Genomic DNA, 288,358 nt, shown 5'->3' on the forward strand with positions numbered 1-288,358 from the left:
TTATCTTATTAGATACAGCCTAGCATCTTTAAATTTAAAGTAGTCTATACTATTTAACCAAAACCAGTCATGGATGAGTAGACTATTTTACATAGAGTTTGTATCTATTAACTAATTTCTTAAAGTTGAGAAAAACAATATTCATTAATTAACATATTAATGATAATGAAGTAAAATACAATGAAAGGTAGGTCTATTTTCTAACACACTCCTCCCCTCCAAAGATTAGTTGTCCTCTGTGCAGCTTTCCAGAAATTATGTTAATAAGTATTTATGAAGTGATTGAATAAGCAATTTCTTATTTTATTTTATTATGTTATGTTAATCACCATACATTACATCATTAGTTTTTGATGTAGTGTTCCATGATTAATTGTTTGTGTATAACACCCAGTGCTCCATTCAGTATGTGCCTTCTTTAATACCCATCACCAGGCTAACCCATCCCCCTAACCCCTTCCCCTCTAGAACCCTCAGTTTGTTTCTCAGAGTCCATAGTCTCTCATGGTTCGACTCCCCCTCTGACTCCCCCCCTTCATTTTTCCCCTCCTACTATCTTCTTCTTCTTCTTTTTTTTTTACATATAATGTATTATTTGTTTCAGAGCTACAGGTCTGTGATTTAACAGACTTACACAATTCACAGCACTCACCATAGCACATACCCTCCCCAATGTCTATCACCCAGCCACCCCATCCCTCCCACTCCCCACCACTCCAGCAACCCTAGTTTATTTCCTGAGATTAAGAATTCCTCATTATCAGTGTGATGATATGATACATGACTTTCTCTGATTGACTTATTTCGCTCAGCATAATACCCTCCAGTTCCATCCACGTCGTTCCAAATGGCAAGATTTCATTCCTTTTGATGGCTGCATAATATTCCATTGTATATACATTCCACATCTTCTTTATCCATTCATCTGTCGATGGACATCTTGGATCTTTCCATAGTTTGGCTACTGTGGACATTCCTGCTATAAACACCAGGGTATATGTACCCCTTTGGATCCCTACATTTATATCTTTAGGGCAAATACCCAGTAGTGCAATTGCTGGGTCATAGGGCAGCTCTATTTTCAACTTTTTGAGGAAGCTCCATACTGTTTTCAAGAATGGTTGCACCAGCTTGCATTCCCACCAATAGTGTAGGAGGGTTCCCCTTTCTCCGCATTCCTGCCAACATCTGTCTTTTCCTGACTTGTTAACTTTAGCCATTCTGAATGGTGTGAGGGGGTATCTCATTGAGGCTTTGATTTGGATTTCCCTGGCACCGAGCGATGTTGAGCACTTTTTCATGTGTCTGTTGGCCATTTGGATGTCTTCTTTGGAAAAATGTCTGTTCATGTCTTCCGCCCATTTCTTGACTGGATCATTTGTTCTTTCAGTGTTGAGTTTCATGAGTCCTTTATAGATTTTGGATACTAGCCCTTTATCTGATATGTCATTTGCAAATATCTTCTCCTATTCTGTTGGTTGTCTTTTGGTTTGTTCAACTGTTTCCTTTGCTGTGCAAAAGCTTTTCTTCTTGATGAAGTCCCAATAGTTCATTTTTGCCCTTGCTTCCCTTGCCTTTGGTGATGTTTCTAGGAAGAAGTTGCTGTGGCTGAGGTCAAACAGGTTGCTGCCTGTGTTCTCCTTTAGGATTTTGATGGACTCCTGTCTCACATTTAGGTCTTTCAACCATTTGGGGTCTATTTTTGTGTGTAGTGTAAGAAAATGGTCCAGTTTCATTCGTCTGCATGTGGCTGTCCAATTTTCCCAATACCATTTGTTGAAGAGACTGTCTTGTTTCCATTGGACATTCCTTCCTGCTTTGTCGAAGATTATTGACTATAGAGTTGAAGGTCCATTTCAGGGCTCTCTATTCTCTTCCACTGATTTATGTGTCTGTTTTTGTGCCAGTACCATACTGTCTTGATGATGACAGCTTTGTAAACAGCTTGAAGTCCGGAATTGTGATGGCACCAGCTTTGCTTTTCTTTTCTTTTTCAATATTCCTCTGACTATTCGGGGTCTTTTCTGGTTCCATACAAATTTTAGGTTTATTTGTTCCATTTCCTTGACAAAAGTGGATGGTATTTTGACAGGGATTGCACTGAATGTGTAGATCACTCTAGGTAGCATTGACATCTTCACAATATTTGTTCTTCTAATCCATGAGCACGGAACGTTTTTCCATTTCTTTGTGTCTTCCTCATTTTCTTTCATGAGTATTTTATAGTTTTCTGAATACAGATTATTTGACTTTTTGGTTAGATTTATTCCTAGGTATCTTATGATTTTGGGTACAATTGTGAATGGGCTCAACTCCTTAATTTCTCTTTCTTCTGTCTTGTTCTTGGTGTATAGGAATGCCACTGATTTCTGTGCATTGATTTTATATCCTGCCACTTTATTGAATTCCTGTATGAGTTCTAGCAGCTTTAGGGTGGAGTCTTTTGGGTTTTCCACATAAAGTATCAAATCATCTGCAAAGAGTGAGAGTTTGACTTCTTCTTTGCCGATTCGGATGCCTTTGATTTCCTTTTGTTGTCTGACTGCTGTGGCTAGGACTTCTAATACTATGTTGAATAGCAGTGGTGATAGTGGACATCCCTGCCATGTTCCTGACCTTAGAGGGAAAGCTCTCAGTTTCTCCCCATTGAGAATGATATTTGCTGTGGGTTTTTCATAGATGGTTTTTATGCGATTGAGGTATGTACCCTCTATCCCTATACTCTGAAAAGTTTTGATCAAGAAAGGATGCTGTACTTTGTCAAATGCTTTTCTGCATCTATTGAGAGGATCGTATGGTTCTTGTTCTTTCTTTTATTAATGTATTGTATCGTATTGATTGATTTGTGGATGTTGAACCAACCTTGCAGCACAGGGATAAACCCCACTTGGTCTTGGTGAGTAATCCTTTTAATGTACTATTGGATCCTATTGGCTAGTATTTTGGTGAGAATTTTTGCATCCATGTTCATCAAGGGTATTGGTTTGTAATTCTCCTTTTTGATGGGGTCTTTGTCTGGTTTGGGGATCAAGGTAATGGTGGCCTCATAAAACGAGTTTGGAAGTTTTCCTTCCATTTCTATTTTTTGGAACAGTTTCAGAAGAATAGGTATTTATTCTTCTTTAAATGTTTGGTAGAATTCCCCTGGGAAGACATCTGGTCCTGGGCTTTTGTTCATTGGGAGATTTTTTATTACTGCTTCAATTTCCTTAGTGGTTATGGGTCTGTTCAGGTTTTCTATTTCTTCCTGGTTCAGTTTTGGTAGTTGATACATCTCTAGGAATGCATCCATTTCTTCCAGGTTATCTAATTTGCTGGCATAGAGTTGCTCATAATATGATCTTATAATTGTTTGTATTTCTTTGGTGTTGGTTGTGATCTCTCCTCTTTCATTCATGGTTTTGTTTATTTGGGTCACTGCTAAGTCTGGCCAGGGGTTTATCAATCTTGTTAATTCTTTCAAAAAACCAGCTCCTAGTTTCGTTGATCTGTTCTACTGTTCTTTTGGTTTCTATTTCATTGATTTCCTCTCTGATCTTTATTATTTCTCTTCTCCTGCTGGGTTTAGGTGCTATTTGCTGTTCTTTCTCCAGCTCCTTTAGGTGTAGGGTTAGGTTGTGTATTTGAGACCTTTCTTGTTTCTTGAGAAAGGCTTGTATTGCTATACACGTTCCTCTTAGGACTGCCTTTGCTGCGTCCCAAAGATTTTGAACAGTTGTGTTTTCATTTTCATTTTGTTTCCATGAATTTTTTAATTCTTCTTTAATTTCCTGGTTGACCCATTCATTCTTTAGTAAGATGCTCTTTAGCCTCCATGTATTTGAGTTCTTTCCAACTTTCCTCTTGTGATTGAGTTCTAGATTCAAAGCACTGTGGTCTGAAAATATGCAGGGAATGATCCCAATCTTTTGTTACTGGTTGAGACCTGATTTGTGACCTAGGATGTGATCTATTCTGGAGAATGTTCCATGGGCACTAGAGAAGAATGTGTATTCTTTTGCTCTGGGATGGAATGTTCTGAATCTATCTGTGAAGTCCATTTGGTCCAGTGTGTCATTTAAAGTCTTTATTTCCTTGTTGATCTTTTGCTTAGATGATATGCCCATTTCAGTACTATTACTGTATTGTTGTCAATGTGTTTCTTTGCTTTCATTATTAATTGGCTGCTCCCATGTTGGGGGCATAGATATTTACAATTGTTAGATCTTCTTGTTGGATAGACCCTCTAAGTAGGATATGTGTCCTTCCTCATCTCTTTTTAGTCTTTGGTTTAAAATCTAATTTGTCTGATATAAGGATTGCCACCCCAGCTTTCTTTTGGTGTCCATTAACATGGTAAATGGTTTTTCACCCCCTCACTTTCAATATGGGGCTGTCTTCGGGTCTAAAATGAGTCTCTTGCTGACAGCATATCGATGGGTCTTGTTTTTTAATCCAATCTGATAGCCTGTGTCTTTTGATTGGGGCATTTAGCCCGTTTACATTCAGGGTAACTACTGAAAGATATGAATTTAGTGCCATTGTATTGCCTGTAAGGTGACTGTTACTGTATATTGCCTGTGTTCCTTTCTGGTCTATGTTACTTTTAGGCCCTCTCTTTGCTTAGAGGACCCCTTTCAATATTTCTTATAGGAATGGTTTCATGTTTGCAAATTCCTTTAGTTTTTTGTTTGTCCTGGAAGCTTCTTATCTCTCCTTCTATTTTTAATGACAGCCTAGCTGGATATAGTATTCTTGGCTGCATATTTTTCTCATTTAGTGCTCTGAGGATATCATGCCAGTCCTTTCTGGCCTGCCAGGTCTCTGTGGATAGGTCTGTTGCCAATCTAATGTTTCTACCATATTAGGTTACAGATCTCTTATCCCATGCTGCTTTCAGGAGTTTCTCTTTGTGTCTGAGACTCGTAAGTTTTACTATTAGATGTCAGGGTGTTGACCTATTTTTATTGATTTTGAGAGGGGTTCTCTGTGCCTCCTGGATTTTGATGCCTGTTTCCTTCCCCAAATTAGGAAGTTCTCTGCTATAATTTGCTCCAATATACTTTCTGCCCCTCTCTCTCTTTCTTCTTCTGGGATCCCAATTATCTTAATATTGTTTTGTCTTATGGTATTACTTATCTCTCAAATTCTGCCCTCGTGATCCAGTAGTTGCTTATCTCTCTTTTTCTCAGCTTCTTTATTCTCCATCATTTGGTCTTCTCTATCACTAAATCTCTCTTCTGCCTTCTTTATCCTAGCAGTTAGAGCCTGCATTGCTGATTGCCCTCCTTAATAGCTTTTTTTATTTTGACTTGGTTAGATTTTACTTCTTTTATTTCCCCAGAAAGGGTTTCTCTAATATCTTCCATGCTTTTTTCAAGCCCAGCTAGTATCTCTAAAATCGTCATTCTGAACTCTAGTTCCGACATCTTACTAATGTCCTTATTGATTAGGTCCCTGGCAGTCAGTACTGCCTCTTGTTCTTTTTGTTGAGGTGATTTTTTCCATCTTGTTTTTTTGTCCAGAGGAGAATAGATGAATGAGAGAACAAAATGCTAACAGGGTAACAACAACCACAGAAAAATATACACTAAACAAATCAGAAGAAACCTGAAACCTGAGGAAAAGAAAGGGAAAGAAAAAAAAAGATAAACAAACAACAACAACAACAAAACAATATGATCAAATATGATCAGGCTGGTGCATAGATCAGTGCCACACACTAGATTTTGGGTGTATTTTGGTCTGTTAGAAGAAAGTGCCTCCCAAAATTTTAAAGAAAGAAAAGCTTATACATGTACAAAAATGAGGGTAAATATGATGAAGGGATGGAATATGACTGTAAAGATGAAAATTATAAAAGATTTTATAAAAGAAATTGGTAAGATAAGAAGTTGACTGAAAAAAGAAGGAAGAGAAATTTTTAAAAAAAGGGGGGGAGAGAATGTGATCAGGGAGGAGACTAGAACAAAGCCATATACTAGAGATTTAGGGTATATTTTGGTCTTATAGAAGAAACCGTATCCCAAAATTTTAAAGAGAGAACTTATATATATATATATAACAAATAAGGTTAACTACTATGAAGGGATAGAATATGACTCTAAAAATAAAAAATAAAAAAAGATTTTTTAAAAAAGGGATTGATAAGATGTTGGTTGGAAAAGGGAAAAAGAAATATTCAAAAAAAGAAAAAAGAAAAGAAAAAGAAAGTTAAAAAAAATTAACTTTGAAAGACTAAAGAATCATGGGAAAAAAGCCATGAATTCTATGTGCAGTATTCCCCTAGCGCTGGAGTTTTGCCATTCTCATTGATCGGTAAACTTGGTCTTGACTGGTGGTTCTTGCTGATCTTCTTGGGGAGGGACCTATTGCCGTGGTTCCCAAAAGTCTCTGCCGGAGGCAGAATTGCCCCGCCCTTGTCGGTCTGGGCTAAGCAATCTGCTCGGGTTTGCTCTCAGGAGCTTTTGTTCCCTGCAAGCTTTCGGTACAGCTTTGGAGGACGAGAGTGAAAATGGTGGCCTCCCAATCTCCGCCCCGGAGGAGCCAAGAACTTGGGGCCCCACTCCTCAGTGCACCCCCAGAGAAAAGCAGTCAATCACTCCCATCTCCCCAGTCTCCGGCCGCACTCCGTGCTCACCCGGCCTGTGACCCAGCATTTCTATCTCTGGCACCTGACCCCGTGTGGAGTCTCCAAACCTAGCAGATCCCTGTGGTGTGCTCCCGCGCCACTCCTCCCCAGGGAGGAAGGGGAGTCTCCCCAGATCTGCCGCTTGTTGGGTCCCTGCTGGAGGAGCAGTGGCCCGACTGGGCCACAGATCACGGTTTATGGCAACCCCGAGCTGAGAGCCCACTCCTCGGCTCCGTCTCTGCAGCCGGCTTCCCGGCTCTGATACCTAGGAGCTCTGCCACACTCAGGCACCCCCAGTCTTTCTGTGACCCCGAGGGCCCTGAGACCACACTGTCCCAGCGAGGTTTCCACCCCCCGCTTAGCCACTGGAGTGACATCCCTCAGCGGAGGCGACTTCTAAAAGTTCCGATTTTGTGCTCTGCTGCTCTATCACTTGCCAGAAGTGGCCGATGAAGGCCCCCTCCCCCGCGATCTATCTTCCCGAATATCGCCTCGGATTCACTTCTCCACACGTCCTACCTTCCAGAAAGTGGTCGCTTTTCTGTTCAGAGAGTTGCTGCTATTCTTTTCTTCAATCTCCTGTTGAGTTCGTAGGTGTTCAGAATGGTTTGATCCCTATCCAGCTGAATTCCTGGTACCAGACGAAATCCAGGTCTCCTACTCCTCCCACATCTTGCTCCTCCCCCTCCTGAATAAGCAATTTTGTCTTACTAGAAAGAGAAACTAAATCTCTTTCTAGGTGCAGGGGGTAAGGGATAAACAAAAACGAAGTTGCTAACTTCATAGAGCTGACACTCTAGTGGGAGGAGACAAATAATATGTACATAAATTGATACATACATACATTTCTGGAAGTTATAAGTCATCTTTTAAAAGAAGAGTAAAGAAAGAAGTTGCAGACAAGAGAGTTGCTATTTTATAGAGAGAGAGAGAGTTCTGAGAAGGTGACCTCTGAGCAGATACTAGATTAAATGGAAGAAGGAAAACATGGATATCTATGGTAAGAGCCTACCAGGCAGAGAACAGCCACTGCAAAGGCCTTTAGAGGGTGCCTGTCCAGTATTTAAGAAACTGTCAAGAGACCATTGTGGCTGTAGTGGAGACAGCAAAGAAAGAGAGTAGTAGAGGGTAAGGCCAGATGGTTAACAAGGGACAATATCATGGCAGGGAAACAGCTGAGACTAGGATCTTATTTGAGAAAAATCAGGGTTGTGGGTGGCACTGGGGGTCTTAAGAGAGAATTAATATGACCTAACATATCTTTAAAGGTTCACTAAAATTGCTGTGTTGTGAATAAACTGGTAGTGGGGGTGGGCAAAGGTAGACACATAGAGATGAGTTCGGTGAGAGATAAGGTATTTTGGACCTGATAGGTAGCAGAAGTTGTGATAAATGGTCATATTCTAGAATATTCTCAAGGTAGCCCCAACAGAATTTTCAGGCACACCAAATCTGAGAGAAAAGAGGTAGTTGCGGTCTGGGTAACTGGAAGGGTGGACTTGCCATCAACTGAGAAGTGGAAAACTGCAGATCCACTAGGTTTTGAGGAGAAGATCATGAATTTGGTATTAGACATTTTAAGTTTGCAATATCTATTAGATATCCAAGATGGAAGAAATTAAGGCATATGTTTGCTAAAGATCAGTCTATTAGAGAAGGGGAAATGAGGACATCAGACAGAGAGAAGTTAAGCAGGAAGGGGCAGGATCTAATGCAAACATGGAGAAATTTTCAGAGTGGAGGACAGACAGTTGTTCACCTACTTACAATCTGGGAGATGAGTTAAATGGGCACAGACAAGTAGGTGGGTAACCAGGTTGGTAGGAATCAGTGTAAAGTTTCTGCTAGCTGCTTCTATTTTCATAGTGAAGTAGAAAAGAAAATCTTGTTTCAATAAATTAGTGAATCCCTTTCTACTCCCCTGCTTAAAACCTTCCATCCACTTTCCCTCACCATTGGAATAACAGCCAAACATTTTATCACAGCCCACAAGGCTGCACAGGACCCGGCTCTCACCTATCTTTCTCCATTGCCTAAAATGTTTCAGCCACAGGGGTCTTATTTTCATGCCTCAGACATGTACAAGACAAACTCATACAAACCTTGGGTTCTCTGACTGGGATCCTCTGTCTGGGACAAGTAAAAGAGGTACCCTACCCTCCCAAGTTTGGCTAATTCTTGTCATATAGGTCTCACCTGAGGAGTCCCCTCCTCAGGCCTTTCTTGAGCATCCCATCTAAAGGGGTACCTCCTCTTATCAAAAGTTATTTTACTTACATGTTACTGTCCACTTCTTCCCACAAATGTGTTTCATGAGAAACTAGCACCCCCAGCCCACCCCCACTTTCTCGTTCTCTCTCCTCTGACCTGCTGTTAACTTTTCTTCTCAATATTCATTACCACTGTATATTTATTTGGGCATTATCCATCTCCAATAAGAGAGTAATAGCTATATCTGGCACACAGTAGGTGCTCATGAGTATTTGCTAATGATCGTATTTTATAAAATTAAATGAAAAAAATGCAGGTAGAGCATACAACAGAGCAGTTGGCACATAGTAAATCTCAATAAATGTTAGCTGCTACAATGATGACAACAAAGACTAGCATGGCCATAATCACAAGCACAACTATGAAAGGCAAATCCTCTGTGCCCTTGAACCAATCCCCTTTCTGTTGTCAGAGGCTTTCTCTCATTAACTGTACGTCCCTTCTTCCTCTTTACAGGCTCCTTCCCTTCCACTAAATATGTGCAATATTTTACTACCATTTTTAAGAAATCAGTTAAAAATATACTTTTCTTAACACTGTCTTATCTGGCACAGCCAAGTATCATCTCAGTGTAGCCACAAAAAAAGGAGTAGTCTATACTAGCTCACAGCTGGTTAAGCAAATCTTGAATGATCAAACTCATTGTTATTTACTGTTTTTTTCTATTAACTAGTTTCTTCAAGTTGAACAAAACTATTGCATGGTTAAAATACTAATAATTATAAAATATTATACAATGGAAGGTAAATCTATTAATCTAACTCAGTCTTTCCACTCCAAGGAAATCAGGTATAGTTTGTGTATCTTTCCAGAAATTATGTATGCATATCCAGACATATAAATATCCTTTGAAATATCAAACAGGATCATATTGGGCACATAATTCCACACCTTGGGTTTCTTTCAGTTAATGAAACACTTTGAATGGCTTTCTAAAGTTCACATTAAGAGCTATATTATTCTTTGTACTGACTACATAACATTTCATTGTATTGATAAAATGCCATCTATTTAACTAGTCTCATATTTATTATTTATCAGCATTTAACATGTTTTCAGCCATTTGCTATTGTAAACAATGTTGCAAACCATATACATATATCCTTGCACAGTCCTTCAAATATGTATAAATAAAATCTTAAAAGCAGAATTGCCTGAATAAAAGGCACATGTGCCTTCAGTTTTTTACTGATATTGCCAAATTACCTTCTAAAATAGTTTTATTAAATCACCAGAATTTTCTACTCCTCTAAATAATAAAGTTATTAGTAACTGCAGATTTTTGGTGAAGGAAAAGGAATAATTCCTGAAGCTCCTCAAATCAACTAAGAAAGGGAATGAAATCATTCCTAAAGAAAATGTTAACACTTTACCATGATACATATTTTTAAAAAAGAAACCAGCACTATTTCTGGGAAAGAATTATTTTCCCACTTTTGCTAATAAAAGTTCACCTCACTACTCAGAGTTTTTCCAGTCCTCAATAATTCTTTTTCTAAAACAACCTCTTAGGAACTCACAGCCAATGGAAACAGGAGTTGAAAGAAAAAGGAAAACATAAAACTCAGTTTCTAAGGAGCACAACAAGATTCTTAAGTTTCGGAGCAGTTCAGTGACTTTAAATTCTTACCGTTAGAGATGTTTTTAATTAAAAAAAAAACTTAGTGGATTCTTTAAAGGTTTCAACTCTTGCTGGTGAAAACAACAATTCTCTGCCTTATTTTTCCTACAGATTGCAAACTCTTTTAGGGTGAGGTGGAGGACGGAGTTTGTAACTGCTTCCTGCACTGCAGTCGCTTTTCGCGGATAATAGTTGTCCCTGCTCTAGCCAAAATAGCCGCTCTACGCCTGCTTCCCGCAACCCCTCTCTGTGACTCCCTACCCGGCTCTCCTCCACATCCTTTAACCCCCCCCCCCCTTTATCCGTGGACGCGCCTCCGGCCTCGCGCCCTCCCCCCCCCCCCGCGCTGGGCTCAGTGGAACAATCCATGACGTCATGAGGCCGCGGCTCAATCAGACGCAGCGTTTGGGAAATTTTAAACTTAAAGGCGGGGCGGCCCGTGCTCTCTGAGGCCGAGAAGGTAGAGCGTCTGCGCCAGTTCTCTGGGGTCTAGCCTGGCAGGATGGCAGAGGAAGGGGCTGTCGCGGTCTGCGTGCGGGTCCGGCCGCTCAACAACAGGTAGGTAGGCCAGACCGAGACCAGGACCCCGCTGCGGGCCTCCAGTGCGGGCCTGAGCCGGAGAGTCCCGGCTGCTCCTTCCCGGTTCCGCTGCTTGGTATCTCCGCCCCTTACAGATAGGTTTTGCGTCCCTCTCTGTAAGTGACGGAGAAGGATCGGAAGATCTAGAAGATACTTTCCATCTGTAGGAGTCTCTTAAACGTATAACTCAGGCTGGCAAACGTTAAAGACCTTGACGCCGGCCCTACACTGCCTTTCTCCATCTGAGCCTCCCCACCCCACCCCACCCCATTCCTTAAAGGAAGTCGTATCGGATAATTCTTACAGGCACTCATCACAGTTGGTCATTTTGCACTTAACTGCCTCTCCCTCTTCACTATATATTCCTTGAGAGCAAGGACTAGTCTGTCTTATTGCATTGTATTCCTAGGCACTCAAGACTTCATTCAGTCAATGACTGAATTCAACATCCAGAACGTTGAATGGCTGATATTTATTAATCCTGATTTTTTTTTTTTTTAGTACAGTGTCCACTACTAAACAGACACTACCATCGTTGCCTCTGTCGGATTCACATTCTAGGAGAGCAGACAGGAAATAAAGTAAAAAATATAGAATGTTAAGTTGACATAATGTTAGGGGAGTAATAAATGCTGTAGAGAAAAAGCAGAAAGGGGAAGAAATGAAGTCTTTGCTTCTCTAGTCTCTGGCCCTCACTCCAGAATACTAATATATTTTGTGTTTGAGAAATAACTGTTAAATACCACAAGGTGTTTAATAAATGACAATATCAAAATGAGGAATTTCCTATATTTAAAGGGCTCATTATCTAATGCATTAGAAAACAGTTATATAAACCATTACAATACATGGTAACAAGTGTTATGATAGGTGCAGAGTGTTTGCTAGAGGAGTCATTAAGCCCTCTGAGTTGACACCAGGGACAGGGCTGGTGTCAGAATGAAAAAATAGTTAAATTACTTAATGGGAAGGTAAGTCAAGGTATTCCAGACACAGAGGGGCTGCATTTCTTATTTTGAAAGAGAACTTCAGGTAGCTGTATGGAGTTAGAGATATATCAGAATTTAGAGCAAGATAACGTTGAAGAGAAATAAACATGATCCAAGTCTAGTGTGCCATATTAAGAATTTCAGATGGTTTTTTAAAGTTTTGAGCAAGAGGAACATGATCAGAGTTGCATTTTGAATGTATCTTTTCAGCAACCAGTACTGGGTAGGTGGGTGGAAATGAAGAACTTTACAAGGAAATTCCCATGAGAAGGCAGGAGATCACTGACCCCCCACTTAAAAGTGTTGACCCCTTAAAGGCAGATTTTCCAAATTTCTAATACATAGTATAAGTCGATATTGTCTTTTAAAATATTCTTCAGAAGATGGAATCTTTTATCTGTCATATAACATGACTTCCATGGCCAGTTATACTAAAATGCAGTGTTTTTATTCTTTCAGAGAAGAAGCTCTTGGAGGAGATACCCAAGTTTACTGGAAAACTGACAATAATGCTATCTATCAAGTTGATGGCAGTAAATCCTTCAATTTTGGTAGGTTTATAATAGCATCAAAAATTAATCTGTTATCCTTTTCCTATTAGGAGTATAAAAGTCTTATCAATAATACTGGATTTGTCATTAAAGATCAGACTAAACCTATAAACTGCTTCAGTGGAAACTTTAAAAAATTGTTCATCCATCATGTATGGTAAGTAAGATAATAAATTGATATTTAAAATGAAGTTATAGGAGAGCCTGGGTGGCTCAGTCAGTTAAGCATCTGCCTTCAGCTCAAGTCATGATCCCGGAGTTCTGGGATCAAGCCCTACTTCGGGCTCCCTGCTCAGCAGGGAGTCTTCTTTTCCCTCAGCAGGGTGCCCCTCACCCTGCTTGTGCTGTCTGTCTCTCTCTCAGATAAATAAATAAAATCTTTTTAAAAAAATAATAAATAAAATGAAGTTATAATCATAGTGCCATATGGTTGAAACTAATACTTCTTCCTCTTATTCATTAGTTTATTTGTGGCCCAAACCCCATAAGCCTAAAATATGTTGCTTCATGTCAAGTCATCTTTAAGATCTTTCTTTCAGTTTCGTATATATTTTCCACCATTATTTTTTTTTATTTTATTATGGTATGTTAATCACCATACATTACATCATTAGTTTTTGATGTAGTGTTCCATGATTCATTGTGTGCGTATAACACCCAGTGCTCCATGCAATACGTGCCCTCTTTAATACCCATCACCAGGCTAACCCATCCCCCCACCCCCTTCCCCTCTAGAACCCTCAGTTTGTTTCTCAGAGTCCATAGTCTCTCATGGTTCATCTTTTAAGAAAATTCTTTAAAGAATATATAGTAAAGATATTCCTTCTTTGTGTGCTGGAATAGAGCAGAGACCTACCCCAGCTTTTGTGAAACTTATATGGTGAGAGAGGCTTTAAATGAGTAATCACACTTGTGTTGACATATGCTTTATGAGAGTTTATAGCGGATCTAACTGGTCTATGTGTCTAAAAGGATACCAGTGACACTGGGACCTGCAGGATGAGTGAGAGCTAATTAGGACACAGGACATGCAGACCCTAAAGGTTGACTAGGCTGATTTGTGTGTTGATTTAATATGGATGTACTGCTGACAATGTGCCAGACATTGTTCTAAGCATGTCATACAGATTAACTCATTAATCCTCCTAACAAGCTTATACTGTAGGTACCTTTCTATTTCAGTGAGGAACTGAAATAGGCCTGGAGTCACACAGCCAGCAAATGGAAGAGTCAAGCTCCAAATCCAGCCACACTAGCATGCTGCCACTTAGGCACCTCAGAAAAACAGTGAGGTCCTCTCAACAACTTGAGGAGTAAGAATGGCTAGGTTGTTGAACTAGTATTAAACTAGAAAGCCATCATAAAAGGTTTTGGAGCAAAGATCTGTAAAAGAGAAAACAATTTCTGGTAAAGGACTGTTTTAGAGCATTAACATAATTTTTAAAAAGGTAAAACAGTATATCCCAGAGATTATAAAACCAAGAGTGAGGGATACAGAGACATTCAGACACATGATCTGTAGGTTCTCAGTAGCTATGTATGCCCATAGAAGATTTAGATTTATCCACCCATCTAAAGCAAATGGCATGAAGATTTGGATCATCCTACCATCTCTCCTTGCTCTGAAATCATAACCCCTAAGCAGCTTTCAGATGGCACTTTTGTTTCCATTTAGTTCTGCCAACAGGGCAGTTGTATGGTCAGAATGCAAACAGTCTGACCACTGAATTTCTTGTTGCAGGTGGATCCATTTCCTTCCTGATTTACAAATCCATTTCTTATGAGATTTTTACTATGAGGCCACCATTGAAAGAGTAGTCCATTTTTAATGTGCTAATTATGCTAACAAAAGCAGAGAACCACATCCTAGACTAGTGAACTCATCAGCACAAATGCTACTGTAAACCCAGCCTCCTTTAGCAGCCAGCCAGCTAGTCATTTCCTGTAACCTTTCAGCTTTGTTCAGGTCTCCTCTTCCATATGTGTCCATTTCTTAGTTTAGTTTGAGCTAGGCCTTCTTGTCAAATATGTTATAAACTTTAAAATTTCTCAGAGCATAGTAATAGTTCACATTTCCTAAGTATTAACCATATGTTCATAATAATTCTATGAGGAAGAGAATACATATCCATTTTACAGATTAGGTAATTGAGGCACAGAGACATCAATCTCCTTGCCCAAAGTCACACAGCTTATAAGTGGTAGAACCAGATTTGCAGACGGTCTGATTCTATACGCCTGAATTCAGCCGCTATGCCCTACTGCCTCTTAAAAGCACATAGGATAGTTGAGAAGTCTGACTTGTATTTTTTCTTTGTGAGGACCAACACATCTCACCTTATAGAGAAGTATCTTTTCAAAGGACCAATAAGTTGAAAAGAATATTGTGTCCTAAATATTTTATCTTACCATATCCTGACAATTTTATTTCTTTGGACAACTACTAAGAAAGAAAACAAAGTTGATTTGTTTGATTTAACCTCTGTGTGTATGTGTGTGGTTTTTTTTTTTTAGATCGTGTCTTTCACAGTAATGAAACTACTAAAAATGTGTATGAAGAAATAGCAGTACCAATCATAGATTCTGCCATACAAGGCTACAATGGTTTGTATTCACTGTAGAGATATTTTAGTATTGGTTCTCTTTTCAAGTATTGATAGTTTTACACCCTATAGATTCATTTTTAATCTTTGCATGTGTGTGTGTTTTGTTTTTACAGGTACCATATTTGCCTATGGTCAGACTGCTTCAGGAAAAACGTACACCATGATGGGTTCAGAGGATTATTTGGGAGTAATACCCAGGGCAATTCATGACATTTTCCAGAAAATTAAAAAGGTAAATACCTTAGCTAAATTTCTGGTATATACAGGTAAAAGTAGTAATAGTCTCTTGTAATGATGAAAGGAAGTAGGTTTATAGTTATATCTTCATTAGCCATGGGTAAAGAAGGCATAACATAGATTCACTTTTTCCCCCACAAACTTACTTTGTAGAGCTTAAAGTTCTTTCAGTCTTCCCCTTGAATCCTGAAACAACTAATCACAGCAAAAAGTGAGTGTTAAGGAACAGGAAAATCTTTCAGGAATGCTTAGCTCCTCCTTGCCTTTGTTTACCTACAAGTGATTATTAAGGAGCAGAGAAAAGTAGAGGTAGAGAAGAGGCCAGAATAAACAACCTAAGAGTTGGTTTTAGGTTTATTTTTTCATTATTTTTTCATTTTAATGATTTTTAATGTCCTTATTTGAACATTCGTTGGTAGGGTTTTATTTTGAGTTTAGAGAGTTGGACTGGGTGTTCTCCTAATTATTTGATACTATACTTTTCATTATTCCTGAAACATATTTTTATATTTTTGTGTTTATCATCAATATAAAACCATATGAGGTTTTGTTTCTTGTTTGCTTTGCAAAGATAATTTCTAGAATATTTTAATATTTAATATTAGCACATAGGTATTCAATATTAGGTTTTCACAAATGGATGATCTCTGATGTTTTTACACTTTTTTTTTTTCTTCCAGTTTCCTGACAGGGAGTTTCTCTTACGTGTGTCTTACATGGAGATATATAATGAAACCATTACAGACTTACTCTGTGACACTCAAAAAATGAAGCCTTTAGTAATTCGGGAAGACTTCAGTGTGAGTAACAAGAGTTGAAGTAGCTCTAAAAATAGACTTGCTTATTGGGGTTATTATTCTTGAACATTTCCCTTTAATTTCTATATTTCTCCTGTTTGTATGGTTTATTTTTTCTTAAGTGTTTATAAAGACAGCATATGAGCAATATGTATAGTTTTTAAACATTGACAGCTATAATATTTTGGTATAAGTGCCTTAAAAAAAAGCAAGATGGAAGTATCAGGTTAGAATTTGCTGTGCTTTGGTATAGGAAATAAATTGTACATATTATAGGTTTGCTTGTTATTTTCATACATTTTCCACTTATAACTTCCACAAATGAGTTCTGTAATAGTTGACACCTTCTTTTGAGATTCACACTTTTTAATGACTTCTTCTCTACTCTTATAATTAAACTTGTTTCAGAGGAATGTGTATGTGGCTGATCTCACAGAAGAAGTTGTTTATACATCAGAAATGGCTTTGAAATGGATCACCAAAGGAGAAAGTAAGACTTTATACTGTATTTCCCCAAAACACTTGTAAAAACTATTCAGTTAAATGTATTTGGCTTCAAATCACACTTTTCACTCTTAAAAATAAAAGTTAATGTTTTTCTTTGGATTTTAATGTATACAGCTGAAATATGACTTACTTTTTACAGAGAATAGACATTATGGAATTACAAAAATGAATCAAAGAAGCAGTCGCTCTCATACTATTTTTAGGATGGTAGGTAACTCTCTGTTTGGCCTTTCCAATTAAAAATGCACTAATTTTTTACAAGTTTTCTTTTCTGTCTAGATTTTGGAAAGTAGAGAGAAAGGAGAACCTTCCAATTGTGAAGGATCTGTCAAAGTGTCCCATTTGGTGAGTATTGATGGACCATGGTACTGTACCATATGGGCCAAAGCATAATTTAATTTGGCTGCTGGATGTTTGGTTTCATAAGAACTGTTAACTGAACTAAACAGGCAAAAACATGTATAAATTGGTAGTTTAGTCTCATTTGTGGACATGAGATTACTAGCTAAAACATAGGAAGAATTCAGAGGGTCTTTCTTCCTGTTATGTTATGGTTGCCTCTCCTAAAATTTAGATTGAAGGACTTTTCCTAACCAGAGTTCTTGGGGGAAGGCTTTCCATATGCATTTAAGAGTTAGAGTGTTCTTGGAATGGGGGTGGGGACTGTTCGGTTTGTTGTTGTTGTTGTTTTGTCTCAACCAATAGAATTGAGACCAGGAGATCAACAAAAACTAGCTCGGACTGTTAAATAGTAAATCACATTATTCAAGTATATTCTTAAATATAATAAGAAAATGTTTTATATTATACACGTAGTGTTTTAGACTATAAATCCCTTGAAGGGAAGAGTGATAATCTTATTCATCTTTATAGCCTCAACACATTATGCATAGTTTATGTTCAATACCTGTTTGTTAAACAGTGAATATATACATTATGTAAACTTTCCTTTCTCCACATAAAAAAACCTCCCATTTCCTTCTTGCTGTACTATATCATTTCTCTCTCTTTTTCTGTACTTCTTTCCTGTTCCTTGCCAATATTCTCTGTCTTCATGGTCTAAGTTTTTTAGCTTCATCTAGGATATGACTGAAGATTATTCTATTTGATTTGAAAACTTCAGGGAAAAAATAATAAATCTATAATATGTTTTTTCACTTTCAGATTTGAAAAATCAGAGTCTTAATTAAATATCTAATTCAGTTCACCTCAGTTATTTCACTGTACCAGCGTAAAATTTATTTTAGTATACTGGTCTTTGATTTAGCAACAACAAAAACACAAAACCTAACTTCTGTTTTGCTTTCTAAACCCAGTCTGTGATATTTCACTACAATTTTAACGTTTCTCTTAATTTATTTTTAATACTCTTGACATATTCAGTGATCCATTTGGTGACTTTTTCCATATTCTTTGATGCTCTATCATCTAGGGACTATAGATACCATCTGGTTCAACCCTTCACCTTCCCACTTACTCTAAGTATCTTCTTGGAAAGAAGTGTTCCCCAAAAAAGTCATTTTCTGGCTCTTTGGAAGTGGCCTTTATTTATTTATTTTTTTAAGTGTCTTTTGATCTTTCTGGTTCATAATATCTAGCTTCTTTCAGTTCTGCTCCTTCTCTATACCCTTTGTGGCTTCTTTTTCCTACCTTCCTATCAAAAACATAGGAGTGTTGTGGCCTTTCTTACTTCCTGTGTTTGCCCCCAGGCATTCTGTTATCATTTCTGTATTGATGACAATCAGACATTTATTTTATCTAGAGTCTCTGAGTTCTAATTCATGTCTTTGTAAAGATGATTATAATTGTGTGTCGCGCTGTTATTTCAAACTTCAGTGTGTCTAAAACAAAATTAATTTCTTCCTATCATAGTGAATATTCCTTCTTTCCAGTAGTACCAGCGTTATCCTGGTCACTTAGGTCAGACCCATGTCAATTCTGCCTCATCTTTTTCTGCCTTCCCCTTTTGTCCAGTCATTAATATTTCCTATTCAACATTCCCATGGGTGTCACACTCATTTAGGTTCTCATCTCTTGAATTACTGTATCATTCTCCTAGACCTGTCCCCAAGACTCTGGTCTTCCTTTCTGCAGTCTGTTTGCAGATTTCTAATTTTTCTATTGTTACTAAGTACAGCTCGTGTTGTGTCTCCAATTTTAACCAACCTAACTTCACTTCCTTCTACTCCACGTGAGCTCCTCTCTTATACATAAATTGGGCCTCTTGGTGTCTTTGAACACTGATACTTGTTCCATCTTTATTCCTTAATTCATGCTGCCTTCCTCACCATTTTGCCCCTTTATTATGTATCTAGGTCTTCGTAATAAAGATACTATACAAGAAAGATTAGACTTTGAGTATTTTAGGGAAAGTAGTGTCTAGATAGGACATAATTAAAGCAGGAGTACATAAGTACTGCCCATCCCTGAAGGTGTCTACAGAGAGACAGAATTTAAATCTCTGACTTTGTTTTAATGCATTAAGAATATTTGCTGAGGCTTCATCATGTTCTGAGCATAGTACGGCTCTGAGATTAAAAGACTAAAGAAAACATCCCTCCACCACTTACTGTCTCCACGGCTACCTCCCTAGCCCAGGCCACCATCACCTCTCAGTCAGATTCCTGTAGGAGCCTCCTGACTGGACTCCCTGCTACCACTCTTGCCCCTCTCCAGTCCAGGAGCCAGAAAGTTAAATCAAGATATGACTGTCACTCTCTTGCTTAAACCCTTTCCCATCGCATTTAGAAAATCCAGAGTTCTTACTCTTCCTTACAGTGCCCTGCACAGTCTGACCCCTATCTACTTCTCTTACCCTATATTGTCCCATCTCTACTTCACCAACCCTGCCATGCTGCCCTTTCTATTTTTTGAATACACCAAGCTCATTTCTGCTTTGTGATTGAGTGTACAGGCTATTCTTTCTATCTAGAGTATGGTTCCCTTGATCTTTGCATGGCTGGCCCCCTCTTCTCTGTCATTCCCGATCCTAGCTTAACGGGAGGGCTTTCCTACCGCCTGGTCCAAAGAACCTGCTCTGTACCTTCTTCTTTCCTCTTCTGGCACTCTCCTTAAATTATCTATATTACACTTACCATGATGTGTTTCTTATGTGTCTTTTCCTCATTTCTCATGAATGTCCTCCTCTCCCCAGCCTGCCCCATATGGAATAAAAGCTCTGTGAGAGCAGAGAACTTATTTGTCTGGTTCACTGTCATATCCCTAGCACCTAACACACTGCCTGGAGCATGACGGGCAGTCACTTTTTTGTCAGTAATATTTGTGAAATGAGGAGGCCCATGCTTTTAAAGATGCTACGGTGTAGTCACAGACACAAATGACTAACTCAGCACAGGAAGTGCTAAAGAATAAGTCATATCTTTAAAGACCGCTGGGTACATGACTGAAAGAGCAGTTCATTCAAGTGTGGGAGAGGAAGGATAAAGGTGGCAAAGTTTTAGTAGGAAGGTAACAATCATCTTTGGTCCTGAATAAGGAATAGGGGCAGACTAGAACATTAGGACTGATTAAACAAAGGGAATGGCAAAAGGTAGCTCTTGGAAGCATAAAAATACGTGAGGCATTTAGGGCATAGCGAGTAGGTCAGCTAGAATTCTGAGTAATGGGTCGATTTACAGCTGGAGCAACATAAGTGCCAGATTGTAAAGAATCATATTCACCAGTAAGGTTTTGAACTTTGTGTAGGAAATGGAGAGGCTATTCTGACAGCATTATGGAGGATATATTATAAAGAAGGAACAAGGTATATAGATCAATCTGACTCAGAAAGGGGAAAGCCTAAACAGTGGAATGAAAGACAAGCATCCAAATGGGGTATGCAAATAGACTGTGTGTTAAAAATTGTTCTTTCAGTAGTTGGGTTTTTTTAGTTCAAGTTACCCTTCCTAAAGGTTTATTTTCATCTACCTTACAGAATTTGGTTGACCTTGCAGGCAGTGAAAGAGCTGCTCAAACAGGCGCTGAAGGTAATGGAAACTCATAAATGTATTGGTCTCAATGTCATCTTGTTCTTTTACAGAATAAAAAAAAAAAGTGCTACCTTGCACTTTAGAAACTAATAAAGATAGTAATTTTGTGATGAAAGTCCTTAACATAAAAAGCAGCATATGGGGGTGCCTGGGTGGCTCAGTCGGTTGGGTGTCCAACTTTAGATTTTGGTTTAGGTCATGATCTCATGGTTGTGAGATCAAGCCTTGTGTTAGGCTCCCGCTGGGCATGGAGCCTGCTTGAGATTTTCTCTCTCCCTCCCTTCACCCCTCTCGTGTTCTCTCTCTCTCTCTCTCAAAATTTCAAAAAAAAATTTGTTTAAAGTTCATTTAAAAGCAGCTCCTATATCTGGCAAATTAGGCTACTATAGCATCAATTAAAAGCTAAACTGTGCAGTTGATAGGATTGCATAGCTGCAAAGCTTATGAGAGCCCCATGAAAACCAGATTTTCATAATTAGTAAGGAAATTCAGAAAGGTGGTGGAGTACAAAATTAATATACAGACCTTAACTCATAATACAAACAACAACCAGTTCGAATATTTAGTGTACAAAAAGAGTCCATCCATTTACAATAATGACTTAAGAGATCTAATACCTAGGTAGATACTCAACAAAAATTACCCAAGACCAAAATAAAGAAAACTTTAAAACAGACCTAAAGGACATAATCAAATACTTAAACAAATGGAAAAGCATACTTAGACAGGAAGTTTTGAAATCATGAAGATGTCAGACCTTTCTGTCAATTTCCTACAGCCTGACACAGAGACACTCATCTGCGCATGACTTATATCCACCAAACTGGTGCATCCTGCAACCTGTGGACAAGAAATACATGCTGGTGTTTTAAGCTGGCATGTTAAGCAGCAATATTACAGCAGCAGCTGAATCATGCACCTGTGAAATAACAGCTGTCCAAAACTATTTGTAGTACTTTTTGTATATGTGGGGGATTGAAAACCTACATGTCCCTCAGTAGGGTGCTGAGTGAATAAATTCTGATACATCCATACAGTGGAATTTTATGCTATAAAAAAGAATGAAAAACACCAGTGTTTACTGATAGGATATATTGCCAAGTAAAAAAAGAAGCAAAGTACAGATTAGCATATATAATGTGCTACTATTTGTGTAAAAAGGAAAAGGAAGAAATAAATGTATGTGAACTTGTATTCGTAAAAATCTCTACAAGAGTCGACTAGTAAAAGTGGTTTCCTGGTAGGAGGATAGGAACTGTTCGAATGGAGCATAAGAGTAGGAGAGAGCTTTTCAGTGTACTTTTGTGTGTGTGTGTGTGTGATATATGAGCCATATGAGCATATTAGCTTAAAAATTAGAACTTTGTTGGTTGTGAGTCTACAGGAATGAATTCGGTTGTGAAGTCTATAGTTGCCTATATTTGGAGGTTTGGAAAAAAACAGATTTGAATTGAGGAGTTAGACAGGCTCTTTTAGGAAATGAACTTTTCTTCCCTTTGATTTTATTTTTCCTTAGCCATCTGTTTCTTTTTGCTCTTCCTCTCAGGTGATAACATTTCTAGTTTACTTAATAGGTCAGAGAAATAGGGAGAGAGCTCCTTTTACTAGTGGCATTGAAAATGGGCTCAGATCCAATCCAAAGCACAGACTTTACTATCTGACCCTTTAATTTCTAATTTCTTTTATAACTTACTGATAAATAAGTTCATCATCTAGTACAGAGGTCAACTTTCATTTTCATATTTGCCTAATAAATGCAGGTGTGCGACTCAAGGAAGGCTGTAATATAAATAGAAGTTTATTTATTTTGGGACAAGTGATCAAGAAACTTAGTGATGGACAAGTTGGGTAAGTTTATTCCATTGTCCATTTACTTATTGATGCTTATATTTTGCGTGAGGTTGAAAATTGTAATACTTTAGTAGCACTCAAATAATGTACTGATTTCTTCCCTGTATTAAAAAGCTTTTGTGATTCTGTGAGCATGCCTAGCTTCTTAGACATATGACTGTGACCTACTAAATTTACTTTTTATCTTAAATATGATATAGTTAGTAGTTTTGATCTGCCTCAGGTAACCTGTAAAGAATTAATTTTTAAACTGTAGCTAATTTAAGGTTCTGCATTAAAAACCAACCACTGTTGTTGTATAAAAATTCTTACTATTTTTTTCCTTAAACCCCTTTCTCACTAAGTGGTTTCATAAATTATCGAGATAGTAAATTAACACGAATTCTCCAGAATTCCTTGGGAGGAAATGCAAAGACACGTATTATCTGCACAATTACTCCAGTGTCTTTTGATGAAACCCTCACTACTCTACAGGTGAGTTTGATTTTTATTTCAATATGGGGGAAAATCGTCTTTAAGCAGAAAAAATTACCCACTAAAATTAGGTATCTTTTTTTTAATGACATAACATACCTGTTGCAATAAAACTGATGTATTGCCTACTAAATAGTATTCCTTTATTTTCCAAAATTTCAATCATTCATATCCCAACTCCATAATTTTTGCCACATCCAACACTGTCATACTATTTTTCTTAAAAAAAAAAAACTCACTTTTTCTACTTATTGTAGAAGGAAACTTTGTCTCAGTCCCATGAATGAAAAATTAGTATCATTTTCAACAAATACCTGTGTGTGTTTATAACAAAGTAACTCTTGAACTCCTGCTATCTGATTGTTGTTTGCCTTTGCTCTGAGCCTAAGGCTTACATTTTCTGTTAAAAAAAGAAAAAAAAATGAGAAATGTCAATAGAACAGCTGTCTCAGTCAAGGATTTGGTATTATTTAATGGTCACCTTCATGGACCTACTTATAGTTACTTCTGCTACTTACACTCTAAGAAATGTTGTTCTCAATAGTTACTGAGCACTGGATCAAGGTAGTGTCAGAGAAACAAAGATAGAAGGTACAGTCCCTGACCTCACAATTTATAGTCTTAGAGGGAAGGTAAGACCTGTCTTCCAATGTGATTGCCTGGTTTAATTAACTATTGATAAGTAGAATAGAGTTCAAAGGCAGGAGAGATACTTTCAAATGGAAGCAAAGCTTCAGAGTAGAGGGGGCAGCTGCCCTGGACTTTGAAGGGTGGTTGGGATTCTAGTAAGCCAGTGTTTGTAGGTTCTATGTTGGCATCCATCCATCTTCAAGATATTTCCATCACTCATCTGAAGACTAGAAGCCAGGATAAGTTACAAGGACATAGAATACTCTCCATGTTCAAAATTATTAAGCCACCGGGGAAGAGTATTGATCTTTCTTTATAAAAATTATAAGAAACCGGGCGCCTGGGTGGCTCAGTTGGTTAAGCGACTGCGTTCAGCTCAGGTCATGATCCTGGAGTCCCTGGATCGAGTCCCACATCGGGCTCCCTGCTCAGCAGGGAGTCTGCTTCTCCCTCTGACCCACCCCCATCTCGTGCTCTCTATCTCTCATTCTCTCTCTCTCTCTCAAATAAATAAATAAAATCTTTAAAAAAAATTATAAGAAACCTAAATATTATCAATTAAATTAATTTTTTATATTGAACACTTAACACTCTTGTATTTTTCCCCAGTTTGCCAGCACTGCCAAATATATGAAGAATACACCTTATGTTAATGAGGTATCAAGTGATGAAGCTCTCCTGAAAAGATATAGAAAAGAAATAATGGATCTTAAGAAACAGTTAGAGGAGGTATGTATGAACCATGTATTTCAGTAAAGAATAGGGTCAGATGGAGAACTAAGATCTGCCCAAATGCCCAGAGTTTCTTAATTCATCAATACCTGAGGTCTGTAACCTAAATTTAAAACAGCTTTCAAGTAAGGAGAAATCACCTCATAAAAATTTTAGTTTAGGGGCGCTTGGGTGGCTCAGTTGCTTAAGCGACTGCCTTCAGCTCAGGTCATGATCCTGGAGTTTTGGGATCGAGTCCCGCATCAGGCTCCCTGCTCGGCGGGGAGTCTGCTTCTCCCTCTGACCCTCCTCCCTCTCATGCTCTCTGTCTCTCATTCTCTCTCTCTCAAATAAATAAAATCTTAAAAAAAAAAAAATTTTTTTTAGTTTAATTTACTATAAACTGAAAACTTTGGTTTCTTGAAATTATTCTAGATTTTGTTTTTTATTTCCAAAGGGCAAAATTTGAGATTTTCAGATGAGCCAAGTAGAGACATTCTTTCTAAATTGTCACAAATACATAGGGAACTAGGTTAAAAAGAAAGACTGTATGTAGTTACTTAAAACTTTATTTTTTGTATTTTCACATTATCTTGAATTCTTCTGACCCTAAGATAAAGTCTAATAAGGTAGCATAATCACTTGTCATTGTAATTTGTTTGTTTTAATCATTGCAGTTTCGTATTTTATAAAAATCTTATATTTTGGTTATCTTTTTTTAAATGAGCTAAAATTTAAAAAAATAAAATGACCTAAAATATCAAATGAAAGTCTTATGAGAACATCTGTTCTTTTGCCATAGGTATTCAAGCCTCTGCTTTTATAACTTCTCTGCCTATCATTTATATATTTTTAGGCAATTACTAGAATTGCTTTAACAGCCTTGCTATAATCTTACATATAGCATTTAGAATACACAGGAAGAAATGTGTATTTTACTTCATTATAGGTTTGAGAAATTACTGATTATGGCAACTGCCATAGTGTTAGTATTTTGTAGGTAGGGTATATTTCATTTCAGTAAAGCCTCGATTATCGCGACCCTGAGATCATGACCTGAACTGAAATCAAGAGTTGGACACTTAACTGACCACCCAAGAGCCCCCACATACAAATTTAATATTCTATTCTTTTAAGCTACTTTCAAGGTTTTAAAATATAGCTACATTTATTATTAACATAACTTAATATTACATTCTATAGGTTTCTTTGGAGACTCGGGCCCAGGCAATGGAAAAAGACCAGTTGGCCCAACTTTTGGAAGAAAAAGATTTGCTTCAAAAAGTACAGATTGAGAAAATTCAGAACTTAACACGGATGCTGGTGACCTCTTCTTCCCTCACATCACAACAGGAATTAAAGGTAAAATTTAAAAGATGACAACCCAGACTTGGTATACAGAGACTAGGATTGGTACTCCTATATGTTTATTATATAGTTATGCATTTCTTATCCTTTGATACAGTATATTCAGAAAACCCAGAACATTTTGTGTGTTTGCTTATACATCAGTAAAACCTAAGAGGTTCATTAAAAATACAGATCTCTGATCCCACATGTAGAGATCCTAATTCAAGAAATCTAAAATACTGACAAGGAATCTATGTACAATATGTTTCTTAAGAAATTCTAATGAAGTTGATCAGGTGATTGGGAACCATAAGTGCCTAGGGTATGTGGTAATATTTTCTATTTGAAGAAACAAATATTAATCTTAGGAAAATTGATCTAGAATATAGATCAACATAGTGATCAAAATTCTGACTTCCAGTATGTGTACTTTTTGTTTTTACTAGAGTTAGGGTTTTTTTTTTTTTTAGTCCAGTAGGTATTTTTTATCTATGATTGTATCATGATTAAAAGGATGGCCTCTGGAGCTTGACTGCCTGGATTTGAATCCTGGTGCTGTCAATTCCTAACTCTTTACCTTAGGTAATTTCTTAAATCCACTTTGCTGCAGTTTCCTTATCTGTGAGATAGTTTGAATCCCACCTCATAAGATTGTTGTGAGAATTAGGTGAAATAATGCATAGAATGTGCTCAACACTACATTTTCCAAAGGGCAAATCCTCAATAAATATATGCTCTTAAGATAATATTATTAATAGACATTATGTTCAAGTCACCATAGTAGGTATAAAGAAGATATCCCAAGTGCTATTTGTTGACTGACTGATGAATAGGAAACAGCCCAATGGAAGGTATAAGGAAGAATATTTCAGGAAGAGATCCACATGTACAAAAGCTTGGAGTAGTGAAAACAACATAATGTTTCCCTTGGACTTAAAAACGTTTTGGTGGCAGGGGAATTTTAAATCACAGTGAAGGATTTGAACATTGCCTTATGCTAAGGGCAAGGAAAAGTCTTGTAGGTAACATGATCATGATTGTATTTCAGAAAGGTACAGCTGCTTGTGTGCATCCGATTGGTTGGGGCTCTACAAGGACTGTGTCTCTGGAGATGGAAAAAAAACGGATCAGTTGGAGAGCTATGTGGGAGAGAGACTCAACAGGACTTTGTGATTCCTTAGATGTGAGGGTCAGGGAGAGGGAGAGAGAGGTGTCCAGAATGACTGGCAAACATTGCTGGGTAGCTGGTAGCAGTATTCACTGTTAAGGAACATCGAATGAAGAGCAGTGCAGCTGCTCAGTGTTTTATTTGGGACATCTCCAGTTTAAGATTTCAGGCAATTGAAAATGAAAATCAGGTGAAAGATGTGAGGTAGAGATATCAATTTGGGCATTAGCTACTGCAGATCCAAAGTCAAGTCGTGGGAATGGATGGGCTGGTTCTGAGAGCATGTTGGGAATGAAAAGAAGACCAAAGACCAGACCCCAACAACGACTTTTAGATAAAGGTAGAAGAATCCCAAAGGGAGCCAGGATTCGCTCTAGAGTTAAGAAGGAAACCAGGTGAGTTGTGGTCATTAAGGGAAGAGAATATTTCAGAGAGGTAGTACTCAGCAGTGTCACATTCCGTTGAGAAGTTAATTAAGATAAATATAGACAATTTTTTGGATTTGGAAACAAGCTCATTTACAAAGCAATTTGAGCTGTGTGCTAGGAGTGAAAGCCATCTTACAGAGGGTTGAGATGACCCCAGGGGATGAGATTGTGAGCACATTAGAGGGGACTGGCCTCAGATAGAAAAAAGGACCATTTATAGATCAGCTCACCTATAAAAAGGAGGTAGTAAGAGGATAGTTGGGAGGATTAAGTAAGATGAGATAGTACTTGTACTTCATAGAGGGACAGGAGAAGAATGGTAGCCATGAAATACAGGAAAACACAAGCAGAGGAAGAGAAGAAACCAGCAAAGCAGAGTGAGTGGTGGGATAAGCACCAGGAGACAGAGGTGTTCCTGAAAGGATGACGAAGGAGTAGATGGATGACGAGGAAGAGCACGAAAGAGAAATGAAAAGAAAATTGTAGCTAGAGAGAAGTAAGGAGTGAAGGGTTTGTTTAAAAAAAATCAAAAGCAAATGGAGAGGCTGGAGCATTCATTCATCAAGCTGTTAGAGGGGGCTGGTGAGGCTAACAGATGAATCCATAACCCAGGGAGCAAGGTCCCAGGGGAGAGAGGAGCAATGAGGTTAGGAGCCCTGGGGAAGGCATTAGCTTTACTGCATTGGAAGAGACTGGCATTGTGAAGGCTGTGTGGAGATCTACTCGCTGAAGGAAGTTCAAATTGACCATCTGTCTGTCCCTTCCCAGTCAGAGCTGGACACCCCAAAGTGCTTTTGGTAGCTGTGGTGGGCAGCAGCAGCTTCCCTGCTAGAGAACACCGGATTACTTGAAGGTGGGAGTCAGCCGATTCCTTTCAATTAATTCCCAGAAAAGTTTGTAGGGAAACTTTCAAATAAAACATGAATTTTAAATGATAGTTTTATCAAATTTTTTATAGGGTTAAACACTGATTTTAAAAATTTGTTTTCTCATGACATCCTTAGACTGATAGGATGTTAAAATAGGCTTAAAAAGAATTCTACCAAGTCCATGGTTTCCAAGAAATGTAAATTAATTCCCTTGTTTCATGATGTTTGAGCCCAGATCTGTGTGAGGTAATTTTGATTTTTTTCCTCTTAGGCTAAAAGAAAACGAAGAGTCACTTGGTGCCTTGGCAAAATTAACAAAATGAAGGACTCAAATTACATAAATGAATTTAATATGTCAACAAATGTAACAAAAACACGAAAGGCGGCTGTAACTGTAGTGGGGGAAATTGATGAATGTGAGTGCTTTTTTAGCTGCTTTTAATTACCATAGCATCCCGGTAAAGAACTACTTTATTTATAACTGAGTTAATGTGATAAACACATTTAATAGAATGTATGTATTTTAGATGCAATTACAATGGAGATAATGATAAAAATTAGTGATTTTAAGAAAGTGAACATTCTCTATTATTTTCACATCTCTTACGAATGATACACTTTAGTTGAAACACAAGACATTTTTATTGTTGGTTTGAATCATTATCCAGCTAAATTAGTATCCATATAACATCTGCCTTAAACTTTAACTTTGAAAGGGTAGCATTACACAGGCATGTTTCAAAATGTCTTCAACATTAGCAGTATTTTTAAAGGGCATTTTAAAATCTACTTACATTGATCAAATCTCAAATTCAGAATTTGTCCTTTTACCTATATTGTATCAAGGATCGAGTATTTTATTACTAATTCTAACCAGGGATCTTAATTCATACAATATAAATGGTGATATCTGTTGTTAATGTATTCTTGGCATTCATATTTTGAGCACATGTTAGCTATTTGGAGCTTATTATTACCTCCAATCAGATTTTTTTTTTTTTAGTCTTTGACTTTTAAGAAACTTTATTAAACATATTTATGGATAAATTTCTTTTTCCCCTAATTCTAGCTTTCTGCTCAGAGTCGGATATTTTCAGTAATACTTTTGATACATTAAATGAGACAGAGTGGAATCCAGCAACAAAGCTACTAAGTCAGGTAACTTAAACCTATTTTATAAAACATTATCTCTGACTCTTTTTAAAATTCACTTTTTGTTGGTGTTTACGTTGTTGTAGCAGCACATTACTCGCTCTGACTTAATTTTAGTAACAGTTTTGGTTCTAATTACTTGTTACACTCCTAATTGATAACTGACATGTAGAAGGAAGCTAAAAATTGTATAATGCAGGTGTATGGTAATAGGTAAACATTTGTGTCTAGTTCTTTCCCAACAGATCTTGGTATCTATGTTTTTTTTGGTTTTGGGGGTTTTTTTTTTTTTTTTTTGGTTTTAGTTTTGTGGGGTTTTTTTTGTTTCTGTTTTTCCTTACATAATCCCGTAAGGGTTTTAAAAAAGGCTGATTTTTAAAGTGTCAAAATTCTCAGGCATATAGTAGAAGAATGATACAGCAGGGAGGGGGTAATATTGCCAAATCATACTGAAAAATAAAAGTAAATGTATTATGTGTGGTTTTATCAAACCTTTAGGGAATACTATGGTGAATACTCAGAAGGTATAGAGTCCATATTGACTTTCTAGGCTACTAATGTCCAAAAAAGTATAGTATAGTTTTATAAATGTATTTGTTAAGAAAATTCCATTTTAGTTTTAGAATAAAATTACAGTGATTCTTGGGAATTATTATCATTACTTAACCGTTGTATTAGTTAAAATTAGGTGTTAAAGTGCTTTTATGTCCCTAAAACATCCTCTAGAAGTGTGTTGTTTTTGGAAAATCCCTGGTGTTAATTTTTGTTTTTTTAACCTGCAGTTTATCTCTTTCTCATAATAGTATACAAAACAGAAACAGGCCTCTTTTGAGTATGGTAAAACATAGCAGCATTTAGAGTTTTAGAGGTCAATAAATAATACCTCTGTTTCCCTTCCAAAATTCAGACCTATTTAAGAAATAAAACAGGCATCAGGCAGGTGGAGAATTAAATTATCAACTTCATAACTAAGGAGCATAAGGATCTGTGGTCAAGTGGACTTCCCGGGATACACCCCACCTCTCCGGGATGCACCTACCTCCCCAGCTTCCTACTCCTGACAACTTTCTCAGTTAGATATAGGCAGTTTATATGTTAGATATAGGCTTGTTTATATGATCTTTTTTTTTTCATTCCTGTCAAAGTAGTTTTCTAAGCTAGTTTACCAAAATGCACATCCTTTATTTTACCCTGGATCAAGCTACACCATTAGAAAGATATTGAAGAAGAGAATGACCTAAGTTAACTACATGATTTCAGGTTAAACTATTTGACTAGTCCAAATTTTAGTAAGGAAACAATATAGGATTAGAATTCTCTCTGACTTGAAAATCTGGTTTTGTTGCCAATAGGAAAACTTAGAAAGTGAACTGAATTCCCTTCGTGCCAACTATGATAATCTGGTATTGGACTATGAACAACTAAGACGAGAAAATGAAGAAATGGAATTGAAATTAAAAGAAAAGAATGATTTGGATGAATTTGAGGCTCTAGAAAGAAAAGCAGAAAAAGATCAGGAGGTAAGAGATATGGAAACATGAAAATAAAACCACACTTTTAAAAGAAGTATCATTCTCTTAAAGATGTTTATTTCTAAGGTTGACATATGGAGATAGTCCATATGTCCACCATTTTCTATGTGTACACAAAATTTAGAGAATTTAAGAAGTAATTCACTTATATTTTAAAATATTTAAATCATATTTATTTCACATATGAATTATTTTTCTCAAACATTAATTTGTTGAGCACACCAGAAGTACTGTCTAGAGTATAACCATTTCCTACTGAGACCAATATGAATTTTACTATCTGGCTGAATGTTTTATGCATGGATACTATGTGTTAATGGATTTCATTTTCTTTACAAAGTATATTCCTAAATATTTAGAACATTATTAGAATGGCTGGGGAAGCTGATTTTGCTCGTGTCTTTTTCCATATCAGAGAGTTATTGTGAAAATTATTATAACTAGTACTAAATACTAGTAATGAATTTATTAGAAATGAAACAGATCACTTAAATTTCCTAAATATATAATATTAAGCTATAATAGAAATTGTTCCAAGAAATTCAAGAGATTTCTTAGAGCAGACCTTCCTTAACCTAGAGGTCACAGACATTATAAAATTATTTTGCAGAATTTTTGAATGCATATTCATTGTCCTGGAACAAGAATCCATAGCCATTATAAGACTATGAAGCAATCTATAACTCCCCCTACCCTCAAAATAAGAGCCAGTGTTCTGGTGTAGTTAAAATATGAGTTAATTTGCAGCTACTTCCAAGATTTCTGTGAGGATAGCCCAAAGGGACACAATGCTTTTTCCTCGGTATTGTTTCATTTCTCGCCCTCTTTTTTTTACTTTTTTTTTAAATAAGGAAAAAAACAATTCAGTGCCAAAAGTATTATTTCCATTCTACCTATAAATTAAAGTTAATCCTACATTTCATGGGTATATATACTAAGATGCAAAGTCTGTATGTTCTCCACAGGGTTTCATTTAACTTGTTTTAAAATTTGCGTGTTAACAAAATACAAAATGTCGAATACTGACCCGTAGACATCAATCAGTAAACACTGAGTTTTATAACGAAGGGGATGGTCTAGTGTCATGGTTAAGAGCATGGTCTCTGGAGCCAAACTTGCTTCCAAGTAGGATACAAGGCTTTGAGCGAGTCTCGGAATCTCTCCGGACTTACTTCCTGTTTCTCTCCACCCTGGGGGTTGAACCAGGTGCTTGCCAAGGCCCCTTCTAACTCCCAATGTCATCTAATTCTGTCTTACTCGTTATAAATAATATGACATAAAATTAACTTTGGGCATAAGTATAGCAATACTTTCTCAAAGTTTTTTACATGATTTATATATTCAATAATAAAAACTGAAGCTCACAGAGTATATGACTTGACTCTCACAACCTGATTTTTTTTTTCCTTTTAACCACAGTCAAGGGGGGAAATAATCCTATTCTTTTCATCTTTACTTGGACACAACTAAAATTCTAGGTTCTATAAGGTAACCTAAAATACTAAGTAATAAAAACTTATTCTGCTCAAAGGCAGTTCCATTCTATTTTAAACTAAAAATATGTCTGTGTATGCAGTAAAATATGGTCCCAAACCTTCATTTTGGGAAAAGCTTAGCCAAAAAGGAGGTAAAATTCAAATTATGGCCTTAGGACATGTGGTCATTGCCCTGGTTTGCCTAATGCTCTTTTTTTTTTTTTTTGCCTAATGGTTTTATAAATCACCAGAACTATGTATCATTTTCAAATGGGAATATAGAAATACAGGATGTTTAAATAGTAATTTTTAGAAGGAGGGGTAAACAAAGTCAAGTCTCATCAAGCTCAGGGAACAAAGGAAATTCCAACCCTCTACTTGATTTAACTTGATTAATTTTAGAATTTTAACAACTTGGAGATTTTTGTCTTAAGGAATTAAATATTTTACCTGCTGAAAATTACAATTGAAATCTGTAATTTTTTTTTATGTAGCAGCCAATTAACTTTTGACTATATCATATACTTTCTCTTTATACTCAGCATCTTAGATAATACCTCATTAGGAAGTCCCAGTCCAAGCTTTACAAAAGTTCATCTTTCTCCATTAATTAGAACTAATACTTAAAGTGCTATTTCAAATGAGAAGTGAGATAATTTTTCTTTCTAAATGTTTCTTTTCTAAAATAAAGATTAATTTTTTAGTTCTTCCTTATTTTCTTGTATTGTGTTATATTAATCACCATACATTACATCATTAGTTTTTGATGTAGTGTTCCATGATTCATTGTTTGCATATAACACCCAGTGCTCCATGCAGTACGTGACCTCTTTAATACCCATCACCAGGCCAACCCATCCCCCCACTCCTCTCCCCTCTAGAACCCTCAGTTTGTTTCTCAGAGTCCATAGTCTCTCATGATCATCTCCCTCTCCAAATTCCCCCCCTTCATTTTTTATTGGTAAATGTGATTTTGTTGCACAAAATTTTTCTAAAAGAAAGAGAAGATAAAAGATGGAGCCAATTTAAATTATAGCCAACACAAATGTCTAAAATTTTGCTGAACAGTTGATAGCCACTAACCACATGTGATGATTGAGTACTTGAAGTGTGGCCAGTTTGAACTGACTTAAGTATGAAAAAAAATGTAAACTGTTTAGTTTTTTATATTGATTACATGAACAAGTGATAATATTTTGGATATATTAGGTTCAAATATATTTTTAAAATTAGTTCTGTTTTTTTAATGCAGCCAGTAGGAAATTTTCAATACTAATTTGGCTCACATAATATTTCTGGAAGATGCTGACCTAAAATAGGAATGTCAACACTAGTTTGAATCTAAACTAGTTAGGACTGAATTAAACATTCAGAAAATATTACTTAAACCAGACACTATTTTCGTAAATCCCTTACATTTCTACTAGAATTTGCCTTTACTTTTTTCTTCTTTTTTAATCTAATTTTATTTAAATTCAATTAATTAACATATAGTGTATCATTAATTTCAGAGGTAGATTTCAGTTATTCAACAGTTGCATATAACACCCAGTGCTCATTACATCACATGCCCTCCTTAATGCCCATCACCCAGTTACCCCATCCCCCCACCCACCTTGCCTTTACTTTTTAAGGACTCGTCGAATTATGAAGATTTCATAATTCTAAGAGAAAGTATGTTTATCTCTGGTAAGTTGTCATTTACGTGTTTTGACACAAAAGTATGTAGTACTCAAATATTTAATGCTCCAGGTATTTGATGGAAAGGAAACTTTAATAGAAACACATATATTTTTAAGTATTCTTTATACTTTTAGACAGTTAAAAAATATAAAACAATAACATCATCTTTCCCATATTTTCCATAGAATGAATCAAGGTAATAATTGATAATCCTATACATATCTCTGTAGCTTTAGTGAACAGTGATATTATTGTAAAGGCACCACATGAAACTACCCTAATCCAGACCTAAATTCTAAAACACAAATCCTTAAAAAGTATGCCAGTGTAAAGCTAAATGGCTAATTTATGGGAAGAAACCAAAATATCTTGTAGAATAAATAACATTTCTGCACTGAACCTCCCCAAAACAAAAATCTATTAAAAGTGTTTTTTAAAGTTTGATTACCAGTTTATATCTTCCAAGGGATGCATACTAATTTGCTTTTGACATTATTATAGCATTATTAACAGGTGACATAACCGTTACTTGGGTCATGCTGAGGTTTTTTTCTTGTTTGCTTGTTTTGTGGGGTTTGAGGATTTTTTGTTTGACTTACTGGGTTTCTGTTTGTTTTATATCTTCAAATGATGAGGTGCTCTGTAACAGTAGCTTGAACAATTGATCTCTTAATCCCTTCTCACTGTTTTGGTGATTCTGAAGCAGTGAATAAATGCTGTCTTTTGGGGGGTTTTCCTTCTTTCTTTCTTTTTTTTTTTTTTTGCTTTATTAACTTTTGGTTTGCTCTGTTGCCTGTTCACATGCTCTTACAGATGCAACTAATTCATGAAATTTCCAACTTAAAGAATTTAGTTAAGCATGCAGAAGTGTATAATCAAGATCTTGAGGTGAGCATTTATGTTGGTATTTCTATTATAAGGAACTAGAACTATAAAATGTACATTATACGTAATTGAACATGATTTCAGAAAATAGAAGAAACGTTTTGTTTTTTAAATATCAACTTTTTAAATTTTACTAATGATTTAAACTATTAAATGTAAGTTCTTTTTTATCCCCTAAAATTTAAATACAAGAAAATACGTTTCACTTTTTTCTGTTTCATACTTCTTATAGAATGAGCTAAGCTCAAAAGTAGAGCTGCTTAGAGAAAAGGAAGACCAGGTTAAGAAGCTACAGAAATACATAGACTCTCAGAAGTCAGAAGATATGAAAATGGACTTGTCATACTCATCGGTAAAAATCAGGTTTATTTTGTTGTTTAATCATGTAGGCATTTATAGTATACCATCATCATTATTATCAATATTGAGCTTACATTGAGCCTACTGTGTGCCAGGCATTGTTGCAGTTGTTTTACATATACTATTTTATTTAATCTTGTCTGACTCTATAAAAGAGGGACTGTTAATATCATTGCCATTTTACAGATGAAGAATCATTCGTAGAGAGTTGAGGATATCGTTCTTTGAGTGAATATAAGTAAGGATGAGCTTCCATTAAAAATTAGTAATTCAAAATTTATTACTTTTTTCAATTATTTTATGCAAATGCATGCAGAAGTATGTAGTCAGTATCTCTAGGTGAGCACTTATGTTGGTATTGATAAGTAACTGAAACTATACATATCACATGCGATTGAGCATGATTTTATAAATTTCATTAATATTAATGAATTCTCATTATAATTTAAATAACTATTTTAACAGTTTGGTATTTTTCAGAAACTGTAGTTCTAGATGATTTTAGTTGGTATAAGATATGGTATTAAGGGACTCCTGAGTGGCTCAGTCAGTTAAACGTCGACCTTCAGCTCAGGTCATGATCCTGGCATCCCAGGATCAATCCCGGGATCAGGCTCCCTGCTCAGCGGGGAGTCTGCTTCTCCCTCTGCCTCTACCCTGCCCTCCTGCTCATGCTCTCTCTTGCATGCTCTCTCTCTCAAATAAATAAATAAAATCTTAAAAAAAAAAGATACGGCATTAAATAACATTGAATTTCATGATGAAATTGTTAATTTTTGCTGCTTGCTTTCTATTCTATTTGCCTTCAGTCCTCCTGATTACCTCAAGAAAGTATCAGTTTGATTCTAGTTTTTAACTCTTTTTAAGAAGGCAGCAGTTTCAAGCTGAAATTTTGGTTTTTCTTCTTTTGTTTTCATTTAAGTTTTTCAGAGTACTTTTTATTACCTTCTATCAGGACTCTTCTGTTACCTGACAAATGATCCTTTGTAAAAGTAATCTTACTGTTCTAAGGCCCTGGGAAGAAAGGCACTTTCATATAATCCAGGAGTTGTCTGTTGATAGAGTCGCAAGCAGAATTGCCCACTTTTTAAAAATTGCTGTTTCTTTCCCTTTATTCATCCAATTCATTCATTCATTTGTGCATTAATATTCTGCCAAGGATATATGTGGTTGAATTTATGTAAGCTAAAGTTAAAATGCCACTTCTCTCTAAAAATGAGACTGAGATCTTTTCATGTATTTATCAATCATTTGCATTTTCCCTTCTGTGAGTTACCTGTTCATCTTTTCTCTGTTTCTCTATTGGGTTTTTTGTCTTTTTCTTTGAAATTTGTGATTTCATATCCTTAATTTTAATTATGAACTACTCACCTGCCATTTTTAGATGGCAGGTCATTTTAAGTCATTTTAGAATGACTTAAAAATACATAGGAAATTTTAACAAGCTAGCTGAACAACAATTGTGTTAACCTTTTTTAAACAATAACAGATTTCTTCAGTCTATACAATGCTTCTATAATTTGGAAAAATATAGCCAGAGTTTTTAAAATATTTTTATTGTGGAAATATTATTTCTTTTCATCTTTTCCTATTAAATACACATTTGAAATTAGCATATTTCACTAAGTTCTTTTTGTCCTGTGTATAGGAAAGCACTGAAAACATAAAACAAATGAAACAGACTCTGCTTGATGCTGAAACTGTAGCCCTTGATGCCAAGAAAGAATCAGCCTTTCTTAGAAGTGAAAATCTGGAGCTGAAAGAGAAAATGGTAACTGTTTCCTGTAATATTTATAATAAAATAGTTGCTACAATCACTACATTTCTGTGAATTTGCAATGTTTCTCTCAACAGAAAGAACTTACAAATACATACAAGGAAATGGAAAATGATATTCAGTTATATCAATGCCAACTGGAGGCAAAAAAGAAAATGCAAGTGGATCTGGAGAAAGAATTGCAATCTTCTTTTAATGAAATAACAAAACTCACCTCCCTTATAGATGGCAAAGTTCCAAAAGGTATTTCATAATTTCACTTAATTCTTTGCAGATCTGACTTTGTCTAGAAACCTACCTGAAGGATTTTGCGACTATATTCCAATGGGTAGAAATCTGTTATCCTCTGATATGATTGTTTTAATAGCTTAATAATGAGTTTCGATAGAGATCAGTATTTATAACTGCTTCCATGGAATTCCAATTAATAAGGATTTAAGAATTATTTTTCAAATAAATTGGACCTGATTTTCAAAAAGTGGTTGAAGAACTATTAACGGTTAGATTACCTGTTAACCAACATTGACTCTTTAATAAATTTTATATAGTCTGATTAAATAATCTAACTTTGCATATTATTTAGATTATCCCAATAACTGTGGGCTGTTTTAATTTACCCAAAATATCCTAGATTTGCTCTGTAATTTGGAACTGGAAAGAAAGGTTACTGACCTCCAGAAAGAACTGAATAAAGAAGTTGAAGAAAATGAAGCTTTGCATAAAGAAGTTAATTTGCTCTCAGCATTGAAATCTTTACCCTCAGAAGTAGAAATGCTGAGGAAAGAGGTAAACACATTTTAAAGCAAATAATTCTTATTTTGAAATAAAAACCTTGGTAATAGCACTTTAAATGTCTTGCTGTAGTTTATCTTAAAGTAGCAGTCAAGAGAGTGTAAACATATGACTCAACTTGTTAGGAATAGAAATGAATGTAGTTCCTCCCCCAATTTTCTTATTACCAGAAAACACACTTTCAAAGCCTATTTAACAGTATACTTAGTAACTTGATCCATGTAACAACCAATTCTGTAGTCCTCAAATGTTTCACTTAAACAGAGTTTTGGGGGCGCCTGGGTGGCTCAGTTGGTTGAGCATCTGACTCTTGTTTTCGGCTCGGGTCGTGATCTCGGGATTGTGGGATCCAGCCCTGCAGTGGCTCTGGGCTCATTGCAGAGTCTGCTTGCCCCTCTCCCTCTGCTTCTTATCCCCATGCTCTCTATCTCTCTGAAATAAATTTTAAAAAAAAAACATTTAAACAGAGTTCTATGGGGGCATCTGGCTGCTCAGTCAGTAGAGAGTGTGGACTCTTGATCTCAGGGTTGTAAGTTCAAGCCCCACATTGGGTGGAGAGATTACTTAAAAATAAAATCTTTAAATAGAGTTCTATGGCCCATCCTTTTTTTAACTTTTTTGTTTTTGGTACTAGTTCCATCACTACGTTGAACACAAAAACATAATGAGATGTAAGGGAGGGGACTGATAAAGTTTAGGGGTCAGTGTAAATCTTGCAGGCCAGTGAACAAACCTGTGAACCATCAGCCAGCTTTTCCTTCCTCTCTACTTTTCTAAAAGAAATAAAACTGACAAGTGTTTGAAGACCCAAGTGGCAGACATAATGCTAAAGAACTCTAGCAACATTATTTAGTCATCCTAAAAACTCTTTAAAGTAGGTGCTGTTTTTTAGCTCAACAAATAGTTATGAAGCCAGTAGCTGAGCTCCACAGATGTGCCTGCTGTCCTAAGTCCATGAATGAAACAACCCTGCTGTATTAGCCCCGTCCTTAGTCTCTGCTGTAAGTCTGCCTCTCTTCTTCCCACCATTGCTACCTTACCTTTCACAGTTATTTTACTGTTTATTAGCTGGATAGGGTTGATTTAAATAATAATTCAAATAAAACTTAACTATTTAAATTATTCAGGGATGATATTTTTAGAATTTGGAGCTACATTTAAAGGCTTTAGGAGAAAAATGTCAAATTCTAAGACAAAACATAAAATGACACACGAAGAGGCTAGAAAATACTTTAGAATGATAGATAAGGAGATAAAGGCACATCCTGAAATGAAGTGTTTCTACTGAGTACCCTTCTCCATGCAATCCTTGCTAGAACCCAAAGAGCATAGAAAATGAAACTGAAGGTAAAGTTAAAGAGGATAATACATTCTTAAAGGATGGTGACAATAAAAATGTTGCCTTTCCTCGGTCAAATTTTTGCATAATTTCAATGTCTTCCCCCTCCCCCACCTTACCCCCCACCCCGAAGAAACTTTTTTTTTTCCTGAAGACTGCTTCGGTAGACCATACATTGCTAACATAGCTAATTTTATTTCGTTTCCATAGATGCATGATAAATCTGAAGAGCTCTGTATAATAACATCAGAAAGAGACAATTTGTTTTCTGAAGTAGTTCAAAAGGAAAGTAGAATTCAAGATTTACTTGAAGAAATTGGGAAAACTAAAAATGACCTAGCAACTACCCAGTTGAATTACAAAAGCACTGATCAAGAATTCCAAGATTTTAAAAATCATCATATTGAATTTGAGCAAAAGTATAAGATGGTCCTTGAGGAGAATGCAAGAATGAATCAGGAAATAGGGAATCTCTCTAAACAAGCTCAAAAACTTGGTTTAAGTTTGGATGCTGTGAACACAGAGGTTGGTACAAGACACCCTCTGGGGAGTGATCTTTAACTTTCTGGGGTTTAGCTTCCATTTATATACCATAGAATGCTCTGCTTTTCACATTTACTTTTTCTTATTTTAAAGCTTTCTCCCAAATCTGAAGAAGTTCAGAAGACAACTAAGAGTCAAAACAGGTTAAATGAAGTGGAAGAGCTGAAGGAACAATTAGAAAGTAGAGATTCGAGGCTGCAAACTATGGAAAAGGAAAAAACACTGATTGCTGAGCAACTTCAACAAACTTTAGTAGAAGTAAGAACCTTAACCCAAGAAAAGGAGGACCTAAAACAACTCCAGGAGAGCCTGCAGATTGAGAGGGACCAACTCAAAAGTGACATTCAGGATACTGTAAACATGGTAAGGCTTTTACTGAGTAAACTCTGAAAATTCAGAGCCTCTTTACAAACAGGACAGGAGCCATCACTTATAATTCATGATCCGGTAGCCACTACAAAATTACTTCCACTGTTATACATTATTCTAATGGACATTGTTTTCCATTTCTCTGACAAAGAATATAGACACCCAAGAACAATTAAGAAATGCTCTTGAGTCTTTAAAACAACACCAAGAAACAATTAACACACTAAAAATGAAAATTTCTGAGGAAACTTCCAGGAATTTGCATACAGAGGAAAACCTAGGAGAAACTAAGGATGAATTCCAGGAAAAGGTAAATGGTGTTTCCATTCAAAGTTTTTATATGTGTAGATGAGCTTTCTCTTTTACCTCAAGCAGTTAAGTACATAATGATAATCTCAATCTTGTTTATTATTCACAGTGCTAATAACTAACAATAATTTACAAGCATAACCCTGATGTCTTTGAAATAACTTCAGATATAACTGCTTACAATCAATTTGGGAAAAAAAGGCAAAAATTAGTTCAAACTTTAAGCTGATATTTTGAGGCCTAATGTATTTGAAATGTCCTTACAAACCCCTCTGAAGGGGTGCCTGGATGGCTCAGTTGGTTAAGCAGTCGCTTAACCTTCAGCTCAGATCATAATCCCAGGGTCCTGGGATCGAGCCTCACATCGAGCTCCCTGCTTGGCCGGAAACCTGCTTCTCCCTCTCCCACTCCCCCTGCTTGTGTTCCCTCTCTGGCTGTCTCTCTCTCTCTGTCAAATAAATAAATAAAATCTTTTTTTAAAAATTTAAAAAAATAATAAAAACCCCTCTGAATTCTAAGAATATAAGAAAGTTTGCTTATTACTAACTGTCTAAAATATTTGTTTTATGTCAGATTTTATATATTAAACTTGCTTAGAGATCCCTGTAAAATCAATGTGTATATTTTATTAATGCCTGTTTCCAGGGCTTATGCTATAATTTTTACTATTAGGTGCTTAAATCTCACCTTAATTTGTTCTAAGTAGTATGGTTCATTTTGTTCTGAGACCTTAGGAGAATAAGGTCTTAACTGGTTATTCAATTATATACAACAAACACTAGGAGATGCTAATGATGATTTTTTGTTTGTTTGTTTGTTTGTTTTAAGAGAGTTGTGTTAGTCCACTAGGGTTTCCATCACAAAATATCACAGACTGCTGGCTAAAACAACAGAAATTTACTTTCTCCTGGTTGTGGAGGCTAGAAGTCCAAGATTAAGGTGCTAGAAAATTTAGTTTCTGTTAAGTCTTCTTTTCCCTGCATGCCAATGGAACCTTCCTTCTGTATCCCTCACAGGGCCTTTCTCCTATGCTCAAGCTGAGAAAGAGCACTGGTGTTTCTTCCTCTACTTAAAAGGACACGAATCTGGGGCACCTGGGTGGCTCAGTCAACTGGGTGACCAATTCTTGATTTCAGGTCAGGTCTTGATCTCAGGGTTGTGAGTTTGAGCCCCACGTCTGGCTCTGCGCTGGGCATCAAGCCTAATGAATGAATGAATGGATACCAATCCTATGGGATTAGGGCCCTCGTTTTATGACCTCATTTAACTTTAATTACCCTCCTTAAAGGCTTTCTCTTCACATACACAGTCACATGGGGGTTAGGGCTTCAAAATGAATATTGGGAGGACAAAATTCAGTCTGTAACTGGTGATTGCCTATAATTTTATACAATGGATTCATTTACTATATACATTTCTACTTTTCAAAAATGCCTTTGATATATATTAACAGGATTTTTACACTGTCTTTCAGTTTTATGCACTTAATACTATTGATTCCAGAACAATTTGCTACTACAAATTTAAAACATTCATCAGTGGGAGACTGATGAAATAATCTTTCACACATCCGTAGCTTGGCATAGTATATGTATATATAATATGTACGTATGTATATAGATAATGCAACTGGGTTTTATGTGGTCATAAAATTTTTTAAAACTGCATATTATATGCAAACAGAAAAATCATCAGGATGGACATATTATTAAATAAAAACAAATACTGCTTAAGAATAATTCAGTAACCTCCAACTTATATAAATAAATCTCTATGTAGATTTATATGCTATTTAAATAATGAGTTTTCCCCCATTTACCCTGGGGTACAGTATTCTTGCCTTGGAAAAGCTTTCCCTCTCTCTCCCTATGCTTCAGTACTTCTCTCCTAGAAAAGCATTTTCACTTGTTTTCTATCTTGTGTTCTCAGCTTATATGTCGTTTGGATCAATCAAATGAGCCAAAGGCATTTGACCTTGATTTGAAATTTATAACTTTCACTTTCATTAGGGGAAGGTTTTTTGAAAAGATTTTTGAAAATAAGATGCAACAATACTTAGCTGCTTTTAAACAAATGCAAAAATGCAATTACAGGGCCCCATGAAAAGGGGCAATAGCAGAGAAGTGAGGGAAAAAGAGAGTTCTATTCACTGGGACCAACTGGTGTGTGGTATTAAGTTTATGCTAGAATCATCTATGTTGATAAAAAAAAGGTCCAAATGGGGCTTTTCTGTTTCTTGGGGTGTCTCAAATCTGGGATGGAAAGCTAGGATCAGCTTAGTCTTCTGTTACCATGTTCATAATGGAATCCCGCATGGACCCCTCAGTTCATCTGGACCCCAAGGGGCTGCATTAGTAGGTTTCTCATGAATCCCCTTAGAGTGCACACTTTATTTTTTTTTTATTAGGTTAATCACTATACATTACATCATTAGTTTTTGCTGTAGTGTTTCATGATTCATTGTTTGCGTATAACACCCAGTGCTCCATGCAGAACGTGCCCTCTTTAATACCCATCACCAGGCTAACCCCTCCCCCACCCCCTCCCCTCTAGAACCCTCAGTTTGTTTCTCAGAATCCAGAGTCTCTCAGGGTTCGTCACCCCCTCCGATTCCCCCCCCTTCATTCTTCCCCTCCTGCTATCTTCTTCTTTTTATTTATTTTTAACATATAATGTATTATTTGTTTCAGAGGTACAGGTCTGTGATTCAACAGTCTTACACAATTCACAGCGCTCACCATAGCACATAGCCTCCCCAGTGTCTATCACCCAGCTACCCCATCCCTCCCACCCCCACCACAGCAACCCTGTTTGTTTCCTGAGATTAAGAATTCCTCATATCAGTGAGGTCATATGATATATGTCTTTCTCTGATTGACTTATTTCATTCAACATAATACCCTCCAGTTCTATCCACGTCGTTGCAAATGGCAAGATTTCATTCCTTTTGATGGCTGCATAATATTCCATTGTGCGTGCGTGTGTGTGTGTGTGTGTGTGTGTGTGTGTGTGTGTGTGTGTGTGTACCACATCTTCTTTATCCATTCCTCTGTTGTGGACATCTTGGCTCTGTCCACAGTTTGGCTAATGTGGACATTGCTGCTGTAAACATTGGGGTGCATGTACCCCTTCGGATCCCTACATTTGTATCTTTGGGGTAAATATCCAGTAGTGCAATTGCTGGGTCGTAGGGCAGCTCTATTTTCAACTTTTTGAGGAACCTCCATACTGTTTTCCAGAGTGGCTGCACCAGCTTGCATTCCCACCAACAGTGTAGGAGGGTTCCCCTTTCTCCACATTCCTGCCAACATCTGTCGTTTCCTGACTTGTTAATTTTAGCCATTCTGACGGGTGTGAGGTCGTATCTCATTGAGGTTTTGATTTGGATTTCCCTGATGCCGAGCGATGTTGAGCACTTTTTCACGTGTCTGTTGGTCATCTGGATGTCTTCTTTGCAGAAATGTCTGTTCATGTCTTCCGCCCATTTCTTGATTGGATCATTTGTTCTTTGGGTGTTGAGTTTGATAAGTTCTTTATAGATTTTGAATACTAGCCCTTTATCTGATATGTCATTTGCAAATATCTTCTCCCATTCTGTCAGTTGTCTTTTGGTTTTGTGGACTGTTTCTTTTGCTGTGCAAAAGCCTTTTATCTTGATGAAGTCCCAATAGTTCATTTTTGCCGTTGCTTCCCTTGCCTTTGGCGATGTTTCTAGGAAGAAGTTGCTGTGGCTGAGGTCGAAGAGGTTGCTGCCTGTGTTCTCCTCTAGGTTTTTGATGGACTCCTGTCTCACATTGAGGTCTTTCATCCATTTTGAGTGTATTTTGTGTGTGGTGTATGGAAATGGTCCAGTTTCATTCTTCTGCATGTGGCTGTCCAATTTTCCCAACACCATTTGTTGAACAGAGTGTCTTTTTTCCACTGGACATTCTTTCCTGCTTTGTCGAAGATTAGTTGACCATAGAGTTGAGGGTCGATTTCTGGGCTCTCTATTCTGTTCCATTGATCTATGTGTCTGTTTTTGTGCCAGTACCATACTGTCTTGATGATGACAGCTTTGTAATAGAGCTTGAAGTCTGGAATTGTGAGGCCACCAGCTTTGCTTTGCTTTTTCAATATTCCTCTGGCTATTCGGGGTCTTTTCTGGTTCCAAACAAATTTTAGGATTATTTGTTCCATTTCTTTGAAAAAAGTGGATGGTATTTTGATAGGGATTGCATTGAATGTATAGATTGCTCTAGGTAGCATTGACATTTTCACAATATTTGTTCTTCCAACTCATGAGCATGGAGTGTTTTTCCATTTCTTTGTGTGTTCCTCAATTTCTTTCATGAGTATTTTATAGTTTTCTGAGGACAGATTCTTTGCCTCTTTGGTTAGATTTATTCCTAGGTATCTTATGGTTTTGGGTGCAATTGTAAATGGGCTCGACTCCTTAATTTCTCTTTCTTCTGTCTTGCTGTTGGTGTATAGGAAGGCCATTGATTTTATATCCTGCCACTTTATACTGAATTCCTGTATGAGTTCTAGCAGTTTTAGGGTGGAGTCTTTTGGGCTTTCCACATAAAGTATCATATCATCTACAGAGAGTGAGAGTTTGACTTCTTCTTTGCCGATTCAGATGCCTTTTATTTCTTTTTGTTGTCTGATTGCTGTGGCTAGGACTTCTAATACTATGTTGAATAGCAGGGTGATAGTGGACATCCCTGCCGTGTTCCTGACCTTAGTGGGAAAACTCTGTTTTTCCGCTTTGAGAATGATATTCGCTGTGGGTTTTTCATAGATGGCTTTTATGAGATTGAGGTATGTACCCTCTATCCCTATAGTCTGAAGAGTTTTGATCAAGAAAGGATGCTGCACTTTGTCAAATGCTTTTTCTGCATCTATTGAGAGGATCATATGGTTCTTGTTCTTTCTTTTATTAATGTATTGTATCATAATGATTGATTTGTGGACGTTGAACCAACCTTGCAGCCAAAGGATAAATCGCACTTGGTTGTGGTGAATCATCCTTTTAATGTACTATTGGATCCTATTGGCTAGTATTTTGGTGAGAATTTTTGCATCCATGTTGATCAAGGATATTGGTCTTTAATTCTCCTTTTTGATGGGGTCTTTGTCTGGTTTAGGGATCAAGGTAATGGTGGCCTCATAAAACGAGTTGGGAAGTTTTCCTTCCATTTCTATTTTTGGAACAGTTTCAGAAGAATAGGTATTTATTCTTCTTTAAATGTTTGGTAGAATTCCCCTGGGAAGCCATCTGGTCCTGGGCTTTTGTTTGTTGGGAGATTTTTGATGACTGCTTCAATTTCCTTAGTGGTTATTGGTCTGTTCAGGTCTTCTATTTCTTCCTGGTTCAGTTTTGGTAGTTGATGCATCTCTACGAATGCATCCATTTCTTCCAGATTATCTAATTTGCTGGCATAGAGTTGCTCATAATATGTTCTTATAATTCTTTGTATTTCTTTGGTAAGTTGGTTGTAATCTCCTCTTTCTTTCATGATTTTATTTATTTGGGTCATTTCTCTTTTCTTATTGATAAGTCTGGCCAGGGGTTTATCAATCTTGTTAATTCTTTCAAAGAACCAGCTTCTAGTTTCGTTGATCTGTTCTGTTCTTTTGGTTTCTATTTCATTGATTTCTGCTCTGATCTTTATGATTTCTCTTCTCCTGCTGGGTTTAGGCTTTATTTGCTGTTCTTTCTCCAGCTCCTTTAGGTGTAGGGTTAGGTTGTGTATTTGAGACCTTTCTTGTTTCTTGAGAAAGGCTTGTATTGCTATATACTTTCCTCTTAGGACCGCTTTTGCTGAATCCCAAAGATTTTGAACAGTTATGTTTTCATTTTCATTTGTTTCCGTGAATTTTTTTAATTCTTCTTTAATTTCCTGGTTGACCCATTCATTCTTTAGTGGGATGCTCTTTAGCCTCCATGTATTTGAGCTCTTTCCGACTTTCCTCTTGTGACTGAGTTCTGGTTTCAAAGCATTGTGGTCTGAAAATATTCAGGGAATGATCCCAATCTTTTGGTACCGGTTGAGACCTGATTTGTGACCTAGGATGAGATCTTTTCCGGAGAATGTTCCATGGGCACTAGAGAAGAATGTGTATTCTGTTGCTTTGGGATGGAATTTTCTGAATATATTTATGAAGTCCATTTGGTCCAGTGTGTCATTTAAAGTCTTTATTTCCTTGTTGATCTTTTGCTTAGATGATATGTCCATGTCAGTAAAGGGGGCGTTAAAGTCCCCCACTATTATTGTATTGTTTCAATGTGTTTCTTTGCTTTTGTTATTATTTGGCTTATATAAGTGGCTGCTCCCATGTTAGGGGCATAGATATTTACAACTGTTAGATCTTCTTGTTGGATAGACCCTTTAAGTAGGATATAGTGTCCTTCCTCATCTCTTACTACAGTCTTTGGTTAAAATCTAATTTGTCTGATATAAGGATTGCCACCCCAGCTTTCTTTTGATGTCCATTAGCATGGTAAATGGTTTTTCACCCCCTCATTTTCAATCTGGGGGTGTCTTTGGGTCTAAAATGAGTCTCTTGCAGACAGCATATCGATGGGTCTTATTTTTTTATCCAATCTGATAGCCTCTGTCATTTTTTTTAAAGATTTTATTTATTTATTTGCTAGAGAGAGAGAGCATAGGCAAGAGAGAGTGAGCAAGAGCACAAGCAGGGGGAGCTGCAGGCAGAGGGAGAAGCAGGCTCCCTGCTGAGCCAGGAGCCCAATGTGGGACTCAATCCCAGGACCCTGGGATCATGACCTGAGCTGAAGGCAGCTGCTTAACCGACTGAGCCACGCAGGCATCCCTAGGCTGTGTCTTTTGATTGGGGCATTTAGCCCGTTTACATTCAGGGTAACTATTGAAAGATACGAATTTAGTCCCATTGTAAGGCATGTAAGGTGACTGTTACTGTATATTGTCTGTGTTCCTTTCTGGTCTATTTTACTTTTAGGCCCTCTCTTTCTTTAGAGGACCCCTTTCATTATTTCTTGTAGGGCTGGTTTCGTGTTTGCAAATTCCTTTAGTTTTTGTTTGTCCTGTAAGCTTTTTATCTCTCCTTCTATTTTTGATGACAGCCTAGCTGGATATAGTAATCTTGGCTGCATATTTTTCTCATTTAGTGCTCTGAATATATCATGACAGTTCTTTCTGGCCTGCCAGGTCTCTGTGGTTAGGTCTGTTGCCAATCTAATGTTTCTACCATTGTAGGTTACAGATCTCTTCTCCCAAGCTGCTTTCAGGATTTTCTCTTTGTCTCTGAGACTTGTAAGTTTTACTATTAGATGTCGGGGTGTTGACCTATTTTTATTGATTTTGAGAGGGGTTCTCTGTGCCTCCTGGATTTTGATGCCTGTTTCCTTCCCCAAATTAGGGAAGTTCTCTGCTATAATTTGCTCCAATATACCTTCTGCCCTTCTCTCTCTTTCTTCTTCTGGGATCCCAATTATGCTAATGTTGTTTTGTGTTATGGTATCACTTATCTCTTGAATTCTGCCCTCGTGATCCAGTAGTTGTTTATCTCTCTTTTTCTCAGCTTCTTTATTCTCCATCATTTGGTCTTCTATATCACTAATTCTCTCTTCTTCCTCCTTTATCCTAGCAGTTAGAGCCTCCATTTTTGATTGCACCTCATTAATAGCCTTTTTGATTTCAACTTGGTTAGATTTTACTTCTTTTATTTCTCCAGAAAGGGTTTCTCTAATATCTTCAATGTTTCTTTCAAGCCCAGCTAGTATCTTTAAAATCATCATTCTGTACTCTAGTTCTGACATCTTACTAATGTCCTTATTGATTAGGTCCATGGCAGTTGGTACTGCCTCTTGTTCTTTTTGTTGAGGTGATTTTTTCCATCTTGTCATTTTGTCTAGAGGAGAATAGATGAATGAGAAAACAAAATGCTAACAGGATAACATCCCCAGAAAATATACACTAAACAAATCAGAAGAGACCTGAAACCTGGGGAAAAGAAAAGGAAAGAAAGAAAAAAGAAAAAGATAAAAACAAACAAAAATGAAACAAAACAAAGAAAACAGAATATGATCAAATATGATCAGGCTGGTGCATAGATCAGTGCCACACACTAGATTTTGGGCGTATTTTGGTCTGTTAGAAGAAAGTGCCTCCCAAAATTTTAAAGAAAGAAAAACTTATATTTGTACAAAAATAAGGGTTAATACGATGAAGGGATGGAATACGACTGTAAAGATGAAAATTATAAGAGATTTTATAAAAGGAATTGATAAGAAGTTGGTTGAAAAAAGAAAGAAGAGGATTTAAAAAAAAGGAGAGTATGTGATCAGGCAGGAGACTAGAACAAAGCCATACACTAGAGATTTAGGGAATATTTTGATCTGTTAGAAGAAACTGTATCCCAAAATTTTAAAGAGAGAACAACTTACATATATACACCAAAAATAAGGTTAACTACTATGAAGGGATAGAATATGACTCTAAAAATGAAAAGATTTTTTTTAAAAAAAGGGATTGATAAGATATTGGTTGAAAAAGGGAAAAAGAAAAATTCAAAAAAAAAAAAAAAAGACAGGTGAAAAAAAATTAACTTGAAAGACTAAAGAATCACAGGAAAAAAGCCATGAATTCTATATGCAGTATTTCCCTAGAGCTGGAGTTCTGCCATTCTCATTGATCGGTAAACTTGGTCTTGGCTGGCTGTTCTTGATGATCTTCTGGGGGAGGGGCCTGTAGCTGTGGTTCCCACATGTCTTTGCTCGAGGCAGAATTGCCTGCCCTTGCTGGGGTTGGGCTATGTAATCTGCTCGGTTTTGCTCTCAGGTGCTTTTGTTCCCTGCAAGCTTTCCGTACAGCTTTGGAGGACGAGAGTGAAGATGGCAGCCTCCCAATCTCTGCCCCAGGGTAGCCGAGAACTTGGGGCCCCACTCCTCAGTGCACCCCCAGAGAAAAGCAGTTAGTCACTCCCGTCTCCCGGGTCTCCGGCCGCACTCCGTGCTCACCTGTCCTGTGACTGCGCGTTTCTATCTCTGGCACCCGACCCCGTGTGGAGTCTCCAAACCTAGCAGATCCCTGTGGTGCGCTCCCGCGCCACTCCTCCCCGGGGAGGAAGGGGAGTCTCCCCGAATCTGCCGCTTGTTGGGTCTCTGCTGGAGGAGCAGTGGCCTGACTGTGCCACGGATCACGGTTTATGGCAACCCCGAGCTGAGAGCCCACTCCTCGGCTCCGTCTCTGCATCCGGCTTCCCTGCTCCGATACTTCGGAGCTCTGCCACACTCTGGCACCCCCAGCCTTTCTGTGACCCCGAGGGTCCGAGACCACACTGTCCCAGCGAGGGTTCCACCCCCCACTTAGCCACTGGAGCGATGTCCCTCAGTGGAGCCAACTTCTAAAATTTCCGATTTTGTGCTCCGCTGCTCTATCACTTGTCAGAAGCGGCGGGTAGAGGCCCCCTCCCCCGCCGTCTATCTTCCCAAATATCGCCTCCGATTCACTTCTGTGCACGTCCTACCTTCCAGAAAGTGGTCATTTTTCTGTTCAGAGAGTTGTTGCTATTCTTTCCTTCAATCTCCTATTGAGTTCATAGGTGTTCAGAATGGTTTGATCCCTATCCCGCTGAATTCCTGGGACCAGACGAAACCCAGGTCTCCTACTCCTCCGCCATCTTGCTCCTCCCCCTCAGAGTGCCCATTTAAATCCTGCTTGATGTTTCTCTCTCTAGAAATGCAGTTTCTCTAGTGTGTCTCAACACAAATCTTAAACAATGATTAGTAAACTTATCTCATATAAAGGACACAATTCCTTTTCTTTATTTAATAAGATATGTTAGATATTGTTCATGGTAGCTGAAATACTTTCTAGGCTGGGTTCATTTCTGAAATGTCCCTTGGGTATTCTCACATACTTTGTCTCAGCCTTCTTTGTCTTTGTGTACATTCCTATGTTTAGGAGCACAGATATGAGATTCTGAAGTACAGTATCTGACAAACTAGTCCCAACAACTATCTGTTCCTTACCTTAAGTTCTCATGTAGTTAGCCCTGTGTTTTCCATTGTCAGAAACTCATGCATACTGCCAACGGTAAGAGAATAGTTAAAGTATGGTTTGTCCAAACCCACTCTAGAGAATTGAGCAACTACTAAAAATTATAAGTTGAAGATTATGTAACAGCATGGGAAAATGCATGTGATCTAAATGGAAAAGAGCAAAACTGAATTCTGTATATATTAATCATAATTACTGTGTTCAAGAAAAATTTTTTCAAGAACAGACTCTGAAAGGAAATATTCTAGAATTGTAGTAGTGGGTTGTGTGAAGCTGGTGACATTGGATGATTTTTTCTCTCTTTATTTTTCAATTTTTTTCCAATGTAATTGTAGATTATTATTAAAACTTTTTTAAAGCTTTTATTTATTTATTTGAGAGAGAGAGCAGGGGGAGGGGCAGAGGGAGAGGAAAAGAGAATCTCAAGCAGACTCCCCACTGAACACAGTGCCTGACACAGAGCTACATCTCACAACCCTGAGACCATAACCCAAGCCGAAATCAAGAGTCAGATGCTTAACTCACTAAGCCACCCAGGTACCCCTATTATTAAAACTTTTTTAAAACATATATAGCCGCTATGGAGCTGTATTTCCTGGATGTGTATGGTTACATAGTGATACCCTAATTTCATACCAGTGATTGTAATGTTAGTCTTTGTCTCACTTTCTCAAGGAGTACACGTGTTAGGGTACCTTTGCTTAACACTTGTTTATGGATAAATGAATTTATATAACATGCTTTTCTTAAGCAGTATATAAAAAGTATATATTTTTAAAAGGTGGATTATACTACTATAATATGAAATCTGTTTTTATCAAAGTTATTTTGCCCTCTCCTATGATAAAACTCCAACCTTTTGTGAATATAACTGCTTCTGAAAATAATGATTTGTTGGGAGTGGGGGATAGAGAATCATTTCCAGCTTTTGATGGAAAGAAAGTGGTGGAGTTCAAGGTGGCTTATTCTTTCATGAAATTAGGTTGACCCATCATCATACATGAAGATAATTGTTAAATAGCTACAGCTGTCCAGATAGTTCTTAATCCATGAACAAGAGTATGCTTAAGGGCACAAACTCTGGAGCCAGACCTCTTGGCTTCAAAACCTGAGTGACCTTGGGCAAGTGACCTATCATCCTCTCTCGGATTCAATTTCCTTATCTGTCAAATGGAAGTAATACTAGTACCTATCTCATAAGGTTAGAGTGAAGATTAAATGTGTCAGTATATGAAAATAGTGCCTGGTATGGGGCACCTGGGTGGCTCAGTCATTAAGCATCTGCCTTCGGCTCAGGTCATGATCCCGGGATCCTGGGATCAAGCCCCGCATCAGGCTCCCTGCTCGGCGGGAAGCCTACTTCTCCCTCTCCCATTCCCCCTGCTTGTGTTTCCCTGTTTCGCTGTGTCTCTCTCTGTCAGATAAATAAATAAAATCTTAAAAAAAAAAAATAGTGCCTGGTAAATAATAAGTAATAAAAGTTTTGGCAATTTTTATTATTATTAAAATTGTTATTAATTGAGAAATTCTTGTTTAATCTATTTATATTTTAGATGGTTGACACAGATAAACAGAATTTGAAAGCCAAAAATACTCAAGCACTGATTGCGAATGTTGAAGATAATGAGCTAACTGAGCAACAGAGAAAGATATTTTCTTTAATACAGGAGAAAAATAAACTGCAACAAATGTTAGAGAGTATTACATCAGAAAAGGAACAATTACAGACTGACCTAAGGGAAAATATTGAAATGGTAGTATTTAAGCACTGTATACTTAGCTGTATGTTTTTGTCTTGTATGTTCTGGATTTTTACAACAATACTGAGGCATAATTTACATGTGAGAAATGTATCTGATGCAAGTGTATAGTCTGATGACTTTTGACAAATGTTTCTACTTGTGTACCCTCTACCCCAGTCAAGGTGTAGAACATTTGCCTCACCCTACAGAGTTCTCTTGTGCCTTGACCCAGTCAATTCCAATCTCACTCTCTACCCCATATAATCACTGTCCTGACAGTTTTTAAGCATTGGTCACTTTGTCTCTTCTAGAACTCCATACAAATAGAATCATACAGCATGTACTCTTTTGTACCTACTTTTTTACATTCCTTTTTATTGCTGGGTAGTGTTCCATGTATGAATAGGCCACAAGTTGTTTTGCCTTTCTCCTGTTGATGGAAACCTGAGTTCTGTCCAGTGTTTGGCTATTTTGAGTGAAGCTGCTGTAAACATTCTTACACAAAACTTTTTATGAACATTTTTTTAAAAATTTCTCTGGGGTATCTAAATGGAATATCAGGGTCATAGCAAATTACTAGACTGATTTCCAAAGTAGATGTACCATTTTACATTCCCATCAGCAAATTAAGAGAATTCTGATGGCTCCACATCCTCACCAATGCTTCCTATTATTGGTGTTTTCAATTTTAGCCATCCTATTGAGTATGTACCTCATTGTTTTCATTTGCCTTTCCCTAATGATTAAGGATATTGATCATCTTTTCATATGTTTATTGGCCATTGCATATCTTTCTATAAATTATCTGTTCTCTCAGTGATGTGTTGTAGATTTTAGTGTACAGATCTTGTCCATATTTTGTTAAATTTGTTCCTAAATTTTTTTTATTCTGTTATAATTTTTAAACTTCATTTTTAATTATTTGTTGTTAATGTTTGCCATATTGTCAAATCTACTTTAGTTTTTTTTCTGTATTTGGGACAATATTGAAATTCACATTTTTAGAAGTTTGCTGTGGATTTCAGGAGAACCTGACCTTTTGTGTAATTTTCCATATTTCTTGGGATTGTCTGGTCAAAAGAGCTAAGTTTAAATAAGAATACAGACAAAAGTCATAGTCTGTTCTTGGTCTCATATTTGCAATGTTTTTATGGTCATGATACGTGAGAATGTCACTGTTTAAGCTTATAACTAGGGTTAGCCCAAGTCATGCTAGCAAAGGATGGCTGCCATTTTGAGCTTGCTGTTAACTGGTGCCCTAAATCATAACCATTCTAGCATATGAAAAGCCCATAACTGTAGTCTTGTCATCAGTCCATGAAAGCTTAGAAACAGTCTCCTTTGGCTTAAGGGTAGAAAACGGGCAAACCTCTCGAGACAGAATACCAAATCCAGTTCTAATTTTCATGATAGGAATATAAGTGGAGCAATAAAGAAACAGCATAAAAAGCAGATGCTTGGCATCTATATGATTAAATTAAAGACTTTCTTTTTAAGGTAGTCTTTTCCAATAGAATTTGCCATGATTTCTTCATTTTTAGGCTGAGGTAAATGCTGATTTTTACCTGATTTTATAAATGTAATACTAATTTTAATCTCAACTTTTTTTTAATTCTAGACTATTGAAAACCAAGAAGAATTAAGAATTCTTGGAGATGAACTTAAAAAGCAACGAGAGATCATTGTACAAGAAAAGAACCACACCATAAAGAAAGAGGAAGAGCTTTCTAGGACCTATGAGAAGTTAGCAGCAGTTGAAGAAAAGCTAAAGGAAAAGGTGAATTTTAAAGTTACCTTCCTAGCCATATTATATTTCCTGACTAAACTTTTTTTTAAATACATTTTGATTGCTATAGAGCTAAGTTCTAGAAATAGCATTATCTCCCAAATGAACACATTTTAATGCTAATTATTTATGTGGACAGTTTCAACTCATACCTATATCTTAACCAACACTCTTTGTGAGGATTATATTACCCTAGTCTTTAGATGAGAGAGAAGGCTTTGATTCATCTAAATTATCATATAATATATTCATTCATCAGAAACTTATTGGGAGGGGCGCCTGGGTGGCTCAGTCGGTTAAGCGACTGCCTTCGGCTCAGGTCATGATCCTGGAGTCCAGGGATCGAGTCCCACATCGGGCTCCCTGCTCAGCAGGGAGTCTGCTTCTCCCTCTGACCCTCCTCCCTCTCGTGCTTTCTATCTCTCATTCTCTCTCTCTCAAATAAATAAATAAAATCTTTAAAAAAAAAAAAAAAAGAAACTTATTGGGAACTCCCCATAGCCCAAATGCTGTTCTGGGTCTTGAGATCCATTAGTCAGTAACACAAAGATCCTTCCTTTATAAAGATATAGTACTGATTCTTTAAAATGTAAGATTTATGACTGTTACCATCTCTTAGACATTTACAGTTTCCTGACTCATTTATTTTATGGAAGTAAGGTGCTGTTGTAATATTTGTATAAGGGCTAAGACTCTTGTAATAATTGTATTGCCCAAGTAATTCTAAAATGTACCCGCTGAGGTCTTTCTGTTTACTCTAAGGACAGTGCCACATGCATTATAAATAATATATTGTGATTTCCATTGCGCTTCTGTGGAATGTTTTTCTCTTAATATACTCTTAATTCTCCTCCCTTTCACTATAACCTAATTAAATTTACTAAAACCTGATGTCTGTTTCATACTCAGCCTAAAGAAGTGAAATTAATAGGCTTATGTAAAAGTTAATGCCTCAGTATTGAGCACTGGGTATTACATAAGATTGATAAATCACTGACCTCTACCTCTGAAACTAATAATACATTATTCATTAATTAATTGAACTGAAAAAAAGAGATAGACTTATACATATTTATGAACTTTAAAAAAAGTGAATGCCTCACTAAAAATAACAACTCAGGAAACAACACATGTTGGCGAGGATGCAGAGAAAGGGGAACCCTCCTACACTGTTGGTGGAAATGCAAATTGGTGCAGCCACTCTGGAAAACAGTATGGAGGTTCCTCAAAAAGTTAAAAATAGAGCTACCATACAACCTGGCAATAAAACTACTGGGTATTGACCCAAAGGATACCAACAGTGATTCGAAGGGGCACATTCATGCCAGTGTTTATAGCAGCAATGTCCACAATAGCCACAATATGGGAAGAGCCCAGATGTCTACCAACAGATGAATGGATAAAGAAGATGTGGTATATACATATTTACAATGAAATATGACTCGGCCATCCAAAAAAATGAAATCTTACCATTTGCAATGATGTGGATGGAGCTAGAAGTTATGCTAAGCAAAACAAGTCAGAGAAAGACAAATACCATATGATTGTACTCATAGGTGCAATTTAAGAAACAAAACAGATGAACATAAGGGAAGGAAAGGAAAAATAAGATGAAAACAGGGAGGAAGGCAAAACATAAGAAATTCTGAACTATAGGAAACAAACTGAAGGTTGCTGGAGGGGAAATTTGGGGAAGGTACTTGAAGTAATGATCACTGGGTGTTATATGCAAGTGATAAATCACTAAATTCTACCTCTGAAACTAATACTACACTATACGTTAATTAAATTGAATTTAAATAAGTTTAATTTAAAAAAAAGTTAATGCCTCAGTGTTTTTTGGGCCACCCCATAAGGACCTTATTAGAAGTAAAAATAGATTATCCACAAGTTTTTAAGAGTTGAGGAATTATAGTTATTTGGCAACTATATCTTTAAATTTAATTAGTCTCTTTTCAAGTTTTTCTCATTTTCACTTTGCCTCCTTGATTAACCTACTGACACTGTATTAGTTTCCTAGACCCTCTGTATCAAATTACCATAAACTTGGTGGCTAAAGAACAACAGAAATTTATTGTCAGATTTCTGGATTGTAGTGGTCCAAAATCAAGTTGCTGGCAATACCATACTCCTCTGAAGGCTCTAGGGAAGAATCTTGCGTCTAATAACTATCCTTGGCTCCCAGCTCTCCTTGGTGTCCTGGGCTTATAGCTCTATCACTCTTATCTCTGCCTCCATCTTCACAGGACTTTCTCTGTGTCTCTGTGTGTCCTTTTTTGCCTCTTACAAGGACACTCTCATTGCATTTAGGGCCCACCCCAATCCAATAGGATTTCTTCTCAATCCTTAATTAATTACATGTGCAAAAACCGTACTTCCAAGTAAGGTCATATTCTGAAGTTCTGAATCGACTTGAATTTTGGGTAGGACACTATTCAACCTACTACAGTCACTATGCTTAGAAGGTTACTTTACTTTTATAGCTGCTTGTCTGTTTACATTGGGAGTGTAGGCAGGGCTGTGATAATGATTATTTCCATTCAGCAAAGTACATTTTACATGAGATTTTAAGAGTATATAGGCAAAATGGTAATTAAAAATTTTATTTCTTAAGAACCAACAACTACAAGAAAAACAGCTACAAGTTCTTAGTATACAAGAAGAAATGAATGAGATGCAGGAAAAGATGAATGAAATAGAGAATTTGAAGAATGAACTAAGGAAGCAAGAATTAACATTAGAACGTATAGAGATGGAGAGGCAAGAGTTGGCTCAGAAGCTCCATGAAAATTATGAGGAAATGAAATCCATAACCAAAGAAAGAAATGATCTAAAGGAATTACGGGAATCATTTGAAATAGAGAGAAAGAAACTTAAAGGATACATAAAAGAAATCGAAGTTAGAGTAAGTTATTACCCTTTTCTTTCATCATCTATTAAATGTTTCTTTAAAACGGAGCCAATTGGAAAAGGGGGAGGCAATGTTAGGATGATGTGGTTATAATATTCTTTAAATTCCACTTGCTAATAAAGGGTCTAGAAACAAAAGAAGAACTAAAAATTACTCACGTGCATCTTAAAGAACAAGAAGAAACTATTGATGAACTAAGAAAAAACATTTCTGAGAAGACAGCTCAAATAATAAATATTCAGAAGGACTTAGAAAAATCCAGTGTTGAATTACAAGAAAAGGTTTGTCTCTTCTCTCCTTTGTCCCTTCTTCTTTTCTTTTTTATTTCAAGGAAAGGTGAGCAATAAGTAGTGACTGTGTGAATAGTTCATTCATTTATTGGATACTATTTGTTGAGTCTGTAACGTGGCAGGCAGAGTCCTGGGTTATAGAAATAAAATGGGAACAAGGTGAACAAAATTTCTATGATCATAGAGCTGACTCTAGTGGAAAGAGGTAACTGGTAAATAAGCAAACAAATGAGTAAGGTAATGTGAGATAATGGCAAGTGCCATAGAGAAAATGAAACATTGGGATAACTGAACCAACCTAGGTTAAAGGCCACTGTGTGCAAGCCTTTGAAACTAGATATGATTAAGACATTGTTCTCTCCCCCCAAGTGTGGGCGTATAAAATAATCCCTCAATTCCAGTAGGAAAAATGCAGAAATATGATATGCAAAGTTACATGGAACCACTAATGACCATAGGAAATGGGAATCAATCTGTAAACATAAAAAAATTGAGACATAGCATTGACGCTCATCTGAGAATGAGGGACCATTCGTTTATTGAGATATAATCTGCTCAATGATGACTTTTCTCCTGTGGCATTTGGGAACTAGTATAGAAATGAAGAAGTGTGCAGCTGACTAAATTGACAGTGTGTTAGCCAAGTATAAGAACTGATTCACTTTGGATGTAAGCTGGAGCAAAAGAAAATTATGGCGGAATATGACCAGCAGAAAAGTCATGAGTAGCTTTGGTAGGAATCAAGGGAAAATGAATAAATTGGAGTTCGTGATCCACAGTAGGCTGTGGGCTCAGGATCACTTTTATTTCTGTGGATAATATCCTCATCTTTTCTCTTTAAAGAATTATGATAACACAGCAGCAGCTCCTTCTGCCCCTGGTCCTGTCCCTGTGCTTTAATAGAATCTCCTTCTGGCGTCCGCGCGCGCGCGCACACACACACACACACACACACACCATAGTGATAATCAGAGTAACCTTGGTATTTTATGCACATCACAAGATCCCAGTGCTTCGTGAGGAGCAGGCGCTAGTGCCTAATGTGAAAGAAGTCAGTGATACTCAGGGGGCAGTGGATGAAGTGGAGCTATTGGAGAAGCAATTCAAAACCAAGGATTCAGTGACATCGGCACGCATAGAAATAGAAAGGCTTGAATTGACTGAAAAACTTCCAGAAAGTCATGAAGAAACAAAATCTCTAACTGAGGAAAGAGACAAGCTTCAAACGATGCAAGAAGCAGTTCAGGTTGGACAAGACCAGCTGCAAGAAGACATTAGAGAAACGTTGGCTGAAGTAAGTTTCATCCTTTCCTTCCATTTAATAAGTGTTTTATAAGAATCAAGTCTTTGGAAAAGGAAGCACTTGTGTTGTATTTATAATGTTACTATCATGTTTTCTTTAAATGTCTCTTAATTATGAAGTGATTGGAAACAGAACTAAAAATATAAATACTAAAAAACTGTTGAAATTGAGAGAAATGCTTCAGAGAAGACAGTGGTCTTCTTAAATATTTAAAAATGATTTAGAAAAAGCAATGCTAAAGTACAGGAAAGGATAAAGCCAGAAAAACCATTTTCTTTCCTTCTTTAAATCTATTCCTACAGCATCTCATAAGGCACTTCCTCAGTACCTGAAACCAAAATCTGAGAATCACCCTCCCCAGTATCCTTTCCTCCCATTCACTCTATAATCCAAGCACCAAACCTTGTTGATTTTAAGAGGTGTGTGTGTGTGTGTGTGTGTGTGTGTGTGTGTGTGTGTGTGTGTGCCTATATGTGTGTGAAATCTTCCATCTTTTCTCCCCACATTGCCAACACCTTAAACCAAGCCACCATAATCTCTGTCCCTGGCTTTCTGTGGTAGCCTCCTTATTGGTCTCCCCATATTCATTCCTCTACTTCTGTAATTCATTCCCCGTTCTGAACCCAAGTAATCTTTTCTTCTTAAAACCCTTTAATAGTCTGTTGCTACTCTTGAACTAAAGACTGGAATCCCTCACATGGCCTCTGAGGCCCTGGGTCCCATTCCTTGCTGGTCTCCAGCCTTATTTCTGCTCACTCTTAGCCCTGCTCATGATGCTCCAGCATTGTGCTTCTACACATCATGGCTTTCAGATGTTCTGGTCTCCCCACCTGCATCATTTCCATACGCCCTTACCTAACTAGTGCTCTCATCCTTCAGTTCTCAACTGAAGCTTTCCATCCCCCAGGAAGCCCTTCCTAACCACTCAGGGTAAGTTAGGCTTGCCACATACATACCCTGCAGGAACCCAGAACCTCTGTTTGGTAAGATTTGGCATAATGTCCATCTTTCCCTCTAAAGTGCAAGTCTCAGGAGGGCAAAGATCATGTAAGTCTCATTTACCATTGTATCTCCAGCCTCTAATACGATAGTAACAACACAATGAACCCTAAGGAAATAAGTGTTCAATACCTGAGTAATGACAAGTGGGAGAGTGGAAAGAATGCTCTGTAATGAGCCACTGAATCCTGACTTAATCGTTTTAGAAAATGTCCTGATTTCTTTCTTTGGTTGTCAACTCTATTGTTTTAGGATTCTCTTAAGATTCAGGAGCCTCAAGATCAACAAGATCAGACCTTCAATGTGAAAGAAAAGGATGATGAGGCTGAGGAAATCCTGAGCAAGCTGGAGCAACTGCAGGAGCCACTCGAAGCTGGAGAGGCAGCACTGCCACAAGTGGGCATGGAAAGGCTCAAGATGGCCGAGAGGCTGCAAGAAGTTCCTCAGTCTGAAACTCACCAGCTCAAAGAGAACATGAGAGAAATTACAGCTAAGGTAGGTTTCATCCTTTCCCTGTGTGCTTTTTTTATTATTGTTATTTTATAAGCAGATATTTTTGTAAAAATTAAACCTTTGGGAAAAGGAGTTAGAGTATAATGGTTATAATGTTTCTATAAATTTCTCAACAATTTCCTCTAATAATAAAGCACCTGAAAACCGAAGAGGAACTGAAAGTTGCTCATTGTCACCTGAAAGAACAGGAGGAAATTATTGATAAGCTGAGAGTGAATCTTTCAGAGAGGGAAACTGAACTCTCCAGCCTTCGAAAGGAATTAGAAACAACCAATGATGAATTACAGAAAAAGGTAAATTGGGGGTGAAGGACATGAAGGAGAAAACCTGAGGGAGCTAGCTAACTGAACTACAGAAACTAATTTTGCATACTAGATTGTTATGCAGAACATCCTGGGTGTTTTTCCTTCAAAAACAAAAACAGATCAATCGGTTAAGCGGCTGCCTTCAACTCAGGTCATGATCTCAGGGTCCTGGGATCAAGCTCCGCACTCAGCGGGAAGCCTGCTTCTCCCTCTCCCTCTACCCCTCCCCCCCATCCCCTTGCTATCTCTTTCTCTCTGTCAAATAAAATCTCTAAAAAAAAAATACAAAAACAGATCTATATATATACACACATACATATATAAACACACACATTTTACGTGTATGTATATTTTGGCTGTTAACTTATTATTATTTTAAGATCCAAGAGCTCCATGAGAAACACGAACAATTTATTAGCACCAAAGAAATCATTGAGACTCAGGAAAAAATGAGTGAACTGGAGCAATTAAAGGAGCAACTCAAAGTCAAAGATTCATCATTACAAAATATAGAAAGTGAGAGGCTCAAGTTGACTGAGAAACTTCAGGAAAGTCAAGACAAAATAAAAATTATAATGAAGGAAAGAGATGAACTGAAAAGGGTGCAGGAAGTTCTTCAAATGGAGAGAGAACAACTCAAAGAAAACATTAAAGAAACTGTAGCTGAAGTAAGTTTGCTTCTTCTAATCTTTTTTTAGGTACAAAAATAATGTTAAGGTAGTTAACAGTGATATTCACTGTTGTTTTATTAATTTTTATCCAATCACAAAGGGACTGAAAATCAAACGGGAACTAAAAACTACTTATGTTCTTTTGAAGGAGCACGAACAAACCATTAGTACAAGGAATATTTCAAAGAAGACAGACCAAGAAGCAAATATTGAGAGAGAGGTAGAAAACTCAGATGCTGAATCACAAGAAAAGGTAGGTCTTATTTTGTTAAGTTGGAAAATGACATCTGATTATTGTGTTGCTCATTTCCCTGTGGAAGAAAATAGTATATATACATTAGATAAAATGTAAAGATGACTGAATTTAGAAACAATTCCTCTTTTTCCTACAAATTTCTGCCTTTGTCCTAACTTGTTTTATTTTTTCTCAGATTCAAGAACTTCAGGAAGAAGAACATCAGCTTCTTAAGACGAAAGCTGTCAGTGAGACTCAGGAAAAAATATGTGACATGGAATACTTCAGGAACCAGTTTGAGGCCCAAAAGTCAACTCTGAAAAATAAAGAAATGGAGAATGTAAGGTTAACTCAGAGACTTCACAAAAACCTTGAAGAAATGAGATCTGTTACAAAAGAAAGAGATGATCTTAGGAGTGTAGAGGAGACTCTCAAAGTAGAGAGAGACCAGCTCAAGGAAAACCTGAAAGAAACTGTAATTAGAGTGAGTTGCCGTCTTTCCCCCATCCAGTAAATAGGACATCATGTCCTAAAAGAACCATGGGCTATCAAGAGGATTGGTGGGAGTGTAAAATTGGTCCAGCCTTGGGGAAGGTTGGAGGGGGACTATTTGGTACTATCTTTCAAATATTTCAATAAGTTTATTCATTGAGCCCAAAAGTCCAGTCATAACTATATATCCTGTACACATCAACACAATTGTGCAAAGCAAACAAAAAAATAGGGAAGATGCTAAATGTCGGTTAGCAGGGGACTGGTTAATTAAGGGCCGCACATTCAGACCAGTAAAGAAGGAGGTAGTGCCATGGTGCTGATTTGGAAGTATCCTATTACGAAAAGGGGTAAGTTGTGGAGTAATGTATCTAGCATGTATTGACATTTAAGACAAACTTAAAGGATGAGGTCTAACAGGGGCGGGGGGCATAATTACCTTTTACCCTCTCTCTGCCTTTCTACACACAGTTTGAATTTTGTTACTCTGAATATATCATTTTCCTTTTTCTAATGATAAAGGAGCTGGAAAAACAAGAGGAGCTAAGAATTGCTTACATGCATGTGAAAGAGCACCAGGAAACTATTGATAAACTCAAGGGCCTTGTTTCTGAGAAGACAGATGAAATATCAAATATGCAAATGGATTTAGAAAACTCAAATGCTGCCTTAAAAGCACAGGTATTTTTTTTTTTTTGCGAGTTTGAAGTAGGTCTTTTGTGTAATGAAACTAGATATGAATTAGCCTGAAATTGAAGACAAAGCTACTTAATTTCGAAAGTATTATTTAGCATTTTTTTCAATACCTATCTATATCTTAATTTATTGTATGATTATCTCAAGATCCAAGAACTTCAGGAGAAAGAACATCAACTTCTGAAGGCAAAAAATGATCTCCGAGAAAGTATGTATCAAACAGAGCAATTGAAGAAGCAATTAGAGGCCCAGAATTCAACCCTGGAAAGTGTAGAAACCGAGAAGTTAAAGTTGTGTCAGAAACTTCATGAAAACCTTGAAGAAATGAAATGTGTTACTGAGGAAAGAGATGCCCTCAGAAGTGCAGAGGGAACCCTTAGGATGGAGAGAGACCAGCTCAGGGAAAGCCTCAGAGAAAAAGAAGCTAAAGTAAGTCACTCTTCCTATACTAGTGAGTAAACACGATGTTTTCCTGACAGCAGTGAGCCATTCTTTGACATGAGTGGCAGTGTTGGTGTGAGTGAACTGATACAGACTTTCAGGCAGGTAATTTGATACTGTTCTAAAAATCAAATTCTGTAACTGGTAATTTTTTTGTAGACTTCATCCAACATGTATATTTATATACGTACACAAACACACATACACCACAAGGTTGTTCATTGTAGCAAATTTTAATAAAAATCTAAATTTAATAACAATCTAAATGTCCATCAGAAGGAAACTGGGTAAACATGAGCGATATATCAGAATACTATACAACACATAGAAAGAAAGAAAAGAAAGAAAGAGGAAAGGAAAGAAAAGAGAGAAAGAAAAAAGAAAAGAAGAGAAAGAAAGAAAGAAAGAAAGAAAGAAAGAAAGAAAGAAAGAAAAGAAAGAAAAGAAAGAAAGAAAGAAAAGAAAGAAAGAAAGAAATAGATTTGAATGTCCTGATTTGGAAGCCCAAATGACTCTTAGAAGGAAAAGCAAGCTGTAGAATAGTATATGGATCATGTGTCTGCCTCTCAAAAGTAGGAATAGGTTGTGGGGAGGTGGGGACAGGGAAAGGGAGGCAGGGAAACCTTATAACTTCCTAACAAAGATGTAGAATAAGAAGTAATAGTTTTATTATTTATACTAAGGAAATATATCACTTTCAGAAAAAAAATACTAGTTAATATTAAGCCGTGTCACCATTCTTAAAATTTCTCTAATGATAAAGGAGCTGGAAAAACAAGAGGAACTAAGAATCGCTTACGTGCATGTGAAAGAGCACCAGGAAACTATTGATAAACTCAAGGGCCTTGTTTCTGAGAAGACAGATGAAATATCAAATATGCAGATGGATTTAGAAAGTTCAAATGCTAAATTACAAGAAAAGGTATGGAGAATGTGCTGGTTTGGATATTTGATTTATTTGTGCATAAGCTCCTTTGGGGATGTAAAATGGTTTAGCCACACTGGAAAACATCTTGGCAGTTTTACTAGTGCTGAACATACACCTGCCTGTGGCTCAGCATTTCTGTTCCTTGAGTATGTACCTAAGAGGAAAAAATGCATACTTCCACATAAAGTTATGTTCAAGAATGCTCATAACAGTTCTATAATCATAACAGCAAAAAATGGAAAACAAGTAAAATGTCTAGCTATAGGAGAATGGATAAATACATTGTGATTTTTAAGTTCAAAAGCAGGCAAGACTTATCTAGGATGAAAAAAGTTCAGAATAGTGGTTAGCTCTAGGAGGGGGGCATAGAGGAACCTTAGGGGGTGCTAGACATGTTTTAAATTTTAGTCTGGGTTATAATTATATAGATGTATACATACGTCAAGAATAATTAAGCTATACACTTAAGATTAATATACTTATATATGTTATACCTCAAAAGAAAATAAATTTTGTGTGAAATTTTGTAGAATATTAATGAGCAACATAGGAAGACTATTGTCTTAATCGATTTAGAAACTCTCCTTCCCTTAAAAACTGTCTTATTCCTAACACATTATTTTATGATTATCTTAAGATTCAACAACTTAAGGCAAATGAACATCAACTTTTTAAGTTAAAAGAAGATGTCAGTGAGTCACAGAAAAAAATGTCTGAAATAGAGCGAATGAAGAAACAATTCAAGGCCCAAAGTTTAACTCTGGACAAAATAGAAATGGAGAATTTAAATTTGGCTCAGAAGCTTCATGAAAACCTTGAAGAAATGAAATCTGTAATGAAAGAAAGAGATAATCTGAAATTGGAGAGAGACCAGCTCCAGGCAAACCTACAGGAAACCAAAGCTAGAGTGAGTTGTGCTCTTTCTACCCATCCAGTAAATGTGTCGTTCATACCAGAAGCTTCCTTCTTATAACAGTTGGTGAAAACGTAAATGTCACAACCTTTTAGGGAGACAGTCTGACACTGCCTTATTAAAGATTTGTCCGCATATACATCTGCTATAGCGATTCCACCTGTAGTAATTTATCCTACCAATACATTCACACATTTGGACAGAAATACAGCTGCATTCACTGCAACATTGTTAGTGCTGACAAAAATCTAGAAGTAATCCAAGTGTCTATCAATAAGGCACTGGGCTAAGTAGGGTACATCTGTATAATGGATTACTAAGCTTGAGAATGGGGCCCTTTTTATGTGTTACTGATTTAGAATAATCCCCAAGTGGTATGAGAGGGAGGAAAGCAGCAGCAGAGATCACCAAGCAGCCCAACGAGGCTGGGGAAGGCTAGGGATAGGGACTTTAGTTTATATCCTTCTGTACGGGTCTAATCTGGGGGTGGTATGCTGGTTGTTTTTAACTATAGCGTGCATTTTTTAAGATTTTGTTAAACTGGTTCATCATTAAGGAAAGGTAATATGCCTTGATATCATGATATTTCTCAATTTCTTCTAATAAAGGATTTGGAGACACAACAGGAACTAAAAATTGCTCACATGCATTTGAAAGAACACCAAGAAACTATTGATAAATTCAGAGAGAGAGTTTCAGAAAAGACAACTCAGATTTCAAATATTCAAAAGGATTTAAATAAATCTAAAGATGAATTACAGCAAAAGGTATGTGTTGTTTTGTTCTTTGGAGAGTAACTGTCCAAAATCATTTGTGGAATGAGAAACAATATGGATACAGATATATAGAGATAGAGATAGAGATGTACATATATAACCAGCAGACACTGTTTGCCTTCCTTGAAGGAATTGTACTTGCCTTCTAACTTGTTTTATAATTATCTCAAGATACAAGAACTTCAGAAAAAAGAGCTTCGACTTCTTAAAATGAAAGAAGATGTCAATAAAACTCATAAAAATATAAACAAAATGGAACAATTGAAGCAGCGATTTGAGGCCCAAAATTTATGTATGCAAATGGATAACTTACACTTGACTCAGAAACTTCATAAAAGCCTTGAAGAAATAAGAATTTTAGCTAAAGAAAGAGATGAGCTAAGAAAGATAAAAGAGTCTCTCAAAATGGAAAGAGACCAATTCAGGGAAACCTTAAGAGAAATGATAGCTAGAGTGAGTTCAGAATCTTCCCTTATTTAGTAACTGTCTATAAGAATCAAGCTTTTCTGGAAAGGGGAATAATTGGGTTTTGTTGTTGTTGTGGGATTTTTGGGTTTGTTTGGTTTCTTTTGTTTTGGGGGGAGGGGGTTTGTGGGGTTTTTTTTTCTTTTTTCTTTTTGGAAATTTCTACAAACAGTAAAGGATGATGGGAAAAGTATTACTATAATTTTTCACACAAATAGAAGATACAGTTTTAAAAGAAGCCAAAATATTTTTCAGAAAATATCATTTTAATTTATTTTTAAGAAAAGATTTGTTACATAAAGCAGACCATTTTCTTTAATGTAATTTTTAAAAGGCTTTTTTAAACCAGGAAATGGCATTATCCTCAATAGAAAAACATTTGAAGGACTAGATTTGTAAAAGAGTAAGTGCCCATTTCTCTGCCTCCACATGACAGTTTTAGGCATGCACTCTTCTCAGTGCCATTGGAGGCAAGTGGCCAGACATACGGTGGAAGGAATTTCAGCCAGTGTGACTGTCTTTACATGTTCAGAATCACGTCTTAAAAAACTCAGTTGAACCCTCTAGAAAATAACATAAAATTCAGACAAATAAGAAATTATATAAAATCTATAAAAATCTTTTTTTATTCTCATAATTCAACGAGAGTAGAAGACCCGAATCATTTTCAATATCAATAGAAACATGTACACTTGGGAACCATCCTTATGTGGACCCTAATGAAATTCATAAAGAAATTTAATTCATTCAACAAATATTTATTAGTCATTCTTCTAAGTAGTGTAGTGAATAAATGGGAGAAAACGTTTTGTTTTATACTTCTAATCACAAGTACAAAATGTAACAGGATACACATTTTGTGTTCCAAGGTGCTGGGAAGAGTATGAATAGAGATATTTCAGGTGGTTTTGCTAGTGTACTATTTGGCAGCAATTCAGAGACTAATTCTGACTCGGAAACTTAGAATCGTAAGAATCAGATGTAAATCTAATATCTAGTTTTCAACTCTGACGGTTACAGGAATAAATCCCATCTCAAAAAATATGTGGTTCTTCCACATTTTTTCTCAATGAGTTGAGGCCATTCACTACAACCTAATGGTACTCTTAATCGTTTTCTGGCCATTTTTAACTTTGTTTTTGAGTTACAAGTTTATAATTCCATTATTGAAATGATGTGAAAAAATGTAATTGGAAAAGCGTATAGACATTATATGTGAATGTAGTTATAGTTGAAGCCTTGTTTATTTCTTTGTACCAACATAGGACCAACAGAACCATAAAGAGGTGGTAAAATATGAAAAACAGTTACAATGTAATGAAAGACACCACCTCACAGAAAGCCTAAGAGAAAAATGCTCTAGGATAAAAGTAAGTGCCCTATGTTAAAATTACAAATGAATATTGGTACTCTTCCAAAGGCCTAAATGGAATCCAAGGAATGTCTGTGGAATGAATAAATAGATAATGGTCAATGTTTTTTTAAATTTTATAATCTAGTATAGGTGTGCATGTGGGTGCTTATGTACACACACAAACACACAAAACTGTGTGTTTTATTTTTTATTAATTTATTATTTTATTATTTATTATTTATTTTATTAATTTATTTATTTTAACACAAAACATATTTTAAGGCCCCACTGGAAAGGTGGGATTTGAGTAAATACCTAAAAGAGGTAAAGGATTAAGCCATATAGCTGGCTGGGGGAAGAACAGGATGAGAAGAAAAAATAGCGAGTACAAAGCTCCTGAGGCAGAAGAGTGCCTGGTGGGTTCCAGGAGCATCAAGAAGGGGGAAAGCTAATAAGAAATCAGGTCAGAGAGCTCATAAGGAAGACGCAGGCTGTGGGGCCTTAAAAGATCTTTGGGTTTTAATCTGAGTGAAATGGAGATCTATTGGAGGGTTTTGACCATGAGAGAGATGTGATCTGACTTACATTTTAAAGGGATGACTCTGATTGTTGTGTTGAAAATGGACAGAGTGGAAGCAGGAAGAACATTTGAGAGACTAAGTTCAATAATCCAGGCCAAGATGATGGTGGCTGAGCCTAAAGAGGTATCAATGGAAGCAGTGGGAAATATTTGAATTCTGAATATATGCTGAGGGAAAAGGCCAACACGATTAACTGTCACTGCTCTCCAAATGCAAGATCCCTAAAGACTTTTTGTGTGTGTTTTTATGTCACTTAGCACATTCCTATCAGAATATGTTTTAAAAGTACAAATGAATGACTACTACACAGTGCTGTTCCATAGCATAATGTGATTCATACTAAGACCAAAGGCAAGAATCCCCTTTCCAACATCCCAGATGAATGAACAGCTAGCTTTTCCTTAAGTTATTAAAAAGGAAGCTCATTATTGTCAGCAGGCCCTTGTTCTATTATTTAGCACCCTGAATTAAACGTGTTATTTCTTATATGACTAGCAATTTGAACTACTGTGTTCCTCCACCTGTACTTTGACCAGTGTGTCCCCTGTGCAGCCTCTAGTTGTTTGAGCTCAGAGGCCAGGCTTATTGAGTGTCTGCCAAATACACTAATATACCAGATGCTTTACCTCATGTGATATTCCTTATTGCCCCATTTACAAACGAGGCTTGAGGAGGAAGTTTAGTAGGTGCCCAAGGTCACATGGCTGGTAGAATCAGGATTTGAAATCGGGTATAAGTTTAAAAATTGTATATGGAAACATTTTTACAAATATAATTTTATTTCCCTTAAGCCATAATGTCTGTATATATTTTACAGATTACATAGATAGAGATATACTATAATATTTACTTCCCCCTAGAAAACTTTGTGGCAGTCATCATAGTCTTCATTGTGTAGTTGGGAAAATGGCTCAGTGATTTCCCTGGTCAGGAAGTAGCAGAGATAGAACCTGAACTCTAACTCTGATAAAAAGTTAGAAAACTCAGATTCTAGGCAGATGAATAGAAATGTGTAAAGAGGCTTCACCAAGCTGGCAAATAGCTAGCTTGATTCTTCGTCACTTGTTTGACCTGCAAACTCACATTGCCTACTGTAAACATGAGCCAGCATTCAGTCTTGAACTATAACACGTACTAGATTGAATTCCCTCATATTTATCCTCACTCTTTGTAGATGGTCATTTAATTCATGAATGCTCAAAAAAGGAAAAGAAAATGTATCAAAATGATAACCGTGGTTGTTTCTGGTTTTCTTTGTTACATTTGTTTAAATTTTTAAAATTTTCACAGTAATTAAATATTATTTCTATAATCCAAAATCAACAATAAGAGTTTCCTTTTTTTAAAAACACAAAGGTCTTAATTTGTTTCTGTACTACAGAAAATGTTAAAGCATAAATTTTGTTACAATTCTAGGGCAAGGATCATAGGGGAAGAGAGGAAAAAATGAAACGAGACAAAGCCAGAGAGGGAGACAAACCATAAGAGACTCTTAATGATAGGGAACAAACTGAGGGTTGCTGGAGGAGAGGGGGTGGAAGGATGGGGTAACTGGGTGATGGGCATTGGAGAAGGTGTGTGTTGTAATGAGCACTGGGTTTTTATATAAGACTGATGAATCACAAACTGTACCCCTGAAACAATACATTATATGTTAATTAATTGAATTTACATTTAAAAGTAAAATAAATTTAAAAATTAAAAGAAAAAAGCAATTCTAGGTCAAGCACTATTTGTTGTTAAATCAGGATGAATTGTTAAACTGAATGATTTCTAATTTTCCTTAGGAGCTTCTGAAGAGATACTCAGAGAGGTATAATCATTATGAGTGCTTAAATAGACTATCCCTTGACTTGGAGAAAGAAATTGAAACCCAAAAAGAGCTTTCAGTTAGAGTAAAAGCAAACCTCTCACTTCCATATCCACAAATCAAACAAATTCAAAAACTTCTCACTGCAAACCAAAGATGTTCAATGGAATTCCACAGAGTCATGAAGAAACTTCAGGTACTACCTTTTTTAGTAATATCTTTGTAAATATTGCTATAAATTTTAGTTTTAACATCAGTGCATTTAAGTCCTACTTTGGGAGTCGGCATATTTGCTATTTAGTATATTTACTGCTGAATTAAAGATTATGTGCATCTCAGAATAGTTATGTGCAGGATCCACTGTGCCTCTAGGACCTGTTCATTCAACAAAACTTGAGCTCTGCCTGTGAGCCTAGATATCATCATGGTGCTCAAGAGACAGATAGGAATAATATCTCAGAAATCTCCTAGTCTAGCGCATGAGGCAAACATATAAGCAGCTAGTAAGTGTAGTGACAGAAGCACGTGCAGGTTGTATCACAAACCAGATAAAGAATTACAGAAAATGAGATCACAGTAGAAGCTGGACTGAAGCAATAATGCTTAGAGTTCATTTTGCAGATGATGGGGAGCCACTGGGCCGTTATTTTTACGTTGTAGCAGTAGTGTGATCAGATTACCATTTTAGCTACTTCACTGTAGAAAAGCAATGAGTTTGTGGCAGAGAGAAGAGACAAAAGGCAGTTATAGTGGTCCAGATTAGATATTACAGGTGACCGTACTACTAGAAAAGGATTCATAGGCACGGGGAGGATAAAAGAAATTAAATATTCAGCAGCTTAAAATAGGAAGTTCATGTGATTGATAGTGAGGTAAGGAGGGAGATGTTTAGATTGAGTGCCAGAATTTGGGCATAGCCAGGTTTGTGGAGAGTGGTACCATCAACAAAAAAGAAAGAGGAGCAAGGCAGGCGAGACAGGAGAAGCGATCAGGTGTTTAGTTTGAGATATTTTGAGGTAGAAATACTCATGATGGAGCATTCAAGAAGAAAAACAAGTAGGCACTTAGTTATGAGTCTGGCATTTGTCTGGAGACAAGTCAGAACTAAAGATAAAGGTTTGGAATTCATCAGCATATACATGCTAGATAATACATGTGTGAGTAAGGTCACCCAGAAGGCATAATAGAAAAATAAGAGCCTTAGGATAAGATGAGAACTCTGGAAAAGATAAATTTTCAAAAGTCCGTAGCAGAAAAGAGAGCAACAAATGGGTTGGAGGTTGGAAATGGCAAAGAGACAGGAGAAAATCAAGCAAAAGTGCTATTGCTCAAGTCAGTGGAGGACAGCATGTCAAAGATGAAATGGTCAAGACTGGCAGATAGTTCAGACAGCCAGAATATGAACTGAAGAGATGCCCTCAATTTGTTGATAATAGAGCTTATTGTTGACCTTTGTTAGAGCAGTTTTAATTGAGTGGTTAGGGAAGAGCCAGACAATAAGAGGTTAAGGAGTGGTGGGAGATTGAGGAGGTAGGGAGTTGGTGTCTGTCTTTCCTCGGTAGATTGCCTCTCAGGCCCTGATATTCTTCCTGGCAATCAGATATCCAGAATGTATCCAGGAGGTCCATGGAACATATGACATTCAAATTATTGTCACCTTGATGCCAGACATCTAACTACATGTGAGAAGTACATCTTGAGGCTGGTATACCCACATTGGTTACCCAACCAAGGTAGGCAGGAGAGGGATGTTGAAAATGAACCTCAGGCATCTAGCTGGGGTACCTGCATGATTGGTGACATAGTTAACCAAAAAGTGAGCAGAAGAGAAAGGTGAGTTTATAGGGAAAGAGATTATGTTCCATTTTAACAGTGAATCGGAGGTAATTGTAGGACATCCATGAGGTGTAGCCCCTAGGGAATCCAAAGTAAGGAACTTGAAGTCTGGAAGTTATTCTCCCAAGATACTGAGAGGAAAAAATTGGGGATAGAGAGAGGCTCTTTCCTTCTTCCTCACTTACCAGAGGATATAGATAAACAAGATATACCATCCCACCTCTTGGTCTTGAGGGTTTAAAACTTCCTCTAAATGTGATAAAAGGTTCATTTCCCAATTTGTTTAATGTTTTTCTACAAGTATGTGTTAAGCCATGTTACAAAGATAAAGGAAGAACAACATGAATCCATCAATAAATTTGAAGTAGTTTTTATTGATGAAGTGGAAAAGCAAAATGAACTGCTAATTAAAATACAGCAGCTTCAACAAGATTATGATGTACCATCCAGAGAATTCATGGACCTCAAATTGAGCCAGAATATGGATCTACATATTGAGGTATAGTTTATTTTAAATGGTTTAATTAGATTTTAAGCCTTTTTCTTATATAGAGAGGGTACTTTTGCATGTGCTCAGAGCCATTTTCATTTTCCAGAAATTAAAAATAGGTTGCAGGGTGACCGCTGGCCAGATGTGAAGAGTGCCACGTAATGGACTAGCCAGCCGCTTTTCAGGACTCCACAGATACAGAAAAGTAGATTTAGTCCCAATAAGTGGGAATTCATAGAACCCCAGAATAAGTTTCCGAATGCTTTCTAAAACATCCTAGAGCTGCAGCTGGGAGTCTGGAACAATGTTATTACAGCAGCTCCTCATGGAGTATCTTGCTCTCACCCAGCAGTGTGAGGCTGGCATCCAGTTCCCAATGTGTGTGTAAGGCCTGGGTGCACAGAAAAGCTGCATGCAGCAGTACTGCATGTGTGTGATTAGTAGTCACAGATAGTTTTGGTGGTTTTTAATTCTAACAGGCAGAATTTGTAGACATTCCTTACATAGCTTATACTGCCAGATTTTTATTATTCAAATAACTAGAACAAAGTTTTGAATTAGAATTATATTTCTAATACAACTAAAATAAATTAGAATTATGTTTATTTCAAGATATTCAATATTAAGAATGAGAGTTCAGTAAGGTGTTTTCCCCTTATGTATGATATTTAGATAAAAACTCAGTGTTCAGGTGATCAAATACTTATTTTTCAAACAGGAAATTCTCAAAGATCTTTCAGAAAATGACTTCCACTGCATAAAGACTGAATTTCAGCAAGTGCTAAGTAATAGGAAAGAAATGACCCAGTTTTTGGAAGAATGGTTGAATACTCATTTTGATATAGAAAAGTTTAAAAATGGCATCCAGAAAGAAAATGATAAGATTTGTCAAGTGAATAACTTCTATAATAACAAAATAATTGTAAGTAGTGATTTTTGTGTGTGTGCTAGCTCATTCTTCTTGTTGTTTGCTCTAATTTTTCTACCTTTTTCTTAAAAAAGACTTAGAGCAACTTAATCTTAGATATGCTTCTTTATTTGTATATACTTTATTTTTTTGTTTGAAAAAAATTGGGGGAAAAAGTTGGGTAAAACATGTTCTTCCTCTAACATGTTATGTGTGCTTCCTTAAGATAATTAAAAATATTCACTTACACTTGTAAAGAAGATAAAATCTTGGGGTGTAATAATCAATTTCCCCTTAGGGAATCTTGAATGTTCTTTCCTTTCTCACTTCTCCCTGCTTCTGGAGGATTTGAGCCTTTCCCCCAAGTAGCCTCAGACAGAGTGAGATGAGCCTGTTTCAGGGAACAGGCCACAGCTGTGGCCATGCCACACACAAGCCTGTCCAGCAACTTCACTGAGATGTACTTTTCATCTTGGTGGTATCACTGCCTTATGCACTGATACTTCAACTCTGAGGTTCAGAGATGTGGTGTATAGCATTGTTCCCAAAGTGACTGGCTCCAGTGTACAGATTCACAAGAACCAACATGGCTTAAGACAAGCTTGTTAATTTGTTTTTACTTTCCACTGATCAGAATATTCATTCTGTTCTCTGAAGTAATCCCTGTCTCATATACCTGGTAAAATATACAGTAGTCAGAAAGTTGCTTGTTGTATATGCAGCTGGAGCAAAGGGAGCTAGATTAATATTAGAGCTTCTAGTAATCATCAAGACAGTATGGTACTGACACAAAAACAGACACGTAGATCAGTGGAACAGAATAGAGAGCCCAGAAATGGACGCTCAACTCTATGGTCAACTAATCTTCGACAAAGCAGGAAAGAATGTCCAGTGGAAAAAAGACAGTCTCTTCAACAAATGATGTTGGGAAAATTGGACAGCCACATGCAGAAGAATGACACTGGACCATTTTCTTACACCACACACAAAAATAGATTCAAAATGGTTGAAAGACCTAAATGTGAGACAGGAGTCCCTCAAAATCCTAAAGGAGAGCACAGGCAGCAATCTCTTCGACGTCAGCCGCAGCAACTTCTTCCTAGAAACATTGCCAAAGGCAAGGGAAGCAAGGGCAAAAATGAACTGTTGGGACTTCATCAAGATAAAAAGCTTTTGCACAGCGAAAGAAACAGTCAACAAACCCAAAAGACAACCGACAGAATGGGAGAAGATATTTGCAGTTTGCAAAGGACATATCAGATAAAGGGCAACTATCCAAAATCTATAAAGAACTTATCCAACTCAGTATCCAAAGAACAACTAATCCAATCAAGAAATGGGCAGAAGACATGAACAGACATTGCTGCAAAGAAGACATCCAGATGGCCAACAGACACATGAAAAAGTGCTCAACATCACTAGGCATCAGGGAAATCCAAATCAAAACCTCAATGAGATACCACCTCACACCATTCAGAATGGCTAAAATTAACAAGTCAGGAAACGACAGATGTTGGTGGGGATGCGGAGAAAGGGGAACCCTTCTACACTGGTGATGCAAGCTGGTGTAGCCACTCTGGAAAACAGTGTGGAGGTTCCTCAAAAAGTTGAAAATGGAGCTACCCTACGACCCAGCAATTGCACTATTGGGTATTTACCCCAAAGACACAAATGTAGTGATTCGAAGGGGCACATGCACCCCAATGTTTATAGCAGCAATGTCCGCAATAGCCAAACTATGGAAAGAGCCAAGATGTCCATTGACAGATGAATGGATAAAGAAGATGTGGTATATATATATATATATATATATACACACACACAATGGAATATTATGCAGCCATCAAAAAATGAAATCTTGCCACTTGCAACAACATGGAAGGAACTAGAGGGTATTATGCTAAGCGAAATAAGTCAATCAGAGAAAGACAAGTATCATATGTTCTCACTGATATGAGGATTTTGAGAAACAAGACAGAGGATCATAGGGGAAGGGAGGGAAAAATGAAACAAGACAAAACCAGAGAGGGAGACAAACCATAAGAGACTCTAAATCTCTGGGCGCCTGGGTGGCTCAGTTGGTTAAGCGACTGTGTTCGGCTCAGGTCATGATCCTGGAGTCCCGGGATCGAGTCCCGCATCGGGCTCCCTGCTCGGGAGGGAGTCTGCTTCTCCCTCTGACCCTCTCCCCTCTCATGTGCTCTCTCTCTCTCATTCTTTCTCTCAAATAAATAAATAAAAAATCTTAAAAAAAATAAAGAGACTCTAAATCTCAGGAAACAAACAGGGTTGCTGGAGTGGTGGGGGGTGGGAGGGATGGGGTGGCTGGTTGATGGACATTGGGGAGGGTATGTGCTATGGTGAGCGCTGTGAATTGTGTAAGACTGTTGAATCACAGACCTGTATCTCTGAAACAAATAATACATTATATGTTAATAAAAAGAAAAAGCTTCAAAAATTGGTTTCATATTTCATATGTTTGGGTAGGTCTTTTTTGACACTTTAATTTCATCTGAAAACTATACGTAAATCACACTGAAGTATAGACAATATTCTTTAAAATATATTTTCCTGTGGATATTTCCATTTGTTGAATACCTCAAGCTAGCAAAATAGTAAATGAGCTGCTTCAAAAAAAAAAAAGTCCACAATCAACAGAGGAAAAGCATAAAAACCAACATTTGAATAAGATAATCCCCATAAAATTCAGTGTTTTTCTTGTAATATTGAGGACCTACTTGTGAGGAGAAAGTAGGGATTCCTACTCTGTGGATGAGCAGAGATATATGGCTTCTTCCAGCACCTTGAAAATAGGAATTGATACCTTTATAGGTATGAGGTCAGTAGTGCAGAACCAAGGAGAGCCCAGAATGCCAGCAAGAACACAACTAATTTAGCATCCAAGTCTGATAGAAGTGCCTTAAAGATATAGATAAAACCAATAAGGCATTAATGATGAAAGCAAAAAGTACATCCCTTAAGAATTAGGAAGTAAAAAGATAATATGAGTAATTTCAGAGTTAGCCTTCAGTGTAAAGGAGGGTGGTGATTGAGTGTTAGTCCCTGCACAGAAATACAAGATTTTCAGATTAATTACCAAAAGTCAGTGAATTCTTTTCCCTATAAACACTGAGGTTTGAAATGAAACAGGAAAATAGATTGCTGTTAAGTTTCCTGGATTTGCTCTGCCATTACGTATCAGTTAATGTTTGTATATGACATTATAAATGTCCTAACATACATAATGACTTTAACCTGCACAGCTCTGCAGATTTCCGCTTCGTATGTTAGCGCTGATCCAATAAAGCGAGATTTATCATCTTGCAAATCAATACAAATCCTCTCCAGTCCTCATTCTTCTTTTATTCTCATCATCAACATCCAGCATCTTCTGAAATTTCAGGAACTGATGCAAACCACAAAGAATGTTCACATCCTTTTAAAGTACTGTTCTAAGATGTTCTAAATGATGAATTTCAGCACGTGCCTTGTCCTAGAATTCTAGTAGTGTTCATAGTATTTTTTATATGTAATTCATTTTAGAGTTATAATGGTGTTTTACTATTCAATAGGCTATTATGAATGAATCTACAGAGTTTGAGGAAAGAAATGCTACCATAGCCAGAGAATGGGAATGTGACCTGAAATCAGTGAAAGAGAAAAATGAACAGCTATTTAAAAACCACCAAACTTTGAAGATCTCCCTGACGTCTGGTATCCTTGTTGATTCTGCTACAGAAGACAATAAGAATCTTCATGTTACATCAAGAGCCACGCAACTAACAACAGAGGTATGTGATTTCTTAGATGTTTTTTAATTTGCGAATTGATCAATTAAAGATGCATTTTATATATCACTTCAGAGCAAAATTATAGTATCAAATGTATTAGGGAACATGGACCATGTTTGTGTGTGTGATGGGCTTCTTTTTTTTTTATTTTTTTATTATGTTAATCACCATACATTACATCATTAGTTTTTGATGTAGTGTTCCATGATTCATTGTTTGTGCATAACACCCAGTGCTCCATGCAGAACGTGCCCTCTTTAATACCCATCACCAGGCTAACCCATCCCCCCACCCCCCTCCCCTCTAGAACCCTCAGTTTGTTTCTCAGAGTCCATCGTCTCTCATGGTTCCTCTCCCCCTCCGACTCACTCCCCTTCATTCTTCCCCTCCTGCTATCTTCTTCTTTTTGGGGGGGGGGGGGCTTCTTTTTTAAATTTAGTTCTACCGTGGCTGTCACTCAAATAACTACAGAACTGTATATATTATATGAGATCTTCCCTTTAAATTATAAAAGAGAAGTAACTCATAGTTTAATTTGATTAAGAGATACATATACTGCTTCAAGTGCCATTACTGTATATTATAAATTTCTTCAATCATGTAACTTTTTATTGAACTATAATCTGTGTCTATTTATAGAACTAGCTTAGAGGGAAAGGGCAATTCAGCTTTTCTCTAATTATCGTCAAAGTCTTTAATATTGGTTAATGTTATATCAAAATTAAAATGGAAGAGGCTAAAAATATAACAAATATCTTTATGCAGATTAACCTGCATCCAAGAATCAATACGTTATTTGAATGATTCAGTTATTTTATTAACTAGCCTTACTTGGGAATTGTGAAGCAAATATGCTATTTTATTTTGTTAGCTCACAAAATGACTTAGTGAAGAACCCGAGTAAATTAAAATTTATCACTTTTACCAAAATAAAAACCTAAAACATCAACCACTAGTTTAATAATCAATTACCAGTGGAAACTAGAAGATCACTAGTACAGTTTATTGATTTGCTAATCCCTACAGACCTCAGTAGCTGGTGGAGACAAAAATAGCAAAAATACTAAACCCATCTACCAAAGCAATAAAGAAGCAGAAGGAAATTCCCATCTTTAGTAATCCCAGAAAATACCCTATCAGATAATTATTGTATGCTCTTACTTTGGTAATTATGAAAAATTAGAGTAGCATAGAACAGTTTGGTAATGATACAGAAATAGACAGAGCAGTGGACCAGAGTAGAGTTCAGCAGTACACCCAAGGAGGAGAAATCAGTATTTGATAATGGTAACTGCCTACTTGGTGGGAAAAAGATGATTTACTTAATGTTTGATTCCAGACAACCAGCTAGCCACTGAGAAAAAATAAATCTGGGTTTCTACCTCACTCACTTAAACAAAAATAAATTCTGGATGGGGCCAAGAAGAAACAGACATTTTCTAGGAAAACCTGTATATGTGTGTGTGGGTGAATAATCTTATAAATATGGACAAATTCAGGTATTTTTTTACTTGCAAAAAACTGGAAATAACCTAGATGTTCATTAGTGGTTGATGGGTTAACTAATTTATAGTACCTCTAAGAAACAGGATGTATGTATCCATGAAAACAAAAAGGTGGAGAGATCTGTATGTATTGATAATGGAAAGATCTGGAAAATATATTGCCAAGTTAAAAAAAAAAAACTGTATATTCAGTATGTTCCTACTGTATGTATGACTGACTGTTTTTATAACTGTGTATTCACAAATACTGAGATAGGCATAGAAAATTTCTGGAGGGATACACTTGAAAGAGTTTAGTGGTTGCTACAGGGTCAGCTAGGGTTCTGAGACAGGGAAACTTACCCTTTATTATACGCCTTCGAATTTTTCCAGATACCTGTATTTAAAAACTAGGTAATAAAAGTAAAGGGAAAGATATGTTATATGCATTACTTAAAGAGTCAGTTAACACGTGTATTTCCTTTAAGTGGTGTTAATTTAAAACGTGAGTGCCTGTTTAATATGCTTAGCACCATACAAACCAGTAAATAAAATAACACTAAACCTTATAATATAAAATTTGGGTCTTTTTTAATCCAAAAATCATCAGCTTCTAAATAAAGAAAATAACACACGTGTAAATTAGGTGACATTTGGTTTCTCTTCTACCCTTTGTTAATGCAGTGTGAAACATTAATACCTGTATGTGGTCATCTTTGTCTTACATGTATATACCGTGATTGTGCCTGCATGGCACACCTCATATACGTGTGCTTTTTCTAACAGAAAATTCAGGAGCTGGAAACTTCACTGCGTGAAGCCCAAGAAAGTGCTAAGCATAAGGAAAGCAAGATTATAAAGATGCAGAAAGAACTTGAGATGACTAATGACATAATAGCAAAACTTCAAACACAAGTTAATGAATCAAATAAATGCCTTGAAAAAACAAAAGAAATGATCCAAGTACTTCAGGTAACTTAAAGAACTCAACTTTATAATAAAAGGGTTTTTTTTTTCTTTTACTCTTGAATTTGGCGGATAATTTGGTTGGAACTCCGATCTTTTACTTGAACTTCCTGTGACGTATGTAACATCTGAAGTTCAGTACTCAAGCTTATTAAAGCAAGTAGAAATTTATAAATGAAATGCAAAAGTGTATTTTCATGTAAAATAATGATTTTCTATATTCCTAGAAAAATTATTTTTTAAAAGATATATAAATATTCTGTATAGTTTAAAATGTATATTTTCATTTTTCAGGAAAAAACTTATGTAAATATTTGCTCTGGATTAGATAAGTACATTTTAAAATTATTTTCATTTAATCCCATTATTGAGCCCCAACTGGTAGCCTCTGGGCTGAATCTGACCTGTTTACTTTAGGAAGAACAGTAATTTGTCTTTGACCTTGAATGCCATTACACACATCACACCTTCATTCATCGCATCCTTACCACTCCTTTTTGTTTTAGCTCCAGCCTTTCTCACACTTCTTTTGCTTGAGTCTGACCCTAATAGGCACTTAAGTTTTCTATCTCTTCATTTCGGTTAAAATTTGGAACAAGTCAAGAATGTCTGCTCCTTTCATCATTTTAACATTGTTCTAAAAGTTCTGGTTCATTTAATAAGACATGAAACAGAGAGGCAATAAAAAACAATCTCAATTTTGTTAAATGTAAAGCTAAAAACCAAGAAACCAATTGTAAAGCTTTAGAATTTTTGAGAGTAATTATTTAATATATCGAATCACATTTTTATTTGATCAAGATAGACTTGTTGAGTATCTGGTATGTGATGGTCATTGCTCTAGATGTCATGTGTACAGCCATGGAAAGAAAGAAATACCCCTCCTTTCCTCCAAGGAGCTTACATTCTGGTTCAGGAAGAGAGAAAATAAGCAAGTATATATGTGTGTCAGAGGGTAAAAAGTATGGTGGGAAAAAATTAAGCTAGATAAGGGTTGCGTGGGTACCTGGTGAAAGTGGGAGCATAAGGGAATCAGATATGATCTTATAAAGGGGAGCTGAGGAGAGCCACACCACTAAGATGACTTGGGGGAATGGGTGAGCTATGTGGTAGGGGAAGGGCCTTCCAGGCAAAGGAAAGCACAAATAGTGTAGGTATGTTTAAGAAACAAGAAAGCCAGTGTCTCCTGGAGCAGAGTGAGCAAGGAGATAGAGTTGGGAAATAAGGTGAAAAGTAGCAGAGAGTCAACTCATAAAGGGTCTGACAGTCCATTATAAGAACTGTGGTTTTTATTTTGAGTGAGATGTGAAGTCATCAGAGGATTTTGGCAAAAGGATAAAATGGTCCAATTTAATTTTCTAAAGGCTGCTCTTTGAAAATAGAATCCAGGAGGGTGTGTTTGTTAATGTGACATACAAACTGCTACAACAAAGGGACCCAAACTGCAGCAATTCAAACAAGAGGGAGTATCTCATATAACAGTGTGAGTTCCAGGTTGGCAGGTGGCTCCATTCTGCATGATCGTTCAGAGGCTCACTTCCCTTCCATCCTGTTTCTCCACCACCCCCTCGGGTGCTGTTTTCATCTGCATGGTTAAAGCCAAGTTATAAACTGTCCATGCCCAGGTTCACAGGAAAGGGACAGATGGAGAAGCTAAAATAATCTTAAAATCTCTACTCTTAAAGACTCTGGCCCAGAAGTGGCACACATACCTTCCTCTCAAATTTCTTGGAGTCAGAGATGATTCTGGAGTTTGGGGCTTGAACAACTGGAAGAATGGACTTGCCATTTATGGAGATGGGAAAGACTCTCAGAAGAGCCAGTTTTTGAAACCATGGGAACTGAATCAAAACTAAGTTTTGGACGTGTTGAATTTGAAATGGCTATTGGGGACCCCCATCTTGAGATATGACTGAAGCAGTTGTATGTATACGTAAGTCTAAGAGAGATCTAGACTTAAGGTATAAATTTGGGGAATTGTCGGCGTATAAAAGTCATGAGACTGGATGAAGCCAGGAGCATGATGGGGAAGAGATAAGAAGTAACCAAAAGATACCAAGATGGAGCAGCCGGTAAGATGGAGGGGAGGAGGTACAACATAGAGTGCAGACAGCGGTTACGGTTTCTTCACAAAAGTGAAGAAAGTATTTCAAGATAAGAAGTAAGCAACAAATTTCTCCACATTCTGTGTAAATTGATACAGGCATCTGTGGAAAGATAAATATCTTTCCTGTGTACCAGAAATAATTTTCTGGGTTATGGCATTATATAACACCTATAGGGAAAGAAAGCAAAATACAGATTCATAAAATCTTTATACCATTTGAGTTTATTTCATTTGCTTTTCAGTATTATATAAACATTCTATAAAATGCAACAATGTATTTAACTCAAGACTTGGCATAGGAAGAAACTTTTAACCTATTCACCACTATTTGAAAACATCTTGGGGCGCCTGGGTGGCTCAGTTGGTTGAGCGACTGCCTTTGGCTCAGGTCATGATCCTGGAGTCCCAGGATCGAGTCCCACATCGGGCTCCCTGCTCGGCGGGGAGTCTGCTTCTCCCTCTGACCCTCTTCCCTCTCGTGCTATCTCTCATTCTCTCTCTCTTGAATAAAATAAAATCTTTAAAAAAAAAAAAAGAAAACATCTTGGATATAGCTGTCCAATATAATAACGTCAGGTTTGTTAATTGAATAGAGAAGAAAGTAATTTGAACAAATGAATCATTCACAATTTTGTTTAAATCTTGATACACTTCCTACAAATCATTACAAATTGTTTCTATTAAGTAGCAGTGAATAGATCAAAAATTTAAACTGCAGTAGAACTTTATGGACACCTTGCATGAGGAGAAAAAAAACATCTTATTTATAATGGCCACAAAATCTAAAATAAGATGATTGAATGACTAACCTTAACAAAAAATGAGGGCAACATATATGAAAAGAAAAATAAAACTTTAAAAAGAAATATAGGGTAACCTGTGGTTTATAAGAAATACACCATTTCCTAGGTTGGAACCTAAATACAATCCTAAGTTTTTCCCAAATTAATTCCTAAATTTCATGTAATTCAAATCAGAATTTCAAGGAATTCTTTTTCAGGTAGAGCCACTAAAGTTTCTTGACTGAATCTGTCTAAGAATGCAGATGATAAATAGGTGATGTTAACCAAGAAATTCATGTTTTCCGTCTTTTCAGTTTATTAGCAAAACTAAGACCGTCAGTATTTCTTGAGTGCAGCTTTGGTCACATACCATATATTTGAAATAGGGAATTCTGTTATCTTTCATTTCTAATTCAGTATTTTCAATTTTGATTTCTTTTACATAAGAATGTTTTAAACAATGTTATATATGACTAATTTATTTCATTGTGGCAAAAAAATAATCTGCATTTCTAGAATATATTGAAATTTTTTTAGTGTCATAAATGGATACCTTTTTTTTTTAGAGTTCTTTGAACTTTTAAAATAATATATAGACAAATAGATCAATGGAAGAGAATACAGAACTGAGAAATAGACCCACACAAATGCAGTCAACCGATCCTTGACAGAAGAGCAAAGGCAGTTCAGTGGAGAAGGGTAGTCTTATCAACTAATGATGCTGAGACAACTGGACTTCCACAAACAGAAAACAAATCTTGACACAGACCTTCTCTCTTCCAAAAAATTAACTCAGTTGATCAAAAATCCAAATGTAAAACATAAAACTAGAAATCCCTCAGAAGATAAGATATAGAAAATCTAGGTGACCATAGGTTTGGTGGTGACTTTCTAGATACAACACCAAAAGCACGATCCATGAAAGAAAAAATTGGTAAGTTGGACTCCATTTAGATTAAAAATATCTGCTCTGTGGAAGACAGTTAAGAAAATAAAAAGGTCACAGACTAGAAAAAATTTTGCAAAACACATATCTGATAAAGAACTGTTGTCCCAAATATACAAAGAACTCTTAAAGCTCAATGATTAAAAAAAAAGCCAATTAAAAAATAGGCAACGGTTCTGAGCAGACACCCCACCTAAGAAGATATACGTGTGACAAATAAGCATATGAAAAGATTCTCAGCATCATATGTCATTAGAGAAGTACGAAATACCACTACACACCTGTGATATCTCAAAACGCGACGAACCACACTAAATGGTGGTGAAGAGGTAGAGCAATAGTTCATTGCTGGTAGGACTGCAAATGGGACAGCCAGTTTGAAAACAGAGTTTGGCAGTTTCTTACAAAACTGCCAACACTCCAGCCAGTCACATGCTCAGGGAGTCCCCTACATCACCATCTGACTCAGGAGGTAGGGTACTGAACTGGTGCTGTGACTAAGCAAACAGTGGGCTCCTCCAAGAACAGGCTTATCTTAACCAGTCATCCACCTCCTTAAGCTGAGCATCTTTCATTTTTGGAGGTTTTGCATCTTTTTAGTCTTCGCTAGCCATGGGGTGCGCATAAAAGTTTCTGTGGGAGTTGGGTTGGGAAAGCCTAGAGGACTAAAGAGAGCTCTCTAGGTTCCTATTTAGATGGGTTTTATTTTTTGTTCAGTATCTAATTCTCCATTGTATGGTTGTGGTACAGCGATACAAAGAAACTGATTCATTCAACAAGTGTAAGAAATGAGCTATCGAGCCGCAAAGACATGGATGAACCTTAAATGCACACTGTTAATTAAAAGAAGCCCATCTGAAAAATGATTCCAACTATATGACATTCTGGAAAAGGCAAAACCAGAGAGACAGTAAAAAGATCAATGATTGGCAATGGTCCAGAAGGGGTAAGGGAGGGAAGGATGAATAGGTGGAACGGGATTTTTAAGACAGTGAATCTATTCTGTATGATATTGTAATGATGAACATGTGTCATTGTACATTTGTCAAAACCCGTAAAATGTACAGTACAAACAATAGACCCTAATGCAGTCTGAAATGTATCAATATTGGCCCATCATTTGTAACAAATATACCACACTAAAATGTGATGTTAACAATAGTGGAAATAGGCAGGGTGGGGAGGGAGATGGAGCACGACAAGGGTATATAGGAACTCTGTACTCTGCTCAATTTTTCTATAAACCTAAAGTTGCTCTAAAAAATAAGTATTTATAAAAAAGGGTTTAAATGTATTTAAATATGTATTTACATATGATTTTTTTTTTCTCTGAGTCGAAAGTAGTTATATTTTCAGCACCGGATTGACCATCTTTGAGTACAAATATCCCAGGAACACTTTATTATACTTTGAATTCAGTTCTAGTTTGATATTTATATTCCCATTCTGACATCTTTTTGTTTCATTTTCCTGATTTACCTTTGTCTACCCATTATTTTCAACCTTTCTATTTCATTTTGTTTATATCATTGTTAATTGGAAAAAAAAAATTTTGTTTTAGGAAATGAAGGGGCGCCTGGGTGGCACAATAGGTTAAGCATCTGCCTTCAGCTCAGGTCATGATCCCAGGAGTCCTGGGATCGAGCCCCACATCAGGCTCCCTGCTCAGTGAGGAGTGTGCTTCTCTCTCTCCCTTTGCCCCTCACCCTGCTCATGCTCTCTCACTCTCTCGCTCTCTCACTCTCTCTCTCTCAAATAAAATTAAAAAAAAAATGGAGGTCATGTATTCTCAATTACATATTAGCTTCCAGTAGTTTCATGTATACTTCACAGCAAATATCTACTTGTTCATTTTAGAGTTAAATTTCGTGCCTTTTCTGCTTTTCATATATTTGGAGTTCGCTGTTTTAAAATCTTCCTACCAAATCAAGGTAGTTAACAGCTCTTTAAAACTGCTCTGAAATTATTTTATTTTTCTTTTCTCTAAAAAATTTAGGACAAAGTTGCTTTAGGAGCTAAGCCCTATAAAGAAGAAATTGAAGATCTCAAAACGAAGCTGGTGAAAATAGACCTAGAGAAGATGAAAAATGCCAAAGAGTTTGAAAAAGAGTATGTCTTTGCCTTAACTGAACATGACTTTAATAGTTTACGTTTCGGGGTGCCTGGGTGGCTCAGTCAGTTAAGCATCTGCCTTCAGCTCAGGTCATGATCTCGGGGCCCTGGGATCGAGCCCCGCATCAGGCTCCTTGCTCAGTGGGGAGCCTGCTTCTCCCTTTCCCTCTGCCTGCCGCTTTCCCTGCTTGTGCTCTCTCTCTCACTCTTTCTCTCTGACAAATAAATAAATAAAATCTTAAAAAAAAATAGCTTAATTTTCCCTTCTAAATTTTTTGCATTGGTTAACTTTTTAAAATATGTGGAAATATTGTTACTGTTTTTTAAAATAAATACAAACATCCACAGATTTTAAACTTGCTAAGTTCTCATTATACATCTGCCAAGTTTTTAAAAATCAGCATAGTTATGGTCAATTATTAACACACTGTGTCTTGATGCTTCTTGCTGTCTTACATAAACAGCTTAAAAGTGGCCTTTTTATGCTTGAAAATGAATGTTAAGAACCTGTATATATGTGCATCTGTGTGTGTTTAACACTTCGACTAAGATTTTTGTTGGTTCTCTTAATTTAGTTTGTTCTTCCTATTGTGTTTTTGTGTAAAATTGCATTTCCTCTTAAATTACGGTACCTAGTACCCAGAAGCGTGACTTCTTTTTATTTATATATACTGTACATAATGGCATGCCTGAAGTTCTTTATGATATAGCATAATGAAAGAATATTAAATAGAGACAGTGAATTAGAAATATAATATTGACACTTATTATTATATCACCTCACATATAGGCTGTTTAATCTCTGGTCTTTGTATTCATAATCACTAAGGATAGGTTTGTATTAGATGATTTCTTAAGATTCCTTCTGACTCCTAATGCTTTTTGTTCTTCCTATAAATATTTAACAATGATGCCTAATTTGCCCAAAAAGTAGCACTCTGAAGCTTCTTGCATTCTAACCAGCCTTCCATTGATAAGACTATTGGTTTTAGTGAAACTTATACCTATCAAGTTCTTCATTATAAAAAGCAGTTTTAGGGGCACCTGGGTGATGCAGTCGGTTAAGCGTCCAACTCTTGGTTTTGTCTCGGGTCATGATCTCAGGGTCCTGAGACCGAGTTCCGCATTAGGCTCAGCACAGAGTCTGTTTGAGTTTTTCTCTCCCTCTCTCTCTCGGGCCCTGACTCCTGCACTCTCTGCGTGTGTTTCTCTCTCAAATAAATAAATAAATCTTTTTTTAAAAAGGCAATTTTATGTATCGAATAGAATCAGCAGATACTTTCAGAGTCTCTAAAGACAGAAGGTCTCATGATTTATCACTGCTGATTAACACTTAAGCCAACAATTCCTAAAATGTCACTTTCTGCTGGGTAACAGCAGAATTTAACCTCTGTATCACATTAGACTAGAGCTGCACCCAGGGTTTGCTTCCCTGACAAGGTAGAAATGGGTAGAAGTTCTTTTTACTTTGGTGCCCTGGTAATTCCGATTAATAGCTACTGGGCTTCCAGAATTTTAAAAAGAATTTCAAAAACTACTCCTGCAACCAAACAGAATACTTTCAATTTGATGGTGTTATAGCTATAAAATATTTGATACCGGGGGTATCTATTGCCACTTACAGGTTTTATGTCAATGTGATCTATCTTACTAGAAAATTCTTGATAACAATTCTGTTTATTCTTCCATTATAATTAGTTGCAAAGCTTTTACATGTTTCTATTGATGTTCTTATTAGAATTACTTCTACAAAAGCCACTGTAGAATATCAAAAAGAAGTTATAAGGGTACTGAGAGAAAATCTTAGAAGAAATCAACAAGCCCAAGATACCTCAAGTAAGTAGAAAATGCTGATATTTCCAGATCCTTTCCATTTTATTTCTCAATACATGTAGACATTTTGAAGACTATGATATATGTGACAGTCAAGAATAAACCTGTTAACCACTAATTTAGAAAAAACTATTTTTGAAATGAATTTATTGAGATCATATTTATCCTGTGACATCTCCTTAGTTTCCTGTAATCTCAACTATTTATCCATTATAGATTCTTAAAAAATAAGAATTTTACCTTTGCATCAGATCTTTACATATGAGTGAAGATATCTTCAGTATTATAAAAGAATGATGTAACTATCAAGGTAGAAGTACCCTTCCCAATAAAAATACAAACACATTGTAGTAGAATTTAACCATATGTGCAGTAAAAATGCAATCAGCACACAGTAGAAATAAAGAAATATATCCTACATGTTCTTAGTACTGAAAATAGAGTTGATGCTTACTTGCAAACTCTTTCAAATTTATCTTACAGTTTTCACATCTAATGATCAAATTTATGCTTGTGCATTCCTCAACCTGTTCCTTTTTCCATATTACTGTCTCTTGTGTTTCATTTGAAAAGAGAGGATGCTGAACAGTACTTGGGACAGCTTTTACTGGGACACAGTAAACAAGCAGTGAACTAAGTCAGGGCAGGTCCCCCTCACTTCATGGCTATATGAAATCATGGGGATAATACCCGACCTCCTAGCTTATATATATACGTATTGTAAGGATCAAACTGAAAGTTGTGTGTGAAAGCACACTGAAAATTCTAAATGTCAAACCAACATAAGATAATACTTGTGTGTATTATTATCCACTCATTTAAAAAACAAAAATGAGATAGTGTTAAAGTTGTTGTCTCATACATGTTTAGCCCAAACTTCTCTAGTGTCTATTGCAGAAGTGCATCCTTACCTGGAAAACTTCAGTGATAAAACTAGAAACGAGCATGCTTTGTTGTCACAGAAGGGTCAGGATAATTACTCTCAATGTGTGACTTTCAGGTACATACTGTATCTGAACTCAGAGGAATTCAAAAGAAAATGGACACTGAGTATCTTCCCCACACACAGCGTACCTTTTGTAAAGTTATCAGTTACTCAGTGGACTGTTCTACTTTATAAGCACCTCACATCTTTATGGAATTTTACAAAACAATTCCTTACCTTAGCTTCACACATACAGTGTAGAGTACTTAATAATATATGCTTTAGTATCATTCTGAGTTTTATTTAGTTAACAGGTAGGTGTTGAGGACTTACAGCACACTGAATGACTGGTGGTGGACCCCACACACGCTTTCTGTTCTGTAAGAAGCCCTCCCGTGCATCCCCTGATGAAGAGGAGAGAGCAGTGAAGGACAACACTGACCGCGGGGATTGCGGCTGCCGCCGCCGTGGTGGGGCAGTCCAGCCAGCAGCGCCGTGCTAGTGGGATTGGTGGCTGGAGAGAAGCGAGAGGACGCTAGAGACGACTAGAAGTGTAGATCAAATAGGCTCGGGAGGGGAGGTGGAAGGAGGGAGGAAGGGTGGCTTCTAGGGACATGGTGATTGAGATGTTCTGGTTTTTGCAGTGACTTATGGCTCTTTGTAATGTTTCTTTATTTTGAACTTTGGAGATAATGAAAATCATTGCCTATTTGTGTCTCTGCCTCCCTCAGTCATATCAGAATGTATGGACTCACAGCCTTCAAATAAACCCTTAACATGTGGGGGTGGCAGTGGCATCGTACAAAGCACAAAAGCTCTTATCTTAAAAAGTGAATATATACGGCTAGAGAAAGAAATCTCCAAGTTAAAGCAACAAAATGAACAGCTAACAAGGCAAAAGAGTGAACTCTTAAGGTAAGATCTGCTTATGTGATATCGAAATTATGCTTCTGGCTATTACATGTAGGGAGCTCGGTGTATACACCTCCATACCTGTTTTTTGCAGTTGGCAACCCTTCATGCATACAGGGAAAGTGATTTTTAGAATATATGTAATAATTTTTTTTTAAAAAGGATAAGACTGTAGTAGCCCCATTCCAGATGTTTGCTATCTATCAATTGACCTATTTTTAATGAAGCCAAGAAATAGGAAGTAAACAAAGATCTTTGAGGGGCAGCTTAAATAGACCACAAGTCTGCATACCCAAGTCAAAGGAGAATTCCTTAAGTCCATTATTGTAGTCTATTTGCTTTTACTTTGGAAGCAGTTCTAACAAATTTAATATTTGGCTTCTATCAAAGATTAGAATCTTGTGCCAAGCACTTTAGTGATACAACAGAAGAAAAATGGGCATTAAACAAATAACTATACAACTAATTTTTTGCAACAAGTGCTATTAAACAGCAATAACAAAAAAAACATGAACAGGACCTTATCTAGGTGTGCGGAGGACTGATGATGAAGAAACTGAAATAAGAGTAGCTGTGGAAAAGGGCAAGGGTTAGGCCAGATGAAAAGAGAGACTGGTGAGCCTTTTAGGCAGAGGGTAACATGTGCCCAGGCTTTCGGTCAGGAAGAATAACCAGTTGGCGGAACTGAAAGACGTACAGTGTGGCCAGGGCATAGAGAATGAATGTACCGTGTGAATAAATTTAGGAATTGTGCAGACTTACAGTCTCTCCCTTTTTTTTTCCTCCTATATTCAAGCAATAATCATCATCTTTCCAACGAGGTCAAAACATGGAAGGAGAGAATCCTTAAAAGAGAGACTCACAGAGAAGTTAGTTGTGAGAATTCTCCTCAGTCTCCTAAAGTGACTAGAACAGCTTCCAAAAAGAGGCCGCATACGCCTTCTCAATGCAAGGAACGGAATTTACCAGATCCTGTGCCAAGGGAATCACCGAAGTCTTGGTTTTTTGACAGCCGATCAAAGTCTTTACCGACACCTCATCCAGTTCGCTATTTTGATAACTCCAGCTTAGGCCTTTGCCCAGGTACGTAAATATACTGGTTCTTTAGAAATCAGGGGAATAACTGTCAGAACTTACCTTTAATTTGTGGCCCCACAGGACAAGGTTAGACAAGATACAGTTGAGCACGCTACAGTGCACAGACTTCATGTGGCACTTCTGTCGTGAGAAATTTTCTCCAAAGCACAGCACTAAAGTCCATCATTTTTACCCCAAGTTAAGTCTTTATTCTGCCTTTTAAACCTTGAACTCTTCCTTAAGATCAATAAGCAACTCTCTTAAAAACATGAAGACGCTACCCTATAAACAAAACTTTCACTGAAGAAGCCTTTCTTATCAATGCACTGGGCCAGTATTTCCAATAGCATTATATTCATTTTAGGCAAGCCAGATCATAGACTTGTTTCATTTACTTATTCATTCAATCAGCAAAAAATTTTGGTCTCTAACTATATGTCAGAGATGAGACCCTGATGGTACATTGATAACCAAAACCAGACATGGTCCCTACCCTACGGAAGCTTACAGTCTACGAGGAGATACACACAGTAATCAAGTAGTCAAAAAATAAAAAAATAAAAAATAAAATTCTAGAGTGTAAAAGGCTGTGAGGCATATGATAGGTTTTTTGTTTCAGGAATATTAAGGAAGTCTTCCTTGAAGAAGGAAGCTGAGATCTAAGAGGTTAATGTGAGTCAGCTTAACGAAGAGGGGAGGGGAAGTATCTCGAGCAGATAGAACAGTGAGGGCGGACCGGAAGCAGGGGAAGGGCTGGAAGGAAGCTGGTCAGAGCACAGTGAGCACAAGCTGCTTCGGATGGAGGCAGTGAGGCCAAGAGAAGAGCCAGGTGTGTGGGAATTTGTACATTGTATACAGGAACTTTGACTTTATCCTGAAAGCATATAGAGGAAGGCTTTGAAAGATTTTAAACCACATGATGGGTAGGATCATAATGAGTTATAAATTTTGAACACACCACCTTAGCTATATGGTAACCAACAAATAATAGGAGCAAGAGTCGATGACAATTGTCCAAGCAAGGGGTGATAGTAGCGGGGATGTGAACAGGTATAGAAGAGATGGAGAGAAGTGGACGGACCAGACCAGCGAGATGTGGGAGTAAAATCAGCAGTACGAGGCGCCTGACTGGTCGGAGGCAGGTAGTGTCAAGGGTCACCCCCAGCTGGGCCCAGGTGCCGGACGCAGAGGTGTGGAGCATTGGCGGAGAGGCTCTGTAATACTGCGCTTCTTGTAGGTCTCACCGCACAGCATGGATCACGTGTCCATGGGACAGCGCATCTGCCTGTCGGAAATGCCCTTACAGTCGTAGACATCTAAAGCAACAAAATTGTACACTAAGAGAGGCAGCTGCCAAATCATTTTTGGCCCCAAGCGAAGGTAGCCAGTGTTTGTGGAAGTGGACGGACCAGACCAGCGAGATGTGTGACGTTAGAAGAAATCAGTCCATTCTCATCAACCACACATCAAAATTAGATCAAGCTAGCAGTCTGGAAGTGCTCTTAGGGATATAGGAAGGCACCAAACAATTCGAAAAAATTTCTGAACTGTTCACCTTATGGAATAGCATTTAAACAAACATTTAAGGACCTTTCATTAGCTAGCACTTACATGGAATTTTTGCTGTATATACATAGACACTATTTTAAAAGAGTCTTTTGAAAAACAGAAACTTTTTTTAAGATTTTATTTATTTGAGCGCGCACAAGCAGAGGGAGGGGCAGAGGGAGAAGGAGAAGCAGACTCCCCGCTGAGCAGGGAGCCCGATGCAGGACTCGATCCCAGGACCCTGAGATCATGACCTGAACCGAAGGTAGATGCTTTACGACTCAGCCACCCAGGGGCCCCAAAGATTTTATTTATTTAATTGACAGAGAGACACAGCAGGAGAGGGAACACAAGCAGGGGGAGAGGGAGAGGGAGAAGCAAGCTTCCCGCTGATCAGGGAGCCCAATGTGGGGCTCGATCCCAGGACCCTGAGATCATGACCTGAGCTGAAGGCAGACGCTTAACTGACTGAGCCACCCAGGCGCCCCAAAAAAACTGAGAAACATTTAATCACCTTTCAATTTTATCTGATAATGCCAGGGGCACATGCATGATATAAATTAATTCAACAGCAAATAGAAATGCTTAAGTGTTTTTATCAATATATGGATCACTCTGGTACTATTTTTAAGTAAAATAAATAAAAGAGTAGGCTGGAAGAATATATGAATCAAAAACTGACCAGTTCAGGGGTGCCTGAGTGGCTCAGTCAGTTGAGCGTCCACCTTCAGCTCAGGTCATGACCCCGGGGTCCTGGCATCGAGCCCCCTCCCGTATCGGGCTCCGCTGTTGAGTGGGGAGCCTGCTTCTCCCTTTCCCACTGCTGCTTCCCCTGCTTCCCCTGTTTGTGCGCTCCCTCGCTCTCTCTCTTTCTCTCTCTGTCAAATAAATAAAATCTTAAAAAAAAAAAAACTGACCAATTCAGAATTAAAGGAAATAGACTCAGCCAGAATTAATAAAATGCTATTCAAAAAGAATTTTAATGTTAGTTTTTAATTTGAATTATAAATGATAACTTAAATTTTCTCAACAACTTGAGATAATTGCAAAGACCAGGTATGTGAGATTTACTTTAATGAATATAATCATTTGAAAATGAATATTGTTTATAAACATAAATGCAGTTGAAGTACTCTCTAAGAATGACGAAATATTCTCCAAAATATATACTATTTATTTAGCACATCATTTTTTTTTGCTAAAATTAGGGCAAAGGAAAATTAGACTCCATCTGTGTTTGATTCACTTTGAATCTCAAACTGATGAATTTCAAGTGACACTTTATTACTTCTTGGTTTTATATACAAAATGGCTTCTCTAACAGTTGATTTTTCTGAGAAAATGGGGAATAAACTTCTCCACCTCTGATGAAATGAAATACACCTTTTTAGTGACCAAACACAAGGAGGTTGATGACCGTATTGTCATTTTTCATTCTTCATATCTTCTCCTGTCAACATCGTTTCCATTTCCAGTTGTATTCAAATTGTGTGTGTGTGTGTGTGTGTGTGTGTGTGTGTGTGTGTGTGTGTGTGTGTGTGTTTTAATAAGATTACTTTTGGGTTTTTTTGCTTTTTGTTTTTCCTCAGAAGAACAAACTGCTGGAGCAGAGAGCGTGGAGCCTCAGCCAGCTCCTTGGCACGCCTCTTCAGGAAAAGATGCACCCGAGTGCAGGACACAGTAGACTCCTCTCCTGTCACTTTTCCGGGGGCCCAGCCTTCCCTGTTTGGAAATGACTGTTTATTACTTCACGTGCCTATCCCTGGCGATGTTGTCACAGTCCAACTTAATTTCAATTCAGTTTTCATTTTGCCACTAGAATTGGAAGATGAAGGAATAGGAGATGAATGCGTTCCAGTAATTTAGAATGGTGATAGCAATGTCTTCTTTGAATGTGGTAATACTTTACAAGTTGAATTGTTTTATTTATTTATATATTTTGTAAAGAATAAAATTATTGAAGGAATTTTCCAGTCTTTCCATGTATACATAAAATGTACTCATTTTTATTAATGTAATGTTATCCACATATGACTTAGATAATCCCAAGGCATTATGCATACATTAAAGCATCATTTAATTAACAAAATTATAAACTCCTCTTTAAGTACCTTGAACATTCAATAAATGTTTAATTAATGGTTCTGAATCACAATTCTATGTAACAGTAATTAATAGCTTCTTGGTGGGGTACTCAGCATATATTTGGCTCTACTTGTTTGTTTGACTTACAGAATTTTGCTATGAGAATATATACATGCTTTCTGGATTTAAGTTGCTAAGTTTAGCAAAGTGCTCTGACCTCTTCATTTTCTAGGCTAATCTTTCTATTGCTATAATAAATACAAAAGTTCTCTCTCGCTTTTCTGTTACCCACCAGCCCCCGTACAAGCACTCTAAATTGGTTGGTTTGTTACCAGACTTTGTACTCTACTACATTTTACTCCCAGCTGGAAGAACTTCATGGACCATTTATTCTATCCTTTTATTTCAGACATGAGGAAACAGCACCAGAATTTCTATCAAAGTAGAAAAATTCTTCTAAACCCAGAGTCCCCACAGATACATAAGACCTCTATGGATGGGCTTCATGCAGTCTGTAAAACCTCTGAAATTTTATGTTAATTTGTTAATTTTGTCATTTTTCTAGGATACTTGGGTCCATACTTTTATCATATTCTTAAGGGGATCTTTGGGTGATGTTTCTTTTCTTTTTAAGATTTTATTTATTTATTAGAGAGAGAGAGAGCACAAGCAGGGGCGGGGGGAAGCAGGCATAGGGAGAAGCAGGCTCCCCACTAAAAAAGGAGCCCGATGTGGGGCTCGATCCCAGGAACGTGGGATCATGACCTGAGCCGAAGGCAGACGCTTAACAGACTGAGCCACCCCGGCATCCCTGGGGGATGTTTCTTTTGTGTGTGTGTGCACCTTCTGATTTTTTGCTGAGTTTTATCCATTTGAAAAAGGAGCCATCTCTTCTGGTCTACAGACTGCTTCATACAGGGAAAGATTTCACCTGTCAGCCTGGTTAGAGATCCTGGGGATCTCTGAAACCTTTTTAGGGGGATGTGACCTCTGGGCTGTGGGTATAATTTGCCAATTAGAGAAGTTTACCAATTTCTTTTCTAGGAGCTGGATCTCTTGCTCCCTCTGGTGTCTGTCTTCAGTACAGCATGTTCTTGCGGTAAGACGCACCCCCGCCCCCTTTGTTCTCATTGGCCCTCAGGCATCCAAAGTATATCAGCTCCCCATTAGCACCCCAGGTAGGCAAGACAAGTACCAATCTTGGACAGCCCTCCAAAAAGTTGGAATACCAAGAACATGCTCCACTCTTCTCCCTCTCTCCCAACTATGCTGAACCACTCCGGCCTCCATCTGGGGCACTGCAGGCCCTCCAGTGTCAATTAATGCCGGTTCCATCAGCACTCCAAGTCAGGCAAGACAGAAACCAGTTCTTTGGGCTTCCGTAGAAAAAGTCAGAACTTTGGGTTAGTTTTCCACTCTTCTCTTTCCCCCTACTCCCCTGGGGAAACCGAGAGCCAGAGGCTGAGCTGTGCTGACTTGGGTAAGGGGTGCGGTGGGTGGAGCCACGGGTAAAGGGAAATGACTCTTCTTGCCCATTTCAATGCAGCTGTTCTCAGCTCTCCCCATATCGAGGGTCCTGTGACTTCTTAACTGACTTAAGTTCTCATAAAGGTATTTTGGTCTGTATATTGTTTTAAATCGGTGTCTCTGTGGGAGGAAAAGAGGTGGGACTTTCTACTCCCCACCTCTGAGGGAGATGTTGTTGACATCTCCCTCAGAAATGTTGCTTCACTCTCATGATCTGGGGTTTCAATATCATGATAAATGGCTGTGAAGAGACAATGATGAAAGTCAACAATGAAACATGCAAAAATGATAAAAAGCAATAATATGGTCAGACAACACTAAAATGGTCTGAAAAGTAAAGTCAAAGAAGACAAATAGATTATTGTTCGTAGGAAACATTTTCTGGAGAGCCTGGCAAAATTATATCCAGGAAACCTATTGAGAGCCTACCATTCATACTCAGCAAATATTTAATGGCTGTTTACTGTGTGCCAATCACTGATCTAGGCACCAAAAGTTACTGCCTTTGTGAAATTCATGTTTGGTTGAAAAACAAATATAGTACGTGCTGACTGCAGTATAAGGGTGAAAAGGATATAGTCACTAGCCTTGAAGAAATTTACTCCATGGAAAATATAGATGGGTAAGCAAATTTTTGCAACACCATGTTACTTAGGCTGTCACAGAGTCGGCATTATTGTTGGAAATCGGGACAAAGGGAGGCTGAAGAAAGCGGCACCAAGAAAGTAGTGTTAGACTTGGCCTTGATTAGAGAATCCTCATATCCATAAAAATTGTATTCTAAAATACTCAAAAGTTAAAGACATTGTTACTAAAGCAAGGAGCACAGCTGGGTGTCATTAGAAATCATTAGACTCCGTTAGAAGCTACCCTGGGCAATGAGGGACAGTCTTATCAAAGACTCTGTGTGTTTATATATGCAGAAATTAGATCAGAGATTTTTTTCATCTACTGTAATTGAATTTTAATAATCATTCACATTTACTAAGTACAAATGTAATCAATGTGCTGGTAGTTGTGAATGCCTAGTCCTTTCTCCTCACATGCCTGAGGCAGGTGCTACGGTTACCTTCTTTTACAGATAAGAAAGCTGGGGCTTGGGCGCCTGGGTGGCTCAGTTGGTTAAGCGACTGCCTTCGGCTCAGGTCATGATCCTGGAGTCCCGGGATCGAGTCCCGCATCGGGCTCCCTGCTCGGCGGGGAGTCTGCTTCTCCCTCTAACCCTCCCCCCTCTCATGTGCTCTCTCTCTCTCTCTCATTCTCACTCTTTCAAAATAAATGGATGAATCTTTAAAAAAAAAAAAAAAGAAAGCTGGGGCTTGGAGAGTTAAATGATTTACTCAGCTAGCAAAGGACATGGGACTTATCTTCATCTTTCTGACTGCACAGTCTTTGTTCTGAACCACCGTGACCATTGTGAATATACTTCTCTCCAAAGAGAAAAAACCTGGGAGAAAATGTGATCCAAAGAAGTTCCTTTTTCTCGCCTAAGAATCTCAGGGCAGGGGTGGAGGGGGGGTGCCTGGGTGGCTCAGTGGATTACCCATCTGCCTTCAGCTCAGGTCATGATCCAGGAGTTCTGGGATCAAGCCCCATGTCGCCTCCCTGCTCAGTGGGGAGTCTGCTTCTCCCTCTCCCTCTGCCCCTTTGCACCCCCTCCCGCTGTTCGTGCTCTCTCAATCTCTCTCAAATAAATAAATAAAATCTTAAAAAAAAAAAAAAAGAACCCCAGAGGAGTTTTTAGTGCTGTGGCATAAAGGCTGTCTTCAGGGAATCAGGTTCCTTCCCTTACCTGCTCTGTCCTTGACGGGTGCCTCTGACCTCAAGCAAAGTCACACAATGACTGCCATGTCCCAAGGCAGATCCACATTCCAGGCAAAAAGAAGGAAAAGCCTTTCAGAGTGGTCTTGCCTTTCTATCCAAAAGGAAATCCTCAACTTGCATTTCATTGGCCAGCTCTAGCAGCAAAGGAGGCTAGGAATATGAGAGTTTTGTTTTCTGGCCTTTATAAAATAAAAGGCAGGGGAAAGTGAGGTAGGTGGATGTTGAATGAACCAACGTAGATAGTACATGCACAAAATAACCTACACAATCACTCTGTTCAATTATACACCTGCTACAGTATGACTTACTAAGCCCGGCACACATGACCTAGTCCTAGACCTAGTCTATTATCTTTGTTCTCTTCGACCAGACTTTATTTGTTGCTCTTACCCAACACGTTCCCTTTCAAGCCTCCACACTATGAAGTTCAGAGTGCTACCCGGACCCTGCCCCTCAGTGTACCCAGGATGCCTGCACTCTGCCACTAAATATGAACAAGTGCTAGAAGAGACGGAGTGTGACAAAACAACCATAACTATACCTTAAACACAAGGAAATTTTTATTTCTCTCCCTCAAAACAATCCTGATGAAGGGGCAGGAAGGAAGCCTCCGCTATCTTAAATGACCGAGGTTCTTCTATTTTATTGCCCTGCTGTCTTCTATGTGATGTTTCTGACTCATTAAATTTTTAATATCTTAGAACAGCACATAGCAGGCACGGACAAACAACAAAGAAAGACTTGGATTAAAGTGAAGGAAATGATTTCCCTATCCCAAGTAAGCTGTAAGGTGCTTTTCCTTTTTTCACCTTCTCCTTGGAGTTAACCGTTCTACCTGAGTTCCACTAGATGGCAGCACACACACATATATAGTGTATAAATGTGCGCCTCCTTTTCTTAAAACTGAAGGAAACTACAAATCCCGACATGCATTATTAAGCGCCTGACTTGTTTCTGTACAAAGGTCTCGAGTTTGTTGCTCGCCCAGGGATCTGGTGGACGACATCCACTTGCTGCTCTAAAGTAAGTTTTCCTAATATTTTTTTAAATGACACTTCAGACTGGGAAAGGGGGAGGTTTAGATTTGCTTTGTTCTGCAAGGTACCTATTTCAAGATTAATCTCAGCAGTTAGATCAAGATAAGGGTGTGTTTTTAACAAGTTTGAAACTCTGGTATTTGTAAGTTTTTCAGTGTGGTTTTCACGTTGCATTTGTTGAGAGTTGCCTCATTTTACCATTTCAGGTCACGTTTGCCCTCATTTTCCCAAATAAATTCCTTTTTGTTTGATAGTGTAGTTTATTCCAACAGTAAGGCTTTGGCCCTCAAATTTGGCCCCAGAAAGACAAGACCAGCGAGGAAGAGATTTCAGAGTGAGCGAAGCGGCTGCTCTGTGCTTGAGCAGTTGTTCAGTAAGCGCCTCTCCCGTGTCAGTGAATCCTAGGGAAAACTTTGGTACGTGCCTCCCGTGCCATGCACCTAAAACCGGCAATGACAGGGGGGCAAAATAATAACTTTTTAATACACCATGCCCAAGATGGGGGGGGGCGGTATTGGAGTCTCTTACTTTCTGAAGCATACATATCTCTCAACTCTTTACGTGTTTAGAGTGAAAATGTATCACTCGTGTAAGAATAAAGAAAAAAAAAAGAAAAACAAAACGGTGCAACTCCCTGGCATCAGAGGAGGTCGGGCACCGTGAAAGTTCAGCCTCCGGGGCGCATAACAAATGCAGCCTTTCTCCGAGAACATCATCGGTGAAGCTGTAAGCAGGTCCCTGGAGCCGCTTGTTAGTGGGGCCCTCTGAGAAGCAAAACTCCAACACAGAGTTAGGCGTGCACGCGTGTACTAGAGAAAATGCTGGTACGAGAGGAAATGAGAGAACCGACCGTCGGACCCCCCGAGGGAGGCCCCAGCCACCGTAGGGCTGGGAGCGAGGGCCGCCGGCTGGGCTGGGCGGTGGCCGGAGGGTCCGCAGGGTCTCTTGTGTCCCGCAAAGCGGGTCTGCCTTCGCGTGGTTGCGAACTCACGCACCGGCCTCAGCGCACAGCCAGCGCGGCCGCGTGCGGACCTAGAGGGCGCCCGCCCGAGACCGCAGGAACAGCGCGACCCACGAGGTCTTCTCTTGGACCTGCAATCCGAGGCCTAGGTTTGAATTCACAGCCTCGAGACACGGCACAGACCACATCATCCCTTTGAAGGTAGTGCACTGGTGTCCAGGCCCGGCCTCCTGTCTGAAACGCTGCGCTCGTCCCGCTCCCCTCTCCATCCCCTCCCTCCCTGCAATTAAACGGGAGGCCCTTCAGGCCACAGCACGCCCTCCCCAGGAAACCACCCACTCCCCACCCCCGCCCGGGACTGCTCCACAGTGATCTTCCTGAAATACGTGTCTGATTGTGTCACACTCTTCCCATCAGTCCTTTGGTGCCCCTTGCCCACAGGTGTAACCAGCCCCTCAGCATTCCCAGCTTAGATAAAGCGCGGAGGCTTGGTTACAGCAAAAAGCCAAGGTTGGCTGGGGAGAACAGAGATAGGTTCCAACAGAATGGACTAGATCCTGGGAGTCCTCTAGGCAAGACTAGCGAGCTACCTGGACTTTATCAGGCAGGTAATTGAGCAGGGTGATTGTGTAGGTTATCTGTACATGTACCAAGTAGTGGGCTCGCTACGCCCCTCCCCCAGCTTTTCTTTTATAGAGGCTAGAAAACAAAACCTCAAATTCTAGGCCCTGCTGCTAGAGCTGGCCTGTGAAATGAAGACTGGAATTTCTGAGGAGGGCTTGCTTCTCAAAGAAAGTGAGGACACTCTGGAAGCCTTTTCGCTTTTATCTCCCACCACCACCTTTTTCTTTTTCTTTTTTTGCCTGGAATGGGGATGTGATGCCTTGGGACAAAGCAGCCATTGTGTGACTTGTGAGATCAGCGGCACCCATTAAAGACAGTGGGGTGAGAAAATGTACTCAGTTCCTTGAAGATGGCCTCAGTTGATCAGCGTTTGACTCTTAACTACCCCCAACCTCATCATTAGCCATTCCCTCTCATCCTGCGATCTACCGTCCAAGAACCAAATATCTTAGGCATATCTTATTTTCCCTAGGTCAGAATTCCTCAGTCCTCCATTCTGAAAATTACTGCCGGTAGCACGCTGAAACTTTAAGAGAGGATCAGCAGCACTGTGTGGTGAAATGTCACATAGCAAAGGAGTCAGGAGGCCTGAGCTTAGTTCTGGCTCCATCATTAACTGGGTCTGTGACCTTGAGCAAGTCAGATCACTTTTCTCATCTATAAAATGCGAGTACTGAACGTGATTTGATTTTCCAGCTCTTTTGTTCAATGACTCTCTGAGGCCAACCATGAAATCATCCCAGTGACAAGGAAAAGCCATAGATAATCGATAGTGCAAACCCCAACAAAAGTTTACAGCAGAGAAATCAAGAAGCAGCCCCCACTAGTAAGGGCACATACAATGCTATAGCAGTTTGTATAGGGACAGTGGGGAGAACGGTGGTGGTAGCGAGGGGAAGGACTCCCGCCCCTGCTCCGTCAGTATCAGATGCTGTCTTCTCTAAGTACTCAAGAAACCAATTGGTGGATTAAAGTCCAATATATCACTTCAGTGGGTTGTGCTAAATGTTTCTGATAATACCAAGCTAGGTATCTGGAGTCAGCATTCTTGGGAGAATTCAGATGATGGGACGATTTGTACAGAAATGCTGTCATTAAGTTCTTAAAGAGTTCACTGAACTGTTCATTCTAGACATCGCTGCACAGGACCAGGTGCTCAGCCATTCAACACGCGTCTGTAGCTTAAGCCGCAGGTTCCATTATGGGTCGACTTGATGGGAAGGTCATCGTGCTGACAGCTGCCGCTCAGGGGATTGGCCGGGCAGCTGCCTTAGTAAGTTGTTATCTGTGGTTTGCCTACTAACTTTGAGGTATTGAACTATGTGGGCAGATCCCATGGTCATTTAATTCTGCTCTATTTTTTTTTTCTTGTTTATCTTGTGCTTCTGTTGTCTTAAGTTACAAAAAGAAAAGTCGCTATCCCTGACCCCCGGGGAAAAGACGAAGGCATGAACACCTCCCATGTTTATTATGTGACATCACTGATAACCTCTGACTCTGAGAGAGGTAGTCCTCTGCCTCAGTTTCTCTGCACTATGATATATTTACTGCACGGGCCCTATGGGAATGCATAGATTTCTGAAATTACATCGGTTCAGGTAGAGGACTCTAGAGTTACAAGACTATCGGGTTACCTTTACCTTCTAATTTATACCAACTTCTTGCACATTATAACCCCCACCTGAGCTAATTAATGCATTTAAAGTATTGACTTTAATGAAAGTATTTGACATTTATGAAAACAGTAGTATACTCTGAGGAGAAAAAGTGTTGAAATAACCCATTTTCTCTTATTATTTGGAATATAAGAAGTGGAAAATAAGAACTTGCTCAGAAATGAGAAATACAGGCTATCACATCACAGAATAGTATTTTGAGAGGTATCAGTAACAGAGTCCTAGATTTTAAAAACACGATTTTATTTGATAATGCTTAAAGGGACAAGGTTAGATGACAAGCGCAATGTATGTTACGTTGTCCTAATGATAAAAATAATAACAATGGGAAGGGTGAAGTGAGAGTAGAGAGCTTGAAATTCCATCTATTTTATAGGGAAAACAGTGAAAGTAAGATAAAGGGGGAAAGGCTAACTGACTTTCCATTAATGAGAATGGAATCAAATCAAATAAACAAAGGATTTACTTGTATATTGTGTCTCCCAGGCTTTTGCAAGAGAAGGTGCCAAAGTCATCGCCACGGATATCAATGAGTCCAAACTTCAGGAACTGGAAGAGTACCCCGGTAAGCAAGTTGGCAGTGTGAACTTGGGATTCAGACTCTGCAAAGTATTATAAAGCAATAGTGCTCAGATGCTGAAAGAAAATTCCTTACCCACTCAGTTCCACTGGCCTTCTCTTTAGAACCTGATTCTCTGATATCAAATCTATATTGTGCAAACCTACAGACAAAAATCTATATATTTAAATGTATAAACATTCTAAGATGTATACCTGAAATATTTTATTTATGTAACATGTTAAAGGATTCAGTCCTCAGTTACAAAATTACATGTGAAAATTTAACAGTTTTTGTTAACTTTTTGTTTTTAAGTACGCTCTAGCCCAAGGTAGAACTTGAACTCATGACCCAGAGGTCAAGAGTTGCACGCTCTACCAACTGAGCCAGTCAAGCAAGCGCCCCTGTTATTGTTAACTTTTTTTTTATGCTTTTATTTAATTATTTCTCAGAGAACGAGAGCACACAAGCAACGGGAGAGGCAGAGGGAAAAGCAGGCTCCCCACTGAGCAGGGAGCCCGATTTGGGGCTATATCCCAGGACCCTGGGGTCATGACCTGAGCCAAAGGCAGATGCTTAACCAACTGAGCCACCCAGGCACCCCTTATCTTTAACTTCTAACGATGACTTTCCACTTGAGTGCCTCTCTGTGAGGGAAACACTGTCCAACAGAAACATGATGTGAGCCACATGTGTAATTGTAAATTTTCTAGTGGCTACATTTAATAAGTAAAAAGACACAGGTGACATTAATTTTAATAATATATTTAATCAATACATCTAAAATATTATAATTTTAACATACACAGTATTAAAAAAATTTACACAGTAAAAAAAATTTAACATACACGGTATAAAAAATGGAATATTTTACATTTCTTATACCAAATCTTTGAAATGCACGGGTACTTTACAGTTCCAGCACATTTCAGTTCAGACTAGCTGCATTTCAAATGCTCATACTGGAGACAGCTCAGCCTTAAATCATATATCATGATCAGAAACTGTAAGAGATTAACTTGTTTGGGTGCATATTGTCCCTCACTGCACCACACCAAACCTTAATTCCAACATCAGAGGGTTTCGATTGGCGTTACTCGAAAGAAATCAGGACATAGAACTCATTTGAAAGTTAACCGTTTTGGCAAAATAGAACTGGCTACATGAAAAACTGAGTTCACTGAATTAGTTAACTGAATTAGACCATGTGGAGTTATTTTAACAAGTCTAAGGGAAGCTGCTGTCCTAGAAAAGCACAAAGCAAAGGAAGTTCTTCTGAAACTCAATTTTAGTCTTCCCCTTCTTCATTTATAATCTTTCTTTTCTATATCCAAAAGGGAAGAATAAAATAAACCATATATTTTTAAAATCATACAAATGACCAAAAAGCCTATTTGTTGGTTTAGGGGTTTTTTTTTTTTTTTTTTTTTAGTAGCTAGTACAGCGTATCTCTCTCAGATCCCACACCAGATCTCTCATGGTCAGTGTTTTCATCTCTTCTTCTGGCCTCTTGTTTCTTCTTTTTTTTTTTTTTTTTAAGATTTTATTTATTTATTTGACAGAGAGACGCAGCAAGAGAGGGAACACAAGCAGGGGGAGTGGGAGAGGGAGAAGCAGGCTTCCCACAGAGCAGGGAGCCTGATGCGGGGCTCGATCCCAGGACCCGGGGATCATGACCTGAGCTGAAGGCAGACGCTTAACGACTGAGCGACCCAGGTGCCCCTGGCCTCTCGTTTCTTCTTGCAGTTTAGTCCAGACGTAAGTGATGGTACCCATGACCAACAAAGTCATTTCTAGTAAATAAAAGTAAAGGGCACAAATAGAAACAATCTCTTAGCTCACCGCACCTCAGACAGAATTCAGCGTCACTGTAGCAGTGATTCAACCTCTGGGGAAAGGAAACGCTGGAGAGGACCCACTTGCCCGTCTTACTGCTGGCTTACTCAGAGGCATCTGATACAGAGCTCAAGATGGGGAGGACCTGAAGATTTTTACTAATAAGATTCTTAAGATTTCTAAGACCCCTACTAATGGCCAACAATCCTATGAAGCTTGACTAGACTAATATTACAGTCTTCACATTTCAGAACAGCTAAATCTTCAAGGCTAAACATTTTATGAGTTAAAGGTAAATCATGTCCTTTGTTTTATTTTTCAGGTATTCAAATTCGGACCCTTGACGTCACAAAGAAGAAACAAATTGACCAGTTTGCCAATGAAATCGAGAGACTTGATGTTCTCTTTAATGTTGCTGGGTAATTCATACTTTTTAATTTCACTGTCCTTACAGAAAGTTTTCTATGACTTATTTAATCACTTTTGATAATATGGCAAAATTATTCATCATGAACCATTATATATTTCTTAGGAAATACAGCTAGAGTTTAGACAGAATTTTTATTCCAAGATTCAGCAGGTGAGAAAGCCATAGAAGTGGACACGGGCTTGAGTCCTAAGGGAAATTATGGTCTACTCAAGAGAACTGGTAGTAATCCAGACCTGTTGCTCTTCTTAAGGCTGGTAACGGCTCCCACCAATGGACTGGTTGTGGATGCTCCACTAAGACATAAAATAAAATGAAAAACTGTTTTCCAGTAGATGTCTTTAAAACAAAGCATATTTACCAGAAACCAAGTACTCAGCCTATGGAAATGCAGGTGTTCCCCATTTTTTTGGCACAACATTCTAGCCAGTCCTCCACACACCTCCCAAGCCCAGGGTTTCTTATCGGGACAATGAGCCCCACCCAGCAAAAGAAGTCTGCGTGTTGCACTTCTGTAGAGAGCGCAAAGAGAGTGGCTAAATTGAACTTACTGGGGTGGTACCCAATGTGCCGAATCAGGTACGAATGTGGGGAGACTGGAACTGGACCCACCACACAGACGACAGGTAGTGCTAGCAGTTTCCCTACTCAGGAGCAGCTCAGTAGAGGTGAGCACAATGGACATTTACACAGGAACTAAGTGACATTCCCCTTTTCTTATGGAATGTTGTATTTGTACTGCTGCATTGATAGAAAAATTCCAGAGCCTTCTAATATATTTTTGTTCTTCTTCCTAATCATGTTTCAGAGCAAAAAAAAAAAAAAAAAAAAAAAAAAATCCGTCTATAGTTTGTCATATGTTACATTGTGTGGAAATTAAATTAAAGCAACAATATATGGCAATCTATTTGATAAACTGCTCATCCCTTATATGAGAATATACTGAGAGCCATGACCAAAAAAAAATCAGTTAGGAAAAATAGTTTTTGAACATCTTTACATTAAATTTTCAGCAACATAAGCGATATAGAAGTAGAGCATGTGGTTCTTGCTGTCATACGAAGGATGAGCATGTTATTTACAAGTGTGACTTGACAAGGACTGAAGGCTGCTTGAAGAGTTTTGTTTTGTTCTGCTCTGTTTACTCAGTATGTTAGAACCGTATGATAGAGATATTACTTTGCTACCCTGCAATGTGGAGACAGTGGTTTTCCTTGCAATTTGATTTTATTTCTCTTTGAAAACAGTTAAATCTGTGCCACTGGAGGGCACTATAGCTCCTGAAATAGGAGTCAGGGCGGGCGTCCTAGTCTCACGTTTGTTTTTGACATTTCCTGTGCAGTTCCTGCCGAGATTCTTACGTTGGGTGGCCCCAGACTTTTGCCTTTCTCTTTTAACAGAAGGATGTTGTTTTCAAATAAATGTATTTAGCTTAAGTTGTTGGATACTCATTAACCTAATGTACTAAGTGATATTCCGAATTGTTAAAATCTTCATAAGAGAAGGGTCAATGGTCTCATTATGTGACAATAGAAAAATGGTAAGGAAATGGAACACAAATCTTCTTAAATGATCATTTTTCCCCACTGGTCAATCCCTCTTCCAGTTTTGTCCATCACGGAACCATCCTGGACTGCGAGGAGAAAGACTGGGACTTCTCGATGAATCTCAATGTCCGCAGCATGTACTTGATGATCAAGGCATTTCTTCCTAAAGTAAGGACTGCCACCACAGGATAAGTACCACTGGCTAAGTAGGTCTCCGCACTGGGCACCAAGAAAGGGTCCTCACATGTGCCGAAGAGTGACAGTAGCTAACATAATGACAAACCTGTACTGAATATTTATTTCAAGGCATTTAATATAAATTAACTCATTTAACCTTCCAGTTAAGAAATAGTCAGGAAATATTAAGCACTTTCTATTTGCAGGTCTCCCTCATTCTAGGTGCAGAAGACATATCAGAAAACTAAACAAAGTCCCTTCTGTAAGGCAGATCCCATTTTTGAGGAGAGAGGATAATGGGTAATGAGACATAACTTGGGGAGTGATTAAAAGTACTACAAAGAAAAAGAAGCTAGGATATCAGTAAAGTCCAGGAGGGCCTCACTGAGAAGCTGGAATTTTCATAGAGGTCCAAGTGAAATGAGGGAGCTAGCCATTCAGGTATATTCGGAAGAGGGTGCCAGGGAGAGGGACAGCAAGGAGGCATGCAGAACCAGAGGAATGTGATGACGTAGGTACTACTTTATCACATCCACTGTAGAGAGGATAAAACCGGGAGGTGAGGTCACTTGCCCAAGGCCACATAACTATCAAGTGGTTAGAGTAGGATCTGAACCCTGGAAGTTGGGCCCCTTCTTGAATTTCAGTATCTAGGCACATGCTCTCAAGATAGACCTACGCCCATTGCTTTTCTGTTCCCTGATACTCCCCTTGTTTTTAGCTGAGCCACACAGGTACCAGAGAGGTGAGAGCCAGTGTATGCTCAAGAGAGAGCATTCCTCCTGAGTCTGCTACCCTGGAATTCCACAGCCTTCACACAGCTCATCAATGTTTTTCATTTTATTTTACAAACAAGCATTAAATGCCTTTTGATATAAAGCACACACTAGGTGTTCTGGGGAGAGGGGAGTGTAAATATGAGAAACATTGAGTTCAAATGAACTGACAAGCCAATAGTAAGCAGACAGCACAAGCTCAGACAATGGAAGGGGTTGACTGAGTACAGAATTAGCTCAGTCCAAGGTTGTCAACTGAACCCTAGTGAAATGCAGAGGAGCATTCTTCTCTTCCATCCCAGCCAGATTAGATGACGGACATACCGAAAGCTGCCAACCCAGCACAGAGAAGAGCTTTCTAATGGCAAGGCAGGACCGATGCTTTGCTCTAAACATTCAACCTAATGTCAAGATGAACATTAAAAGGAAAATTAGGAAAACCTGACTTGGAAACAAAAGAATTTGTTTTAATCTGCTTGTTTAGCACCTAGAAAGGATTTCTCAGTGGGTCCACGGGATGTTAAACTAGGAAATTTTTTTAATAAAATCTCACTTTTTCTGCTTATTTGGAGTTCATGAGAATCTATGTTATTTGGGACTTGAATTATTTTTTTTGAAGACTGATCCTAGGATATGGGAGAGAAGCAGAGGCTCTGGTAAAAGGAGAAAGCTTAGGTCACAGGAGGTAAGCTGTCATGTGTGCATAACCAGCCTACTTCATGTCTGGAATGCTCTACAAATGTGACTGAAGGCAGCAAGGGTGAGATATGGTCCAGTGCAGCTGAAATTTAAACTTGTCAGTAAGCGTTAACTTTTGAAATATCAAACACTAACTTGCAAATTAGTGAGTTTACCTATGATTTAAAGCATCTTCACAATAATCCATATGAGCCAGTAACACCCATCTGTAAAACGTCCCAAGAGATATTAATGACTGGGATGGGCAATCAGAAGGAGTCAATGCCACTTCTGAAAGTGACAGTAACCAGCCTGACCCCAGATTCTGGACTCTGGCTTCACAGCCTGAACTCTGCCCCTCCTTCACTGTGCACCATGGGAGATGGCACTTGCGTTCTATTCTATTTAAAATGAGGGTGAAAAAATTACATGATCCCTGTCTGGGATCCTCTGGGTTCATTCACTGTGATGCACGTTTCCAGGTTAGAACTTTCCAGGGGAAGCCAGGATTTACAGCCCAGGCAGATCTGAAAAGTCAGGGGGTCAGAACATAGAAACACTTTTGGAAATTTTTGTTCATGGGTAGACATACTGAAAACCATTCCAAGACTGGAATTTAAGTTAAAAGGCAAAGAACAAGTTGAAAATACTGTAAGAAGAGGTCAGTGCAAAATCCAAAGTCAGGGAAGTCTCGGCTATGTGGAAGTTTCTCCCCTTTGCTGTATTTTAGAAGATTCTCTAGCACAGAGAGGTGCTTTGGCAAGTATTTGTTGAATGAATAAATGAATCTAGGTTGTCAGTCCAGGTAGAGGTCAGACATGGAATCACCAAAGACCCAAGAAACCAAGGTCTGCCAGGTTTAGGAGCTGAGCTCAGTGGGGACAGAAGAGCTGGGTTAGGGTAGGACTAACTAGATCTACAGCTAGAGGGAATTTTTCAGAGTTCTTTCTTAGCCCCTCCCTGAGTTTCTGGGAGATCAGTCGTATGGAGGATCACCACGTACTAGGCACTTCCCTTTATACCTGCCAAGTCGTATTTGCCAGAGGGGGCTATCGCGTGGGGAGCCAGGAGGAGCAGGCACACTCTACCAGCAGGCACTGAGCTGGTGTGGAGAAGAGCTCATGGAAGGAGGCAAGGACAGGGCTTTAGAACCAGCAGACAGACCTGGCCGAATGGATGGATCCAGTGTCAGGGGCAGCACTAGCGTCTCCTAGTGACTATATTCTAAAGTTTTGCCTGAGGAATTGCTGCATTTCTGAAGATGAGAGACTGAACTTACTTCATAGCTCATCTTTATATATTCAGTTGGGGTATATGTATTCTATAGGTATTAAAAACAGGTTACATATGAGAATGATAGCTCAATAAAACTGGAAAAAAATTAAAAATAAGTAAAAATGGGTTATTTGCAAGGTTGGATAAGAAAGAATAATGTTAAGGCTTTGTTTTCAAGCCTTGACTAATTTTCCTGGTCTTTTTTGATGAGGACCCCATTTCATATGATCCTGTTTATCACATAGACAAACAAGTTGGGTTCAATATTTTCACCCCTGCTGCTGTCCTTGACTTGGTTTGGGTCGCCTCAGCCTCCCCTTGCACTCTTTAATCCATCCAACACAATGCCTTAGGTTGTTTTAGACTCTCTGCTCTTGGGTGCAAATAGTAACTAAGTATCAAAACAGAAAGGAAGGGAATACTATAGGGAGACCTATCATCTTGGCAGCCTCTTCCCTGGACCAGTCACTCACCCCCATTCCTGCACCTCTCGGTCTGAAAGCGGCTAGAGCAACTCACGGAAGCAGAAGCGACTTCTCTCTCTACACTGACTGTTGAGACGCTTTCTTTTTAGAAACTTTTTACTTGACTTTCATGGCACAGCATGTCCTGCATTTCCTTCCTCTGTTCTCTGGTCGTGGTCTTCCATTTCCTCTCAGCAGTTGTAACTCTTTACCACTCGCCGTGTCCACCAGCCCCGCCTTGTTTATGGTCATCCTCCTAGCCTGATTTCAATGAGAAGGTAGTGCCCATCGGGCAGGAGTGCTTTTCAGGTGTTGCTTCTTCCCCCAAAGCATTCACGGGTCTCCATGCCCCCGGACCTACCTACATGCCCTGGAAAACACACATACATGTTATACTTAAGTATACATTCATCTGAAAACATTTCTAATTCCTAGCAGCCTTTTTATTCATTATATTATTCCTTTAGGTCTGGGGCAGGGCCCAGCAATCTGCACTTTAAACTAGCATCTCGGGGTGCCTGCATGCCGCAGTTAAGCGTCCGACTTGATTTCAGCTCGGGTCATGATCTCAGGGTTGTGAGATCAAGTCCCATGTAGTGCTCTGCGCTCAGCAGGGAGTCCACTTAAGATTCTCTCTCTCCTTCTCCCTCTGCCCCTACCCCCACTCAAGCTCTCTCTAAATAAAGTAATTAATTAATTAAAAAAGAACTAGCACCTCAAGAGATTTTGATTCATCACAGTGTATGGTCCACCTACTGTGTACCATGTAGGAGGACAAAACAGCAACAGATCCTCCTCTTCAGACCTTCACACTCTGGGGGAATTCTGAGGGAAGTGTTCTTAGGAAACACTTCTTCGATGAGGGAGGCAGGCCTCACCGCGTATAACCATTTACCACGTCCTGCACTTACTACCTAAACCATCTCCACCCCTGTTGCCCACAGACATTTCTGCATCTCTGCTTTCATCAGTCCTTTCCGAAATCACTCTGTCAGCTTCCACTGGGTCTCCTCGACATGGTGCTGAAGTAATCTTAGTATTCCCCAAATGTAAACATGCCGCTGCTCTGCATTAAACCCCTCATTGTCACCACCGCAGTGCCTTCAGGGTAATGCCCAAATCCCTACACTTAGCCCCCATTGGCCTCTGCAGCCTCATTCCTCCCACGCCTAGCATTCCAACCAGACCCATCCCCCCTTCCTCCCAGTTCCGTGATACAGCCTCCATACGTGGGGTTCTTGCTTCTTAAATCACCTTTCTCTTTTATTTTTCTGGCTAATACTTTGGTTTTCAAAAATCAGCCCACCTCTTTCCTCCTTAGGAACCCTCCTCTGAGTGTCCTGCAACCTGGATTGGTCCCTTCCCACCACCCTGATCCCCCCCACCCACCCCCAACCCCCCACCCCCATCTGGAGGTCTCTGCTGTTGCCAGATGCTGGTTATGTCAACCCCTCCAGTCGGCTGGCAACTCTCTATAGGCAGGGAGTGTGTCATTTATCTTCCAAACTCCTGGACCTACCACTGTATCTGATCATAGTACGTCTTCAACAAACATGTGTCAGGGGCACCTGGGTGGCTCAGCTGTTAAGCGTCTGCCTTCGGCTCAGGTCATGATCCCAGGGTCCTGGATCAAGCCCCGCATCAGGCTACCTGCTCAGCGGGAAGCCTGCTTCTCCCTCTCCCACTCCCCTGCTTGTGTTCCTGCTCTCACTGTGTCTCTCTCTGTCAAATAAATAAATGAAAAAAAATCTTTAAAAAAAAAAGTGTCAAAGTAAGACTTTTCCAACAGCAGGAATACAAAGTAATGATTATTGTTCATTAACTTTTCATTTAGCTCAGAGTTCCTTCTTGGTCTTGCTGATGCTTTTGTGCCAAAGGCAGGCAGTAATCCTCCTGGGAAATGTTCCTGCCAGTGAGTGTGTAATGACTGGGTGAGACTGTTAAGACTGCCTAACAGCGCTTCATGTTAATAGCTAATAAGATGCTTCTGCAAACCATAAGTAAATGCAAATCTTCTAAAGAGGTCGTATTCTTATCTAGCAGAGTGGCTTTTTTTTTTTTTTTTTTGGTATTTGTTTTGTTTTGGCAGATGCTTGCACAGAAATCTGGCAACATTATCAACATGTCATCTGTGGCTTCCAGCATCAAAGGTAGGTCTGTCTTCCTCTGGGAATCACGATGCACAGACCCCCATACCTTCACGAGCTGTGGGTTTTTGCAATGAGCGTAGCAGAGATTATAAAGCCCACACATAATTTCAAAACCACTTTTTAAAAAATTGGTATTAAGATCCTGTCAGTCTTTTTTGCCTTCGTTGTAAACCAGTCGTAAAAAGTAAATTTGTTTCTTTTGCCCTTCCTTGTATTCCTTCTAATGGATGTGAACATGAAAATCAGGCCAGAAGAAGGAAATATTAATTCCTTTAATTAGCCAAGAAAGATGTATCAAACACTATGTGCCCCTCACGGTGCGCAAGGGGGAGGATCAGGCAAGTGCACGTGTTCTGCAGTGTGATAGTATTACCACACGGGTTTGTGCAAAGGGCTGGCACCGCTGATACGGGGGAGTGCTTCCCCAGGTCGGCTGATCTGGGCGCTAAACACAAGTCAAGTCCAAGAGCCGGGACTGCAGTGCCAAATGGAAATGACATCACAGTCCGGCAGATGGACTTGCGCACTTCAAGTGAAAGTTACTGCCATGGTGGCATCCCTTCTCAAGAACACCCGTGAGCCTGCCCGAGACAGGAAGGCAAAGAAAGGGCGCAGGCCTCCTCACTGTTTGGTCTGGTGTTTGTTCTGTTGTTCTTTCTCCTGATTCTCTTTTGGAATCCGCCCAAGGGTTCTGCCCACCGGTAATGAGAACCTAAGACCACTGCCGTCACCTCAGTGCGGGTTCTCCTCAGTCTCCACTGAGTTGTGCCAGGAACGGTATTATTTTCCCACAGTCAGAAACCAGCCCTCTTCAGGGAGAAAACCTGATACCAAATTTTAAACAGGGTGGGATGGCAGGAAGCAAGACAGCGGTTCCTGGGGACAGTCAGTTGTGCTCCCTTCCTCAAGGAGACTGTGGTTTCGTTCCTTCGATTGTTGAGTCTTCCTTTCACCTCAGGGGTCCTGAACAGATGTGTGTACAGTGCCACCAAGGCGGCTGTGATTGGCCTCACAAAGTCCGTGGCCACAGACTTCATCCAGCAGGGGATCAGGTGTAACTGCGTGTGTCCAGGTGAGGCAGGCTCCACAGGGCTGCCACTGAGCTACCCATCCACGGAAGTTTGTTTACCACGTTATATTGATCCTGTCCCTGGGGAAAAGCTCAAATGAAAAAGGGTCTATGCTTATTAAGATAACAGTCCAACAGGGGCGCCCGGGTGGCTCAGTTGGTTAAGCGTCTGCCTTCGGCTCAGGTCACGATCCCGGGGTCCCGGGATCGAGCCCCAGGTCGGGCTCCCTGCTCCGTGGGGAGCCTGCTTCTCCCTCTGCCCCTCCCCCTCTTGTGCTTGTTCTCTCGCTCTCTCACCCTCTCTCAAATAAAGAAAAATCTTAAAAAAAAAAAGATAACAGTCCAACAGTAGATTGGAAACGAGATTCTTAGTCATTAGGAATGAACCACAGATGCAAAGGGTTTAAATGGTATTTATGTGTGTGGAACAATTCCAAATCCTGTGGCCAAGACACATAACTGGCCAGAGCTTGGTGTTTAGGAAGCCGACCAGAGATGCCCTTGTCAGGGGAAAGATGAAAAGTAGACCATGCTCATAGGACCACAGGAAGAAAGTAAGAGCAGCCTCCCAGAACACAGGGAGCTACTGAGTCTTGTCAATCACCTAGGGTGACCCATAAATAAAAAGGAGGGGTTAATACCCTCCTTGATGCTATCAAAAGAGGACCAGCAGACGGTGGCCTGCAGGAGAAATCTGGCCCACCACCTGTGTAGTAAAGACACTCGTATTCTAACACATCCGCACCCAGTTTGCATACATAGTGGCTATGACTGCGCTCCTGCTACAAAGCAGAGTTAAGCAGTTGTAATTGACCAAATAAATGGTTCTCAAAGTGAAAAATATTCTCTATCTGGCTTTTTTTTTTAAGAGTTTATAAATTTATTTGACAGAGGGAGAGACAGCGAGAGAGGGAACACAAGCAGGGGGAGTGGGAGAGGGAGAAGCAGGCTTCCCGCAGAGCAGGGAGCCCGATGCGGGGCTCGATCCCAGGACCCTGGGATTGTTACCTGAGCTGAAGGCAGACGCTTAACGACTGAGCCACCCAGGCTCTCCTTCTCTATCTGGCTTTTTACCAAAATGTATGCTGACCTCCCATAGAAAGGAAAGAAGAAAAGCAGAACTTAGTAGACAGGACATTCGATCTGTCCAAACAAAAGCATTCTGTAACTTATTTCATAGGAATAACTCATTTTCTTAATAACTGTGGGTATGTCTATGAAGTACATATGCCCTTCCACTGGGTTCCACTGACCCAAAGGGAGCATAAGAAGAATCACTAGCTTCTTGTCTGAAAAGGATTTAAATATCACATTTCCAGGATCAAGGTGGCCCTCAGGGGTTCACAACTGGTATTGGGGGGTTGGAGAGAAGCAGCATTTTGCAGTTACCCATGGAATTTTTCGAAACCTAAAGTGCATGACAGAATTTGGAGAAAGAGTTGATGGGGAAAATCACCTGTGTCATTTGGAAAGTTCCACACAAGATTTTTATATATTCCACCGTGGTCTCCCCTTGCTGACTTATCAGTTTAAAAGAGGACTACAGAATACCCATCAAGCTGCAGAATTTCCATGACCGAGGTGTTCTATCTAATTTTTCCTGGACTAGAAAGGTAAACCTAGGTAACACCAAGAAAAAAGAGGATATAGACGAGACGGTTTCACTGGGTTTTAACATACCCACCGGTGACACCTGACTCTAGCTATTTGGGGTACCATTTACCCAGTGGAATAAATGGCAAAATGATTTGGAAAATGTAGTTGTTTTTAGCAGCTGGACTTTTCGTAAGATTGGAAAATATATTATCAAACTGTCTGGAACAAGGAACTAGCTGTGACTCAAGAGCCAGTCACAGAAGAAAACCTGACAAGGGACGAGTGTGTCTGGGATGGCACTGATGGTGGTGTAGTCACAACTCTTCCACACCAGGCTTGTGTAGACGGGGGCATGCCGTGTCGGTTTGGGCCATGGACACAGTGGAGCCAGGACAGTGCAATTAAGTAGAAAGCATAGGCTTGCTCTGCGGTTTCAGTTAATAGCCATTCATAGCAGCCATACGAAAGAGATGATGCTCACTTGTCTGGAGTGGTGGGAAGGTATCAAAGTTGTATTTTAAAACTGGATTTTGAGGATATTGTTACGTGAAAGCTTAGGTGTCTTAAGCATACTGTTGGTAGGATCCTGGGCTGTTAGGGGGCTGTGGGTGAGAGAAGTAAAGAAAATATTATTGGAAGCTGGGTACAAGGGAATCTTTGTTACGTGGTTCCAGAAAGTTTATCAACACTATTGCCTGCAGTGATGTGGAAGGTAGAAAATGTTCCTAATGAACTGGGTATCTAGTAAAGGCAGTTTTCTACTCTGCGTGTTGAAAGGGCTGCCCACTAATGGTGAAATGTGAGACGAGACGGGTGACCTAAAGAAATGGTGTTAAACACAAAGGAGCCAGAACTTCCTGACTTTGAAGACTCCCACCCTCTCCAGAGAAATGACAAATGATGCTAAAATTGAGAAATGGTTTCCTGGTGAACATCAACCCGATGGCACTCTCGGGACCAGAGGGTACGACTGTAAAATCATCCTGTTATGACCTTACAGGTATCATGTGGTTGCCCAGAGGACTGTCAGCCCCCACAAAAAAAGGCTGTCTAAAGACAATTCACAGGTGACAAATTAATAAAAAATCTGGGCAACTTGCTCTGTGGGAGCTTGAACCAAGTGGGATTTTAAACATTTTAGCATCAGTCTTACTTTTTTTAAAGTGAAATAATTTCAAATTATATTTTTATGAGAAACATGAAACTGTGGTTAAAAATAGGAATTCGAAACCAATGAAAATAGGCAAGATAATGAGGAAAATGTAGAACCATCTAAATTACTGAGGACCATAACAAGCATGGCACCACCTCTGAGGATCCTGAGTGGACCTGACAGCAGAGAATGGTTTTGAGATCATTAAGGCATCCTGGGCTCTTGTACTGGTGAAGTACTTATACGAATCTATGGACATCTCAGGGTTGTCCTGAGGAGTAACTGAGATAATACATGTAAAAGTGCTTAAAATCCATAGTGTCATGTCAATGTACTGTAAGGAAAATATGTCTTGGGAATGCTGGGCGATTCACCCAGAGTCCTTGCCTCGTGTCACAAGGAATTAAGATCCGTATTTTTAAAAATCATAGAAAATGGAGGTGAAATTGTCATTCAAAGTCACGGAGAAGGATTTCACTGATGGTTGTGTCATATGGAAAGGAAGTTTAAAGTCTGTCAATGTCTTTTTCAGTTTGAGTAATTAACCAAGCTGAATGTTCCCCTTTGATTCAGGAACGGTTGATACCCCATCTCTGCAAGAACGAATACAAGCCAGACCAAATCCCGAAGAGGTATATCTACTGTTTTAGATTGTGTTGAAATCTTCTGGTTGAAAAGTGTGCTCTTCCTTACCTGGAGCAGACAGATTCGTAGAGACAGACAGAAGGGTGGCTGCCAGGAGCTGGGGGAGGAGAGAACAGGGAGTAATTGGTTAATGGGTATAGAGTTTCCGTTTCGCAAGATGAAAAGAGTTCTAGAGATCTGTTGCACAATAATGTGAATGTACTTAACACTACTGAACTATACACTTAAAAATGGTTAAGATGATAAATAACACATTATGTGTATTTTATCAGTTTCAAAAATTAAAAAAAAAAAAGCCCTCCTCTTTAACTGATCTGATACAGTGTGTGTAGGTTTAACATAACACATAGTTTGAGTACCTTGAAAGTCACCATAGTCCTACTTGGTCCACAATTAATGATATTAATGATATTATCATGTATCATACATGATTAATCAAGGCAGCACGCCACTGGAACCTCTATAGATTCCTCTTGTCTTTGACCTCCTGAGGAGTTCACACTTCACCTCACATTACTGATAAGTGGTATGGTTTCTTGTCTCAGGCACAGAACTATTTCCTGAAGAGACAGAAGACTGGAAGATTTGCAACCCCAGAAGAAATAGCCCTGCTGTGTGTGTACTTGGCTTCTGATGAAGTAAGCACTATTCTTCCCAGGGAGTTCATTATCCTCATTTGGCCACGATTTGCTTATCAAAATAATGTCATGTTAGAGAGTTGCAACATATATATGCTAAGAGGTTGCATTTACAAGATAGGGATAAGTTGTGATTTAATTTGCTCAAAGACAGACCACGTGATCTGAGCCGCCAACTCTTCCTCACTCAATGCTACATGTCACTAAATCTTGTAGCAAATGACATGGAGCATTGAAAAAATTAAATTGCTCAATTTTATGAGAGACAGTTGCTTTCAAATATTATAATTGGGGAAAGCCTGACTAAACGGAAGTCAAGGAATGAACCTCCAAAATTATGAGAGCTTCAGGTGAAATGGGGAGAGAGTTAAACAGATGTAATTGTCTCTAGAAGACACAGATTTGGCATCTGGTATTTTTAGTTTAAGAGAATCCTACTGGCTCTTTTTTTCTATGAATTCTTGTTTGTTATCACGTATGGAAATTCCCATTTCTATCTCTTTCCACTTTGCAACTATTTAGTAACCAGTTTCTTCCTTAATGGCTATTGTATATATTCTTAAATGGCACACAACTACAAAAGCAGAAGCTACATTTATAAGGTATAGAGCACAAGAACATCCCTCTCTGTTTTATGTGTTTGCATGTTACATGACCAGGGAACTGCAGTGTATGAGAAGAGAGGAAGAAAGGGACCCAGGCAGAAGTGAGCAGGTGTGCTGCTGATGCGTTAGCTCTTCTTTACAGTAACTTGGTACACACCAGGCAGTTGGTGAATGTGACAAATACAGTGGTTGAAATGTTTTAGTGATAGAAGTTATCACTTCTCGGGACTGTTAACAACAGTTGTTAGTCGCTGCAGGAATTGCTAAACAAATTACTAATAGAACAAGTTTATTGGCGTTTGTGGTCTCTCTGACTCCGTATCTACAGAAGAGTTCATTTGATTTGGAGGTGCTGCTGAGGAGCTAAACTGCCCTTGTTTAGCCAGAGCTTAGGTTTCCAAATGTTTGGAAATGTTCTGCCTTGAAATGTGCAATCGAAAGACCTTTAGACTTTTAGAGGAACCCAGAGGAGTCCTATATGTGTAATAGAAAGCTTGCTTTAAAAAAAAAACTTTGAGGAATTGGAGTCATTTCTTGGTAAAGTGTCTGATAACCCCCTAGTTTATCTACTGCATTTGATCAGTTTTCATAGATTGAAGTTTAAAAATTTCTGTTCTCATACTATGATGTCTTTCCTTCCTGCCTCTTCCATTGTCTCAGGCTTTACATAAATGTAAAATTAAGAACACAAATTTAATATTCATGCTTAAGTTAAAAGATTTTTAAACCCCTACCACAAGGATTATTTCAGCTTTATTTCTTTGGAAAATGAAAAATTCTATGAAAAAAAAGTAATTTTTTAAATTCCCTTAGTTTAGTACAGATTTGGATATCTGAAACTAGTGTATTTTTTCATAGCTTAACAGATGTAATAATTATTATTCATATAAATTTTAAAGACACATTTAGGGTGCTTCAGCTCCTGGAAACACTTATGTATTTCGATCAACTAAATATACAATATCTTATATAAAAAAATCTGTTTGGTAATTGACATGACCACTTTATGACAGACACTTGATGTTCAAAAATTTATTAATGGCATAAAACTCAGCTACTTTAGAATAGTTCTGAATTTCAAAATGAAAATGTACTATTTTAGCCTATACTTTATCCTAATTTAGGGAGTGGCTGCATATCACTAAACTTAATTTTCTGACTCTGAGACCAAACACCTGCTTAGAATGTGACTTTTGTGCTAAAACACTAGCCAGAGGCCAGTTGACTCAAGATCACAAGAACATGCAGCTGTTTCAAATCATCCAAAATTTAATTCAGATTTTCCTAAAATGTTTGTGAGGTGACTATTCCTATTATCATGAATACATTGTTTAGCTATCTCAGTGAGGGGAAAATTGAAACACAACCTGTGTTAAACCTGGTTAATTGTTCTGTCTCCTTGTGTTTATCAGTCTGCCTATGTAACAGGTAATCCTGTCATCATTGATGGAGGCTGGAGCTTGTGATTTTGATCTCCTTGCTGGGAAGGCAGGCCCCTCCTGTCCACAGTGAACCTGGTTATGAAGAAAATTCACCCCTCATGTCTTTCCTATTAGTGGCATATTAATGAAAACAAGCCCTTTTTAATGATGTCATTGTTCATGAGAGTGAGATTCTTTAAATATGTTAATCTCTTTCTAACCTCTTCTGAAATCATTGTAGGGAGATGACATAAAAGATAATGAACTCACTGCAAATGAATAGTTTTAAAATAAACCACAATTTGCAAGCATATAAAATTAAAATGTGAATATGAATAATGGAAAGTTTTTAAGAAAAAGGTATTAATTTGTATTTTACTTCTATTTCAAATTATTCAACTATTTTGTACAATTCTGCATTGGTCTGTACATGGATACTAATTTTAAAATTTTACACCATTACAAATGAACACAAGGTAGGAAGGAATTTAGCTTCAGTAACTTACATTAAAAGGACTTTAGATTTGGAACTATACTGTTGATCTGTTATATAAAAGAAAAACAATCATCAAGTGTTTATACTTAACGGATGTTATCACTCAAAATTAAGTGCTGTCTTCTTAGTTTAAGTAAAAAATCTTTCTTAAAATAAGCAGTGACATTTGGCATGGGCCTAAGAAACTTATAATGAACTAGCAGTATTGGCAATTTGCGTGATATTTTTTCGGTTAAACGTAGATTTTTTTTTCACCAAATTTCAGGTTAATTCTAAGAGGACATGAAATTTAGAAACAGTCTCTGGGTAAATAAATATAAGTGAATCATATAATAGGAAACAAAATTAAAGAAAATAAAATTTTTAAGGAATGATGAAATAGAAAAAGAGAATTAAGGAATACAAACTTCCAGTTATAAAATAAATAAGTCACAGAGATGAAAAGTACAGCGTAGAGAATATAGTTAATAGTATTGTAATAACATTGTATGGTGACTACACTTATCATGGTGAGCACTGAATAATGTATAGAATTATTGAATCAATATGTTGTACACCTGAACTTAATACAGCATTGTATGTTAATTATAATTCAATTAAAAAATGGTTACAACGTTGTTGGGGTGTTTTTGTTTTTGTTTTTGTTTTCCATGAAAAAGCTTAAGTGGGGCACCTGGGTGGCTCAGTCAGTTAGGCGTCTGCCTTCAGCTCTGGTCATGATCCAGGGTCCTGTGATTGAGCCCCGTATCGGGCTGCCTGCTCAGCCAGGAGTCTGCTTCTCCTTCCCCCTCTGCTGCTCCCCCTGCTCATGCTCTCTCTCTCTCTCTCTCTCTCTCTGTCAAATAAATAAATAAAATCTTAAAAAAACAGAAAAAGCTTAAGCAAATTGTGGATGATCATTCTATAAGAGATTATTAGGAAGAAGTTTTTCTTATTCTTTTAGGGTTTTATGTTTGTTTTTTATTTGTTGCTACTTCAAAAGATCAAATGGTATGATGTACATATAGATAATAAATGAGCATTTATTCTTAGTCTTTCCTTTTTGAACCTTAATTTATAATTGATATTAATTCATATTAACGAGGAAAATTTTGAAATGGACAATAAAAGGATAACATATGTGAGGAAGAATATTATGTGGTTGATGAAAAAGAGTTAAAATTGACAGCAAAGAATATACTGACTAGCCTTCCTGAAGAGTCCATTGATTATAAGATTTGCTTTGGGGTTCTGGACCAGGTAGTCCACAACTGCATCACAGATAGCTTGTTTTGTGACCTAGACCAAGTCACCCAATTGACCTTGGATTTTAGTTTTCTGGTTTGTGGAATTGGGGAGTTGGACCAAATGACTTGGCGTTGTTTTTGGTTTTTTTGGTGTATCATAATCAAAATGCTATAACTTCTCATCAAGAGAAGGGATGGAACACTGAAGCTTACAAGTATGTTATGAAGTACTTTATGCTGTAAGCGAGTATGCACGTGTATGTATGCATGTGTATGACAAATGAATTTTAAATAAACACACGATGAATTCCACAAAATGAATTCTAACATTAACAAAGGCTTCCCCAGAGTTAGTTCTTTTAGCTAACTAGAAATGATAAAACATTATAAACAATAAAAGCTGAGGTAAAATCTCACCAAAAAGTTAAATGTTCTCCAAAGTCATGTTAATCAAATGGGGTGATGTGTCAATGAAGATCATATGACTAAAAGAAAAGGAAAAATATATTCCATTCCTGGGGTAAGAGGAAGCTGGATACCACTAGAAATTTCTGCAAGCTTTAGGAGAGGAAGAGCAGTGTAGGAAAATACAGTAATCACTTTAGATGCTCTGAAGATTATTGGATGGATGTAGGTTCATCCATACTACTCACAAAGGAGGGCCTGAGAGACAAGAATGAGTGGTTTCTATCTGGTGGAGACACTTCCTTGACGTTGTCCCTCTTGCTTGAAATGATTAAAACTGGCCCAAGGAGTGAAAAACAGGTAAGACAATTTTTATGCCTGAAGGAAATGAAAATTACCCCGAAAGGGGCACGCGCATATACCCACACTCGCTTGGAGGGTGGAAATATACAGGAAAGAAAGAGAGTTTTAAAGGAAAAAAGAAACTGCTGATGGGAAGGTTAAAATCTAAAATGATGCGGTAAGAAGGGCTTCGGTGTTAAAGAAGCAATAAAAAAGGTGGGGGGAGGACAAGTGTTTTACCCCACCGAATTGGTCACCCAGACAAAGAATCCTGTCTTCCCACCGCATCTGAGAAGACACTTGTAAAAAGCACATCTGAAAGGTGGAGTTAAAACCCAAAATGTAGAAGTTGGTTTAGGGAACGTTAAACCTTGTAACGGGCTGTCTGGCCTGCACTCCTAGCTCCAGAAGAGACGGCGCTGCGCGTCCTCACCAGGGTCTCGTCGTCGCCGGGGTCCGCGCTCGCTGCGAGTTTCCCTGGGGGACACGCTGGTCCTGGCACCGTGGGCCGGCCGCCCGGCCAGAACACACCACTGCCACAGCACTGGGCCGCGCCGAGGTCTCGGAAAGTGGGCCCGTGGTCGGCCGGGCTCCCCCTCCTGGGAAGGCCGCGCGCCGCCAGAGCGGGGACGCAGCGGAGAGCGCGCGAGGGGACCGCGGTGGGCCGCGGTGGGCCGGTACCCGCCCGGGCTTGCGCGGGGAATCACTCCGGCGCGGCGGGGCCAGACCTCCGTCGGGGGGCCTCCAAGCGCGCGCGGGGAAGGCGGAGCCTCGGAAGCCTGCGGCGCGCCCAGCGCCCGGATATCTGCAGTTTTCGCAGCCTCCGGCTCCGCCTGGGGAGATGCGCTGCCTGGAGACCCCGCGCGCCTGGATGGACCAGGCTCCCCTGAAAACATTTTACTCTGTTCCCCACCCTTCCTGCGCTGGAGACGGCGAGGTGAGTAGCCCTCAGAGGACACTAAGCGCCCAGAGCGTGTTTTTCTTGTTTGTTTGTGTTTTAGTTCTCAAATCAACCGGAGGGTGTTGCTACTGTGGGCTATGCCAGCAACGTGAAGGTGCTGAGAACCATCAGATCCTACTGACTGAAGAATAAAAGCGCCTGCTCAAAGGGCACACTGTGGCTTTTTTTTTTTTTTACTTATCAGCCATCGGCTTGTTATCTCACCCTAGACTCTGGTGATTTGTTGCTCTAAAAGATTAATATCAGAAAGCCACCATTTCCTTTAGCCTCCTGTCAGGAAACGGACACCAGCGGACAGAGAAAAGGCAGGTACCTGACTGAGCCTGGTCAACCTCTGTTTTCACTGAAAGACTGACACCCCATTCCTCCACTCTGTAAGGGGACCTCCACTTGACATCATTGCTGCTACAAACTGCTGTCCTAAAATTCTGGTTTACTGTTTCTCTCTAAACTAAGAATGAAACATTTCACTTTAGTTTTTTTTAAGATTTTATTTATTTCTTTGACAGAGAGAAAGAGAGAGAGAGCACAAGCAGGGAGAGGGAGAAGCAGACTCCCTGCTGAGCAGGGAGCCCCATATGGGGCCTGATCCCAGGATTATGGGATCATGACCTGAGTCTAAGGCAGACGCTTAACCGACCACCCAGGCGCCCCTAAAACATTTCACTTTAATAAATACCTGTGTGTCTTCTCTGGGCCAAGCAGGCATGGGGACAAGAAGTACAAATATGAATTAAATACAGTTTCTGCCATTCAGCACCTCAAAATCCAGTGAATCAGAATATTCTTAAGTAATTAGATAGTGTGATTCATGCTATACTATTGATGTGAGCAAAGTGGCTGATTCACATATTTCTAGAATATTAAGATCTTTAGAATTATAACCCTAATGACTAGATTTTTCCTTTTTTTTTTTTTTTTTTTTTAAGGATTTCTATAGAAGTGGGAAAAAGTCAGTGATGTAGGTCTGTCTTGGAGCCTACTCCAAAAGTTGCTGTGCTGGGTATAGAAGGTTGGCATTCACATCTATTCCTACCTGCTTCTAGTATGCCTTCATGTACAGAACAAACTGGAAAGCTAAAAACACTTCCTAGATTCCATTCCAACTAGAGTTCTAGATGTAAAATTAGAGTCTGGCAAGTAGATGAACTTGTCTGAAATTTCAAAAGCAGATGTGAGTCACAGGCCATCTCCCTGCTATTTTTGGCTGTTTGCTGTTGGGAGGGAAGGCCCAGGAGATGCCAGTCCTAGTCTTCAGAACTGTGGGTGTGGGGAGGGACTTAACAGCCGTCCGTGGTGACAGCCAGACTCAGCATTGTCAAGTCATATCACCAGCTCTGTGGCTGTCAAGAAGCAGTTGAGGGAAGTGGTGAACATATTCTGTTCCTTGTCCAGGCAGCTTCCAGATCCCAGCTTCCTCTGGGTCACAGCTACAGTGGTGTTCTTGAACTCCATAGTTCTTGGAGGGCCTTCAGATTGTAGCAAAAATAGTACATTCCTCAGTGGTTCATTTGCTAGTGTTCTAGATGTCATTCCTGGAGGCCCAGTCTAGAACCTGCACTTCTAGCCCTTTCAACATTCTCTAGCCTTTAAATAATTCACTTAATTCCCTGTGTAAAAGCTCTTCCTGTTTAAAATACCTGAAGTGGTTCCAATTTTCTGTACTGACTGATTAATATGTTTGCTATAGGGCCTTGGTCACCTAAGCTGGATCTCTTCCATTTCTTTTGATGGGAAATGAAACCATGAGATTAGATTCAGGGGTTTGCAGTGATGTGAATGCCTTCAGTGAGACTCCACCCTCTGCAGTTGCCATAGACCCTCCACCCCCGCCACATTTGAGTTTGTTACTCATTGACTAGATTATCTCTGAATTCTCTTGCTCTACATGTAACATAAAATACTTCTTCACTTAAAACATCTACAGAATATGTTCTGTAACAAAGGATTGCTGAATATCTATTTACTATTTACTAGCCCTGTTGATAACTGGTAGGCCAGTGACTCTTGGTCAGTACACAAACACCAATGATAGAAGAGATCTTTCCTCTGGGAGAAAAGGTTTTATATCTTTTTCCACACAAAGCCTAGGAGCATCGTATGTGGGAAAATGGAGCTACTTATATATGCACTTGTGTAATGAGGAAATGTTCTCAGTATTTTGTAGTCATGTGTCATACATGTTAAGAAGAGTATAATTGTGATAAGTTTTAAAGAGTTTTTAACAGCCTTCTAAAGTCATTGAGTATCTCTTGTCCATATAATAAAAGCTCTTTACCTTTTCTAGAAATCTCTTTTATTTTTCTACAGTTTATATGAAGGATTAAAAGGCTTGAATTTGGCAATGTCCCTTATCTGTGCTTTTCAGTAGAGTATTTGTATGCTTTTTTCTCAAGAAAAATCTTATAAAAGGAAGATAAAACATGGGGGGGTACTTTATTGGGACTATGTGGTGTACTTAATACTATATTAAGATTTTCTGTGACATAGCCATTATCACCATTTACTGTTGGAAAAAAACCTATCCAGACTGGCTAAGTAACTTGCCCAAAATGGCCCAACTAGGAGGCAGTGACCCAAGGATTTACATTCAGGGTTTTCATCTCCATTTTCCTCTGACTGCTCCACATTTTTGCACCATTATCCTCATTATACTCTAATTAATATAAATGTGCAAAGAATTCCCTACATGCACTTTCCTTTTCTTTCCTCATCCCTTAATCATGTGGTTCTTCTGCCTGTAATGGTCTTTATTATTTTACAAGGCTAAGTCATCTTTCAAGATTTGATTCAAGTATCACTTGACCCCTTGCCACGCTGGGCAAGACCTCCTCTCCCTGTTCAACTCTGCACCTGCACTTTTCCCACCATAATTAAATTACCTGAAGGTAATACTAACTGTTATAATAAACTCAAAAATCTCAGTACCTTAACATAGTAAAAGCTTATTTCTACTCATGTAAAGTCCAATCAGGTGTTCAACTGATGGCATTCTACTCAGGGATTGAGGAACCCAAATTCTCCTTATGTTATGGCTTTGTCATCCCCTAAGACCTTAAAAGTTCTTAGTTTCCAGGCATTGGACGGGAAAAGAGAAGGTATGTGTTGTATTGCATGGAGGTTTCTTATAGGTAAGGAATAGAAGTAGCATACATTACTTATGCTCACATTGCCTTGGCCACACCTCAGTGACTCACCACAAGGGAGGCTGGGAAATGTCTACTGTGTGCCCAGGCAGCACAGGAAACTGGTTTGATGAAACATACTAGTCTCCTTCCCTCCCTAAAGAATGGAGACTACATCTCAGTAATCTTTGTATCTCTTGTGCTTTACACACCACAGAAAATCAGTAAAAGTCTAATGAACTTCACTGACTGTGAAGGGTTGGAGTTGCTCTCTCATGTGCCTAATATCAAAACTCATCATTCTTTATTACGGTTGTTCAAGGAATGATCTATATCATTCTCTGACTAGGTTGCAACCTTTGAGTGTGGGAACCATGTCAGACTGTTCACTTTTTTTTTTTAGTGTTTTTTTTTAATTGAAGGATAGTTGACACACAATGTTACATTAGTTTCAGGTGTGCAACATAGTGATTCAACAAAGTCTATAAGTTATGCTATGCTCATCCACAGATATCATCTGTCACTACCATCTGTCACCATACAACATTATTGCAATGCCATTGACTATTCCGTATGCTGTACCTTTCATCCCTCAGACTGTGCATTCTTGAATCCTTACAACAAGGGCTAAAATCTGGCAAGAGCTTAATAGATGTTTGTTGAATGGGTGAATGAGTCCTCAGAGAGAAAAAAGAGGGACGGAGTTAGTCTACTTAAAGTTAGAAAATACTAATTGAGAAAGTGACATTTCAGTTAGATCTTGAATAACTAGTAGAATTTTACCAAGTAGAGAAACCAAAAAAATGAAACCCAGGCAGTGATAGTAGTGCTGTTTTGTTGTGATTTTATTTGCTTCATGAACAAACAGAAAACAATCAAATGTTTATAAGCTCAACTTTATTTTTATTCGGCATTCAAATACTACAACGAACTTCAGGAATAGGGAAGGAAAAATATATAACCTTACATTCTATATAATCATTCTGTTGACTAAAAAAAAAGGCACTAAAAACCTTGGCATTGATTTTTTAGCCACTAAAATATTATTTTCTGGATATCTTTGAGAAATATCAATACAGAGGCAGTGCTCTGATTGTTCATCCTCCAGGAAGATTTTGCACGGTGTCAAGAAGCTAGGGAAGCACTATAAGCCAAAGGTTCTTCATTACTGCTCATCAGAGTTTCTCCGAGCTGACTCTGCATCAAAATCACCTGTAGTATTGGTTAGGCTGCTTTTGGTGGCAGGTAACATGATATTCTGCCAAAATTGCCTTTGAAAATACAAGTTTACTTTTCACACACAAGATGTCTGGAGGTCAGTGTATCCAGGGTTTGTTCAGTAGCCCAGTGATATCAAGGTTTTTAGGTTGCTTTCCATGAGCTAATTAATCTTGACTTTTTCTTCATGGATAAATGATGGCTGCTAGAGTTCCAAGAAACACAGTCCCCGTCCTCAGCTCCATCCCCTACCACACACACATGCACACCATTTAAAGACAAAAACAGGAGATGAAAAAATACATACATACATACATACATAAAATTAAATTTTTTAAAAAGGAGAAGGTTTTTGCCTCTTTTTTTGGAATAAGGAAGATCATATCCAGTGGAGACCAACAGCCTTGCCCACAGATTTCATTGACGAGAAGTGAATCATGCTCAGTCCTAAACCAACAGCTGGCATAAAGGAATGGTGTTACAGAGACTGATTAAGACCAAGCATGATTTATCCCTAGGGGTGGGGAAGGTACACACTGGCATACCTGAGTAATGGCTCTTAGTAGGTAATAGGTTGTGTTGCCACACTTGGGGAGATTGACTCTCTGGAACTTCTGATTTCAGTAGGCCTAGAGGTAATATTTTAAACTTTCAATTAAATGCACTTGTCCTTGATAGGGAGAGAAATTAGAAAGGAGAGAAGCAAGTATTGGGTCCCTTCTTACCTAGGAATAAGTTCCTTTTATTCATATCTCATTACATGGTGTTTTATTTCACAATGATTCAGCCAAATCACTGTATCAGTTAACCAAATAGAATAACAGTTTTCCTTTGATTACCTGGTCTCGTGTGGTTGGCACACCTGACACTTTCAGATAAGGTCATTTTGTTCAGGGGAAACATTCTTAGTGATTTTAGTAATTAATACAAGGAAATTTTAAGTCCCACCCTTCACTTGACCTGAATTTCTCACCGCTAGATAGGTATCCTTTTGGGGATTGAACATTAGATCAGAGTTGATTAGCAGAGTCCAGAAACTGGAAGGTTTCTGTATGTTCTACAAAGACATACTTATATCAGACTGGAGAAGCTCCACTTTCAACATATGAGTGGATAAACATCAAAGGTAAGAATTTTTATTGTCATCATTACAGAGTACTTAATGAACAGTCATGGAGATGTTCTTTCAAATGTATGAATATAGCACATACAGTACTCCAGCCATGTGTATAAATTCTCATTAAGATTAGCCTATTAAGTGTTGGTCTGTCCCCAGCTCAGACAGAAAATAACAAGAATTACCAGACTTTATCTGTGTAATGATTCATTAACAGTAATTTAGCTGATGGCAGTAAGCATATTTTAGTTGACCAAGAGCCTATGGACATTCACAAATTGAGAGTTCTTTTATTTCCTCTGGAATATTACAGAAAACACTTTTAAACGTTTAGATTAATAAAATAATCTGAAAAAGAGAAGGGTGATTTAACAGACATCTTTCTGTATATGAAAGCATATTTACAGAAGTGAGGCTTTCAAAATGTGCTTCACTTGCCAGGAGGAATAGGGGTCAGTGGACAGGGTTCCTGCAGCTCCATCTTTATTGGTCCCATATGTTGGATTTCAGGATAGGGTTTTATTTGATGAAAGATTTCTTTGGGCTTAAAAAATATTTGAAAACCGCTATAGAAGATGTTAGGCACTTCCCCATCTTCTTTGAGAAACACAAAAACAAAAAACAAAATACCTTAAATTGTAGCAGTGGGATTAAGTTATCTAAAATGAAATTACCAGATTTTATCTCTGAAAAATATTATTACAGAGGAAAGCTTATCATTTTCTTTTCTCTAAATCTTTAAAAATTATATAAGTTTTTAAAAATGTATTTTGAATTGCATAAGAAAATCTTCTTATTATAAAAATCCTAACAATGCAAAAATATAGAGAATAAAAATGGAATTCCAGCCACTCTAATTTCATTTCCTTCCCCAAAGGCAACTACTATTAACAGACTTTTCCTATTTATTTACATACACATGTATATACATAATTGCTCATATTCTTGATCTGTTATTCTTGATCTACAATTTTCTCTCAAGTTTAGAGGAAGGATTTAGGAGACTGTTCTTTTCAAGTCCACGGTTCTATGATTTTGGTGGCATATGTCCCTCGTATTGCAACATGAAGCTGAAATTAAGCCAATATGGTTTCTAAGCATGTAGATCAATTCTGTAGGAAATTCTGTATACTGAGAATGTTAAAGAGAGGTTTGAGTGGCCAACAACCTTTGCATATGTTTTTAGAAAACCCTTGGGCTACTAACCTAGCAAGTAGGCAATCACAGCAGTCATAACAGCCATATCCTTTGGCTTAGGTCAAACCACATTCTTCTACTGAAAACTATATTTGAGTCACAGGACTTTGATTAAATTAACAGGATTTACTGAATTATGGAATCTGTAAAATTCCACCATTGGACATGAGATTAATTTTTTCTAATATGGTTTACTGTTGTGTATCGATCTGAATAACACAACATCTTGATTGAGAAGCAGAAAAAAAACTTGGTTCTGTTTATTGGCACTTTTAGTATTTATCTAAAATGTGCTCTGCCTTCCTACTTCTCAGCACCATTTTTTAGATACAAAAGTCTCTCAAAGCATCTTAGTTTAACTGAATTTTTTTAAAAGGAGAGCTCCTTAAGCCTTAGAATCTTAAGGCATATTTAAATGGCAAGTTGTCACTTACCCAATTAATAATTCAGAATATGTAAATAGTATTTGTCATGAGAACAGGTTACAAGTTCTCATTTCATTTATTTTGCCACCAATGTTGTGTAACCTAAGTGGATTAGTAAATTTTTTTTGTTTATAATAAACTGTGTAACAGTCATAACAATGGGAAAGAGTAAAGCTGAAGATAATACAAGATAAAAAATAAAAATATTATAGGATGTGTTAAAGTTTGGAACTTACAATTAATTATAGCCAAACTTACAATTAACTGTAGCTAAATATGGTGGATTTTTAAACAAAATATTACAGCAAAAAATATAAAAGTATAATGCAGTGATTTGGTAGAAATGACATGAAGTCAAAGATATAAAGAATTCTCTCATTTGACAAAATTTTTATACAGTTTTACTATGACACTTGGCTGATACTGGCTGTGTTAATTGAAAATAGTTATTTAGCTTCTCTAGGCTTTAGTTTCTCATGTGAATATTAAAGAGATTGAACCAGGTAATATCTAAAGGCCTTTCCAACTTTTATTATTCCATTAAACTGTGATTCTTTATTACTAGGAAACCATCTACTTTCTCCATATTTCCCCACTTTTTATTTTTCCATTCAAGACACCCAAGCATCTCAGTTTAACAGCTTTCTTGAAGCTTTACTGGGATGAAAGATTTGAAAAGACTTTAATGAACACAATGAAAAAACAATTGTCTCATTTAAATAGCAATATTGAAAATGAAGCATTTCATTTAAATTAACTTTCTGGATAACTAACACCTATTTTATTGAATACCACATTTTTTTAAACATTCTCTTTACATTTCTAAGTCATACTATATACTTTTAATGACTCTTTTTTTTCCTCAAAGATTCTATTTATTTATTTGAGAGATAGAGAGCATGAGAGGGAAGAGGGTCAGAGGGAGAAGCAGACTCCCCGCTGAGCAGGGAGCCCGATGTGGGACTTGATCCCGGGTCTCCAGGATCATGACCCGAGCCGAAGGCAGTCGCTTAACCAACTGAGCCACCCAGGCGCCCTACTTTAATGACTCTTAAAACAGAAAATATTAGCACATCATTTTTTTTTCTTTTCGTTTTCTTGAAGATGTAAAATCACCTTCCTAAATATCTGTTATTATACAGGGGATCTTTCAGGGCAATTCAGGTATAAAGGTTCTTACTGAGACTTCATTTGGTGGCAAGTGACAGAAATCCAACTCAAACTGGTAAGGAATTATTGGCTTACCTATAACTGAAAAGGAACTGCTTCCAGGTGTATCAACAATGTGGTTATTAATTTGAGGCTTTCCTTTTCTCTCCTTCCATATTAAGGATCTGCTTTGCTCTGTGGTCACTTCATTCTTTGGAAGGCTTCTCTGTACATCACAAGGATTTTCAATAGTGAGTCTGGGCTTAGCAACCCCAATGGAAAGAAAGCTCTTTCTCAATGGTTCCAGGGAATGCATTAAAACTGACTCTCATTAGCCAGGTATGGATCACATGCTCATGCCTGAAACAATCAGTGTGACTGGGAAAGAATTTCTCTCTTTGGCCAGGCCTGTCCTCATCTCCAGAGCATTGGTAGAGCATGGGGATTGGGAAGGTGAGGAGGACATGAGTTTCATATGAACAACATGGTTGGAGAATAGAGGAGATGGGGATTAGACAAAAGAAAATTAGTATGCTGGTACCAAAAAGTCAGGAAGAAAGATGCTTGGCAAGCCAAAACTGCAAATAAGGAAAAGATATTTATCCCCACATTTTATTGCCTTAAATTGCTATCTTTCCATCTCTTTCCTGTCAAATATCACTCATGCTTCTCTCAATTTGCCTCTATCACAATTCTCTTCCTGCATTTTAACTTACAACATCTTATCTTCTGAGGGTTTGGAAACCAGATGAGCAAAGTCATTTGAATTGTTTTAGAAGTAAGAGTTTAGTGAGCCCTGAGGGAGTACTTGAGAGCTTCTCTGTAAGTAAGGAGTATAAACTCTACTTTTTAATGGGTTTCATGACGTATCTTAGACTCCTTAAAAGGTCATTTTTGCATATTTTCTGATTCCTTTGACAAAACTGTCTTCTTGGTAGGGGATACACTATTGTAATTTCAAGACTCAATGACTATGAACAGTAAGTGCCATGAACATGGTTGCTTTAAAATAAAGGTTACATTTTTTCATTTTCCTAAATTTAAGTGGGTTTCTAAAGTGAGACAGGTGATATAAGTGTTCTTTTAGAAATGGAAATATAGCAGAGAGTAAACAATCAGAACTGGCCAGTTGTAAATTGTTTTCCTGGGGTTACTAAATACTAGTATTTTATTTTACCTTTTCTCTCTGCAGTAACTCTCTGATCTCAAATAAGTACTTTGGTGTCCATGGTGGAGATTATAGGAGAATAGGGAATTTGGGGGGAATGCAAAAACTATATAAATTCCCACAAATAGCATATACTGAGCAACATGCCAAATTTTGATTGTTTACATTGGAAGAGACTTAGAATAACTAATAAAATAAATTTTTAAGGCTTCATTTTAGCCAATAGATTGTCTATTAAAAATAATCATTTATACTTGTTGGCTGTTTAAAAATATTCTTCATAAATGGCAGAATTGGCTGATTTTGGAAATTTAATAAAGGAGGTGATTCTAGACACTGCCCAAGAGTTCCTATGTAATTCTACTAACGAGATAGATGAAGAAATGACAATGATGAGTGTTACATCCACCTCAAGAAGTTAGCCTTGAAAGAAAGAGGTAAAAGGCACTATCAAAGAAAATCAATGGGATTAAGTCATAAACTCTTCAAGATGGGAGGGACCTTGTCCTACTTAATAAAGAAAACAAAAAGAATCATAGAGGTTTGTATTAGGGAGAAGGATTTGAGTGACTCATAACCACCACTATTGAATGTTTACCATGTGCATGGTTGGAACCACTCATCTCCATTTTATAGATAAGGAATTAGTTACAAGGAGGCTAAGAATTTTGGTATATGATGGGACTAGACTACAGACCCAGCTTTGTTCAACTCCAGACCCAGTAGACATCACCACTTACTATATGAGGGGGTCATTCTCTACACAGGGTGAAGGCCAAGTGCCATGATGTGGAACATGATATCCTAACTCTCCAGCCTCATTTCCATTGCCCTCAGCCTCCCACCGCATGCTTCAACAAAGTTTCCCCTTACATCCCACTGGCTTCCGTACCTCCATACCTTTAAGACAAGGGTTCTCTGAACCCAACATTTTTCCTGTCAAAATGCCATTCTTTCTCATGAGTCTAAATTTTGGAATGAGTTTATAAATTTTAAAAATCATATCTACATATATACATACTATATCATTATATGTACATGAGGTTTTTTGAGATGCCACTCTGGCAAACATTGTATTTTTTATGGAAGAAAAATAGTGGTGGTGGTGATAATGATGGTGGTAGTGATGGAAAGGATATAATTTTCTTTGGAATATTAAATGCAAACATCTTGGCACTTTGTTAAACAGAAAATGTTTCCTTGAGGCAGGGGTCCTGTCTAATTAATCCTTGTCTTTATGGCCTAGTATAGTGTGTGGCACATATTAGGTATGCAAATGTGTTAAATTAGATTATCCCTTCTCCCACATAATTTTCTCTTTGCTTCTACCAGGGTTTATAGTTCATGCCTCCATTAAAATATCATCATATTTGTTGCATTAGGAATAAGTTTGATTACTAGTAACAAGAATACTTGACTAACAGTGGTTTCAACAATTACTTCAAAGGTTGGCATCCAAGATTGAGGGAGCAATTCAGGGTTATTGTCAAGGAACCAGCTCCTCCTATCTTAATTATTCCCCTTAGTATAGGGCTTTTTATTCTCATGGTTGAGAGATGGCCACTGGCCTTCCGCATGGTGTATCTACATTCTAGGGAAGAGAAAGAGAAATGTTAGAGGACAAAGAGTAAACAGTATGATCCTCAAAAAGCCTTGCCTTATTCTCTGGGAATGAAAGCCCTCCCCTGGGACTCTCACTTATATCTCATTACACAGAACTGTGACACATGGCCACCTAGAGCTGCCAAAATGAATAGGAATTGGAGTTTTTGGCTTTTCAGCCTATAGCATGGGAAGCCAAGGGCAAAGAGATTTAAGTAGTTGTTTATGGAGTCAACCTATAGGTCTGTCCTACAAGTTTTTTTGTTACTTCATGTAAGTTTATTTTTCTTGGAATATTGTCAGCCTACAGAGAACAAATAATATGTTTTAGTAATCTTCAAATTACCCACAATGACTGTCAAGAGAGTAGATGTCTAAGACATTGTAGCTATTCAATCAATGTTGTATTATTTTCACTTTAACTTAGAAATATGAACCAGGCAGGAATTAGTGATTCTAGTTCCTCTGAAAATGATGGAATCCATAGATTTCTCTTCGGTGACTCATTTCAACATTGAAAAATTGCCTGGAGCTTTCCTGTTTCATCAAGTTGGCTCATTAGAGAGAACAATTTAACAGTAATATTGCTTGGAATATTTGAAGAATAACTCAGAAAACAGGGTGGGAAAGAAATATAAAAATATTAACAAGGCCTTTTTCAAGAGAGTTAAAGGTAAATAAGAATTAGATACACTATATTGTAAGTATAGATAAATAAGAATACAATACAATATATTGTAATCAAAGAAAAGATTAGCAGTTGAAACTTAAGAATAGAGACTCCTGGGTGGCTCAGTCAGTTGAACGTCTGCCTTTGGATCAGGTCATGGTCCCGGGGTCCTGGGCGAGTCCCCAGGCCGGCCTCCTAACTCAGTGGGAAGCCTACTTCTCCCTCTGCCTGCTGCTCCCCCTGCTCGTGTGCTCGCTCACACTTTCTCTCTCTGACAGATAAATAAATAAATAATTTTTTAAAAGAAAGTTAAGAATAATCCAATTTAAAGTATTTTAGACATTCAGAGTTCTAAGGGAAAAAATAAGTGCCATTCATTCATTTAAATTGCCCAAACTGCTGCTTAATTCATTCATGTAAATTTCCAACTTGTTCTATATCTATACTGTTTCTCCTTCAGAACAGATCCATTCCTCTTCCCTGTGTCATCTTATTTCTAATATAAATCATGGGGGATGAAGACAAAGTAATTGAATGTGAAGATTTGGAACCATCCACAGGAATGGATCATGCAGCTTCTACATATCAAGAAACACAGGTAAACCTATGACCAAATTTAGAACATTCCAACCATTTCCTTAAGGAAGGGACTGCATATTTCCAAATATATGATAAAATTGTATTCTCTTCATTATCCATCACTCAGTTAACAATTCTCCCCATTCTTAGTCCCCAGCCTCGTACAGTATGCGTGACTACCAGTTTTCCCAGTAGTCATTAGCAGCTTGACCCACATGAGGCTGGAAAAATAGAGAGCTTGTGAAATGCTTTGTGTTCCCAGCCTAACCCCTGGAATGGTTCTGGTTTCCCCCCCCCCCCTTTTTATCGCTTAAATTCAAGTAGATGAATGAATCTGAATCTGTTTTCACCACAAATAGTTCTCTTTTTCTGGCCCACTTTGATATATTTACCAACTATTGCCTTGAATGATATCTTAAATAGGCTAATTTTAAACCCAGTACTACAAAACAAAATGGAATACTATGTGACTCAAGCATTTATAATGTTACCAATAGGGACTTAATGGTAAATACTCCTAACATAGTTCTTGTTCCAAGTATTTACTCATTAGCTACTAATATAGCTATGCATTTCCACTGTAAAGTGTTAGCCTTGATTCTAGCAATAGAAATTTGATCTGTGATGTGATGGCTCAATAACTATAAAAATGTACAGCAAATATACAGTTTTAAGGATTCTTAAATTACTTTAAACACAGGAGGGAACAGTTATGAGCTCCAAAGCAACAGATGCCAAAGAACCAACAGAAGGAAGTAACCTCCTGAATAGCAGTGAAAAAAAGCTACAAAAAATACCAACTGAATCAAATAATTTGCAAAGACTGAGACGAGCATTTTCTTGTCCTCCACATGGTTATTTGGATAGAGGAATAACAAATGGTATGTAATTGGTAAAAAATTAATTCAGAAAGAGAGAGTAATAGATAACATTGTTATAATGAGAGACTCCAAAATAATATGGTTTAAAGGACAGAAAAAAGTTTACTTCTCTCACACACAAAAACTACTAGGTGAACAATTCACGTGGTAGATGGCTCTGCTCCACAAGTCATTGAGGGGCCCATGCAGACGGGTTCTACCATCTTCAACACGAGGCTGTTGCCACTACCATTCCAGCTAGCAGGCAGAGGAAAAGAGCAGAGATAAGGACATTATCCTTTTTTGTATCTGAGTAATTTCACAGGATTACATTAGGACTCCAATGAGAAAAATGATTGAGAAATCACTTGTAAACAGAAAAGCACTACATAAATATCAGTTTTAATTATTATTAAATAATGCAACTAATGTTTGAACAAACACAGCTTAATTTATACTTTCAAATGAATCCATCATTTTATAAGTAAGGATCCTGATTTCCAATTCAACTTATTCCAGTACAACTACTATTACCTAAAATATTTGGGGGATTTTTCTTTGGGAGTTTATCTCAGCACTATTTCAAATATTGTCTTTGAGGGATGGATTTGGTTTTTGGAGGCAGACAATATTATGATTCAATTTGATGAACAGATGGATGTTCAGATTCAGTAATGCTGTTTTTTGTTCAAAAAGGAAGTTTTGTGTGTGTGTGTGTGTGTGTGTGAGTGTATTAATTTTGTACATTGGAGGATATGTGGTATAGCAGGAAGAAGGAGAAGGGGTTTGAAAATGATCTGTAAAGGCAAATTTAAATAAAATTTCAAAAATTATGTTGAGGAATGAAAGCACTGCTGGAGTATATATATGGCTTCCCAAATAAATATGTTGAAGAATATAACACATTTGATCTAAAAGTTGTGTTTACTAAAAAAATCAGACTCGCTTCTTTATTGTTATACTTCATTTGTGAGCTCTGAAAGACATTTTTGGCATTCTCAACTTGGACAATGGAAGCCAAGCATAATATGATATATTTCAGGCTCTACACATGTTTTTAATGAAATTAGCTAAGTTCCAAAACATACACCAGTTGATAAGGCAACTGATAATTTAATACCTGTTCTGTCCTTTTTATTATTTTTTTAAACTTTCACCATTCAAATCATGGCACATATCTATTTAAAATATTTATAGTAAAAACAGGGATTGCATTAAGGAAAGGGTATAAATGAATGATGTGATTTGGAGACTCATTTTTTTAAATTCTCTGATCGTTGTCCATAAAGCTGCCTGAGAATTGGGAACTCATGATATACAAACACCTCTTCACTTGTTTTCCTGTGCCTCTGTTCCTGAGGCTTACAAGACTGCTCTTTTTTTCCCTGTACTCCTTCCTGTGTCCCGTCAGTGTACTTAAGTATTTTTCTTAAGAAGTAGATCTCACATGTGAAAATATGATTTTCCAAAATCATAAATGAGAAGTAAATTACTAACTGAATTAAATCTGATTTAGAGAAACCTTGTAAATGTACATTTACTATAAATTTAGAACTGCATTTTGAATATGAGAAAGGAAAGAAACACTAGAGGTTTAAAAGAAAATGGTCTTGAAGTGGAAAAACTAATTCTACCTTCTGAATTTAGTACAAAACTGGTTTTATACTGTGATAAGGTAAAATTTAGTATCTGGCAATTCCTGCTTTCCCATTGCACTTCCCATACTACATAGAAATTTCAGCTCCTACACCCAACTGGAAAATACAGAAGGCTCTTTAGTTATTTCAATGTAATAGCATCATAGTCTACGAAATCTGTAATAATTCTGTGAGGGTTAAAAAATGGGACATTGGATTTGATCTCCAGCAATATGGTAGATGAGACTCAATGAACAATTCTATCACTTATGTCAATGAAAATATCTGAAAACAATATCTTAAGTCTTTTTAAATGTACCTGTTATCTGTCAAGAAAACAGGAACTTGTCAGACACCAAAAACAGTATGACTAGGAGAAATAAATAAGCACTCAAGCTGGCTTTCACTCTGGAGGCTTCTGCAAAATGCCAGTGAACTTGAGATTCACTTTGAGAACCATGAGAATATAGGAGGCTGTGCTTGAGTCTGCCCAGGTTGGGAGAACTTTCATAGGAGACATCATTCTTCGTCACCCATATTAGGAAGGGGGAGCCCAATGTGATGGTGAATTTGAGGTAAACCTGCCCTGCAGAGGGAGCCTGCAACAAAACCTTATCTGTCTATTCTGTAGTGTTCCGGGAAGAAGGAAGAGTCGCCACTAAAAATGTGTCCCAGATTGTTAAGATTCTAAGCACATGGTAGGAGCAAATTCAGATCCTATCTGGGAAAACACATTCACCTCCAACAATTCCCAAAGATAAAGTTTCAGGAAAGAGCTCACTGTTGCCCAAAAACCCAAAACCAAACAAACAAAAACAAAAATCACAACATACACAAGGAAACAGATTTCAAAAATTTGCATTATCAGAAAATAAAATAAAAAATATTTTCAAAATCTATGAAGTTAAAGAGGAGGTAGGAAATATAAAACAAGTAACTTTATAAATGTGAATAGATTTTAATAAGCACCAAATTGAACTTCTAGAAATGACATAGTACAGTAATTGAAATTTAAAACTCAGTAGATTAGGCAACAGATTAAGTGAAAAGAAGATTGATAATCTAGCAAATAGATCTGAAGAGATTACAAAGCAGTACACACGGAAAAAAATATGGACAGTATGAAAACTGGGGTTAGGTAAAAGGAGAAGGGACTGTGGCTGTTTAATCATTTAATCGCAGTTCCAGCAAAAGAGAACAGGAAGAATGGCGAAGAGGAAATATTTGAAGAAATAAAAAAGGGATGTTCCAGAATTGATGGAAAACAAAATCCTAAGCAGACTAAAAGGAAGCCATACTGAAATTAAACATAAGTACAGAACATATCACACTTAAATTGCAGAAAACCAAAGAAAAAGTAAAGATCTTGAAAACAGCCAAAGAAAAAGATTTCCCTAAAAGAGACTTAAAAACAATAATGAAAGCCAGAAAGCCAAGGAATAGTATTTTCAAGGAACTGGAAGAAAGTAACTCTCAGCCTAGAAGTGTATATACCCTGGAAAACTATCTTTTAAGAATGAGAATAAAGGTAATTCCAGATAAATAAAACTAAGAATTTACTACCAACAGATCTTCATGAGAAATATAGTATGCTCTTCCACACTGTTTCTGTACCATGAATTAGTTCATATATGATGGTAAATAAGGAATTGTGTCAGTGTCATATGAAAATTTGCATTTGTACATAATTTTTCCTGCCACATTTATATTTTGCATCACCAAGCAATAGCGAGTGAATGCAAAATGCACTGAAAAACAAAAACAGACAAAAGAAGATCAGGTATACCACATCTTCTTTATCCATTCATCTCCCAGAATGTAAGAATTCCTTAAGAAAAATGCAGGCAGCCTGATAGAAAATGGACAAAAGACTTGTACAGGCACTTCTTAAAAGTCAATACTTGAATTGCCATAAATACATGGAAAGGTGCTCAACTTTACTGAACTTCAGGGAAAAGCAAATTAAAACCATAATGGCATATACTATACATTCAAATTCAGTTTTGAAGTAATTGGTGGTAACAGTGTAAATTGGTGTAACTATTGTGGAAAGCCATTTGGCCATATCTACTAAAGCTGGTCCAGCAGTTCCACTCCTGATGTATGTGTGTTCACGAAAATATATGTACAAGGTTGTTCCACTCTGCACAATTCATAATAGTTCAATTTAGAAATAAACCAAAATGTTCATCAAAAAAAAAAAAAAAAGAAGATCAGGTATATGGTTTCTTACAATTAAAGATAAAGCCTTACTAAAATGAGGACTTTTTTAAAAAGCTGAACTCCTTCAGGCAGTTAGTTGCTGGCTTAGGGGCTTCAAAGACTTTTCAGCTTTCTACACCATTAAACTATCTAGTGAAACCACATGTGGATGTAGAAGCAACAGTACAGATAAAGTAGCAGCCAACACTTGTCCCTCAGTTAAAACAACAACAAATATTTGATTGATGGAGAAAACTATAATCTGGATCAGATTTAGATGAAACTGCTTTCTATTGAAAGCAAATGCTTTCAGGGTTCTACATGTTGAAGTAGTAAGTGTGGTTCCAGGGATTAAGTCCTCAAAAAAGAGACCGTGAGATGCAAATATCAGTGGAGATTTAATTGCGCTGGTGCTTTTATTAGGATTATTACGGTTTTTGTCAGTACTTTGGTCACGAGTTCTGAGTTTTGAGTGGTCTGCCCAACTGTTCACAGGAGTCTTTGTATTTTCAGCGTACAATTTAGTACAACACAGGCTTTTCAAACAAAGAAACATATTTCACATTCTAATAGAAATGCCTCTATTAAAGGAAATTCTTCAGGCAACAAAGTAATTGTCCCAGATTAAAGGGTTGAGTTGCCATAACAAATAATGATCAAATAGAAAATAGATGAGTATGTGGATAATTGTAAACAAACATTGACTATAGAAAAGAAACAATAACAGTGTTTACTTCAAGACAGAACTAAAAATACTGGAATGCAATTGTTCAAGCATTCTCCTATGAAGAGAGTAAAGATAGCCAATGTTACTCTTTTTATTAACTAGTGAATATTTATGGTAAAATTATAAAGAAAAATAGGGGAATGGTAAAAAAAAAATTCAAGATTGTATTTCCTTCTGGTAGTGTAAAAGGAGATGGGAGATGGGATTAGGAAGGGCCATAGGTGGATCCAAAGACACTGGTAATAGCCTACTTTTTAAGATGGTTGGTAATTACCCACTTGTTCATATTACTGATGTTCTTTAAAATTTACACATGGTTATAAATATTTGTATGTATGTTCAACTTTTTTTAATTTTTACATTATACCAAAACCTGCATATGACAAGTTACTGGTAGAAACTAGTTTTCCTGGTTTATTTCAGTTACCATGGTGGTTCTTCTCTGGGCTGTAGTTTGGTCAATTACTGGCAGTGAATGTCTTCCTGGAGGAAACCTATTTGGAATTATAATCCTATTCTATTGTGCCATCATTGGAGGTAAACTTTTGGGGCTCATTAAGTTACCTACATTGCCTCCATTGCCTCATCTTCTAGGTAAGTGCTAAACACTTTCTCTTTTCTTCAAGAGTAAATCATATTTTAAAAATTGCAGTTTGGGAAGCTTTTGAAAATCAACATAAGATATTTCTGTATTTGCTGTGCTGGCACCAAAAGCCAATTGTTAAATTTTGAGTTAAACACAGCAATTTTTAAAAATTAAATTAAATTTACAGTTTTAATTTTTACTTAAAATTAAATAACTTGCATTAAAAACAAGACCAATAGATACTCAAAATTGATCACTTCCTAATTATTTTACTGCATTTTCCCCTTATCTGTGCTCTTGATACTATGGAATTAGTATATAATGGTGTGCCACTGGCTAGCTCTTCCCAATTGCACATTCGTTGACATCACGTTGGTAGCTTAACATCAACCACGGTAGAAGTAACTATAAGACAGAAATCAGCAAATGCTACAAAACAGGGCTCAATATATTGTAAGTCACTCACATCATTGACAAAGGACTGAGGGGGGTCATCTGCCAAATCAATATCAGGTGGCCATATCAATCCAGACCACTGGCAAAGGAAACAGTGTCCCAGGGAAGTTGTTTTCACATTCATTTGGAGAATAAAAAATGCTTCCTCATGCCCCCCTAACAAAACTCCAAAAGAAACTCTTAACATATTTTTGAGTTCTTGTTAGATTATTATTTCTTTTGAACTGTGCTCATATCAACACTGTTTGTAATGAAAAATCTGAAAAGTTCCTTAAAGTCCATTAATTGGTCCAAAGTTACAGTACTTCCAAACAATGAGATACTCTTGTAACTATTTTTTTTAAAGATTTATTTATTTATTTGAGAGAGAGAGAGAGAATCTCAAGCAGACTCCCTGCTGGGCCGGAAGCCTGGTGCGGGGTGTGATCCCACAACCCTGAGATCACAACCCAAACTAAAACCAAGAGTTGGCTGCTCAACCGACTGAGCCACCCAGGCGCCCCGATACTATTGCAACTATTAAAAAATGAGGCACACGCGCACGTACAGAAGCAGGGTTAAATCAGTATAGGAACTTTCTGGAAAGGCACAGAAAACCCATAAGAGTGAAAACTGGTGAATCAAGGTCGAAAGTTTGCAGTTGGGATAAGTCTTGTACTTGTCAGTAATGTTTTAATTTACCACGAGCATGGATTATCCTTACTATTCTTTTAAAAACAACTGTTGTAGGCTAGTTCATACTTGCGAAAATTCTAGAAACACCCTAACTGCAGAATTCAGAATGTAAGAGATCTTCTAGATTAAATGGCAGTGATGAAAGATGCCTGGCAGTGATGCATCCTGGCCTGATGGTGTCTGGAGCAAGTCACAAAAGCTATGCTTGTCATTAGCCTCTATTCTCAGAGCTTACATACAGAACATTGCAGTAAATTTGTTTAATCATTTCATGTGCAGTGCTTGTGAGGACATGCTGAACAGAGGGTACTGCTGGGGAAGAACAGAGGCCAGAAGCCTCAGAGTGTCTGACGGAGAAGTCTTTTCTGTTGTAGGTCATGTGGTATCAGCGAGGGCACAATTCTCTCACAAGCTCCTCAGCTCCCTCAGTCACTGTCAACTACCTATACTTCCCAGAATGTGTCACACTTCATCTTCACGTCTTGGAAGAAACTGCTAACCCATCCAGAAACTTCTCAACTCCCCAGCCCCTTCTTCCCTTCTTTGAATCCCTCTGACTCACCCCTCCTGTCTGAGCTCATATAATACTGCCTTATGCTTCCATAAATTTGAGGTTGTCGGTTTAACTTGCTCCCCTAGAGGCTGAAAGCTTGTTGACATGAAGTACCAAGTTTTTGTTCATTATTATATTTCTAATACCTAGTACAGTGTCTAAAATACTGAAGGTGAGGAGCCTGGGGGGCTCAGTCCGTTAAGGGTCTGCCTTCAGGTCAGATCATGATCCCAGGGTCCTGGGATTCAGCCCCTCATTGGGCTTCCTGCTCAGCAGGGAATCTGCTTCTCCCTCTCCCTCTGCCCCTCCACCTCATTCATGCTCTCTCTCTCTCTCTCAAATAAATAAAATATTTTTTAAAATTTTAAAAAAATAAAATAAAATACTGAAGGCATTAGGTAAATGTTGAATGGCTGAACAAAAGAAGAGTCAGCAGCTGACATGACAGAGCAATGTCTATTTCATCATAACTCAGCTATAAGCCTTTGCAAAGCAAGTTATATATTTTGTATTAAATTATCTGGCTTGAAGATAAAATAGAACCCATACAGGTATTTGTTGATAATTCAGGTAATCTGACATAGCAAATAATTTTAGGAGCTGTTTGCTATTTGCACACAAAACAGTGACTGAATTGGGCATTGTATTAAAACATTTTATGTTTAGAATTTGACCACATTTCTATCCAAATACTGCAACCTATTTCTCCCTTGCAGGTTCAATTATTTAGGAATTATTAATGATTCTAGTCATTTTGTAAAGATTTATTTATTCATCTTAGAGAGAGAGTGAGGGGTAGGGGCAGAGGGAGAGAATCTTCAAGCTGACTCCCACTGAGTGTGGACCCCGATGCAGGGCTCTATCCCACAACCCATGAGATCATGACCTGAGCTGAAACCAAGAGCCAGATGCACAACCGACTGAGCCACCCCGGTGCCCCTGATTCTAATAATTTTTATCTGCACATTAAAACCTTTTTTTTTTGGCTCCTCTAATTTAACATATTTTAATTTTTTATCAAAAGTTTAGTCCCTTATTTCATCTAGGGACTAAGCATAAACGATGTGGTTCCTGAGATTATAGGGTAGTCCCTTTCACACCTAAAGTGCCAAAAAAATATCTGTCAGAATGGCTGAAATAAACAACACAAGAAACAAGTGTTGGCGAGGATGCAGAGAAAGGGGAACCGTCTTGCACTGTTGGTGGGAATGCAAACTGGTGCAGCTACTCTGGAAAACATTATGGAGTTTCCTCAAAAAGCTAAAAATAGAACTACCCTACAACCCAGAAATTACACTACTAGGTATTCACCCAAAGAATACAAAAATACTAATTCGAAGGGATACATGCATCCCAATGTTTATAGCAGTACTATCAACAATAGTCAAATTATGGAAACAGCCCAAATGTCTATCAACTGATGAATTGGTAAAGAAGATGTGGTATGTATATAATGGAATATTATTCAGTCATAAAAAAGAATGAAATCTCACCATTTACAAGGACATGGATAGAGCTAGAGAGTATTATGCTAAGTGAAATAAGTCAGAGGAAGACAAATACCATATGATTTCACTCATATGTGGAATTTAAGAAACAAAACAGATAAACATGGGGGGAAGGCAAATCAGAAAACACTCTTTTTTTAATTTAAATTCAATTAATTAACATATAATGTATTACTGGTTTCAGAGGTCTGTGATTCATCAGTCTTATATAATACCCAGTGCTTATTGCATCACATGCGCTCCTTAATGCCCATCACCCAGTTACCCCATCCCTCCACCTCTCTCCCCTTTTAGCAACCCTCAGTTTGTTTCCTATGATTAAGAGTCTCTTATGGAGGAAAACCGACTCTTAACTATAGAGAACAAACTGATGGTTACCAGAGGGAAGGTGGGTGGTGGATGGGTTAAATATGTGATGGGGATTAAGGAAGGCACTTGTAATGAGCACCAGGTGATGTATGGAAGTGCTGAATCACTATACTGTATACCTGAAACTAATATTACACTGTATGTTAACTAACTGGAATTTAAATAAAAACTCTAAAAAAAGAATATAAAAGAGACATGAACTCAAAAATAAGTAAAGTGCCAAAAATATTTTCTGTATTTGTATACTAACTAAAGAGTTATTGACTTCTCCATTCTAGGTATGCTGCTTGCTGGGTTTCTTCTCAAAAATATCCCTGTCATTAGTGATAATGTACAGATCAAGCACAAGTGGTCTTCCGCTTTGAGAAGCATGGCCCTGTCTGTCATATTGGTCCGCGCTGGTCTTGGGCTTGATTCAAAGGTATGAAGTGTAAATTTCTAATTGTTGACCAGGAATTGTATTCCTCCAATACTGCTACTATTGGGAACCACTGAGCTTTAGACACTGTGTGACGGTCTCAAGAAGAGAATGGAGTTAATTTCACACAGGACTGACTATTCCCAGAAGATGTCTCATATTCTTTCTTGGAGTGAGGTGGAATTACTCTATGGGGACAGCACTAAGAGTGAACGCTCTGCTTTTCTCTAACAGAGATACAGGTCATCCTTGTAAATAATGGTGATGAGAGAAAGTATTACATTTTTGGTGTGCAAAGCCTTATGCAAGTGTTTAGAGCTAACTATACCAGCTCAAGAAACTGTTTGGTACAGAGGAGGAGTCTCAAATATGCTTATTTTAATGTGATTACTAACATATGTTTTTGAATGAAAGAATGAATCTTCCTGGGGATGAAGATTTTCACCCTGGCCTCTTTATGGGGCCACCAATTATTAAAAAAGCTAATGCTGAGAGTGTTCAATCAGCTAATTTGGGGATTATTGAGTACAGACTCTAGAACATCCTGCCTGAGTTCAAACCTGGCTGTGTAACTTAACCAATTTCATGATCTTGGGCAAATGACTTTAACTTGTGCCTTTTTAGATGAGGACGTCTAAAAATACTGGGAATAATAATATCACTTATATCATAAGGTTGCTATGAGGATTAAATAAGCTATCTCCAAAACACTTAGAACACTGAAATATTTGTTAAAACTCATTACCTGGAAAATTTATGATAATCCAGACATGGTCTGAATACTGAAGAAAAAGTATTTAATGTCATAATCTCTACCTGTCTTTCTAGGATTATTTTAGTATCTCTATTTTTCTATTTCAGGCCCTGAAGAAGTTGAAGGGTGTTTGTGTAAGATTATCCATGGGTCCTTGTCTGGTGGAGGCGTGCACATCTGCTCTTCTTGCTCACTTCCTAATGGGTTTACCATGGCAATGGGGATTTATGCTGGGGTAATGATTTTTCTTTGTAATATGAAAATAATGCAGAGATGTTGAGGGCTTTCTCTGATTCCATACAAGAGAATGCATAACAAATTATTTTAAGGACATCAGAAATTAAAACATAGGTATTCCAGCATCATCTAAATATTATAACTTCAAAATATATTATATATAGTATATGTCTAACTTTTATAGCAATTATGATTTAAACTATTGAAAAAGTAATATTACTATTACTATTAAACTACTGAAAAAATTTTACCTACACCTGATTCCATGCTGGTGAGAGAAATTGCCATCACTCACCTCAAAGTCTGTCCAGAGGATAATAAATGTGTCAACAGTTATCAACCTCTAATATTGTTTTTCTCCTTCTGACACCAGACAGTTATGATTAGGTGCTTCTACTGTCTTCCTTCCACTGCCAGTTCTTTGAATGGTTAACAGTCATGAGAAGTAAATAAACGTGAGAAGCACTTAGTAAGAACTTAGTACTAATAAGTAGGAAAGAAGCAAGAAATTCTTACTTCTCATGGTTGAGACTGTGGAGCTGTTCTGCCTGGATTCCAGTCCCAGCCCCATGACTTTCTAGTATGTGACCTTTGGCAAGTTCATGAATCTCTCTGTGTCTCAATCACTTCATTTGCAGAATGCAGATAGTGATTGTAGCCACCTTCTAGGACTGTTGTGAGGATAAAATTAGTTAATATAGGTAAAGCACTTAAAATAGTGTATAACATTTTCGGCTGTTACAGCGTCTGCTGGGGTTACTCTCGCCATCACGGCCATGATGGCCTTCTCCTAATCCGTTGTCTTTTTTACATACCAAGTCCCAACAGAAGGTCCAACATCACTCGGTTCCAGTTTAAAAAGTCCACGCTGTGTTTTTCAACCCTCATACTATGAATGTTTTGGTTTTGTTTGTTTGTTGTTTTTTAAGGCAGATTCCTAGAACTTAACCCCATGAGGCCTTCGGTACCACCCATAATTACATATTTTCGGGCAACCTAAGTAGTTCCAGTACAAGCTGTCTGTGGCCACACTTGGAAAAAGTGCTCTATAGAACGTGTGTGTGTGTGTGTGTGTTTCTGGCTTAGGGCTTCACTGCCATTTGAAAGACGGTAGTTGTCTAAAGTGTAACCTCTAGAAGAGTAGAGTTTACTAGAATTTCCACAACAATAATAACAATGAGTACACCGGATCAACTGTTTAAAGTGCTGCCTACTTAGTTTTGTTTTAGGTGCTGTATCTCCAGCTGTCGTGGTACCCTCAATGCTCCTTTTGCAGGAAGGAGGCTATGGGGTTGAAAAAGGCATCCCGACCTTACTCATGGCTGCTGGCAGCTTCGATGACATTCTGGCTATCACTGGCTTCAACACATGCTTGGGCATGGCCTTTTCCACAGGTAAACTGGTCAGTTCACAATGAGCTGTTCTCTTGTGCCCTAAAGACATAAATTATGATGTGACAAGCAAGGCATATTTGCTTGATAATTGGGTAAGGCAGACTGAAATAGAGAAAGCAACTCCAAGAGTTGGTTCTATACCTAAGGAGGGACCGGTAGCTTCCTATTTTACTCCCTTAACCCTCTGGACATGGACTGTTCCAGTGGTCTGGTAAGGCATTAGTGGGGGATCCAGAGTAGCCAAGTTTAAGGAAGGATTCGAATAGCTTTTGCATGGAGCCTTCTGGGAGAGTTAAATCTTGCAGACTTCACACATAGATGGGTAGGTTTTTCAGAGCACCAGTGACTAGAGAGCCATCCAAGGGGAAGGAAGAGTATTCTTTAAAGAACAGTTTCTCCTCTCTTCTAACATTTTTGGGCAATAACTGCAATGATTTTAATGGCTATCTTATTAGTACTCACTAAGTGTCTGATATGGATGTATTTTGTGCTAAATAGTAATAAAAGAAGGGCACAAGGCACTTTTTGTCTCACGCTATTATCAACACTTTTACTCTCCTTTGGCACAGCACAAGTTTCTTTTTAATCTATGTCCAAGATCAGGAGATAAGATTTGCAATTCCATATTATTGACAAAACTTAATTGTAGCCTAAGTTTAGTTTCCAATATGGGAACACACTTTCTTGGAAGGTCATGTGTTTTCAGTCTCTCTCCTTATCTTCCCGTTTTACAATTTATGCTGATTACCTAGAACCTCACTTCTTCCCCATTGCCCTAGAGTTGCCTTACATCCAGTCACTAAATTATTCTTAGCAAAACATGGTTCTCATAGTGTTAGTTACTTTTTGGCACAAGAACCAATGAGGATTCCCTATTATCTATTAGGTCAAATCTACACTCTCGTCTTTATTTTCATTCTACCATACGTGTCCAAATTTATGTTTTCACTGATATCCTGGTATACTTCTTTATTTTATTTTTTTATTGTTTTCTCTTTCCCAGCTTTATTGAGGTATAATTGACAAAACTGTAAGACATTTAAAACATGCGGCATGACGCTTTGGTATACATGTATACATTGTGAAATGATCCTCCTGTCGAATTAAGTAACATTTCCATCACCTCACATATTTACCTGTTGTTGTTGTTGAGAATATTTAAGTTCTACTTTCTTAGCAAATTTCAATTATCCAATACAGTTTTATCAATTACAGTTCCCATGTTAAACATTAGATTCTCAAACCTCATTCATTTTATCTTGAAAGTTTGTACCCTTTTAACAGCCTCTCCCTGTTTCCCCTACCCCTTAGCCCCTGGCAACCACTTTTCTACTCTCAGTGTCTGAATTCAACTTTCTGTTTGTTTGCATCTTTAAAACAGTGGTTCTCAACCTCAACTGCACACTAGAATTACCTGGGGAGCTTTCAAAAATACTCATCTGTGGGCACTACCTCAGACCAATGAAATCAGAGCTTTTGGGAATGGAAACCAGGCATTAGAGCAAGAGTTTGCATTAGAACCAGAGGGGAGGGGAAGGAGAGAAATGGGGGAGGTGAGGGGAGGGCTTACTGGGGTTTTCATAATCCGGGGAGTGTGGGCTATGGATAGTTTAAGAACTTTCCTAGTTAGCAATGCTATGCTCCCTCTGCCCTGCTCCACTAAATGTATTCCTTAAACATTTTGGGTGGGAACTACCTGGAACATCTTTAAAATGTGGATCCCAAGCCCTGCCAGGCTTACTGAATCAGAAATTTTACAGGTGCGCCCAAGAAGTCTTTTTTTCTTTCTAAGCAACTTTACATACCAGAGACTGAAACTAATTAGCTAATTTCTACACATTTATAGTGAACTATTTACTGTAATTGCTTGAGACATAGGCTACTATCACAGCTAGATGCTTCTGACAGTCACAGCATTACCTAACATAGAGCTGCCCTAGCTAAATAAAATTACTACAGAGGTAATTATTTTTTTAAATAAGAGAGATGATTGAAACTCTCAGAAAGGAAAGGACCTACCCACCATAGGTCCATTGGCTGGGGCCCTGTAAATCAGACTGACAAAAGACAAATTAACAAGAGAAAAGCAGTTAGCCTGCGCACCAAGCTTGCAGAGGGGAGAACTCAGTGATGACTAACTCAAAGGGGTGATTAGGATTTGGGCTTATATATATAGCATCTTAGCAAAGAACAATAATTTTGTAGAGATGTGCAAGACAAAGGAAAAGAACTTTGAGTTTTTGGAGGTAGCAAATAGGGACACTAATGGTAGCTAGGGCTGCTTCTAGCAAAGTTGGTTATACAGATTCTTCTGGTGCTGTCTTTGGGCTGGTGAGAGTCTGAAGTTGTCTCAGTGGTTAACTTCTGTCCTTCCTGGTAGAGGGGAGAAAGACACTTTAAAAATTTATGTCCTCCTTTTAGGTAGATAGGAGAAGATAGACATCTTTTCTTGATTCTGTTTCTTCTCAGTTGCCTTCTGCTCAAAATAATCCTTATGCCAAAGTGGCATACCTTGGGGTGGCATGTTCGGTTACCCTAAACTACAATAACAAGAAACCACATAACTAGTTAGCACATTTTTTCTTAGAACAGTGTGGACTTCTTCCTTGCTGATTTGGATGCCTTTTACTTCTTTTTGTTTTCTGATTGCTGAGGCAAGGACTGTGTTAAATAACAGTGGTGAGAGTGGACATCCCTGTCTTGTTCCTGACTGTAAAGTAAAAGCTGTCAGTTTTTCCCATTGAGGATGATATTAGTTGTGGATCTTTTGTATATGGCCTTTATGACGTTGTATGTTCCCTCTATCCCTATTTTGCTGAGCATTTTTGTCAAGAAAGGATGCTGTACTTTGTCAGATGCTTTTTCTGTATCTATCGAGAGGATCATATGGTTTTTATTCTTTCTTTTCTTGATGTGGTGTATCATGTTGATTGATTTGCAAATATTGAACCACCCTTGCAACCCAGGAATAAATCCCACCTAATCATGGTGAATGATTCTTTTAATGTACTATTGGATTTGATTTGCTAGTATCTTGTTGAGAATTTTTACATCCATGTTCATCAGGGATATTGGCCTGTAATTCTCTTTTTTAGTGTGGTCTTTGTCTGGTTTTGGGATCTAGGTAATGTTGGCCTCATAGCATGAGTTTAGAAGTTTTCCTTCCATTTCTATTTTTTGGAACAGTTTGAGAAGAATACATATTAAGTCTTCTTTAAATGTCTGATAGAATTCCCCTGGGAAGCCATCTGGCCCTGGACTCTGGTGTGTTGGGAGATTTTTGATTCCTGATTCAATTTCTTTGCTGGTTATTGATCTGTTCAAGTTTTCTATTTCTTCCTATTTCAGTTTTGGTAGTTTATACATCTCTAGGAATTTATCCATTTCTTCCAGATTGGAAGAACGCCAATTTGTTGGCATATAATTTCTCATAATGTTCTCATATAATTATTTGTATTTCTGTGATATTGGTTGTGATCTCCCCTCTCTCATTTTTTATTTTATTTATTTGGGTCCTTTCTCTTTTTTTTTTTTTTTTTACTAAGTCTGGCTAGGAATTTATCAGTTTTATTAATTTTTTCAAAAAACCAGCTCCTGCTTTCATTGATCTGTTCTACCAGGTTTTTTTGTTTGTTTCTATATCATTTATTTCTGCTTTAATCTATATTATTTCCCTTCTTCTGGCTTTAGCCTTCATTTGTTTTTCTTTTTCTATCTCCTTTAGGTGTAAGGTTAGGTTGTGTATTTGAGATTTTTCTTGCGTCTTTAGGTAGGCCTGTGTTGCTGTATACTTCCCTCATATGACCACTTTTGCTGCATCCCAAAGGTTTTAGACTGTCATGTTTTCATTATCATTTGATTCCATGTATTTTTTTTAATTTTTTCTTTAATTTCCTGGTTGACCCATTCATTCTTTAGTAGGATGTTCTTTTTTTTTTTTAAGATTTTATTTTTTATTTATTTATTTAGAGAGAGAGTATGTGAGCAGGGGGAGGAGCAAAGGGAGAGGGAGAGAGAGAGAATCTCAAGCAGACTACACGCTGAGTGTGGAGCCCAGTGCAGGGCTCAGTTTCACAACCCTGGGATCATGACCTGAGCTGAAATCAAGAGTCAGACTGAGCCACCCAGGTGCCCCTAGTAGGATGTTCCATGTATTTGTGGTCTTTCCAAATTTTTTCTTGTGGTTGACTTCAAGTTTCACAGTGTTGTAGTCAGAAAATATGTGTGGTATTATCTTAGTCTTTTTGTACTTTTTGAGGCCTGATTTGTCATGGAGATTGTCCCATGTGCACTGAAAAGACTGTGTATTCTGCTGCTTTAGAATGAAATGTTCTGAATATATCTGTTAAGTCCATCTAATCCAGTGTGGCATTCAAAGCCATTGTTTCCTTGTTGATTTTCTGCTTCTGATGATCTGTCCACTGATGTAACTGGGGTGTTAAAGTCCCTTACTATTATTGTATTTTTATCAAAGAGTTATATTATGATATTTAAAGAGGCTATGCAACAAATAAACTCTTCTGGGAGCAATTTCAAAAATAATTTGTTTTCAGATTTACTTTTAGAAATAACTTTTGAGGGATGCCTGAGTGGCTCGTGGCTCAGTCAGTTAAGCATCTGCCTTTGACTCAGGTCGTGATCTCAGGGTCCTGGGTTGGCGCCCCTCATTGGGCTCCCTGCTCAGCTGAGAACCTGCTTCTCCCTCTCCCTCTCCCCCTACTCCCCACTCATGCTCGTGCTCTCTTTCTCTCTATCTCAAATAAATAAAGAAAATCTTTAAAAAGAAAAGAAAATAACTTTTGAGAAAGGGTAAGTCCCCTTCACTCATTGCAGTAAGAAAAGATTCTTGGGGCTCCTGGCTGGCTCAGTTGAAAGAGCATGTGACTCCTGATCTTGGAGTTGTGAGTTTGAGCCCCACGTTGGGTGTAGAAATTACTAATAAATAAATAAATAAAACTAAAAAAAAAAAAAAAAGATTCTTGATTTTAATTGCCAGATTTTTAAGTTACTGTGTTCTATACATATCAGAGCTACTAAAGTCAATATCATTATTAGTAAAAAAAAAATAATCAGGCTCTTAAATGGCAATTTGAAAACCAGATCTCTCTTCTCACCCAGTCTTTGCCTATTGTATAGTAGAACAAATTAGCTCTGATTCATGAATTTTATCTTTTATGTTTTCCTAGGCCCTTTAGGTAAATTTTTATTGAAGTAAATGAAAAAAAAAGTACACAAATCATAGATTTTGCCTGTCTTGAAATTTATCTGCAATAATATGCATAGCTTTCTTATACTATAGGCCCATTTTATTAGGCATTTTAAGTCACATATATTTAAGAATGTAGAGAGCAGGAAATATCTGTATACTTTTCCTCCTGTGTAATTAGATGCTTTATGTTGATGATTAAAGTAAATTCTAAGTATTTATGGTTGTAGAGTTCTGTCTGAAGTTTTTCTTTTTATATGTTTTTAAGGCTCCACAGTTTTTAACGTTCTCAGAGGAATCTTAGAAGTGGTAATTGGTATGGCAGCTGGATCTCTTCTTGGATTTTTTATTCAGTACTTTCCAAGCAGTGACCAGGTAAAAGAAATAATCTATGGGAAAGTCATTCTTTAAAATGTCATTGGAAAAACATTCTGGAACGGTCCCCTGGAAGCCAATGTGAAGAACATAATTTAGAAATGGCTCCCCATTCTAAAACTGCTTATTGCCAAATCAGTGCTATCCATGAGATTTATGAAGAGGGTTAGATATACTGTTGACCCTTGAACAGTGTGGATTAGGGGCACAGACCCCCACATCATCAAAAATCCATGTATAACTTTTGACTCCCCAAAAACTTAACTACTAATAGCCCACTGTTGACTGGAAGCCTTTCTGATAACATAAACAGTCGATTAACACGTATTTTGCATGTTGTATGTATTATACACTATATTCTTACAATAAAGTAAGCTAGAGAACAGAAAATGTTATTAAGAAAATCATAAGGAAGAGGAAATACATTTACAGTACTGTATTTATCAAAAAATATCTGCATGTAAGTGGACCCAGTGCAGCCCAAACCTGTGTTGTTTAAGGGTCAACTGTATAAGATTTTAATACAACCCTAGAATTTTTTTCTCTAATTTATATTCCATAAACTTTAAATATCATGAAAAATAAAACATCAATTCCAAATAGGTAAACGTTTTTTATTGTTTCTATTTTTTATTTTACTATTATTCATAATGTTCAGGTAATCAAGATATAAAATGGCTTTTGGGCCCCTTTTTTTAGTATCAGCATACCCTACATTCTAATACTATCAAATACCTAAACCTTAACATCTCATTATAATATTGTCCAATATTTCTTACCAAGGAGATGAAAGTTCTTTATTATATACAATGATTTCTTAATATTCACAGAGTTCTTTTTGTTTTATTTTCTTTTACCCTCCTAAGTCTCTTGGAATAGGTAAACATATAAAAGTCTTTTTTTTTCTATAAGAACTGGCATTATTTTGAGATTTCAGGGCATTTTGAATGGAAACTTAACTAAAGTAGAACTTTAAGAAAATTAATATTTCCATTATCAGAAGGTATGCTGATTTGAATTTTTGCTATGCTCCAAAAAACTACAGCTAAAATTGTAAAAGATTTTATGACTACACAAAAGAAAATTATGGGATTTTCTAATTATACAACAAAATAAAGAGAAAAATAATGTCTTATATTTTTTTGCTTACTCTGTATAAAATGAAGTGGTAAGTACAGTAAAGTGCCACTCCATTCAATATGGCAGCAACTAGCTAGCTATGTGTGGCTATAGCAGATAGAGAGCATTTCAGTGGTGCATATATAGAAATTTCCATCATCACTGAATGTTCTTTTGGAAAGCACTGATCTAGAGCAATCACATAAATCTAGGCAATCTAGTATAAACCACATAAGACCCATGAAGCAAGTACTGTTAATATGATCTTTTTGCTGATGAGGAAATTGAGATTTAGGGAGAAGTTGAACAAGTTCACATAGCTGGAAAGCAGCAGAGCTGAGAACCGAACTCTGGTGATCCACCACCAGAGCCTACATGCCTCCAAATCAAGCACTTCTAAAGACCTGCTTGCCTTTTAAAGTGATCAAGAAGCTTGGACCATGACAGCATTTTTCTAGATATATTTCCTAAGGCAAGGGAAACAAAAACAAAATAAGCTATTGGAACTACATCAAAATAAAAAGCTTTTGCCCAGTGAAGGAAACCATCAACAAAACTAAATGATATATCCAATAGGGTTTAATATCCAAAATATATAAAGAACTTATACAACTCAACACCAAAAAAAATAATAATCTAAAAATGGGCAGAGTACCTGAATAAATATTTTTCCAAAGAAGACATACAGATGGACTACAGATACATGAAAAGATGCTCATCATTACTTATCTTCAGGGAAATGCAAATCAAAACCACAATGAAATATCACCTTACACCTGTCAGAATGGCTAAAGTCAAAAAGACAAAAAATAACAAGTGTTGGCGAGGATGTAGAGAAAAAGGAATCCTTGTGTACTGTTGGTGGGAATGTACATTGGTACAGCCACTATGGAAAACAGTATGGAGGTTTCTCAAAATATTAAAAGTAGAAATACCATATGACCCAGTAATTTCCGCCACTGGGTATTTACTCAAAGAAAACACTAATTTGAAAAGACTGTGCCCCCCTATGTTTACTGCAGCATTATTTACAATAGCCAAGATATAGAAGCAACATAAGTGTCAATTGATAGATGAATGGATAAGGAAGGTGTGATATATATACAATGGAATATTGAGCAGCCATAGAAAAGGAGGAGATCTTGCCATTTGCAACAACACAGGTAGATCTAGGGGGTACTATGCTAAGAGAAATAAGTCAGACTGAGAAAGACAAATAGCGTATGATTTCACTCACATGTGGAATCTAAAAACAAAACAAATGAATCAATAAACAAAAAGCAGAATCAGAACTATAAATATAGAGAACAAACTGATGTTGCCAGAGGGGAAGGGGAAGGGGGGCAGGCAAAATGGGTGAAGGGGAGTGGGAGGTGCCTGTCTTCAGTTATGGAGTAAGTCACGGGAACAAAAGGCATTGCACAGGGAATATAGTCTGTGATACCGTGGTGGTGGTGTGCAGTGACAGCTGGTAGCTACGCTTGCTGTGAGAAGAGCCTAACATAGAGGGAAGTGAATTCCTGGGTTGTACACCTGAAACTAACAGAACATTGTGTGTCAGCTACACTCAAAAAAAATTAAAAATCATTTTAAAATTTAAAAAGAGTGATTAAGAAGTTTAAAAGGCTGATGAGGGAGAAATAAAGGGAGAGAGGTGCACATTTCTTAGACTTTAAAAACCAACAACAACAAAAAAACTACTCTCGGTCTATAGCTTCTTAAAGCTTCTCCGTTTTCAAGGGTTTAGAAAGAAAAACCAGGAGAGCATCACATTAAAGAGTCAAGAGACTAAAAGTAAGAGATATCACATTTGTAACCTTCCCCAAAACCCTATACCATAACTGCTTTCGGGGAGGAGAAAACAAAGCCTGAAGAAGCTAGGTAATGGGAGCACTCCATACGCCAGGGGTGAAAAAGAGCTGGATTCTAACTCCACTCTGTCTGGCTCCAAAGCCCGTGCACTTGTTTCTGCGACTTCATCCAGCCCTGTGAAATTCGACTTTGATAACTGTAGAGGAAGGTAACTAGAGTTTCCGAAAGAGGAACCAGCATCTGTACATGTGCTGACCCTACTTCTATGAAGGAAAAGATAGTAAATGTTACGGTGTACATTTATGGGCACAGAGAGATGTTTTTATTTCCCACTAAGTCCTGAATATAGAAAAATCAATCATTAAAAATCAGTTATATGAAATAACAGACCTAATCAACCTTTTTTCTCTCCTCAAGGACAAACTTGTGTGGAAGAGAGCATTCCTTGTTTTGGGGCTGTCCGTGCTAGCTGTGTTCAGCAGCGTGTATTTTGGTTTCCCTGGGTCAGGAGGACTGTGCACGTTGGTCTTGTCCTTCCTTGCAGGCTTGAAATGGGCCGGTGAAAAGGTGAATTTCATTCTAAGTTCTTCTACTCATTTAAGTTCTTTCTGATCAGATAAATTTTTTCTTTCCAGAGACTTTCTTTTTTTTTATTATTATGTTAATCACCATACATTAGTTTTTGATGTAGTGTTCCATGATTCATTGTTTGTATATAACACCCAGTGCTCCATTCAGTACATGCCCTCTTTAATACCCATCACCAGGCTAACCCATCCCCCCACCCCCCTCCCCTCTAGAACCCTCAGTTTGTTTCTCAGAGTCCATAGTCTCTCATGGTTCGTCTCCCCCTCCGACTTTGCCCCCTTCATTCTTCCCTTCCTGCTATCTTTTTTTTTTCTTTTTTAACATATAATGTATTATTTGTTTCAGAGGTATAGATCTGTGATTCAACAGTCTTGCACAATTCACAATGCTCACCATAGCACATACCCTCCCCAATGTCTATCACCCAGCCACCCCATCCCTCCCACCCCCCACCACTCCAGCAACCCTCAGTTTGTTTCCTGAGATTAAGAATTCCTCATATCAGTGAGGCCATATGACACATGTCTTTCTCCACAGGCTTTCTTAATATCAAGTTAATAAATTATTAAATCATACACACTATTTTCTATGCATATGTAAATATATGCCCAAGTGTATACACATTCATCCTCTTTCCCCTTATATACCAATCGATAATTTGATATCTTTACTTAAAATATATTATGGTCCTGTTTCCATGCTGCCTTCCTTACTCTTTGGAATGGCTATAGAGTACTGCCGTGTATGCTGTACTATATTTAACCAGTCTCCTACTAACAGATATTTGGATTGTTTCTGCTTTTCTGCTAAGACCAAAACCATTTCCATAAAATATCCTTCATATGTCATATTTCATAAACTCTAAGACATTATCAAGTCTAAGAAGCACCATTATTTTACACGCCACCAAGAATGAAAAACAATGCTGCCAATTAAACTATGATATGACATCCTAATTTCAGAAATGAGAAAATGGGGGAAAAAATCAACAAAATATATACTTTGAGTTTATTTAGAGGATAAATTTCTTTTTTTTATTTTATTTTTTTAAAGATTTTATTTATTTATTTGACAGAGAGAGACACAGCGAGAGACGGAACACAAGCAGGGGGAGCGGGAGAGGGAGAAGCAGGCTCCCCGCTGAGCAGGGAGCCCGATGCGGGGCTCAGTCCCAGGATCCTGGGATCATGACCCAAGCCGAAGGCAGACCACTTAACCACTGAGCCACCCAGGCGCCCCTAGATGATAAATTTCTAGAAATACAATTCTTCTATGAAAGAATATGCACATTGATACTTTTAATAATATCAGTTTACCCTTTTAAAAGACTGCACCAATTTATATTCTCACCAACAGTATGTGAAAATGATCTCTTTTTCTTTTTTTAAATTTATTTTTTCATTTAAATTCAATTAATTAATATATAATGTATTATTAGTTTCAGAGGTAGAGTTCAGTGATTCATCAGTGTTATATAACACCCAGTGTTCATTACATCACATGCCCTCCTTAATGCCCATCACCCAGTTACCCATCCCCCCCACCACCTCTCCTCCAACAACCCTCAGTTTGTTCCCTATAGTTAAGAGTCTCTTATGGTTTGTCTCCCTCTCTGATTAGTCTTGTTTTATTTTTCCCTCTCTTCCCCTATGATCCACAGTTTTCTTTCTTAAATTCCACATATGAGTGGGGTCATATGAGAATTGTCTTTCTCTAATTGCCTTAGTTCACTTAGCATAATACCCTCTAGTTCCATTCATGTCATTGCAGATGACAAGATTTCATTCTTTTGGATGGATGTGAAATATATAAATATATATACCACAGATGAACATCTGAGCTCTTTCCATAGTTTGGCGACTGTGGACATTGCTGCTATCAACATTGGGGTGCATGTGCCCCTTCAGATCACTACATGTTTATCTTTGGGGTAAATAGCCAGTAGGGCAATTGCTGGGTCATAGGATAGCTGAATTTCCAACTTTTTGAGGAACCTCCATACTGTTTTCCAGAGTGGCTGCCCAGCTTTCATTCCCACCAACAGCGTAAGAGAGTTCCTCTTTCTCTGTATCCTCTCCAACATCTGTCATTTCCTTACTTGTTAATTTTAGCCATTCTGACTGGTGTGAGGTGGTATCTCGTTGTTTTTGATTAATATTTCCCTGATGCCAAGTGATGTTGAGCACTTTTTCATGTGTCTGTTGGCCATTTGTATGTCTTCTTTGGAGAGGTGTCTGTTCATGTCTTCTGCCCATTTCTTGATGGGATTAGTTCTTTGGATGTTGAGTTTGATAAGTTCTTTATAGATTTTGGATACTAGCCCTTTATCTGATATGTCATTTGCAAATATCTTCTCCCATTCTGTGAGTTGTCTTTTGGTTTTGTTGACTGTTTCCTTTGCTGTGCAGAAGCTTTTTATCTTGATGAAGTCCCAGTAGTTCATTTTTGCCCTTGCTTCCCTTGACTTTGGAGACATGTCTAGCAAGAAATTGCAATGGCTGAGGTCACAGAGGTTGCTGCCTGTTCTCTTCTAGGATTTTGATGGATTCCTGTCTCACATTTAGGTCTTTCATCCATTTTGAGTCTATTTTTGTATATGGTGTAAGAAAATGGTCCAGTTTCACTCTTCTGCATGTGGCTGTCCAATTTTCCCAACACCATTTGTTGAAGAGACTGTCTTTTTTCCATTGGATATTTTTTCCTGCTTTGTCAAAGATTAGTTGACCATAGAGTTGAAGGTCCATTTATGTGTTCTCTATTCTGTTCCATTGATCTATGTGTCTGTTTTTGTGCTAATACCAAACCGTCTTGATGATTACAGCTTTGTAATGGAGCTTGAAGTCCAGAATTGTGATGCCCGCAAGATTTGGTTTTCTTTTTCAAAATTACTTTGGCTCTTCAGGGTCTTTTCTGGTCCCGTACAGATTTTAGGATTATTTGTTCCAGCTCTGTGAAAAAAAGCTGATGGTATTTTTATAGGGATTGCTTTGAATGTATAGACTGCTCTAGGTAGCATAGACATTTTCACAATATATGTTCTTCCAATCCATGAGCATGGAATGTTTTTCCATTTCTTTGTGTCTTCCTCAATTTCTTTCATGAGTGTCCTGTAGTGTTCAGAGTACAGATCCTTTGTCTTTTTGGTTAGGTTTATTCCTAGGTATCTTATGGTTTTTGGTGCAATTGTAAATGGAATTGACTCCTTAATTTCTTTCTTCTGTTTCATTATTGGTGTATAGAAATGCAACATATTTCTGTGTGTTGATTTTTATACCTGGCCACTTTGCTGAATTCCTGTATGAGTTCTAGCAATTTGGGGGTGGAGTCTTTTGAGTTTTCCACATAGCATATCATGACATCTGCAAAGAGTGAGAGTTTGACTTCTTCTTCGCCAATTCAGATGCCTTTTACTCCTTTTTGCTGAGGCCAGGACTTCTAGTACTACGTTGAACAACAGTGGTGATAGTGGACATCCTTATGGTGTTCCTGACCTTAGGGGAAAAGTTCTCAGTTTTTCTGCATTGAGAATGATATTTGCTGTGGGCTTTTCATAGATGGCTTTTATGATACTGAAGTAGGGATCCCTATACTGTGAAGAGTATTAATCAAGAAAGGATACTATACTTTGTCAAATGCTTTTTCTGGATCTATTGATTGGATCATATGGTTCTTGTCCTTTCTTTTATTAATGTAGTGTATCACACTGATCGATTGGCAGATGTTGTACTACCCTTGCAGCCCAGGAATAAATCCCACTTGGTCATGGTTCTTTCTGTGATTCCAGGGATCCTGAGACCACACCGTCCCACTTAGGATTCCACCCCGCTTCACCACCTGAGCACCTTTCAGGTGGGGACGTCCCTCACTGCAGCAGACTTCTGAAAGTTCCGATTTTGTGCTCCGTGCTATATCACTTTCCTATAGATAGCTTATGGAGGCTCCCTCCCCCTGGGGTTTATCTTCCCATATATCGCCTCAGATTCACTTCTCCGCACCTCCTACCTTGCAGAAAGTGGTCGCTTTTCCATTTGCAGAATTGTAGCAATTCTTTACTTAGATCTCCAGTTGAGTTCACAGGTGTTCAGGATGATTTGATAATATCTATCTGAATTCCTGGGACCAGACAAAACTAAGGTCTCCTACTCCCCCACCATCTTCCTCCTATCTCCCAGGGGCCTGTTTTTCTGAAGAAATCATTAAAAATCAGATATTTTGCTAACCTGATAGGTGAAAAATGTATCTCATTATTGATCTGATTTGCATTTCTTTATGAGAGAAGTAAATCATCTTTTCCTATGCTTACTAACCAGTTTGTTCAAAAGTTTGTGTCCATTTTTAAAAGATTGTTTTGCTTTTTCTTACTGATTTTCAAGATTATTAAGATTATTTCTCCATATATATTATGGAGATTAGCTGGTGGCCATTCACTAATTTTAATTTGAAGTACATTTTTATAGATTTGAACTTGACAGGAGCAAATACTATTCTTCTATTTAATGAAGAAATTAGATGTAGCTGACCTAACTAAATGCAGATATATCATTTTGGACAACCTGGAAACAACTGTTCAAAATGATTAAGCTTAAAATAATGCCATATAGAAAAATAAGTGAGGGTTATAAAGCTTGAAGTTGGGTACATAATCAAATTCATTTGAATCTCTATAGAGGTATACTAGAGACAGAATTTCCTAGTGAGCAAAGAACACTCAGACAGGAGGATCTCACTCTGTAAGGATGTGACTACAAAGTTAGGACAAGTATAACTGAATCGTCTTCTTCAGAGGAGAGACGGATGGTAGGGACTGCCTGGAGCATTGTCTAGAGAAGGGTACTGAGGCCATGGGAAAGTGAGCAGAGATGGATTGGGCTTCGAAGGAGAGGAGAAAGTCCACATAAGAGTGAAATCATATGGTATTTGTCTCTGACTGATTACCTAGCTTAGCATAGTACTCTGTATCTCCATCCATGTCATTGTCAATGGCAAGATTTCATTATTTTTCAAGGCTGAGTATTATTACCTCTTCTTTATCCCTTCATCAGTCAATGGACATTTGGGCTCTTTCCATAATTTGGCTATTGTTGATAATGCTGCTATAAACATCAGGGTGCATGTATCCCTTCCATTCAGTATTTTTGTACCCTTTGAGTAAACACCCAGTAGTGCAACTGCTGGGTCATAGGGTAGTTCTATTTTTAGCTTTTTGAGGAACCTCCAGACTGTTCTCCAGAGTGGCTACACCAGCTTGCATTCCGACCAACAGTGTAAGAGTGTTCCGCTTTCCCCTCATCTTTGCCAACACCTGTTATTTCATGTTTTGTTAATTTTAGCCATTCTGACAGGTGTGAGGTGATAATCTCATTGTAGTTTTGATTTGTATTTTTCTGATGATCAGTGACATTGAGCATCTTTTCATGTGTCTCTTAGCCATCTGTATGTCTTCTTTGGAAAAATGTCTGTTCATGTCTTCTGCCCATTTTTTAATACATTTTTATTGCCAGTCTGTATGGTTCTGTGCTAGGCACTAAGTGGATATTCTCATTTATTTTCAAACACACACAAAAAAACTTCAAAAAGTATTACCATTTCCATTTTATAGAGACTATAAATCAGAAAGGCATGAATAACATGTCCAAGGTCACAAAATTAGAAAGTTGCACTGGGATTTAAGCTCAGGTTTACCTGACTCCAGAGTGTACTACTCTGTAATACAACTGTAGCATTATTGTGCAGGGCACATTTTTGTATTTTGACATCTATTTGAATAACACATACCAAGTGTGTTAAAAAAACATATTGTTATGCTTTGCAATTTAAAATTAATTCTCTAAATTCATAAATTATAGGATAAAAAAATAAATAATGAAAAGGAGCCATAGCATTTGGGATAGAGCATAAAAGAGTAGTTTTAGCAACAGGGAAGTCAAGGGGGAGGCTAATGCCTATAGCAAGAGCGCATCAGCTATGGGCCCAGAAAGACAAAGCAGAGAAAGGGAAACTTTGATGAGCTCCAGTCACATTACTCTTCTGAAAACTATAATATGGGTTATAGAGAAAAGATTGTTATAAGCCAAAACACAGTGTCTGTTCGTCTGCAGTTGTCATAATTTTACCAGGTTTGCCTGCAGCCCAGCTGATTATATAGATCAGTGTAATCCCACAACCCAGTAAAAGAACTGGGAATATTTTTTTTTTCATATTTACCTCAAATACACTCACTTTTTGAAAGCCTCTGTCATGTTTTTTTTTTTTTTCCCATCTATTTTCAAATACAGTGCTGCTTCTGATGACCTTTGTAGTTGTGGGATGGTTTTTCTGACATATTTTGAATCTCCTGAATCTTGAAATTCTCTTCTCTCTGAGAAGGGAAGTATCAGCTTAAATAGATATTGAAGTCATGATAAAAACCTCTGTTTCTGCTAATTTTCTTCTTTTGTGTATCCTTGAAAGTGATTTATGTTTTTGAAGATTCTTACTACTAGTGCAAAGTGATGTGTAAAGTAGCCTTAACATTCAGTGTGGACAACAGTCTTCATTCCGCTGGTCTCTTTTACACTTAGCCTATTCAATGACTCCATTTTCTTTATAAGCACATTCATTTTAGTTTTGAAGTTATGAAAAAGCATTAAGAAGATACATTTTGACTCATCTCCCATTTTTAAGTTTTACAGTCTATACACCCATGTCTGATACTCAAATAGTCTGAAGTGTTACAATCATAAAACAAATGGTGGCCTTTGTTTACAGTTTAGAAATAAAAACAATTTGATAGGGAAAACTCTTTAGGCCATCTGCTTTCATTGGAGTTCTGAGTATTTTTGAGGCCTTCCCTTAAATAATTAGTCATGGCAACAAAAGGCTAAGTAACCTAAGATTAATAGAGTCAATTTGTGTTCTTCACTAACATGGATACCAACTAAAGTCTGAGCTTTAGTTATGGTATACTCTAAAAACTAAATTAAAAAGTAAAGATATGTGAAAAGGTGGTAACTGGACCCCAGTTTTGGTAGAACTAGCATTGTCACTAAATAATAAAGGATCTTGGATGTTATCTAATATAAACCTCTCATTTTACAGATGAGAAAAAATAAGGTTCTGAGAGATAAGTGGTTTGCATTTAACAGGTGGCAGAATTTGAGCCTAAGTCATTATCTGATTCCTTAAGATATGAAAACGTAACTCTTTGCATGATACAGGAATAGAACTAAGAAGAATAGAACTAGAAGTAAATCAACCAACTCCCTCACATTTGCATTCTGCCTTTCAACATTTTTAAGCCAAGAAGAAATAGAATCCTCACCCTAATAAACATACCAGAATTAATAAAAAAATAAAATAGAGATACAATATAATCCTCCTTTGTTAAACGGCTGAAAATAGATATGGAAAACCAGATCCTCAAAGATGCGTAACTATAAGGGCAAAAGTGCTGTCCAAAAATATAGATTCTTATTAGTTGATTGGAAAAATCTGTTCAGGATAAATTTTTAGAAACTGTAATGGGTACTGGTAAATTGCTCTCCAAAAAAAGCATATCAATTTGTTCTACCAATTAGTGAGAGTTTCTTACATCCCAGATATTTGACATTATAAAAATGTTTTAGTATTTTTTTCTCATATGGTGCCCCCCCAAAATGTGGCATATCATTTTAATTTGTGTTTCACTGATTACTGAATTTTAGCATCTTATCTTTTTTGGCCATTTGTGTTTCTTCTGCTGTGAATTACTTGTATGTATGCATTTCCCATTTTTCTATTAGGTTCTATGTCTTTTTCTTATTGCTTGGATATTGCTCCTTATTCTGTCACACACAGTGCAGATATTTTCTCCTGGTTTGTCATCTTGTTGTTCTTTGTTTGCTTATGGTTTCTTTTGCCACACAACATTCTAGTTTTGCTATAGTCAATTGTGTCCATCTTTTTTAGGGTTTTTGCAAAATGTGTTATAAAGTTAGTACTTATATCAGTTAGGATCTTACCAGGAAAGAGAAATTACAGAGTAACTGGAATAGGGAAAGTTTGTTATTAACCATACCAGGGGATCAGATAAAAAGGGATTGGCTTCTGAGAGGGAAAAGATCCCTGACGAATATAGGAAATAGCAGCTATAAACAACTAGGGCTGAGATTGAGCCATCCCCTTATACTACCCCACTCCACCCCATCTACTCCCACCCCCAGGCCTCAGAATCCAGATCTTGGTAGGAGCCTTTGTTCACTGAATGGTAGAGAAGACACCCTTGGTGCTCTGTTTGGACAATTTGCTGGAAATACACCCTCTAGGGTACATGGGGAGGTATTTTGCCCAAGGGATTTGGCTATGAAAGTCCCTTGCAGTAAGCTAGGGGCAGCTGCTGACTACTGGGTGCTGTGGGCTGCCATGCACTATAGGAGCCCAGCACTGTAGAAGCCACCTGTGTACTAAAGAAACCCAAGTATGCTATAGGATCCTGCTGGGGGAGCCCTGGAAATCAGGAAGAGCATCTTCCTTGTAATATTTCTTCAGCACCCTCTACTGACAAAATTTTAAATTATGCCAGGTAGCAAAAGAGAAATATTTAAAGGGCTCAGCTTCATTTTCTGCAGAGCAACAGTGAAATGTGGATTTGGAGCCAAGCGGTAATAAATTAATAAGCACAGCTTTTTACTATACCTGAATTATATTTCTGTGCATGATTTGAGACAAACTTAAACTGTTTGATATAAAGATAAAATTGGAAACAACTTAAAGGGCCATCAATAAAGAAATGATTGAATAAACTGATAATTCCATACCACAGATTACTATATAGCAATAATTAGATGTATATATAGATATGTTTACTATTATAAGATTTCTGAATGAAAATTAACACAAAATTTTACATATATGCACACACATCATATATTCAGAAGTAGAAGTCCTCCTAAGATTATTTTTTTAGACTCTTTATAATTAACATCTATTTGCAAACCAACCCTAAAGCACCTCATATAATGACTGTGTTAGAAATATCTTTATATAATTTTTTGTTCTATTTTAGCTAACCTCATATTTATAGATGCCAGAAAAATAAAGCCTATCTCAGGTCAAATTGACTCAAATTAGTAAAATTTTTAGAACTTGTAACTTCATATAATAAAAATCTGTGGGGGGTACGTGTATGTGTGTGTTTCTTTCAGGCAGAGGTTGAAAAAATTATTGCAGGTGCCTGGTATATCTTCCAGCCCCTTCTCTTTGGACTGATTGGAGCAGAAGTATCTATTGCATCTCTCAGACCAGAAACTGTAGGTAAGAATTTCAAATAGTACATTTGCTAAAATCAACTTTTATATTCAGTGGAATACCTTTAGTAGGTATAGTTATTGTCACAATTATATAAAAAAGTTAATAATAATCCAAGTCTCTTAGAGTAGTTGACCAGAAAATAATATTTGTCAATCTCAGGCATAAATTTTATACCTTTAATATTATTCCTTGTAAAGAAAAGTAACACTGCTACTACTATCCAGAAGATGCAGGTCTTAAAATTTTTTTTCCAAGGGCAAAAATGTTCAATTAGACTTGTTCTGATCAAGGCACAGAATTGTACAGATAACTCATCAGTTCTATAATATACACCCATGGAACACAAATGTTTATTCATTCATTCATTTATTCATACATTCAAAAGCCATCGTATTAAAACTTTTGATTTCATAACACTGCACTTAAAAATTTATTTGTGCACCTTTACTCATTACTTCCTCCATTCCACTCATTCTATATTCCTCCATCTTTACTGGGAATCCCATCTCCTGCTACCTCCTTCTGGACCTCACACATAGATTCTTCCCCTATGCTCATGTATCTTCAGATTTCCGTGTCACAGTTTTCTCCTCTTCGGAATTTAAACAAATTCTAATTTCTCCTGTCTTAAAATTAATGTCTTTCCATTCCAATACACGCTACAATGTGGATGAACCTGGAGGACATTGGTCACCAAAAGGCAAATACTGTGTGATTCCACATATGTGAGGTATCCAGGTAGTCAAATCATAGAAACAGAAAGTAGAAGGGTGGTTGCCAGGACCTTGGGGGAGGGGGAAATGAAGTGTTGTTTAATGGGTCAGTTTTGCAAGATGAAAAAATCCTGCAGACTGGTTGCACAAAAATGTGAATGTTCAACTTAATTCTGCTAAGCTGCACACTTAAAAATGGTTAAGACTGTAAATTGTGTTATGCATATTTTACCACAATGTATATATATAAAATCTCCTTTTTCCACTTAACCTGCCCCCCCCCCCCACCTACCACACTTCGTTTTTACTCCTCTTTTCGAACTTTTCCAAAGAGGTAATTATATCTCCCTTTTCCATTTCAACTCTCACTCTCTTCTTCAATACATTTCAGCCCACCTTCTGCCCATCACACAACCGACCCTGCTTTCACCAAGGTTATATTGCTAAATGAACTGGATACTTATCAGTCTTCTTTTTTCCTTGATCATTCAGCAGCACTTAATGCTATTGACCTCTTTAAAACACATTTTACATTGAATTCTGAAACTTCATATTTTTCAGTGCATTCTGAGTCCTCACACTACATGTGGCTTAAATGCTGCTCTTCATCAAAGTTCTTCCAAAGCCTTCTACGCGTCTCACTCTATGTCATTTTTCTGAGCTCAACTACATTCAGTAGCTTTGATTATAAACTACATAATTCAAAAGTTTTATCTCTAAATCAGTGTATCTGATTGCTGATTGGACATCACCACTTGTAAATCTCACAAAACTTCAAACTCAGTATGTTTAAAACTTCTAAATCCTCTTCTCTCCAAACCTTCAATGCTCCCTCCTGGGAATGGTATCATCTCTTTTGTTTCTTGTACTTCAGGCAACAAGTACTTTGAAAACCTACCAACCTGGGAGCAATATCCTTCAATAAAAAGCCACAACACTTTTCTGTAAAGAAGCCATATTGCAGATTCACAATAAATCCTCCAGCAATGTCTGATGTTTTGCTAGCCTTTTGAACTTGAGAAAGTCATTTATCCTTTCTAAACTTCATTATCTTCAACTGTAAAATAAGAAAAATTACCCCACAGAATGTAAGGATTAGGTAATGAATGCACTTAAAGCTTAATACAGAACCTGGCGCACAGTAAACACTTAACAAATGTTACTTTTTAGAAAATCGTCCTACTACATAGCAGTCACCTTAGCTGTGCCTTTCTCAGGTGCAGTAGCCTAGTCACAGTCCTTATTGTGCAAATCAGGATGAACTTATCTTTATCAGCAAAGGATTCTAAAGGACAGAATGAAGTAGCTGTACATGTCAACCTGGGTTAATGGGCAGTCAGTGTATACACCAATATGGTGAAATAGGTGCAGACTGCTAGTCTCTATTCTGATTGGTCAGTGCCCAGCCAGCTTTGTTCTGATTGGCTGATTGCTTCTATACAGGATAATAAATATTTTTACTCTGTAAACAATTCTGTAAAATATTAACTTTTTCCTCTTCTGTGATCTCTTACCAATATACTTATACTGCACTTTATAGTATATTAATTCATTGTTAAAATTTCTGTTTTCCTCTGACTTTGAGATTTATAGAGGCAAAGTCTGTACATTATATATTTTTATATACCCAATACCTAGTCCAAATCCTGTAATGCATAGTTATCATTTAATAAATTCGTCTTGAATAAACACATGGAAGAAAGTTTGGTTCTTGCTATAAAGCATAAGAGAAATAACATTCATATCTCCTTTATAATATATATCAAATATGTTTAAATAATTTCTGGTTTAATCTAGGAAAAATACCTTCTTTTAAACAAATGGTTTGATCCTTGTTATTGATGTTTTGATAAATTATTCCTAACCATTTTTGTCTTCTTAATTTTTTAATATATTTAGATAATAGCAGTTGGTAGTATTTTGAATCAATAACCATGAGATTTCAGTTTCTCCCCCAGTACTTTATTATGTCTAAAAATTAAGTGTTTCTTACAGGCCTTTGTGTTGCCATCCTGGGCATTGCAGTATTGATACGAATTTTGGCTACATTTCTGATGGTGTGTTTTGCTGGTTTTAATATCAAGGAAAAGATATTTATTTCTTTTGCATGGCTTCCAAAGGCCACAGTGCAGGTAATGATGGATAGGATGCTTAGCATTTTAACTCCTATTTCTATATGATACCTTGAAATTTTAAATAAGACAACTTATTCAAATTTGGTGAAAAAATGTAATCGAAGTTTGATTTATGAAAAGGGCTTATACTAATCTATTCTTTAAAAGTTTTATTTTGGGGCACCTGGGTGGCTCAGTTGGTTAAGCGACTGCCTTTGGCTCATGTTATGATCCTGGGATCGAGTCCCACATTGGGCTCCCCATGCTCTGTGGGGAGTCTGCTTCTCCCTCCCTCTGCCTGCCACTCCCCCTACTTGTGCTCTCTCTCTCTCTGTCAAATAAATAAATAAACTCTCTTAAAAAAAAAGTTTTATTTTGGGTATATTGATTTCCTAAATATGATGGCTCATTTAAATTTATCTAGATCACCAGCTTTATTTAAATCAACTAAAAATCCAGTAATCCCTACACTAACTAGAAAGCAGTAGTCACAAGAAGAAAGAGTTTGAATTTTTATCAGTCAGAGCCCTCTAAATCACCCAGAAAGATAATTGTTAACCCTTTTCATTTCAATATCTTCCAAGAAGAGAGTGAAACAGAAATAGCATGACCCATCTTAGTATTTGGAAATACTTCAATGTCAACATGATTGATGATCAGTTATGCTTGACCACCATCTTTATATGTAAAGGAGAAAAATTTATTGAAAAACAACTGAGAAAATGCTTTATTGATTTCCTAGATTATTGGTTAGTAGTAAATTTTTCAAACTAGCTGAACATTCTGTCAAATGTATCAATCACATGACACAAAAATTATGCACTGTAATGAATAAGGCATGAACAGATAGGTGCTTGAAAGTATTAACCATGTATTTGGTAGAATTTAATTACTAATTAAATTAGAAGGGTATAGATTATTATTTGTTGCAAATGTAATATATTTCTGATTATGTTCTTTATTTTCAAACTAATTATAGCAAACAAGATTGGACTGTCTCCTCCCTGATTATTTTGCAATTGTTTAAACATGGAAATTTCTGTTTCATGAAGTAAAAATCAGATGTTCTTTTTTTTTTCTTTTTAGATTTATTTATTTGAGAGAGAGAGTGCTGGGGCAGAGGGAGAGAATCTTACTCAGGGCTCAATCTCACGACCCTGAGATCATGACCTAAGCCAAAATCAAGAGGCGAATTCTTAACCAACTAAGTCACCCAGACGTCCCAAAAATCAGATGTTGTAAATTTAAGAAGCTTTGGGGGATATGTATGCTCTATAACTATATGCCAGATTTTGTGTGGCTGTGGGCTTCAGCATTATTCCAGAGAAGTTTTATTTCCATCAGACTTTCAAAGAAGTCTGAGACATAATGGATAAAAATACTGTGAGGTTAGTAGTACAGTAAGTGGAATAGTTTCTCCCTAGGAGTGTCTACAGCATCCTTACTACGTCTGGTAACTTTAGTGGGTAAATACCAAAATAATCACTCTAGTGACTTTGGTATGAAGGATGTGTTCCTAAACATTAAAATATGAAAAATGGCACTCTGCTGCTACCAAAGCCAATTTAAAATAAGGAAACGTTATCAAGAACATGTTGAATAATGTATGTTCATGTAGTTGTAAAGACAGCTGAAAAACTCTCCATTTGTATAGTAATGTGACCAGCTGAAACTCAAGAATTCTATAATAGAAGAGTATATTCAGATATTTGTGGGCAATTAGTAGTCTCTGCCATGTGTCTCATGCACACTGATATTTTCTCTTCTGTTTCACTGTCCTAGAGGCTAACGTTGTTGTGCTCTATGGACTAAGGGAATAACCAGATTGTTTAATATGTTATTTTCCTATGTGCATTAATGTTGCATTTTGCCTGTAAAAGAAAATAAAAATTTTCATGAAACTTCCCAAAAGATAAATCTTAAATAAAACATTTTACCAACTCCTGACACAAAAATTAACCAAATACCTAATAAGATTAACTTCAAGTTTTGAAGGTGCTTCGCATTTTCAAGTTTCATGATGTTTAACAGTTAGGTTCTAAAAGCAGTACATATTCTTATGTGGTTTCTTTTTTCATTTAAAACTTCACCACCTTCCAGTATCACTGCATTTTTTTCATCTTGTTTTTTCTTACTTTGAAATTACTAAAGATAAAAGAATGAGATGACCAGTAACTTTCATCTTTACTCAGGGCAAATTTAGTATATGGGATCATGTTCTAGTTAATTAATAATCATGTGTTGACTTTGCCTTGTCTTTTGAAATATATTTGCCTAATATTTTTGTAACCTTACCTTAAACAAATAGGTACATATGAATCATTATTCCTTCCCCAAGCAAGGGCAGGGAGAGTTTTCAGACAACCAAAATTCACTGCAGTATACTTTGAGAGAAGGCTAATAGAACTTTATTTAAAAAAAACTTTTTATTTATTTATTTGACAGAGAGAGACACAGCGAGAGAGGGAACACAAGCAGGGGGAGTGGGAGAGGGAGAAGGAGAAGCAGGCTTCCCACCAAGCAAGGAGCTCAATATGGGGCTCAATCCCAGGACCCTGGGATCACAACCTGAGCCCAAAGGCAGACGCTTAACGACTGAGCCACCCAGGCACCTTCTAATAGAACTTTCTTAGCTGAGCAAAAAAGACAAGCAATTTGTTTTTGCAAATGACCAAATAATTCACCTTTTCTCTATGCAATTATCTTATGTTTCCAATGTTACCTTAAACTTTTATAGGCTGCCATAGGATCTGTGGCTTTGGACACAGCAAGATCACATGGAGAGAAACAGTTAGAAGAATACGGGATGGATGTGTTGACAGTGGCGTTTTTGTCCATCCTCATCACAGCTCCAATTGGAAGTCTACTCATTGGTTTGCTGGGTCCCAGGCTTCTCCAGAAAGCTGAACTTCAAAATAAAGATGAAGAAGTTCAGGAAGAGACCTCTATACAAGTTTAGAGGTGAAAAGAGACAATGCTGAATATAATGATTAGAAAGCTTTTACCAACTAGCAGAGGCTATGTTATCTAGATCCATATTGAGATATGTGATGTTCAAACTTTAAATGTAATAGAACCAAAAGTGTGGCTATGTCTTGAAAGAGCATTTTCAACCATTATCCTTTTCATGTGGGTGTGTAATATTCTACATCTCCAACCTGATTTCTCTACCTTTTTTTTTTTCAAATACTTTGTCATTATGTATCTTACATTTTTCGGTAAAATGTACTACCACACTTTAAAATTAACATGGAAAAGATCAAATTCAGCATCCTGTTCTACTAGCCAACAGTTTGTTCTAACATACTGCTACAGTCATAGTTTCATGATTCATGGTCACCTGACCACTCATGCTTTGAAATGTTTTGGGCTCCTCTTTTCTTTTTTATTTTTAAATATCATAATGCAATTCCTCATCAGTTTCTATCTGCACTTTCTGTGCCAATCTGCCTCTTCTCCATTTCTACCTCTCTTGCTACCTTTCTGTGAATTATTGTAACTGATTGGTTCCACCAAAATTCTCAAGTATGCTAAGTATCTTCATTGGTTCTTCCTCTTGGACCTATCTAGATTATCAAAAGACCTCCACCTCTCTCCTAGGTGGCAAAACAGAGTCTCCCATTTTAGCAGCCCATCTGAGTTTCCCTTCCCCTAAGGAGGGCCCTGATTCAGCCCTTTCTTATTTGTTTCTTGTGACCCACGTCTTCAGGCTCTTCCTCTTCTCTAGAGAGATAGCTAATTTTCAAATCAATGCCAATCTCATGAACATAATATTAATTAGAGTAAGGTAAGCTGCTATAATGAAGAAACAAAAAAATAAAGTATTTGAAAGAAAATGGAAATTTATTTCCCTCTCATGAAACTGGCTTACTAGTTGATGCTGACAGGATTACTCAGCTCATGGGTCTGCTCAGAGACCCATGTCCCTCTCTCTTGAGGCACTGACATGTCTTAAGCTCTAGCTTAAAACATAGGTTAAAGATGAATCTCTCCCATGTCTCCTTTCTAGACTTCAGGAAGAAGTGGAGGGGTGGAATCTGAGGCAAGCAATTTATTTTTGAGGAAGTGATGTGGAATTTGGCCACATCTGTCCTCTTACCTTCTACTGGTGATGACCACACCCAGCTCTGAGAAGGTGTGAAAATATTGCCTCCCACTAAGCATTCATTGATGAGATACCTAGGAGGAAGGAAAGATCAGATTTGGGAGACAGGGGTACCATTGTATTGAGTGTTACCATCACTTAGTAACAGGCTTTCTAAAGATAATAAACTGAAACAGTGATTTCTGTGGCAAGAATTTCAGACATTGTAGCATGCCTGCAGAGAAGATAGTGGGAGAAAGGCTTACCTGCATGTGTCACATTTTATCCCACTTATTCAACAGACCATCTCTGCTTTTGTGTATCACCTTTAAGTTCTTCTTGATTCTAGGTCAACTCCTGCCTAGTTGCTAGAATAATCATGTTTGAATATAGTTCACAGCTTTTCTCATGGTGTATGTATACCTGAAGCATTTATTACTTACTTGTCATATCCCATCTAAATTCTTTAACCCAGAATCCAAAGTTCAGTCTAATCTTGAAGTAGATATTAAATATGTGTTAAATGAATAATTATAAATATTCTGATCCTACCAAGCTGATCTGCATAAAGCCTATCCATCCCTCTCTTGTCCTTAAACTACTATTCCAGACCCTTTCTCCATGACTTTCACCTCTGTTCAAAACCAGCTTAATTTTTATAAGGCTAATGTAATATGATGCCATAATAGCTTCATTTTTACATCAGCCTGAATTTGGTTATTCTATCGTCCTGTGTTTTCTTCTAGTTTATGCTCTTTATTTGGATTAATTTACACCAAAATTCAGATGGATATTTCAAATTGAACTTAATTGGTTAGGTGCACCTTGGTGGTAGCAACATAAACCCAATGCTCATCTATCTGGTCCTCTCCTTTGACAGGCTCTGAAACCAGATTCATTCAACAAATACTTAGTGGAAGCTTTTGATGACCTAGGCACATCATCAAAACTGTTATTGTTCCTGTCCTTAAGGCTCTGACAGTCTGATAGAGGAGATTTCAAAACAGTGTAAGTGCTATGATGCAGGAAATATGGGAGTCTAGGGGGCTCATAACAGGAGCACCTACCTAATCCAAGGTTGGTGCAGCTGGCACAGCTTCCAGAGAAAATAGGGTCTTGGCTAGGATGTGTGTGTGTTGCGGGGGGGGCGGTGAGTAGGACTGAGACAGCAAAAGGCATGTGACCCAGAAGGGTGCTGCAGTTAATGCCAGGTCCCACATTCTCCAGTAGTTTTTGTCAAAGTAACAGGCATTGAATGCTTGTTAACTTGTACAAAATACAGTTAGCATAAGTAAATGAGAATGTTGTTATAAATAGTCCAGGCCCCAAAGAAGAATGAGAAGTGAAAATTCACAGTGTAGAAATGGTGGAAGAGGGGCGCCTGGGTGGCTCAGTTGGTTAAGCGACTGCCTTCGGCTCAGGTCATGATCCTGGAGTCCCGGGATCGAGTCCCACATCGGGCTCCCTGCTCAGCGGGGAGTCTGCTTCTCCCTCTGACCCTCTTCCCTCTTGTGCTCTCTATCTCTCATTCTCTCTCTCTCTCAAATAAATAAGTAAAATCTTTAAAAAAAAAAAAAAAGAAAAGAAATGGTGTAAGAGGCCATCAGCCACTGCCAATAGCCAGTTCCATTTTGGAGAGCATGCAGCAAGTTCTGTCCTCCCTCTCCTCGGTGGGCAGCCACCAACTAAATCTCTGTAACTGTCCAGTAGGGGCCTGGGCAGGGCTCACCATTGAAGTCTCAGGTTTACCACCACATTGTGAGTCACAACTGTCCACTTGGTTGGTGAACTCAGAGTTAACTTGATACAGGGTGTTGACTGGGGCCAACCAAACCTACCCCACCCCAACCACAGACAGAAACAATGACTCTACCCCCTGAGTCCCCGTAAAAGGGATGTATGTACCCCATACATACTTCTGCGAGAGCCCTTATAACCCTCTTTTCAGTTTATTTACATGCTTGTCTCCTATGAAACCAGCTCCTTAGGGGTGAGAGCCTTGTCTTGGTCGTCTTTGGATCCTCAGTAGTTTGCACAGGGCATGAAACACAGTAGGCATTTAATAAACATTTATCAGTTGAATCACTGAGGGGATCCTCTTCCAGTATAGAAAACCACTTGCCACATAACACTTCAGATCTTAGTCTCCTAGCTCTGTCTTAGTCTGCTTGGGCTGCTATAAAAAGTACCATAGACTGAATGACTTAAACAACAGACATTTATTTTCTCATAGTTCTGAAGGATGGAAGTCCAACATGAGGGTGCTAGCATAATCAGGTTCTGGTGAGGGCTCTCTTCCTAGGTTGCTTATGGCCTCCTTCTTGCTGTGCCTCACATGGTAGGGAAAGAGATGAGAATGGGTGGGGGAGGGGGAATATGTAAGCTCTCTGGCATCTTTTCTTACAAGCACACTAATCCCATCATGAGGGCCCCACCCTCATGACCTCATCTAATCCTAATTACCTCCAAAGGCCCCATCTCCACATAACATCATACTGGGGATTAGGGCTTCAACATATGAATTTGGGGGGAAACAGTCCATTGCAAGGGTGTCATACTTCAAGGACACTGCTACAAAAATCACTGTAAGTACTTGTTCTACCATGTCCTTTTTTCCCTAGGGTCAGTGCCATCCATCTCTCCTCTGGGAGGTTTGTTTTTTGTTTTTGTTTTTTGTTTTTTAAGCAGCTGATTAGGTTTCAGTTCTAAATTATTTTCACATTCCAATATTTTTCTCTCTGGCATTAATTCCAGATAACCTTGATTGGACTTGGGTGTCCTTAAAGTTTCCTCAGCCACACATTTGCAAATGATCTCATCCTTTACACTCTTTAAAAATAGTATTATTTTTTCCTGATTGCAAAATAAGACATTTTCACTGCAGAAAATTTAGAACACAGAAAAGTACAAGGAACAAAACTGAAACTCAATGTAAACATCCATTTTATTTTGATTCTTTTACATTTTACTCTTGCAGTTCTAGAGGATGTCTTATTTTCAGAAAGATACATCATCCACTGAATTAGTTAGGTGAAAGGCAACATAAATACTTTATATTTAACTTCTGCGAGGATATACAGATTGAAGAACTTCTGCTGTGTATAATGAATACTGAGCCTTCCAAATAATCCTTCATTCACCTGGTAATATTCAAATATTCATTTTGCAATCAATAAAACAGACAAATCCTTACATTCACACACTCAAAATGCACTTATAATATGCTACTATGTGCCAGGCATTATGCTAAGTACCGAGGAATATAGCAATGACCAAGATGTTCAAGGGCTCCGCTTAATGGAACTTGAGTTCTAGTGGGAAACTGACACTGTGGAGAATACAAATATGAACGAGACATGATACTTGCCTTCAGGAATCTTATAAGGAAATAAGATATGTACAAATAGCTGTAATTCAAATGAATAATTCAAAAGTGTTCTAAGGAAAACTTCTTAAAGGAGGCAAAACTTGAAATGGACCTTCAATGTGAATTGATGTATTAATATTAGAGAGCTAAGGTGAAAAAGAAAACAATTAGGTCAAGGGTGGGCATATTAGAAAAGTTTGAAATAGTGAAGCCTGGAATATAGTAAATAATTGGCACTTAAGGTTAATAAGAGAATTAGTGACAGGTAGGAATGGAAAAGAAAATTGGCAGTTAAATTTTAACCAAGTTTGACCACATTTCTATTTTTATTACTTGACCACCTTTCAATTTTTTGCTTCCCAATGTAAAGAACCATTTATAGAGAAGATATTTTTAAGCTATTTTCATCATGTCAAATTTAGTGAAAAAATCCTCATTCCTCAAAAGTGTTTTGCTTTCAATGACCTGGTTGCAAATATAATCAACTACTTTTAAGTTACTCGAGTTTTTACAAGAAAAGGTATCGATGTTTTTTAGATGTTTTTTAAACCATATTAAGTTTTCATCATGTTATCTTTAAATAAATGAAGGACATTATTTTTGAAATGTTTCAGAACATTGTATTTCTATATGAATAATTTATGTAGTTCTTTTTAACCGGTGAGAACTGCTTTGTGCCATTTTAGGAGCAAGTAACACAGGTTTTATTTTTTTTAATAATTTATTTTTATTAACATATAATGTATTATTTGTTTCAGGCGTACAGGTCTGTGATTCATCAGTCTTACACAATTCACAGCGCTCACCATAGCACATACCCTCCCCAATGTCCATCACCCTGCCACCCCATCCCTCCCACCCCCCCACCACTCCAGCAGTAACAGGTTTTGGTTGACAAACCCAAATTAAATCTCACTTGAGCCCTCTGTTCTGATGAGAATTCCAAAACCCCACTTGTTGATGTGCTCTCTATCCTCCGTAGATGGACCCTAAAGCACTAACCTCTGCAGCAGTTCATTGCATCTGGAGCACAGAGCAGTGCCCTAGAGGCCATCAGACTCCTCTCAAAAGCCCTCCTTCCCAGCTCTACCATCTGTACCGCCACCACCAGTACCCTGCTCTTCCCTTCCCTGCCAGGAGAACAAAGCATTTCCCTAACCCTATAATCACAAAAAATCTTGCCTATTCTCCTAAAACAAGGGAGAAAATAACTTTCAATCCTTGCTGAGATGTCTACACCATGCTAAAGATGAAGGAGAATTTTTGTATTTGATCACCCAAGAAAGAGTTGTCATTTAAGTCAGATTTTAAAGGATAACTAAGAAAAGGGGAAAGAGAACACTCTTGATAGAATAACTTCAGGGGCTCCTGAGCGGCTGAGTCGGTTAAACATCCTACTCTCGATTTCGGCTGAGGTCATGATCTCAGAGTCTGGGATGCAGGCCCTCCTAGGGCTCTGTGCTGGGCCTGGAGCCTGCCTAGGATTCTCTCTCCTTCTCCCTCTCCCTCTCCCTCTGCCCCGCCCCCACCCTCCATCCCGATGCCTGGACGTACATTCTCTCTCTCTTAAAATAAAATAACATTAAAAAAACATAGGCAAAAGGGGATACAGTGTGTGCAGGAATTGAAGTTGTTTGGAGTATCAGGAGCGAAGTTAGAAAAGGGCAGTTTGTCTTCATAAAAAGTTTGGACTTAATCCAATAACAGTTGTTTTTCCTCTTTTAGGAATCTTGGAGATTCCATAAGAGGAGCCTTGGGACTAAGAACCCAAAGCTTCTAGGGGCCCACCCTCAATTAAAGTAGCTCTGCTTTCGTTTCATATGAAGGTCTCCACATAAGGTTTCATGTGAGAAAAAAAAGGTTTTATACTAATAACAGGATATTGAGTGTTTATTTTGGACCGAGCCCCGTTCCAGACACTTGTCATGTATCAATTCACTTTTCTCAAACCACCACCAACCACGTCCTTTACAGAAGAGAAAACGGAAGCTCAGGGAGGCTATGTATTTGTCTGTCATTCCATAACTGTAGAGTGGCAGTGCTGAAATTTGAGCCCAGTCTTAACCCCAGAGACTATTCTCTTTTACAACCGCGCTGTATTTAAGCTGACTTCAGAGGAAACTTGTGAGCTGTGACAAGTCACTTCAGGCACGTGCCGCCCCCTGGCGCTGCTTTTTGGCTGAAGGGCCCTGTGATGTCAACTCTGTCCCTGGACTTTGACAACCCAGTAAGTCAATATTCACAAGAGACGTGGAAAGGAACGAGTCGAATAGACGGAAAGCACACCAGGCGCTCGCGGCAAACCCCAAAACTCTCACCTCCACAGGCCAGAGCGCCCACCACACACCACTTAAAGGCGCAGCCGCCACTAGCCCCGCCCCGTCCCCGCCAGACCCCGCCCAGACCCCGCCCCGCCGCCCTCCGCAGAGCCAGCGGCCGTTAGCCTGGCCCCAGCTGCCCGCGCGGAGGTCGGGTCCTGGCGTCTTTCACCCCACCCCCCACCCACCCCCAGCGCGGCGCGCGGTGTGTGCGGCCGTTGCTGGGCGCCAGGGCCGCTCCCGGGGTAGCGAGGGGTGCTGAAGGAATTGTAGGTATGGTCCATTTTTCTCAACTCACTCCCTTTCCAGGCCCTTGGGCACTACTGGTCCCTCGTCTCGTGCCGTCCTTCCCTTCCTGTGGACCCGAGGAACCCCTTTCCTCCCGCTTCAGGAGGATTCATGGCTCCTTTGTCAGAGACTGGGGAAACAGCCACAGACCCTTTTCTCTCCTCCACCCTGACTCGTTTCTTTACTCCCTCACCCGGCATCTCTTCTTTATTCTTTCCCTTCCTCCTCTGTTTCTCTCATTTTACAGGTAATTCGCAAGTAAGAAAAAAGAGGCCTGTCAGTCAAGACTGACTGCAAAATTAATTTTATTAAGGGCAGACGGTTGTACAAATGGTGAATATCTGCAAATGAACCTTAACATGCTCCTGTGACTGGAGGTGTGTTCCAGGATTCGTTGCTTATCCCGGGAAGGCTTTCCTCCCTAACTTACCCTCTTCTCAGTTCCCCCGTCCCCAGCCTCTTTCTGTGGGCTTTATCTCAGTGGACAAGCCCTTTAGATCAGTGCTCTTGAAGGATTAAGGACAGTTGTTGCACAGGTACCAGGTGTCCAGTACACCATTCAGCAGTCATAAGAGCTCTGCAGGCCCATACCAGGTCCCTGACACTCCTCTATGTGTGTCCTAGAGCCTGTGAAAAAATTAGATGGTGCGCTGGAGAGGAGCAATTGACCCGGGTACTCCCTAATTTTCCATAAGGGTAGATAGAATGGTTATTTGTGCAACAGCACTGTGGAAAATTAACCCTTGTTACTATCACAACTAAAGAATTCATGACCCCAGATGGTTTAGTTACTATGTGCCTGTGAAAAGGGCATTCATATTTATTGCCTTTAGTGAGTACCAAAATGTATATAGCTGTTTTTATCAGTTGGCTGTCTCTTGTCATGAGTTCCCGCCCATTACCGGACAAAAGGAAAGAGGCAAGTGCAGTAAGAGTACTATATAAATAACATGTTTGTGCTACATCTCATTTTGTACATTATTTTCATATTCATCCTGTTTATACATTTCTGTGAGATGGAGTTGGTTAACAAAACTCCATTTTACTGAGGAGGGAACTAAACACAGATTAAACAGTACCTGGAACTTAGTATAATATACATTCAGTAAATAGTTGTTGAAGGGATGAATGTATGAGACCCTCAAGGAGCCATGCCTTATTCGCCTTTGTATTTCCTGGACCCAGAGCTAAGCCTAGCACTCGTAAGTTCACAAATGTGAGAGAGGTCGAGTGATTCACTCAGGAACAGGCGTTTATGAAATATCTTTAGGGAATTACTATTTTGCCATTATTCTGAATGCAATGGTAAGAAAGACTGGCAAGATTCCTGTTCTCATGGAACTTAAAATTTAGTGAAAAAGGAAACAAGATATGAACAAGGAAAATTTGGATAATGTTAAGTGACATGAAGAAGTAAAACAGTATGAAGTGAGAGAGATACTGGGGAAGAAGTTGCTTTAGACTGATTGGTTAAGGAAGGGCTCTCTGAAGAGCTAACATTGTGCTGAGACCTCAGTGATCTAAAAAAGCCAGCCACAGAAATATTTAGGACCAGAGCATTGCAGTTGAAGGAAACTCCAATTGCAAAAATCCTACAGTAGCTTTCAAGGAACACCATAAGACTGCTGTAGCTGGAATATGGATAAAGTGGTATAATACGACCTTGAAGAGATAGGTAGGAGCCAAATCATACAGGGCTTTGAATAGATCATGGAGATCTACCCATGGAATAAGTTTGGAATTCCTTTCAAGTGTGATGATAAACCAGCAAGGAGTCCTTCTGAAAGGGAGTAATATAATCTGATTTACATTGAAAAAAGATGTTTTCTGCCTATTATGTGGTTAATGGATCATAGGGATTGGGGGACATTAGTAGCAGAACATAGTGGTGATCCAGGAAGGAATGACAGTAGTTTGAGCTAGAGTGGTATAAGAAGTGGATGGATATGAGATGTATTTGGAGGCAGAATCTACAGACTTGGTGATGTTATGAATATAGGGGCGAGAAAAAAAGAGAAGCTCCTAGGCTTTTCTCTTGAATTTGAGTGGATGGTTGTGCCATTTACCAAATGAAAAAGACTAAAGAAGAAAATTGTGTGTGTGTGTGTGTGTGTGTGTGTTGGGGGAGGGTTGTTTTTATTTTGCTCACCTTAAGTTTGATATGCTTATCAGAAATCTAAAGTAAGTTCTGTGTCTTGAGTTCTGTGTAAGGAACCAAAGACACAAAGTTGAGAAACATCAGCATGTAGGAAAAACTACCTGGAGAAAGTGTTTTCATAGAGCATTCCAATGATTAGAGGTAGAGCAGAGGAAAAGAAGCAAGCAAAGGAGATGGAGAAGGAGTAGCCAGTGAAGTAGGAAGAAAACCCAAAGAATGCGGTGACTTAAAAGCCAAGACAACAAAGCATGGCCAGTGTTATTGAAACATGCTGAAAAATCAAATAAAGAGATCTGACCATTGGATTTTGGCAACATGTAGTAGTTATGTGCCGTGACAAGCACAATGAAGAGAAAATGTAATGTGAGGAAATAGACATAGCACTATAGATATCTCAAGATATTTCATGAAGAAGAGCTGCAAAATGTAGGTAATAGAGGAATACGTGGGGTCAAAGTAGAATTTTCAAAGATGGGAATACTGAAGTGTGTTTTTAGGCTAATGGGAATTATCCAGTAGAGGAGAAAAATTATAAGAGAGAATGTATATGTTTTAAGTCTTTGAGAAAACAAGAGAGAATGGGATCCAGGGAATATGTAGACATGTTGGCTCAGAAATATGAACATAAAATGTATAGTAATAGAAAGAAAGGCCGTGAGCATAGGTAGAGATGCAGATAGATGAATAGATTCAGTGATCAGTGATCTCAGGAGAGAGTTTCTCAAAGTAGGTCTGAGGCTAGAACAGTAAGGAGAGAAAAGGAAGAATGTTTGGGTAGGAGGCTTCAGGAGTGAAAAGAAGGCATAAAATACTCATTTTATTTTTATATTTTTAAGATTTTATTTATTAGAGAGAGAGAACACAAGCAGGGGGAGTGGCAGGCAGAGGGAGAGCGAAAAGCAGGCTCCCTGGAGAAAGGAGCCCAATGCGAGGCTCCATCCCAGGGACTCTGGGATCATGACCTGAGCTAAAGGCAGGCACCTAACCGACTGAGCCACCCAGATGCCCCATTAAATAGTCATTTTAGAGGACAGAAGGCAGTCATACTTGTCTTAGGCTGCTCTAACAAATAGCATAGACTAGGTAGCTTATAAACAATTTTATTTCTTTTTTTTAAAGATTTTATTTATTTATTTGAGAGAGAGAAAGAGAGAGAGAGAGCATGAGAGGGGGTTGGGTCAGAGGGAGAAGCAGACTCCCCGCTGAGCAGGGAGCCTGATGCGGGATTCGCTCCCGGGACTCCAGGATCATGACCTGAGCCGAAGGCAGTTGCTTAACCAACTGAGCCACCCAGGTGCCCTAAACAATTTCATTTCTCATAGTTCTAGAGGCTGGGAAGTCCAAGATCAAGGTGCTGGCAGATTCAGGGTCTGGTGAGAGCCCTAGTCCTGGTTCACAGATAGCCAGAAGGAATTAGGGAGCCCTCAGGAACTCTTATTAAGGGAACTAATCCCATTCATGAGTGTTTGTCCTCATGACCTAATCATATACCAAAGACCCCCACCTCCTAATGCCATCACCTTAGGGGTTAGGATTTCAACATATGAATTTTGTGGGGACACAAATATTCAGTCTATAGCAATACTAGAGAAGCACAGTAGCATAGCTGGGCAGGATCAAGTGCCCATTTGAGATTTGTGGCCTTGTGAGTGGGTAGCTGAGATAGTGTGAGGGAAAAGATCATAGTAGCCAAGGAGTCATAAGACCAGACTGTTGGGAGGGTTGGCTACCTGGTTATTAGTGGTAAGTTAGTGACCAAGTGAATTCTTGAATCCAGATATCCTGACTTCCCAGCTCAGTAGGTTGCCATTTTACTGATAAATGGCTTACAGCATCACTCTTTTGTGCTACCTACCCTTCCAGTTAACATTAAAAAAAAAAGTGCCTTGATTTTTTTTTTGATCCATATATCCAAATTCTAGATTTTCATAGGCTGCTGCTTTGTTTCTCTCTTATCCCCTTAATATTTACTTGTTAAATTTGTGGGGGGGGGGCGCTTTTTTTTAACCACTTCCATCAATACATGTTTATTAAATTGCAAAACCCTAACTCTTAAATAGTAAAGTGGAGATGAAGGATGAATTTGGAAATCCTGTTGCCTGTAGAACTGGGATGACCAGTAATAGGGAGACCTGATCTGTATTTACTCTAATAATAATAATAATAATAATAGACAGCATTGGGGTAGCCTTTTACATTTTGTGCTATGCTTTTATTTTATCTCATTTGATTTTATAACTACCTTTCTCAGATGAGGAAACTGAGGCTCAGAGAGGTTAAGGGTCTTGACCAAGGACACATACCTAGTAAGTGGTAGAATTATTAACCACAGTGTTCTGACAATAAATCCCATATTTTTTACTGTAGTAGTTTGTCTCTTTGCTTTTTATACTCTATTATATCCAAAATGATATCAAAGAAAAACTGCTAGGTAGAAAGTAATGGCTGGCTAGAGGCCTTTTACAATTCAAAAACTTTTTTTTATATGTTCAAAACTCAACAGTTAATGAGATTAGATAATTACTTACCATCTAGGTAATTCAAAGAACTCAGAAATGATTATGAAATCAGCACTGATTTAATCTAGTAGGTAAATGCAAGTCACTAAATAGCATTTCTTTGGCCCTCTCCCAAGCACAAACTATATGTGCTTCCACAATGCCCTGTATTGACTAAACTCTATGCACAAAGGAGAATGAATACAGTACCAGTTACATAGTGGGGTCTCACTGAATATTTGTCAAATAATAGAATGATGATAGTTAAACAAGCAAGTGTATTAGTGAGATACACTAATGCTGTGATAAGAGATGGATGCTATGATAAGGATGCATCCTAAAGGGAACTTCTAAAGGAAGGATCTCTAAAGTGATATAGAGTTAGTTGTGCAAAAAAACAGGGGTGTAGGGTTGGAAGACAGTATACAGAATGTATAAAGTCTCAGAGATATGAGGCTTGGCAGGTTTAAAGAACTAAAATATAGCTGATGTTTAAAAAGCCAAGTAAAAAAGTGAGATAGGCATGGACAAGTTTAGCCCTTATTAAAGTGAGTTCCGTAAGCTGAGTTTGGGTTTGGACATTTTTCTTCTATGGGAAGCCATTAAGGAACATTAGGAAGTTGCAATAATCATGCTACATTTTAGATGATGCTGCTTTGTGGACATTACAAGGGGACGCCCAAGACTGGAGGTAGGGAGAACAGTTGGAAGGTCATTACAGAGCTTATGGGAAAAGGTGCTTATGGCCTGGACTGGAGCAGTGGCAATTTGTAACGAGAGAAGTGGACAAAGTTTACAATTATTTAGGAGCTTGTATTAACATTATTTAGTAACTCACTGGCTATCAGCAGGGAAGGAGAAGGAATGACTCCTCAGTTTCTAATTTCAGCAACAGGGTAGATGGTGGCTTCATTCTCTGAAAGAGGAAATTCTCTGAAGAAGGAATAGATTTAGTGGGGGAAGGTTTTGAGTTCAGTTCTGCATATATTGAGCTTAAGATGCTTGTAAAGACAATGAAGTAGAGATATACAGTAAGTACTTAAATACACTATTTAGAAACTCAACAGAGCGGCGAGGATGCAGAGAAAGGGGAACCCTCCTACACTGTTGGTGGGAATGCAAGCTGGTGCAGCCACTCTGGAAAACAGTGTGGAGGTTCCTCAAAAAGTTGAAAATAGAGCTACCATATGACCCAGCAATTGCACTCCTGGGTATTTACCCCAAAGATACAAATGTAGTGATCCGAAGGGGTACATGCACCCCAATGTTTATAGCAGCAATGTCCACAATAGCCAAACTATGGAAAGAGCCAAGATGTCCATCAACAGATGAATGGATAAAGAAGATGTGGTATATATATACAATGGAATATTATGTAGCCATCAAAAAAAAACGAACTCTTGCCATTTGCAGTGACATGGATGGAACTGGAGGGTATTATGCTAAGCGAAATAAGTCAATCAGAGAAAGACATGTATCCTGTGATCTCACTGATATGAGGAATTCTTAATCTGAGGAAACAAACTGAGGATTGCTGGAGTGGTGGGTGGGTGGGATGGGGTGGCTGGGTGATAGACATTGGGGAGGGTATGTGCTATAGTGAGCGCTGTGAATTGTGTAAGACGAATCACAGACCTGTACCTCTGAAACAAATAATACATTATATGTTAAAAAAAAGAAGAAGAAGATAGTAGGAAGGGAAAAATGAGGGGGGATGAAATCGGAGGGGGAGACAAACCATGAGAGACTATGGACTCTGTGAAACAGACTGAGGGTTCTGGAGGGGAGGAGGGGGGGGGCATGGGTTAGCCTGGTGATGGGTATTAAAGAGGGCACGTATTGCATGGAGCACTGGGTGTTATACGCAAACAATGAATCATGGAACACTACATCAAAAACTAATGATGTAATGTATGGTGATTAACAAAACATAATAAAATTAAATTTAAAAAATTTTTTTAAATTTTTTTTAAAAAATTTATTTTTTTAAAAAATAGGCCAGACTCATCAGCACATTGGTCATAATTGGAGCCATAAGTATAAAATAAATTTCTTAAGAAATGTATGTAGAGTAAGAAGAGAAGAGGGCATAGGGAAGAATGCTGAGGAACTCCAACATTCAAAGGATGGATAGAGAAAAAGAAGACCAAGAAAGGATAATCAGAGAGCTAGAATGAAGGTAGGACAAATGATAAAGTGATGTGAGAATTCAAAAAAGGAAGACAACTTCTAGTTTTGTGCTATGCCTTACAGGAAGTTATATTGGAATGACCCTTAAGCAATACATTTCACTTACAAAGAAGAGATGCAGTGATAAAGTATTATAAGCAAAAAAAAAAAACAAAAAACAAAAAAACAAAAAATGCATGGGAGAACAATTAACAGTTTAATGTAACTGAAATGTAGAATCAAGAGAACTAGAGAGAAAGTCATGATAGTTTGATGCCATATCGTGGAAAACCATAGATTTTGGGTAAGTTGTTGGTAACTTTATTATTTGGTGAGAAAAACCATTATGGTTGGGGCTAAGGAAAAGACAAGGATATAGAACATGCTCTGAACCCTGGAATACCTGACCATCTTATTGTGGAAACAAGATCTAGGCACCTGAAAAGAATAAAAATTCAAGATAAAATCTGATTAATGAGAACAAATACTAAATACTATAGGAATTTTAACAGTGGCAAAGTCAATTTGAATTGGAGTACTAGTTTAGCCCAGATTTGTATTGTCCTGATTAAATAATAATGCCAGCTAGTCATTATCTTAAAAACAAAAACAAAACAAAACAAAAAGTCCTGTTCTAATTTGAATGCTCTGTATAAAGAATATTCTCTTTGTAGATACAGCTCTCAAATTCATTTGTTCAGAAAGACTTATACTGTAGTTTTTACTTGATGATCTTTGATGTACACTCAGAAAAACTTCTTTGTATGCAAGATAACAATAGCTCCAAAGATCCTAAAGCAATACATATAAATAGATATTGATGCATATGCTTTACCTAACATTCATTTAATAAATATATGTTAAATGAGAATTATGTGTCAGTAATGCATAGTGGCTCTGAGCATGGATTACATATTAAAACACACCTGAATTCAAATTCCAGTTCTGCTTTCAATGGACGGAAAAAAGTTGCAATCTCACTTAGAATAGTTTATACTTAATTCTAAGTATTATGATTTTTTGAAAGAAATTTCCCTTATTATGTATCCAATTATTAATGCTGCTATCAAACTTAATTGATATTTTTTAAATCTGTAGGGGAGAGAAATAAGGAATGATTTTAAAGTATTTAGCTAAACCGCAGAGTGAATCATCCATATTTGAAGAACTAAGAATTGGCCATAAATTTTGCTGGTAGGTGTTATAGTCACTAGATGTCGCCGTTGCAGAACATTGCTTCAAAATGATAAACCCAAAAGTACAGTATATAGTAGAAGAACACACACCAAGGGAAGACAAGAAATTGTTTCTATTATGTGATATACATACATGTACACATATATACATATTTATATAAGATGTGTAGGTAGATCCCAAGCAACATGTGTTGGTATTCTCTCACACTGTTTCTCAGTAGGTCCATAAGTGAATAGAAAGAAGCATAGACTTAAAACTGATAAAAACCTTAGATCATCTAACCTCCTCCCTCTCTACCTCATTTTAGAAGTTTGGAATTGAGGTACAGGGAGGTGAAATGACAAGAAATTTACTCAATAGTATGTAGCAGATTAAAAGCAGAAAGCTTAGATTTCCCACTCTTTGATACCACACTGTGTCCATTAACATTTACAATCAAAGAAACATTCTAATAAAACCAGAACCTCTTAAATCCATCAAAATTTTCCACTACTTTAAAAGCAAAGTTTAGCAATATGATAACATCCCCATAAAAATTATCAGTTGAATACCATAGCTTTTGCTATGAAATGTACAAACTTCTTACTTTATCCCCATAATAGCAAGATATATAGTATGTATTTATTTATTTCTGTCTTATTCCAAAAAGGATTTTTATGAAGTTTATTGAGGGGCACCTGGTTGGCGCAGTCCATTAAGCATCCCACTCTTGGTTGGGTTCACAGGTCGTGATCTCGGGGTTGTGAGGTTTAGCCCCTCTTCATGCTCCACGCTCAGTATGGAGTCTGCTTGGGATTCTCTGCCCCTCCCCCCCCAACTCTCGTTCTCTCTCAAAAAAATAAATAAATATGTTTTTAAAAGAAGCTTATTGAAATAACTATATCATAAAATTAAAAATGTAACTGAGGTGATCATAAATAAAAGATACTAGAATATAAACCACTATGAAGTCTTTTTTTGTTAGTATATGAAAATCATGCCCTAATGTCTAGTAAAATCAGATTTGATTGGCTCAAATTTCGTTCTGCTTTCTCTAACTGTGAGCACAAAGTAAGAAAAGTAGATAGTATTATGCTCATTAAAAGATATCCAGATACTATAATTTCCCCAAGATCATGCAACTAATATATTTCTGATTTGAAAGCTCTCATTCTTTCCATTATGCCAGTTATCCAGACATATAATGAGAGGACTCCTAACAGGATATAGTCTATATAATCCTTAGACACCTGGATTACCACAATTCTGATTTATACAGGTAGGCTTTTGCTTATATCAAATTTATTTTAAATAATTGCACAGAGCTGTTGACAAGATTTATTCTGTCAAGAAATTGACTCCTAAAAATTTATTAAAAGATAAATTTTATGAGTTTATCTACACTTTAAATTACAAAATTTGTATTATATTAAGGAAATCAGCATTTTAAAAATTGATTACATAAGAAAAAGACATCTCCAGGGGGGAAGCAAGTAGTCCAAAGGAAAATGGAGAGGAGATATCTAGAGCAAAGAGGAAAGCAGATAGGCAGAGTATTAAAAAAGAAAGAGGGGGGCAATGGAGACAGAGCCAAGGTTCATGTATCCTGCCTAGTCTGCTTCTGATCCCTACATTACTCAGGCATCTGGATCTTCCTCTTTATCTTCCTCCATTTTTGCACCAAAAATCTTTTTAAATACTTTAAAAATCTTAAAATCTTACTTTAGCCAGGGTCCTAATTCTTCAAACCTTCCACTCTTTAATTTTTTTCTAAGAAAGAGAATCTTTTTCTAATTTGTCCTGTTGATTTCTTGTTTGTATTTGCAGCATAATCATTAAGGACCTTATTCATTCTATAATTTACTTCCTTTTTCTTAATGTATTTGTAAAACCTATTCTTGGTGTTGGAATATCTTACTCTTCTACAAAAGATGCCTTTCTTGTTAACATGCAGAAATGTTTTTGTTTTTGTTGTCATCTTGAGTATCTGGCATTTTAAAATTCTCAGTTCATTCCATATTTATTTCATAAATATTTATTGAGTGCCTACCACATGTAGACCAAGGATAAAACCGGATATTGTCCCTCCTCTCGTGGAGCACCCAGCCTTCCAGTTCCCTCCAAGCTGTAATAGGTCCACTGCGACCTCTTTTTTTACTGCTCACAATCAAAAACTCTAGACAAAATGTGAAGAACAACTACCTGAAGATCAAAAAGTAAACAAAAGCAAGTGGATTGTGAAGGAGAGTCAAAACTACAAGACTGAATTTCTTTTGCAGGTTTGACCTGAAGACAGGCTCCGGTCATAAAACCATGCAAGGACAGCACAGGAAGCCAAAACTATAGTAGAAGACCTATTTTTATGGCCTGAAGATGTGGGAAAATGGACTCTATAGTTTAAAGAGAGCATGAGGAATCCTTGTTGTGGTTTTCCTTTTGTGGTTTTTCCCCAAGGGCAGGTCCTATTAATGACATTATGGGCAACTACAACTCAGAGAATAACCCCATCTTCTGACCAGAGAAATCAGTAAAAAAGACCTTGAGAGGTATAGCAGCGTACAGATTTAGGAGAGGAAAAAACTGGAGAATGAGTTTCCTTAGTTCTGCATATGAACCCACCCAGGTGCTTTGGGTCATCTCCAACTGCATGCATGACACAGGCCTAAAGCAGCATAGCAATGGCTTGAAGAACTAAAGTAAGATAAAAATCTTAAAATTAAATGGGGGGAAAACACTGCCCAAATCACAGACTAACCCCTGAGTGGCTCACACATGAGACAGACCAAAGACAGCATAGCGGTCTTTGAAAGCAGTGCCCTCAGAAGGTAAGAGAGAGCTTATCCTCTGCACCTAACCAAGTTGATAACCTACTGAAATAAAAATTTTAAGTATTCTTCAGAGGATTTTAACAAGACCCAGAGTCTACACAACAAAATGTCAAGGATATACTCCAAAAGTACTTAACATATAAAGAACTAGGAAATGAATGTCTTATAAGAAAAGAAAATCAATAAATGTCAACCCCAAATGGCACAGATACTGGAATTAGCAAAGATATTAAAGCAGCTATTATAACTGTTTCATGTGGTAAAGAGAAGTATAATTGTAATGAATGGGAAGATACACATTCACAGCAGAAAAATAGAAACAGTAAAGAAGCAAGTAAAAAATTTTGAACTAAAAAATACAATATCTGAAATAAAAATTCACTGGATAGATTCAACAACAGAATGGAAATGAATGAGGAAAGAATCGGTGAACTTGATAGATAAATAGAAATTGTCTGATATGAAGAACAGAATGGAAAAAAAGATTGAAAAATAAAATGAACATAGCCTCAAGAACCAGTGAGACAATATTATGGAGTCTACAGTCTAATTCAGAACATTGAACAATCACTCTAATGGATACATAATTACAAACTGATAATTGTTCTTGAAGAAAATGATCTAGATTCTATAACTGCATATAAAAATGAGACCTGACTTAGCCTAGGGGCAGAAGTGATGTCATAAATATTTCTCTGAGGATATGGCCCTTGAGCTGAGGGATGAACAGGAATTAACCAAATATAGGGGAGAGTAGTGGTGGAGAGTGTTTCAAATTAGAGAGAAAAGCAAGTGTTAAGCCCTGCAGAAGGAACCTGGCAATTTTAAGGAACTGAAAGAACATCAGAATGGCTAAGAGTGGGAAAAAAAAAATGGATGGGGAATGGTATGAAATTAGGCTAGAGAGGGAACCAGGGACCACATCGTGCAGAATCCTGTAGGTCATTGCAATGGACTGAATGTTTGTGCCCACCCCCAAAAATTTGTATGTTGAAATCTTAACACCCAGTGTGATGGGGTATTAGGAGGTGGGACCTTTGGAAGGTCCATGAGGGTAGGTCCCTTATAAAGGGATTAGTACCCTTATAAAAGCAATCCCAGAGAGTTCTCTGCCTCTCTTTTTGCCATGTGAGGATACAACAAGAAGTTGCAGTCTTAACCCAGAAGACTTTCAGCCCTACTCGCTGGGACCCTGATTTTGGATGTGCAACCTCCAGTATTATGAGGAATTCTATTTATAAACCACCCCGTCTGTGATACTTTGTTATGGTAATCTGAACTAAGACAATCATGTTAAATATTCTTGTCTTTATTCTAAAGCCAGTGAGGATTATTAGGGCACTCAACCAGTGAACTGGTGGAGAATTGAAAGATGGAAACTTCAGGATCCCCAGCGTTTAGCAATTGAAAAGTTTGAACCTGTAGGAGACAGGGAAGGAATAAGAAGAAAAATGAGGGGCAGGGTGGGTATGAGAGAGTGGTTTAACAAGAGCCAAAAGAAGAATGTTTTATCATGCCATATGATCACTTGGAGATTAATTATGACTTTGCTAGGACTATTTTTTTAGTGTGAAGGGAATAGAATCTTCAACTAGAGAACAATGAGGGGTGAGCAGTTTATGGGAAAAAAGAGACTATGAGAATTGCCAACTCTCTGAAACATTTATTGGTAAAGGAACAGAGACAGATGGGGCAATAACTGAATGGGCATGTGAGTTTCTGGGAAACTTTTAAGATGAACTCATTTAAAAATCATTGGGAAGGATCTAGTTAAAAGGAAGTATGAGGGGAGAGATAGTTGGTACAGGCAGAGAAGAATCATTTATACAAGTGCTCTGATTGCCTTAGGAGGAAAGACACTTTCTTTAATGTAAGAAGAAAGAGAGGAAGATAGATTTTTATGTGGAAAAGGGAGGGAAGGTTATCTACTGAGAATGAAGGGGAATATGTGGAGGATCTGTGATTTGAGAAGAGTGGAAAAGCGTTGGAATATTTGTTGGGGAAAGTGAATTGACAGAGAATGTTTAGGATTGGTACATTTTAAAGGCCTACTGGAGGCTGTTGGTTATGAATTTATAATGATCCCAGGTTACTCTAGTGTAGCTTTCTATGGCTCAGTTAAGTGAATGAAAAAATGGGATAATAGTGTTGGTGCAGGATCAAGGTTTTTCTATTTTTTTTAATATTTTATTTATTTATTTGAGAGAGAGAATGAGATAGCACAAGACAGGGGAAGGTCAGAGGGAGAAGCAGACTCCCCGCTGAGCGGGAAGCCTGATGTGGGACTCGATCCTGGGACTCCAGGATCATGACCTGAACTGAAGGTAGTCGCTTAACCAACTGAGCCACCCAGGCGCCCCAGGATCAAGGTTTTTCTAGAAAGGTGCAACAACAATAACCATATTTCAAGAGAATATAGGATATTGGTAATATTTTGGAGATGATAGATCACACATTGAATACAAAAGGAAATAATGAGGGAAAGGGCTAAAAGCTTGAGCTAAAGGTATCATTCCACTACACATCCTGATTAGGTTGAAGAATGGAAGGGCTGAAGCAAATGTAATTGAACAAGCAAACTGAAGGAAGATAAAGTATTTTTAAAGGTAGATGTTTGAATTAGTAATTATTGGTTATAGAACATTTCAGATGATGGAAGGGTCTAGCATGGACATTTCTTTATTGGAAAGGAAGTAAAGAACTGAGGAACCAAATATAAAACTAACATTATTAGTTTATGTTTAAGACTCACAAACATTACAAATTTGGGGTCAGGGGCTCATCATGCCTTTGGTAAATAATGGAAAGGGACCAAGATGAAGTCAGTAAATGACAATGACTAGAAGAGGGAGAAGGTGATATTGTCAAGTTATACAAGCTCAAAGAAGCAAGGTTTTTTTAAAATAATGTTTAGAAATAGCAGTAGGGTGTCAGAAGGAGTGCTAGCAAATAAACAGCTAGAATGTAAGAACTATAGGGGAAGCAGTGTCCTTAAGGGAAGGGCTTGGTTCAGATAGAACACAGAATTTGAGAGAATGCTCTGAAAATAGGTGGAGAATATAAGAGGCTGAGAGTTTGATAATAGTCTAGCAGAAGTTCTGTATTACTCAGTGAAAGGGGTTGGGAGGTGTGGGGCATGTAGAAGGCTGGATCCCAGGCAATGAAATGATGGCTAGGGATCTTAACACTTTTATAATTGACTTCCAATGAGCTATTTCTAAATTATGTTAGCCTTCTATAACTTACTCATTATTTATACTTTATTTTTGTAAAGATTTACTTATTTTAAAGAGAGAGAGTGCAAGCAGGGGGACGGGCGGAGGGAATCCTCAAGCAGACTCCACACTGAGTGCAGAGCCCAACATAGGGCTGATCCCAGGACCCTGAGATCATGACCTGAGCCAAAATCAAGAGTCAGATGCTTAACCAGCTGAGCCACCCAGGTGCCCCTCATTATTTATACTTTATTTTGAAGTTCTAAGGCCCTTATTTTTAATAGTTTCCTCTTCTAAAATGGAAAAGCCAAAAAGTTCTATTTCAAAATAGATTTATTATGGCCATTTCCTAAATGTTAGCATCTAAACCCTTGTGAAAGATTTAGTGTATGTGTGGCACGGTGTCTGACATATTATAGGCACTTTAATTTTAAGAGTATAGGCTTTGGAACCAGACTGCCTGATTCTGGCCCCACCCAATTCCTATATTTATAGCTATGTCATGTGGAGAAGTTAATTCAGCTATTCTAGGACAGTAAAGCATGGGCAAAAGAAATGAACCAAGGGGAAGTGGTAAGGTATCCTGATCTGTGAAAAACAAGTGAGGCCACCATAATGATGCTCCCCCCACACACACACACATCATCCAAGGCAAAATTCTCAGAAAACTATTCCCTAGGAGTTGGGACAATTTGCAGTAAATTGAGTGTTGTAAAGCTGTCTCAACCAAGCTCAGTCTCTGATTTGCTTAATGATTAACACTCCCCCCCTCCAATATTTCTCTCTGGTGGAAGGTATCATCTAGAGACTATATTTTATACACAATGTCAGGCTTTCAATAAAAATTATTTTTTTAAGAATTTTTTTTAAGATTTTATTTATTTATTTGAGGAGAGAGAGAGAATGAGAGATAGAGAGCACGAGAGGGAAGAGGGTCAGAGGGAGAAGCAGACTCCCCGCTGAGCAGGGAGTCCGATGCGGGACTCGATCCCGGGACTCCAGGATCATGACCTGAGCCGAAGGCAGTCGCTTAACCAACTGAGCCACCCAGGCGCCCTCAATAAAAATTATTAGCCATGCTAGCTATTAGACAATATTATATGACAAGTCAAGATACAAAACTGAAAATAGGAACAGACTCAAAGGTGCCCCAGAATTTTTAGTTAGCAGTTAGCAGACAAAGATGTTAAAATGACTATGACTGTAAGAACTAAAACTATGAAACTCTTAGAAGAAAATATAGGGGAAAGCTTCATGATATTAGATTTGGCAATGATTTCTTTGATTAGATAGCCAAAGCACAGGCAATAAAAGAAATAGATACAATGGGCTACATCAAAATTAAAAACGTTTGTGTGCTGAAAAACACCATCAACAGAGAGAAAAGGCAACCCACAGAATGAGAAAATATTTGCAAATAATATATCAGGTAAGTGATTAATATCCAGAATATATAAAGAACTCTATGACTTGAAAACAAAAAATAACCCAATTAAAAACTGGGCAAAGGAGTGCCTGGGTGACTTGTCAGTTAAGCATCTGCCTTCGGCTGGGGTTATGATCTCTGGGTCCTGGGATGGAGACCCGCATCAGGCTCCCTGCTCAGCAGCGAGTCTGCTTCTCCCCCTCTCTCCCCCTCTCCCTCTGTGATCTCTCTCTCTCTCAAATAAATAAATAAAATCTGAAAAAAAAAAAACCTGGGCAAAGGATTAAACCAGACATTTTTCTAAAGATACACAAATTGCCAATAAGGGCTCAAAGATGCTCAATAATCATTAGGAAAATGGAAATGAAAACCACAACGAGATACCATTTCATACCCATTAGGTTGGCTATTATGAAAAACAAAGTAACAGGTGCTGACAAGTATGTAGAGAAATCAGAACTCTTGTGCATTGCTGGTATGAATATAAGATGGTATAACCATAGTCACTGTGGAAAACAGTATGGCAGTTCCCCTAAAAATGAAACAATTACCATATGATCCAGCAGCTTTCCTTCTATGTACATACCCAAAATAATTGAAGGCAGATACTTGAACAGATATCTGTACTTCCATGTTCTTAGCAGCATTATTCACAATAGACGAAAAGTGGAAACAACACAAATATCCATCAATGAATGAACGGATAAAAATTTGGTATATACATACAATGGGGTGTTAATTTATCCTTAAAGTGGAAGGAAAGTCTGATGCATGTTACAACATGAATGAATTTTGAAGATATCATACTAAGTGAAGTAAACCAGATGCAAAAGGACAAATATTGTAGATTCCACTTACCTGAGGTACTTAAGGTAATTTAATTCATAAAGATGGAAAGTAGAATGTGGTTGCCAGGAAATTAGGAGAAGAGAGAATGGGGAGTTGTTTAATAGGGAGTTGGATACAAAGTTTCAGTTTGGGATAATAAAGTTCTGGAAATGATAGCAGTGATGGTTGCTTAATAATATGAATGTACTTGATTCCAGTGAACTGTATACTTTAAAATGGTAAGTTTTTTGTTCTATATATTTTACCACAATGAAGAAAAGTTTTTTAATGACTATGATTAATATCAGCCAAAGACATATTATCTTCAAAGGAGCCATGGTAAAAATGACAGTTAAAGTCTCAACAGAAATTATGGGAGCCAGAATACAGTGGAACATCTTTAAAATTCTTAAAGAAAATCTAATATGGAATTCTGTATTCAATGAGAATCCCTTTCAAAAGTGAAGGTGAAATAAAGACATTTAAGGCAAACAAATAATGAAAGAATTTATTGCCAACAGATCTATATTAAAACAAATACTGAGGACAGACAATACCAAGGTCAACATGGATATAAAACAACTGTAAAGACAGGTTACAACTAGTGCCATAAAGAAAGAAAAAGATAAAATATATAAAATTTAGAAAGGAAGAAATAAAACATATTTGCCGACTGTGTGCTTGTGTACTTAGAAAAATCCAAAAGAATCATTAGAATAAAGTGAATTTATCAAGGCCTAGATATAAAGTAAATAAATAAAAATTACCTGTATTTCTGTATACCAGCAAAAAACAAGTAATAATTTTTTTAAATGATACTGTTTGGTACATCCCAAAAAACATCACTACCTAGAAATAAGGCTAATGAAAGCTATGTAAGACCTCTACACTGAAAACTATAAACATTACTAAGGTAAACTAAAGAAAATCTAAATACATGAAGAGATACATACAATGTTCAAGGATTAAAAGACTCACTACTGGGCGCCTGGGTGGCTCAGTCGTTAAGCGTCTGCCTTCGGCTCAGGTCGTGATCCCAGAGTCCTGGGATCAAGCCCCGCATTGGGCTCCCTGCTCCGCGGGAAGCCTGCTTCTCCGTCTCCCACTCCCCCTGCTTGTGTTTCCTCTCTCGCTGTGTCTCTCTCTGTCAAATAAATAAATAAAAATCTAAAAAAAAAAAAAAGACTCACTACTGTTAAGATGTCAGTTCTCCCCAAGTTGACCTACAGATTCAATGCAATTTCAGTCAAAATTCCACCAGATAGAGAAAGTGAGAAAGAGTGTGTATGAACAGACAACCTTATTCTAAAATTTATGTGGAAATACAAAGAGATAAAGAGTCAATCCTTTTTTTTTTTTTAATTTTATCCCAATCTGAAGGAGAACAAAACTGGAGAACTTAAAACACTTGGTAGCAATTCCTATTATATAAGTACTAGTGTAGTGTTGGCATAAGGATAGACAAATAGGTCAGCAGAACAGAAGAAAATCCAAAAATAAATTCACATATATGTGGTCACCTGATTTACAACAAAGGTGACACTGAATGCAATGGGTAAAGGATGATTTTTTTTTTTAAAGATTGTATTTATTTATTTGACAGAGAGAGACAGCGAGAGAGGGAACACAAGCAGGGGGAATGGGAGAGGGAGAAGCAGGCTCCCCACAGAGCAGGGAGCCCAATGCGAGGCTGGATCCCAGGACCCTGGGATCATGACCTGAGCCGAAGGCAGATGCTTAACGACTAAGCCACCCAGGTGCCCCAAGGATGAACTTTTTAATAAATGATGCTGAGTCAATTTGATATTGATATGAGAAAAATGAATTTTTATCTCTTCTCACACCATACATAAAAATCAATTCCAGATGGATCATAGACTTAAATGTGAAAGACAAAACATTAACGCTTCTAGAAAAATATATAGGAGAATACCTTCTGATTTCAGGGTTGGCAAAGACATAAAACAATAAAAATCTAATTATAAAGAAAAAAGACAAATTAGACTAAAATAAAAATTTCTGTTCATTCAAAGACATCATCAGTGTGAAAAGGCAAGCCACAGAGAAGGAGACAATATTGGCTATTTATATATCTAATAAAAGATTTGATTCTGGAATACATAAAGAACTAAAAAAAATCAGTAAAAGTCTGCCAATATATTTTTTTAAATGGGCAAGAGATTTGAACACTTTACTAAAGAAAATATTCAAATGGCCAATAAATATGTGAAAATACTGTTAGTCACCATGAAAATGCAACTTAAATCCACAATGGAACATCTCCAGAATAACTAAAAGGAGAAAGATGATACCAAGGTTAACAAGGATTTAAATAGTGCTAAAGAGTATTTGGTTCAAATTGCAGCTATGCCACTTGCTAACTGTGTGACTTTGGGAAAACCGCTTACCCTTCATGGGTCTCAGTTTCAACTTCTATAAAATGAGAATAACAACTCATAGTGTTGTGGAAATGATTCATGTTAAGTGCTTCACATAATCCAGATTGTATCAGCTATTATATCATTTAATCTTCACAATAACCAATAAATTTAGCAATATTCTATCATTACAGGTATAGAAATTGAGGCCTACAAATATAAATCACTTCTCACAGTTATTAAAAGATAAAGAGGAGAGTGAAATACATTTCTATCTCAGCTCCAAAGTCCTTACTTTTAGTTACTATGCATACTACCTACCAATTCCTCTCTTGGCTGATATGTAAAGAGAGTATTGAGTAGTTGTCAGACATGAATATCACTAGACACAGTATCAAATTTCTCTCATAGCTGCTAACATGTACATTTATTGTTCAGACTCCTTCTCTAGGTTTTGAAGTTCTATTGCATGGTCTGCTTGCCTGGATTCCAAGTCCTGCTATCCTAACCATGGCCTAGCTGTAGATATTTTTTTTTTTTAGATTTATTTATTGATTTTTAGAGAGAGAGGGTAAGGGCAGGGGGAGGGGCAGAGGGAGAGACCATCTTAAGCAGACTCTGTGCTGAGCATGGAGCCCCACTCAGGGTTCAATTTCACAACCCTGAGATCACAACCCGAGCCAAAACCAAGAATTGGAGGTTCAACCGACTGAGTCACCCAGGTGCCCCAACATAGCTGTAGATTTTAAAAGATGCTGCCTGGTTTCTTGGTGTTATGTTTTCCTGTTCCTGTCTATCTGCCTAGTTATGACTCAGTTTCTCCTTAGTTAGGTCACAGCTTAAATGTCACCTTGATCACTGTAACATCTTCCAGGTTTATTTTCTCCAGTACTTAATCACAATCTGAAAATACTGTTTATTGTCTTCCTCTTCCTCCCAACAAAAATATAAGCTCCATGAGAGCATAAACCTACATTTGTTTCATTTTGTTTTGCTGCTTTATCTTCAGAGCCCAGAAGAATAGACATTCAATAATTACTGTGTGGATGGACTTTGTGTCCTGACCTCACAACTCTTGTGCACTACAGCTCAAATTTTTTAATGGTTCTAGCCCTCAGCCTATCCTTTCAGAACTTGACACAGCTTAGGTGATTTTACTCACCCTCCTTGTTCATAGAGCTTACTCACTTTTAAGTTCTAGTCTAACAGTTAATGACAGGTTGTCATTCTAATGCCCAAATAGTTTTTATATTCCCTTTAATTAAAATGGAATTTTACTTTAAAGGGACTTAGAGATATATTTTTTCATCAGATTTTAAAAATAAATGTTATTTTCTGTTTTAAGTCATAAATTAGTTATGATCCCTTATAGGATTTTACACACTAATATTTTACTTCATTAAAATGAGGCAGTATATGTAAAGCACCTAGCATATGTGGTAGGTACTCAAATGTTAATGATCCTTTTCATTAAAATTTTTAACTATTAAAATTGCTTGCCTTTTTAAAAAAAATATGGATACTTGAAATACTGTGGGGTTTGGTCTTATCAAGTACCTAAAAATTCAGACTTAAAGTTTTTAATTTTGTCCTCTACAGTAACTCAAGAATTGAAAGATATTTTTATGGCAGATACTCTTCCTACACTCAAAGGCAGCAAAAATCACAGAGAAAGGAGAAACAATAGATATTTTAAAATAAGTTTCCAGACCTAATTCTTCTCCTGATGTGGTCCTATTTCATTCTTTTTTCTATTTCATTGTTATTCAAAATAAAATTTATTTTATTTTGTTTAAATGTTGGATCCATGGATCTTTCAAATGGACCACATATAAAGACAGTATATATCAGTAATTTACAGATGTAGGTATTAATGTAGTTGATCATATTTAATTTAAAAAAATTTTGGACTCTCTTCTGACAGGAATGTGACTGAAGATAGAGTAAATCAAATAAAGAATTGAGTTTTCTGATACATGCTTTTAAGATACGACCCACCATTATGAACTACTGAGAAGTATTAAATTTCTGTGTTGTAATGGTTTTTAAAACATATGTACACGATTTTGCTTCTTAACTTTACAATGAATATTTGGAGCTGTGTTAACTATAAAGATATCTGACTTGACTGTGATACAACTTTCTGATTAAAAATCATTAAAAAATTAATCCCACTTAACCATGTTTGTTTCAGATGGATTTATAGTACTATTTTACTCAAATTATTTTTCTTTTAAATATTAGCATGTACACCACAGAATCACAAAATGAACATCTGGAGGATAAAAACACCCCATCATCTACAACTCCTCAGGTAAAAACCTAAAACTATTTTGTAATATACGACATAAAAATCAATCTGATCTTAAAATTTATTTTTCAAGTTTACTTATTAGGTTTCTATTATATGTCTGGTTAAAAAACGAGAAGTGGTCATTTAAAAATAACTAATTTAAATAAGTACTAAGAAATGAGCAAAAGGAATAAAAAGATGGAAAGGGACGACTAATGATTATTTTGGAATAAAGAGAACAGATTTCAGGAATAATGGAAATACAGCTTATTATTTCTTGCCATATCTAGGAAAAACTCAGTAATTTAGACTACAAGAGGTAAAGACAAATTAATTAAAATGTGCTATATATTTGAAAAGAACCAAGTTTTTATTTTTCCAAGTGTACAGAGTAAGTCATAGACCTTCTGTTGGTCTAGTTTTACTGAGTAATAATTGCTCATAATTAGAATTATAAATTGTTTACTTTTTTAAAAATTGTTACTTTTTAAAATAGAGGTTTCTATAGTTCTGAAGGGCCCAAAATTTCTTCTTTTAAATATTTAAAAGATCCACCATTGATTCAAGTTATTTGTCTGTAAAGACTTCATCCTAGTCTATGTCAATTTATTATAAATTCTGAAATAATAAAACTTAAAATAATATGGTCTTACCTCATAAGACCTTTTACCCACACTAATCAAAATTCATCTTTGTGTCTTTACCTTAGTCCTTTTGTATAGTGACAGACTTCCCACAAAAGTCTCTATACCAGAACTCCAGCAAATTAATCATGATCAGATTTAAAGAACTTTGATATTAAAATAATTACATAATTCATTTACATCAGCTGCTGTGGTGCCTTTGCCTCCCTGGTCATTAAATATTTCCTCTTCACTTCCTTAATCTGTCCCTTCATCTATCCCTTGTTACCATTTCTTGTGACAATGCAATGTTCTCTCTCCACTGCACTCAAAGTATTATCAATACACTCAAAGTGTTGGCCTGTGTGTACACATGCATACATGCACACACACACACACACACACACACACAAACCATGATGGCAATAAGACAAATTTGAAGATTTCTATTTCAAGGTTAACCCTGCTCTGTTTTGTTTTTTTTATTTTTTGTTTCGTTTACCTTGGGAGAAACCTCTCAATATTCTCACCAACTAAAATGGTCTTTTTTTTTTTCTAAATCAGCAGTTTTATAATTAGACTAACCACCATTAAAAGCTTGGAAGATGCAGCTAACCCATGAACTACCTAAGGGTGTTATCTATAATTAATAGTGGGAGCATGAACCTTAAATTTCTGAAAGTTTGATCTGTTTTTCTCATTTTTCCAGTTATATAATTTTTCAAATGAAATGAGTCCAAGTAAAATTATATTTCACCTCCTTTCCAACTTAGTTGTATTTTCATTCTACATAAGTTTTATTGAATAATCTTTGGGAGTAAGACTGAAGAGGAACACTTTTAATTATTCTGCCTACACTATAGGCTCACTTATTCAGTTTGCATAAATCACAAATGAAAATAGCAGGGGCTCAAGTCTATAAAAGCTAAATCAAGGTGCTCTACAAAATGCATTCCTGTGACATCCTCAAATACGTAATGATATAGTGCATGAATATTCTTTTATACGTGTAATTCTTCATGGTGACAGTAATAATCTGAATTTAATTATGAGATTTGGTGGTTTTTTACGTTCATAAAATTGTATGAAAAGTATATTTCTTAAAAGATTTCCTTGCTTTACTTCAGATCCTCAAAGATAGTAGTATTAGTGAACATGAAGAAACTAAGGAAACTGTCTTGTCAAAAACAGAGGAAAAAAAACCACAGATGGAAAAGAAGTATTCTTGTCCCCTACAAGGAAAATTGAATAAACTTATTACAAATGGTATGTGAAATAAGAAATGTAAGTGGAGAGAAAATGAGAGATATATTTGATAAATATATATTTTTAAAGAGTTTATTCATTTATTTGACAGAGAGAGAGCACAGCAGGGGGAGCAGCAGAGGGAGAGGGAGAAGCAGTCTCCCTGCTAAGCAAGGAGCCCGATGTGGGGCTCGATCCCAGGACCCTGGGATCATGATCGAGCCTAAGGCAGACACTTAACTGACTAAGCCACCCAGCTGCCCCTATATTTGATAAATGGTAAAACATAAACCAACAAGGCCACTGCTAAGTCTATTAATTTGATGTATACTTCAGCTATATACTTCAGCTCTTATTACAAGCAATATGTGGACAAAGAGGAAATATTTCCTTAACTCTGTCAAAAACTAATAATATTTGTTTAAAAGATTCATATTTTAATGTTTTTCATGACTTCTTATATTAAATCTTGGGGATTAGAAACAGCATTGATTAAGAGGCACCTGGCTGACTCAGTCAGTACAGTATCCGACTCTTAATCTCAGGGTTGTGAGTTCAAGCCCCACGTTGGGTGTGGATTCTACAAGAAAGAAAGAAAGAAAGAGAGAGAGAAGGAAGGAAGGAAGGAAAGGGAAAGGGAAAGAAAGACAAAGAACGGGCATTGATTAAAGATTTTTACTTAAAGCCACTTTTGATATTTAGTTTTTTTAAGATTTATTTTTAGAGAGAGAGTGTGAGTGTGAGTGGGGGGAGGAGCAGAGGGAGAGAATCTGAAGCAGACTTTCCACAGAACCCAGGGCCCAGTGTGGGGCTCAGTCTCACAACCCATGAGATCATGACCTGAGCCAAAATCACCAGTTGGACACTTAACCAACTGAGCCACCCAGGCACCCCTGATATTTAGTTTTAAGCCAGCTGAAAAGAACATTATACTCCTGGCAATATTAAGGTTCTTAATAAAATTAAGACCCAAATTTTTAAAAAGCTGCTGCCTTGTAAAGAATTGTATATAATGTTTTACCATTAAAATTTTAAAGCATGTCAATATCATGTATTTATAAGTTGTCACCTAATATTAATAAAAGATTTTCTTGATTTTTTTCTAGATATTCTATATGATTTAACTTAGAGAGATTTGGGCCTCCAGAAATATAGAGCCTATGGAGAACAAAATTTAGTTTAAAATATGATGAGGGATAAGTAACTGAAGTTTTAAAATTTTCTTTTCTTTTTTTTTAAGATTTTTATTTATCGAGAGGGAGAGCAAGAGTGCACATGTGCAAGCTGGGGGAGGGGAAGAGGAAAAGGGAGAGAGAAAGTCTCAAGCTGACTCTGCACTGAGTGCAAAGCCTGATGCAGGACTTGATCTCGTGACCTCACGACCTGAGCAGAAACCAAGAGCTGGACACTTGTGACCGACTGAGCCCTCAGGCACCCCTAAAATTTTGCTCCATTTGCTGCTTGCTAACTTTAAACTTTTGAAACCAAATTTTATTAATTGATTTTTCCTTTAGTAAAAGTTACTTTTTAATTAACATCAATATTTTTAAGGTTCTAAAGCTGAACTTGAACATCTGACAGTGTAAAGTGATTGGACTCCTTTGTAAATATAATGTCTACACATAGATCTTACATGCACAATTCCCACTTTCTATATAGTGGGCATTGTCTATACAGCAATTGTCAGGAGTGGGGTCAGGGCCTGTGAGGAGAGAAAAATGTATTGGTCACAAAAGATTATCCACTGAGATTGAGAACTGCAGTTTGCTCAGAAACTAATTTAGGAGTTTTATAACATGAGTATTGATACTATAAACATACTTGGTTCTCTAACTGGTTTTCCCCTTTGTTTTCTTTCATTTTTGATTTTTCAAATTTAGAGAAATAGGAAAAGGAGCTTCCATGTTTCTATCTTGGGGGGTGTATATCCTTGTATTCTCTTTTTCTGTCTCTGTCTCTCTGTCTCCCTCTCCATCTGTCTGTCTGTGTCTTATCTCTGTCTCTCTCTCACACACACACACCCATACACCCTACATTCACTAAAGAAACTCTTAAAACATATTCTCTAGATAATAGCATATGTTCTAGATAATGGAGATAGAGCTACAGTTTCTCTATAAATCATATTTAATTCACCAATCCCATAGTGCATATAAGTTAATTTAGTAAGAAATCTAAACTCTCAACCACATGTAGAAATCAGTCTCATCACTTTTAATCACACTATTTATGTTTTTGACTCAGGTGATAGCTTGCCTAGTTCCAAAGAAATAGATATTCTAGGGGAATAGGTCTGGGTTTTAGGCTATTATTCCTTTTTTGTTTCTTTTAAGTTTACTTTCAATAAAGATACTTTATTTTCAATAAAACGTACTTTATAACTATTTTCATAAAGTTGTTTTTCCTTTAAATAAAAAACGGAAAGCTTTATTATACATCCAACTATGATTTTCACATAATCTTAGGGCCAGAATTTCTCCATTAAAATCTTATCATCATTGTTATGAAGTAAGCAGTCTTGAAAGTTTAGGACTCAAAAATAATATCCCAGACACTTCCAATTTCTGGTCCAGCATCATCCCTCTACCTTAACATTTAAAAAGCTGAACAAACTGAAAAATTAACAACTCTTCTTAGTTCCACCAAAGAAGTAAGGTTAGAGGGCAAATACCTGCCCCCAAAATTGGACACAGTATGTGGATACAGAGAATCATAACTTATCAGAGTAGAAACCTCTGCAGGAACCAGTACTAGGGTAGGTAAACCTAAATTGTAATTGATAAATTGGCTAGAGACTCAGTGTGGACAAGTCTGGGGGGGGAGGGTAGACCAGTCATGGTGTGGGAAACATACTTTTCTGAGTTTTACCTCCAGGAGCCATCTGGCGGGGGGGGGGGGGGGGGAGTAATTATATGCAGTATACCAGAGCTTTCTACTCTTCTTAAGAATACCTTCCCTAAAGAGAAACTGTTTTATCAGAACCTAACCTATGGGGATTTTATCAGAACCAAACTGACGTGGGAAAGGAGAAATAACCAACACTTGCCCCCTCTATATAACCTCCACTAGCCATCTTATAAAACCTAATGGGGTAGGAAAAAAAAAATACTGAGAGGCACTTGTGAGGTTCACAGCCCAGGAGCACAGGCTCACTAAAGACTGATTCAGAACGCTATAGAAGTCTTCCCCTTCCCCCACAACTTACCACTATATTACCAAAGGTCTTTTTACCTAGGATGATATATTCACTTTTAAGCAAAAATATATAAGATGTATTAAAAGGCAAAAAACAAAACAAAACAATACACAGTTTGAAGAGACAAAGCATCACTAGACCCAGATATTGCAGGAATGTTGGAATTATCAGAATGTGAATTTAAAACAACTATGACTAATATACTTAGGGCTCCAATGGAAAAGTAAACATGTAAGAATGGAAAGGTAATATAAGCAAGAGAGAAGAAATGCTAAAGAAATTAAAAAACACTTATTCAAATGCATGTCTTTGATGGATTATTAATAGACTGTACAGAGCTGCTGAAAGAATCTCTTGAGCTTGTGGATCTGTCAATAGGAACTTCCAATGCTGAAAAGTAAGGAGGAAGAAAAGAATGAAAAAAAGGAACAGAATATACAAGAACTGTGGGACAACTATAAAACGTATTGGGAATGGGGCACCTGGGTGGCTCAGTCATTAAGCGTCTGCCTTCAGCTCAGGTCATGATCCCAGGGTCCTGGGATCGAGTCCCACATCAGCTCTCCTCTCAGCAGGAAGCCTGCTTCTCCCTCTCCCACTCCCCCTGCTTGTGTTCCTGCTCTCACTATCTCTCTCTCTGTGTCAAATAAATAAATAAAATCTTAAAATAAAAGTAATGGGAATATCAGAAAAGAAGAGAAAAAGCAGCTAAAGAAATATTTAAAACAATAGTGGTGAGAATTTCCCCCAAATTAATGTCAGACAGAAAACCACAGATCCAGGAAGCTCAGAGAATTCCAAGCAGGATAAATACCAAAAAACAAACAAAAATACTACACCTGAGTATATCATATTCAACCTACAGGAAATCAAAGATTTTTAAAAATCTTGAAAGAAGCCAGAGGAGGAAATAACACTTTACTGATAGGGTAGCAAAGATAAAAATTATATCTGACTTATCTGCAGAAACAATGCAAACAAAAAGAAAGTGAAATGAAGTATTTAAAGTGTTGAGACAAAAACAACAACACACCAGCCTAAAATTCTGTACGCTACAAAATCATCATTCAAAAGTTTAGAAGAGGGATTCCCGGGTGGCTCAGTCCGTTAAGTGTCTGATTTTTTTATCTGAGGTCATGATCTCAGGGTTGTGAGATTGAGCCTCACATCAGGCTCCGTGCTGGGCATGGAGCCTGCTTAAGATTCTTTCTCTCTCTCTCTTCCTCTGTCCCTCACCCCCAAATTAAAAAAGAAAAGTGAAGGAGAAAAAGAGTTTCTCAGACCAACAAAAATCAAACCAGTAAATCTGCCTTGCAAAATGTTAGAAGAAATTCTTCAGAGAGAAAAAAATTATGTAGGTCAGAAACCCAGATTTACATAAAGAAGGAAGAGCATCAGAGAAGGAATAAGTGATGGTAAAACAAGAACATGTTTTTAATATTCTTAAATGATTGAACAGATAACAGTTCACAATAATAGCAAAAATATATTCACTGATTATAGCTAATACATAAGTGAAATGAATGAAAGCAATGATTCAAGAAACAGGAAGAAGGAATTAGGAATATTTTGTTTTTATAAGGTACTTGCACTACCCATGAAGTGGTAGTGTTATTTGAAAATGGACTTGGATTAGTTGAAAATGTATATTACAAACTCTAGGGCAACCCCAAAAAGAAAATGAAAAGATAAGTATAACTGATATGCTAAGAAAGGAGAGAAAATGGAAGCATATAAAATGATCAGTTAATTGGCACAAAGGGTAAAAAAGAATGGAAGACAAAAAATAGAAACAAAAAATAGGGGCAATAAATAGTGAACAGTAACAAACATGGTGGCTATTAATCTAACTATATTGATAGTTAGAGGTCAGTGGTTAAACACACCAATAAAAGACAGATTGTCAGAGTGTATCAAAAAACCTAGACAAACCATGAGAGACTCTAGACCCTAGGAACCAAACTGAGGGTTACAGAAGGGAGGGGGATCGGGGGATGGGGTAACCGGGTGATGGGTATTAAGGAGAGCACATATTGTGATGAGCACTGGGTGTTATACGCAACTAATGAATCGTTGAACACTACATCAAAAACTAATGATGTACTATATGCTGGCTAATTGAATATAATAATTTTTTAAAATTCTAAAAATAAATAAATAAATATTTTTAAAAAACCCTAGAGCCAGATATATGTTGTCTATAAGAAACCACTTTAAATATAAAGACACATGAAAGTGAAGGGATGAACAAAGATATACCATGTAAACACTAAGTAAAAGAAAGATGAAATATTAAGTTCAGACAGCAGACTTCAGAGTAAGGAATATTATCAGGGATAAAGAAAGGTATTACATAATGATAAAGGAGCCAGTTCCCAGGAAGACATGATAATCCCTAATGTGTATATATGTCTGACAACAGACATGTTCCCATGTGTCAATTTACATGAAGCAAAAAATGAAAGAATGGCAAGAAGAAATATGTGAATCCACAATTATAGAGACTTCCAACAGTCTCTCAGAAAAGTACAGATCCAGCAGGCAGAAAATCAGTAAGGACATAGTTGAACTCAACAACACCATCAATCAATAGGATATAATGAACACTTATAGACTACTTCATCTAACAATAGCATAATATGCATTATTCTCAAGCTCACATGGAACATTCACTAAGGTAGACCAATTCTGTCATACACATACAAAACACCTTAATAAATCTAAAGAATAAAAATTATACAGTGTATCCCTCAGACCATAAAGGATTTAAACTAAAATTCAAAAGAAAGGCAGCTGGAAAATCCTAAAATACTTGGAGATTAAACAATACATTTCTAAATAATACATGGGAACCTCAAGTGATATTTTAAAATATTTGGAACTAAATGAAAATGAAAATACAACTTATGAAAATTTGTGGGATGCAGTGAAAGGAGTGCTTAGAGGAATATTTATAGCATTGAATGCACATTTTAGAAAAGAACAAAGATCTAAAATCAACCTTCTAAGCTTCCATATTAGGAAATCTGAAAAAGGAGCAGATTAAACCCAAAGTAAACAGAAGAAAAGAAATAGCAAAAATTAGAGCAGCTATCATTGAAATTTTAAAAAATAGCAAAAAATCAATGAAACCAAAAGCTGGTTCTTTTCTAAGATTGATACCCTCTATAAGCCTCTAGCGAGGCTAAGAAAAACATAAAGAAGACATAATCCACTAATATCAGAAATTAAAGAGGGAACATCACTACAGATCCCATGGACCTTAAAAAGATAATAAAGGAATACTGTGAACATCCCTTAGCCCACAAATTTGATAATCGAGAAGAAATGGACCAATTCCTTGAAAAGCACAATCTGCCAAAATATACTCAAGAAGAAATAGACAATCTGAATAGGAATATATCTATTAAATAAATTGAATCAATAATTAATAACCTCCCAAAACAAAAAGCACCAGACCTAAATGGCTTCACTGGTGAATCTTACCAAACATTTAAGAAAGAAATTATACCAATTCTCTACAATCTCTTCCCAAAGATAGAAGCAGAGGGATAGTTCCCAAATCATTCTATGAGGTCAGCATTAGCCTCATACCCAAATCAAAGACATTACAAAAAAGAAAACTACAGACCAATATCCCTGATAAACACAGAAGCAGAAATCCTCAACAAAATATTAATGAATCAACAATGTATAAAAAGAATTATACATCATACATCCATGTGAGATTTATTCTAGGTATGAAAGGTTGGTTCATATTTGAAAATGAATGATTGTAATCCATAACATGAACAGGCTAAAGAAGAAAAATCATATCATAATAATAGGTGCGGGAAAAACATTTGACAAAATCCAACATCCATCATAATTTACAGATAGAGGGAAACTTCCTCAACTTGATAAAAAAATCAACTAAAAATCTACAGCCACCATCATACTAAATGATGAGAAACTAGAAGCTTTCCCACTAAGATCAGGAATAAGACAAGGATACCCTCTCTCACTACTTCTTTTCAATATTGTACTAGAAGTCCTAGCTAACACAATAAGAAAAGCAAAAACAAAGTATACAGATTGGAAGGAAGAAATAAAACTGCCCTTCCTCATAAATGACCTGATTGTGTAGAAAATTTAAAAAACTACAAGAAAACTCCAGGGACAACAAATAAGCAAGTATAACAAGATTGCAGGATAAAAGGTTAATATACAAAAGTCAGTTATTTTCATATGTACCAACAGTGAACAAATGGAATTTGAAATTAAAAATACATTACAATTTACATTAGTATCCCTAAAAATAAAATACCTAGGTATATATCTAACAAAATATGTACAAGATCTACACGAGGAAAACTGCAAAACTAGTGAAAGAAATCAAAAAAGAACTAAATCAATGCACAGATTTTCCTTGTTCATGGAAGACTCAATATTGTCAAGATGTCAGTTCTTTCCAACTTGATCCATAGATTCAACACAACCCCAATCAAAATCCCAACAAGTTACTTTGTGGATGCCCACAAACTCATTCTGAGGTTTATATAGAGGGGCAAAAGACTAAGAAGAGCCAACATAGTATCAAAGGAGAAAAATTAAAAGCTAGAGAACTAACACTACCCAACTACAAGACGTACTGTAAACCTACATATCCTGTGGTCATCATTCACATCAATATAGAAGAGCCTTACAGCAATATGACTTTATTTATCCCTCCTCTGCCCTCTGTGCTAGATTTATATATATTTTCACTTCTACATTCTTATTTTTACTTCTACATTTATATATACATATATATATATATATATTCTTCTACATTTGCTTTTAAAAAGTCAAAAGTCTTTTTTTTTAAGTTAAAAAAAGTCTCATATTTGTCCACATATTTACATTCTCTGGTTCTCTCCATTTCTTTCTGGCAATCTGAATTTTCATGTGGAATTCTTTCCCTTCAGTTTAAAAAATTTCTTGTAGTGTTTTTTGTAGTATAAGTCTTCTAGCATTCTTTCAGCTTTTGTCTGAAAGTGTCTCAATTTGGCTTCTTTTTTTAAATTGAGGTATAGTTGACATATAACCTTATATTAGTTTTGGTGCACAATATAATGATTCTATATTTGTATATATTACAAAATGATCACCACAATAAGTCTAGTAAACTTCCATCATCATACATAGAAACCTTTTTTTTCTTGTAATGATAAATTTTAAGATCTACTCTCTTAGCAACTTTCAAATATATAATACAGTATCATTAACTATAGTCACCATGCAGTACATTACATCCCAATAACGTATTTATTTTCTAAATGGAAGTTTGTAATTCTGACCCCCTTCACCTGTCTTGCGAACCCCCCATCCCTGCCTCTGGCAACCACCAGTTGTATCTCTGTATCTATAAGCTTGATTTTTAGATTCCATGTATCGGTGAGCATGCAATATTTGTCTTACATTGTCTGACTTATTTCACTTAGCATAATACCTTCAAGGCCCATCCATGTTGTCTCAAATGGCAAGAGCTTTTTCTTTTCCTTTCTTTTCTTTCTTTTTTTTAAGATTTTATTTTTAAGTAATCTCTGCACCCAACATGGGGCTCGAACTCACAATGCCAAGAGATCAAGAGTCACATGCTCCACCACCTGAGACAGCCAGGCACACCAAGATTTTTCTTTTTTATGACTGAAAAATGTTCCATTGTATATATATATACCACAATTTATCCGTTCGCCCTTAAATGGATACTTACGTTGTTTCCCTATCTTGGCTATTGTAAATAATGCTGCAGTGAACATGAGGAGGGTGCATATATATTTTTGACTTACTGTTTTTATTTTCTTTGGATAAATACTCAGAAGCAGAATTATTGGATCGTATGGTATTTCTATTTTCCTTTTTTCTTGAATCAGTTTTGGTAATTTGTATCTTTCTCAGAATTTGTCTATTTTATCTAGTTGTCTAATTTTTTAGCTTGAAGTTGTTTACAGTATTTCCTTTGCATTATTTTAATTTCTCTAAGGTCTAAAGTGATGTTTCCTCTTTAATTCCTGATTTTGGTCATTTGTACCTTCTTTTTCCTTTGTCAGTCTAGCTAAAGACATCTATTTTATTGATCTCAAATAATTTTTATTTCATTGGTTTTCTCTAATGTTTTTGTTTTCTATTTAATAATTTCCCCTTCAATCTTTTTTATTTCATACATTCTACTTACTTTTGGTTTGATTTACTTCTCTTTTTGTAAGTTGTTAAGGTGGAAATTTTTATTGTCAATTTTAGATAATTCTTTCTAATATATTTTTTTAAAGATTTTATTTATTTGACAGAGAGAGAGACAGCGAGAGAGGGAACACAAGCGGGGGGGGAGGGAGAAGCAGGCTTCCTGCTGAGCAGGGAGCCTGATGTGGGGCTGGATCCCAGGACCCTGGGATCATGACCTGAGCCAAAGGCAGACGCTTAACGGCTGAGCCACCCAGGCGCCCCTCTTTCTAATATTTTTAAAGCTATACATTTCCATCTGTGCCCACCACATCCTATTATATTGATATGCTGTGTTTTCATTTTTATTCACTTTAAGATATGTTCTAAGTCCCCTTATATTTACTTCTTTGACTCATGATTATTGTTTGCATAATATATCTTTTTCATCTTTTTACATTCAGCCTATCTGTTTCATCCAAAGTATGTTTCTTGTAGACACCAAATAGTTGGATCTTGCTTTTTTTTTTTAAACCCAGTAAGATAATCTTTGCCTTTTGACCATTCACATTACACATAATTACTGATATAGTTGGACTTATGTCTACCATCTTGTTATTTGTTTTCTATAAGTGTCATGTCTTTTGTTTTTCTCTTCATTCTTTACTGCTTCTTTTGTGCTAACCAAATATTGTTGGTGCACTATTTCAATTTCCCTGTTGATTTTTTAGTTATATTTTAGAGGTTTTTAGTTTTAGTGATTTCTCTGTGGATTATAATAATTATCTTCAACTTTTCACAATCTACTTCAATTTAATATTGACTTAATTCCTGTGTTATATAGTAGCTTTGAGCCAATAGACCTCTATATGCTATAGACTCAACAATATTTTGTTATACTTATTGCTCTTAATAATCTTAGCTTTTTTAAATGAATATATATATACATATATATACAATCTTTTATACCTAGATATTTATTTTGTTATACTTATTGCTCTTAATAATCTTAACTTTTTAAAAATGTATGTGTATATATATGTATATATATATGTATACATGCATATATATGTATACATACACACAATCTTCTATACTTAGATATTTATTTACCATTTCCACTGCCTTTTATTGCTTCTTATTGATCCAAATCACCATCTTGTGTCATTTCCTTTCAACTTAAAGCATTTTCTTTAGTATTTCATTAGTGGGGGTGAATTTTTTCTATTTCTGTTTGCCTGGGAATGTATTTCAGCTTCACTTTGAAGAATAGTTTTACTACATATTGAATTCTTGATTGACAGGTTTTTTTCTGCACTTTTTTTTTTTTTTTTTAAGTAGGCTCCGTGCCCAGTGTGGAGCCCGGTGAAGGAATTGAACTCACAACCCTGAGATCAAGACCTGAGCCAAGATCAAGATTCAGAGGCTCAACTGACTGAGCCACCCAGGTGCCCCCTTTTCTGCACTTTGAAATGTCACTCCACCGCCTTTTGGCTTTTTTTTTTTTCTGGTGAAAATGCTGCTGTTAATTGCATTATTGTTCCCCTGTACATGATGAGACATTTTCTTGATACTTCCAAGATTTTCCTTTTGACTTTTGTTGTTAGCAATTTGATGATGATGATGATGTGTCTAGGTGAGGATCTCTTGTGCTTATTCTACTTGGGATTTGTTGAGCTTCTTACATCTATAAATTAATGTTTTTTATTAACTTTGGGAGGTTTTCAGACACTATATTTTCAAATATGTTTCTGCCCCTTTATATCTTTCTCTTCTCTTCCTGGGACTTCTTTTATGCATATGTTAGTACTCTTGATAGTATCCCATAGGTGTCTGAGGCTCTGTTCATTTTTCTTTATTCCTTTTTTCCTTTAGTTTTTCTAATTAATCTCTATTGATTTATATTCAAGTTCACTGATATTTTCTTTCACAAGCTCAAAAACAGTTGAGCCTCTCTAGTCAACTTTTCATTTCAATTGTTGTATATTTCAATTCCAGATTTCCATTTTTAAATAAATTGTATCTCTTTATTGATATTCTTTATTAAATGACACATTGTTGCATTTTCGTTATGTGAACATATTTAAAATGGATGTTTTGAAAACTTTGTTAATCCAACACCTGGATTCATTTACTCATTGTCTATTGACTTCTTTTTTTTTTCTGAATATGGGTTGTATGTTCTCATTTCTTTGCATGTCTAGTAAGTTTAAGTTGAAAATGAAACATTTTAGTTACACACTATGGCAACTTTGAATTCAGTTATATTTTCTTGAGGTTGTTGTTGTTGTTGTTTGGGTAATTTGCATGTACTTAAATTGGGGGAATCATTCTGACCCATGTTTTGCAGCAGCTGATGTCTCTTAGTTTTTATTTGTTTTTAGCCTGTCTTCCTAAGGGTTTCTCTTTTGTCTGCATAGCTTAATAGTCACCTAATGATTTAGGGGAGACATTGTGTTTAAGCCATTAAGGCTTCTATCCTCTGCCAAGTGATCTGTAGGTGGGTTGAAGAAGGCATTCAAAATTGCTGCTGGTAATCAAGTCTCACATTATTTTTTTTTTTTTTTTACTTTTTGCCATACTCTCTGGAGTCTTCTCTGCACTTGCATACTTTCCCAATCAGCCATAGATATGTGGAGAACTTACCTCAACCTTTCTGAATCTGTCATATCTAAGATCTCCCAGTTAAATTTTTAGCTTATCTGTTACTCATATCAACTTGAATTGCAACCTCAAACTAGCACCACTGCATGTTTTTTTCTGCTAATTCTGAAACCAATCTGCCATTTTTAGCCAGCAAAGTCAGGGTTTTCTCCCTCCACTCCATATCAAATCTGCTCCACCTCCTCTGGCAACAAAGCAGCTTGTTTTTAATCTAGGTCCATGATGGTAAAACTAAAGTTTTTCCCAAATGAAGTAAGTGAGGGAAAATGAGGGGAGGAGTAATAGCAATCCCAGGCAGGAAGGCCTCAGACTTTCACCAGTCCTACCCAAAACCCTGGGTTTTTTTTTTTTTTTTGGAATAAATGTTTCTCTCAGGGAAGTACAAATCAAAACCACAATGAGATACTACCTCACACCTGTCAGAATGTCTAAAATTAACAACACACAAGAAACAAGAGGTGTTGACGAGGAAGCAGAAAAGGAGAATCCTCTTGCACTGTTGATGGAAATGCAAAACTGGTGCATCCACCCTGGAAAACAGTATGGAGGTTCCTCAAAAAGTTAAAAATAGAACTACCCTACAATCCAGCAATTACACTACTAGGTATTTAACCAAAGAATACAAAAATACAGGTTCGAAGGGGTACATGCACCCTAATGTTTACAGCAGCATTATCAACAATAGCCAAACTATGGAGAGAGCCCAATGTCCATCAACTGATGAATGGATAAGGAAGATGTGATATATATGTGATATATATGTATATATCACATCTTCCATATATATATATAATTATATATATATAAAATTAATCAGCCATCAAAAAGAATGAAATCTTGCCATTTGCAATGACATGGATGGAGCTTCAGTGTATTATGCTAAGCAAAATAAATCAGTCAGAGAAAGACAAATACCATATGATTTCACTCATATGTGAAATTTAAGGAAAAAAAGCTACTCTAAGATATAAAATGAAGTAAATCTCATAATATTACCATAATATTTTTATTTTTTTTGAAGATTTTATTTATTTGAGAGACAGAGAATGAGAGACAGAGAGCACGAGAGGGAGGAGGGTCAGAGGGAGAAGCAGGCTCCCTGCTGAGCAGGGAGTCCAATGCAGGACTTAATCCCGGGACTCCAGGATCATGACCTGAGCCGAAGGCAGTCGCTTAACCAACTGAGCTACCCAGGAGCCCTACCATAACATTTTTAAAATGTCATATATTATAAGAATAGTTTAGCACTTTAAAGGACTCACATATACTTTTAAATATTTTTTTAAAATAATAATACTTTGGCTCTTCCCCTAAGCGGACTGAGGTGACGTCAGAAAATGTTTCGCTATTCACCTGACCCAGAAAACCCTACAAAATCATGCAAATCAAGAGATTCAAATCTGCGTATTCACTTTAAGAACACATGTGAAACTTCCCAGGCCATCAAGGGTATGCATATCCGAAAAGCCTCCAAGTATCTGAAAGACATCACTTTGCAGAAGCAGTGTGTGCCATTCAATTGCTACAGTGGTGGTGTGCCCAGGCCAAACAGTGGGGCTGGACAGAGGGTTGGTGGCCCAAGAAGAGTGCTGAATTTTTACTGCACATGCTTAAAAATTCAGAGAGTAATGCTGAACTTAAGGGTTTAGATGCTGATTCTCTGGTCATTGAGAACATCCAGGTGAACAAAGCCCCCAAGACACAGCACAGAATTTACAGGGCTCAAGGTTGGATTAACCCATACATGAGCTCCCCCTGCCACATTGAGATGATCCTTACTGAAAAAGAGCTGATTGTTCCTAAACCAGAAGAGGAGGTTGCACAGAAGAAAAAGATATCCCAGAAGAAACTGAAGAAACAAAAACTTATGGTCCAGGAGTAAATTCTCCATAGAATAAATGCAAATAAAAATAAAAAAAGAATGTTGGTTGTCTTTTATTATTAAACATATTTCAAGTATCCTCAAAAAACTAATAATACTTTGTTAAAAACTTGTCCCATAAATTCATAGGGACTTTGGAATATATGTTAAACAGATATTTCTTCAATTATACTAGCAAGCAAAATTAGTCTATGCCATGTATTATTCATTATACAGGACTATTAATATGATATTTGATAAAATAGAATTCATCTTTTGTATATATATATCTATGTCTATGTAGATATATAGATATATGGTTTTTTTTATATTTCAGGAGTTGCATTTTTTATGGTATGGTGTGTAGTCTGGTCATTCTCAGGCCCTGAAGTTCTCCCAGGTGGAAATTTATTTGGACTATTAATTATCTTTTATAGTGCCATTATTGGGGGGAAACTTTTGGAATTCATTAGAATACCTTCAGTGCCTCAAATTCCACCTCTTCTTGGTAAGTGTACAGTTAGCTCTTATTTTTTTTTGTAATTAACTATACATAAATTATGAACATACTCTAGTCAGAATAGATATAATTTAGAAATATTTCAATGTAATATGATCTTTATGTATATATTTACTGTATATGTATGCATATAGCTCATTTATAGAACTATTTATTCTTTCTACACATGAGCACAGTTTTTTCTGAAATATATTTTTGAAATAATTTAAATATATTCAATATATGATTCCTGTTGCTTTATTGTTTAATAGGACATTTTTTAGTTAATTTTAAATATATTGTAGAAAAGACTGAATTTTTCTATAGATAACCTAACTCAAATACAATTGTAAGATTCAAATACTATAGTGATTAGGGCATAAGAAGGTTTTATGGTTTTTGAGTAAGCTATTTGAGTAAGCTATATTCATAGATGCATTATCTGCCTAACTAGTATTATATCCTATTTCTTCATTACCATTATTAAATAACTCTCCATCTGGACAGAGGGAAATTAGTGGAAGAACTTCTATTAGCGGTGTCTCATATCTTCTAAGTATTCAATACACCCAAATATTCAGTACACTGTCATTAGAGATAATCACTCCATCCTATTGCTAATACCCTTTCTATGTCCACAACACCCTTTCAGCACCTGCTAAGTATTTATTGAATCTTCTTTTTCTCCAAAACTTCCACTTTTGTCCTAGCTTAGGCTATTCGTTTTCCAACTCTTCCGTGGACTATGGCAGAGCCTTCTAATTGTTCTCTCCTCCAGTTTTATGTCTATCTAATTCATCAAGACCATCACAGAAAATACAAGACTCATTTTGTCACTTCCTCATAAAACTTCCATATGGTGCATTACTCTGCCAAAGCAGTGGGAATGGAGGCTGCAGGGGGGTTAGCTTTATATTATCTGGCCCCTCCTGCCCATTCTCCCACTCCCATCCGTGCCCTTTATGTTCCAACAATACTGAATTACTTGTTGTAGTCTTTTGAGATATGTCATTTCTTAACTCCGTTCCTTTACTTATGCTGCCTCCTCTATTTGTATGTAAGCTACCCTTCACCCAAGCAATGAGACGTAGTGTGTTTGAAGAAGGGAAATTAAACATTTCTCTTTCCTAACTTAGAAAAATGAGCTGAATCAGACATGCCTTATTTTCTTTCTTTTAAGGGATGTTACTGGCTGGTTTTACTGTCAGGAATGTTCCATTCCTCAGTAATTACATCCATGTTAATAACACGTGGTCTTCAACTTTAAGAAACACTGCCCTTACTGTTATCCTAATACAAGCTGGGCTTGGACTCGATCCACAGGTAGATTTCTAATTATATCTCAAAAAAAATATTTTAAATATTAGAGGCTGGTAAAAAAGAAAAAGAGACAGAATTTTTATTATAGCTGTTCCGAGTGAAGCCTGTAAGCAAAACTAAGATAGAGAAAAGGGTTTTGCAGAAATACTGGCATCTTATAATTTCTACTTCTGGTCACCATTATTACTGATATGAAGAGAATTATTATGATGTAAGATCTCTATTAGAGATCATCTTTAATCATGTGAGATCTTTATTAGAGCTCATCTTTAATTATGTGCATAGAGATACACGTCCCTTGTACAGCATTTGTATTATTTGGGAGCTGCAGCTTTTCTATGGAGAACGATTTACTTTTCAGTTAATAAAGGATAAGGTGCGCTGCTAAACTGTTTTTGCTTTTCTTTTGTTTTGTTTTTCAGAGGGGTTAAGAATTTTGGTAATATTTTTGTTTTGTGACATTTTACACCCCACAGAAGTATGTGCCTGATTACCTTTGCATTATTGTAGAAGTTAATCTTTTTAAATATTTCTTAGAATGCTAATATCTAGGAATCATAAATCTATTTGGGTTTTAAAAAGATGACTCTTCATGAGTATAACAGTACTCAAACAGCAAATAGATGAGTGTAGTGGAAATATGACAAGAGAATAAAGACAGGGGCACCTGGGCGGCTCAGTCTGTTAAGAATCTGCCTTCCGCTCAGGTCATGATCCCAGGGTCTTGGGATGGAGCCCCCACTTCAGGCTCTCTGCTCAGCAGGGAGTCTGCTTCTCCTGCTCCCTCTGCAGCTCCGCCCTGCTTCTGCGCTCTCTCTCTCTCTCTCTCTGTCAAGTAAATTTAAAAATCTTTCTAAAAAACAGCATAAAGACAGTGTAATTTATTATATTCTCCAGTAGAAAAATCAAACCAATGAGAAAATTTTAAAGTTCTCCTTTTTAGTGGTTATGCTGTCTTTAAGTGATTTTCTCTTTTGGCACATTGATATTTTCTATTATAATTATTAAATTGATGAAACAAGTCATTTCTAAAAGTTAACTGATGGAAATAAACCTATAGGTTACTTTCGTTATACTATTTACAAGGAAGACTAAGAAGGTAGAAATAGTTATTTAATTACAGACAAATGGGTCTTTTAAAATAATTTAAATACAACAATGTTTTATAAAATGTGAAATAGTTTCTAATTACAATCTGACATATAAAATGAGGTGCATTAGCATTTCAAGCCCAGTGGAATAATCTGGAAGATTTAGCTTAGTAAAATCTAATTAATCAAAAAAGACTATATATTTCAGAATTTACTTAAATAATTTTCTTGTTGGCCATTATAAGTTTGTCTAAATGTGATTATTTTTATATTTCAGGCTTTGAGGCATATGAAGAGAGTTTGTTTAAGGTTGGCTATTGGTCCATGCCTCATGGAGGCATGTTCAACTGCTGTTGTTTCCCACTTCCTTATGAATTTTCCCTGGCAATGGGGATTTCTGTTGGGGTAACTTTTTCTTATTTTCTCTACAAAATTTCCAGTTAAGGATGCTGGGTTTAAAATTACCGAAATAATCAGAATATTATATAGACAAATTTTTCATTAAAATTATTTTCACAGTGGTAGAAAACCTTGAAAATTGGTTGGTCAGAAGCAGAGCCATGTCCTTAATCTACCATATCATTAACAAACATGCATAGTCCCTAAATGTTTAGGGCAAGATAATTCACTTGATCAATTTATTCCTTCTCTCCTATATGATAATCTATTTCTCCTTTTTAACCCATTCAGTGGCCTTTTCCTTATACATTGTATGTACATATTATATACATATATGAGAGAGATTTTGTATAGATATAGATATTGTAACAAAAATACTCTTTCCCTATATCCAATGTCCCATCTATTTTCCCACTATCCATTTCCCTTCATGTCCCAATTCCTCAGAATAATAGTCTATAATCACCCTCTCTAGATCCTGAACTCATTTTAATTTTTCAATGCATTTACCTTTTGCCTCTACTTATCCATTCAAATGTATAGTAAAGTTCACCCATTACATACTTACTGCCAAATGCAATGGATTCTTTAAAATTAATTATTATTATAAAAGTAATATCCATGTGCATTTTACTTTTGCAAAATTAGAACTTTACAGACAAAAGGAAAAAGCCTTTTAACCATGCCTTCAAATCCTAGTGCCCATGCCCCTACCCAAAGTAACAACTTTTATGAGTTTTATGTTACCATTCTAGACCTGTAAAATTAACATTCCATATGATTTATATGAAAATAGGTAAAATAATGCTCTGTTTTCCAGGGATATATCTACTGTATACATACATATTATATAAATCGTATCAAAGAATGTATCACTTTCTTTGCAATTTTCTCCTTTTTATAATCTGGAGATTATACACCTTTAAAAATGTAGTTCATTTGTTTAATTTTTGTACAGTGTTACATTTTATGATAAGACCAGATTTTATTTACAGTGTTACAAATACATTTTATTTGTCTCATTTTGCACAAATATGAGTTTTTCTAGAATAGTGACCTAGGTTATGTGCATTTTCAGTTTTGATGATACTATCAAAATGCCTTCAACACATACCAATTTGCCCGATCTCCCGCAGAGTTGAAAATAACTGTTATTCTCTCACATCCTTGCAAATTCTTGATATTACCAAACTTTTATGATTTCTTCCAATCTGGTAAATGAAAAATGATATTTCATTGTTGTTTTAATATGCATTTATGTGTTTATCAATGAGCTTGGGTATTTTTATCCTAACCTTTTAATAACCTTTTTCTATTTTTCTGTTATTCTTTTCTTTCTTATTATTTCAATGTTTTGTTACAAGTGTGGAGATATCTCATCCTAGTACACCACTAGGTATCTGACTGTGCTTATGGTGCCTTTCTTTTGATCTAAAAAGGGTATTTTATTATTTCCAACAGATAGAAGAGCAAATACAGAAAACCATTCCTTGACCTTGAAAATCAAAAAGAAAAATGAGGGCATGGGAGGCAGAGTGTAACTGCTTTTGCTATACCAAAGCGTTTTTTAATGTAATCGAATTTATCAAAATTTCTGTTTCTGCTTAATGTCTTTCTGTGTGTCATTCAAAAGGTCCTTTTTAACCTATGATCACAAATATATTTTTTATATTTTATACTCATTATGTTTAAGTTAATTTTTAAAAATTCTTTTAAAATAGCTAGAGTTTATTACATGTGAGGATCTAGCTGCATTCTTTTTTTAATTTTTTATTAACATATATTATTTGTTTCAGGGGTACAGGTCTGTGCTTCATCAGTCTTGCACAATTCACAGTGCTCACCATAGCACATACCCTCCCCAGTGTCCATCACCCAGCCACCTCATCCCTCCCACCTCCCACCACTCCAGCAACCCTCAGTTTGTTTCCTGAGATTAAGAGTCTCTTATGGTTTGTCTCCCTCTCTGATTTCATCTTGTTTTATTTTTCCCTCCCTTCCCCTATGATCCTCTGTCTTGTTTCTCAAAATCCTCATATCAGTGAGATGATATGATACTTATCTTTCTCTGATTGACTTATTTCCCCTAGCATAATACCCTCTAGCTCCATCCATGGTTGCAAATGGCAAGATTTCATTTTTTATGGCTGCATAATATTCCATTGTATATATATATACACCACATCTTCTTTATGCATTCCTCTGTTGATGGACATCTAGGCTCTTTCCATAGTTTGACTATTGTGGACATTGCTGCTATAAACCTGGGGGTGCACATACCCCTTTAGATCACTACATTTGTATCTTTGGGGCAAATACCCAGTAGTGCAATTGTGGATCATAGGATAGCTCTATTTTTGACTTTTTGAGGAACCTCCATACTGCTTTCCAGAGTGGCTGCACCAGCTTGCATCACCAGCGTAGAAAGGTTCCCCTTTTTCCGCATCCTCACCATCTGTCGTTTCCTGACTTGTTAACTTTAGCCATTCTGACTGGTGTGTGGTGGTATCTCACTGAGGTTTTGATTTGTATTTTCCTGATGCCAAGTGATGGTTGAGCACTTTTTCATGTGTCTGTTAGCCATTTGGATGTCTTCTTTGCAGAAATGTCTGTTCATATCTTCTGCCCATTTCTTGATGGGATTAGTTGTTCTTTGGGTGTTGAGTTTGATAAGTTCTTTATAGATTTTGGATGCTAGCCCTTTATCTGATATGTCATTTGCAAATATCTTCTCCCATTCTGTAAGTTGTCTTTTGGTTTTGTTGACTGTTTCCTTTGCTGTGCAGAAGCTTTTTATCTTGATGAATTCCCAATAGTTCATTTTTGCCCTTCCTTCCCTTGCCTTTGGCCATGTTTCTAGGAAGAAGTTGCTGTGGCTGAGGTCGAAGAGGTTGCTGCCTGTGTTATCCTCAAGGTTTTTGATGGATTCTTGTCTCACATTTAGGTCTTTCATCCATTTTGAGTCTATTTTTGTGTGTGGTGTAAGGAAATGGCCCAGTTTCATTCTTCTGCATGTGGCTGTCCAATTCTCCCAACACCATCTGTTGAAGAGACTGTCTTTTTTCCACTGGACATTCTTTCCTGCTTTGTCAAAGATTAGTTGACCATAGATTTGAGGGTCCATTTTGGGGCTCTCTATTCTGTTCCATTGATCTATGTGCCTGTTTTTGTGCTACTACCATACTGTCTTGATGATGACAGCTTTGTAATAGAGCTTGAAGTCTGGAATTGTAAATGCCACCAGCTTTGCTTTTCTTTTTCAACATTCCTCTGGCTATTCAGGGTCTATTATTTGTTCCATTTCTTTGAAAAAACTTGATGGTATTTTGATAGGGATTGCATTAAATGTGTAGATTGCTCTAGGTAGCATTGACATCTTCACAATATTTGTTCTTTCAATCCATGAGCATGGAACTCTCCATTTCTTTGTGTCTTCCTCAATTTCTTTCATGAGTATTCTATAGTTTTCTGAGTACAGACTCTTTCCCTCTTTGGTTAGATTTATTCCTAGGTATCTTATGGTTTTGGATGCAATTGTAAATGGGATCGACTCCTTAATTTCTCTTTCTTGTCTTGTTGTTGGTGTATAGAAATGCCACTGATTTCTGTGCATTGATTTTACATCCTGCCACTTTACTGAATTCCTGTTCTAACAGTTTTGGGGTGGAGTCTTTTGGGTTTTCCACATAAAGTATCATATCATCTTCAAAGAGTGAAAATTTGACTTCTTCTTTGCCAGTTCGAATGCCTTTTATTTCTTTCTGTTGTCTGATTGCTGAGGTTAGGACTTCTAGTACTATGTTGAATAGCAGTGGTGATAGTGGACATCCCTGCCATGTTCCTGACCATAGGGGGAAAGTTCTCACTTTTTCCCCATTGAGTATGATATTCGCTGTGGGTGTTTCATAGATGGATTTTATGATATTGAGGTATGTACCCTCCATCCCTACACTGTGAAGAGTTTTAATCAAGAAAGGATTGGATCTAGCTACATTCTTTTCCACATGAATAGGTAGTTGTCTCAACACCATTTATAGAAAACTTCTTTCTGGTCCCCATTGATTTGAAATGTTGATTTTATCATGTAACAAATCCCATAGATTTGTTTTATACTTTGTGTTCTATTTTATTCCAATCTATTTTCTGTATTTCTATGTCACTATTCTAGGGTTTTAACTATTTTGCCTTTACAAAAACCGTATCTTCTTGTTTACATTGACTTGGTTTTTCATTCTAAGCTCTTATTCTCCCAAATGAATTTTAGAATCAGCTAGTCAAATTCAATGAAAAATCCTGAGAATATTTTAATTGGCTAGCAACAAATTAATAAATTAATTTGAGGAGAGGTGGCACCGTCATAATATTGAGACATCTCCCCAATTATTTAGGTGTTATCTTAAGTTCTACAGTGTTTATAATTTTTAGAAAGATCTAGATTATCTTCATAGTTTTGTTCTTAGGTATTTTGTGTTTTTTATTGATAGATTTTTTTCATAACATTTTCTAATTAGTTTTTGCAGATATATAAGAAAGCTACTGATTTTTTAAAAATAAATTTTATTGTGGTACAGTTCATATACAATAGAATGAGCACCCATTTTTTAGTGAACATTTCAATGAGTTTTGACAAATTTATATACCCATGTAACCATCAGCACAATTGAGATGCCAAATATTTTCATTACCCCTCCACAAACTCTCTTGACCCCCCTCAGTCAATTCCACATGGGCCCCAGGCAACCCACAATCTATTTTCTGTCACAGTGGGTTCAATTTTTTTTAGAGTTTTAAATAAATGCAATTATACGTACTCTTTTGTTTCTGGCTTCATTTGGTCAGCAAGTTGTTTTTGAGATGCATCCATATTATGCATTCCATTATATTGCAGAGTAGTATTTCATTGTATGAATATGCCACCAACTTCATTCACTTTTGATGGATATTTAGATTGTTTCCAGTTCAGCCATTACAAATAAAGCTACTATGAACTTTTGCATTCAAGTCTTTGTGTAGACAATTGTTTTCATTTCTTAGGGAAATACCTAAGAGTAGATTTCCTGGATCATATAGTAAGATAATGTTTAATTTTATTTAAAAAATGGGGCTCCTGGCTGGCTCAGTCAGTAGAGCATGCAACTCTTGATTTCAGGGTTGTGAGTTGTGAGCAGGGTTGTGAGCCCACGTAGAGATTACTTATAATAAAAATCTTTAAAAGAATAAAAATAGAATAAAAATAAATAATAGTGCCAAACACTTTTCCAAAGTATTGTAGTATATTCCCACCAACAATGTATAAAATTCTAGGCCATACACATCCTCTCCAATACTTGGTAGTGTCTGTCTACTTAATTTTACCATTTTTTAGTGGATGTGTAATGGTATAAAGTTGTGGCTTTAGGCAAGGGAAACAAAAGCAAAAGTAAATTATTGGGACTTCATCAAGATAAAAAGCTTCTGCACAGCAAAGGAAACAATCAACAAAACTAAAAGGCAACCTCTGGAATGGGAGAAGATACTGGCAAATGACATATCTGATAAAGGATTGGTATCCAAAATATATAAAGAACTTATATAACTCAATACCCAAAAAAACAACTAATCCAGTTAAAAAATGGGCAGAAGACATGAATAGACATTTTTCCAAAGAAGACATACAGATGGCTAACAGACAGATGAAAAGATGCCTAACATCACTTATAATGAGGGACATGCAAATCAAAACCACAATGAGATATCACCTCCCACCTGTCAGAATGGCTAAAATTAACAAATTAACAGGAAACAACAGACGTTGGCGAGGATACAGAGAAGAGGGAACCCTCTTACACTGTGGGTGGGAATGCAAACTGGTGCGGCCACTCTGGAAAACAGTATGGAGTTTCCTCAAAAAGTTAAAAATAGAACTGCCCAATCCAGCAGTGCATTACTAGGTATTTACCCAAAGGATAAAAAAATACTGATTCAAAGGAATACATGCATCCCAATGTTTATAGCAGCATTGTCAACAATAGCCATATTATGGAAAGAGGTCAGGTGTCCATCAGCTGATGAATGGATAAAGAAAATGTGGTATATATATATGTATGTAAACTCTCTAGCTCTATCCGTGTTGTTGCAAATGGCAAGATTTCATTCCTTTTTATGGCTGAACAATATTCTGTTATATATATGCTCACCCCACATCTTCTTTATCCATTCATCAGCTGATGGACATTTGGACTGCTTGCACTTCATTTTGGATATATTTTATTGCTATGTCTTCAAGTTCATTGATCTTTTTTCTTCAGTGTTCCACCTTCTCTCAATACTATCCAGTGAATTTTTTTTTAATTTAGATATTGCATTTTTTTGTTGTAAGCCATCATACATTTCTTTCCAACTTTATTGAGATATAATTCACATATAACATTTTGTGAGTTTAAGATATACAACGTGTTGATTTGATACACTTATATATTGCAAAATGATTACCAATGTAGCATTAGTTAATGCCTCCATCTTGTCCCATAATTACTTTTTTGTATGTGTGTGGTGAGAACATTTAAGACCATCTCTCTTAGCAACTATCAAGTATATAATACAGTACCATTAACTATAATCACTAGGCTGTACATTAGATCTCCAAAATTTACTCATCTTATAATTGGAAGTTCATACTCTATTGACCAACATTTCCCCATTTCTCCCACCCCCCTCCAGACCCTAGTAACCACCATTTTACTCTATTTCTATGAGTTCAGCCTTTTTAGATTCTACACTTAAGTGAGATCATACAGTATTTGTCTTTCTCTATCTGACTTATTTCACTTAGCATAATGCCCTAAAGGTCCATCCATGTTGTTGCAAATGGCAGCACTTCTTTCTTTCTTATGGCTGAATAATATTCCATTGCATACATGAGAGTGCGTGCACCTGTGTGTGTGTGTGTATGGTTACACACACACACACACACATATATACCACACACACATGCAACTTCTTTATCTACTCATCCATTGGCAGATACTCAGGTTGTTTCCATCAGATACTGCCATTTTTTACTTCCAAAAGTTCTCTTGGTTCTTTATTCTGTCTTCCACTTTTTTTCCCCATTACATTCATGTTTTCTTTTAGAATCTTAAGGAACATATTTATATGTAACATATTTATAACAGCTGTGTTAACATATTGATCTATCATATCCTTCATTGCTGTCATTTGTGGATCTGTGTTCTAGTAACTGATTTTCCCCCCAGTTATAGGTTACATTATCCTGCCCCTTCATATCTCTAGTAATCAGATGCTGGATTTTGTAAGTTTTACATTGTTGAAATCTGGATTTTGTTATTTTTCTTTAGAGTGTTAGACTTTGTCCTGGAAGGCAGTTTTAAATTATGTGTGAATTCGTTGATTCTTTCAAGTCTCATTTTTAAGATCTTTTAGGGATTACATAGAGTAGCCTTACTGTAGGACTAATTTAGTTCCCTTCTAAGATGTGGTCCTTCTGAGTCTCTACTGAATGCTTTATGTATTTGATGAAGTATCTCCACTCTAGTTGGTGGGAACCCAAAGGTTTTCCCAGCCTTCTGTGAGCTCTGGAAATTATTTATCTTACTGCTTCTCGGTAATCTTTCTCTAGGTGTTGTACTTGTCCAGATTTATGGGGTTTTACTCTATGCCCTTCCTCATTGGTGTTCAACCAAAGACACAGGGAGTCCTTCATGCAAATTTCTGGAACTTTTGTCTTTCCCTCCTCGAGGTACTCTGCTCTGAAAATTTTAGCTGTCTTGGCTTTCCAGACTCTTTTCTCCTCAACTCAGCAAGATGTTGGGCTTTGTTTGGTTTTCCTCCACCACGGCCTTGAAATTGCTCCCAAGCAGAAAACCTGGGCAATGGTGAGGTTTAATTCATTTCCCTTTTCTCATTTTAAATAGTCCTGTACTGTCTGTTGTCCAATGTCTGAAAATAGTTGTTGTTATTTTTTTGTCTGGTTTTCTAGGTCCTTTCAGTAGGAGGGTAATTGCAGAACCTATATTCTTTTACAACAGTAAGCAGATGTCCTACTTCTGATTTTTAAAGGTTGATTTTATATATAACCACCTTGCTGAATGTTCATATCAGTACTTTTATTAGTTCTTATATGAACATCCTGTCTTCAAATAATTAAACTTCTGTCACTTCCTTTACCAGTGTTTGTGCTGTTATTTCTATTTTATTGTGTTCAATTGAATATCACATCAATGTGAATATTAGTAATGAAAAAAAGAGATGTTTCTATTTTTTTACTAATTTTACTGAGAATTCTTCTAATACTTTGTCGTTAACATGATGTTTACTATAGGGTGGTAGTAGATGCTCTTTATTAGGTTAAAGAAAGTTTCCTATATTTCTTGTTTGTCAAGAGTTTGCCTCTTAATAAAAAAATTATCATTTTTTCCTTTCAATCTTGATAATGTTATAAATTATACTGACAGTGTCATAATGCAGAACCATCCATGCATTCACCTACTTGGTCAGCATTTTTATTCTTTTAACAAACTGATATATTCAATTTGCTCATATTTAGGAACATAAATGAAATTGAACTGTGGCTTATTTTCTTACACTATCTTTGCCTTATTTTATTTTTATTTTTCCTTCCTCCAACCCCCACCTAACTTTGCCTTATTTAATATCATGTTATTATTTTGCTATGACTGCCTCAAACCCCTTCATGATGATATCATCTAACATTTTATTGCAAGTTAAATAACAATATAAATTTTCTTTTCTTCCATCTTAGTTTTCTTTCTTTCTTTCTTTCTTCCTTTCTTTCTTTCTTTCTTTCTTTCTTTCTTTCTTTCTTTCTTTCTTTTTCTTTCTTTCTTTCTTTCCTTTTAAAATAAAGGTAAGTATAGAAGTTACTAAGATTTTTTATTATCCTTAATTTGTATTTCTGTTGCAGCAACTCCTAGATTCATTTTTCCTCCCATTTGAGTACTTTCACCAAAATTATTGTTTGTTTGTTTAAAGATTTTATTTATTTATTTGACAAAGAGAGAGAGAGAAAGAGAGGGAGAGAGAGCACAAGCAGGGGCAGCTGCAGAGGGAGAGGGAGAAGCAGACTCCCAACTGAGCAGGGAGCCCGACGATGCAAAGCTCAATCCTAGGACTCAAGATCATGACCCAGCCGAAGACAGATGCTGAACCAACTGAGCCACCCAGGTGCCCCCACCAAAATTATTGTTAATGTGGGTCTTTGTGTGACAAATCTTTTGAAGCCTTCTATGCTTTTGAATATTTTCACAAAATTATGAAACCTTCATATGTGAATGACTGTTGGGCTGATTTTAAAATGTCCAAAATGGGAGCACCTGGCTGGCTCAGTTGGTAGAACATGTGACTCTTGATCTTGGTGTTGTGAGTTCAAGCCCCATGCTGGGCGTAGAGATTGTTTAAAAAAATAAAAATTTTAGGGGGGGGGGAGAAAGAAAGAAGGAAAGAAAGAAAGAAAGAAAGAAAGAAAGAAAGAAAGAAAGAAAGAAAGAAAGAAAGAAAGAAAGAAAGAAAGAAAGAAAGAAAGAAAGAAAGAAAGAAAGAAAGAAAAAAAGAAACAAAGGAAAATGTCCAAAATCATTTTCCTTAAACTTTTTAAAACTGTTCTCCTTGCTATTGAAAAGTCTGATGTCAATCTAATTCTTATTCTTTCATAGATAACCCTTCTGTCTGGATGTTTTTAGACTTTCCTGTCTTTGATTTTCCTAAATATTACTGTAAATTATTTAGATATGGGTTATTCTATTGTCTGTGTGACCCTTTATTTAGATTTAAGGCCTTCTGTTTTTAATTAAGGGAAATTTACTTTCCTTTTTTCTTTGAGTATACCATCTTCTCTAATTTAATATATTTATCTTTCTGGCCCTCTTTATTTTTAAGATTTGTTTATTTATTTTAGAGAGAGTGAACAAGTAGTACGGGGGGAGCAGAGGGAGAGAGAATCCCGAAGCAGACTCCCCACTGAGCATGGAGCACTACGCAGCTTGATCTTAGGCCACTGAGATCATGACCTGAGCTGAAAGTCTGCTTGTTAAACAATTGAGTCACCCAGGCACCCTCTGGTACTCTTATCTAGATAATGGCAAATCTACTGCTATTCTTTTTTTTTTTTAAGATTTTATTTTCAAGTAATTTCTATACCCAGCATATCCTTCTCACTCATTTTAATCCTTACCTATCTTGAATTCTACCTTGTCAGATATTAATATTTCTCTCCTGATTTGTTGTGGGTACCCTATTTGGAATGAATTTCTCCATTCTTGAATTGTTAAACTTTCTATTAAAGTATAACTCATATAGAGAGAAGTGTAAAGTATATGAATGTACAGTTCCTTGAATAATTAAAAGGTAAATATTCATTTAACCATCACCCAGATAAAGAAGTAAAACACTACCAGTACCCCAGAAGTGCCCTTATGCTCTCTCCTAATCACTTCTCTCCCTCTTCTCCACAGGTAACCACTATACTAACTTCTAACACTACAATTTAGTTTGCATGTAGTTATACTTTATATGAATGTAATCATATAGTATATATTCTTTTGGGTGTAGCTCTTAAACTCTACATTATATTTGAGATTCACCCATGTTATTGTGTGGACATAGTTCACTTTTTTGCATGTATATCATTGTATGAATATACTAGTTTGTGCACTCTATTGTCAGTGGGAATTTGCCTTGCTCCTGGTTGGGGGTTGTTATTACCAATGCTCTTACAAACATTCTTGTAAATAACTCTTGGTACACAGTTTCCTATAGGTACATAACTAGGAGTTGAATTGTTGGTTCATAGGGTAACTATATGTTTCAAAGTTTGTATTATGTCAAATTATTTTTCAGAATTCCTAATTTACATTTCCACCAGTAGTATATAAGAGTTCCTGTTATTCCAATTCCTGCCAACACTTGGAATCATCAGTCTTGTTAATTTGAACCATTCATATGGGTATGTTGTGATATCTCATTGGGATTTTTATTTCTATTACCCTGATTTATAATAAGGCTGAAGAGTGCCTGTTATGTTTCTTTCCCATATTGCTAATGGGCTTTTGGTTATTGTTGTTTTTTCTGATTTATTGGTAGGAGTTCTTAGCATATTCTGGATACTAGTCCTTTGTTAAAGGTGTTACAAATATCTTTTTCCATTTAGCAACTACACTTTTCACTCCATTAGTGGCAGAAAATTTTCATTTTAATGTAGTCCAATCTGTCTTTCTTTTTCTTCATTATTGGTACTTTTTGTTTAAGAAGTCATTCCCTATCCAAAGTCATAAAGATATTCTCTATATTATTTTCTAGTAATTTTACTGTCTTACCATTCACATTTAAATCCATAATCTACCTTAAATTGATTTTTTTATGTTTAGCATTAGATAGGGCCAAGTTTTTTCTTTCTCCCCCCTTCTCTGCCCTCAGTATCTAATTGACCCTGCACCATTGATTTAAAGGACCACTTTTTCCAGTCCCATTGCTCTATGGTGTGTCCTTTGTCATAAATAATCTGTCCATATAAGTATGGGTCTGTTTCTGGATTCTTTATTCTTAACAAGTGGTCCATTTTTCTATCTTCTGTGTAAGAAGGTAGAAACTGTGTTAAATACACAGTTGTTATAATTATTGATATCTTATAGAACAAAACTTTTATGATCTCCAAATTGTCTTCACTATTCATAACCTTTTATATTTCCATATAAATTTAGAATCATTTTGTCAATTTTTACGAAATTTTGATTGAAATTATACTGAATCTATCAATTAGGAGATGATTGGTACATTTATAATATTGAGTTATTCAATTCATACCCATGGCCTGCCCCTCCATTTATTTAGGCATTCTCTAATTTTTCTTAATCAAAAGGTTTTTATTTCCTACATAGAATTCCTGTGTATATTTAATTAGGTTTATTCCTATGCATTTGATAGTTTTGATGCAATTATAAATAGTGCTTATATATGTTTAGGTTTTTATTGTCACTGGTATTTAGAAATATTATTTAAATTTTTTTAAAGATTTTATTTATTTATTTTACAGGGAGAGACACAGAGAGAGAGGGAACACAAGCAGGGGAGTGGGAGAGGGAGAAGCAGGCTCTCCACTGAGCAGGGAGCCCGATGCGGGGCTTGATCCCAGGACCCTGGGATCATGACCTGAGCCGAAGGCAGACGCTTAACGACTGAGCCACCCAGGCACCCTATTTAATTATTTTCTACATTGCTTTTGTCTCCAGCAACCTTGCTAGGCTCATTAATTCAAATTTATCTGTAGGTTGCTTTGGTTTTCCTTTTTCTTTCTTTTTTTTTTTTTAAAGATTTTTCATTTATTTATTAGAGAGAGAGAGATAGCGAGAGCAGGAACACAAGCAGGGGGAGTGGGAGAGGGAGAAGCAGGCTTCCCACTGAGCAGGGATCCCCACGCGATGCTCCATGCCAGGACCCTGGGACCATGACCTGAGGCGAAGGCAGACACTTAACAACTGAGCCACCCAGGTGCCCCTGCTTTGGTTTTTCTAATGTACAGCTATGTTATCTGTGGATAATGACAGCTTTACTTCTTTCTTTCCAATAAGTATACCATCTACTTTTCTTTCTTTGTGGCACTGATTAGACCCTTAAATATAATGTTAATTAGAAGTGGTGATAATAGGCATCTTTGTCTTGATTCTATATTTGTCATAAGTTTTTTGTAGCTGCCCTTAATAAGATTAAGTAAATTTATCTCTGTTCTTAGGTTGCTAAGTTTTTATTATAAATGGGTATAAAATTTTATCAAATAATTGTTTTGCTTCTACTGAAATAATATGAATTTTCTCCTTTATTCTCTTATAGTGAATTATGTTAATTAATTTTCTAATGTAAACCAACTTTCATTTATGAAATGGATTCAATTTATTTATCATACTTATAATTTTCAACTTTTCTGTACCATTTTGTCTTAGATGTATATCTTACTAACAGTTCAGAGCTAAAGTTTTAAAATTCAACTGAAGGGGCTCTTTCTTAACAGGTCCATCCAACCAATTCCTTGTAGGTCAATTTTGACTTAACCTTGCTTTTATTTCACTTTTTAAAGTATTATACATTCATGTGAATTTCATTCTTTTTTCACTTTTCCTACCTTTTGTTGGATTAACAGCATTTACTTTGTTCCACTTTTGTTTATTCCTTTAATATTTAGAAATTACAAACTCATTCTCCTAGTAATTACCTATAATTTTTCAAAAAGCATACTTAAATTTATAGCATGTTTTCCCTTTCCTTCACTCCCTTATATATTCCCCAGTTGATATAATCTAGAATTTTACTACCAAGAATATTTTTAAGTTTTCTTTACAATGAATACTTCAATAGATTTAGCAATGAATTTCACTGCTCATCATTATCTCTTGTGATGATAATCATAATAATTATAGTAGTAACTTACATTTACATAGTGTTTACCCTGTGTCAGGCACTTTGTGAAGTACTTGATAATTAATTTATTTAATCCTCACAAAGTTCTGTGAAATAGATACTATTATTATTCCCATTTTTTTGCATACAAACAGAGACAAAGAGATGTTACATAGTTTTCCTAACATCATCAGACAACTAAATAGATATATCCAGAACTTTGGCTATGGCTAGAGCCTTCATTCTTAATGTCTACATTATGCTGCCTATGCCCTTTTACTTTTTTTAAACTCCTTTCTTTTGTATTAAATATTTTTCCTGATGAGTTGATCTTCTAGTTCTTTTAAAACTGATCAGTGGATAATAAACTGAATCCTTGAATGTCTGAATATGACTTCTGTGTGACTCAGTATTGAATTTTAGATTCAAAATTCTTTTCCCTCAATACTTTAAGGATATCACTGTTATCTCTTTGCATTCATTTTGCCCATGAGGAATCTCTTATCAAACTAATTTTTAATTCTTTTTCTAGGTAGGCTAATCCAGTCTTTTTCTCTCTCTCTCTTTGGAAGCTCGGTTTTCTGAATTTTTCCAACAAAAAATTTCTTGCTATACAAAGTATGTTCCTTGGACAGCAACATTCATATCACCTAAAAGTTAGAAATGTAGAATATTGGGCCCCATCCCAGACTTTTGAAATGGAATCTGCATTTTAATGAGATTCTCATGTAATTCATTTTCATATTAAAGTTTGAAAAGAGCAATCTCAGATAGGTCTTTTTATTTAGTGAAATTTTTCAAACATGTACAAGAGTAGAGAGAATAATAACACAATAACAAACACCAAATATCCTTAATTTAAACTTAATAGTCCCTAATGAATCCTAAAGTAAACTACACACATGATGGTATTTCACCCCTATTTCCTACAGTACGCATTTCTAAAAGGTAACAGCATTTTTCTTATTAAATTAACAACAATTCCTTAATATCATTAGGCAAGTCTTTTTAAAATTTGTTCAACTCAATATCTGGTGTGATGTTTCAATCAGAAGATTGTGTATTTTTTTCAGAACTTGATTATATCTTTTACCTCTCTGAAGTTCTCTTCTATTATGTCCTTTTGTAACTCCCTCCTCCATACCTATTAAGTTTTCTTTATACTTTCTATATGCTTACCTTTTGCAGTATACACTGAAAAATTTTCTCTGCACAGTTCTCTAGCTTATTAAATCACTCTTCAGCTATGTTTATATCACCAATTTTTTTTAATTTGGGAATTTATTGTTAATTTCTAGGAACTATCATTAAAATTTTATGGATAGATGCAGTATAGTTTCATGATTCAGAGGATATTTATAGTTATTCTGAAGTCATGTTTTGGTGGCTTTCTTCCTACTACATCTCTTTTCTCAGGTATACATTTTTTCCACTTAATGAACATGGTGCCTCAAAGTAATAGACTTCCCTAAATATTTTGTGATACTTTAATGGGGGCTCATTTTTGTATTTTAAACTTCCCATTAGCTTGTGATTACTTTATCTTACTGGCTTTTGTCTTCTTGCAGGGAATAGTCCAATCATGTAACCAAGTAAGGTATCTTAGAAGCTCAGGCTGAGATTAAGATTCTTATGCAAGTAATGTACTGAGGGAAGTCTCAGTAGAAACCTCTGAATGAAGGAAACTAGATAGACTATGGGGAAAATCAATGGTTCCCAAACTTTGCTATACATTAAAATCACCTGGGGAGCTTTTAAAAATCCCAACAATCAGAAGAGTAATGTCAGCAAGATGGCAGAATAGGAAGCCCCAGCTCTCCTTCTTGCACAACACTGACTTAAATACATAAGAACCAGATTACCTTTGTGAGAACTCCAGAAACCACTTGAGAGGTTATAGTATCCCATCCAAGTACAAGGCCAAGAAGAGACACATTGGAGCAGTTAGAACATTTCATTGCATTTACCCACCATACCTCACCCCCTCCCTGCACAGCAAGGGGCAACCAGGAGAAAACTCCCAAATCCTGGCTTCTCCATCAGGAAGGAAAGAAAAAGCTGGAGTATGTGTCCTACATTTTGGCTTTTTGACCCAAGGGACTGGTTTCTGTCTCACCTGACTCAGAATACTGGCAGAAAAAAAGAGTGACACACTTTGGATACCTGAGAACAAAAGATCTCAAAAGAGATATTTGCACACCCATGTTTATTGGAACATTATTTGCAATAGCCAAGAAGTGGAAGCAGCCCACATTGACAGATGAATGGATGAAGAAAATGTGGTATATACATAGAATATTATTCACCTGTTAAAAAAAAAAAAAAGAAAGAAATCCTGTCACATTCTACAACATGGATGGACCTGGAGGACATTATGCTGGGATAAATAAGCCAGAACAAATACTGTATGATTCCACTGATATATCTAAAGTAGTCAAAACCATAGTAATAGAAAGTAGAATGATGGTTGTCAGGGTCTTGGGTGAGGGAGAAAGGGGAGTTGTTTGATGGATATAGAGTTTTAGTTTTGTAAGACAAAAAAGTTCTAGAGATCTGTTATACAACAATCAGAATAGAGTTAATACTACTGAACTGTGCACTTAAAAATGATTAAGAGGGTAAATTGTATATTATGTATTCCTTGCCACAATTTAAAAAAATTGTTTAAAATCCTAGTACTCAGGTCAAATTCCATCTTAGATCAGTATGTCTTAGAATGGGAGACAAACATCAGTATTTTGAAAGGTCCCCAAGTACAAGGTGTCAGCCTCTAAGATCACTCCCAGTGATCCCTGCTTTCTAATATTTATACCTTTGTGTAATACCCTCTTCTTGAATATGGGCTGGACTTACTGATTTGCTTCTAATGAACAAAATACAGTAGAAATGATAGAATGTCCTGAGACATTCTATGTCATGAGAAGACCATGGCTTCTATCTTGTGTGTTCTCTCTTGCATTTTCTTTGATTACTCGTTTTGAGGGACTCCAACTGCCATATTATGAGTAGCCCTGTTGAGAAACCTCCAGGGCAAAATATTGAAAGTCTGCCAACAGCCACGTGAGTAAAGCAGATCTTCTACCACCTTGTGAGAGACCTTGATTCAGAGGCACACAGCTAAGCCATACCCAGATTCCTGGCCCACAAAAATTGTATGATAATAAGTGTTTGTTGCTTTAAGCTACTAAAATTGGGAATAATTTGTTAAGCAGCTACCGAAAAATAATATACCAGGTGATTCCAATGTGCCATAAAGTTCAGAAACAATCGAACTAAGCAAATAAGTATTTTCAGGGAATTCTAGGATCTTCTTGAGTCTAAAGGGAAATCTTGAGAAAAAACTGTATCAGAGGGATTGTACAGCCAGAGAGGCAAAAGTGCTAAACTCTCAGACCCTCTATATCAGTCAATAATTCACAGGAGCTGTCTAGAAGAAGGAAGAGTAGGAAAACCTCCTTAGCTTCCCCAAGTAAGCTCTTCTCAGCAGGGTAAGACTGCTAGAAAGCTGCTAGAAAGCCTTTGTAACTTAGGTGCCCACACTCATTGTTCCTTCTTTGGGGCAGATATCCATTCCTTACTGACTTCTTCAAGAGTTAGAAATGGGGTGGAGAGTACATTTATCTGGCCATTCTTACAGTGGTACTCCAAATAGTCACCCATTGGATTTCCTCAGATTTCCCCTGCTCCCAGCATCTGCCATTTCTGGGCTTGGAGCATTTTTAGAAGTATACCATATCTTTTGTAGCAATGTTTACTCACACACACTTGGCTTATGATTTCCTTCTTCAATGTTAAACTCTTATCTTCCTGGGATATACGTGGTTTCTTATCCATTAAGGATTCTCCTTTTTTTTTTTCTAGTTAGGTTATGGGTTTTCGTATTATTTTTATAGCTTCATCTCAAAGGATTTAGGAATAAAGGGAGAGGCAATTTGTGCCCAAACCAACATGTTAAATGAAATCTCCATAAACTATCAGCCAGCAGAAAAAATGTGTGAAAAATTTTACCCATTAAATTATATTGACTCAGCATTTTTACTTTTGAAGTAATTGTAAATCTGAAAAGGTTAATGTATTTGTTGTAAAATTTAATATAAAACACTACTTTGTTAAAAGGATGTTTTAAAATTGGTTTTCAAAGTTTTTCTAATAGTTTTGTACTAGGTGCTGTCTCTCCTGCTGTGGTTGTCCCTTCCATGCTCCTTTTGCAAGAAAATGGATATGGCATTAATAAAGGCATCCCAACCTTACTGATAGCTGCTAGCAGTTTGGATGACATCATAGCAGTCACTGGATTCAGTACATGCTTGAGCATAGTCTTCTCCTCAGGTAAACAAAATACAGCAACTGCCACCTCATTATAGCTTTTTCTGGTTCTTTAAACAAGGTTTCTGGCTTTGCTTCTTTATTAACATTTATTTATTTTGACATGTAACATCTTTTTATTCTTCATAGAAAGCTCATTCTAGAGCAGGGAAGAAGTTTCAATGGATTGAGAAACCACTAACACACATGATTTTATTTTCATAACCATATATTGTAATTAATCTGATAACCCATATTATTATCATTTTTCTGTTTATGTTGGTTTGGAATTTTATCACAGTTTTCAATAGAAAATTTTAAGCAGCAATATTATTAAGTACTGCTATTTAATATATATTTCTAAAATGTGCCTTTTTGGCCATCATTATAAATAACTGGTTGTTCTGTTATTAAGACAACCTAAATATATAGAGTATGAACAACTGTGTGCCTTTTTGGTAGTGGTGGGACAAGATCTGCAGCAATTCTGAATCCCAAGGTAATATTTGGGCTTGAATGTCCAAGAAATTGTGAAAGTAAATCTTTCCACGTATTGTAATGCTTTAATTATCTGCAATGTTTGAAATTCCATCTTCTGTATTATTGAAGCACCAAAATATTTAAGTTGAGAAGTAATATGTATAGTTTCTCTTAAAATCACAAGACAAATAAGAAGGAAAAAAAGGAAAATATAAAAATAAACTCTGCAACATAACCTCAGAAATAATAACCGACTCTTGATATCAATCCAGACTTTCTCTTTCTCCCTCTCACTCTCTCCCCATTCTCTCTGACTTCCCTCCCAATATTCTTATAAAATTATAAGAATCGGCCATACTTTCTTGTAACCTGAGTTGTTTTGTACTTAACTGTATATCACCAACATGTTTCTTTTCAGTAAATATATTTCCATGACATTTTTAATGGTTGTATAGTTTTCTGTTGGCTGCATCATACTTATGTAACTGTTGAAAATTGAAGTTGACTCCAATATTCACTATTAAAATAATGCTTGGTTGAACATCTTAGAGCTAAATAGTTGTACCTAATCTTAATATTTTCATAATCTCAAAAGTGAAATTGTTGAGATAAAAGTATAAAAGTTATAAGCTTTTTTGAGATATATTACCACAATGTCATGTCCTACCAGGGTGTAAAAGCTTGCCACTTTCTCTTCACCTTCTTCAAAACTTGGTATTATTTGTCTTTTATATCTTTGTTTATTTGATAGGTGAAAGGTGAGGCCTCTTAAGATGAAGTACTTTGAATACTAGTGATATTTTAAAATGTTCATGTTTAATGGCCATTGGCATCCTGTTTTATAAATTGCTTTTCTTGAAATCCTTTGCTTTTATTTTATATATGTGTTCATCTTTTGTTCTTTTGTCAAGATTCTGCATAAAGTTAGGAATGATAACCTTTTGTTTCATGTCCTATAGTTTTCCACATTTATAATTTTTCTTTTAACTTTATCATTTTTTGCAATTCAGATTTTTCAAATTTTTTATTGTCAAATCTGACAGTCTTTTCCTTCATGACTAGTATCAGTAATTCTTTTTAAAATTTTTTGTGTTCCTCTTCCATTGTGCCAACAATTGTGCCAAACACTGAGGATAAACAGTGAACGACAATATTAGCTTTTATTGAGTAATTGGTTGGTACTTGCTCCAAGTTCCATAGCTATTTCCACTCATTTAATAGTCACACATCAGTACTATACTCATTTTACAGAATAGGAAACCAAGGAACAGAGGTTAAGTAAGTTGCTCAAAGTCACAGATCCAAAAAGTAGGGAAGCCAAGATGCAATCTGGCAGTCTGACCCCAGACCCACACTTTTAAATGCTATTCTGTACTATTAGCACAGCAGAGAAGACCATGTGGCTCATGTTCTCAAGGAATTTGTATTAAACAAATAATTACAAAATGTGATGAATAGTACATAGTATAAGGTACTATGGAACATGCTACAGGAGATCAACCTAATTTGTGGAGGACAGAAAAAGTAAAAAAACCAAAAGCAGCTACATGCTTAGAAAATCCTCTTGACTCATGACTATGTAAATGGTCACTTAAAATGTTAAGGACTTTTGGGGTGTCTGGGTGGCTCAGTCGGTTAAGTGTCTGCCTTCAGCTCAAGTCATGATCCCAGAGTCCTGGGATTGAGGCCCTCTCCCTGCCACTCAGCAGGGAGTCTGCTTCTCCCTCTGCTCTTCCCCCTCTCATGCTCTCTCTCTCTCTCTCTCAAATAAATAAAATACATTTTTTTAAATGTTAAGGACTTTCAAGGTTTTATTTTTTTACATTAGATCTTCAATACATCTACATTTTGGAATATGGTAAAGAGACTTAACCCTATCTTCTGGGTCAGTTGGCCTTTTTGTCATTATATAATACTCTTCTTTATCTCTTGTGACTTATTTGTATTTGACTTAAATTCTATTTTGTCTGATATAAGTATGACCACCCTGCTGTCTTTTGGTTATCATTTGCATGGAATATCTTTTTCTATCCCTATATTTATAAAAACGTAAAGTGATAATTTAATTTCAATCACATATAAAAATTCTAATCCTTTACATCTCGCCCTCTTCCCTTTGTTATCCATGTCACAAATTCTATCTTTTTATGTTGTATATCTATTAATACAGTCTTTTTTTAAAGATTTTATTTATTTATTTGTCGGAGAGAGAGAGAGAGCACAAAGCAGGGGGAGCGGCAGGCAGAGGGAGAGGGAGAAGCAGGCTTCCCGCTGAGCCGGGAGCCCGATGTGGGACTCCATCCCAGGACCCTGGGATCATGACCTGAGCCGAAGGCAGATGTTTATCCGACTGAGCCACCCAGGCGTCCCTATTAATACAGTCTTATAGTTATTTTTATGTCTTTATCTTAAATTCTATAACAGAATTGAAAGTGATTTATTCACCACCATTACAGTATTACAGAATTCTGAATTCATCTATGTATTTACCTTTACCAAAGATTTATATTTGTGTGCTTTTGTGTTGCTAACCATCCTTTTACTTCTACTTGAAGGATTCCCTTTAACATTTCTTGTAAGGCAGGTGCAGTAGTAATGAACTCCTTCAACTTTTGTTTATCTGGGTAAATCTTAATTTTTCCTTCATTCTGAAAGATAATCTTGTAAAATAGTATTCTTCATTGGCAGTTTTTTTCCTTTCAACACTTTGAATATACCATCACACCCCCTTCTGGTCTGTAAGGTTTCTGCTCTGAAATCCTCTGATAATTTTATAGGAGCTTTCTTGTACATGATGAGTCATTTTTCTCTTGCTGCAACTTCTTAATTGGTTTGTGGAGTTCCATTAAGGCTTTCGGACTGTATATTGTTGTTAAGTTAATGCCTCTTTGAGGGATCAAGGTTCTGGGGCTTCCCATTCTACCATCTTGCTGTTGTCATCCTGCATTTCTGTTATTTTTTCATGGAAAAACATTTCTAAAATATATATATTTACACATCTCATTGAGCTAAAATACCCATAGCATAACAACTTTTTTTTGTGATGTAGGATCTTTTTTTAGAATTTGTTCCTCTAAACTACAGATATGGGCATATAAAATATGTTGGAAACTCAATTGACTGCTGACTCAAATATTCCTAGGATTGATCCTGGAGTAAATCTTTTTTTTTTCTGTTGTTGTTAAATTTTTCTTTTTATGTTTAAGTCATTTGTTTCTTTGTCACAACAGTATATCAGAGAAGAAACATCACCAGACATGTGAGGTGCCAGAGGTGCTCCTTTGTCAAAACTCTGTCCATTCTTCCACCTCACCTGGTCTTTTAGGTTGTGTTTCTAAGGGAACCCACAGTGGCTTATTACTTCCTTGTTTTCTGGCCTATATTTTCAATGAACTTTTCTGAATTGTGTGTATTTATTAAATTATTTGAGAGTACATACTTAATTTATCAAATAGATCATTATGTTTTCAAGTATATGAATATTAAAGGCCCATTTTTGCATATTTGTTCTAGAAGATATGTGCTTTTCTCTATGAACCACCTAGATTTGATCTTCTGATATGTTAGGTATGTGAAAATATTACTCTGTGAGATGTTTCCCTTATTGTGTGCCCTTACAGGTGGTATACTTAATAATGTCCTTGCCTCTTTTCGGGACGTACTTATTGGCGTGCTGGCAGGAGGTGTTTTGGGAATTTTTGTTCAATATTTTCCAAGTGGAGATCAGGTAAATAAAAAGTTACTATTTTTTAGAAGTGTAGTGTTAGACATTTCTTTCAAAAATTTGAACTTCTGGAAGATCCATGAACTATTAAATGTAATATTTAATTCTCTTTCCCCAAAATAGCCCCTAGTGCTACTCTCTGCTTGAAATGGAGCACAGTTGTGATTGATACAGGTCAATGGCCTTGACTGAAGTCTCTGATTCCTGATTTGGCAAATAAGAGTATCAGAAAAGTGTACTTAACCCAGAGTACCTTCTCCATTCCACCCCAGCCCTTTATTCATTAAATTGCCTATTGACCACTGACAATTTTCCCTAATCTTTTTTCCCTCAAATTTTCCCTTGAACATTTTTGGTGAAAGAGATTGCCATTTATCTCTGAATATTTTCTGACTTAAATTTACTCCCACTGCCTTTGACTGAGGCAACACTATTAAACTCAACCCTTTCCTCCCCTAAAGGATATGCCATTACTCTTGTATTTCTGTGACTTGCATCTTAATTTCTCTGTAACAGCTGTCTCAGCTAAGAGATATTTAAAACTTTAATTTTTAAGAATTCATTGGATATGGGGTGCCTGGGTAGCTCAGTCGTTGAGCGTCTGCCTTCAGCTCATGTCATGATCCTAGGGTCCTGGGATCGAGTCCCGCATTGGGCTCCCTGCTCGGCAGGAAGCCTGCTTCTCCCTCTCCCACTTCCCCTGCTTGTGTTCCTGCTCTCGCTATCTCTGTTTCTATCAAATAAATAAATAAAATCTTAAAAAGAAACTCATTAGATATGTTATAGGAACTACAATTTATATGGGTCTCTTTCCTTCCTTCTTCACTTATAGCTAAAGTACTATAGCCATTTTACTGACATTGGTATCAGAGATGTGGGAGAAGATAAAACTTAATAATTGCAAAATTTTTCACTTGGTATCAAGTTTGCTAAAATTTTTGGTGAGGAAGAAAGTAAAAATTCTAGACACTATTTAATATAACATATAGAGACATGATACCAAAGGGTCAATAATAAATGGTAGAAGATATAAATATTGTATTATATATTAAATGTAAATTAATTTCCAAATATCTATCTAATTCTAGACAAAACTGCCACTGAAGAGAGCTTTCCTTATTTTGAGTATGTGTGTTACTGCTGTCTTGGGAAGCCATCATATTGGTTTACATGCAGCTGGAGGATTATGCACATTAGCATTAACTTTTGTTGCAGGGATAAATTGGTCCACAGAAAAGGTGAATATTTTTAATACATCATTTTTTAAGATAAAATAACTATTTTTTTACATCTATAATAGACATTTAGGAAATCTCTTTGTTCTTGTTGGAAGATGTTCCAGAAATTTGTGTCTTCAAGGATGTATATAAATCAATCAAGGAAATAAAATATTTAGGAAAAGGACGTGGAAATACACGATTGAATAATATTCCATTGTGTGCATGTGTGTGTGTGTGTGTGTGCGCGCGCGTGCGCGTGTGTGTGTGTGTATACACATACATGTTCTTCATCCATTCATCAATCAATGGACACTTGGGCTGCTTCCATGTCTTGGCTATTGTAAATAATTCTGCTATAAGCTTTGATGATTTTTTTAACCAAATTCTACTTAAGTGTTTGAGTAAAAGAATTAACATACTCAATTTTTAAGCTTTAACATTTCTTCTACAAATAAAATATCTTAAGTTCATTAAATATTGAGAGACTTTAACTTTTTAAAATGCAATTATTTTTAAGTGTCAAAACAATTAAACACAATAACTAAAAATATATTATTCTTTTCTACAGGTTAAAGTCCAGAGAATTATTAAAACTACATGGTATATTTTTCAACCCCTTCTTTTTGGTTTGGTTGGATCAGAAGTATCTGTTGCATCTCTTAAATCAAATGCTATTGGTAAGAATAATTACAGGCACAAAAAATATAAGATTTGAAAATATTTAAGAAAACTATGAATAATTTTTATTTTATTTACAATATGTCTTGAATGCTACAAGAACCTTCTTCAGAAACTCATGATACAGTTAATAACATACATTTGCTCTTCTGTTACCCTGTATGCCCTTTGTTACCAAAGATAGCGCTGAATACCTTCCCTGAATGATCTGAGGAAATGCAGATTGGAATTCTTTTCTGACAGAAAATATTACATACCATCAGCACCTTTTGAATACTTTCATTTATAGTGAAAGTTCAAAGTCTATTAGCTCAGAATTAAATAAATGTAATCTATCTTATCTTACATGGTACCTCCACCATCAGATAATCTCTTGCACTTTTTCTAGGTATAAAGAACCACTTCTTCCCAAACATTTTGTTGTTTATGTTTGTTTTTATCTGTTGTAGGCATTTGTGTTGCTACTATGAGTCTGGCACTATTGGTTCGAATCTCTTTTACATTTGTTTTGATGTGCTTTGCTGGCTTTAGTTTTAAGGAGAAAATATTTATTGCTTTATCATGGATGCCCAAAGCTACAGTCCAGGTAAGAACATATTAAGTCATTTTAATAATTTGTAATGTTGATGATTTTTTAAAATTCCAAATGAATGTTACTTTAATTACAAAATGTAGGCTATTAGCCTTACTTTTAAAATACTTGATCATAACTACTCATTGAAAATAATGTAATCTTTTAAAATCTCAGTTTTAAAAGCAATTCTTCTAAAGTTAAAAAGTGTATTTTAATGACAAATACTTCCTAAACTTCTGAAACTTTTTTTCTGTTGTCCCAAAATACAAAATAAGAATATATCTGGATACTAGAATGTTTACATTTTGCTGAATATTATAGGGATAAATGTAATGATTTTAAAGTAGAGACACATTAATTCTTTTAAAAATATATCTTTCCTACCCTTGCCACCCACTCTACCATACATGAATGCACGTGTATTATTTTTAATTATGCATTTAATTTATATGATTTTAATTAATGACTAAATCTCCTCACCAGACTATCTGGGAAAGACAAGAACAGTGTCTGCTTTCTTTCATTATTTTTCCCCTAGTACTTAATACAGTGCCTGGCACACAGGAAGTACACAGTTAGTAAGCATTGCATACCTACAAGAATGAATGATGAATGAATGAATGAATGAATGGGGAGACCTTGTGGCTTTGCCCTCTGATTCAATGATATTCTGCTCCTACAAAGAGGTATTACTACTTATTGTTAGACTTTTTAACCTGGCAGCATAAGTCTTGATTTCCGGAGATTCTTTTTTCCATTGTTATTCCAAAACAGAAGTTTGTGAGTTCCTGTGCAACAAAATTCTCTGTGTCATGGTTAAAAAAGCTGGTCCATGGGACCAGCCTGGGTGTTTTGCCTCTAACATTAGGCAAGTTACTTCGTAATCTCTCATGTCCACTTTGTAGATTCCAAACCTCTTGTCAGTTTTACTGGACACATTGCCTCCCAAGTAGGAAGAATAAGGAGAAGATAAGCAACAAAATCCTAGAAAGCCATAAGAAACCTTAGTATTTTGTGTTTTCTTATTACAGCCAAGAACCTTATAGTCCATGGTAAAGGTAAATAAGCAAAACCCTGCTTCAGCTAGAACTCCTGAGGTTCTGAGACTAATGCGAGCACTCAAAAAAGATATTTAAACAGGGGAAAGCTGAGATGATAAAAATACAAAATCGGCCCCAAAATGCGTGCACGATAATTTGTCACTATTTCACTTTTCATCCAGTTATATTTGCTAGGGAGAACATAGAATTGATGAGTAATTCATGAAAATTCCTCGGCACTTTAAGTCTTGTCTCTTTTCTGATGGCTTACTACTAGGTTTTGTTTGTTTTAACAGGGCCATTACCTTTTATCATGTATTAACTATTTAATATTTTTCTTTATGTCTCATCTTTTTACCCCCTATATGCAGGCTGTATTAGGTCCTCTGGCTCTAGAAACAGCAAGAAGCAGTGCACCCCACTTGGAACCATATTCAAAGGATGTGATGACAGTAGCATTTTTAGCCATCTTGATTACAGCTCCAAATGGAGCTCTAATTATTGGCGTACTGGGACCCAAAGTACTTACACACCATGAGCCAAACAAAATCGATGTCGAATTGACAAAATTAGAACTTCATTAAAAAGTTTATTTGCCATCACCTGCCTGCTTCTTTTAATAAATTATCTTACATGAGAGAAAAATTAAAACATACAAATACGTGGAGATTGTACATAGAACCAAGGATTTAATAAATATGTGATTTCATTACAGAGCTTTCCTATGATTTTTTATTCCAAGGTTAATTTGATAAAATAGTATTTATGTATTTTAAGAACAAAGTAAATCTGTAAGTACTCTAGGAAAGTTTAAAGTAATCCATCAGGCTGAATCTGCTGTCATATTACAAACTCGGTATAATAAAAACTTAAATGAGCCCAATGACAGAAAGGTAAGATAGTCTAAGCCTCCAGACAGGAGAAGTAGGACCCACCATCAGGTTAGTAATTTGGTTAAAAAGATCACTATGAAGGACAAAAATGCCAGGAATAAGTGGGTCAACAAAATGGATTTCAAATTCTGTTTTCAGCGACTATCTAAATGAATGGTATGTTAAATAAAAGAACCAAAATTAGACTTATTTACTTCTGCAGTACCCTTAAAATGACAAGTTTAATAGCTTTTAAATGAAACATTATGTGTAGTATTTATTTGTAGATATAAAATTAAATCACAAATGGAAATGAACCATGATTTTTCAATGAGTATAAAATAAAGAATTAAATTCAGCCTGCAGAAATGAAAGATTAATAGACTTGTCCATGTGAGCTTTTCTTTTCCTCAGTAATACGGAATCTCCTTTCAATTCTGGCTGATGAAATCTGCTATGCTTATATAGAACCAATCACAAGCAAAATGCAGTTTCCGTTTATGTCAAGATTATTTTAGGAGCGCCTGGGTGGCTCAGTCCTTAAGCGTCTGCCTTGGGCTCAGGTCATGATCCCAGGGTCCTGGGATCCAGCCCCGCATTGGGCTCCCTGCTTGGCGTGAAGCCTGCTTCTCCCTCTCCCACTCCCCCTGCTTGTGTTCCCTCTCGCTGTGTCTCTCTCTGTCAAATAAATAAATAAAATCTTTTTAAAAAAAAAAGATTATTTTAAAGTTGGAAGGGTCACATAAAACCTTCTCAAATAGCCTTAGTGAATGGCTTCTTAGAAATCATTCAGACTTCTTTGGCAAAAGCCAAATGCAGGAACTAAACATTACTTGGTTTCTGTCTTCCCTCTTCTATGTAAGTAAAATACTAAAATAGCACAGAATGTGAACTTTACCCATAAATTTGCAAAGCGAAACAACTATAAGGCAACCAAAACTATATATATATATACACACATATATATGTGTGTGTATATATATATATATATATATTCCTGTTAAGACTGGGACCTTCCACAAAATATAACAGTAAAACTGTCAAAAGTTCACACACACCTGGATAACTCTGGAGGAGATAAAATAGCTGCTGTTCTAGTAGCATTTTCTTCTACATTTTTACAACTCAGCATAGATCTTATGCCTCATTTCAACTATTTTAATTCTAGTACTAAAATTCTAAAAATTTAAAGTTCTAAACTGCTCCAGTGTTTTGACTAATGTTATATCATGAGGGCAAATCATTTTTACTAATAAGTAAATGAAAATATTTTTACATTCACAAGATAGTATTTTACATTTACAAGAGAATTAGATTTTAAAATAGAAAGTTGATCTTAATAAAAGATAAAGGTACAATAAATCATTTTCAGAATGAGGAACTATGTTTTTTTAATTAAGGGGAAATTGTCATTTTTGGTGATTTATAGATTGTTTCTTAAGTATTAAATTTAATATATGTTCATTAGATCAAAACACTCTACTTTTTAAAAGTAGTGTTGCAGGCATTCAAATAATTTGAATTTTAAATTTTCTACATAAAAACTTTTATAAAAATTACCTTCATTAGGAGCACATGCACCCCAACGTTCATAGCAGCAATGTCCACAATAGTCAAACTGTGGAAGGAGCCAAGTTGCCCTTCAACAGATGAATGGATAAAGAAGATGTGGTCCATATATACAATGGAATATTACTCAGTCATCAGAAAGGATGAATACCCACCATTTGCATTGACATGGATGGAACTGGAGGGGATTATGCTAAGTGAAGTAAGTCAAGCAGAGAAAGACAATTATCATATGGTTTCACTCATATGTGGAACATAATAGTGTGGAGGACCACAGGGGAAGGGAGGGAAAACTGAATGGGAAGAAATCAGAGAGGGAGACAAACCATGAGAGACTCTAGACTCCGGGAAACAAACTGGGGGTTACAGAAGGGAAGAAGGTCAGGGGATGGGGTAACCAGGTGATGGGTATTAAGGAGGGCACTTGCACTGGGTGTTCTATGCAACTAATGAATCGTTGAATACTACATCAAGAACTAATGATGTACTATATGCTGGCTAATTGAACATAAAAAAAATTACCTTCATTAATGTCATTTTAAAATTACAACCAGTTAACCATGTGTACAGTATTCAAGTGTTCATAGTATTTAAACAAGTAAATACAAGAACACTGTTCCTTATAAATTTATCAAGTATGTCTTTGTTTACTCATTAATATTTTTTCACTATTTAAGGAATTTTTATTAAAGCAAGAATTTTATAATCCAAATTACGTTTCCTTGCTCAGTATTCAATTGTTATTTAAAACAAATGACATTCTGAGCTATTCCACAGTAAAGAATTATAAAATTAAAAGAATGCTTTAAATTTTTGTACTTTGCTGAAAACTGTTTTTCCCAGGATCTATAAAACATTAGTTTTTATAGGCTTGTCTCTTTTCTGATGGTCTAGTGTGTGTGTGTGTGTGTGTGTGTGTGTGTGTGTGTGTAAATTAGGAAGTAATCTAGACCTAGCATTTGCTCAGTACACAAGGTTCAAAGTTTCTTTTCCTCTTTTGCATCTATTTTATATTTAGCAATTTTCCCCCATAATATGTAAGCTTTTTGGTGTTTAGATACTTTTCTCTGGTGAAGCATGTGTTTCTCTTCATAGTCCCTGATCAATTTTAAGCAGTTGGAACTCCAAGGACATTGTTAATTGCTTCCTGGGAAGCCTTTTTAGCTTGGTGGGCTTGTAGTACACCAATGCTTCAGCAACCTTAGATCAGAGAGACTCTGGAGATTCAAGCCTATGGAGAGGTTCTGGATTATCAGTGTCCAACAACACATTGGTGATTTTTTACCAGCAACAGTAGGGTGCATGGCTTGACTAAAAGGAAGCATTCACCCAAATTTGTTTTTGTACTTGAGGAGGAGCAGATGCCAAGATGGAAGTAGTTACAGGCTCCTGAACTTGCACATTAACAGCAGGCTGCTGCATGGTAACCTGTGGCTTCATATTAAGACGTTGTTGAGGATTGCAAACTCCTACAGCATATTTATACTGTGGAAGAACACTGACGGCAGGAATAGCTACCACAGCAGCTGCTGCAGTGGTGGACCCACTGTGTTGTGTTAGCAACACACTGTTGACATGACTCGTGAAACCTATAAAGAAGCTGGACTCACTATTCAATGGTAGTCTAGGAGCAGCTGGGCAGACAGCACCAGGCATAGTTGGAATGGATGAGGTCTGGGACCCTGAACAGTCCAGCAAGGACTTGGTCTTAGTTGAGCAATTTGGTGAGAAGGATAGTATGCAGCGTGGTTCTGAGTCTACAGGATAGCTGCCGGGAAGTAACCTGAAGGACTTGTATCCAGGTATTGTAGTCGTTTCCAGCTGGTGATTACGTTGAATACTAGCTGTTATATCATCACCAGAGCCAGAAGTCCCCTGTATTCTGTCAACTTATGATTTTTTAAAATATGCAGTGTGTTTCAGCCCAGCACAATTGATTTTTTGATTCTCAAATTGTCCCAAATATGGTCCTTGGGTATCCTTCACAATTGATTCTGTACTCTTTGGCCATGATGCCATAGTGTTTGAATGCTTTCTTCCTTTCAGGCATAACAAGCTGTCCCAGATTCATATGCATTTTCCCTACTCCAGACCTGGAATCAGCTAGTCTCCAAAAGACTGGTATCTTTCCATGAAAATAAGTATGTTAAAACCAAAATCTGAAGGTTAGGAATGCTCACTATGGCTGGAGAATCACTGCATCTAGATCTTGTCAGTAAACATTGCTAAAAAATACAAGTCTTAGAAATCATAAAATACATGTTTTAAAATAAAAAAGTGTTTTTATTATTACTGGTGATTTTAGAATATAATTCATAGTACAGATTATATGTAGTCAAAATCCCTTCAGTGCTGATTAATGAGGGGGAAAAGTAAATATTATATAAAACCATGTAATTATAGGACATAAATTCTATAAGATAACTAAATATTTTTAAAAAGTTTCCTAAGTTATCATAGTTTTTAATCACTTAAAAATAAAACTATGGGGCTCCTGGGTGGCTCAGTCGTTAAGCGTCTGCCTTCGGCTGAGGTCATGATCCCAGAGTCCTGGGATCGAGCCCCACATCGGGCTCTTTGCTCAGCGGAGAGCCTGCTTCTCCATTTCCCAATCCCCCTGCTTGTGTTCCCTCTCTCGCTGTGTCTCTCTCTGTTAAATAAATAAAATCTTTAAAAAACATAAAAATAAAAATAAAACTATGAAAAACATGAGATCGAGTTGCTATTTCTAATTCAAATGTAACATCATAGGCTTTTACCTTTATCTTTTTTCTCTTACACTGAATATCTTGGTTCCTAATATTATTAATGTGGTATTAGCTTTATTTTATAGTATTCAAAAATTTCAAAATAGCAATACCAATATTATTACTTATAATTACTGAATTAAGTTTAAGATATTTTGCAGTTCTTTTTGTCCTTAGACTATATCTCACCAAAGATGTCCACTAAAGGTACTAAATTCTAAAGCCCCTTGAAATTATATATATATAATTACATATAGTTATACTATATAATATATATACTTTGATGTACAGACTTATTTATTTCTATTTGCTTTCAGTTCTAAGAATTGCTTTTAAACAAGATATATGCACAATTTTGGATATGTAAAACATTTATATAGTTTAAAATTTTATATATTTTCAAACTTTGGGATTTTTCTAATCTGATAAATGAGAGAGAGCATTGCAGTGAAATTTTAAATTTCTTTGACTATGAGTGAGTGGGCATCTTTTTCATTGGTTTAAGGTCATTTGCCTTTCTTTTTCCGTAAACTATCTGTACATGTCCTTTGTGATTTTTGGTATTTCTCTTTTCTATTTTAAAAAGCTGTAAAGAATAGAAAATAGTCAATTGTCTGTGATGTAAATTACAAATATTTTCTTCAGTTTTTCTTTTGTCTTTTGATTTTGCTAGTTGTGCTTCTTTTGTTAAGCAAAAGAGTTTTCTGTTCATAGAGTTGAATATATGAATCTTTTCCTTTATGCTACTAGATATTGATTCATGGTTAGAAAGGAATTCACTCTTTTTTCCCTTAGAGCTTGTATAATTTCATCTCTCACTGTTATTTCTCTAATGCATTTAGAATTTCTTCTGTTATGTGATGTGAGGTATGGATTCAATGTTATCTTTTGCCAAATGATTATCCAGTTATCTGATCCTGGATCAGTTTGGTAGAGATGCCAAAACAAAGTACCACAAACTGGGTGGTTTAAAACAACAGAAATTTATTTTCTTGTAGTTCTGGAAACTAGGAAGTCCAAAATCAAGGTGTCAGCAGAGGCATGGCCCCTCTGAAGCGTCCATGGGAAGACAGATACTTCCTTGCCTCTTCCAAGCATTCTCTGGCTTGTAGATGTATCACTCCAGTCTCTGCCTCTGTCTTTACATGCCTTTCTCCTGGTGTGTCTCTGCATCATCCTCCCTTTGTGCATATCTGTTTCTGTGTCCAAATTTCCCTTTCTTAGGTTGTTAGTCATACTGGATTAGGGGCTCAGCCTACTCTGGTATAGCTTCACCCTATTTTAACTAATTACATCAGCAATGACACTATTTCCAAATAATTCTGACTTACTGAGGATTAGGACTTCAACATATCTTTTGGGGGAACACAATTCAACCCATAATAAGTAGTATTTATTAAAATAACTATCCTTTTCCCTCTGTGATTCAAGATGTCTTCTGTATTGCATATTAAATTTCCATATATACTTGAGTCTATTTCTGGAGTTTTATTTTATTCCACCGATTTGTCTATTCACCTACTAATACCAGAGTATTTTTCTTAAATGTTTATTTGAAAGAGAGAGAGAGAGTGGGAGGAGGAGCTGAGGGTGAGGGAGAGAATCTCAAGCAGACTCCCCACTGAGCGTGAAGCTCAACAATTCGGGGCTCAATCCCTCTACCCTGAGATCATGACCTGAGCTGAAATCAAGAGTTGGATGCCTAACTGACTGAGCCATCCATGTGTTCCAGAATATTTTAGTTTTAGTAGCTTTATGTTATCTTTTAATATCTGGTAGAGCTCAATGCTCCTTTTCCCCAGGACTTTCCTTGTTTATTTATTTTAAGATGAACTGTTTAAATACAGAACATAATTCTTGCATATTACTCTGCCTGCATCTTGAGAACAGTATAGCAACGTGTGGTAAAGTATCCAATCCAACATTCACTGCACAAGGAGAGACACAGAAGGAGAGTGTGGATCAGGGAACATCAATGCTTTTCATAAAAGAATTGAATAGACTGTGTTTAAGTGACTTTCATTTGTTTAAGGGAAGGAATGACTGCTGTATTTAATATCCTTGCTACTACATTAATTTATATTGTACATTATACTCCCATGGTGACAGTATTCTTAATGTCCTATTATTTTTAATAAAAACAATTATTTTTGTCGTGCTTGTTCATAGGAGTTATTGTCTGTTGGAATGTACACATAAGAATTACTTCATGGTGGGGCACCTGGATGGGTCAGTCGGCTAAGCGTCTGCCTTCAGCTCAGATCATGATCCCAGGTTCCTGGGATCAAGTCCCACATTGGGCTCCCTGCTCTCCCTCTCCCTCTGCCCCTCCCCCCTGCTTGTGCACTCAGTCTCTCTCTCTCTCTCTCTCTCCCTCTCTCTCAAATAAATAAATAAATAAAATCTTAAAAAAAAAGAATTACTTCATGGTGCAGGAATCTCTAGGTTTTAGATAACCATTTGTATCATTGTATTAAAGAATAATCTTCTATTAGTAAGCTAGTTACAGGTTTAAAGCATTGTTCCCCCATGCTGTTTGTTTGTATGTTGAGCAGAGGACTTTAGAATTACAGAATACAGGAGCAGGAAGACACTTGGTGATCATTTAATCTAACCTGCCTCATCTACATGAGAAAACTGAAACCCAGATATATTATTACTGGCCAGTGTCTCATCTGGGCCTCAAATCCATCTCTCTCAGCTAGCTCTCTGAATATCAAGGGCCACGTTGATCATATCATCATTATTTCCTCTGCTCTTACCAACAGTCTTCCAATAGTTCCATTCTATATCAGTTCATCTCAAGTTTTTTTTATTTTCTGGGGCGCCTGGGTGGTTCAGTCGGTTAGGCATCTGCCTTCAGCTCAGGTCATGATCCCAAAGTCCCGGGATGGAGCCCCACGCCAGGCTCCCTGCTCAGCGGGGAGTCTGCTTCTCCCTCTCCCTCGGCTCTTCCCCCCTAACTTGTGCTCTCTCTCTCATTCGCTCTCTCTCAAATAAATAAATCCAAATCTTTGGATTTTATTTATTTATTTGAGAGAGAGCGAATGAGAGACAGAGAGCATGAGAGGGAGGAGGGTGAGAAGGAGAAGCAGACTCTCTGCTGAGCAGGGAGCCCGATGTGGGACTCGATCCCGGGACTCCAGGATCATGACCTGAGCCGAAGGCAGTCGCTTAACCAACTGAGCCACCCAGGCGCCCAAATAAAATCTTTTTTTAAAAAGTTTTCTTTTTTCTTTGACTGACAACATATTACTTAAAATATTATTGGCAATAGTTCATATCAATTCCAATGAAGTAGTATTGGATGTGTACTGCCCCCAGAGAGGTAGTGTAATTTGGGCTACCTAGTTCCTTTTGCCTGAAGGCAATTCTTAAGGAGGGTCTTGGTTGTGATCCCTCAACAGACAACACTCAAAGCAGTCAAGGGAATGAGTGCCTTGGTCCTGAAAGAAGGACCTTGGCTACACATCACCACCCCTTGTGCCATTTGGATCTTTGGATCTATTGTTCCATATAATTTCACTCCCATCTAGGAAAATCTCCTCCAGGATTCTTTTCTTTTGCTGGGGAAATTTATGAAAGGAACATTAACGGAATGAACTATAGCCCATTACCTCTGCAGCTGGTCTTGCACCCTCAATTGATTATCTCCCTCCTCTACTATCCACATACTATCTGTTCTACATTTCTCTTATCCTCAGCTCGCACTTCTGCTGGTCTCTGTCACTTATCTGGCAGGGTGACCCAGATCATCATCCCTGAGTGGTCTTAGCCCAGGTCATCATTCCTCCTCTACTGAACAGAGAATGTCATGCTCAGCCATGGTACTGCACTTGTCTACTTCAATTGTGCCAACAAAACTGAACAAAAGATTACCTAAAGATCCCCCAGTGGATCATTTGGAATGTGCCAACCATATTCATCTCTCCTTCCATTTTGTAACAGGATTGAGAGAGATAAGAAGCAAAAATTTCCCAAGCGGGTCATTGTGAATGATGGTAAATGTTCCACTCTTTCTTCTACCCTTGGTCCTCTGTCTGCTGGAGACATGGGACCATATAATGGTCATTGATCTAGAGTGTATGCTAGTACACCATACTTGTAGCTTCAAAGGGCTTCTAAAGCTTTTTCTATCACTCCATCAGTTTGGCAGGTTCTGGCTGTAATGATTTTATGATTTTTGCTGGATCACTGATTCACATTGTCATGTGTCCACTGCTGCAACTACTGTGCTGTAAAATGTTTTCCTTGGTCCAATGCAATGATGACCAGGATTCCATGTTTGGGGTCAAACATTCTGTTAGCCCTTGGATAGTGGTACTGTTTGAGGCCATATGAGCAGGAAAGCAAGCCCATATTCAGAATAAGTCTCAGTTCCAGTCAAGATAATTGCTCTCTTTCCTAAATGGGAGGGATTCAATATACTCAACTTGCCACTATGTGACTAAATGGTCTCCTTGAAGGATGGTGCCATATTGAGACCTCAGGGTTGTTCTCTGTTACTGGCAGGTTGGACATTCAGCAGCAGCAGTAACTACTTGTCAGAAGGAACTTCTGCTGTTTGGGCTTCTTTATAGCTTCCATCCCTGCCACAACATTTATGCACAATTGTGCTAGTACTTAGGTGGCCAATGGAAGAAACTGGCTGACATCAATTGACTGAATCATTTTGTTGCCTTGGTTGTTGGTAGATAGCCTCTGTAAGAGTTAATATGTGATACAAAGATCTTCATATCTTATCTATTTCCATAGTTTCATCCATATGCCTCTTTCCCAGATTCCTTTGTCTTCAATTTTCCAAGTCTTTTCCTTCCAACCCCTGACCTATCAACCAAGCCATTTGGCTATGAATATATGAGTACATTCTTACTCTGGGCCACCTCTCTATACATGCAAAATGAATAACAAGGTACACAGTCCAAAGTTCTGACTACTGGGAGGATGTATACCTTTCCAGAGCTGAAGTAGGCAGCCATACAATTTTGGCTTGCATCCACATCTTGAGGTGAACTTTCAATAAACCAAGTTTAACAAACTTTTTCTTCCCTAAGCAATATGGGAATACCTACACAACCATAGTTGCAAGCTGAGGGAGAGAAACTAGTGAAATAGTTTTTGATGATGTGAGAACCTGGGCCACCTGCTCATACTGTTTACTTGTGCCCTGTAGTACTTCTCTTGACTGATCCTTGATGTGTTACTTTCATCGTATGATGGTTTCCTATGGGGCCAAGTTGTCCTTAGGAACTCGGTAGTCTAACAAAACCAAGCTCATTATGAGAAGTTCTAGTCACATGGTCACTCAATACCCATTGCCAGGTAAATCCAGTATTATTAAGATGTATAATTATACTATACAATATGATATACAATTATCAGCAGCTGGCATGTCCTTGCTAGAGAACCCCATAGGACTATGTTGTGATTCCTCCTATTGCAGTTTGCCATACACTCCACATGGTGTCTTTCCCACTGCATGTGTATCTTTAATGTCTGGATTGAGTCTGCTGGATTGTATGGCCCAAGTGGTAGGGCTGCTTGTACTGTGGCTTGGACCTGCTGCAGAGCCCTTTCCTACTCTAAGTTCCTGTCAAAGCTGGCAGCCTTCTGTGTCCCTCAGCAAATGTGTAAGAGCAGTACTCCTAAGTTTGGACTATGCTACTGCCAGAACCCAAAGAGACCTATGAGACACTGTGCTTCCTTCTTCATGGTGGGACTACAAGATGCAATAGTTTGTCCTTTATTTTAAACCTACCGCAGACCACGGGACCCTTAAAATTTCTATTGATGTGGTAGGTCCCTTCATCTTCAAAGGGGTTTCTCTTACTCTCAGGGTTGCGTGTGTCCCAGATGTCCAACATACTTGCCATTTCTTATTCACCCAGTCTGATTTAACTGATCCATATAATGAACAAATGCAATATTCTACAGAATGTACAGACAGTCCAGATCTCTTTGGACTGTATTATGACACGAGCGTAGAAAAGCTAACATAGAATTTGGACAAGACTGTAAATGTATGTTGTTGTCCTTCTCATGAATGTGAATTGCTTCTGGTAAATGTCCCTTAAAGTACTGCTTCAGGTATATTGCACACCTATTGGTCTATAATCTTTTCCTCTTCATCCAATTTTAAATATGTTCTAATTTTAGTATAATTACTTCTTAGTTCCAAAAATTATTTGGGATTTTGTTTTTAATTTCTAAAATTTATGTATCTCTTTTGGATCACCTATTTATTTATTTATTTATTTATTTTTAAATTTATGAGAGAGAGAGGAGGAGCAGAGGGAGAGGGAGAAGCAGGCTCCCCATTGAGCAATAAGCTCGATGCAGGACTCGATCCCAGGACCCTGGAATCATGACCTGAGCCAAAGGCAGATGCTTAATCAATGGAGCCACAAAGGCACCCCTGGAAAACCGTTTTGTTATTGATTTCTAATACTAGTGCTTTGTTGTCTATACATGAATTTTAAAATGTGATAACTTGACCATAGAGTTGAGGGTCCATATCTGGGCTCTCTGTTCTGTTCCATTGGTCTATATGTCTGTTTTTGTGCCAGGACCATGCTGTCTTGGTAATCACTGCTTTGTACTATAGCTTGAAATCAGGCACCGTGATGCCCCCAGCTTTGTTTTTCTTTTTCAACATTTCCTTGGCAATTCAGAGTCTTTTCTGATTCCATACAAATTTTAGGATTGTTTGTTCCAGCATTTTGAAAAATGTCATTGGAATTTTGATCGGGATGACATTGAAGGTATAGATTGTTCTGGGTAGCATAGACATTTTAACAATGTTTATTCTTCCGATCTATGAGCATGGAATGTTTTTCCATCTTTTTGCATCTTCTACAATTTCTTTCATGAGTGTTCCGTAGTTCCTAGAGTGTAGATCCTGTACCTCTTTGGTTAGGTTTATTCCGAGGTATCTTATGGGTTTTGGTGCTATTGTAAATGGAATTGTTTCTCTAATTTCTCTTTCTACAGTTGCACTGTGTTTAAGAAAGCAGCTAATTTCTGTGCATTGATTTTGTATCCTGCCACATTACTGAATTGCTGTATGAGTTCTAGTAATTTGGGGGTGGAGTCTTTTGGGTTTTCCACATAAAGTATGTCATCTGCAAAAAGAGAGAGTTTGACTTCTTCTTTGCCAACTTGAATACCTTTTATTTCTTTTTGTTGTCTGATTGCCATTGCTAGGACTTCTAGTACTATGTTGAACAAGAGTGGTGAGAGTGGGCATCCTTGATATGTTCCTGATCTTAAGCGAAAGGCTCTCAGTTTTTCCCCATTGAGGATGATAGTTGCTGTGGGTTTTTCATAGATGGATTTTATGAACTTGAATGTTCTCTCTATCCCTAAACTCTGAAGAGTTTTAATCAGGAAAGGATGCTGTACTTTGTCAAATGCTTTTTCTGCATCAATTGAGAGAACCATATTGTTCTTCTCTCTCTTATTAATGTGTTCTATCACATTGATTGATTTGTGAATGTTGAACCACCCTTGCATCCCTTGACTCTATGGTCAAATAATCTTTGATAAAGGCAGGAAAAAAAATGCAATGCAAAAAAAGACAGTCTCTTCAATAAATCGTGCTGGGAAAATTGGACAACCACGTGCAGAAGGATGAAATTCGACCATTCTCTAACACCATACACAAAGATAAACTCAAAATGGATGAAAGACCTCAATGTGAGACAGGAATCCATTAAAATACTAGAGGAGAACATAGGTAATAACCTCTTTGACATCGGCCACAGCAACTTCTTTCAAGATACATCTCCAAAAGCTAATGAAACAAAAGCAAAAATGAACTTTTGGGACTTCATCAAGATAAAAAAGCTTCTGCACAGCAAAGGAAACAGTCAACAAAACAAGGAGGCAACCCACAGAATGGGAGAAGATATTTGCAAATGACACTACAGATAAAGGGCTGGTATCCAAGATTTATAAAGAACTTCTCAAACTCAACACCCAAAAAACAAATAATCAAGTCCAAAAATGGACAGAATACATGAACAGACACTTCTCAAAAGAAGACATACAAATGGCCAACAGACACATGAAAAAATGTTCATCATCACTAGCCATCAGGGAAATTCAAATTAAAACCACATTGAGATACCACCTTACCCCAGTTAGAATGACAAAAATGGACAGGGCAAGAAACAACAAATGTTGGAGAGGTTGTGGAGAAAGGGGAACCCTCTTACACTGTTGGTGGGAATGCAAGTTGGTACAGCCACTTTGGAAAACAGTGTGGAGTTTCCTCAAAAAATTAAAAATAGAGCTACCCTATGACCCAGCAATTGCACTACTGGGTATTTACCCCAAAGACACAGATGTAGTGAAAAGGGCCATATGCACCCCAATGTTCATGGCAGCAATGTCCGCAATAGCCAAACTGTGGAAAGAGCCAAGATGCCCTTCAACAGATGAATGGATAAAGAAGATGTGGTCCATGTGCACGGACGGGCCCACAATGCCCGGGCCGCAACTGGCCCCTCCCAGCTGGCAGTCTGTCTCCCCGTGTGCGGGCGCCGCGGGGCACCTCGCTCCCCATGGGGCCACGGGACTGGCTGAGGACCGTGTGCTGCTGCTACCCCTGCCGGTGCCTGGAGGAGCCCGCCGCGCCTGAGAAGGAGCCCCTGGTCAGTGATAGCAATCCGTATTCTTCGTTTGGAGCAACTCTGGCAAGAGATGATGAAAAGAATTTGTGGAGCATGCCCCACGATGCGTCCCACACAGAGGCAGATGACGACAGAATCCTGTACAATTTGATAGTCGTTCGAAATCAGCAGGCCAAATATTCAGAGGAGTGGCAAAAACTCATCCACGATATCTACACCCTGCGGCAGATTCAGAGGGGAGTGAGAAATAGATGGAAACGCTTTTTAGAGAATTTAGTGTACGTCATGGATTGAATTAGATGAGCGTGATTGGCCAGTTAGGAGCTGCTGTTTAAGAAGAGGCAGATTGGAAGAAATACTGTTTGTAAGAGAGACAGTGAAACTCGGTGTAGACTCTTGTAAGGACTAAAAGGTTTTCAAAAGGAAGCCGACTCTTTGTTGTCAGGGATGAAACTGAGCACCATCAGTGATTCTAAAAACACAAGGAAAGCGGGGGAGATATTGTTAAAACGGGCTGAAGAAACCAGTATTTTTCCAAACAAGCTGGGAGCTCTCGAAGAGATACCTCTTTGTCGTGGATCGTCTCATTGCTCTTGATGCAGCAGAAGAGTTCTTTAAAATTGTCAGTCGAACTTACTCCGAGAAGCCTGGAGTCTCAAGCCTGGCAGATGGCCAGAAAGAACTGCACTACCTTCCATTTCCAAGTCTGTAAAGGAGAGTGGAGGAGCCAGAATTGGGATTCCCCTCGACTAGTACTCAACAGCCAACTCAAGTTGGTAAAATGCATATAGAAGACAGTAAGCAAGTGGTGGGGTAGCTAAGTGAAAAATGATTCTAAATCCTATAAAAAAAAACTAAGGGTTTGGAATATTTGGTCTTCAAGAGGATGTTACTGTAAGGAGTATTCAGGTTGTGTTGAGATACACTGGTGATCTTGTATCAGGGAGTGGCCGGTGGGATCTTTCCTCCTGGCTGATTAGATTTCAAGAACCCACCGTCCCCACTTTGGTTTTGGTTGTACAATAAGCCTATTGGGAGAATGGGATGTTCTAGGTAAGAAAACAGTAAGATTGATAGAGCTATCATTGAGCCCAAATATGGATTACCTAATTTTAAATAATCGTTATATAATAATAGGCTAATGCCAAAATGATACCAGGCATTATATGATCTTTCTTTGATTTGGAAGATCCTACAGAACCTCGCAGGTGTCAGAGGCATCATCTTGAGTATAAGTCATGATTATTCAGAGGTTCCGATGTAGCAGATAATAGAAATATCTAACAGTGCTGCCCAGAAGGGACTTCCAAATAGATCGATCCCAGGCAGAACTCCCTACAGTGCCATGTCAAAAAGCTCCATCTTCAGTGGTGGGACTTGCATTTTAAATTCTCAACATTATCAATACCTGGTTACCTCATTTTGACATCTCATCCATTTCTAGACCACATGCCCTTGCTATGTTATAGCATCTATCAACTGAAATGTTTGACCTCCACTTCCTTCTCTTCTCTTTAATCTGCTTCTGGCTTAGTGGCTGAGAGTCGCACCTGCCCAGCGACCCGCAGTGCAGACTTGCAGTTCTGTGTGTTCGGGCAGTGTTGCTAGGAAGGTCATTGCTGGACTCCTTTCCCATTTGGAAGAGGATTTTCAAGATGGAGCAATGCTGCCAATATGGCTTGCTTCTCTCTCCACAGATTGAGAAGCCCAGCCTCGGAAGTTACTTGCCACTTGAGCAAGGAGCTTGCCAGGAAATAAATAATGGTTCACATTATTGAATAGATTTTCAGAACCTGTCATGTATGGGTAGATTGTTGAAAACACTGGCAATATCTTTACTCCTACAGACTTTGCTCTTCTGACTTCAGGTAAAAGGTAACTTGTCTTTAGTTTGTTCAGGGGATTGTGACTTGAAAACTTGCTGACCAGCTCTTTTGATAGTGTACACAATGTTTGAAATATTTCTTAGAGGAGATACATGTTCCCCATTTCTTAATGCATTGCAGACGAATTTAACTGACATGTTTCAGGAAGATTCTTTCTAGTATAGTAAGCTAAAAGTTCTATTTTTTATATTTAACGCTTAACCTCTCTCTCATGTTGTTTAAAATTAGACTGCAGACAATTTCGCTCACTTCTGTAGGCTCTTGCGAGCTAAACGTACAAATAGTGAAACAAATAAAAACACAAGAACTAAAACAATAAATCTTTAAAAAAAAGATGTGGTTCATATATACAATGGAATATTACTCAGCCATCAGAAAGGATGAATACCCAATTTTTACATCAACATGGATGGGACTGGAGGAGATTATGCTAAGTGAAATAAGTCAAGCAGAAAAAGTCAATTATCATATGGTTTCACTTATTTGTGGAACATAAGAAATAGCATGGAGGACATTAGGAGAGGGAAGGGAAAAATGAAGCGGGGGAAATTGGAGGGGTAGACGAACCATGAGAGACTATGGACTCTGAGAAACAAACTGAGGTTTTAGAGGGGAGGGGGTGGGAGGATGGTTTAACCCGGTGATGGGTATTAAGGAGGGCACGTACTGCATGGAGCACTGGGTATTATATGAAAACAGTGAATCGTGGAACACTCCATCAAAAACTAATGATGTATTGTATGGTGATTAACATAACATAATATAGGGGCGCCTGGGTGGCTCAGATGGTTAAGCGTCTGCCTTCGGCTCATGATGTCCAGGTCCTGGGATGGAGCCCCACATCAGGCTCCCTGCTCAGCAGGGAGTCTGCTTCTCCCTCTTCCTCTGCCTCTCCCCACTGCTCCTGCTCTCTCTCTCGCTCTGTATCTCTCTGTCTCAAATGAATAAATTGAAAAAAATTCTTTAAAAATAAAAAGAAAACATAATAAAATAAAATTAAAAAAAATAAAGTGTGATAACTTTAGGCCTAATATCTGGTCAATTTTTGTAAATATTTCAAGTTTACTTGAAAAGAATAGGGATAATCTAATTGTTGATTATAGTTCTGTATCATCTATATAGCCTTACTAAGTTTAAGTCCATTTAGTCAATTACTAAAAATGATGTGTTAAAATCTGTGTATTTGTGCATTTATCAATTACTCTGTATAATTCCATTAATTTTGGCCTTATTTATTTTGAAGATATATTATTAGGGATCTACAATTTTAGAATTGGTATATCTTCCTCGTGAATTTTTCCTTTTATTATTATCTAGTGGAAGGGGGTGAGTTTGAGCATTTCAAGGCTGATCACAGGGGGGAAATATGGCCATGAGGTGGCAGTAGCACACACAAGCTTTATTTGGGTGATACTTTGAAGGTTTGCGTACCGGGGAAGGGCCCCAACACCATCAGACCATCCAGAGGCTTAAGACTAGGAGGCTGTCCTTCAGAAGGGGAGGAGGGCAAGGGACCTCCTGGAGGAGAAAGGCATCAGAAAGAGGGCTTATGTGTCTAGGTGGTTTTGTATGATGTCACTCAGCAGCATGGCGGGGAGTCTCTGGGTCAGAATTCTAAAGAGCTGCAGCAGGTTAGGGTCTTTATAACCCAAGACTTATTTTATCTGTGGCAAGCCGATTTTAGGCACAGTTTCATAGGTTATATAAAGCAGCCAAGCTCTAAATAGCTAAAACTCTGATTAAGCTATGTTTAAAACAAATGGCTGTGTAAAATTTTGATATGGTGCCAGTGGGCTTTTGAGCTAATAAACAACCCCAGGGGCCAATATACAGAGGCCTCGTTTGCCTCATTCACAGGATAACATGTAGTGATTCTCTTTATCACTTTTTTTTTTTTTTTTGCTCTCTGTTGTTTATTGTATTTTACTCGTTTTGGGGGTTTATTTTTATTGGCATGATTTCAGTAAACTCAGTTTATTGTAGTCTGCTATCTTACCACTTATTTATTATTAAAACTGCTGTAATAGGAATTTTACTTCATTCTTTGTCCCACTTAACTAAAACTGCTCTGGGTAAGGTCATCAATGACCTTCATGTTATCAATACCAGTTAATGGTTTACATTTTCTTACAGTGTATACACATGTTTAATTTATGTAATTCAAAATGGGATATCATACATGGAATTTAGTACTTTTTTCTTTTTGCTTACTCTCTCCTCTTTCTCCCACTCAAATTCCCATCTTTACCTCACCCACCCGCTCCAGACAAATAATGTCATCCTCATTAGATTTCATCCCTATTTTTCTCCACACTCATAAAATCATATACAAACATATATGCATATACACAAGACCCAAACATACATACAAGTGTGTATATATACACCCAGAAAGTTACTATCATAGAAAGGGGTTTGGGGATTAAACATGCCATACTTCATTTTTCTTTTTTCACTACTGCATAGAAATGCTGAGTTGATTAATATAGTTCTAATTTGGACTTTCCACAAAGATCAATGTTGAAATAAAAAACATATATAGGGGCGCCTGGGTGGCTCAGTCAGTTAAGCGTCTGCCTTCAGCTCAGATCGTAATCCCAGGGTCCTGGGATGGAGCCTGCTCCTCCTTCTTCCTCTGCCTGCCAGTCTCCCTGCTTGCACTTTCAATCTCTCTCTCTGACAAATAAATCTTTAAAAAAAAAATTATATATATATCTCCATATATACTGATTTAATTTCTGTAAATTTCTGTGACATATATTTTTTTCTCAAGTGTTACCAAGTTATTTGCCAAAAAATCTGTAACAATCCATATTTCTCATCAGCAGTATGTAAGGGTACTTGCTCCCCTACTCCAAAATCCTCACCAACAATAGGTATTGTTCTCTTGATATGTGACCATCTAATGGGGTATAAAATGACAATCCTCTAATGCTTTATTTGCATTTCCTTGATTACTAGTGAGCTTGAGCGTAATTTTATACATTTTGGTCATTTGGATTTACTTTTCTATGGTTATGTCTTTATGTACCCACATTTTTGTGTTGTGTTTTCCTGTAAGTGCTCATTTTATAGTATATATTATCACTACATCTTATGTTATACATGTTAGTATAGTACAGATGTTAACTCTTTGTAACCCACATTGCAATTTTCTCCATATTTATATTATTTGACTCTACCGTTTATCACAAAAATTGTTAATTTTTGCTACATAGGTTTTCCCCGTATTAGTCTATTTTCTCTCCCTTTCCCCCAGCTCCCACTCTCTACTTTTAAAATGATTTTAAACATCATTTTATATGTCACATCAAAGCCTTTAGTGTAAATTGGGAATCCAATTTTTTCTTTGAATTGAAACACATGTCATATATTAAATGTTCATATATATCTGGAGTCTCAATTCTTTTCTATCAATCTTGTTTATTCTTATTTAATGCAATTGCTTTTCTTATATTAACTGACTTGAGGGGCGCATGCATGGCTCAGCTGTTAAGCGTCTGCCTTCGGCTCAGGTCATGATCCCAGGGTCCTGGGATCGAGCCCCATATTGGGCTCCCTGCTCAGTGGGAAGCCTGCTTCTCCCTCTCCCACTTCCCCTGCTTGTGTTCCCTCTCTCACTCTGTCAAATAAATAAAAACAAAAACAAAAACAAAAAACTAACTTGATTCTGATGGGTTTATAGTATATGCTGATACCTGGTGAGTAAAGTTCTTCTCAATAGTCTCTTTTTTTGGTAGAATTTTCTAACTATTCTTCTATATGAAAGTTAATTTAATCCAATTTTTAAATAATCTTGGGATTCTAATGTGAATTTAATTAAATTTATATATTAATTTTATTTTTTATCTTTTTTTAAGTAGGCTCCATGCATAGTGTGGAGCCCAATGTGGAACCTGAACTCATGACCCTGAGATCAAGACCCGAGCTGAGATCAAGAGTTGTACACTTAACTGACCCACCCAGGTGCCCATATATTATTTTAAAAGATTTATATTTTTACACTAGCAAGCTTTTTTTCATGTGTTTAAATGTCATTCAATTTCTTTTAATAACATTTTCATAGGTTCCCCCCTCCATGGTCTTTTACCTTTCTTTGTAAGTTTATTTTACCTTTATTAATTTTTTTCGCTCTTGTGAATTAAATATTTTTCCCATTAGCATTTCAAGGTGCTTATTGCTACTAAATTTTGTAGATTCATCTTGTTTCCAAATACCTTACAAAATCTCTCTTTAATTGTTTTTCCTAGTCTCTGTGGTTTCCTAGGTATAGAATCACATCAACAGAGTTTTCTATTTTCCTATATTTATGCTGATTATTTCACTTTTTAATCTTGTCACATTCACTGGATCATCTGAGAAAATTTTTAATACCATATAATGACAGTAAGCATTCATTCTTGCTAGTTCCTGATTTTAAATGGAAGAATTTGATTTTAAATACTTGTAGGCTTTTCATAAATAACCTTCATTGTGTTTAAATAGTTTCCTTCAACTTCTATTTTACCGAAGAATCCTGATTAGGTATGGCTATTGAATCTTAGCAATAGTTCTTTCAGCATCTATCGATATGATGTTTTCTTAATTCATTTATAGAATTGTGTTAATAGATTTACTGATCAAAATACTCAATTCCTGGAGTACAATTCTCTTTGCCATGGTATATTAAGCTTTTTTTTTTAATTGTTGCATTTTTTAGAATTTTCATTGATATGTATAAGTGAGATTGCTCTGAGTTTGTGTGTGTTTATCAGCTTTTCACATTCATGTTATATAACGGTATCAAATGAGTTGGGAAGTTTTTCCTATATAAAAAATTGGGGATAATTTAAATAACATTGGAATTATTTTTCTTGCAATCTTAGTACTTTTTAAGACTTATTTATTTTGGAGAGAGAGAGAGAGTATGCGTGCATGGGGGGGAGGGGTAGAGGGAGATGGAGAAAGAATCACAAGCAGACTCTGCGCCGAGCACCGAACCCCTGAAATCAGGACCTGAGCAGAAACCAAGAGTAGGACACTTAACAGACGGTGCCACTCTGGCACCCCAAGTACTTTTTAAATTATGGATTTAAAAACTCACTTTTATGTTCTCATTTGATAACCAATCAACATTTTAAATTTCATCTTGGGTCACTTTCTGTCATTTATGTTTTTCTAGGAAATTATCCATTTCCTCTAGGTTTTCCAATGTGTTACTTATAGTTGTATGCAGCATTTTAAAATGAACATCATTCTATCATCATCTTATTTCACTTATTGGCAGCATTCAACATAGTTGGAAGACTGTACTTCTAAGTTGTGAGTTTCTTAAATTTGTTGAATGGGTGTTATGGATTCCTATCTTTATTGTGATAAGGCAGAGGAATATATGATGGATACTAATGGAAAATTACAGGAAATTTGAAAATTTAGTGAATTATTTCTTGACATTTTTTATTTTCTCACTAGTACAGGGTTCACCTCTGTAATTATGCAATTTACTACCCTTCTCCCCTTTTCTACATATTGGAAAATTTCAGCCTTATAAGAGAGATCAGGAATTTGTTAACACTGTGGCTGATCTATCTGACAACAGTAAATATTGAATTTGACAATAGAGAATAGAGTCACAGATATACTCTTTTTATAAGCAAAGAATCAAATATTTAAACCAAAGGACAATTAGTGGGTGATGTCATCTCTGAGTAAAAACATAAGTATGCCTCTTGCATACAGATTTCCAATGTCCTTCAAGACCATAACTAATATAAAATGGCATAATACTGTCGCTAATAGTATGGACTACTTCTTATATTAAAATAATGCTTGCTATAACATGATTCCACTAAACTGGATTTCTGCAAGAGATAGAAGTATTCACTATCTGAACATGATAAAATAAAGTGAGCTTCCAGGAAAAGACTATCGTGACAAACTAAAATATAGCTTCAGATGATGCACAGCCAAAACAAAACAAAACTAAACAGCTACGGAAGTCCTCTGCAGCCCAACCTCTGGTGCAAAGGGACTCCATGGCCAGCAAGACAGGCAGTCACAGAACCGCGGCTGAGTGCTTTTCAAACAAGCATACTTTAGCCTCCCAAAGGTGGAGGTCCTCTAACATGATTTGTGTGGTTTAAATCACTGTTCCTTCAGTTTTCCTCATACTTAAACAAATTAAATTATGTAGTGAATTACCATCATTAAACTTGAAAAACGTTTCAATTAAATGGAAGAACTTCCTATGATAACCCTCCAAATATCCAAGAATGAGTCAAGGATTTCCTGCATAAATTTTCCGCCTAGATATAAGACTTTTAAGTGCTAAAGTTTTCACTATTTGAACTGGAAACTGGTATCACCAAATGCCACACATATCCTGCCTTCTTAAACACCATATACTACCTATCTTGATTCAAATTCATCATGAAACATTACTGTATAATTTGATCACAGAGATGCTCTCAGGGTCTGTGGTGTGCAGGATCCTATGTTAAATTCTCAAGCTGCTATGCTTTTCATGTTCACATTAAATTTATTGTTTGGTTCCCTCCCCTGCTATCAGCTGTTACATTTTATTGTTTACCTGCCACTAGCAAGACCCTGTCCATTCTTTTGATTTTTTTTTTTAGGCGAAATCAGATAACCAAATATATCAGAATTAGTTGTGAAGTAAGAATAAGCAGACTCTGAAGATGGGGACCTGAGGTACTCAATTCTTAGATGTTTCTGGTAGTTAATAAAATATCCACCACAATTTAAGAACCCTATCGAACAGTAGAGTTTTAAAACTCTCTTTGCAGAGGGAGAGTCTGACAGCATGTTTCTATTGGAAAACTATAGGAATCACAATAAGGAAGGTAGAACTCTTTGGATCAGCAACTGGCTTAAGTAGCTTCCCATAAACTTATTAACAAATTAGGTTACAAAATACAAAAGCAATTCAATGAATCATCCTATGAGGCATTGAATTCAAAGTTCAATTGTACGGTGTTTTCATAATACAACTTGCTTAATTACCCATATGAATGAGTCATTAATACCTCAAGCCTGCTCAACAGTTTTGGATACCTGATATTTATGTAATGGTGGTGGCTCATTTGCTGAGTAAGGCAATGAGCAGTTCCCTGGGTAAGGAGAAGCAGGCCTCAAAACAATCACGTGACAGTGACAGAGTTGTTTCTTAAAGGTTCTAGAAACCCAAAATAAGTATTTCAAGAGCGGTTATCTTCTGTTCTAACAATTCAGAAGCAGTTACTAGATATCCAGTTTTTAAAGCAGACATGATAGAATTCTGTGATTTTACAAGAGGAAGTGACAGCAACTGATAATAATGCTTATGTAAAGGGAGTCATTAAAATAACAGCTTGTTAGCAGCCCGAGGCTTCTGAAAAATCTGCACAGGTAGGAAAATATTTGGACACAGCTCTTTAACATATTTTAAAAATTGAAAATGTGGGGAGCAAAAACTATCCTGAGAGTATAGCCCATATACTTTTGGCTGTTAAAGTTACCTTTTATGAGATCATTAGTTTTCAATTCTTTATATATGTTTAGTTGACAAAATTTAAAGTTGATAATTTCATTTTAGTCTCCACATTTTTAGGAAATTTTACCTTCTCCTGTGAAATCTAAGTCTGGGAACCACTAGAATATACATGTTGTTGTGCTGCACTAAATAATTTTAAAGAAAAGCATTTCATGACCACAGACCATGGAGATTCAAACTTTTGGTAAGGAGGATTTTTCCCAAAGTCTTGTGATCACTTATGGAAAAATAATTGCTTCATCTGACAGCGAAGCCCCTTAAGAGCGTCAAAGAGAAGGCTGTAAGAAAGAACATCCAGAGCCATGGTGACAGCAGTGGTACATTTCTCCCTCTTCGCACATGAGGAAAGATTAACTATTTTGTACATACACCTTGTAAAACTTCTCAAAATCACAATTACATTTCTAACTCTAACTTTAAAATTCCCGCTGTTGGTCACAAGAGTCAAGATCAAAGATCACACAATAGAACCTACTGACATTACATGTAATAAATTACAAATCTAGGTACTGGACTTAGTGCAGGGTCTCGTGTATACACGTGCTTTTAGCTTTGATTATTATTGGGAGAATTAAATATGTCTGCCTCCTGTACCTTCTTTCTATATAAAAAAGACACAGTAAACTGAAAGGATTGTACCTTTCATAGACAGACGTAAGGACAGCTATTAATGTAAGAACTATAATATACAATAAAACTAAATAGACTCAGGCTAAAAAATTATAAAAGTTTTAAAGATTCTCCAGTAAGTTTATTTTGCAACTTTTTTGTATTTTATCTTTTATTGGCTTACACTGTTACAAAGAGAAAAAATGTATATGATTTTGAACACTGATTTATCATTTTAATATGAATTCAGATATATTTTATGTTTATTTCTAATTAACCTTCAAATTGCAGCAGCTCAGGAGTTTAGTATAAGTATTCTTGCCACCCCATCCCACCCTGTCACTGAGTCAAAGAGTTCAAGATACTTTTACAAAACACACCTAAACAAACACAAGCCTTTTGTAAAGTAAAATTTTTATAATGTAAATAACTGTTCCTTTTTGGAACTTTCTATATCCAGTTCATGTCTTTTCTGAAATTGGGATATTCACACTTATTAGACACAGTCTTTATAAAGCAAAGCATTTATCTCTTTAAAAACTCAAGTAGTTCTTGAGAGCAGTATTTTTCTTATTGATCTGAAAAGAAAGGAGTGTGGACGGCCAAGAGGAAAAATCACTTCAAATGATCAAAACAGAAGGGGACTGAAAAATAATATATTTAATAGTATATGTAGGGAGAAAAACTTTAAATGTAGATTCTATAGAAAATATTGATATCCAAAGGAATAGCTTTGGACCCACTGTCAAAAACAGATTTTTCTCAGTTAAAACCAAGAGTGTTGGTTTTATTTAGGAAGATACATTAAGTCTTTGAAGTAAGAATGAAAGGGTTGTACAATTTAATTTCTATATAAATGACTGTTTGAATATACAAAGTATCAAATATAAACAGTAGTGTAGCAAGAAAATAAATTGGCAGAAATAATTACTCAACCAGTAGCAATAATTAAGACCACCATTTGAAAGATCTACACACAAAGAATGAAAAAATATTGTTATAAGATTTTACAGCACACAACTAAATTCAATCCTAAGTCATTACTATTATACTTCTTTCTTCTTCAGTATTAGTGGACCCACATTATCTCCTGTCAATTCATTGTGTTTATTATGTGAACCATCACAGGCAGGAAACTAGAAAGGAAAAAGAATTACAAGTGTTATTTTAAAAATGATTTAATAGGTAGGAATATTTGTGAAATGCTCTTATAAAGAAGTATATAACTTTCAAAAAAAAAATCATCAGATAGCTTTCCGGAGTAATGTATATTCTGCATCTAACCTAACTCATTCCAATCTCACAGCAAATCTAATGATTTTAAATAATGTATTATTTGACATAGATTTTATTTTATCTTGAATTATTCCAAGAGTCAATAAAATGGGTTTAAAGGAGGATCAAAAAAAGCCCTTGTTCTCTGTGGAACCCCAAATTAGAGCTCACCTCTTCATTTATTTAAATTAGAAAAGAATGTACAGTTGACCCTTGAACAACACAGGTTTGAACTGTGCGGGTCCACTTAACTGTGGATTTTTTTTTTCAATAAACACAGTCCAGTACTGTAAATGAATTTTCTCTTCCTTATGGTTTTCTTACCATAGGAAGAGAAAATTTCTTATTTTTTTCTCAGGCTTACAATAAAGTACGTAATACATCTAACATACAAAGTATGTGTTAACTGAGTGTTTATGTCATCAGTAAAGCTTCTGGTCAACAGTAGGCTATTAAGTTTTGGAGCCAAAAATTATACCCAGATTTGACCGTGCAGGGGGTGGCTGCCCCAACCGTCACGTTGTTCAAGAGTTGACTGCAACTTAAATTCAAAATACATTACTTCATGTTTTCTTACCATAAAACTCACACATACTATAAAATTTTTGAAATTTAAAAATGCATTTAAAAAAATTCACTCATAAGTTACAATAATAATTTTGATCTATTTTTCTTCTGCCTTTACAATGTGTATTCCTTTTTTAAAAACCAAAATTGGGATCATACTGTACTGTGCTTTTCTTATTAATTACATCATGCTCTCATGTCTTTAAAAACATGATTTGTATGGGGCGCCTTGGTGGCTCAGATAGTTAAAGCATCTGCCTTCGGCTCAGGTCATGATCCCGGGGTCCTGGGATCGAGTCCCACATCAGGCTCCCTGCTCCTTGGGAGCCTGCTTCTCCCTCTGCTTCTCTCTCTCTCTCCCTCCGTCTCTCATGAATAAATAAATAAAATCTTAAAAAATATATATTAAAAAAAACAACATGATTTGTAATAGCTTCCTAATATCCCATAATTTGTATTATACCATGCTTTAATCATTTCCATTATCAGATCCAAAACTTTGCTATTACAAAATATATAAAATGTTGTGATGAACACTACCGTACTTAAAACTTCAAATAACCTATGATCATAGTACTGGAAGAAAACAGATCTCACCAGCTACTTATAATACTCATCACTCCATACTCCTTATTATTTCCACATTAAAAGTCATCCATAATTACAGGTGCCATTTATAAGCTCATCTATATATAAGGTACTGTACATACAGCATCTCACTAAATCCTAAAAAATGTCTATGATGGTAACATATTATCAGGGAAAAAATAAAACCCTGAACATCAGAGATTAAAAATTAAGTAACCTGCCCAACCAAAGTCATACTATCAGTGGCAGACATCAGCTCTGAAGCATCAGATTTCTATCCTTCCTTGCTGCTGTAACATTTCTAATGTAGGTAAGTATCCATCATAAAATGCAAAACTTTAACTTAGGCATATAGATTTTCAGTACCGAACCCTGTGGAAAAGCCGTTCATCTCCCAGAACCTCAAAACTGATGATTTTAAGAAGCAGAACAACTTTAACTGCATGGTGTTAGAGTACATGTGAGTGCACATCTTACCGTCTTAGAACGCCAACACCTACAGTAAGCTGCTTTGGTGAGACACAGATCTTCAATGTTTATTTCATTCACCACTTTGGGATTTTCCTTTTGTATTTTAAGATTAATCAAGCTATCCTTCTGTTGTTTTTTCTTCGGAAGGAATGGACGAATTGCGAGGTAGCCAAGCAGTGCAAGTACACCGAGGAAAGGCAGTAATCGAAGCCATTCTGAAACTGAACACGTACGGATTTAACAGTGTGCGGCCCTCTCATAACAGAACTCAAACAGCACGTGTCATCCTTGAGCTTACTCTTTACCTATTCTTTACTTTTCACGTTAATCTCAAAACTAACTTACCTATAACACTATGTATAAGTAACACAACAAGCCACCTATACCTGAGACCACCTTGTTTTATCTGTGGGCTAACTTAAGACTTGTAAAACTGGGACACATAACTTTGAGAAATAGATCCTGTGTCAAATATCCTATTTCATTATCCTCACACTAAGTATATTTGTGTTTATCTTTGTTTTTATTACAGGAATAATGATCACCACAATTACAAACAAAAGTGATATATTTTATAGGTTTAGAAAACATTTCTGCCATGTCTAAAATCATATAACAGGGGCGCCGGGGTGGCTCAGTGGGTTAAGCGTCTGCCTTCGGCTCAGGTCATGATCCCAGGGTGCTGGGATCAAGCCCCACATGGGCTCCTTGTTCAGTGGGGAGCCTGCTTCTCCCTGTCCTCCGGCTTGTCCGTGCGCTCTCTCTCTAATAAATAAATAAAATCTTTAAAAAAAATCATATAACAAAATACCCAAGAATGAATATTTTTACCCTTGATTTAGGATTTCAGACAGAACATGTCTTCAGTGCTTTAATTTACATTTTTGGTAAGACATAGTGATTCCTTAAGAAATGTTGTCTAAAAGCTATTATTTTAAAGAACTAATTGAAATTTTCATACACTGAATGTTCTCATTATTAGATACATCTTATTCCCTAAGTGGTCATTAAATGCCTTAGGAGTACTGTCTTGGGGGGGGCGGGGGGTTAGGGAATATAAGTAAATAAAATGGTCCCTAGATCTATGAAGACAAACACATGAGGAAACCAAGATAAACATTTCAGCATGCATTCATCAAATGCTGGCTGGCTAGTGCCATGCTTCTGCAGAGAATCCTTTGTTCTTAAAATGTTATCCTTTGACAATCTTCACTGGATGCTTACCTGATATCTTGCTAAGCACTGTGTAGAAATAGCTTAGTCAAGAAAAAAAGAAAAACTAAAGATTATGTGCCAAGGCATGCTAATTAATGTTAACAGACTACCCTAAGAGTACAATTGTATTACCTTATTTAACTCTGTTAAGCTGTGTTAGTTCAAACAGCTGTATTTGGTAGGTACCATTATTATTCCCATTTTTCATGTGGGTAAACTACAGCTTAATAAGCAGGTTTAGTGCAAGACAATAAATCCATAACCTGTTCTCAATCACCACGAATCAAATCTAACAGATTTAAAATTTTATCTGTTCTTCTCTTGGTAAAACTACTCCCAGAGATAATTGTTCTTACTATTCAAGTATTAAAAGAAAAGACTGGCCTTATACCAATTCTTCTAAAATGAAACTACCTTTGATACAACACCATGCCAAAGGTTTGTTATGAGCTCTAAATGAAACAACCTATTTATATACTATGTGTATAGAACCTAACAGTGCCTAGCACAAAGAAGATACATAATAAATAACTTTTATTAATAGAGTATGGAGATTGGTAGCAACTCCTTTGGAAAAATATTGCCAACTCAATTTGATAACAGTATATAGTTGAAATCTTTGGGGATATAATTTTTTAGTTGCCAGAATGAAGCTCTGTAAAGACAAGGACCTTGCCTGTCACGTTGGCTGTTTTATTCTCATAACCAAAGTGGAGACACTCCATATAGATTCTTTGAATGAATTAAAGTTCTGGAAATGAAAAGAACTGTTTCTTGGGGAGAAGGGGTCTATCTATAGATCAGTTGTTGTCGAATATAGTAGCCACTAGCTGCACTGCTTTGATTTGTACCTGGGATTTTATTTTAACCAGGTATGGTAAGATGACAGACAAGGAGACAACTACCTTGAAAGAAAGGTTTATTGTTTGTAATTCCCAGGAAGGGGTACACCATGCCACACAGGGCCACATAGGTTAAGTACCAGGTTTGGTCAGGAGGAAGGCAAAAGGAAAGCACCAGCACAAATCTTTATTGTGGTTTCCATGGAAAAGGCGAAGGAATAATTTCTGTGGGCTCTGGGCTACTGCGGTAGTCCCTAGCTGTCTAGTACTTAGCCCTGGGTGATTAGGGCAGGAGAAATACTGGGTGCTATGTGAGAGGGAGATAAAGGAGGTGGTTGGTTTGCATATGAAAAGTGTGTTCAGAGGCAGGTTGTTTACTATCTCTAGGAATTAGCTACTCCTGGGAAGGTGCAGGTTATTCTTGGCCCCAAGATGTCAAAGTATCATAAAATATAGAAAATAAAAAACATGGTTAATATACACATACAGCTATTAACTTTAAATACATTAAAATTAAGTAAAATTCAAAATTCAATTTCCAAGACAAACTAGTTACATATCACCAGCTCAATAGTGACATAGTACCAGTAGCTACTATAGCTGACAGCCCAGAGATCATTTCCATCATGTTTTTTGGATGGCACTGCTATAAACCATTGTTTCAATAAAGCAACATCTCTATAGCATGGCATGGCTGCTTTGACAGCTTCAGCACCCATCTCTTACATACTTGAAGCCACCCAAAGCTACTACTACTACCTAGTAGCTGCCTTCCTGTGTTCTTTGCCTAAGGAACTCCTGTCTTTCTACCTCTAGTCTATTGGACTAATTTGTGTAGACCCCTCAAGATTAGGGTCAAATATTGCCTTCTCCAGAAGTCTTCCTTGATTTCACAAAGCAAAATCAATCACTTCCTCCTGTACTTCCAAACACTTTTTGCTCATGCTTCTTTTATCACACCACTGTCTGTCATCTGCTTATAAAGCTGACTCATAAGCCTGTAAGAAAAGGAGCTATGTCCTTACTACTCTCCCTGACACAAAGTAGATACCTCATAGGTGTTTTATGAATGACTTAAATGAATGAATGCAGAACATAAATGTCAGGCCCTTTCTCACTCACCACATAGTACTGTAATTATTTATTTACACTTATCTTCTAGATTTGGCAATGAATGTCTGACATTGCTTATTGACCCCAACACCCAGTAAAATATTTTGAAGTAGTATTCAGTAAATGCTTATTAAATGTAGAGTAACTTTAAATATTATTCTGTATATTACAAAATTAAAAAGTCATGAGAGGTTAAATGACTCAAAGTCAAAAAGTAAATAAGTAAGAATTTAAAGATGAAAACTGTACTTAGATTCCTAAGTTTAGCATTTCCTGTCCTAGCCCACAAATCTGAGAATAAATGGCGTTAATACTTTTAAAAAAATCTACTTCCGAAAATGTTGTTCTTTCAACATACTTAATTCCTCAGTAAAACATTACTCTGTGGTAATATGGTAATAAAAAGTACTATTATCTCCTACAACAAAGTAATAATTGATACAACAGTCTGAGTGCAATCAACTTTTTGAAGGTGATAAACTTCAATTTAACTATAGAAAAGCATAATAAAGAAAAATAACAGCCTATGAAGCTTAATTAAATCACTTTAAATATATTTTAATATAATTAAATCACTGCAAATATATTTTTAGTGAACAAATATGAAATACAGAAAAATCAAACAAGAAATTAAAAAAAATTTTAAGAATAGCTATTTCCTATGAACCTGCTTGATATATGTTGAGCTATCACAGATATTTTAGATATTCTGAGGGGAAAACTATCATCTCCTGTTAGGTATAATGTATATTTTGTACAGTATATTTTTTATTTTTATTGTTAAGAATTATCAAAAATAGCATTTATTTTACAAAATTTAGAAAAGTATAAAAAATAACTTTAATCCTATCAGTCAAGAGTTGGTAACATTTTACTTTTGGTATTTTTTGCTCTGTAAATATACGTTTTAAATACTCAAAAGCCAAAATTGAGACCATGTTGTATATACAGTCCATATCTTAGTTTTTTCACTTTATATGAGGAACATTTCCCAATTTCTTAGCGTCATTTGGAAACATGAATTTTAATGGCTACATCCATCCATCGTGTCCCCCAATCAATGTAAGATATACAAAAGCAGACACCTTATTTGTCTAGGTCACCACTATATCCTCAGTGCCTAAATAATGCTTGCTTCAACTTATTTTATATTGAGTCCTAATTTATACTTTAGCCTGTTGAGCTCTGAGTTAAGTGTTAAATTTGATGAGTTTTTACAACTATATAGACCTATAAACACCACCTAAAGCAAAATACATGGTATTTCCATCACTCTAACAAGTTTGCTCTTGTACAATCCCCTCTTTCTGAGTTCTCTCATCAATTTATGTACTTAATAGATATTACTGAATTAAGAAATCTGATCTCTTTGCTATTCTTAAATAATTCCTTTTTAGTTTTTTACTATACAGTAAGTACCCATAACGTGGAGACAACGGGCTAATCCAAGTGTAGCGGCTTTCTTATTTGTCTCTATGTACCCAGTGCTCTCAGGACAGTGCCTTACACAAGAGCAGGATTTCAATACCTAACAAATTCACAGTTTATCTGTTGTATAAATCCAGATTTTCATATACTCAGAATTGGGTTTCTTTGGTCTATAAATCAGAACAACATAACTCAATCATTTGTTCAACAAGTACCCATCACATCCCAAATATTGCATTAGGTGCTGGGGATTCAGCCTGATGAATAAGGTCCCTACTTTCATAGGGTACACATTTTAGAGGAGGAGATAACCACAAACAAGTAAACAAATAAAAAAGCAAGATAATTAGACTATAATAAGAGCTATGAAGGAAACAAACAGGATGATAAAAGAAAGAGACTATCCTAGGGGCAAAGCAGTAGACTGCTACTTTAGGTAAAGGAGACAGGAAGGGAAGAAAGATCTTTAAGCCAAGACCCAAAAGAAAAGCTGGGGGCTCAAAGACTTGAGTAAAAAACTTTGAAGGCACAAGGAAGAGTACACGTAAAGAAACTTCCAACTTCATTGAACTGTTGGCAAGAATGAACAAATGAAGTTGGAAACCACTCTGTAAAAACCACTGAGCACTATGCAAAAGAAAGCTACTAATGCATTCTGAAACTACAGTTATGTAAATACTGGTCTCCTCACCCACTCTCTGTCCTCTAACAGAGACTTATACAAGCCAAGACTTCAATGAATTTTAACTGAATTGAGTCTGTACTCCATTAAACTGGTATTTAAGGTAACTGCCATTAGGTATGCACTTGTTTGCCTTTGTTCAAGGCTTATGAATGATAACAGTGTAAGTTAATGGACAAAAATTCTTTTTAAAATATTTAAGAAAAAAACTTTAAGCACCCTCAAGAAATATAAAACCTCACAGATTAGGTGATATGACAGGTGAAGATACAAAAATTACAAGACACAGTCCCTACCCCAAAGAAGCTTTTCATCTAGTAAGGAATACAGATCTATAAAAAAGGATTACAGTACTGTATAGTATGTGCAATTATAAATAAGCAGTACAGAAGACATGATTAACTCTGTAGGGATGAGCAGACTTTACAGAGAGGATCTGGCACCTAACCAGGTTTCTGAAAGATGAGTAAGAGTATAGGAGTCCACAGGCTTATGGGAGGAGGGGCTACATTTCACACAGAAGAAACAGCAAAGGTAGAGGCACAGAGATAGGAGGTGCATGAAAAGTAAGCACCGCAATACTGCTGGAATATGATGAAGTAGGAAAGGGACTGTAGAGGTGATCAGGTGCCAGATGATAAAATTCAACGAGGGGGGGTGGGGCGCGCCCAGGTGGCTCAGTCGCTTAAGCGTCTGCCTTGGGCTCAGGTCATGATCCCAGGTCCTGGGATGGAGCCTGCTTTTTCCTCTCCTTCTGCCTGCAGCTCCCCCTGCTTGTGCTCTCTCTCTCATTCCATGTCAAATGAATAAATAAAATCTTAAAATAAAAAAAATCAACAGGTAGGTAATAATCTACTCTGTACATAAAAGGGAACCATTGATATCTCTGAATATTAATGTCAATGGAAAGCTATTCATTTATGAAATCAGATGGAATTATGCTATCAGACAGAAGATGGACTGGTGGAGAGACAGAGGTCGGAGCAGAGAGGGCTGGTAGTGTGCAGACAATGTTAGAAATCACTGAAATAATCCCCCCCAAAATCATGCAAACTTATACTAGGCAGTGGCCATTAAAGTAAAGAGGACAACGCATGGATTCCCTAAAACTGCCTGAACAGTGTATGTGTGCATGCATTTTTTGAGGAGATAGTCTGATGCTTTCACTGGGAACACTGAGTAGGTCTGTGATCAATCTGCACTCGCCTTGAAACTTAAGAACCACGAACTCAGGAAGTAAAATCAATAGGATTGGGTGAGTGATCAAATATAGAGGAAGTGAGGCTCCTTCATGATTCCCAGATTTCTGGTTTCATTGTCTGGATGGATGGAGATACTGGTCTCTAATTTAAAAACAAAACAGAACATAAGAAGAGCAATTTTAAGCAGGAAAAGACCAGTGTAGTGTTGTAGAAGAAAGGGGAAAAGATGAGGTGTTGACATCCTTAAAGAATATAAGGGAGAAACTAAAGGTCAATAGTTACCAGCAAAAAATTAGGGATACTGGTGGACGGCACAAGTCATAGCTTTCTTTCAAACAGTGTAATAGTCCAGTGTGGAAGCTGCTCTGCAGAGGGATACTGGTGGACGGCACAAGTCATAGCTTTCTTTCAAACAGTGTAATAGTCCAGTGTGGAAGCTGCTCTGCAGAGACTAAAAGATACCAACTCTCTCTGCCCCCTCATCCCAGAAAGACAAGGAAAGATAGAGAAAGAAAAGATAACCACTGACAGAGCTACAGGCAGGGGAAGTGACTCCCTCAGGGAGAGCTCTGTTTCATTTAAGGCAGGGAGGTGTGTCCATGAAAAATTATGAACTAGACAAGCCAGGAGTAGAAGATAACAGTGTGAGAGATCAAGGGCTGGAGAGCGTGGGGTGTAGGTATTTTTGGCTATAATTAAGTCAAGTACATGGAACTGGCTGACCTCAACATTCAATCCACTAAAAAGGTACCCATTTAGGCAACATTTTGCTTACTCATTTGAATGTAAAAGGCTTAAATTTCCTTAAAATTTTTCCTTTATTTCAAAAAAAAATTTTTTTTTTACTTAAGACCTTCTTCCTCTACCAGTGAAATTTTCCTGTTTCCAATTTTTTTAAAACACCTGTTTCTAAGTTAAAAAAAGAAAAACCAGACCACACTAATACTAAAATACCAAGAGGAGTTCTAAATGTGTTTTGTAATATTCTACTTCCCACTATTAAGATAAACAACAGACTAAGAAGGTAGAGTGAAACAACCGGTACCATCAGAGAAACAAAATCTACACAGAAAAGAACATTTCAAAGCAACATGAGTAGCAAGCAGTTTTAAGGTGAATTTCCTGAAAGTTAGACACTGTTAAAAGAAAGTATCTCCTCAGAGAAATAGAATTCAGTTTAAGACAGGAGAGATTCAAACTTTTATAAAGACAGGCTACCTATCACACCCTATTCCTGACCAAGATATATAAACAAATAGTATGTTTTTATCATTTGTAAAAGCACAGACACACACAGATCTCAATGAGGAATTATATTCTAAGAAACTAGGTCAGACTTTTGCCTTCTCAAAAGGTGGCATATATTGATACTATTAAAATAATGTTGGGAACATCGTTGCTGATAAATTTAGTAACATATTTTCTTGGTAGGTAAGACACAGAAATGATTTCTATTTCTGAATTGTAAAAAGAGGAAAGTAAAATATTTTCAAGGGACGGTTTTACTATTACCACTTAAAATCTAATACAGACTGTTCAGGACCAAAGGCCAATAAAATGAAATTAATGATCAATTTAAAGACCTTTTTTCCATTCACTATTATGAGTAGAACAGTGTTTTGGTATCTAGAACACTTCCTTGACCAAGTACTTAATAAATACCTGATGACTTGAGAAATTTTACACTGCAAAGTAGTTAGATGGCAGAAAATGTTTTAATGAGACCGAAATTGTTCTCCACAAAGGCTAGTATAATCTTTAATTCTTTAATTACACTGACTTAAGTAGAGTTGGTCTAACTAGGAAGAGGGAAAAAGCTTTTATAGTCCTACAGGAACTATGTAACTATTTTCCCAAATTCTCAAAAACAGCTTTTTAAGATAAAATTCTTTGATGTTTTAGAAATAATCTCTATTTACATATTAATAAATGCAACTTTCTAGTTTGAACTTAATAATTTCTTATATATCTCTACTGAGAAAACTCACTTTTTGTTCCATTTCTTAAAAAAAAATTGTGGTACATTTTACATACAATAAAATAAAACAAATCTTAGGTGTTTAGCTCTGAGCTGTGACAAATATACCCCAGTAGCCTCCACTGAAAATGTAAAAACATGCAAAATACTCCATCACCCAAGAAAGTATTCTCCTATCCCTTTCTAGTCTATCTTCCCACCACTGATGTCTACAACCAAAGCTTTTTCACTCAACATAAAGTTTTTGAGATTCATCCAGTGGATCCGTAATTCATCCCTTTATTGCTAACCAGTATTCCACTCTGAATATACCATAATTTGTTTATCCACTCTCCTGTTGATAGATATTTTGGTTGCTTCCAGTTTGGGGCTATTAAAAATAAGGCTGCTATAAACATGCTTGTAGAAGTCTTCTTATGGACATAGGTTTTCAACCCTTTTCCACTTCCAAATTATTCGTTCAAAATCGGCCCTTTCTGGATAAACAGAGCTAATGCCTTTAAAGCTGTCAGCTCTGACATGTTTGTGCTACTCTGGAAAAGATACTGTCTTGGGATTCACTGCTTTATCTTTAGGAGCAAAACCGTTAAGTTTCAAAGAAGCAAACAGGGTCAAGGAGGGAAGAGCTACTATATTCAAAGTTTCATAGCAAGCTTTTAAATCTAGAAGTAAACTGCTCATGACTTTTGAATAGGAAGATTTTGTTCTATTTTAAACAAGGAAAGCTTTTTTAAAGGTCAAAGTATTAGAATAGACTACACTTCCAAAGGGCGGAATTATACAAATTTATCTTAAAAGAGACTCACTGTTAAACATGTGACCTAAACAAAAATAGGTAAGTTGTTTCTGATAGATAAGGACTGTCTGTAAATACTGTATGGTGATTAAGGATCTCCAAGTGTTTACTAAGAATGCAGAGTCATCATGAGAGAACCAACTGCTTTAAAAAAAAACCACTAGATGAAAATAGGGAAGAAAAAACAGGCAATAATGTAAGCGGTAAATTTGTTCTAATTTTCAGATAGAAAATGAAAACACTTTTGGTTTCCTAGACATTTTAAACATTTGCTGAAAAGTGATCTTCTAGGTTATTTCAACAAAAGTCTAAGTATGGATTCTATAAGTAGCTCAATCAAGACAGATAAATGTAGTTAGCTATTACAATCTATTCTGAAGGGAAGACTCAAGAGTGGAAATTGGTCAGTGAGAATTTTATTCCATGGTGCTCCAAAACAAATTCTGCAACTGTTATATTGTCCTTGTCCAGTATGAAAGAGACTACCTCATTTGTTCATAAAGCAGTTATTACAAACATGTTTCCTAATAAGCAATACAATGAGAACTAAAATACAGACACATTGTAATGGAACTTAGGTGCATGTTTTTAAGATATTTATCAGAGCTGTCACTATTTCTGAGCATCAGTCCTCACTTTAAGAGGAAGTTACTCTGTTACTGATTTAAGGGAGAAAAGGTGTAGGCTGAGGTTCCTTAATGCCTTTAACAGGAATTAAATATTTGTTGACAGTGGAGATTTTCAAGAAAAAAAAACAAAATATGCTTCTAAAATCTAGCCACTCAAATTATATACTTTCTATCTGTTCCAACCACACTCTATTTACAGAAAATTGAAACTAATATAAAACCAGCCACCATTGGAATCAACACACAAAATTCAGGTTATACTGGACTGGGGTAGGAGTAAGGGGACTTCTTTCTTTCCCGTTAAAAACTTGGCAGTTAATTTGGGCAAATTATTAATATAAGTTGACAAGTGGGAAATAATGTCACAAAACAATCATATTCTTCTGACCTGGTATTACCATTTTGGTGAGTACGTTCAAAGGTATAATTTAAAGGAGAAAAAGAAACCCCTAACAACTGGTATAGGGCTACTTAACCACTGAACATTATGAATAAAATCTATATATGCACAAACATTCCAAATTTCCAGCTGCAGGGGAATGGTTAGGCCTACCGTGATGTTAGTCTAAAACAGGATTATATAGTTGTTAGAAAAAGATAAGGAATATATTAAAATATGGAAAGTACTAAAGTAAAAGCAATGATAAAGGGAAAAAAAGTCAAAATTTTGTAGAACGGCAGAAAATCTATCAGAATAATAGGATCAAAAGAAGACTTTGATGTTTCTAAATACTTGAAACATTTTTTCTCATTTTATGTTACTTTTATGCTGATTATGATGTTTAGATGTTTCTTTTAATGTTAATTATTCAATTACCATGCTTTCTATTCAATTACATGCTTCCTACTAAGCCATAATTCAAAGAATCTCTAGGTTTGGAATGTCATCTAATTTACCTCATCTAAATCTGTCTACTACCCGACTCTGCCTTTTTTTTTTTCTTTTTAAATACTATCCCTTCTTTAGGGATAGTATTATCTTAAAAAACAAAAAAACAACCAAACAGAAGCCTTCTGTGTGTTGGGGCTGAACTCTATGTCCAAATAATTTTCACTAATTTGGTCCTAGTTCTGTCTTTTGGTCCACACAGAATAAATCTATTCTTCTTCCACCAGTAAGCCTTCCAAATGCTGTTTCATGTCAGCTACCATAGAACTCCAGAATGCTCCAGGCTAAGCAACCCTATTTATCTCAAAATTATCGTAATTCATGTTTCATTCCCTGACATTCAGGACCTATGCGTGCAAAGTTTGCCGAATCAATATGGTTTTCTTCCCCCCTCACCATCCTAGTCTCAGTCTGATTGACAAATATCCCGCTTACACTGTAACACCCAAAACCCTACAAATTCTTCCAAGTGTTGACTGCATTATGGAAATTTTCGTCCTTTAGATGTAAAATCCTGAGTTGTGGGTTCTTTTTTTTTAAGAAGGGATCTTAAAAACAGAATGCTACATATATTCATTAAATTTCCTTATCTAACATTTGGTCCATCGTACTAGCCTTTGAACACCTTCTGGCTAACTTATCTTTCCTCAACTCAAGTTACCTTAACTACCTCCAGGCCCACAGTAATGGAGTTGACCTCAAATGCCCCCGGGGTAGCTCAAGGCTTCCCTATGGGAGTGGAGGTTAGTCTCTAATTTTGCTACCGAATAAAATTGCCATACACATATTGCGTGTATGACTGTGTTTCTCTCCCGCCCCCCCACCCCCAAACACTCACACGCTGTGGGTTAGAATCCCGCTGAGAGCTGGGAATGCCTGATTCACAGAGCCTTAGATAACGATGACTTATCCTACTTTAAGATAAACAAGCACACTGCAGCGACCGATGAGAGATGAAAGATATAGGCCCGCTACCAACTCAGCACTTTCTCTACAAAAACCTGGTCTCCCATCACGAAAGGACACGGAAGAGCCATTAGGACAAGGACGAGAGGAGGAATCACTTGCGCTCCCACGGCGGCTGCGCCGGCGCGCGCCCCCACCCTCTGCGCACAGGGTCACGGGGTAACGCGCCACACGCTAAGCCCCGCCCCACCCCTTGGCCCGGGGAGGTTTAGACCACCCCCCAACTCCCACCTTGGGCAACTTGCAAGCATGGGGACTGGCCGAAGGCGGGGATTACCTGTGAGCCGGGCAAACCCGGTAACGCTCTCGGGGACAGGAAGCCGCTTTAGATACGCCGGGAGCTGCACCTTCACGATGCGGGCCACGCTCTCCAGGACCATCCTTGCCAGCAGCGTCCACTCCTCTCCCAGCCCGCGCCGTTCTCCGGCCGAGCTCTCGCGCCTGCGCCGAGAGCGGAAGCGGCCAGCGGGCGTCGCGGCCTGGGTCCCGCGGCGGGCTGGAGGGGGCGGTGCTGGGTGCCCCCGGAGGAGAGGTTGACCTGCTGGGCTCCGATTGGCAGCGGGCGAGTGACGTGCGCGCCCCGCGGACGCCGAGGGGGTGCGCGCGGCCGCGAGATGCGGAGCAGCGGGAATGGATGAGGAAGGAGGCCTTCCGTGGATCTCGGTTTTGAAGAGGGCCTACGTTCATGTTGGGCCCTTTACATCCGTAGACGCTCGAGGCCAACAGAAAGGATACAGTGTCCGATGAGATAAAGCATGTGAGAGTGCTTTGTAACCGGAAAGTGCCTTTCAAAAGTGAGTTTCTCCTGGCGTCGCTTTTTTCTTCAGCCCCTCTCGTCCCGGCCCCTTCTTCCCGGAACCGGTCGGGTGCCATGGCCCTAGGATTGCATATTCACCAAGAGCACCCTCCGCATTTACTCGGCGGTGCCTAACTCCGTTCCCTCACCCCTACAAGCCAGGTTTTTTAAAAAAGAAGTGAAAATACCTAAACGACTAACTACTCAAAGCTAGCTACTCGGTAGTTTTGTGCAACCCTGAGTGTTTTGTTGGTTTTTTTTTTTGCTCCTTAGATATGACCTGTGATAGTCCTTTAGATACTTTCAGTTCCTTCTGCAGATCTTTTTTCTTTTTTCAGTTAACTAAAACTAGGAAAGTGGTAAAAGAATACAAACCTTTCAAGTGACTTTTATGTTGTAGGATTTCTGCTACAAGCTAAAGTATCCGTGAAGATCTTTAAATTTAATTGTTTATTAATAATTTTTTTTAAAAAATGAAGAAAGGAGACAGCTTCACTTCCTTGCAGCACTTTCCTTGACATGACTTTGTTTCCTCTTTTTACTGAACTGAAATATCCGAAGTAATGCGCTTGCTGATTGCATGTTGTGTATGTGGTGTGCTATCTTAATGCGGTGCCTCCTTACCTTACCGTTCTGAACTCCACCTGACCAATAACCTGCAATACCAACGAACTGCTCATGGTGCAGTATTTCATTTTGTGCGACTTAATATAACAGCCAGTTGTAATAAATACGTTTTCTCTTTATTTTTCCCTGGATATTTTCATTTTAAAGTGAGAAAGGGAAGACATTTTTTTAAAGTCCTTCTCTGGACTCTTTTAATATGTGATGGTTTTTCACTAAAAAAAGATAACCGTCAGTAAGAGAGTTAGCTGAAATCTAGATAAACCAATTTTCTATCATTTTACCCTGTTCAAAATACAATGGAAATTCAATGAAGATGTTTAGATACAGGTCATGAACCAGAGCAATATAGAAGGTTATATACAAGGTGATGATCAAAAGGTTGTTTACAGTAGGGTTTCTTTTAAATTTCCTTTTGGGAGCTTACTTTTGGTTTGGTGAAAGAAGGACCCTGAAGCTTGTTTATTATGAATATGATATTCTCAGGTATCTTTGTCCTCTGGATTGTTCTTTTACAGGTTATCTTTAATCTCTGTGATCAGATGTAGAAGTACCCTTGGGGAGATGATTGACCTACGAGTGGGTTGGGAGTGAGGCAAATTAGGGGAAGAAAGGCTTGGCGTTAGCCCCTAAATATTTGTTTCTTAGAGGCTTTGTAGCCTTGACAAGGGCAAAACGAGCTGTGTTGAGTGAGATTTTTAGGCTTCTAAGGTTTTTCTTTAAAGAAATTAAAAAATAAATACTTCAGTTAAGAGATACAGCATAGTAAAATGTTCGAGAGCCAAAGGTACAATTTGATGTGATCAATATATATAGAATATATCCAATACCCGAGAGAGCTTCTTTGTGCCCCTTCCAACCATGTCCCCCTACAACCACCACCACTACTATTCTGTCTTGCTTTGCATGTTCGTGGGCTTCATATAAAAGGAATTCTACAGCATGTAGTTCTTTTGTGAATGGCTTTCCTGAGCAGTTTATGTGGATAGCTGGTTTGCTATTTCCAGGTAGAAGAAATGTAGTGCGTGGGTTATCCACATATCTGTCTTATCTTTTATCTTTCTTCCTCTTTGTTTCTTTCTTCTTTCTCTCATATCTTAAAATTTAGAGAAGATGCATTACACGAACTACATTAATGTATAAAAGGTGATAGTTTCCTAACCCCCCCAATAAAATTCTTTTTGTGTATTTTAGGGAATATTTTCTTTGATTCCTTTTACTTTAAAATTTAAATCTTGTTTCATTCATATTTTTTAATTTTGCATTTCATTTCCACAGCCCTGCCTTCTTGGCAGTACATGAAACAGAGGGGCTGAAAATAATATCCTACACAGAAGTGACAGGCTTATCTAACCACTTTCTGACATGGTGTCCTACAAAATCTGGTTTTATTAGTGTTTATTTTTTGTATTTAGATGCCATCTTTAAAAGACATAAAGGAGCGCCTGGGTGGCTCAGTTGTGAAGCGTCCGCCTTTGGCTCAGGTCATGATCTCAGAGTCCTGGGATCGAGCCCCATATTCGGCTCCTTACTCAGCGGGAAGCCTGCTTCTCCCTCTCCCACTCCCCCTGCTTGTGTTCCTGCTCTCGCTCTGTCAAATAAAATCTTTAAAAAAATAAAGACATAAAGGTATTTTATGGTTAGAAAAGGCCAGACAAAATAATATGTGAATAAAGCTGAAGGAGTTATTAGTGTTAAGAATTTGAATGAGGATCAGTAAATCCTCTGCCTACAACTGTCCTAGCTAGACCCAAGTCTCTAATTTCTTAACTAGTTTCCTTCTATAAGCTCATTTAGTCCCATGAATTCAAATGTGATCAATAAGGTGATGTAGCCCAGATCTCTCCAGCCCAGATTTGTCTCTTTTTTTTAAAGATTTTATTTGACAGCGAGAGAGGGAACACAAGCAGGGGGCGTGGGAGAGGGAGAAGCAGGCTTCCCGCGGAGCAGAGAGCATGATGTGGGGCTCAATCCCAGGACCTTGAGACCATGACCTGAGGCGAAGGCAGACACTTAATGACTGAGCCACCCAGGCGCCCCCGAGTTCTCTTGTACTGTAAATCCCAAATGCTCCTGGACATCTCCATGTATCTTTACACATTTTGCTAATGCTTTGCTCATCTTTTTCGTTGATTTATATTTTCTGGAAAATAATACCTTGTTGGTTATATTGGTTGCCTATTTTCTTCCAGTCTAAGCCTTTTCTTTGACCTTTGTTTATGGTGTCTTTTCTAATACTGAAATTTAGTTTTAATGTAGTCAGATTTATCTTTTCCATTATATTTTGTACTCTGGGTATCTAAAGAAATCCTTTCCTACCTCAAATAAAGATTTTTATCTGTCTTTTTACTAAAAGTTTAAAGCTCTTATTCTTCACATTTAGGTTTTTAATCAACTTATTCTTGTGCATGAGATAGAGATCTAATTTTATTTTGTTTTATTTATATACGTACAATTGTTCTAGAAGCATTTATTGAATAGTTTAACTTAAATGTCACCGATTTCAAAGCAGGTTCCCACACATCTGTGGGTAGTTTATTCTTTTCCATCAGTCGATTTGTAGGACTTTTGTGACATTAACACACTATTAAAATTGCTACAGCTTTATAGTAAGTTAATGCCCAGGAGGATATTAACAACAGTTAATATCCACATATTTTCTTCAAAATTATCTTGGAAATGCCAGTTATAGATAACTATATGAATTTTAGAGTTATCTTGTTAAGATCCATTGCAAAAACTTAAAATTGAGTTTTATTGAAAATTTGTTAGAGCCTCAGTTTCTCTAATATGCTGATATTAATGGTTGTTATGACTAGATATAATTAATAGTTTTCATGTGCTTAATGAATGGTTACTGTCATCTGTATCATCATCATCATCATCCAATGAATGAGCCTTTACTCTGGCTTTGAGATCTTAAATTCAGAAATACCACCTTCTGACCACAACCTTGTATATCTCTTTATACACCTTCCACTCCCTTACTCCTATTGAACTTATTTGACTTTATCAAGATATTTAGTGTTGAAACCATCTTTTTCTAGTCTGTCAGCCCATTCCTGGATTTATTTACTTTTATCATTCCTTCAAATCTTCACTATTTTACATTATTTATTAAGCCTTCTAGTTGTCACTACCAGGCTTATTTTGAGCTTCGATGACCCTGAATTTTAGTTAACAGATAAGCTCCCCTCACCAGCATCTCTAAACGTGGCTGTAATTTCTCATATAATTAGCGTCTGCCCTACTCGCCAAGGCTTCTGCATCCCATGTTCTAGAGCTCATCCTCCAAGACCTTGCTTCATCAGTTATCTTCTCAAATTTTCATTTTTCTTGCTCTCTACTGGCCCCACAAACTGGTGATCTCCAGGCTTTTAGATTTCACCGATAAGTTTTTTAATTGATATAATCAACATAGGTTTGCCAACTTTTTATTTTGTCAAGAAAAGATATTTAAAAGCTATAATATAACGAACAACAAAAAACTACTACCACCTACTACTAGAAGGTAGTATAACGTAACAGTTAAGACCATGGACTTTGGAGCTAGGCTGTTTAGACTAGAATTCTGGCTCTGCCAAAATAAATTACGTGATCTGTAAGAATATAAATAATACCTACCTCTTAAGATTGTATTGCATATACTAATTCAGTGGATTAATACATAGAAAGCAACTAAACCCACCTGACACATACACATGCACAGTTGTGTTATCTTCTGTCACTGTCATAATTATGTTTTTATATCACTGTTAGCACATCTTGTTTATTTTAGCTGCACTTGGTTTTTTACAGTGGCTGCTGTAGGGCTGAGTGGCTAGTGTGATGATAGTGCAGTGTGTCAGTGCAAATCACATGTGACTCTTGGGGGTCTTATTAAGATTGCTGGAAATATAAAATGCTTAAGGGAACCCCATGCGGATTTCTGGACTTCTGTGTATCTCCTTCTTCCCTTACTACACTCTACAAAGATAGCAAGTAGAGAGACAAAGAGTAGATTGTACAGGTTCGTAGAGAGAACAAAACAGGTTTCGTATGATGCACACAAAGGTAAATGTATTGGACTTCTCAGTAGCAACTCTGGAAACAAAAGGATAATAGAGCAGTGCTTCAAAATTCTGAGGGAAAATTAATTCTAATACAGAATTCTATATAGGCCAACCTGATTATGAGGCTAGAATAAAGTTACTTTCAAACCCAAAAGGTCTCAGAAAATACACACTTCCTACATCCTTTCCCAAGAAGCTAATGGAGAATGTGTGTCACCTAAATGAGGATTAAATCAAGAAAAAATAGCGCATGTAAGGAAATATGAAACCCAAAATAAGAGAGAGATAAAGGAATTGCAGGTTGATGGAATGGAACAGTTAAGATGGAATTACCGGAACACCTAACACAAGCCTAGCTTTTTATTGGGCTTCACTTTATTGCATTTCACAGATAATGCATTTTTTACAAACTGAAGGTTTGTGGCAACCCTGCACAGAGTTAAGTCTATCCGCACCATTTTTTCCAACAGCATTTGCTCCTTTTGTGTGTCTGTCACATTTTGGTAATTCTTATAATATTTCAGACTTTATTATTATTTGTCTTGGTGATCTGTAATCAGTGATTATGACTCACTGAAAGCTCAGATGATGTTTAGCATTTTTAGTAATAAAGGATTTTTAATTAAGGCTTGTACATTGTTCTTTTGACTTAATGCTATTGCACGTTTAGACTATAGTATAGTGTAAACATAACTTTTATATGCACTGGGAAACCAAAAAATTTATTTGACTCGCTTTATTGAGAGATCTGCTTTATTCTGGTGGTTTGGAACTGAACCCACAATATCTCTTAGATATGCCTGTTATGTCTGAACAAATTATTTGCAGGTTTACCCTTCTGGGCTGTAGGTTGGGGTTAAATGAATGATTATTACATCAGAAACTAAGCAAATTTTTAAAAAGATTTTTTCTTAAACTTATCAGTTTATTCAAACATTTTTAAAGGGATAAACAAAACTTATTAAAAAGAGTATTTTGATTTTGGTGTTTGGTGTCGCATTATACTTCCCCTTTCTTCATGAGGAACCACGTTTTTAACTGCTTGCGCTACCCACAGTTCTAAGGGGAAATGTAGCAAACTGGGAATAAAAGCAAAATTAGAGAAACAAAAGTGGCATTGGTAAATTAAAAACATATGGTAAAACTTTTAAAATCATCTTCCATAATACTTCCTGGTACTAAAAACAAGCAGTATATAGAATTGCCTAATCGGAAATTCCTAGAGGCATGTGGTGGAACAGAGTGAGCCTTGAAAAAGCCTTTCTACTTATAATTCTATGAGTGTGTAAAGTTCTTGCTCACTTTATGGTGGGGTTATGCCACAACAAACCCATCAGAAGTGGAAAATATTGTTAAGTAGCAAACGCATTTAATACACCTAACCTAAAGAACATCATAGCTTAGTCTAGCCTACCTTAAACGTGCTTAGAACACTTGTATTAGCCTATAGTTGGGCAAGA

General features: G+C 37.1%; 5 protein-coding genes, 1 long non-coding RNA gene and 2 pseudogenes across 11 annotated transcripts; 5 read left to right on the top strand and 3 right to left on the bottom strand.

Annotated features, from left to right (window-relative positions):
• The first annotated feature begins 10,975 nt into the window (after positions 1 to 10,975).
• CENPE (centromere protein E) lies at positions 10,976 to 93,377 on the top strand. Its single transcript, XM_028091205.2, has 50 exons — positions 10,976 to 11,060; positions 12,530 to 12,621; positions 15,136 to 15,225; positions 15,341 to 15,459; positions 16,145 to 16,264; positions 16,670 to 16,751; positions 16,908 to 16,975; positions 17,048 to 17,113; positions 20,703 to 20,754; positions 22,518 to 22,605; positions 22,953 to 23,082; positions 24,322 to 24,441; positions 25,627 to 25,785; positions 28,510 to 28,654; positions 29,308 to 29,396; positions 30,743 to 30,910; positions 34,894 to 34,968; positions 35,198 to 35,317; positions 36,974 to 37,096; positions 37,180 to 37,345; positions 37,734 to 37,888; positions 39,444 to 39,758; positions 39,870 to 40,139; positions 40,297 to 40,455; positions 52,036 to 52,236; positions 53,843 to 54,001; positions 56,625 to 56,915; positions 57,044 to 57,202; positions 58,215 to 58,505; positions 59,766 to 60,008; positions 60,161 to 60,319; positions 60,712 to 60,999; positions 61,151 to 61,255; positions 61,434 to 61,721; positions 62,252 to 62,410; positions 62,573 to 62,854; positions 63,630 to 63,788; positions 64,432 to 64,701; positions 65,316 to 65,474; positions 67,214 to 67,318; positions 69,671 to 69,889; positions 71,831 to 72,028; positions 72,738 to 72,941; positions 76,499 to 76,717; positions 78,988 to 79,173; positions 84,999 to 85,111; positions 86,853 to 86,950; positions 88,604 to 88,787; positions 89,581 to 89,867; positions 92,999 to 93,377. The coding sequence occupies exons 1-50, from the start codon at positions 11,005 to 11,007 to the stop codon at positions 93,091 to 93,093; spliced, it is 8,148 nt and encodes a 2,715-aa protein (XP_027947006.2). The 5' UTR covers positions 10,976 to 11,004; the 3' UTR covers positions 93,094 to 93,377.
• Positions 93,378 to 97,792: 4,415 nt separating this feature from the next.
• BDH2 (3-hydroxybutyrate dehydrogenase 2) lies at positions 97,793 to 118,461 on the top strand. Of its 2 annotated transcripts, XM_028091219.2 has the most exons (10): positions 97,793 to 97,868; positions 100,600 to 100,740; positions 101,630 to 101,708; positions 103,861 to 103,957; positions 105,572 to 105,680; positions 110,972 to 111,032; positions 111,991 to 112,104; positions 115,424 to 115,482; positions 116,041 to 116,133; positions 118,151 to 118,461. In XM_028091219.2, the coding sequence occupies exons 2-10, from the start codon at positions 100,669 to 100,671 to the stop codon at positions 118,202 to 118,204; spliced, it is 738 nt and encodes a 245-aa protein (XP_027947020.1). In that variant the 5' UTR covers positions 97,793 to 97,868; positions 100,600 to 100,668; the 3' UTR covers positions 118,205 to 118,461. The 2 variants fall into 2 exon arrangements, with proteins under 2 accessions (XP_027947020.1, XP_027947021.1); XM_028091220.2 differs by lacking the exon at positions 111,991 to 112,104.
• On the bottom strand, positions 103,110 to 121,446 carry LOC114199332 (uncharacterized). 3 transcript variants are annotated; one of them, XR_003607269.2, is made up of 6 exons: positions 121,062 to 121,444; positions 119,329 to 119,486; positions 115,544 to 115,592; positions 111,764 to 112,182; positions 108,892 to 109,252; positions 103,110 to 104,261 (listed from the first exon to the last, which is right to left on the bottom strand). It is a non-coding gene; the product is annotated as an uncharacterized LOC114199332 (long non-coding RNA). The 3 variants fall into 3 exon arrangements; XR_003607270.2 differs by lacking the exon at positions 119,329 to 119,486 and having other exon boundaries at positions 120,999 to 121,443; XR_003607268.2 differs by lacking the exons at positions 111,764 to 112,182; positions 119,329 to 119,486 and having other exon boundaries at positions 121,062 to 121,446.
• Positions 121,336 to 170,525, top strand: SLC9B2 (solute carrier family 9 member B2). Of its 3 annotated transcripts, XM_028091214.2 has the most exons (12): positions 121,354 to 121,565; positions 133,721 to 133,858; positions 134,540 to 134,720; positions 139,689 to 139,859; positions 143,691 to 143,833; positions 144,692 to 144,819; positions 146,040 to 146,215; positions 151,690 to 151,796; positions 155,145 to 155,294; positions 164,477 to 164,585; positions 167,291 to 167,427; positions 170,147 to 170,525. In XM_028091214.2, exons 2-12 carry the CDS (start codon positions 133,769 to 133,771, stop codon positions 170,366 to 170,368), a joined length of 1,614 nt encoding a protein of 537 aa, XP_027947015.1. In that variant the 5' UTR covers positions 121,354 to 121,565; positions 133,721 to 133,768; the 3' UTR covers positions 170,369 to 170,525. The 3 variants fall into 3 exon arrangements, with proteins under 3 accessions (XP_027947017.1, XP_027947015.1, XP_027947018.1); XM_028091216.2 differs by lacking the exon at positions 155,145 to 155,294 and having other exon boundaries at positions 121,336 to 121,565; XM_028091217.2 differs by lacking the exon at positions 167,291 to 167,427.
• A 27,862-nt stretch (positions 170,526 to 198,387) lies between these two features.
• Positions 198,388 to 243,522, top strand: SLC9B1 (solute carrier family 9 member B1). Its single transcript, XM_028091218.2, has 11 exons — positions 198,388 to 198,456; positions 200,186 to 200,324; positions 214,542 to 214,712; positions 215,884 to 216,026; positions 217,392 to 217,519; positions 235,071 to 235,246; positions 239,323 to 239,429; positions 240,515 to 240,664; positions 241,215 to 241,323; positions 241,774 to 241,910; positions 243,310 to 243,522. The coding sequence occupies exons 1-11, from the start codon at positions 198,388 to 198,390 to the stop codon at positions 243,520 to 243,522; spliced, it is 1,542 nt and encodes a 513-aa protein (XP_027947019.1).
• Positions 243,523 to 246,375: 2,853 nt separating this feature from the next.
• LOC114199336 (polyadenylate-binding protein 1 pseudogene) lies at positions 246,376 to 253,999 on the bottom strand (annotated as a pseudogene).
• Positions 254,000 to 256,690: 2,691 nt separating this feature from the next.
• Positions 256,691 to 257,471, top strand: LOC114199342 (melanoregulin pseudogene; annotated as a pseudogene).
• Positions 257,472 to 266,896: 9,425 nt separating this feature from the next.
• CISD2 (CDGSH iron sulfur domain 2) lies at positions 266,897 to 281,900 on the bottom strand. The gene is made up of 3 exons (XM_028091228.2): positions 281,704 to 281,900; positions 269,693 to 269,907; positions 266,897 to 267,921 (listed from the first exon to the last, which is right to left on the bottom strand). The coding sequence occupies exons 1-3, from the start codon at positions 281,804 to 281,806 to the stop codon at positions 267,832 to 267,834; spliced, it is 408 nt and encodes a 135-aa protein (XP_027947029.1). The 5' UTR covers positions 281,807 to 281,900; the 3' UTR covers positions 266,897 to 267,831.
• Between the last annotated feature and the right edge of the window lie 6,458 nt (positions 281,901 to 288,358).

Source organism: Eumetopias jubatus, unplaced genomic scaffold (assembly GCF_037043125.1).
Source record: "Eumetopias jubatus isolate StellerSeaLion01/CBP00866 unplaced genomic scaffold, mEumJub1_p1.0 scaffold_2, whole genome shotgun sequence".
NCBI lineage: Eukaryota > Metazoa > Chordata > Mammalia > Carnivora > Otariidae > Eumetopias > Eumetopias jubatus.

Excerpts from the sequence above, each read along its gene's own strand:
- SLC9B1 (XM_028091218.2), top strand. The coding sequence starts at position 198,388 with ATGTACACCACAGAATCACAAAATGAACATCTGGAGGATAAAAACACC. Across the intron at positions 200,325-214,541 it reads GAATAAACTTATTACAAATG|GAGTTGCATTTTTTATGGTA; the intron begins GTATGTGAAATA and ends TTTATATTTCAG. Across the intron at positions 239,430-240,514 it reads ATTTTCCAAGTGGAGATCAG|ACAAAACTGCCACTGAAGAG; the intron begins GTAAATAAAAAG and ends ATCTAATTCTAG.
- BDH2 (XM_028091219.2), top strand. The coding sequence starts at position 100,669 with ATGGGTCGACTTGATGGGAAGGTCATCGTGCTGACAGCTGCCGCTCAG. Across the intron at positions 115,483-116,040 it reads CCAGACCAAATCCCGAAGAG|GCACAGAACTATTTCCTGAA; the intron begins GTATATCTACTG and ends TTCTTGTCTCAG. Across the intron at positions 116,134-118,150 it reads TGTACTTGGCTTCTGATGAA|TCTGCCTATGTAACAGGTAA; the intron begins GTAAGCACTATT and ends TGTGTTTATCAG.
- CISD2 (XM_028091228.2), bottom strand. The coding sequence starts at position 281,806 with ATGGTCCTGGAGAGCGTGGCCCGCATCGTGAAGGTGCAGCTCCCGGCG. Across the intron at positions 269,908-281,703 it reads CGGGTTTGCCCGGCTCACAG|TTTCAGAATGGCTTCGATTA; the intron begins GTAATCCCCGCC and ends GTACGTGTTCAG. Across the intron at positions 267,922-269,692 it reads GGTGTTGGCGTTCTAAGACG|TTTCCTGCCTGTGATGGTTC; the intron begins GTAAGATGTGCA and ends TTTCCTTTCTAG.
- CENPE (XM_028091205.2), top strand. The coding sequence starts at position 11,005 with ATGGCAGAGGAAGGGGCTGTCGCGGTCTGCGTGCGGGTCCGGCCGCTC. Across the intron at positions 25,786-28,509 it reads CATCACAACAGGAATTAAAG|GCTAAAAGAAAACGAAGAGT; the intron begins GTAAAATTTAAA and ends TTTTCCTCTTAG. Across the intron at positions 61,000-61,150 it reads TTAAAGAAACTGTAGCTGAA|GAGCACGAACAAACCATTAG; the intron begins GTAAGTTTGCTT and ends GTTCTTTTGAAG.
- SLC9B2 (XM_028091214.2), top strand. The coding sequence starts at position 133,769 with ATGGGGGATGAAGACAAAGTAATTGAATGTGAAGATTTGGAACCATCC. Across the intron at positions 134,721-139,688 it reads GGATAGAGGAATAACAAATG|TTACCATGGTGGTTCTTCTC; the intron begins GTATGTAATTGG and ends GGTTTATTTCAG. Across the intron at positions 146,216-151,689 it reads GGGCATGGCCTTTTCCACAG|GCTCCACAGTTTTTAACGTT; the intron begins GTAAACTGGTCA and ends TATGTTTTTAAG.